The sequence below is a fragment of the Mugil cephalus genome, chromosome 1 (genome assembly GCF_022458985.1).
Source record: "Mugil cephalus isolate CIBA_MC_2020 chromosome 1, CIBA_Mcephalus_1.1, whole genome shotgun sequence".
Taxonomy (NCBI): domain Eukaryota; kingdom Metazoa; phylum Chordata; class Actinopteri; order Mugiliformes; family Mugilidae; genus Mugil; species Mugil cephalus.
The window spans coordinates 17,517,164-17,800,075 of record NC_061770.1 but is presented as its reverse complement, the minus strand read 5'-3'; the positions used below and the strand labels follow the sequence as shown (position 1 = coordinate 17,800,075).

General features: G+C 42.0%; 21 protein-coding genes across 44 annotated transcripts in view; 11 read left to right on the top strand and 10 right to left on the bottom strand.

The window, feature by feature from the left end:
• The window catches only part of amigo1 (adhesion molecule with Ig-like domain 1), a 7,131-nt gene extending 2,162 nt beyond the window's left edge, over positions 1-4,969 (top strand). Inside the window, exon 2 of the mRNA XM_047604918.1 lies at positions 1-4,969. This exon is cut by the window's left edge and continues 584 nt beyond it. Coding sequence (XP_047460874.1) covers positions 1-1,061 — 1,061 coding nt within the window. The 3' untranslated portion in view covers positions 1,062-4,969.
• Positions 4,970-6,187: 1,218 nt separating this feature from the next.
• Positions 6,188-11,951, bottom strand: atxn7l2b (ataxin 7-like 2b). Its single transcript, XM_047609593.1, has 9 exons — positions 11,816-11,951; positions 11,295-11,363; positions 10,918-11,215; positions 10,019-10,260; positions 9,742-9,824; positions 9,371-9,582; positions 8,214-8,391; positions 7,998-8,119; positions 6,188-7,465 (listed from the first exon to the last, which is right to left on the bottom strand). The coding sequence occupies exons 1-9, from the start codon at positions 11,910-11,912 to the stop codon at positions 6,718-6,720; spliced, it is 2,049 nt and encodes a 682-aa protein (XP_047465549.1). The 5' UTR covers positions 11,913-11,951; the 3' UTR covers positions 6,188-6,717.
• A 2,092-nt stretch (positions 11,952-14,043) lies between these two features.
• sypl2b (synaptophysin-like 2b) lies at positions 14,044-17,878 on the bottom strand. The gene is made up of 6 exons (XM_047578566.1): positions 17,679-17,878; positions 17,456-17,533; positions 16,471-16,589; positions 16,174-16,387; positions 15,302-15,493; positions 14,044-15,193 (listed from the first exon to the last, which is right to left on the bottom strand). Exons 1-6 carry the CDS (start codon positions 17,694-17,696, stop codon positions 15,086-15,088), a joined length of 729 nt encoding a protein of 242 aa, XP_047434522.1. The 5' UTR covers positions 17,697-17,878; the 3' UTR covers positions 14,044-15,085.
• Positions 17,879-21,884: 4,006 nt separating this feature from the next.
• On the top strand, positions 21,885-34,153 carry sort1b (sortilin 1b). The gene is made up of 20 exons (XM_047578543.1): positions 21,885-22,508; positions 24,287-24,346; positions 24,530-24,603; positions 24,692-24,794; positions 24,907-25,068; positions 25,322-25,395; positions 26,312-26,361; positions 26,605-26,732; positions 27,434-27,578; positions 27,763-27,918; positions 28,245-28,351; positions 28,525-28,627; positions 28,725-28,896; positions 29,099-29,289; positions 29,369-29,558; positions 30,191-30,307; positions 30,825-30,933; positions 31,031-31,143; positions 31,261-31,390; positions 31,916-34,153. Exons 1-20 carry the CDS (start codon positions 22,233-22,235, stop codon positions 31,928-31,930), a joined length of 2,475 nt encoding a protein of 824 aa, XP_047434499.1. The 5' UTR covers positions 21,885-22,232; the 3' UTR covers positions 31,931-34,153.
• Positions 34,154-34,580: 427 nt separating this feature from the next.
• ngrn (neugrin, neurite outgrowth associated) lies at positions 34,581-36,095 on the bottom strand. The gene is made up of 3 exons (XM_047578554.1): positions 35,617-36,095; positions 35,412-35,522; positions 34,581-35,328 (listed from the first exon to the last, which is right to left on the bottom strand). Exons 1-3 carry the CDS (start codon positions 35,859-35,861, stop codon positions 34,743-34,745), a joined length of 942 nt encoding a protein of 313 aa, XP_047434510.1. The 5' UTR covers positions 35,862-36,095; the 3' UTR covers positions 34,581-34,742.
• A 798-nt stretch (positions 36,096-36,893) lies between these two features.
• On the top strand, positions 36,894-44,741 carry nfyal (nuclear transcription factor Y, alpha, like). Of its 18 annotated transcripts, none has more exons than XM_047611763.1 (10): positions 36,894-37,039; positions 37,795-37,894; positions 38,113-38,196; positions 39,104-39,250; positions 41,100-41,231; positions 41,539-41,641; positions 41,754-41,905; positions 42,573-42,746; positions 43,072-43,182; positions 43,766-44,741. In XM_047611763.1, exons 2-10 carry the CDS (start codon positions 37,814-37,816, stop codon positions 43,826-43,828), a joined length of 1,047 nt encoding a protein of 348 aa, XP_047467719.1. In that variant the 5' UTR covers positions 36,894-37,039; positions 37,795-37,813; the 3' UTR covers positions 43,829-44,741. The 18 variants fall into 18 exon arrangements, with proteins under 18 accessions (XP_047467719.1, XP_047467306.1, XP_047467780.1 ...); XM_047611350.1 differs by having other exon boundaries at positions 41,754-41,923; positions 43,069-43,182; XM_047611824.1 differs by having other exon boundaries at positions 38,113-38,199; positions 43,769-44,741.
• Positions 44,742-45,559: 818 nt separating this feature from the next.
• On the top strand, positions 45,560-59,339 carry ahcyl1 (adenosylhomocysteinase-like 1). Of its 2 annotated transcripts, none has more exons than XM_047610829.1 (17): positions 45,560-46,283; positions 52,108-52,222; positions 52,442-52,585; positions 53,242-53,342; positions 53,447-53,549; positions 53,814-53,908; positions 54,002-54,108; positions 55,286-55,402; positions 55,555-55,618; positions 55,723-55,811; positions 56,002-56,072; positions 56,329-56,423; positions 57,403-57,501; positions 57,587-57,655; positions 57,743-57,821; positions 57,982-58,102; positions 58,215-59,339. In XM_047610829.1, the coding sequence occupies exons 1-17, from the start codon at positions 46,092-46,094 to the stop codon at positions 58,219-58,221; spliced, it is 1,668 nt and encodes a 555-aa protein (XP_047466785.1). In that variant the 5' UTR covers positions 45,560-46,091; the 3' UTR covers positions 58,222-59,339. The 2 variants fall into 2 exon arrangements, with proteins under 2 accessions (XP_047466785.1, XP_047466864.1); XM_047610908.1 differs by lacking the exon at positions 45,560-46,283 and adding an exon at positions 49,917-50,057.
• A 309-nt stretch (positions 59,340-59,648) lies between these two features.
• hspa1b (heat shock protein family A (Hsp70) member 1B) lies at positions 59,649-62,244 on the top strand. Its single transcript, XM_047610711.1, has 2 exons — positions 59,649-59,807; positions 60,198-62,244. Exon 2 carries the CDS (start codon positions 60,220-60,222, stop codon positions 62,137-62,139), a length of 1,920 nt encoding a protein of 639 aa, XP_047466667.1. The 5' UTR covers positions 59,649-59,807; positions 60,198-60,219; the 3' UTR covers positions 62,140-62,244.
• Positions 62,245-63,744: 1,500 nt separating this feature from the next.
• kcnc4 (potassium voltage-gated channel, Shaw-related subfamily, member 4) lies at positions 63,745-83,311 on the top strand. The gene is made up of 4 exons (XM_047578036.1): positions 63,745-65,351; positions 78,067-78,991; positions 79,980-80,156; positions 82,939-83,311. The coding sequence occupies exons 1-4, from the start codon at positions 64,743-64,745 to the stop codon at positions 83,004-83,006; spliced, it is 1,779 nt and encodes a 592-aa protein (XP_047433992.1). The 5' UTR covers positions 63,745-64,742; the 3' UTR covers positions 83,007-83,311.
• Positions 83,312-106,725: 23,414 nt separating this feature from the next.
• On the bottom strand, positions 106,726-126,912 carry slc6a17 (solute carrier family 6 member 17). The gene is made up of 12 exons (XM_047596473.1): positions 126,587-126,912; positions 122,485-122,921; positions 118,232-118,389; positions 116,538-116,664; positions 115,289-115,470; positions 114,449-114,559; positions 113,414-113,655; positions 113,125-113,317; positions 112,367-112,559; positions 112,121-112,280; positions 111,745-111,907; positions 106,726-110,968 (listed from the first exon to the last, which is right to left on the bottom strand). The coding sequence occupies exons 2-12, from the start codon at positions 122,783-122,785 to the stop codon at positions 110,606-110,608; spliced, it is 2,193 nt and encodes a 730-aa protein (XP_047452429.1). The 5' UTR covers positions 122,786-122,921; positions 126,587-126,912; the 3' UTR covers positions 106,726-110,605.
• A 14,909-nt stretch (positions 126,913-141,821) lies between these two features.
• On the top strand, positions 141,822-152,392 carry alx3 (ALX homeobox 3). Its single transcript, XM_047577996.1, has 7 exons — positions 141,822-142,061; positions 142,871-143,143; positions 144,971-145,178; positions 146,966-147,284; positions 150,873-151,147; positions 151,285-151,410; positions 151,661-152,392. The coding sequence occupies exons 3-7, from the start codon at positions 145,032-145,034 to the stop codon at positions 152,006-152,008; spliced, it is 1,215 nt and encodes a 404-aa protein (XP_047433952.1). The 5' UTR covers positions 141,822-142,061; positions 142,871-143,143; positions 144,971-145,031; the 3' UTR covers positions 152,009-152,392.
• Positions 152,393-155,041: 2,649 nt separating this feature from the next.
• rbm15 (RNA binding motif protein 15) lies at positions 155,042-159,807 on the top strand. The gene has a single exon (XM_047577948.1). The coding sequence runs from the start codon at positions 155,213-155,215 to the stop codon at positions 157,766-157,768; it is 2,556 nt and encodes an 851-aa protein (XP_047433904.1). The 5' UTR covers positions 155,042-155,212; the 3' UTR covers positions 157,769-159,807.
• Positions 159,808-163,049: 3,242 nt separating this feature from the next.
• slc16a4 (solute carrier family 16 member 4) lies at positions 163,050-189,847 on the bottom strand. Of its 4 annotated transcripts, XM_047577969.1 has the most exons (12): positions 189,224-189,847; positions 188,786-188,862; positions 187,165-187,297; positions 184,848-184,923; positions 178,742-178,874; positions 178,451-178,583; positions 178,110-178,253; positions 177,784-177,945; positions 177,068-177,694; positions 172,084-172,295; positions 168,953-169,046; positions 163,050-166,585 (listed from the first exon to the last, which is right to left on the bottom strand). In XM_047577969.1, exons 5-12 carry the CDS (start codon positions 178,856-178,858, stop codon positions 166,377-166,379), a joined length of 1,698 nt encoding a protein of 565 aa, XP_047433925.1. In that variant the 5' UTR covers positions 178,859-178,874; positions 184,848-184,923; positions 187,165-187,297; positions 188,786-188,862; positions 189,224-189,847; the 3' UTR covers positions 163,050-166,376. The 4 variants fall into 4 exon arrangements, with proteins under 4 accessions (XP_047433925.1, XP_047433916.1, XP_047433933.1 ...); XM_047577960.1 differs by lacking the exon at positions 184,848-184,923; XM_047577977.1 differs by lacking the exon at positions 184,848-184,923 and having other exon boundaries at positions 188,786-188,859.
• Positions 189,848-189,991: 144 nt separating this feature from the next.
• lamtor5 (late endosomal/lysosomal adaptor, MAPK and MTOR activator 5) lies at positions 189,992-194,235 on the bottom strand. The gene is made up of 4 exons (XM_047578010.1): positions 194,094-194,235; positions 193,938-193,999; positions 191,383-191,500; positions 189,992-190,418 (listed from the first exon to the last, which is right to left on the bottom strand). The coding sequence occupies exons 1-4, from the start codon at positions 194,126-194,128 to the stop codon at positions 190,358-190,360; spliced, it is 276 nt and encodes a 91-aa protein (XP_047433966.1). The 5' UTR covers positions 194,129-194,235; the 3' UTR covers positions 189,992-190,357.
• A 2,347-nt stretch (positions 194,236-196,582) lies between these two features.
• Positions 196,583-199,771, top strand: prok1 (prokineticin 1). Its single transcript, XM_047605030.1, has 3 exons — positions 196,583-196,843; positions 197,644-197,769; positions 198,145-199,771. The coding sequence occupies exons 1-3, from the start codon at positions 196,769-196,771 to the stop codon at positions 198,262-198,264; spliced, it is 321 nt and encodes a 106-aa protein (XP_047460986.1). The 5' UTR covers positions 196,583-196,768; the 3' UTR covers positions 198,265-199,771.
• Positions 199,772-200,812: 1,041 nt separating this feature from the next.
• On the top strand, positions 200,813-203,430 carry LOC125003613 (pepsin A-like). The gene is made up of 9 exons (XM_047577608.1): positions 200,813-200,880; positions 201,025-201,166; positions 201,269-201,386; positions 201,875-201,993; positions 202,097-202,293; positions 202,387-202,503; positions 202,628-202,772; positions 202,985-203,083; positions 203,181-203,430. Exons 1-9 carry the CDS (start codon positions 200,825-200,827, stop codon positions 203,316-203,318), a joined length of 1,131 nt encoding a protein of 376 aa, XP_047433564.1. The 5' UTR covers positions 200,813-200,824; the 3' UTR covers positions 203,319-203,430.
• Positions 203,431-203,804: 374 nt separating this feature from the next.
• LOC125003618 lies at positions 203,805-205,500 on the bottom strand. The gene is made up of 6 exons (XM_047577621.1): positions 205,430-205,500; positions 205,029-205,334; positions 204,715-204,844; positions 204,511-204,623; positions 204,372-204,421; positions 203,805-204,292 (listed from the first exon to the last, which is right to left on the bottom strand). Exons 1-6 carry the CDS (start codon positions 205,461-205,463, stop codon positions 204,134-204,136), a joined length of 792 nt encoding a protein of 263 aa, XP_047433577.1. The 5' UTR covers positions 205,464-205,500; the 3' UTR covers positions 203,805-204,133.
• Positions 205,501-206,318: 818 nt separating this feature from the next.
• On the bottom strand, positions 206,319-217,845 carry LOC125013243 (zinc finger protein 335-like). Of its 3 annotated transcripts, none has more exons than XM_047593747.1 (28): positions 217,436-217,845; positions 215,824-216,017; positions 215,464-215,740; positions 215,261-215,338; positions 213,944-215,065; positions 213,663-213,845; positions 213,286-213,477; positions 212,943-213,201; positions 212,683-212,860; positions 212,465-212,577; positions 212,320-212,338; positions 211,886-212,002; positions 211,682-211,758; positions 211,404-211,564; positions 211,104-211,321; positions 210,920-211,019; positions 210,746-210,834; positions 210,385-210,641; positions 209,848-209,956; positions 209,561-209,758; positions 209,334-209,476; positions 209,109-209,248; positions 208,884-208,981; positions 208,709-208,795; positions 208,378-208,461; positions 208,234-208,293; positions 208,044-208,149; positions 206,319-207,834 (listed from the first exon to the last, which is right to left on the bottom strand). In XM_047593747.1, exons 2-28 carry the CDS (start codon positions 216,013-216,015, stop codon positions 207,713-207,715), a joined length of 4,779 nt encoding a protein of 1,592 aa, XP_047449703.1. In that variant the 5' UTR covers positions 216,016-216,017; positions 217,436-217,845; the 3' UTR covers positions 206,319-207,712. The 3 variants fall into 3 exon arrangements, with proteins under 3 accessions (XP_047449703.1, XP_047449688.1, XP_047449696.1); XM_047593732.1 differs by lacking the exon at positions 217,436-217,845 and adding an exon at positions 216,804-217,252; XM_047593740.1 differs by lacking the exon at positions 217,436-217,845 and adding an exon at positions 216,804-217,252 and having other exon boundaries at positions 212,683-212,857.
• Positions 217,846-217,956: 111 nt separating this feature from the next.
• mmp9 (matrix metallopeptidase 9) lies at positions 217,957-222,220 on the bottom strand. The gene is made up of 13 exons (XM_047593755.1): positions 221,895-222,220; positions 221,424-221,662; positions 221,134-221,282; positions 220,898-221,026; positions 220,614-220,787; positions 220,331-220,504; positions 220,061-220,234; positions 219,808-219,963; positions 219,496-219,703; positions 219,247-219,386; positions 219,013-219,163; positions 218,797-218,900; positions 217,957-218,687 (listed from the first exon to the last, which is right to left on the bottom strand). Exons 1-13 carry the CDS (start codon positions 222,024-222,026, stop codon positions 218,563-218,565), a joined length of 2,055 nt encoding a protein of 684 aa, XP_047449711.1. The 5' UTR covers positions 222,027-222,220; the 3' UTR covers positions 217,957-218,562.
• Positions 222,221-232,295: 10,075 nt separating this feature from the next.
• Positions 232,296-237,155, bottom strand: adora1b (adenosine A1 receptor b). The gene is made up of 2 exons (XM_047571600.1): positions 236,057-237,155; positions 232,296-234,522 (listed from the first exon to the last, which is right to left on the bottom strand). Exons 1-2 carry the CDS (start codon positions 236,395-236,397, stop codon positions 233,712-233,714), a joined length of 1,152 nt encoding a protein of 383 aa, XP_047427556.1. The 5' UTR covers positions 236,398-237,155; the 3' UTR covers positions 232,296-233,711.
• A 31,440-nt stretch (positions 237,156-268,595) lies between these two features.
• On the top strand, positions 268,596-272,873 carry dclre1b (DNA cross-link repair 1B). The gene is made up of 4 exons (XM_047584323.1): positions 268,596-269,240; positions 269,602-269,767; positions 269,865-270,047; positions 270,646-272,873. Exons 1-4 carry the CDS (start codon positions 269,043-269,045, stop codon positions 271,767-271,769), a joined length of 1,671 nt encoding a protein of 556 aa, XP_047440279.1. The 5' UTR covers positions 268,596-269,042; the 3' UTR covers positions 271,770-272,873.
• Positions 272,874-282,912: the final 10,039 nt, after the last annotated feature.

The following is a 282,912-nucleotide window of genomic DNA, read 5'->3' as shown; positions in this document are numbered from 1 at the left end:
TTTCACAGATTGACCGCTCAGCCTTTCTTGGCGTGGTCAACCTCCAGAAGTTGTATCTCAGCCAGAACCAAATCTCCCGCTTCCCAGTGGAGCTCGTGAAGGAAAAGACAGGCCTGGAGAAGCTCAGCCTCCTGGATGTGTCCTCCAATAAGATCAAGCTGCTGCCCATCGATGAGCTTGAGGTGCTGCCCGCCTGGATTAAGAATGGCCTCTACTTCCACAACAACCCACTGCTGTGCAGCTGTGATCTCTACACACTTCTAGCCCACTGGTACATTCGAAAGCTCAACTCCGCTGTGGATTTTAAAGACAACTACACGTGTGTTCTGTCCCCGCAGAAAAAGCAGGAACTCGTTTTTGATCTCAGTGGTGACAGTATGAACTGTAGCACATTCGTCGAGGCAGATGAAGAGGCTTTCCTGGAGCAGACGCTGATCCTTGGCTGTGACACCAAACACAGGAACATGTATAAGACCTGGACGCTGCCCGGTAATGTGCCGGTCGTACCGGGAAGCAACCAGACAGCTAAAGTCTTATCAGATGGGAAACTGCAGATTAGTCCAGTGAGGTCTGAGGACTCTGGGACCTACACTTGCTTTGCCACGAGTGAGGCCTTCAATGAGACTATCTACGTGGTGCTCAAAGTTTACAACTTCACCATGCACGGCGGTGGGGAGACCCTGAATACAGCCTACACCACCTTGGTGGGCTGCTTGGCCAGCGTGGTGCTGGTGCTTATGTACCTTTACCTGACACCATGTCGCTGTTTCTGCTGCCCCAACAAGAGTAAGAACCGGGGTGAGGACAGCATCCACTCCTCGATGCTCAGCGTGACGCCGACCCACGGGGACCCAGCGCTCAAGGCCGAGCTGAACAGACACGTGGCGTTCATAGACTCCAAGGACTTGCAGGGCCAGAACGGCAAGGTGAACCCTAACGGGGAAGAGGACGATGACGACGATCTGGATGCAGAGGCTGGTTCTCTTATGAAGGGGAAGAGGAAGAAGTCAGTAGCAGAGTCCATTAGCTCCGTCTTCTCAGATACTCCCATGGTGGTCTGAGACGAGAACGGCAAAGGCACGACGGGATGTGTACGGTGCCACGTCAGCCATATTTTATTTAAAGTAAACTGTGACTGCTGAGGGATTTTCATCGGTAGTCGCTGTCAAGAGGAAAGAAGGATCTCAAAGGGAGTAAATAACAAACTGTCTCACTGTCGAAAAGGACAAGAGGCAGGACTTTTCCAGCATTTTAATCTGTAGCACTCAATAGTCATACTGTGAAGGGATGGCAGTGAACAGTGGAAACTGTAAGGCTTATGAGAGTAGACAATATGTTGTTGATATTAGCACTCAGGAAGCGATATTAAAGTGCAAAAGTGTGGGAAATACACATGATGAAATGCACAGATTGAAGTAAGATGAAAAAAAAAACATAGTTCACACATAGCATATATCGATACCATGGCTTGCTCATAATTATATTTATCATGAAGGATTAGAATAGACTACATCTTATGTAAACATTAGAGCTTAGATACCCCTCCTCTATCAGCACAGAGACAGACTTAGCTCGACTAGACGGACTGACGTCACCGGGCTATGAATACGTCAGACTATCTATCATCTATAGTGAAACAGCATGCCATGAAACCACATTGAGAACCCAGGCTGATCTGCAGTATGTGAATGGGATAAAGGAAATATAGATCCATGCTATGTTTAGTCTTCTATGTTGAGAAAGCGGCAGCACAAATACGTTAAGAGGCCACCGCAGGTCATTTTTTATCCTGCTTCATAGCTGACACTTAGTTGCATTCAGATGGTGTTAGTTAGACTGATACTTATTCGTAGTTTTAGTCGCATATAGTGATATAGGAGGGAGGTTGCTTCCTTTATTAGATTAAGGGTTCAATTTGCATAGATCTTTGGTGCAAAAATGTTAACTAGTTCGAGGCACATGTTACCAATAGCTGAATTGTGTATCAACGTAGTCGCCTCTTAGTTCCTGCAGATCCACAGTATAACCCAAAATAAACTTTTGCAGTCTTACACAATTAAAAACATGGACCACCTCCAACAGATACACATTAGGAGCAGGGAAGTATTTTGTTTTGAATGATTATCAACATAATGTCCCAATTCTGTATACAGAAGGGTACCAGAGTCCTTACAAGGACGAACAGGGCTCTGTTTGTTGTCCGCTGAGGTGCCACTTATTGTCTGGTTTGACTTGGCCATGTTATAGCGTTAGTTTCTGTCAGTCACCACACCAGGAAGTCAAAAAGCAAGCCAATGAGAAACGCTGCAAACGCGTTCTGTACGAAAAATGTGCACCGTGCACCAAATCCCGAAATATTTTCATGTACAAAGCCAAAGTTGTTGTCACGAGTCACAAATGATGTCGTAGATTTGAATATTTGATCGGAGGGACAGTTCCAGTTTCCACTGTCACAATGAAAATGTAGCTGTTTTGCTCTGTGGTAGTTAGAATGTACTGTGTTAGCAGGTAAATAACTGTAAAACCTTCATGGTTCCTCCAAAAAAAATCAAGCTAATGAGTAATACTGATGAAGCTGTAAACGGGTTCACAGGAAAACGTCCATTTTAGTGTTTGTAGCTGCAGACGAGGAACATTTCTAGAGACACAGGGGACCCACGTTTTTTCAAAAAGATCCCTTTGTCTGGACATTAATTATTAAATCTTTTGTAAAATTGAATTTAAATTCAACATCCAAGACACCTGGTATGCTGTGCATATTTCATTAACAAGGTTGAAACAGGAGACTGAGTCTTGGCATAAAGGAGAAAGAATGGTTTCATTAAACTGTGCGTCGCTCGTGTCATAGAACGACAAGGCTAGCCTGGTGTAAATGCTAATTGCATCTTTTGATTGGATGTAGCCCCCATCTGCTTTTCACGTCTTTGTCTCTCTGAGCCGGATGGGATCGGCGTGTTATCATGAGTCACAGCAGCACAAAGCCATTCTCCCTGGCTCCATGTTCACTGACGGCCTCGGTTAAGCCCAGATGTGTTTGCTTTGTTTGTGTACCTCTGTCATTATGAGGCTGGCCTTTTAAGTTCAAAAGTAATCATTCAACTGGGCAATGAATGCAGTGCCCTTTGAGTCTTCAATCTGTTTATGAGGGAATCGCCGGCAGCTTTCTTTGGAGATTTTCACTCCCGACTGAGTCACAGAGTTGGAAAATACTTAAGAATTTCTTTTGTTCCAGTTAAAAGAAATAGTAAAAAATATACAAAATATCCCAGAGTTATAGAAATGACATACATCTTGCCACTAAATGTCAATCTGGCTCTGCACACCTGTCTGGGTGCAATGGGGTTTTACGCAAAATTGCTGGAATATTCACATTATGAGGTGCTGCTGTGCACACAGCATAACGTGTGGGCGAGAAAAAGGAAGTCGCACTCGTCAGAAAGGTGGCGCGTGAATCATTTCACTCTCTCACACGTTGGAATACCAGGTGGAGGAAAACAGAGCGGCGAAAAATATCGCGACGCCCCAAAATAAGGACACATTTGGTGCTGCCGCAGACTGGCTGCAGTTGGCCAAGACTGTCGCCTCTAAAAGGGATCCCGCTTTTATGAATTACATGTGATGTTCTCTGGCCTCATTTGACAGCCCATATTTCACAGCTACACAAACTACCAGACCATTGTGTAACAGAAATGTTTGCAACCAAAGTGTCACGCCATTTAAATCTGCCGCGGCTAACGGTAGTCTTCTCCCCTGTGGCATCACTCAAATTACTAGTTGCAGTTCTGTATAGAGATAAAACTAAGTGATATTGCAAAGGTCCTGACATAGAGGAGAAGAGTGGCTTTGTTCTCTCCAAAGCAAACCAGCCTTCCTATATATAGCTATATATAAAGTATATATATATATAAGTATTGAGACTCACTTTCTGTGTTCAGTATTGATTAGTTGTGTACTGCTATGTTCTACCAATGTACTGACTGTGTTCTTGTGTAACCCAATGTTGATGTTCATTTTGCATTTCGTCCGCCGCCGTGCTACTGTTAGCTGTTTCGACATTCAAGTCTTGATATAAATGTTTATTTTTTAAGCCGGGTGGGGTTTAGTTTTTTATTGAAAGAGGACATATTTTACACTTGCTAACGACGGAGAACGAGGCGAACCATAAAATATGCTTGTACGTGAACCAGGAACAGCATGGGATGAGAGCCGGGGTTAGAAATGAGTGGATATGATGCAGTGGTAACGTAGCCACCCGTTATTTTCAGTCAGTATTTGACTTAGGTCAAACGCAATTATAAACACAGTGCTTTATCTGATATATTGGGGAGCTGAAAGTAGGTGCATTCTCCAGCATACATGACAAATAAACTATATTTCCGTCCCTTTAAAATTAATAACTTGGCATGAAGGAAAATTTTAAGAGATCTTTCCAGCAACGCCAATAAAAAAAAAAAAAAATCTTTTTAGTATCATGTCAGTTCTAATGAGATAAAGGTTTTCATATTCGCGGCATGAGAAAAATCTTAAGCTCTGTGGCGCGTGCAGTTTACCCTTTGCTATTTACATTAATAGTAACAGACTTCAGACGAAGAGGGTGGTCCCTTCACTGCCCGGCACACAACTCCATTCATCCAACTATGAAGTAGCAATTACGGGAACATCCGTGTCAGGGTGAGGCTAAAAGCTCGTTGCTGTGACAGTGAGTGCTACTACAAGTGTCTGCAGGAGAAGAAGGAAGCTTTCAACAGCATTAAAAGCACTGAGTTTATTGACCACTGCTTCAAAGATGAGATGATTGGTCACTGCCACTAAAAACTTTAAAAGGGTTTTGCAGCTAAAGTGGAATGGCTTTGCATGGTATGCATAACAGCTTCTCTGACTGCAGGATAAGTGGAAAATAATAGGCATTAAAGAAAAATAATTCAGATATATCATTTGACTTAATAAAATACTCAAGATTTACACTTTGCATTGCTTCCTCCATTTTTGTTGTTGTGTCCAACTTTTATCAGAAATAATATTTGGGGGAAAAAAAACATGTTCCTGCAGTTTTCTGCATAGAAATCTTTGTGTTTGGTACCTTAGTGAGAATTGGGACATTCTGCCAGCTTTATAGACAGATACGTTATATGTCCCGTGGGAAATTTAGCATCTAGTAGCATCATTACACAGAGTTGGCAGGGATTACAGTCAGCAAAAAGGATCAAAAACAAAATAAAAGTGAGGTAAGATGTATAAAAGTATGTATAAAATATACTTGACTAAGTAGAGAATTACCATTTCAGACATAAACCTTTTATTTACGTCACATTTAAAAGACTGCACCATCTTGCAAAAAAGAGCCACACAGATGGAGGGTGCTGTGTATAAGGTTCCTGTAAGAAAAACCGTAATAAATTGAACTTAGCTTCACTTGAACAGAATATAAACGTTCAGATGGGTTCATATAGCGTCTGTGTTTATTCAGCTGATGATGGTGTAACACCATCTAGTGGCACATTCAGGTAGTACATTGCTGTATGTAAATATTAGCATGTGTTGGCATCCTCTATATGAGCGATACTCAGTATAAGAGCTGACAGTTTTATATAGATTATTTGGACTCTAAATAAAGTATAGAAAAAGAAACATTCCTGCACTAAATCCTCGCTCTGTGACTGTTCAGGTTCAGTTTGAAACAGCATCAGAAAGGTGGTGATTCAACTGTATGATAATTTTTGTAGGATGTAGTTTACAGTGCTGTTAAACTGTAAAGTGCCTCGGTTATTCAGTCTAGCCCTCAAAGTAATAGAACATATGTCAGGACTCAACACAATACAATAGTACTATAAACCACAGCCTCCAAAATAAAATGTCGAATGAGCAACCCTCTCAGTTGAAGCTGAATACCAGAACCTTCATGGGAATACTTTACTAGTGTACCTAATGAACTGGCAAGTGTTTACTCGGAACATGTCCCAACAGAATACCGCAAAAATCAGTATTGCCGTATTGCACTACAACTAATCAAATGGTCCTCAAATTCATCCACATATAGGACAGACAGCACCACCTAGTGTTGGGAACCGAGACTGGAACAGGTCGAGGAGGACATTCAAATACACTTCATGGCTTCAGTAAATGGAAAACTCTTTAATGCTTCATTGGTGCACAACGACTGTGGAATAACGGAAAACAGAGGGCATTAGTAGTTCAAGATTTATTTTTATTTTTTTTTAGTTATTCTGCCACGAAGAGTCTTTTGACTTTAGCAGCATAATGAGCAGACTGAGGTATACTTATACAAAAACAATCAACTGAGACATTTATTCATGTAGAAAAATAGAAAATGTGCAATAACACACAAAAAAAAACATATTCCTGACGTGTGTGCGTAAAACATGAAGACAAATAAATATGGAGGAAAAAAAAAAGACACATACCCACGGATACCCACGGACACACACATATACACACATACAGACAGAAGCAGCAGATGCTGTGGGACGCAGCAGGCCTCTTGGTCCTTTTAAGGCTGGCCTTTTTAATGGCTGCAAAGATGACATGTAAACAACAAGTGTTACTCATGAATGCATCCACTGTTGTTCAGGAAAATCAAATCAAGATGACGTGTAGTCTATTTTTATCTTCTTTTTTTTTTGTAACTGTACGGATCAACATCATTTAGAAAAACTACGGTATGCAGTCTGTTCCACGACTTTACCAAACGCAGAGTGTTTAGGGGTCTGATCTTTTATCCAAGCCCCACGTCAGCACATCCTCCACATTCTCTCCATTCCAGGAAACTAGGCCGGAGCGAGAGGAGGAGGACAAACTTTTGTACTTGGAGGAGCCGAGGTGCAGTGAGTCACCGCCGCCTTTGCGCTTCTGAGGAAGACCCGTGCTGCTGTAGTCCACCACTTTCTGCTGAAGCCCTGGACGCCTCCCTCTGCTGTGGACAGAGCGGTGGTTTGGTGCAGGTAGAGGGGAACACTTCTCTAAATCCGATAACTGTTCCGCAGGAGTCTTCAAAGGGAGAGGAGGGCATGGCTTCTTTCCTTGTGAGAAGGTACTGCTGGCTGGTCCTGGAGAAGAGGCGACGTGTGGTTGGTCCTCCTCGTCGAGCGGGGTGTCCCTGATGTGTCTGGCATTTTTTTCCGCGCTGCTGTTCAACAGCTTGGCAGCTTTCTGTGCTGCACTCGCATCTTGCATAAGCTCCGCCTCCTTCCGTTGAGCCTTAGCGGGTCGCCCAGCAGGGGTGCACCGTCTACCAGAAACGAGGCTCGCGGAGGTAGTGGAATAAGGCCGTTTGGTACCGTGAGAGTTCTGCTGACTACTTTTGGTTTCCAGTTGTCCCAGTGAGGTAGAGTCAAGGCAGAGAGAGCTAGTGGATTTGGAAAGTTTGTCCCCGGTCCTGACAGGTGTTCCTACGGTTGGAGGTGTAACATGGCGTGACCTGAGACCCGGAGATACTCGAGGCATTTTCCTGGAAGTTAACGGAATATCATGAAGCTGATTAAGCCTCTGCATTTCACGGAAATTTTTAAAAAAGTGCTTCAAACACATATTCTCTTACTGCAGTCCTCCTGGTGTGGACCAGCTGCAGTTGTAAAACGGATCATCTGAACATGTTTGACTGAATCCGCCAAACATTAGCTAGCAGCCTCTTACTGCACAACTGCCTGCTTAACTTCTTAAATTTCCACATTTAAATACGCTTGAAGCGGGCATTAACGACATGCAAACACAGCTACCGCCAAAACAGTGCTGATAATTCTGCCGTCCATACAATTACCATTAAGGAGGTTACACCGTTGTGTGATGCGCTTTTAGAGAACAGTCGACTTCTAAGTATGGATTAATCTCTGCAGAGAAGAATCCAGGTTCAGCTCCATACCCTTCAGTACATTCAGTGTCTAGGTCAAAGACAGACACTAGCACATCTGAGCTACACTGAGCTACTATAATTGTCACCTCTGCTTTCAAAAAGGTGCTAAACACAGAGCAGTAACACTCACTTCCATAAGTGTGCATCGACGTGGCGGTCCAACATGGCGCTGAGGGCGAACCGCAGGTGGTGCAAACGACGGTCAAATGTGAAGATGCTGCAGCCCAATGTGCGACATCCAAAAGTGCAGAGCTACAAAACGAAAACACTTATTAATAAATATAGTTACACTAATGTGCTTTTATAGAGGTGTAATGTAATTGCTTCTGCACGTCGGCGAACTCACCCCCAGAGGTTTGGGGTGCCAGGGTGTAGCCGGCAGGTCTGTGATTTCCTCGTGCTCATCTTCTTCACTGTCCTCGCTTGAGAGGAGGTTCTGGTTGAAAGGGTACGGAGGCTGAACGTCCACTCCCACGGTGGTGTTACCTTCCTCCTCTGGAAAGAGCTCAGATGGAATTCTGGACCTGCGTCAAGGCAGAATGATACAAAAATGAGCTGCCAGGCCACTAACAGACAAGTTCTAGGTGTAAAACAAAGTACTCACTTAAGCCCTATTCGCACGGTATCAGTTCTACCTGAGGACGTCCTGTGATGCAGATATTACCCCCTAACGTCTGTGTTTCATGTGTCACATTCGCACGGGGATAAACCAACTCTGTGTTTCACTCAAATTCACGATCCGTTATTATGTCGCTGCTACTTTCAGCCTCACTCCACTGCGTGTCAGAGACAGCTTTAATTACTCAGCAAATTATAATGGATGAGTCGCACTGGATTAGTATTATCAGAGGACCTCTGTGTTACGAGAATTATGGAAGGTACTTTGCGGTGTAAGTTTCACTTTGCAAATCACAGGCATGGACGATTCACACAGGATTAAGATCACAGACGACCTCCGTGACTGTTAGAAATTACCAGACGTCAGCTGGTAAAACTAATCCAGTGTGAATGGGGCTGTAGACTACCATCTGTATTGTAATCTCCAAGATTACTCTTTAATGACTGCTTGTTCATCTAATCAAAAAAATATAAATATCAGAATTTAATAATTATGCAAATGTTTTCTCATCATTTCCCTCTGGTTGAAGTAACTTCATTCGTTCTTCTCTGAGTTTCTGTGAGGAAACGAACGTGGAGGTAGTTTGAAAACATTGTTAAAGCTGAAAGTGGTATAAAACGCATGTTTGTCTTCTTCATTTTTATCTTCTTATTTAATTCAGCATCAACAGGGTTGAAAAATGAAACTTTCTGGCAGATTTGATGGTCTACTAGCTGAAACCCCTTTGAACATGTTGGTGTTGGTAACTGATCACCTTATTAGCCTCCATGTAAAACAGTTCTGCAGACTACTTTTGTATTCAACACCTATTGTATTTGGCTAATGTGTAAAGGTATTTGGATGCACCAAATTAACTTTGCTGACATGTCAAAACATTTTCCTACCTGAGAAGGTGGCAGTTGCCGTTGAAGTTGTATTTGCCACCCTGATTTGTTATTTTCTCCTTCAGGGGTTCCAGGTGTTTATCTTTGTGTTTTGACTTGACGAGCAGCTGCTCCGTGTCTGGTCCTGTGGACGCCGTTTTCTGCTCCACTGCCAGCTGATCAGCGGTCGTAGGTTTTCCCACTGCTTTCTGCTGCTGGTGATTAGACTCAACCTGTAAAGAAAGGGCAGCGCAACAAGGAGGGTTTTTTTTTATTTTAATCTGATCAAATCTTCCATGTGTCTGAATCAAACTCAAATTCATGTTAATATTGATCAGTAATCAGGATTATGATGCCGGGCTAAATGTCGTTACAGTGGACTGAGAGTTTACATTGGTGATAAGCTCCCGGCTGAGCAGCTTCTTCCTTTCTGGATCCAGGACTCTGCAGTGTTTGTTCAGCTCACATTCTTTTTCTGTGTGGGTAAAAAAAACAAAGTGGTCAGTCAGCATCAACAGGACAGAGGCAGCCAACATGATCCATGATACTGGCTGGGAGCAGATTATACACTTTGACCTAAGCAAACACTATAAATGGGCAGTTTTTCTCCAGTTCAGATACATTTGGTTCGAGAAGGAAGAGGCGGGAGTGGAACTTAAAGTCACTCACTGTTGGTGTTTTTGTAAATCCGACTGTAGGTTCTCATTCCTCTCAGAGGACAGTGAGACTCACTGGACTGCCCAGCCGCCGAATCCGGCACAGAGGACTTCTCTGGCAGAGAAGTGGAGGAGGAACAGTCACCGGGGGGCAGGGGACCTGAGAGCCGTGCATCGACCTTGGGGCAAGGCGTGGAGGAGGAGAGGTGTCGTGGGACGGGAGGGTTTTCCTTGGAAGACTTGGCCGAAGATAAACTGGAGAAGTAGTAGGAGGAGTAAATTTTAGGATTAACGTGCCAGATTAAAGCAATTCAGAGTGTTAACCATGTAACAAAACCCATGTTTGTATAAATAACAAAATCGTCTAAGATGAATCAAATAGCGAGACATTTTCCATGTGCATGTGTTGAGGCTCCAACAGCAGGTTTTCTAAAACATTACAGAGTTACTGATCTTCTTTCCTACACACACAGACTATTATCCACCCCCGTAACTCACTACTCATGAGATTAATGTATGTATCATGCTTAATCCGTGTAGATTTTCTTTTTATTTAACCCTTTAACATTCCACTGGGACGTATATGGGCAGCAGTAGCTTTTTGAACCAGAATAGAAACTTCAGAGTCTTGACTTTCAGAGATCAAAGTCATGCATGAGCTTTACTTTGTGTACGTCCTAAATAGCCTATTTTTATTTTTGCAAAAAAAGCTGGAACAAAGAGGTTAAAACTGTTCCTTCCTTGTATGTGCGAGCATACGTGGCACTAAATACTATACTGAACATGTTTCAACAGAGCTGCAAACAGATGACAAGATTGCTAAACAGCGTTCTTAGTTAACTAAGTTGGACGTCTCTTTTATATTAAATCTCTTAAATGTCTAATAATGGAGGGAACATCTGCAAACCGTACCTCACCGCCTGCTTGCGGGGCTTAGCAGCCCTGTGTTGTTGGGTAGGGGCCGATGCTGAGGATGGGGCGGCAGCCTCATAACACCTGGCATCCTTCTGCCTCTCCGTGCGAGGGTTAACACCTGAAGGTCGCTGCTGAGGAGCCTGAGCAGACGACCGACCACACATCCTTGTGACAGGACCGTGTCGCCTTTCACAGTGCTTCTCGAAGGCTTGGGGCTTCACCACCTGGCCACAGTGGCTGCACACCACCACATAAAACTCATCGTGCGCCGGGCAGTGGCCAAATATATGCATATCTACAGAGGAGGAGAAAAATAAAGCTTTATGCATCCACATGAGGAGACATCCAATGCAGTCATGAGTTACTGAGCTCACCTTCTTTTCCCAGCGTCGTTGTCTCAGGGCGTTTAATGCCATACTTTCCATCTTCAATATTACTTCCACCTGAAGAGGAAGGCACACATATAACATGTTGAGGTCCTGCATTCCAATAGTGTTTTCTTTTTTTTTTTTTTGTTATCTGGTTCAGTTGCAGATGGTGAGTCTGTTTTGTTTTAGCAAGCTGCACAAATAATCCCTAAGTAACTTGTTGTTGTTTATACGTGACATGCTGACGATTAATAAACCTGTCCTCTGACGAGCAGTTACCATTGTGCTTACCGCATCGTGTTTTCATGATATTACTCAGTTAAGCTTAGTAACAAATGAGTTTTTATGTTTTTTATTTGTTGCCAGTTTACATGCTTAGAAAACCGCTCCTGCACTAGGACCCGGCGGGTCTTTTGTTTGGGTTGCGCTTGGTTCCGCTCTGTGTGAATGTAACAAAAATAAATCTCAGGACAGTGACATATTTAACACCGTGGGTATCAGGTGCGGGCGAGGAGAGAGCGACTCACCGTCCGATGGTAAAATATTCCCCCTGTCTGCCCAGCAACTCCAGTTTAATCCGATAAATTCGTCGAGATTAGGATTTCGCCGATCCAAAGCGGCCATTGCTGCTCTTGCGCGTTCACAAGGCGACGCCGCCGGTTCACGCGCATTTTACCCGCGTCACTAAGCTCGTAACCGTGCCTCCAGCGGCCGACGTGCTCGCGTAAAATACCGCGATATCGTCGACGTAGGGACGAGATCACTTTTTAGAAAAGTAATAAATAATTTACAAACTGTCATTTTTTTGACAGATACGCATGGAAAATTGTTCATAATGATAATTCTGTACATATTTGGCTTACACCATTTTATTTTAATCTTACTTTATTATATGTTTCAATAAGTGTTTTTATCATCATTATTATTCTGTATGCCATTTTATCCTTTAGAAATAAGAGAGGCCATGATGTGAGAAAGAAACAAAACAGAATAACCAGAAATATGTTTTTTTTGTTGTTTTTTTTTTACACTACTTCAGCAGTCTTGCACTTCTGGATATCAACCTCAACAGTTACGGGAGGAAGACACAAAGCACTTACAACAAATGACTTAAGGAGGAGAGAAGAAAACAAAAATACAAAGAAGCCAAGTACATGTAACCACTTTCACTGTTAAGTAAACATGTACTGTATTTCAGAATGTTATATTTTCTTTTTTAAAAATATTTTAACAAGGTTCCAATGGGTTCATTAACTGTTTGTTATTATAATATCTACTTATATTTTGTATGCCATTTTATATTTTAGAAATAATAAAGGCTGTGAAACAAGACAGAATAAGATAGAGCCACTGAGGATGTGTTCTGGATGAATGCTATGGTAAATCATGGCGATACTCTACTAGACATACATTATTTACTCACAGAAAGAGTTTCTTCCCCTTCAGCAGTCCTTGCTGTGACCTGGATTCAAACTGGGGCTGCTGTGACCACAACGCAGAGTACTAACCACTATACAATCACAGCTGCTTGATGGGTCTGTTGACCTGGTGTCACTGTACGACCGCCGGATATCAACTTTAGACCAGGCAATGATGTTTTTATTATTATAACATGATTCTAATTATTATTTTTGTATGCAATTTAATATTTTAGAAATAAGACAGCATATAAAACAAGTTTCAAGGAAGAAGGTCCAAATAGAAGAAGAAATTATGCAAAGAATAAGACAGATGAAGACTCTTCCCCTTCACTACTATATGATCACAGCTGTGAAATCAAGAAGAGACAATTATGTGCGGATGAAACAAGGAAAACATGAAAAAAGAAGAAATAGAACCAAAAGATGAAAAGGAGGTCACAAGGTCTATCGCAGGGCTAACACAGAGACAAACAACAAGACATTAACCTAATGAGCATGTCTTTGGAGGAAACGAGATTATGCGGAGAAAACCCACTTGTTTACATCCTCAATGGACAGTTTGAAAAGTTTCAAACATTTATAACATAGATTTTGTATTTATATTGTTTACCAAGTCATGCTGCTCACATGTGCCTTAAATTGTAAAGTTTTATGAATCTGAAATTATATAAAGACCGCATGTATAGAAAGGCTTATTAGGAGGTCTACTTAGATGGGGTTATCTTGGTGGCAGAAAAAAAAAAGATTAATTAAGGTCTCACTGAGACTGAGATCACTGGATTCAGTCGTTGAGAAAGGTAAGAAGAGCGATACTTTCACCTCCGAGGCGCCAAAAGTCTCCAAGAGCAACCTGAAAAAGTCGCTTAGTGCAGCATCAGGCACAACGACCTACTCACACACAACTACACTACAAAAAGTGTCTACAGAATGAATTGTGTTCATCAAAAAAATAAAATAAATATATAAAATGCAAACATTTCATTGATGACAACGTTTATTAACCTATGCGCAGCAATATTTTTGACACAGGAAAACTTAAAAGCTTATAATCTTCCCTTGCACGGCAGCGCCCTCTGGTGGGGCCGTTCCCCATCGGACCCCAATGCGAAGACGCCACCGCTCATTTGCAAGTGAAAATTAACGCATGCTAATGTAACAGTCCTGCACCAACTCTTAGCTTCACGTAGGTCATGGTTTTTAGCATGTGAAATGTGGTGAAACTGATTAAAGTCCAGTTTTAAGAACTACATCTCATTCACGTGTTTGACCACCACCTTATATACATGTGTGCGCTGCCTTAAAAAGAACAAAAAAAAAAACACGCAACAACAAACCCAGTTCTTCCTTTTAATGATGCAAAAGATGTCAGATCCACACAAAGATATGAGCAGTAACTCCACTTTTATCTGCAACATTTTTATCAACACCGTGGTGGGTCAAGCAAGGCTATAAAAGTAGGAAATCATTGGCAGAATTAGAGAATGACTTGCATTCACTTACAACAAAAGAGGAGGTAGGAGCAAGGGAAAAGTTATAAGGCGATAAAAGGTGAATACAGGGAATTTAGAACAGGTTAGAGATCAGTCAGCGGAAAACATTAACAAGTATCTGTGATTATACAAAAGTATTCAAATACTTGACACTATTTGGCATTCAGGGAAATGCTCTAAATGGACATAAGCACAGAAATCAAGCAAGTAAGTGTTAAACAGATAAGGGGTAGGACAAAATAAGCATAAGGCTTCTTCCTACTCCTTTTCGAACATGTTGGGAAAATGTTGTTCACATATTGTTTTCCTTTGTTTTGTTTTCCTTACATGTTCGAAATAAAGTATTCATTCATTCAACAGAATAGTCAGCCGTAAATTTAATCTAGTAAAATGAGGTGATGATGATGCACAAAATAACCCCAAACTGATTACATAAATCACTTTTATCCATCTTATAAATAATCTCATAGTGGCAGATGATTTTTTTTTTTCCTACTAGCTACTGATTAAAATTTATTAGTCATAAATGTATGGCCACCCTGAATGGGCTGAAAATTGATTTTGTCAGCAGTCTACACTTGACAATAAATGCTTTCAAGTATTAATTATGCATTTTGTAATTTCTACACTCATTAGCCCTGAGTTTTGGAAAAACAATCTCTGATGGCATTGGCACTTGCTGTAAATTTAAAAATAATGGACACCTCACTATAGACGCAAACTGAAATAAGAATGATTACATTTTAGGCTGCAATAATTTCCTACGCCGGTGTCTGAACAGTTTTAGTTTTAGTACCCTGTGAAATGTGTAAGATATAATACAGCCCAGATATGAAATCAATAAAATCAATACTTCACAATAAGGGAGTGGTTTTTGAAATGTCTATTATGCATCCACGTTTGCTTGCTGGTTGGCTGACCTGTGGAAAGGTGTCTCCTTGTAAATAAACCAGCAGTTTCCAGCCCACAGAATGAGGTTAAGAAAACCAAATATCTGCAGAGAAAATGGGACATGCATCAAACGTCACAGGATGTAGCTGCGCACCCACATATTTAAAAAGAAATAACTGAATGAAAACAAACTAAAAAGATCAAAACTTACCACAGAGGCATTTAGTCGGCCCATGTGAGGTGTGGCACCAGGTCCGCACTTGTTTTCGGTATTTTTGCAAACCTCAATAAGTGTCTGGATGTTCGTCGGATCGGTGGCCACCTTCACATCAGACAAGCCTTTAGCCCAAGCAGAGGATGACGCCAGCCACAGGAAGGCAAAAGCCCCCGTCACCAACAGGTCCTTGTAAAGCAGCAGAGAAAAATAATTAGTATACGCTAACTTTCCAGTTCATTTGACACACAACACATAAAAAAAGAATCTGTTGTAGTATATGTAACAGTATATGTAACAGTGTAGCACTAATTCTCAGCTTCATGGAGGTTATGGTGTACAGCTTTTGTTTTAAAATGTCTGACAGAGCTGTTGATTCAACTGTGGTTTCATTTTGGAGGCCGTGGTTGACTTGCGTTGTAATGACACATGTCCGTTTCCTAGACTAAATAACAATAGCACCAGCACCGCCACAAAAATAAATCCTCCAAAATGATCATCCAGCTGACACTGTCACGAAGGACAATTTAATTTAGTACCATTATATTACAAGGGATTCATATTCACTACTGTGCCCAGCAAACGGGCAAGTGAGTGTATGTTGAGTGTTAACTTACTGTGGCTCAACTAGATTAACAGGTGCAGTATGTCCCTTAGCTGCTTGAAAACCACACCCTTCCCACTATTTAATTTGCACAACTCTGTTAAACAGACTTTTCTCCCCCCTCCAACTGCAATCAAAGCACAAGACCCAGTCACTCAACAAAACGCAAGCAATACTATCTAGGTTGCGTAACTTAGCCTTGATCTCCAAGCTATTTGTGGCAATGCATTTCACCAAAACAAGTGAGGCATCCAGACAAACATACCACGACGGGGCCACGACTAGATTCCCTGTACAAGTGATGGTAGCCCAAATAGAGCACGAGTGTGGCAATGCAGTACAGGAAAGCAAACACTCCAATGCAGACGTAAAACTGGGCTGAGGACGAATAGTCTCCTATCAAGTAGGTGGTGGTGGTGGTGGTGGTGGCCGAAGAACTGTTTTTACAATCAGGGACTTGAAAGGGATGAGCCATCAACCTGTGTGCAAACAGAGATAACATCCGTCATTAATAAAAAAAAAACAAAAAAACCCAAAAAGAGCCATTTATAGCTACACACACCTGAATGGGTAGCCGAAGTCTACTTGTACTTCTTGGTTTTGAGATCCTTTACACTGGATATTGACACTGGTCGTGCCACTGTAGCCTCCAGTCGTGGCGAAGGCAAATATGGAGAAAACCTGCGTCCACCCCCATAAAGGAGACACCGTTAGAAAATGAGGATGTTCAAAACAGGGCTGATTGAACCATAACACACACTTCCTTTATATTTTATGCAACACTCTTTTGGCAGGAAGTCTTAATCACAGGGTGCAGACACTACTGTTGCATAGCGTTCACACAGCAAGGACAAATAGATAATTGTGTACACACGGTGGAAGTATGCACATTAGGTACAGTATATTACAGTACAGTGCATTAGGTACACTAGATATAGTTTACGTATTATTTTTCTTTGAACTTATTTTATTTTTTACTTGTGGTTCTTCTTTTCTTTGCAACTAAGCCAACTAAGCCTCATTGGAGTCTATCTAAGTCTAAGAAAATGAATACATTCTGGTGTAACAGTGCCGCACTATTTGAATTAGCAGCTCCCAGTTATTTGATATAAATGCTAAACAACACGAGTTTAATTAAATTTAAGATCTAGTGCGGGAGTTTTATGTTAGTAGTTACGGTTGTCACCGTTGTACCTAATAAACTGGCAGTTCCGCGTTGTAGCATTTATACTACTCTGCCGATAAAGCACGTGATCTTGGCTATTCACTATCAACCTGAGCTTCTTTTTAAGGTGCAGTGATCACGCTAACCCACATTAGCGTCCAGTTAATAACCGTGTCTGACATGTCGTGGCCTCCTGACCTAGACTGTGTACCATGTGTCAAGGGATGGGCTGCATAGCTGCTCCGTGCGTGCAGCGGGTCACAAGACAAACGACACAATCAATTTGTGAGGTATTTTACAAGGGACGACCAGCCCACATACAAAACTCAACCTACGCTACAGGCCATATGCTAGAAAGTTATTGGGGGAAAACAAAACTTACCCATTCCAGTAAACGGATGAACGCCAACGGTTCCTTGAGGGGCCCCAAATCGAGGCTGAATCCCGAAGTCATCACTCTCTGATGGAAAATAAACACACAGTGTGATAAAGACACGAGTTACACAGCTTGAAGTGGCAACGCGTAAACAGGGTTCGCTCCGAGGTGCACACTCATTCTCCGCTGATAACAACTAGTTAGACTCTTCCGGTTGCGGCGCCGTTACCTGGGCGACTGATTCCATAGTTTCTCCGCTGTGAGCGCGCGTTTACGTATCGATTGCGGTGTTTCTGCTGCAACTCCCCGCGGCCTTGCCAAACTTTTTTTAACTACTTCAAGCGAATCGCAGCTGGTGACATGTGATCACGGACGCTAATGCACCGGCGAGGGGCGCTGTGGTGGAAACCGAAAGGACTGGGGAGGAGTGTATACAGTGTACAGTGCACACTGAAGAAGATTCAACCGCTTTTTTTTGGAGACCGCATCCTCCGCCCATTTTTCCTCCCGAAAAAACTTTATTGAAAATCTGTAAAGTACAGATAACAACAACAAAGTCAAAACAGCCATTCCAGCAGCAGCAGCAGCAGCAAATAGGAAACAAAGTAAATAAAAAAAAAAAGAAAGGAAAAACACAAACCTCTACACATTTTCCATTTGTGATCAACTTGTGTGTCAATTTGTGATCAACTTAACAGATAATAATAATCCACTTCAATCGAAAACAACTTAAATAGTGGAGATGGTTTCTGAAATTTACATTTATGGATATGGCATTTTCTTAATAAAATATAAAGACCACTGAGAATGGTACAGAATTTCTTTTCTTTGAGTTCTTAACATTCTATGTTGACTTTATATGTTGTTTTGCACAGCAAATAGTTTTTAAGTTATCTCAAAAATGTCTGTGGAGAGGATTCAACCATTATCAGACGGTATATGGAGCTCCACTGATGACTTGTTCATGGTGTCAGTACTGCTCTTGTGTATGGTCTACTGAGAGTGATATAGGTGATCACATATATCTGTGAAGATTCTCGGTTATACAGAGCGTGGTATATCCAAAAAGCACATTAAAAAAAAGCAACTGGACCTGTTTATTTTAGAGATGACTTTTCACCACTCATCGGAGTAGCATCTTTAGTCCTCAGGAACTGGTGAAAAATTTGAGGTTTGAATACGAAACTCTGTGGTAAAACCCATCTGAAACATGAAGTTGGCATCCGTTTCTGAAGAGTTATTTAAACCTCAAACTTCCGACTAGTCCCGTCTAGATAGAACTGAAGAAGCTACCTGGATGAGTGGTGAAGTACAGTTAAACACTGGAAAAAAATAAGAAATTTAATTTTTTTTTAAGGATAGGTATTTCTATCCTCCTAATTTACATTTTCTTCTTCGCAAAAAATGGAAACAAAATGCAGTTGATGTTACTATGTGTTAGTATGCTATTGCGTTACTTGTTACCATGATCTAATGATCTTAGTCTCCTAAGGAGACAGTCTCCATACACTTTTCTTTCCACTTATTAAAGCCCTTTACACTTCACCCACTTCTTTAACAACATTGTTACATGTACCACACACGTTTATACACAGTTGTAAAAATATGATCTGTATAAAGCCTATATATACAGTTCTGTTAAGCTACAAATCTGTATCTGAACACAGCATGTCCCGTACACATCCTGCTCTGTGTTTAAGTAATATTTTATACCACTCAGAGCTGAAGTCAAATTGCAACATGCAAGTGTGCTCTCTGTCTGATTTATAAATCTGTTTATGTTACTGCACAGCGTTTACAGATGAAGGTTTGATGATTTTCACATTGTTACCCCTGAACATATGTGATGTAGTGTTGAGATTTGTTATGCAGATGTATAGACTGTTTTCTCCCTGAAATTGATCTCCTGTTACAACATGTTACCATACCATTATTCACATTTTCTTATTATGTAACCTTTAAATGTCAGATGGGATGGGGTTTTGTGATTTAGGGTGGATTACGGATTAGACAAAGGAAAAGTCGAAGAAACCGCCAAAAGCCCAAGATTCGTCTCATATCAATTATTTTGCGCATCAAGTCAGAATAAGAGATATCCTGCATTAGTACCTGATCTTGCCTCCCTATTTTAGAGCAGTTATGATTATTTATACACACATCTTTATTCATACAAAAATACAATACAATCAACATGATGGTTTCAGGGCTCTTGTAGATTTAAACCATATATTGTGGTATGAATGTGACAGGGTGCACACACAATCCACAAGAACCACAATAAGACGTTCATCCTGTGACAGTCTTTTCTTGTTGCTTCCAGAAAGATGAAATACTATCACTCCAAAAATAAACTCCAGCATGTAATTTTCTATAACAAACTCATATGGCAAATTGCTGCTGCAGGGTGTGCACATTGAAAAAAATGCTCGAGCAGTATTCACTGACTGCACGGTGATGGTATTTATTTTTCACCAGAGGTCGCCATTTCCGATACCACAGGGCGAGTATTATCAAACTGACCTGTTTTAGGCACACTGCTTCCCATGACTCCCATCAGTTTGGGCTGAACTCATTCACACACACACGCACACATCCACTCCATGTAATTCGCTCAGTTTGGGTAAATGGGAATGCTTGTTCCTTGAAGGCAACTCTAGGTACACTTTGCTTCATCCCTTCATTTTCCAAACTTTCCTCAGCACACCATACAGCCAAGCAAGAAGATTTTGGTTCTTGTAGAAAGGCACTGTTATCATTTTAACAGAGTACATCTTGGAAGGAATAAGAGTGTCTTTGTTCTCCACCTTTTTTTTTTTTTTATAGATGACTAGGCTGCTCAGGGGGGAGGGGCTGCAGCTCCATTGTACAGTCCCTTTGTGGAGGAATGCTGCTCTACAGGTCAGATTGTTTGGTTTTCTGAGTGAATCAAGGTATCACATAAAACATAAGCAAGAAGCAGGATATTATTTATGGCTAAGGATACATGTAGCTACGTTGTAGTTTTAAATTTAAAGTTTAAAAAGATTTGAAAACTGCTCAGCAAGTTGTTTTTTTTTATTTTTATCTGTGACTGTGATGAGGTGACATCTATTTTGATGAGACTGCAGGCTCGCAAACTTGTTAGACTGGTCGCCCTGGACCAAGACCGTAACATGAGAATGAACAAATACTTACCCGTGTCATTTGGCCCAGTTTCAATTTGTCAAGGAGATATTTTTCCTTCTACATGCAACAGGAGGTTGTACGGAAGAATGGAAATTTAAAACTCAACACTCTAATAATTAAATTAGTTTCTGGTATGATTATGTACAGGCAGGCCCACGGCAGCTCTGAGTTAAGACATTTTTTCTGTAACACATGACCAGCAGTCATGACCCGCTGTTCTATCACATGCACAAATGTACCAAATTCAATATGACTCAGTACAATAGGCAAAATCAAATTGACAAATATAATTTGAGAGTGCACCAGGCTATACAAACACGTTCACTCAGATTAATTCACACAAGATGAGATATTAAATTGTTATTGACCTGATATTTTCCAAGTATGGCCTTCATGATCAGAACATCACACCAGAGCTATCTCAAAATACAGTCTAAGAACTGAATATTTAGTGTTTTATTCTGTGTAGTTATGCCAATGGCAGGCTACACATTTGGAGAGGAGCCACCATATGTAACAACGTATTGTGTTGCATTGGTGCTTGTTTTTTTTTTTTTCTCTCTCCAAGTTATTTCAATTCACATAGCATGCACAATTTCAGTTCATTGTGGAAAGAATGAGATAGTTTAGTCTCATTTAATCTCTTATGAATTTCTTGACATCACAGCAGATCCAGATGTTTGACATGTGAACTGTTTCCACGCATTAGTACTTTACTCAAAATCCTTTCAAACAAAAGCCATACCTCTGAACTCAAAGCACACATTGTTTTGTAATTATTTTTTACGTATGTTTGCATTCCTTTGAGGACAAATGAAATATTTCCCACTTTCACTCAAAGTGTATTTGCATATAAAACAGTGTATAATCTATATGAAAGAAAAAATGTTTTTTTTTTACAGAGATTTTTTTTGCACAGTCTGCTTTTTTTGTACTACCTTATTTTGCACAAACTACTACCACTGTCTATATTTTATAATCTTAGCATTATATTATATTACCTTTTTTTTTTAAAACACAGAATGTCCTTATACTCCTATTGTCCTGATTACTGATTAGTAATGGCCTATAATGCTATTTTTTTCTGCCTTTAGAGGAAGTTCTGTCTGGATAAAGCTGCACTATAGTACTCCTCAACCTGTCTTGACAGCCCTTGACAGCTAATTATGCAGCCCGTCTTTAGGCCCCGCCCCGTTAAAATTTTAACCAATTGGAAACGCGGAATGGAGGACAGCCAATCAGAGCGCCCCTCCTTTGCATACAGCATTACGACCTGCAGACACAATTACTGTGAATGTTACAGTGTACATCATGCTGGCTAAGGACTTATAGTGCCTATAATTGGTCACCGACACCGCGGTTAATTAATTAAATCGTTTTTTTCCCTGCCTGTTTATTTTTACCGCTGCTGTGCGGTGGAATAATCGGGAGCTTTGAGGACGCTCCGTGTTTTCAAAGCCAGAAATAGTCGCTGTCAAGAGGACTACTGTTTTGTTGATGTCATCCGCGGAAGAGCTATAGCGACCTTCAATTTCTAAGCAAGACCGGAATAAACAAAGACTCGTCTCGTGGTTATTTTCTCGTTTTGTCGTGTTCGTCAGTGACACCACCAGCGAGGATGGGACTTTTTCTACGCGGTATCCTGCTCGTATCCGTTTGCAGCTCTCTCGCAGCCGGTGCAGATTTTCAGCAGAGACCCGGAGCCTTCGGACTGTCGGTTTTTGAGAGGCGTTCAAACACCGGAGAGAAAGCTGCGAACATCGTGAAGAGGTCTCTGCCCGGATGGCTGGCTGCGTCCCGAAATCACAAGATAAAGCGCAGGAGCGCGGAGCAGGACGACCCGTGCAAAGCTCTTCATGAATACGGCACCAAGTTGGCAGACAACACCCACCGTGTAAGTTACCAACTGAGGTCCCGTTTCACTTCGCACGACAATTAAATGAGCCTCGGCGAAGGTGATGCGCAGGTGCTAAGCAGGTGCACGAACAGGCCTAATCAGCTATTCAGTGTTGTGAGAAACCTAGCTACTGACGGGCTGTTTTTTCCATTCACCTGTAAGCCCTGAAGCCCAGGACGACTGCTATCAAAATACCCAATGTGGTTTTAGTATAATCCCATGTTCTTAAATCTTAACAGTCATTTAATGTAACATAAGGCCTTTGTGTTGGCTGCACTTATGATATACCATGATCTCCTCTCTTTAGTATTTGGTGCATTGAAATACAATGAAGTGAAACTGGGATAAAGCCCATGTTCCTCATGCTTTAGACCTGGGCGTAGGTTTCTGCTCATAGGCTACCAGACCTGTTTACATCTTCAAAGGCTGCACTTACGCTTATTACCTACTTCACAAAACATTAGGGACACCAGCGTAAGCAAATGCATTCTAATATAACAGCCTTGCAGTAAATCTTCATGAATGCTATAAGGTTTATTTATGATAAACTGTTAAAGAAAGGTGATAATTTAGCTGTGTGATCATTTTTGGAGGATTTAGTTTGTGGTGCTGTTAAACTGCATTGAAATAAACACTAAAGTGTTTGTATCGTGTGGTCGAGCTTTCTGACTAAACTGGGGCCGTTAAAGTAATGAAGAAACCTGTGTCGGGTCAAATCAAAGTTTATTTGACCTGACAAGACAATGCGGTTAAACAGTAATTCAAACCATAGGCTTTTAAAATGAAACAGCTGAATCAACGGCGGTGGTTATTTTAAACAAATGCTGAATACCATACAAACCCACCGTCGTTAAGAGAAGATTTTGTGCATTTGTTTGCACTAATGTACCTAATGAACTGGCGTATGGTTTATTTTTCTCAAGCATGCAGCCGTGTTCTGGATTAAACTATCACACTTCGCTCTGCCGCACCGAGAGTGAGCCCCCGTGAATGTTGACAGGCTCAGGGGAATTCATGTGACTGCCCATGTGGTATTTATTTTGTAATTAAAAGCTGCGTTTTCTTAGGAGTCAAGGCAGTTAGAAAGTTGGGACTGTTTTACTTGGACTTCCTGGAGAAGGTAGAACGCAAAACATGTTCTCTGCAGACCTGACAGTTTCACTGTATGGTTAGCAAATATCTGTCCAAGCGCCTGAATTCAGTGCAGCCCTTTGCTGCTTATTTGCCTACCTCCTCGGTGCCATGTGATCAACTTTGCATTACAGCTTTTGTATACTTGACCTCAGTAATCTGAAGTCCACAGAATTCCTGAAGACTCAGCCTCCTTGTTCCAGCCTCCCACTGGTGTGACTATTCACCACTGAATATCATGACCTCTATAACAGGAAGCAGGAGTCTTTCTTACAATAAAAGTGAAAGAGACTATTTGGATCATCAGAAAATCTAATTCTTGATCTCGTGGTATTCATTATCTGCATTCTGAGGTCTGCTGAGGGCAATTAGCTTCAAGCCTTGTGTTTGCTGAAATGCCTGTCTGTTTGCATAAGTGGTACTTCGCTGTGTGCACTTTATCATCCATGGAAACACGTTGCCAGTCAAAGCAAAAAATACACATTGTGGAGGCAGAAGTCACAAATAAGCTTTGGCCCCCGTTGAGATGATTGTTCCTTTTGTCATTCAACTGTTCAAACACATTCTTCAACTTCCTCAAGAGTTTTCAGTGTGCTTACTCTAATGTATTTTATATGTGAATATGTGTTTTCTCTTCCCTTCAGTATACCTTCAATGACCTGAGTGGGTCGGTGTCTCTTGCCTGGGTTGGAGATGGAACTGGGGTGAGAGTCATAATTATCCTCCTATGCACCTAGCATGTTTCTCATGCAGTGGTTTTCTTCTGTGACATGAATAGGACAGACATGGATGTATGTAATGAGACAGTGGAAGACAGTCTACCCACAGAGAGTATTGTATACAATACATGCTCCACTTCCCTTAAACTGAACCTCCATTCTGTGCAGGTCATCCTGGCTTTGACGACTTTTCAGGTGCCTTTCTTCATGATAAGACTCGGGCAGTCCAAACTCTATCGCAGGTAATTCTTGCGACCTCACCGATTAGCAAATGCACATGGTTGGTAGTTGATTTGTCTTTAATTTTGTTGAAACCCCCTCGTCTTTCAGTGAGGACTACGGGAAGTCGTTTGAGGACGTGACCAACCTCATCAACAACACCTTCATCAGATCAGAGTTTGGCCTTTCAATCGGCCCCGAGAACTCAGGGAAAGTAAGACGAGCCCCCGTCAAGTCCTCTCCACGTTTATGCTTCATGTAGTCATTGTTGTGTGTAGCAGTGCAGTTGCGTGTTCCTAAGGAACATTTTGGGCTCTTGCTTTTAGGTGATCCTGACGGGTGAAATATCTGACGCGCTCGAGTCTCGGATTTTTGTCTCTGATGACTTTGGAAAGAGTTTCACCCACCGGGACTTGCCTTTCAATCCGATGATGCAGATCACATACAACCCTGCAGATTCCAAAGTGCTGCTTGTCCTCAGCACAAGCGTGAGTAGTGGATGTTAAAGTTTTACATTTTGTATGTAAGACCATTTCGGATCTAGGTTAGTTAGGTTATGTTTGTCTTTATAATCATATCATCAGCTAATCATTTATAAAAAGAATTTGTGTGACCTATATTTTTTGTGTGTTTGGGTGTAGTACATTTATTAGCATAGCTGTGGTGTTTATGAGCAACTCCTGTATGTCAACCTTTCTGTAAAGGTGCAAAGTTAATATTTAATATGTTGGTCATCCACAGAATGATTTGTGGCTGTCTGAGGATTTTGGCAGCAACTGGAAAAAGATCCACAGCATGGTGTGTCTGGTGAAGTGGTAAGAGGCAAAACAAACTGACATATTAGTCCCCTTATCACGTACTCAACGGACAAATACTGGTCTCATTCAGTTCAAGGTAGAATGTCTGTTAGGCAAGATTAGGTAGAAGTGGACAAACGCCATTCTTACGGCTCTGGTATGTGGTTAAGATTTCAAGAAGTGATATACACTCTCGTAGACAGATGGGCCCTTTTTGTTTTAGTGTCTCGATCCGCTTCATTGCATGCAGAATATGTTTCAACACGTTTGGCTTTTTCAAAATTATACTAACTTGTCCCCCTTTCGTTAAGGAAACTTTTATCATATTGATGAGATAAAGCTTTATTGTTGCAGCACCTTTACCAAACAGGCAGTAAAACACAATTGCACTCTGTGACTCTTTGACTGGTTGTGTTGTGGCCTAGTTGTGTTATTGAGCCAGTTCCTGGTATGTGTCAGGTAGTAACCCTCTCGGCTCAAAAAAATTGCTTTTCAGTTTCAGTTGAACGGCTGCGTTGTCAAAGTCACTGAGTCTGAGAGAACATCAAGTACAAAGCAGCCTTCCCGTAATATAACCTTTTATTAGTGTCCCAGAAGATGCTGATCTGAACAGGCTGCGAGAAAATGGGTCATTTTCAACTGGGACAGGAGATTTCTGGAGTCAAAACACAGCACTCAAAGGGAGTACATATTTAAGAAGGGCTGGTTGTGTTTGATAAGCCATGCCATGTGATTTCACTGTAAAGCAATGTAACTTCAATACATTCAACTTCACCGTAAAGCAAAGCCTGCGGTATTACAATAGAAATAGATCTAGGATTTCTAGGAATAGATTGTGAAGGAATCTTAATGAATCCTGTAATGAGAGTTGAGTTACCGGTTGATTTCTCCTCAGCATTTCTTATATTCTCCTTACTTTCCTCTCTACTTCTAGGGGATCGAAAAATACCATATTTTTTACGGCCAACCCCAACGGATCCTGCAGTAAGTGATCTCCTCTCTAAGCAAAAATGACAAAACACCTCTGTAACTTCACATGCATGCAACTTTTCTACATGCAAATGACTGAGGACAGCAGATAATAGTCCTGTACCCTGTTTAGCCTTATTTTCACAATTTAGTTTAATCATTATAAATATTAAACATATCTATTAGTTACATGTATATTTCCATGGATGTGTTCCCCTTATATTTATAAGTTGTCTTTTTTAAAAAAAATTTTTGCAGGTGACAGGGGAATGTTGGAACTCAAGAGGACGTCGGACTACGGACGAGTGATCAAGACCGTCGCCAGTAAGATCTACTCTTTTGGCCTCGGTGGACGCTTCCTCTTTGCCTCAGTGATGACAGGCAAGGTCAGTACACAGGAAGATCAGAAAAAATATTAATCACTTAGACCTTTGTACGAATGTGACAGCAAAAAACAGATATTCTTTCTATAGTTGTGTGTGGTTTGAATGAGAAGTTACTGAGTTAAAATAACACTGGTAGATAGCGTATGGGGAAGAAGAAAAATACCAGTCACAGCTGATGGAGAAGTGTTCAGATAACGATAAGAATATTGATTTTTCTCCCTCGTGTTTCCTGAATTTATCGTTATATATGAACAGCTCTCTAAATGCTAGCCCTATATCATGATCATGTGGTTGTCACGACTGTGAAAATATTAGTTTATTAGTTTATTGTGATGTGAACAGTCCCTGTTAAACCCCTGTACAAAGTGTCAGCTTTAGCTAATGAAGCTAATTTCCAGCTGTAGTCCTAAAAACTCCTAAAAATGAAATGCGATGCAAAATATAATCAACATAGGGTTAAAAGGGGAAAGCAGCAGCAGCAATTTGAAAATACAATGCAGGTTACACTAAGACAGAAGAGACACAGTAGTACACACCTATAAAAAAAACACAAAACACAAAGCACGCATTTAGCATGGATTAAACTCTCAGGAGATATTTTACTGTGCGTGTGTGTATACTGTAGAAAATGAAGTTAATTTGTAAAATGTTACAGTCCTCATCCACGCTTCGGTCTTCATTTCCCACCCATCTCTCTGCAGGGCACTCTGAGGATGATCCATGTGTCCGTGGATCAGGGTGACACTTGGAACATGGCCCAGCTGCCTCCTGTTGGCCACGAGCAGTTCTACTCCATCCTGGCAGCGAATGATGAAATGGTCTTCATGCACGTTGATGAGCCAGGAGGTCAGTCCCTACTGCGGCACTTTTATTCTTCAGTAACAGACAGATTCGTAGTCCTTGTAAATCACTTATGTTAAAGAGTCACAAACATTAGTGCCTGACTTCAGTAATACTCTGGCGTCCACATACTTTTGAGGATATAGTAAACTTCATTATCCCCATGTGTCATGTCTTTTTTTTCCCACAGATACTGGATTTGGTACAATTTATGCATCAGATGACCGAGGCACTGTCTACTCCAAGTCACTGGAGCGCCACCTGTACACCACCACGGGGGGTGATACAGATTTCACTAATGTCACCTCCCTGCGAGGGGTTTTCATCACCAGCGTCCTGGCTGAAGGTAGCCCCGTTAACCTGCTGTGCTTAGATAAAGGAACACCAACATATCCTTGTACTCAAATTTCCCCAAACACAAACACACATATGACTTCTCCGTTACATACCAGAGGGAGAGTGTCAGGTAAATATTTAATTAGCTGTTCAGTGTTAGATGTATGAATCAGAAATACCTCACATCCCCAGTGAAACCTTTTACAGCGTGGATTCGACCCTGGCACTGCTTACTCTGGCTTACTTGTAAATGTTTTCCCACACTGTTTCCAGATAGGGGCCTCCACTGAATTCCTGCCGGCATGTTAATGTTTGGTTCTTGTCTTGTTGTTTCAGATAACTCGGTGCAGTCCGTGGTGTCCTTCGATCAAGGAGGGGAATGGGTTCCTCTGCGGAAACCCGCCAACACCAAGTGTGATGCCACAGCCAAGGACCCAGAAAAGGTAAAAAAAAAAAAAGAGAGGAAATGTGTGAAAAAGTATGTTTGACTTGATGAAAACGCTGTGTGTCTCTTCAGTGTCATATTAAGTTTTGAAGTTTTTGCAATGTGGATTTCTGTGACTCTCACTGTCGATACTGTAAACAACCAGATGCTGCTTGTGTTTTTGCCCCACAGTGCAGTCTTCACATCCACGCAGCCTACAGTATTGCTCAGAAGCTGAATGTCCCCGTGCAGCCTCTGTCTGAACCCAACGCTGTGGGTCTCATCTTGGCTCATGGTAACTCTCACATCAGAACTTAAACTTATTAATTCTGGATAAACCATAGGGTTGTTCTTTGGGCTCTGAACTCTTGTGTTCTATGTCTCATCATCAGGAAGTGTTGGTGATGCCATCTCAGTGATGAGGCCCGATGTGTATGTGTCTGATGATGGAGGTTACACCTGGCTGAAGGCCCTCGATGGGCCGCATCACTACGCTATTCTGGACTCAGGAGGGCTTCTGGTGGCCGTAGAGCACACCCCCAACCAACCTATTACAAGGGTCAAGTGAGTTACACTAACCAGTATTAACCTATTTAAGTGTATAGCTGTATGTGATCATCTGAATTAAATGGAACTCATTATAACATGAGGATAACGATGCACAGTTGCAGCACCTTGACACCATCTAAAAGGAACATCATTCATTTACACCTACCTGTTTCTTGGGTCTTTGCTGACGCTTGAACATTCTTCTAAAACCTGATAGATTTTCCACTGATGAAGGACAGTGCTGGGGTGAGTACGTCTTCACCCAAGAGCCCATCTTCTTCACTGGGCTGGCCTCAGAGCCGGGAGCTCGCTCCATGAACGTCAGCATCTGGGGCTACAGAGACTCCCTCATCAGCCAGAACTGGATCTCCATCACCATTGACTTCAGGGATCTTCTCACCAGAGACTGTGAGTAACAGATTACTTCATTGTGGAGATATATTGTGAATATTTAGGGTTTGATTATAAACGGATGAGGTGTTTCTAGGTGTGGACTCGGACTATGTGTCGTGGCTGGCCCATTCTGATGACATCAGTGACCCCAATGACGGCTGCATGCTGGGATACAAGGAGAAGTTCCTGCGTCTCAGAAAGGACTCTGTTTGCTATAATGGACGTGATTACCAGGTCACCAAACAGCCAACCCCGTGTCCATGCACCCTGGATGACTTCCTCTGGTAAGACTTTGAGTTACATTCATCAGCTCAGGTCAGAACTATGCTGGGGGGCCGAGCATGACGGTTTTACACTTACAAAGGTGGATTCTCTTCCTGCTTTCTGAAGTAAGTCTAAATGAAAAATGTTCTTATTTATATTCAAAATAAATATGTAGTGTCATGTCTGTTACCGGATCTCATCTGAAAATGTTTACTCTTTAAAGGCATGTGAAAGTAACTTAAGGAAAGGTTAACATTAAACACGTCACAATACCAGTGTAACTGTGTCCTGGAGAGGATTTTTACTTTAAATTGTACAAGCACAACTAATAATGGGATACATGACCAAGACCAAGACCTATTCAGACTTTGCATGAACATCCTACTTTGGTAATCTGATTCCAAGTGGCCAGAATTAAAATGCATCTCCAGTCATCTCATCAGATCCCATCTCAATATTGCAGTTTTGCAAATGGGAATCATTTTGACTCTCTTTTGACACTCTTGAAAATCTCTCAAGTGCATCCTGAATGCCTCTCGTACCATGTGCTGATGCACCACAGATGTTAATGCGAGGTCTGAACGAGGCCCAAATGTAGATTAATGTCTTCCATCAATTGCTAAGCATCCTCTTATCCTCTGACCCTATGCAGTGACTTTGGATACTACCGTAAAGAGAACAGCTCAGAGTGTGTGGAGCAGCCGGACCTGAAAGGCAAAGTGTTGGAGTTCTGTCTGCACGGCAAAGAGGAGCAGCTGCAGACTAGTGGGTAAGAACCCGGCTTCAGAGAGAGACTTCTGATTGTCACCAATATTTTATTAATGTTTGACATCGGTTATTCATTGACAAAATTACTGTAAACAGGCAGGGTATCCGTGATGGCATGCGTTAACCAGCAGTGACTCATATTTTCTGCGAGGCCACTCCTGTATTTTATAATAGAGAGAGAAACTAAGGATCGCACTCAGAGGAGCCCAGTGATGAAAATGAGGAAGTAGTTGTCATGCAGAGAGCAGTCAGAGGAAGCAGATGAGGGTGAGAGCAAAAGTGAATGCTGACCAGAAATGCCTAAGATATTTTTGGTCTTGTGGGTGATTGACTTAATAGAAAACGAATAATACATATATTATTTAAATTACTATGGACGAGCAGACAGTTGTTGTATGGATTCAGATTAGTTTATATCTTAAATATGGTAAGTAGGGATAAACCAAATACAAACCTCCTACTAACTGTCTTACACTCTTGAGAGATCATAAAATCACAAGTGTGCTATTGGGCCACAGCTATAGGAAAATCCCTGGAGATAAATGCGAGGGAGGAAAGGAGCCTCAGCGTAAAGAGATCGACCTCAGTAAGAGATGTGTGAGTGACCTGGTGGCGCCAGATCTCCTGGTAAGTATCTCCGCTCTCTAAGACGTACTGAAAATGCTTTAAACATAAGTGGATGCGGACATTTTGCAACTTTTTTTGCCCACTTTTGTTTTTACAGATCGAGAGCCACACCTCCAGGACTGTACCCATCGTGATAACGGTCATCATTATCATGATTGTGAGCGTTGCAGCTGGAGTCGTCTTCATCAAGAAATATGTCTGCGGCGGCAGGTTAGTGTTTCTTTGCGCACAGGGGAATATATCGATGTTGGGAATTTTTAAAACACTGATTCATTGAGTTTGATAACTTTAAAATGACTTTAATTTGGTTTTGACTGTGTCCTACAGGTTCTTGGTTCACAGGTACTCTGTGCTGCAGCAGCATGTTGAGGACACTGCAGCTGAGGGGGTGGACGACCCGCTGGAGACCAACCACTCTCCAAACGGCAAAATAGAGTTTCATGATGACTCAGATGAGGTGCGTTTAAAGTCCCTTCTTCCTTCATATGCAACCTGGACATAGAAATATGGGCACCAGATATGAATTTATGGTTAAGGAGATTGACAGTGAGATTAACAGCTAATGCTAGTTCTGCAAAAACACTTTTATATTAAGAGTTTAGTGTAATACTAACAAAAGGCCAATTACTGCCATCAAGTTTGGCGTTTGGCCATAACTGTCTGGTTTTTGGAGCCATATTTAGGTGAGAAGGATTAGCTGAGAGCTAATGTTTATACTGACTGAGTGTTACCAGGGAGTGGTTAGAAATAACTGGTTAGGGTTGGGATAAGTTTTGGTTAAGGTAAAAGAAAACACATTAACATGACTGGAAACGAATTGCTTTCACAAACAAAACGTGGTAGACGTCTTGTAGATTCTAGTTCACTTAGAAGAAACAAAGTTAGGTGTGTTAATGTAAACATAACCAGATCAGCTTCTTGTTTGCTCACCCATCAGGCCTCTGCCTTCATTGGTGCTTTTCTCTTTTTTCTCTTTGCACAGGATCTTCTCGAATAGCAAGAACTGCTTGTCACACAACTGAGCAATAGGCTTTGTGTCCACCCCGGGGGCCAGCCGCTGTTCCTATTACTCTTTTGTCTCCAGTTACTTCTTCCTTTTCACCTTCTAGTATAAACTTTAGCCTCAGCTACGGACGAGGAGTCTGTTCCTGCTGTCATCAGTGAAGTATAATGAATGTACGGAGGCTTTGTGGAACTAATGCCACAGTTGAGGAGAAACTACTGTATGAAGGAGGTCTTGTAGTGTTGTGCTTCAGTCATCAGTTCACACGAGTGAGTTTGAATCTCAAGAGTTATTTATTTTAGGGAATGAAGGACTGATGTGTGGTATTGTGAACTGCTGACAGAGCCAGAGGAGCCGGTTTCAAAGAAAAGCTCGTTGTATAGATCCACCACCACTGCATTACGGGTCCTGCCTCTCCCGTCACCTGGGAGTGCTACTGGAAATACCCTCTACTTCTCTTCAAGATTTGCGTCCTTTTCTCATGCACTGTACATAAACATGTTTTTCTTTTATTTCATTTTCGTTGTTGTTGAAGTGACATCAGTTTGGTACGTGTTGAAAGGTTGCACCTGGTTGTTGGTTTATAACTCCTCCAGACTACTTGCGTCTTAATAATCCCTACGTTTGATGAAGTATTGGTTGGTCAAAGAGTGTGACGCAGATGGCCATGAGTGTATAAACTGGAGGCTTTAAGCTTCGCTGATTTGTAAAATATTCCTTTTCTAGTCTGTACATGAAAAACAAGCCTGCAGACTTTTTTTTGGTAGGCCTCGGTTTTAGGATCAAGGGTGGAAGTAATAAGGCACAAGTGGAACTTTCCATTAAGTCTGATAGCAATAACATGTTTAGATTTAGTTTATTCAGTATATTGTCCGCGCACGTGAAATAATCCTATCGGCACAATCTCTCTTATTCTCTTCAGTTGGTTTGTTTGATAAATGGAAATGTCATTGCACCAAACAGATAATGTGTCAATGTCCAGGGTGGATGTGTCTCTGTTTCAAGACAGGATTTAAAACGTTGCCTGCAGTTTATCTAAAGCACAAGGTCCTTTGTATGAGAGTCTGGAGTCAATGATTTTTCTTAAACGTGACCTGTTGTAATAAGACTAATAATCACTGTAGTCCTATTTAAGTTGTGTTTTTGTACTAAACAACCTTTGAAATTATTTAATAATTTGACAAAATGTTCAGAAATGTTGGAAATGATTATAGTTTGATAGTGAATATCTACAGATGTTTGTTTTTTACAACACACTCAGATAACCAATATAATTAGATGATGGAAACATATTAGCAATGTGGAAAAAAAGAGACTCTTCATTTGTGTAAATGTTGTATAGCCTAACTACTGCTGTAGCCTATTAGAAGCGTTAACTGTCTGAATAAGCTGCAAACTTTATTGAATTTGAAGGTGGAGTAGATTGTCTACAACAACAGGATCATCTGTTTTTTACAACGAACTGCCGTTTCCTCAGCAAAACTGTCTTATCATGTCATGTCTTACTTTTTTTTTTTTGTTTGTTTTCATACTTTGTCCGTCTTGTGTTAAAAAGTTGCTTTCAAACGGGATTAGTCCTTTTGTGACATGCTGGTTTCCGAGTGCACTAAATAGGGTGTGGTTACACAAGTGCCTGCTGTGAGGACCTGACGTGTGGCCACCACCTATTTACTGATTATTATGTATATCAACTGATAAGTAACCAGTTTCATCCAATATGTCAGCGACACTCCTGAGTTGCACTTGTTGCCTAAGAGGATTTCTTTAACAGTAAATGTCTGTCTCACATGAGCTCACACTGAACTGCATGGTAACTCTCTATAATAGTTTGTAAAAAACAAAAATGAAAAAAAAGAAAAAAAAGAAACCCAAACCAAACAACCCTTCAATAACCTGGTTCTCTCTTTCGTGTGTCGGTATGAGGCTTATCTTCATAGCTGATGAAATAGTCAAACACAACCTAAACACAGTTCAGAGTGTATACAGGGTTATTATGTAGCTGGGAAAGACCTGGCAAGATTTTATTTAAAGAATTTGTTGCATTATTTGAGGGTAACACAGTTTTTCTTACAGTTTTAGACTGCTGTATAAATTAAAAATAATTGTGCTGGTTCTGTAAATATACAAGGTTACACCTTTATATCTGCTATGTTTCTCTTTTCTGTATATTTGAGACAATTTTCTTTGGGTTTGCCAATAAATTCATATGTTCCTCTACATGTGTTGCCTAGTTCTTATTTCTCATGAATCTGAATGCATAAAAATAACACGAGAAAATTAAACCTAAGAAGAAAAATAAACCAACAAAAAAACTGCACATAGTTGTGGATCAAGTGTCGCCTTTACGTGGTTTACAATGAGCTCAGTTACAAAAGCACTTTCTGGTTGTGGGACAACTATGGCAATTATTCCTCAGTATGAAATGAAACTAAAATTTGTCTTCTTCAACAAATGCTGCATTCTTGTTTCCATTATATACCTGGTTGTAAAGTAAATACGATTAGTCGTTTTAGTCCTTGTATATTATGTTCTGAATTCCTGGTGTGTATACGAAAGGGAGTATAACAGTAAACAGTAAATTGAGAAAGAAAGGCACGTAATAAATGGACCAAAAAAGTAAGAGAAATTGTTGAATACATACATATTACACGAGAAATCACAATACTTTTATTCATATTTGAATATCATTTGTCCGAAACATAATATATAATAATCTGTTCAAAAACTCACTGAGCTGATTATTGCAGGATGTAATATCAATCTGAACATGACACAAGTTCAGCTAACAGTTCAACACATTAAGTCCTCATATTCTATACAAAAACTTTCCCTCCGAGTCAAAGAATTCGCACCCAACTTGCCTCACAGGAGATGGTTTTTCCATTTCCATAAACTCTTCAAGTTCTTCCTCCGTCCAGACCCGTCCATCCCAGCTATCTTCATCCTCCTCATCCTCCACTGTGGGACCTGCATTTGTTCCAATATCACTGTCTACGGTTGAGCTCGTCACTGTGGCCTGTTTGCTTATGCCAGCTGTGAGTTGACCGGGCAGAACCGGGACAGAAACAGGACTCTTAGCTAAGGATGCTGAGCCTTCATCTCGAATCACCTGAGTCTGACTCGCCACAGGGACCAAAGCGGCCTCTGTATTTCCAGATGCTAGCATGGCTGGTGTGAGGTTCCTGGGAAGTTTCTGCATGCCCCGCTGTGTCCCTGAAGGTAGCACCTGCTGCCCGAGTTCAGCCATCACTTTGGCATTCTGCTTGGCTCTTCTTTCCGGAGAGGGGACGAACTTGCTCCTGAGCACTCGAAAGATGACATCGGGAGTGACAGAGAAACCCTCGGCCAGACGCTCTACGGTCCACTCCTCTGGCAGTTCTTGCTTCAGAAACCTGGGAAATAGGTTAAATTTAGTTCAAGGCTTTAATTCAGCGGCTGCTTCAGGGGCTGGATCTACACATCAGAGCTCCCTCACCTGATCTGCTCCATAGCATCCCAGGTTAGCTTCCTCTGCGGAGCTCCTTTTGGAGTCATCTCCCTCCTCAGGATGTGATACTTCAAAGTCCTCTGCCTTTTCCTTCCTTCACTGAGAAATACAAGAGAAGCTGTTTAAAAGTCCTAATAAATACAGCATTAACATGGGCATAAATTACTATGTAGTCAGTGCTGTTGTATCTCACTCCATCAAGGCTTCGAGCCTGTCCTCCACATCCTCCAGTTCATCAGACATATCATCCATGTCTCCATCTCTGGTTGATGCTGTCTCTCTGTGCACACGGTCCTGGTCCATCCATGCCTTCCTGCCACCTACTCTACTCGCAAATCGACGGATATTAGCAGAGACTGGAGGAATCACCGAGAGAGCACCAAACCTGGAGAAGAGGGAGAGGACCTGAAGAGATCGGGCCATGCTGATATGTAGCATCAGCTTGTTATGCCGAGTTGCAGGTTTACAGCCAATTAACTGACATGATAATACAATCCTAGCCACTGACACGCCTCGTTTTGATCGAGATATATCTTCTTATTCTAAAGCTAATCGCAGAGACTTAATGTCGTTACAATTATCTTATAACAAAAGCAAGACCTTCACATAAAACGTCTCACGCCGCCACCATGCAGCTAACCTACAGAAGCACTTCCGCAAACAAACACCAGTCTTACATCATCATGCGGCGCTGCTGCCATCTGGCGGCTTGGAGGGGAAATTGTTAGGTGGACATCGATTGACTAAAGAGATTAATGTGATAGGAAGCGCGTAAATATATGTTATCACACGTTTCCACATTTTTAAAATAATAATAATAATAATAAAAAAAACATCTAATATAATAAGCAGAGATTTTGTCAAATTAAAATATCCCACGAGAACTGGCGCTAAGATATATATATATATATATATGTATATATAAATGGCATATAAATGTGTGTGTCAGAACTCATGGGATAAGGGAAGCAAAGGCAGGATATTTTTTACAATGTACAAGAAAGCATAGGTAAAAGCAATAACTGCAGTAGAGGAGAGCCGCCGCATTCATCACCATAATGAATAAATATCGGACACTGTGGTCTGGCCGGCTCTGACTGGGAAATATCCTGATGGAAAATGTGAATGTGGAAAGTGACATATGTAATTTTACAATACAGGAAATAGTTATCTCAAAAGAGGAGACTTTTCAGAGACCTGGGAGAGGTATTATTTAACAGGTACACATTGCTGAATCTGAAAGACTGGAACAAAATTAAGAAAACTGCTGCCTGTAGTATCTGCACTCCACTGGAATATACGACAGAATATGATTAAACACTAAGAGAAATGGCATGGCATGAAAAGTAGAGGGCAGAAATAGGCCTTGGATGCGTCTAGACTGCCAAACAATGCCAAAGACAACACTGCCAAAAATGAGTCTAAATGGCGACATCTGCCGTGCGGCGGTGGTACTGCACCGCGCCCTGTCCCCTGTAACCATGTGTCACGCAGCTGCGCACCTCCTCCCGGGCGTCGTTGTTTCATTTGCGCCATTTTGTCCGCTCACTTTGTTGATTGGGCTTTAGCGAGCTGTACTAGAGCCAATCAGAGGGAAACCGGACAGCGAAGATACGGTAAGGGAGCCCCGATTGAAGGCATTGGTAGTTGTCAGCACGGATTGGTTTGTCATGGACCAACCAAATTACTAACCCTGCTAAATGCAAAAAAAACTCGAAACTTGGAAGTTTGATTTCGAGCGCCGTGTCCCTGCGTTGTAAGGCTGAAAAAATACTAGCTTCTTTTCCCCGATGTGAGCTGCTGCGAGGAAACATGATCCGTCGACAAGCCTCGGCTAACGTTAGCTGGTTAGCTACAATAATGTATCTCGAACAAAGAGGTGGTCGATAATAGCATCGTGCAAGCACTGGCAATCTTTGCCTAGCAAGCTACCACCGCCGTCTGTCATAAACAACAGCATAAAAAGAAGGCAAGCATTAACATTTTACCAGATGGAGAGCCTCTGTTTGTGCTCTCTGGATTTTACCACGCTTTTCTGGCTAACTGGAGCTAGCTGTTAGCTTGCTCTCGATTATCTAACAAACGAACAAACATGAGCTGCTCAAACTAAATGCTCCAAAATGGGTTAATATGTCGCATTTAAATGTCAGACACGGCATCTGACACAGGACAAAGATGTAGCGAGTTGGAATTAAAATGAAAAAAAAAAAAAAACACTAAACGGCCCCTGTGTAAATAACACGAACACGTAGATGGGAGGCTGAAGATACGACACATTTTTTTGGCAAATTATTACAAACGACTGTAGGCTGCATCTTAAATACATATAGAGATAAACATGTCGACTCATACTGTGTGTCTTTGTCTCAAGAGGACTGTGTGAGTAAGCTATGGAGCAGTACACCACTGCCACCACTACCACTGGGGAGCAGATTGTCGTGCAGACTGCCAATGGACAGATCCAGCAGCAGGTGAGCTCAGAAATGACTCAGATTCATTTGTGTTTGGTAAGGTAAAGCCCCCCCCACACTCACCCACCCACTCACAAAAAAAGATAAACAGTATACAATAAGAAGACATGTGTCAAGAAGAACCACCAGCATCAGAAAACAGTCCAGGGGGGTTCCAGGTCCGGTCTATTTCCTGATGCCTACCTGTCTGAGACTGTGTTGTCCTGCCTTGCCTGCAGACACAGGGCACAGTGACGGCTGTGCAGCTGCAAACAGAGGCGCCAGTGGTGACGGCCTCAGGCCAGCAGGTGCAGACACTCCAGGTAGTGGTGTCACCGCCGCCCTGTGTCAGTGCCCATGACAGTATTTCACCCATCAAGTACGCATGCTATATCAGGGCTGTTTTTTTTTTTTTTGTTGTTGTTTTGTTTTTTGCTCTATGACCCATCTGCGCTGTTTGGTTCATCATATCCTCCCAGCATGTTCTACAGCTGCCTGAACTGCATGTTCCTCAGCACAGTGTGTCAGCCTCTGGTTTTTGCTTGTGCTCCCTTGGCTGTGAAAAAAACACCACTGTTTACCTGAGTTGTGCTTGGCTCTTGCTTTTAAAAAGCAAGTTCCGAAAGCCAGATGCTGTCCTTGTTCTCGAGGATGATAAATGTTGGAAACATGAGTCGTGTGTTTTGCAGTTAGCAGAAGAACCTTCTGGGGTTCAGCACTGAGCAGCATGGATCCACAACCATTACAGGCCGTCAGGTCACTTCATCTAAATATAAGTTTTCTTACCGTCTCGTCGCAAAGTGTCACGTGTCATCTGTGCATCTGCTGTGTCAGGCTTTCAGTTATCGCACTTTCCATGTTGCATATGTAAATGCAAATTAATTTCATGGTAGCATGTGTTTAATTCACACGAAGTTTAAATGAACTTCTTGGTTCTGCAGCAATGCTCCTGTGAATGCAAAATGTGAAAACACATTTTGCATTTGCGGCTTCACTTTGTGGGAAGTTGTTGAGAATATACTGTAAATGCTGCTTGGGTCCACCGTGTAACTGGGTAGTCTAACGCTTCAAAATGCAGAAACGGAAAGAATGACATTGAATCATCAAACTCTTGTCAGTGCCGTGTTGTCCTTGATGTTTGATGTCACTTGCATGCAGCCCTGTAAGTCACATGTAAGAAGTGCTGACATAAACACCGCTGCTTTAACGGCTTCATCTGTGCCTCTGTAGGTCCAGGGTCAACCCCTGATGGTTCAGGTGAGCGGTGGACAGCTCATCACGTCGTCAGGGCAACCCATCATGGTGCAGGCCATGTCAGGGGGTCAGGGTCAAACCATAATGCAGGTCCCTGTATCTGGAGCTCAGGGGCTACAGCAGGTAAAGAATATATTTAGATATTTGCATTAAATATTACCACTACAGAAGATGTGCACGACATTGTAGTCTGACAATAAATGTATAACTGTCGACAAATTATATGAAAAATGAATATACAGTGGGGGAAATAAGTATTTGATCCCCTGCTGAATTTGTAAGTTTGCCCACTTCCATAGAAATGATCAGACTCTGGTTTTTATGGTTGTTTACTGGTTATGGGTATAGACAGAATATCAGTCGAAAATGCATAAAAAACACACAATCTAAAAGTTATAAATTGTTATGTATTTTATTAAGGGAAATAAGTATTTGATCCCCAACAATTCACTTAGAATTCAGGCTCCTACAGATTGGCTGGTGCGCATGTGGCACACAGCTGTGCTCAGTCAACTAATTACCAATACTCCTGATCTTAACTCGTCATGTATATAAAGCACACCTGCTCTAAGAATCAGTTTCTTACATTCCAACTTCTACAGCACCATGGGCAAGACCAAAGAGCTGTCAAAAGATGTCAGGGACAAGATTGTAGACCTGCACAAGGCTGGTATAGGTTACAAAACCATCAGCAAAAGGCTTGGTGACAAGGTGACAACTATTGGTGCCATTATTCGCAAGTGGAAGACCCATAAAAGGACCATCAACTGTCCTCGGTCTGGAGCTCCCCGCAAAATCTCGCCTCATGGAGTGAGGATGATGATGAGAAAGGTGAGGGAGCAGCCTAAAACAACACGGCAGGAGCTTGTTAATGATCTGGAAGCAGTTGGGACCTCCGTCACCAAGAAAACAGTTGGCAACACACTGCGCCGTTATGGATTGAACTCTTGCAGTGCCCGCAAGGTCCCCCTGCTCAAGAAGGCACATGTACAGGCCCGCCTTAAGTTTGCCAGTGAACATCTAAATGACTCAGAGAAGGCTTGGGAGAAAGTGCTGTGGTCTGACGAAACCAAAGTTGAGCTATTTGGCATTAACTCGACCCGCCGTGTTTGGAGGATGAAAAAACGTGAGTATGACCCAAAGAACACCATACCCACGGTTAAGCATGGAGGTGGAAACATCATGTTTTGGGGCTGTTTTTCAGCAAAGGGTACAGGGCAACTTCACCGCATTATGGGGCCAATGAATGCAGCCATGTACTGTAACATCTTGGACAAAAACCTTCTTTCCTCAGCAAGAACACTGAAGATGCCTCGTGGGTGGGTTTTCCAACATGACAATGACCCAAAACATACTGCCAGGACAACAAAGGAGTGGCTCAAGAAGAAGCATATTAAGGTCATGGAGTGGCCTAGTCAGTCTCCAGACCTTAACCCGATTGAAAACCTGTGGAGGGAGCTGAAGCTCCGAGTTTCCAAGAGGCAGCCAAGAAACTTGAAGGATTTAGAGACTGTCTGTAAAGATGAATGGGCCAAAATCCCTCCTGCGCTGTGTGCAAACCTGGTGACCAACTACAAGAAACGTCTCATCGCTGTGCTTGCCAACAAAGGTTTCTCTACAAAGTACTGACTTGTGTTGTGCTTGGGGATCAAATACTTATTTCCCTTAATAAAATACATAACAATTTATAACTTTTAGATTGTGTGTTTTTTATGCATTTTCGACTGATATTCTGTCTATACCCATAACCAGTAAACAACCATAAAAACCAGAGTCTGATCATTTCTATGGAAGTGGGCAAACTTACAAATTCAGCAGGGGATCAAATACTTATTTCCCCCACTGTATGTGGGATTATCATATAGTTGTGACGATGGATTGATGGCTGTGCTGTAAAGTAGAAACGTGTAAAATAATTTACCGTAGTAAGTGAAGATAATCAACGTGGATGTTGTTCTGTTTCTGTGTGTAGATCCAGCTGGTGCAGCCAGGTCAGATCCAGCTCCAAGGTGGTCAGACTCTCCAGCTCCAGGGCCAGCAGGGTCAGCCTCAGCAGATCATCATCCAGCAGCCCCAGACAGCCATCACAGCAGGACAGAACCAGGTGTTACATTCTGACCATTCAAAGTGGAAAGTTATTTGATCGGATTATTAAATATTTGCTGTCACAATGAATATATTGTCTCAGAGGAGAGCGAAAGGATTTATGGCAATCTCCTTTTATTATTCTGGTTCTTGGCACCTTCTTTCAAAGCTAATTGTGTAGTTAATTTCAAAACACACATCTCAAGATAGCTGTGAGATAAATCTTGGCGTAGAGTTTTTTGGTTTGTGAACTGCTTTGTATTCCTGTAAGATGAGAAGCAAAATATTTATGTGAGGTGATTTACTTTTCCCACCCTCCGCCAAAGGGCCAGCAGATCAGTGTGCAGGGCCAACAGGTGGCACAGACGGCCGACGGACAGACCATCGTCTACCAGCCTGTCAATGCAGATGGCACCGTCCTGCAGCAGGGTAAACTCTCCATCCTCCCTTCTGTTTTTTTTTTTTTTAGATTTCATTAACAGGAGCGCGTTTGAGCCGCCTTCTTGAATAACCTCTGTGTTTCGATTTTCACCGTTTGCAGGAATGATCACAATTCCAGCTGCCAGCTTGGCCGGTGCCCAGATTGTACAAGCAGGGAGTGCAAACACCAACACCACCAACAGCGGCCAAGGCACTGTGACCGTCACCCTGCCCGTCTCCGGCAACATGGTCAATGCAGGTGGAATGGTCATGGTAAGACCTTGTGCAGAGGTATCCAGCATCTTTTATCTTTTTTTTGTAGTCTAGAGTCACACAGCGGGGTGTGGTGTGGTGTGGTGACGGTCAGAGAACACAAAATTCATTCATAATTTTTCATTTCTTTTTTCTTTTCTTTTCTTTTTTTTTTTCCAACCAAGTGTAATCGCTCTGTAATTTCTACAGCATGTGTTAAAATTATTTTATATAAATCATCCATTCAGTACATCCATGTTGGTGCCTCAACTCGGCCAGTGCAATTAAATCCAAATTTAGTGGTTACCATGTTTACTATCAGTACGTTGTTTTTTTAAAACCATTTCTGTAGCCATATACCAGCCTTGGTGAGGATATTGCTGTTTACTAAGAATGATAAGGGGGGACTGCTTGCCCCTTTATTATTCTTATTAGAAATTTAGTGCATCATACCATTTCCAGGCAACCACCCGGTATCAGCCTGTAGTCTCCGGTTAGATTGAAAACATCTGTATGGGCATTTAAGGCAACTAACATTTATCGTATGAGTTGCGATACGTTGTAAAGGCCCAGCGCTGATCAGTAGGGATTTTGCTCTTTTCACTGTAACTGCTACATTCTGTTGTTTGCTTTCCATGCCAGAGTTTGTAAGCACTCATCGACTGTTTGTGTCTTTCCGTCTTGTCAGATGGTTCCTGGAGGCGGCGGCGTTCCCACGATGCAGCGTATCCCCCTGCCAGGGGCCGAAATGCTCGAGGAGGAGCCTCTGTACGTCAACGCCAAACAGTACCATCGCATCCTGAAGCGAAGACAGGCCAGGGCCAAGCTCGAGGCTGAGGGCAAGATCCCCAAAGAAAGAAGGGTATGTTTCTATTTGTTGGAACAGTAGAACGCACAGGCGTTGAATTTTCCTGCACATGTGAACAGATAATGTGGAGACTGTGCTGTGATAACAATCCTTGATTCACCTTCTCTTCCACTTCCTCCTACCGCCCACTGAAGCACAAAGTTTTTAACCCATGTGCAACACCTGCCTGTAAATAATACGTCTGTCACATGTCTGTATCTGTTTGACTTGCAAAATGGTTTCATTCACCAAGTACTTCTTTATTTTGTCTTCCTTGTCGTTCTTGGCTCGCTCCTTGTACGCGTCCTTCGACCAATGCTTTTGCTTTTCGGTCTAGCAGAAATACCTACACGAGTCTCGCCATCGCCACGCGATGCAGCGCAAGCGAGGGGATGGAGGACGTTTCTTTTCCCCTAAGGACAAGGAGGAAATGGCTCTGGCCTTGGCACAAGTACGTTTTCACAGCTTTATAAAATAAAAGACACCATAATAGCTGACAATAAGAAAGAATTATGGACAGTTTACTCTGACTTTGGGATGGTTTTAATAATTTTTGCATGACAAGGGTCACATTACTCACAAGAGCTTGTCTTCCACATACAACGGCAAAGTGAATCTGTCTAGATCTATGATACTAAGAATCCCATTTAGATTTTGTGTATTCCAGTAGTGGGTTAGTTCTTCCTCGGTTTTTCTACGAAATAATTAATGTTTTTTTTGGATGTATTACATAAGGCACCTACAAGAACTCGGAAAAACAAAGAAAAACATCATAATACACAGTTGTAAAAAAGTGGCAATGAAAAACCCTGGGGTAGAGGGGCCCACGCCGATGTTCTTTCAGGGGGCGTATATTTCCTAGCAACTGCCCTGAGGACTGTTATATTAGAATACATTTGTTTTCACTAGCGTACCTGATGAACTGGCAAGTGAATGTGACTCTGTGTGTGTATTTCACTGTTTACTGTGGATTGAAGCCTGCTGTCATAATTGACTCTGTCCTCACTTTGATCCTTTGTGCTCCTCTGACGTAGCAGCAGCAGGAAGTGGCCCAGGGGACAGATGAGACAGTGGCTCAGATGATCAGAGTCTCATAGCACTGTTGTCTGGACTCTACCACACCCGAGACTCTTCATCCCATCCAACCATCTGCCGCGGCCTCGCCATCCACTCTTACCCTCCACCAAACCACAACGCTGCCACTGGGAGTTTTCTGTCATCTCTCTACTCCTAAACTGGTCTTCCAGGGAGCCCGTGGACTGCTGAGGTCGTCTTCATCCAAACGGAAGATGCTATCATGCTCAGTTTATCTGGCAGAAAACTTTTTATTTTTTGTTTTCGTAGGGTTTGTTTTTGGACAATAATGAAAAAGGAATCTTTTTTTTTTTTTTGTGTGTAACCAGGACCAGTCACACAGAGGAAACGACAGCCATGACGCCATACTCTGTCATAAGCTGGTGTGTTAAAAATATGAAAGTTTGTCGTCGGTGATTAATTTTTGCTTTAAATATTTTATGTAAATGGTAGCTGTTTTATTTTTTTTTTTCAGAGACGTTTGTTTAGCGTTAATGCTACACTGCTGTTGTATATCTTTTGTGATGCCCCTCGTTTTGAATTTTTATTTTTTTCGACCCCGTACCGTAGGGGTGGACTCAGCAGATTAAGTCCAGCCTGAGTCCTAATGTGAAGATGTTGTACAGAGTCTTTTCTTCCCCAGTGTTTTTGGATATATTTACGAATTTGCCCAGTTCTGTGGATGCATTTTATACAGTAAGTAGTCATTGTTTGTAGTAAAAAAAAAAAAAAAGTTCAGTGGTACACCACATTACACACTATCCATGTAGTTGCTTCATCAGTGAGTCCACCTGTTTTTCATTGTAGATAAATGAATTATTTTTTTTTTTTACCCATCAGATGCAGTCCTGCAATGTTATTTTTTTTATAATGAAAAAAAGATTGGACTTTGCATTCATTGAATCTATGTCAATTAAATTTTATTAAGAGACTCGAGGATATTTGTGGGTTTCTTTTTGTATCCCTATCACCTGCACTAATAAGTTAGATTTATTATAAGGGGCACCCCAGCTCTCCACCATTAACTTAGCGTTAAAGAAGTTGGTTGGATAATTGGTAAAACATCTTAAAGACACTTTAAAAATCCAGTTTCCTTTGTTTCAGCTTTGTTTGGTGGTAACATCCACTGGCATTTGATTATGCTGTTTTATAACATGAAAAACATGCATAAAAGCAAGATTCAAGTTGTGTTTCCTGTGTTGCTGTGCAATACAAGTACTACTTCCACCAGTACTACAAATACGGTAATGGAGCAGATGGATATGAATGCATTATAAAAGGTGCATTTATGAGGAAAAGACACTGTAATTTATGGAGATTATATAATTTCATTATACACAAAATAGATAGATAGATATAAACCTTGATGTAATTAAAGATCTGCCGCTGTGAGGGTGGTCAGTGGTGGATACAATTAGTACAAAGAAGCGTTTCCAATTCCAATGCTCACTAGTTTTCTTTCTTCTAATCCTAATTGGTGACTCTGGGGTTATAAAATACACAGTAGATGGATGCTTTATTTATTCCGAGTTATAAATCTATATAAATGCATACATTTTGTTCCTGATGTGTCACCTGATGAGCGATGAAGCCGTTTCCTTGAACGGGACCTCCCAGGTAAGAACCCAGAGATTATCCGGCTCAGCCAATCAGAGGCTGTAGATTTCAGACGTTGGAGACACGACCAGCCAATCACCGAAAGGGGGGCGGGGCTTGCCCCCCTCCCAACCCCCTAGGAAGCTTATATACCATAGCAACATAGATACTGCGGCTATGGAAACCGACCACCTGCGCTTGCGCCAAACGACATTTAATTAGCAACTTAGATGGATGTGATTACTTTTCGTACTGTTAACGAGTCGGCTGTTACTCGTCCGTTTTCCTCTCCGCCGGCTCTGACTGGATGATCACCGCCCCCCCCCCCTCTCTCTCTGCCCACTGGTTCAGGTGACCGCCTCAATAATAAACCGCCCCCTCCCCTCGGAGATGCTGCTGTCTGTGGATGACAGCAAGACCCGCAGGACCGAAACAAACGCTTGCGCCGCTCGTTTAGAAAGTAGAGAAGCTAGAAAGCGAGCTAATATCTGACGAAGAAAGCTGCTTATTCCTGACCGCGTCTGTTTCTTCAGGGTCATTTTTTTTTCTTTTTTTTTTTTTTTTTTAAAGCCACGAAGCTCAGCTTAGAAGAGCAAGAGGACGACGGAACCCCCCCCCCCCCACCCCCAAGCTAGTCTGAAAGTCAAGCCGGCGTTTCTCTCCACGGTCGCAGCGGCAACTCGGATTGCAATGACAGACTCGGTCGTGGACAGCAAAGCGGAGGTCAAGCAGGCCACCAAATATGTCAAGGAGACCGAGAACGTGGCGGAGAAATACTCGGCGCTGACCGTGAGCAAGAACAGCAGCGATGTGAACATGAACGTCGGGGAGATGCCCTCCGCAGCGTTCACCGCAGTCCCCACGCTCAAATCCGTCAAGAAGGTAAGAAACGTGATGCTCGCCATCAGTCACTGCCATTGGCCAAAGACACCGTGTGCACTGTAGGCAGGGACATGTGAGCAGGATGCGTTCACGTTGGTGCGCACTGTGCTGCAGTGAACTGTACCGCAGGACACTGTACAGTGGGGATTTTTGTTAACTATTTATGAGGCGCAACTATAATGTGTTGTCTGTAGAGAGCTTAATGGAGCTGCGATGTGTTGTTGGAGCTCTCCATCCCAAGCTAAGGTGCATAATGGTGATTTTTTTTTTCCCACCATTTAAAACACACAGAAAGCCTATGAGAAGTGAGGCTTCGCTGCCATCACATGTGGAATTTGTATAATCATGGCTTTTATCTTAATTATCACTGTGGTAGCAACATGCAATTTTAAAGAGGAACTTTCATCGAGGCTGGATTATTGTTCAGAGCTGCCTTCCTGTTTGTCTAAATCACACTGCATAAAACATGCCAGCATCCTGTAGGCAGGCAGGAACCAAGTCAAAGCCAAGCTGAGCCCTTAAACCTCTGATTCAACCGCCTGAGAAAAGTGAACAAATGCCCGGGCTTAGAGTGAGGGTCTGCATACTAAGTATGAAGTCTTTACTCAGGCGAGGTCTCCAACCCACCTTGAATTACAATCACACAGCGTTGAATTATTTAAAAGGTGAGTTCGGCGTGTAAATTAAACCTGTAAATCTCAGGGATGTCGATATTTAGCGCACTCGGCCGCCCATGTGTGTGGGCATCATCGCTGTTAGAAACGGGAACAGGGTGATGAGCGGCAGCACAATGTGCGCCGTTGAGAAAAAGGCCTTGGGTTTCTTGGCAGTCGTGCAGTGGCACAAAACCAGAAGAGGTGGTTGTTCATTTTATTACAGGTCCTACCACTGTGTGTAACAGCTGGCAACAGGCGGTGGATAAACATGATACAGACAGCCCACTGAATCCTTCTTTTGTGTCCCCGAGAACATACCTGCTCAGATGTTGAAAATAATACAAAAGAATCTTTGTTGGGAAAGTTTTCAGTTTCCTGGACCGACCATTCTCAAGTGGAGCGCTGGGGAGGGTGGCATAGGTGTGGTGATAAAACCCACCAACTTTTTAGGCCATAGTGTTGTTAAGTTTTTCCTCTCTATTGTGAGGCAACTTTCTGCGCCTCAGGTTGACCTCTGACTTGTGACACCTGTGCCTCCTCCCGGCACAGACACACATGCTCCCTGGACACTATGGTTTTTGATATGATTGTAATTTATAGCCTTTTTCTCACGTGTTTGTAAGTAATTTGGCAGATTAATGGTATCTTCTAACTTCTGGCTATTGTTGCCTAAAAATTAGAGTGATCATAAGACCAGTGTCCAGATTTAAATTGCAAATTTCCTTAACATCTGTATTAATTATAAATGTATAAATAATCTCAGAAATAAGAAATGCAGTGTTTTATAATGTGGAAAGTAGAATAACTGCAGTTGTCTAAACTGTGGCAGGATTGTGAGCTTTACCAAACTGATGAACCTGCTATTTTGCTGCTTGCATGTATGTAAATTTTCATCTTGTATGTCTTAAGTGCATGTTTTTACATAAAATTGTCCATAAAAGCTGGACACAATAATGTGAAAGGAAAGAAAAAAAAAACTATTTTCCCAGCAGCGGGGCTTATAGAGCTGAGAATATCTGCTCAGACCCCCTGTCTGACAAGGCAATAACGTGTGGACTGTGAGCTGCCTCGGGGTGCCTGATAGAAAACATATTGGATGGTAGGAATGCGCACTGCGCTTATGAAAACAAAGCAGTGTGTTATGAATAAATGTGAGAGCCTGGTGTCAAACTGAGCCTTCTGTTGGCATGGAAAAAAAAACAACAGAGTAAAACAACTACTGCAAATGACTGAAACGAAAAGAGACAACTGATTTGAATGGAAGCAAATAACACACGAGAAGAGTTGAGGGGTTCCTGCAGTGCCAGATGAGCGACAGAAGTGTGTAAACGCAATTGATGCTGCAAATTAAAAATGAGTGCGCGAAGGCGGATGAGTCAAAGAACATTACTACTGCCCTCCCTCTTTCTCTTCGAGTCCGTCCTGCGGTTATATAATACGCCTCGTGGTAATGGGACTCACTCGTTGTGACTTGGTTCATGTATCATTATCTTTATCTGAGTCCCCTGGGCTGTTTTACTTATAATCTGAAATGTTTTTTGCCTTATTTTATGTATTATCTCATTTTGTTTGTCTGCCAACATTGAGGGCAGAGATGCGCAAAGATCAGATGCAGTTTTTTTTTTTGTATCCCCTGGCAAGTTTAAATTAAGTTTTAGCAACATGCAGTACAGTAAAACTCTTAAGAATATAGCATTTGACAGTTTATGAGAGCGGGGATCATAAGAGTTTATCCAGTGAGACTCTGACTTGGAGGCCTTGAACATTTTCTTTAAAAAAAAAAATGGATTTGAGTACAGTTGTTGTAGTGATAAAATATTACAGTTGTCTCTTAAAGTCCAACTAGCCATATTTAGAAACAACACATTGTCCTGCTATTCTGCCATAAAAAGTCTCTTGCGTGTGTGTACATTTATAAACACCGGGCGAAAAACTCACCATAAGCTGAGAAATACAACACACCCTTCATTTTCCTTCAGTGTCCGGGTATTGACACAGGATCCCTCCTGAAACTGCCAAAAGTGTGTGTTTTCGGGCATTCTTATTTCTTAATATTTCCCTCGCACAACTATGGGAACAGTGTGATAATGTCAGGAAATAGTAGCTTGACATTCTTCCACGTTTGTTTATGAAATATAGTTGTGCTTTGCCTTGGTAACAAGTGGAAGTTATAGGATCTGCTAAAAGGTCACATAGCTCTGGAGGAAGGATTAGCATGGTGTGTGTTTTTTTTCACAACACCGCATAATCGGTCATGCATGCATTGATCTATACAGATCAAAGGAAATACAGTGATTTTTTTTACTACACGCCTGAACTTCACTCCTTTACATTTGCCTTGGCATCCGTGCACAGTTGTGCGTGTTTGTGTCTTTGACTTGTTGAATGCATGTTGATTTCGGCGAGAAGGCGCTTTAATGGCTTCTAGCTAAGTCGTCGGTGTTCTCTTATGTCATGTCTGCCTTGAGCCCTTACACCACTGACTGATAGTCACACTCTGCAGCTTAAGTCTGTGACCTGGCTTTCTATCTAACGGAGAGAAGGGGTATTTTTAGCCGTAGGATGGGACTGGATGGGACGCTTATTGATGCAGCAGGCTAATGGAAACAGGGTTTAATTCCTCCTGTCAATCCCCTTTATTTAGTCGTGCAAATTAGGAGCACAGGCTGACGGCGCGCTTACGCGGAATTCTGACATATTTCTAGTGTATACGCGCATTTCAATTGGCCTGTATTTGCAGCATGTTCCCGCATTTGCTCATTCGGCACTAAAAAATCCCATAAAATACGACCTACTGACTTTAGCAGCTGTTTGTCAAGGGCAGGACCAGAGAGAGAGAGAGAGGCTCGGTTGGAATCGACCTCCCCCTTTCTATCTAGGCCTCTCTCTCACTCTCTTTCTCCCCCTCCAGGTTGGCCATTAGAAATCACGGTAATAGGTGGGAAGCTCCCCCCACCCCCCCGGCTCTGCCTGGGAGTGTTCTGGGATAATAGCATCAGGGACACCTAGTACCATCACACAGAGGACACACAGGCACAGAGAGGTAGGCTGGCAAGCTGGAGATACCAGGCAGTGACTGGCAGCTATGGCACACAAACATGGGCATGGGAGAGAAAGGGTGAGTTCCTCTTAACACGTCACAGGGGACTTGTCGTGCGCTAGATATCCCACACACACAGATGAACCCGGGTTGTGTTGGCACGTGTTTTCTATCTTTTTATTTTGCAGTTGTCTGAAATGTTTTTTTAGTGGGGGAAATGAAAAGTTAAAAGTTCTATCGCTCATCAAAAGCTCAAGACTGTTCGCACAGCTCACGTTTAGGAGAGTCATCTCTTTAGGAGTAACAGAAACACAACGCCGCCTTAAGTAATACATCATTAATTAGATTAACTTCTTCTTTTACTCAAAGCTGCTGCCGCGAGAGAAAAGCTCTCAAATTTTTTACGTCTTCAAATTCGAGGGAGGACGATGCAGAAATTCAAGAGGCTGTGTAAAATGTCTGCAGAATCCTCAAGAGTCCGAACTGATGCAGAGTAAACATTAAAGTCCTATTTTGCAAGCATGTGAGACAGACCACACTCTCAGTTGTGAAAACAGAGACATGCGGAGATCACCCTGTCTCACAAGCTTCTTGAATTTCTTCTTACTGACACACAGTAGGTTGTTGAAGCCCAGGTGTTCCAATGGAAAAAAAAGGACTGCGAGTTAAAAAACATTTAATGAGTAAAGTTTGCACTGTTTCTGATACGTCTTTTAAATGAAGGGAGCTCACAGCGTCAATTATGGTTATCACCGAGTAGACGTATGGTTTTGTTAACGTCATCTTGATATTACCAGGTAACTGAGTCACGGTTACCTGTTACAAATTATTCTCTCAGCATTTAGAGAGAATCTGTCAAACCTTTAAAATTTTCTTTGCTCTTCAATGTAAGTCACAGCTGCAGGTCAATGTATGTACGGCACACACCTGATGTTACCTAACTCACTGTTATTAGTCTGGCGTCTGTGTGTTCCCGGATTCATCACCTGTGTGTTGTGTCAACTCTGCCGGCCTCCTCGCCAGTTTGTAGTCCAAACACGCGATTATGGACATTTAAAATAAGAGAACACAGGAACTGACACGGCGCCGTCAAAATGTAAGAAGATATTGGAAAGCATTTTTCGCTGACGTTTCAAAATGAACGTCCGCAGAAGAAGGCAGAGGCGTGTGAAGAGCCTTCCTCCCGCGACCGTCAGTGATTCATTATAACCGAGCGTTACGACGCCATAAACAAAAGTGATCTGGAAAAATCAAAACAGCAAAAAAGGCTTTCGAATGACATCTGTGGACATGCGAAACTTGTTGACAGAATGACGACACAGGAAAATGTCATCCAGGAAAAATCTGCCAGCATTCCAGCATGGACAAAATGTGTGCACGACAACATACAGTACTGTGTTATGACATTACACAGTGTCATGAAAAAGACAAACTTCAAAAGACATCTTCCTTCACCAAGGTAGAAGATCTGGTTTCATCGTCAGTCGCAATAATAGAGGGTACTGATCAATCAAATTTATCTCTTTCATGCACCTGCAAAACTTCCTGTTTCCTGTGACCCAGAACTGAACCTTAGAGTCACATTTCTATAAAGAGCCATGTGCAGTATATCAGTTTGTAAAATAAAAATTGCGATTTTGTGTAGTAACCTCAAAGACCGAAGAGTTGAGACTTTTATTAAACGCCAGACTAGAAAGTAGCCGAGCTAGCTGTTTGCTGATCCAGTTTATGTGTTTCCGCGTCTTTGATCTCGGGCCCTTTGAAGGTTCGGGTTGACAAATTGAATCACAACCAGCAACACCAAAGCCTGCCCAATTTGAACAAAGCACAAATCGCGGAGCAGGAGGGAGAATCTAAAAATAGGCTTCGGTTCCCTTCGTCCCGATCCACCTTTGATTCACTCTTACACGCTGGTTTCTCTTTAAAAAGGACAGTTTTAGGGGCTGACACAGCGAAACGGGACCAAACATAAACCAGCAGAGCGGACACGTTATGTAAAGCGTATAACAGACTCTCGTCACTTTCAGTTTGTGATGAAGATGCTACATTTTGTTCCCTCTGTCCTGCGCAGATTATACCATTAGAAAAAGTTAGAAAAATCATTGTCCATTTTTGTCTCTCTCGTCAGATCCAGTTTGCGAATACAGAGGACAAACAGGAATTCAGTAAGTACCCAACCAAGGCAGGACGCCGCTCCCTCTCACGGTCCATCTCGCAGTCCTCCACAGACAGCTACAGCTCAGGTACGGCACATCCGAAAGATTAACCAGATGCTAGAGCTAAATCACATATCCAGCACATTATTGCAGAAAACAACATGCATGTATGTGCACATTGGCAGGAGACACAAACAAGACTCTTCAACTTTCACATAATGGATTTGAAGTATATATTTCATAACTGACTCTTTTGTATCCTATAGCACAAAAGTGACCTTTTGTTTTCTCCTCTCCGTTTCCCAGCTGCATCCTACACCGACAGCTCCGATGATGAAACTTCCCCCCGGGACAAAGCCCAGGTCAACACCCACGGCAGCAGCGACTTCTGTGTGAAGAACATCAAACAGGCTGAATTTGGCCGCAGAGAAATAGAAATTGCGGAGCAAGGTACACTCATTGGCACACTGTGAGCATTTCAAAGACTGATTTGGTTCCATTTCTTTGTACTTTATAGCAGCATAAGTGAGGAAAAATAATAGGTTTTGATGAAGTACTCTCTGAATTTTACTTAGCGTGGTTAGAAGTTTATTGTGTTTTTTTTTTCTGCACGCGGAGGCACTCAAGAAGCTGCTGTATGAATATTAAAAGTTGGTTTCAGAGTTGCTTCTGATTTTATTTCTGACACAGCCAGATATGTCGAGAAAACATTGTCGTTCTCAAATATGTATCACACAGCATCTGTCCCGAGCTGGGGACAGTGTCAGTGCTGGAAACCTCTGTACTTTTCATTGTTTGCTATATATGTTCTTTTCTTCTCATCACAAGCATGTGTGTTTTTTGTGGACTCTCTCTCCGGCTGTTGACATTGCCCATGTGAGCGATAAGTGTGCATGAGTGCTCAACAAGTGTTCTTAAAGCCTGGGTGGCAACAGCTGCTGCTGACTTTGTTATTCAGTCATTTTTTTTCCCTTTTTACGGCCATTTACTGCACATGTACCTCATATAAAGTATAAAGTCTATGTTTTTGTGTTCAGAATGGGTTCGTCTCTCTCCCAAACAAAATGTCCTTTCACCTGCCTTTTAACCGGCCTGCTCCTCCCCAGACATGTCTGCCCTGATCTCCTTGAGGAAGAGAGCCCAGGGAGAGAAGCCACTGGCTGGGGCAAAGATAGTGGGCTGCACCCATATCACGGCTCAGACAGCAGTAAGTCCTCCACTTCTTATTCGCCGCCGGTTCATTTCAGTGTTACTTTTTCCTGCCTTTGTTCTCTTCTACCTCCTCATGCGTGTTCCGTCGTTCCCTTTTAGGTCCTGATTGAAACCCTGGTAGCTCTGGGCGCTCAGTGCCGTTGGACTGCTTGTAACATTTACTCTACTCAGAATGAGGTGGCTGCTGCTCTTGCTGAGACAGGTGAGATCCTCTTCACTGAGACTGATTTTACACAATCATGAGGGACTCTACTATCAAGTACTATTAAGGATTGTGATGGTTTATGGGTTAACATTGAAAATATAAACATGTATATTAAAGTTACATGCATCCTAAGGCACCTTATAACTGAACATTGACCAGTCTTTACTCGTGCTTTCACTGTGTAATTCACGCTGCTGGTCAGCCACCCTCTCATCCGTTGCCGGTCTCTGCCCTTAAGTGAGTGTGTTTTGTTTCCTGCAGGGGTGCCCGTGTTTGCATGGAAGGGTGAATCAGAGGATGACTTCTGGTGGTGCATCGATCACTGTGTCAACACTGAAGGCTGGCAGGCCAATATGGTATCACCACATAAGAGTCCCATGATAGATTTAACACCCGCCTAAGTCTGTTCCCGTTTGACAGGTTGCCTTTCACATTTTGATTCGGTTTAGATCTTGGACGACGGTGGAGACTTGACCCACTGGGTGTACAAGAAGTATCCCAGCGTCTTCAAAAAAGTCAGAGGCATCGTAGAGGAGAGTGTGACCGGGGTTCACAGGTGAGATGAGCAACCACAAAACCACACACTGGCACCCCACAATTTATCAAAAATGATAATAATAATAATACTATTCGTTTTGCAAGTACTGACTGATAGGTCCTTTAATTCTGAGCTAAAACTAGAAGTCAAAACAAACAAGGGTTTATGAATAAGAAGGTAAAATTTGGCATTTGAACCTCAAAGAGGTCAAATCATTTATGCCCAAAATCAAGCTCTTTCAAATTATTATAATGAATTAGGTAGTTTTTATTTATATGACTGGTTGGAGACATTAAAATAGCAGTGAGACATGTGGTAAATACAAATACTACAGCAAGGTCAAGTTACCTGACTATAGTACTGTGGAGTAAGTAGCAGCTGACCAATACTACTATATGGTAATTTAACACTGTGACTGCTGTACTAACAACTCAGTTAATCTCAGTTTGACATAAGTTTCAATGGTCATCCAAAATAATTAAGCTTTTTTTTATTTATACACTTTGCATCCTCAATTATCTCCCCCCTTTGCTTCTGTCGTCAACTTTTAGAGTTAAGAAAGTAAGAAACTCAACCTAGGAAAGTCCACTGCTGTAGTACTGTTTTTATTGGTATTAAGATGCTTTTTAATTCTTTTTCCTTTTTTTTTTTATCCTCTAGTTGGAGTTCAGCTAAAGTTTACACCATAAACATGTTAGCGTTATAGTAGAGAGAAATATTTATTTAAAAATAAAAAAAAAACTCACATTCCCAGTGGGTCATAATTGGGTGGGTTAAAACACTCATTGGTTAAAAAATGCAATTAATAACTTCAACCTAAATATATGTAAACTGGGAATGAATCGAGCTCCTAATGGAAGCATTTCCTAATGAATCACATACTGTGTTTACAGTATACGCAGACAAAGTCCCACAGACAGTAACATACGTCACTTTAGTATTAATACACACTGACACTGCATCTTTAAAAGGTCACTGGCCTGATTTGGCTGGAGAGCGTCTGAGAAACATGACACAGCTCGACTGCTGGTCACAGCGGCTCCACGTGGACAACGCTCAGTGGAGTCAATTAACCAGACGCTCATTTAACCAGACAGTGGAAGGTCACACAGAATTGCGCTTGTGTGTGACAATGATGTGCATGTGTGGTGCGTGTGCATGTCAGCCTGGTCATGTTTCCCTTGTGCCCTTTCAGGTTGTATCAGTTGTCCAAGGCTGGTAAGCTGTGTGTCCCTGCGATGAACGTGAACGACTCCGTCACCAAGCAGAAATTCGACAACCTTTACTGCTGCCGTGAATCCATCCTGGACGGGTGAGCGCAGTGAATCCTTTGCACGACATAAGATAGTGTTTGCAATCATCCTGCTGCTGCTCTTTTCTTTTATAACAGTGGGGGGAAACTAACTGTATGAAGTCCAATGTGATCACGATGTGCGATTTTTTTTTTTTTTTTTTCTCTGCCAGCTTGAAGAGGACCACAGATATAATGTTTGGAGGCAAACAAGTTGTTGTGTGTGGATACGGCGAGGTAATTTATTCTTTGATGAAAAAAAACAACCCTCTTTCATATTGAATCACCGCAGTTTTACTGGTGCTGCAGACCTTTTTATTGCACTGCCTTGTGGTCCGTAGGTGGGAAAAGGCTGCTGCACCGCTCTGAAAGCCCTTGGAGCCATTGTGTGCATCACAGAGATTGACCCCATCTGTGCCCTGCAGGCATGGTGAGTCACTAACCATTCATCACCACAGCAGCCAGCAGTAAATGTGCTCTCCCGGCTTCAGTCTCTGTGTTGTGCACTGCATCAAGTATTCTGTCAAAGTAACAAAACGCAGTTGTGATTTGTTTTGAGCGGGTTTCTCTTTTGTCTGGCTACAACTAATAAATAATAATCTGTGTATTTAACCACGCAGCATGGATGGCTTCCGAGTGGTCAAGCTGAGCGAGGTCATTCGGCAGATGGACGTGGTGATAACGTGCACTGGTACGGCGCCACATGCTGTGACATCCATTACTTCTGGTTCCATAATCATAGCGTCTTACTTTAAATATTCCGGTAGATTCTTGCGGGCGAAAAACCAGACTTTTAATCAAAACAATGCTCTTTTGGTGTTATGTGACAGAACTCTTAGCGACAATTTAGGAGTAAATGGTTTGTTAGAACAAAAACAGATTTTTTTAAATGACACTTTCACACTCGTTGGCTGTTTACGACACATCACTGTTCTCTTCTTTTATAGGCAACAAGAATGTGGTCACCAGAGAACAGCTTGACCGAATGAAGAATGGCTGCATCGTCTGCAACATGGGACATTCCAATACTGAGATTGATGTGGTAATTTCACTGTGTGTTTTGTATGTGTGTGACTTTATTTCATAAACATCTCTGTCTGGGAATCTCTTTTTAAATTCTTAGCTTTGAGAACCCGCAAAATATGACAGATTAAGAGGAGGGGAGCCTGAAACCAGAAAAAAAAAAAAGATTTTGATATGTTCAATATGTAGAAATGGCATGTAAAATGCACACGGGTCCACAAAAAGTCATGAAACTAGTACTTTGGACAGCACTTTAGTTAAATTCTCAGTCAATCCGTGCGTAGGATTTAGTGCCATCTAGCAGTGAAGTTGTAGATTGCGACACTTTTAGTGTAAAGACACCTTCTCTCACCCTTCTCGATGATTAAGAATGGTTCATTATAAAAAAAAAGCCAATAGTTTGTAGTTCCAGATGATTTTACACTAATATATATACTCCATTCGAATGCATGTAAGGCAAAAGGCTGAATGAGAGGCTCTTTATTTAGCTCAACTACAAAATATAACGGCTTTAACGGAAGCAGGCTAGTATTAGAGGCTGGCCTCTGTTTCTTCATGTATTGTTTTGTTCTGACCATTTGCCCAGTTTTAATACAAACCCATGACTTACTGACAGTTTCAAATTAAAAGCTCATTAGCGTTTCAACTGACTGAAACCCAGCAATTCTTCTAACAGCTTTTATTGTGAAACATTTGGTGGCACACAAGGTGCCACAACAGTCCAACAGTGCTAAAAGATGCCAAAGAATGTAGTCTACGCTGTGACTAAAATATGACAGTGATACTTAAGATGGGAAAACCCCACAGTGTTGGAAATAGTTTGTATTGTTAAACATATTAAATTAAAGGGAACCAGGAATGTATATTTAAGTTTTCAACCACCAGCCATTATCTAAGACTTAGCTTTAATCTTTATGAAATATATTCAGCTGAGTTCACTTGGAGTGAACACATATGTGACACCCACCTTTACCAGTTCTTACCTCTTATATCCACAGGCGAGTCTGCGCAGCCCTGAGCTGACCTGGGAGAGGGTTCGCTCTCAGGTTGACCACATCATCTGGCCTGATGGGAAGAGGGTCGTCCTCCTGGCAGAGGTAACGCCCCTTCATACTCCTGTGCCCCCACACACATTTCATAACATCGCTGTTCATGCTCTTTATGTGCTGTGTTATTTCTCAGGGTCGCCTCTTAAATCTGAGCTGCTCCACAGTGCCTACGTTTGTGCTGTCCATCACCGCTACGACTCAGGTTGGTAGCGCTGCCCTGCAGGAGCATGTTGTGTTCTGGCACAGCTTGTGAGTCCTGTAGTCATTGTGTGGTCTGTGTCGCCCGTAGGCCCTGGCCCTGATTGAGCTGTTCAACGCTCCAGAAGGACGTTACAAACAGGATGTGTATCTCCTGCCCAAGAAAATGGGTAAGAGCGTTTACACGGAAACTAACTGTGCAGTTTCCAGCTGTTTGTTTTTACCTCGGTGAAATGTTGCTCGTCAGGATTTGACCTATTGTTCAGTAAATTAATGAAACTGTAAACTTTATTCAGATGCTGTGGATTAAAATCAGTCTTATTCCTCCAGACGAGTACGTGGCCAGTCTGCACCTACCAAACTTTGATGCCCATCTGACGGAGCTGTCTGATGAGCAGGCGAAGTACATGGGCCTCAACAAGAATGGCCCATTCAAACCCAATTACTACAGGTGGGTTTGTTTCTCACCCACTGTGTTTTATTACCAATCCCTACATTTTTAGCCACTGTATTTTTATGTACTTATAATATGTATAATATATGTGTATAAATTTCCTTCACAGGTATTAATGAGGACGCCTCAACGCACATCCGCCCTGGGATTAACAGAGATATCTATTTTATTTTCTAAAAATAAAAGGAGGAATTATTTTAGTTATGCTGAATGTAACTTATTAATAGCACTTCAGAACTAGTGTTAAATATGAAACTTAAGACTAAGACAATATATAATGTGTAACCAACTAACATTTTACACGTCATGTGTTTAGAGCCTACTTGCATGCTTTGACGCGTATGTACGTAATTTAGTTGCTGCCGATTATGTCACTAGATCATAGAGTGGTTGATTTGTTTGTTTACCCTATTTACGCACAGTGCCAAAAGATGGCCCATGAGAATGAAGAGGAAGACGACGTTTATTGTTGAATCGGACAGTGAAGATTTTATGATTACATTCCACGAGCCAGAGTTTAGGCAGAGCCACAATAAACTCTGTGTCACAGTGTACATTATTCTAGCTTGTTTTATAATCTCTTTGAATGGTATCTGCATACATGCCCTACAAGGTAGCATCCAGTCGTGCTTTTCACTTGCAGCAAAGAGCAGTAATGAAATATAGCACTTGTTATGACAACAGTGTGATCTAATGTTATTTATTTTAGGAATTTACAATAGCTTGTAAATGTCGGATGACATTTTATACTCCTGACTTGCGGAGCTGGCAGTCAACACTCACCCTGAAATGATCGTAAAACTCTCTCCCGAACAAGTGCACAGTCGACTAATTCATCACCAAGTTTCCATTTGCTCATTCAAATTCCAACTGAGATCACTCCCATGTATTTCTGACTGGATAATGCCTTTAAGGCCATGATATGAATGTGCCTTTTAAATAATTTGCAAGGAGTAAATATTAGCACTGACCTTAATTAAATGATCAATTCCTTTTGTCCCCCCGCCCCAAAAACCACATTTATTAGATGTCTTCCTTCCACTGCTTCTGGTAATTACTCTCTAATGTATGAGCTGTATGTTGAGAAAATATATTAGACTTAATGTCTGGCATATGATTGTCGCTGTCTTAATTTGATCCAGCCGGGTCACCTAAAGTAATGTGATCAAGTGTAAACCATGTATGTAAATGAATGCATTAAATCAGCAATAAAGCCCCTCTTTTTAACGGAGAATATTAAAGAAGTCAACGTGTGTTCATATCTAGAAGAATCAGACCTGTGGATTAAAGAGAGAGAGAGGCCTCTATAGGTCAGTAGTTGAGAGGTTATTCTGTGTGTGTATTACTCCGGGGATAAAGCCACAGACCTCCCTCCGTGTGCCTTAGTGCTACATTCTCCACATTGTTTTTTCCTCACGGTCGGCCCCGCTGGCCGAGCGTCAAACTTCTGTCCCTCTCTGGAATATTCACCAGCTCTCGCGCACCAGGCCAGCTGCATTAGTTTCTAATATTAACAGTTCAGTCATTGAGCTCGCAGGAGGAGGGACTTGGAGTGTTCTGGAAGTCCTGGTTGTAACTATATAAGCGACGGGCCTGAGTCTGTCCAGGCATGAGTTTCAGAAGAAACAACGGCAGAAAGCTGACGCGAAGGAGACCGCTCCTGGAAATACTGCTGCACTTTTGAAAGAGCTTATCACTGAAAGTAAGTGGCAATGGTTTATTATCACATTCTAGATATACACAGTTGAATGTTTAGAGCTGAAGCAATAGTGCAGACCTGTTAATGTTATTATGACACAGGGTTCAGATGTCATTTGAATCATTACTACAAAACTACATTAAAAATTACATATCTAATGCTTTTATTCTGCTTTTGTATTAGATCTTTATTAATGATAGGTTGGAAGATATGTTAGTTTGAGAAAAATATATTAATATTTATTTAATATTTTTTATTAAATTAAAGTAATTACACACCCAAGAATTACTAGAGACTATAGCTTTACCACTCAACCAGTGTTTATTGACCTTAAGAGCAGCTCCAACATATGACTGTGACAATTACAATGCAATGTCTCCTGAATCTCTCCAGGAACTTCACAAGAACGAGCAAGATGTCCTCAGCTAAAGGAATCTCCATCGGCATTGATCTGGGCACCACCTATTCTTGTGTCGGGGTTTTCCAACACGGCAAAGTGGAGATCATCGCCAACGATCAGGGCAACAGGACCACCCCCAGCTATGTGGCCTTCACCGACACAGAGAGGCTCATCGGAGACGCTGCCAAGAACCAAGTTGCCATGAACCCCACAAACACAATCTTCGATGCCAAGCGGCTCATCGGAAGAAAGTTCAACGACTCGGTCGTCCAGTCTGACATGAAACTCTGGCCTTTCAAGGTGATCAGCGATAACGGAAAGCCCAAAGTTCAGGTGGAATACAAAGGGGAGACCAAGGCGTTCTTTCCTGAGGAAATCTCCTCCATGGTGCTGGTTAAAATGAAGGAGATAGCTGAGGCCTACCTGGGACAGAGGGTGTCAAACGCAGTCATCACAGTGCCAGCTTATTTCAACGACTCCCAGAGGCAGGCCACCAAGGACGCTGGTGTGATCTCTGGACTGAATGTTCTTAGGATCATCAACGAGCCCACAGCAGCAGCCATTGCCTACGGCCTGGATAAAGGTAAAAGAGGAGAGCGCAACGTGCTCATCTTTGATCTCGGCGGAGGCACCTTCGATGTGTCCATCCTGACCATTGAAGACGGCATCTTTGAGGTGAAATCCACGGCGGGGGACACGCACCTCGGCGGGGAGGACTTTGACAACAGAATGGTCAGCCACTTTGTAGAGGAATTTAAAAGAAAGCACAAAAAGGACATCAGCCAGAATAAGAGAGCGGTGAGGAGACTGCGCACAGCTTGTGAGAGAGCGAAGAGAACCTTGTCCTCCAGCACCCAGGCTAGCATTGAAATCGACTCTCTGTTTGAGGGAATAGACTTTTACACCTCCATCACAAGGGCACGTTTCGAGGAGCTCAACTCGGAGCTCTTCAGGGGAACACTGGAGCCAGTTGAGAAAGCCCTGCAAGATGCCAAGCTGGATAAGTCCAAGATTAATGAAATTGTCCTGGTTGGTGGCTCCACGAGAATCCCCAAAATCCAGAAGCTCTTACAGGACTTTTTCAACGGCAGAGACCTCAACAAGAGCATCAACCCAGATGAAGCCGTGGCTTATGGTGCAGCTGTCCAGGCTGCCATCCTCATGGGTGACACGTCGGAGAACGTCCAAGATCTGCTGCTGCTCGACGTCGCCCCCCTGTCTCTGGGCATTGAAACTGCAGGTGGCGTGATGACACCTCTGATCAAACGAAACACCACGATCCCCACCAAGCAGACTCAGATCTTCTCCACGTACTCGGATAACCAGCCAGGTGTGCTCATCCAGGTGTATGAAGGTGAGAGAGCCATGACCAAAGACAACAACCTCCTGGGCAAGTTTGAGCTGACAGGCATCCCTCCGGCTCCTCGAGGCGTACCGCAGGTGGAGGTAACTTTCGACATCGATGCCAACGGGATCCTGAATGTGTCCGCCGTCGACAAAAGCACTGGCAAAGAAAACAAAATCACCATCACCAACGACAAGGGCCGCCTCAGCAAGGAGGAGATCGAAAGGATGGTGCAGGAGGCCGATAGGTACAAGGCTGAGGACGACATGCAGAGAGAGAAGGTCACAGCGAAGAACGCCCTGGAGTCCTACGCCTACCACATGAAGAGCAGCGTCGAGGACGAGAATATGAAAGGGAAGATTAGCGAAGAGGACAAGAAGATGGTCATCGACAAGTGCAACCAGACGATTTCCTGGCTGGAGAACAACCAGCTGGCGGAGAAGGACGAGTACGAGCATCAGCAGAACGAGCTAGAGAAGGTGTGCAAGCCGATCATTACAAAGCTGTACCAGGGAGGGGCGCCGTCAGGAAGCTGCGGCAACCAGGCGGGAGGCAGCTCTCAGGGCCCCACCATCGAGGAAGTGGACTAAAGCCACAGGCTTCAGCATTTTTAATAAAAGAGTTGTCACTGTTGTTTGGTACGAAACATTATTATGTTTTATTTGACTTGTTATAATAAATACACTAGAAAAACACAACTGCCTCCCATTTGTTCTTCTAATGCACAATTTACTGCCCTTTTTTTATGATGACCCACTTTTTTCACAAGAAGAGACTACTGACATCATATTTCAGAGGATCTCTTGAAAGTTTTTATGACCTCCTTGCTGATAACCTCAGTGCATAAATAAAAATGCAGACTGTTTCAGCTGCACTTTAATAGTAACACATAGTAAAAAGTTGAGGTGATAAATATAAGTGGTGGAATGCATCTATCGCTAAGTACATTTACTCATGTACTACACATAATTTTGAGTGGGGAGCTGTTAATGAGGCCTGGGCGTTTGTTTTTAAACTGCAACCAGCTTTCAAGACACCAAACACTTTGTCACACAAGCCCACTTGGTGTTAAATAATCATTTTAATGGCTTTTTGCAGTTTTCTAGGAACTGTGAGGGTTGCCGCGGGCTACTTTTGATCATATCAGATTTCAAACTCATTTAATTCATTAGCGTTTGAAGGTAAGTAACTATACTTATTAAAAAAATAAAATTAAAAAAAACTGTACACACAATATTTTGGCTGCAATTTGCAGGTACTTGTTTCACTACAATCTAGAGGGGAAAAGAAAATGATTAGGTACACAGTTATAGTTCCTATCATCTATAATCATGTGTTTATGTTAGCTGCAGCTGTACTATAAATAAGATTACTGATGATACCGGGTAAAAGTTAAAGGAAGGACCTCATGTAAGTGTCATAGTGTACCTATACCAAAGGTGAAGTGGGATAAAAGCAAGCATATGTCAGTGGAGAGTTTGAGCACATTCACGCAGTTATTGGAGAGTTAAAATGTTTTTTATTTATAAAAAAGAAGCAGAACTATTTTGTTTTAGTCCTTGCTTTTGACCTTCAGTTCAGACATTTTTTTTCAGCTACTGTAGCCGATGAGAGACCAAGCAACAGAAGTCTGGTAACCTCATTTCTTCTAACTCCACACCGGGTTCTCTTGACATCTATCATACTTCATGCAGCTCCCTCTGCAGCTATAAAAAGCTTCATACTTTTTTTTTTATCTTCCAGATGAAGGCCTATTAATCAAACTAATTCTCAGCGTTTCATTTATGTAATGTAATAAATTTAACCGGCTGCGTTTGCTTTTAACAAATGCTTTTCGTTCTAATTCAATCTCTGGGTTTAAGGTTGTTGATAAATACTCATCATATCAGAATTCTTTATTCCTACGAAGCTCATTCGTTTTTCTAACAAGGATCCACCAGGTGGCAGCATCAGGATATCGGTTCCCTAACAGCTACCTGTTGGACCACACAGTATAGATAAATAGTAAAATAGTAACAGCGATGATTATATTAATAACAGCGATAATATAAAAGCTAGTTTAATGTAAGTCTTAGTTGTTTATGTGCAGGAGTAGACATATTGTAAACACATACTCAACCCAAAGCAGCCCCATGCAGACCAATGGCAAAAGCACACTTCACATGTGCTTTTTCCATTGGTCTTTTGCATGATGTCTAAGATTTGAAGCCAGATGTCGAGAGACGGTGGAAGCACAGAGCAGGCTAGTGTGTGCCCATAATGACTCAGACCTGAATATCTGCAATCCAGCCGACAGAAAAGTCAACAGGCTTAATTAAAAAGAGTTTATTGCCTCCCCTCTCTTCATCAGTCCTTCCTCTCGGTCTAATTAGAGGGAGTGGTTCGGTAATGCGCCAGCCTCCAGCGCCCAAAGAGTTAATTCGCCGAGCAGCCTGTTGTTGAGCGCACCATCCAACGGGCTGTGTCGCTAGGGGAAGATAGGCTACTTGTAGGGAAGCAACAGATCCCCAGCTGGAAAACAACCCCACATCTGGCACGAGCAGATGAGCATCTGCCACGGGGAGAAGTGGTGAAATCTGCCTGCGCGTGATTGACTGGACCACACCGCTGGACCACTCCGAGGCTTTCTCGTCATGAGTGGAGAAGAGAAAAGTTGTCAGGTATAGTTGTGCTTTTTTCTTTTTTTTCTTTTTGGCGCCGCGTATTTTGGAGAATTTGGACCCGAGTGTCACGCTATTTGCGGCTCAGTGGTACATCCAGTAGGCCCGGAGCGCCGTGCGTAATGAGCCAATATTCTTTTATTATTGGCAGCACCCTCGTCTCCGTGGATGGAAAATAAGTACACCATCTTTTTCATTCGCGTTGAGGGGAAGCATCTAGAGGCATCAGTCTGAGTGACCTTGTGTTATCTGTTAGACGAAGACATCAGAAAACTCACAGTGAACCTGACCACCTGCGTTTTTGGAGCGGCTCCGGACTGAGTTTCGTTACAGGTGGTTTTCACTGAGCGCCTCACTTTGGCGCTGTCTGGACCATTATTCTTGGACAAATGAGCCACACAGGTCGTTGTCTCTGGAACGGGGTCTGAAATGAGGACGCACTTTGCGTTCATTTTTTGATTTTCTTTTTTTGCGTGTGCGAGAGGACACCGGTTTGAAACAGAGGGGCGAACAGCCAGAAGGTCTGCTTCTAAATGATTAGCTCGGTGTGCGTTTCGTCTTACCGAGGGCGCAAGTCAGGCAACAAACCTCCATCAAAATCATGTCTGAAGGAGGAGATGTTCAGAGGGGAAGACTCAGACAAAATCATCATCAACGTGGGCGGCACTCGACATGAGACCTACAAGAGCACCCTCAGGACCCTGCCGGGGACGCGCCTGGCATGGCTGGCAGACCCGGACACGCAAGTCAGCACCGACTCGGACTCTGCGCCCCCGACCTCCACCGAGTTCTTCTTCGACAGGCACCCGGGCATCTTCGCCTATGTGCTCAACTATTACCGGACCGGCAAGCTACACTGCCCGGCCGACGTCTGCGGGCCGCTCTTCGAGGAGGAGCTGGCGTTCTGGGGGATAGACGAGACCGACGTGGAGCCGTGCTGCTGGATGACCTACCGGCAGCACCGAGACGCGGAGGAGGCCTTGGATATATTTGAACCGCCGGACCCGGACGACAACGACGACGACATGCCGAGGCGGTTCGGCATCGAGGACTGTCCGGACAGGTCGAGGGGATGCTGTGAAGTTTGGCAGCCGAAGATCTGGGCCCTGTTTGACGACCCTTACTCATCCAGAGCAGCCAGGGTGAGTTCAGCAGGTGTTTCCCCCTCTGGGGCTTTCAATGTCCACCTGTCAGATTGAGATGAGAGCATTAAAAGCCTGAAAGTGATTTTCCATCTAGAAAATGGTTTAAATCAACAGGTGTTTCCATGAGTTTCAGTCAGTCAGGCTGCTGCTGCCATAGGTAGCCTGCACTGTAATGTAATGTAATGTGTTTTCTATACTTAACCTCCACAGGTTGGATTTCTCTGACCCACGTGGCTCTAACTTCTATTTCCTTGTATTTGTCTTTGTCTTGAAGAAAAAGAGAATATGAGAGCATGCAATAATAGCGATGGCTTTCCACTCATGTGGACTATTTCAGACAGTTAGTACGAACCAGTGTGTGCAGAAACGTCTCTTGATCAGTGTGGTGAGTTTTACATCAACATCAACCTCTGTACCTTTCGTTCCTGTCAACGCTGACGCCCATGCAGCTAGGAGTTTCAGTCAAGTCAGTGGAGGATCAACATGGTTCTTTCTTGCATGTTCAGTCATTCAGTTTGTTTGGCCACAGTCCATATTTTAACATCTGTTTCTGTTTCTGGGACCAGCTTGGCAAACACGCTGAGCAATCTTTTAAATGTCTGGTTAAAGGTAAAAAAAAAAAAAAAAAATCAATAGACTGTCAGCTGCATGGTAATTGTGGTCACTTATTTCGGTAGACATAGTAAAAACAGTCAGTTAGTGGCTTCCTGTTTGTGAATACAACTCAGAGCCAACGAAAACACAAGTGATTGCTGCGTGAAGCGAGGGAAGTGATGAACTCATAATGGTGGTAATACCAAGCCTTGACGTTATGACATTCTTTGTGTCAAAGCACCAAAAGTATATGGACAACAAGTGTCTTATGGGCCAGTGGCAAAAAAACAGTGTTGCCAGGTTCAGTGGTGGACAATAATTCAATGAAGCACCGTAGAAGTAGAAGTTGTCCATATTGGGCTGCTTTTCTCTTCAACTACCCAAACATATTCACATTTCACCAGTAGTTAAAACCAGCTCCATCTTGTGCAGCTTTTAATTTGGTTCATCAGTGCTGAAGTAATTTCTCACATTAGTCATGGGTGCTGATTTACTGCATGCTAATTTCACTTAACCAGAGTGTTAATTTGAAGACTTTTAGTTGTTATTGAGTTTTTTATATTGTTGCATTAGTATGTTAACTATGGAAAGCCCCCCCAGCAGAGCGGTGTCTGTGTGGCAGTGAATTAAAACCCCTAGTTTGGTAAATAGATTCTCCACAATGTTAAGAATCCAAAATAGTCAAAATACATGTTGGCTGTCTATGATCAAAAGCACTCATTTGTTTAACCTGGTATGGGTCGTAACTGTTCGCTTTCTATCTCAGTTGCAGAGTCAGAAAAACTCTCCACTGAGGGAAAGTTCAGTGTGATAATCTTCACTTTTCACAACTGCCGAAATAGACATCCTCAGTATTTACAAGACAAAGGTCATAGTTTGTGCAGAAAGAGTCGTTTAGTTGGTGTGATGCTTCATATCGTTGTGAAAATGTTTAAACTAACCCTCTGCAAAAGTCTGATTGAAATTTCAGTTGCACGAGCTGGTTCTGATCAGGGCTTTTATATGGAGCATTATTATCATGATGATTAGTACCTGCAGATACAAACACGTCACATGGCCCTAATCCAAGTATTTTTTTTCGAAAACTAGCTCTCCACGATGCGGCTTCTTACTCCACACTTTTGTTGTGAACAGCAATAAAACACAGCAAATTTATTTATTTATTTATTTATCTCCACGGGCAATTCCATTTTTCCTCATAATGCATTCCAAGGCCTGCGGTCTCTCCAGGCAACCGAACGTCTCCTTCAATCACGCGAGCAACCGTTTATTTTTTAGTTTTCACTTGTGATATTGTAGCAAAGCGGCGAAAAAGGTGAAAACGCTGTTTCATGACAGCAGCACAGTGCAGGTGGAGTGTTCCCACACATCCTTTTTCTGGGTTTGCTCTTAGAGGTCCTCAGAAGATGAGTGTTTGAAGGGCTGCGGGAGCGTGCGTCCGCGTGCAGTAAATCACACTGAATATCAATCAGCGGAATGGGGTCTGGCTCTGTGTGGTCTAGTGAAACACAACTCATTTATGAGTAATGCTTTATACGGATCTGCCTCGTGTAACGACTTGTGCTTTTAAAACGACCCTCGCACATTCAAACCCCACACAAAACGACGTAATCTTGGATGTTTGTTTTTTTTTTGAACAAGACACACTCTTGTTTGGTTGGGAGATGAAATAACTGTTGCTGAGTAGCAAATGCAAATTGAATTTGGCCTCACTCCTTTCATGATGGATGTCATCCAGCTGCAAGCCTTTGGACGTGCGCTGCGCCTAATGGCAAGAAAAGCAGAGGAGTGCTTATTGAAGTGAACGTGAAAGCAGTATCGAGTGTCACCAGCGAGAGTCGTCAGGAGAAGGTCGAGGGCTTTCATCAGGGAAAAGGCAAAATACGTTTAGTTTCGCCGTAATCTGTTTGTCTGTTTGTGGAATCGTGTTCCTCGCCTCACTACAAACACTGTTTATTTTAGCTTCTCGTCCAGGTGGCGTTTTCAGGCCGTCACCGTGGAACAGCTGACATCTCTGAGTCACAGCTGCCACTGCGTTGGTGTCGTCTGAAGATGACCGGCGCTGCGCCTCCCGGTTATTCTCGGCCGTCTCTCACTCTTGAATGTTTGTAAATGAAACGAGTAGGATTTGTGAAGTTCTGCAAGAAAGAAAAAAAAAAAAACGAAAAACAAACAGTGAATCCCTCTGGAACGTACATATGTGACGCTGCATGAGTGAAGACGGCTCGTCTTTCTAGCCCCTTCCATGTACGCATGTTTACTCCGTGTGCACTCTGAGAGCGAGCTTTCTGAACGGATGCAGGGCTGCATTTTGAGGGAGTCACATTACCTTTATGCCCTTTTTATTTCACAGAGTCTCTAAGCTCATCTCAGGTAATGTGATTCCTGAAAGCCGGGGGGGGCTAATTTGTCCAACCCGTTTAGGCCACATCCTCTTCAGGATCAACCAAGCCTGGAGGTCTTTTGAAGGCAGCGCATGAAGAAACTATGTTGACGTTGGCACCTCCAAATCAAACATATGACCGACACGTACACACATCAACAGGTGTAACTTCTCCTGCTAAGGGGTCTGTGAGTCAAAACAGTAACAAAAGAAGCAGTTTGAAGTTGTGAAGTAGTGTGGGATCATAGATCTATCCAATGTGCATAGGGCAGAAATCAAGCATGGACGAGGTAGTGTTGCAGATAACGTTACTTAAGATAACGCTGATGATTAGTTGAGTACCCATGGCATTTCCTTCTAGGTCCTTTTGTTTTGATCCTTCACACTAAAACAGGCCGACAGCTTAAATATATACAGTATCTGTCTAAAATATATAACTTTAACATCACCTGTAAATATTTTGTAGCAGGAAGCTGTCCTGGTAACCAAATATGGACGTGAAGACCCAACGCACAAAGCCTCTCACAGAGCCAGAGAAATTCAACACATCTTTACTTATAACGGCGCTATGGAGATGCAGTCGCTTGCCAAAATATTAGGCACACCAGTGATGCGCTGTATCCCTCTTCTTGACTGTTGCGATGTTCAGTTCATGCTGAAACGGTGTCGTAAAGGTTGTGATTCAACTGGGCTGAATTAAACATGAGTCTGTTATTATTTAGTCTGGCCCTCTGACTAAATCGTGCTTGTCGAAATAATAGAAACACATGTCAGCACAACACAACGCAGCCCAATAGTGCTACAAACCGCAGCCTCCAAAATGAAAACACAGTTGAGTCAACATCTCTCTTGAGTATTTTAAACAAATGCTGAATGCGTCCCGAAGACAGGATTTGGTGCAGGACTCTTTAATTAATAATGTGTAAACGACCGTACCTAATGAACTGGCAAGTGATCGCAAGCAATGTGCGTGGAAAAACGCCGTCATTATTGCAGTTTAAATACCCGGAGAGCTGCATGACACTGATAACGCACCGAGCTTTGTGAAATCACTTCCATTACATGTGACAGTTTGGCTCGACATTGACATTAACCTCAGACCAGATAACGTTTTCACTTTCTGCCCAGATTCAGTATTTCATTAATGCCCCAGACCTGCTGCCTGTGATTAATCACAGCTCTGATAATGGGCTGTAACTTTTATTTATTTATTAATTTTTAAATAGCTCTGAAGCAATTAAAGCCACCTTTCCCTCAGAAAAGAGCGAAGGATTTCATTTGCCCTTGTATCGGAGGCTGAGAGACTGACTGATGTGGGCTTCTGATGTGGGTTTGATGCAAATTAAACGTCCGAGAACCAATTCATCTGACTGTTAGCTAGGATTCTCTGACTTCAGTTTTCTTCTTTCTTCTTAAGTGTCTTGACAAATTAGAGAAGATGTTGATTGTGTATAGACTTATCTCATGTTTTGGGGTATTTTCTATTGCCCACTTTTACAGCCCTACCCTTGCCTTTGTTTTCTGTCAGGTTGTCTGGGACGTCACCTTTGTTTGTCCTCACATGCGTTTCCTTGTGTTTCCAGGCTCTTGTCTTGGTCCTCCCCTGTTCTGGTCGTTGTGTTTGTTGTTTTTTTTTCCTGCAACGTCTCATTACCCGCGATGACACTTCTGTGTGTTCTGTGTATGACACCCAGCTGATAAATACTAAATGAGCGCTCTGAGTGAAACTCTTACTCCTCTGGGCTCTGCTTTCGCTGCGCTGACACCTCTCCTCGCCGCTCTGCGAGTGGAACGCAGGATTTGGTTCTTCACGCGTCGTCGCGGCGCCGCAGCCTTGTTAAGAGAGACTTTTATAACAGTGAATTCTCGGTGAAATGGTGGGGAGGGGGGTTATAATCCCGTGTGATTAAGATGGCTGTTTATTCTGCTCTGTTCCAAGCTGCCGTGCTGAAAATAGTTTGGCATCACAGAGTCTGCACACAGTCGCAGACTTTGTTTTCCAGACGAATCAATAAGCGCGCATTACTGAAACTATCATCTTTCTTCTACACCACTTATCACTCAGGTGGACGGCCGGTGTTTGTCAATGCGATTTTCACTTTTGTCTAAAAAAGAAAGTTTGAGGTAATTTGCAGTGGAAACAACATGTTCGTCAGTGGGGAAGATTGGCCCGAGTAGTTAAAGGATCTCAGGGAGTTTAAAGAAAACAAAGCGCTCTCTTTTCACGTCTTTAACTTAATGCATCTGCGCATTTTAAACGTGTCTCTGTTTTTACTGGCTTCGGTTTGACATGTCTGGGTTTGATTCATGATCAGAACTGAATACTCACTCATTATTTCTCTACACACAGATATTTCTGTCTTGACTTCCCGCCACCAACTTTGTTTTGACACAAAAGTTGATGTAATGTCAGAGAAAAGAAAATAAAATCATGCAGGACCAGACCCATCGATGCTGTTGGAGTTTCAGGTGTCTGGAAGTAGCTGCAGGTCACAACTCACAATCTCCACCAGGATGGAGATGGACTGTGGTGCTAAATGTGGAGCTTTGGTCGTGTCATGACAGGGGGTTGTATATCGGTGTAGACAGGCGTCAGATGTGAATGGACAACGTTGTGCTGACTTCTGGTCAACGACCTTTGACCCCCTCTCAGTCGTTTCAGGTCTGTTATTCAGAGACAGCTGAGGCTGTCTGGATGTTTCCTGTCCGAGGTCATGCACTGCTCCAGTTTTCAGACAGCCCTGCCCTCAGAGTTGAGGTCTAAGGCTGCTGAGTGTGTAGCAAGACGTTTCTGGTGCTGCAGCGGTGTGTTTGCATGTCTTAAAGATTCTCATCAACCACTTTTCTTCCTTCCAGCCTCTCATGTAATTATAGTGTAGGTCCTACTCTGTGGAGGTGGCTTCTCAACTCTTGCTGTGTTTCCATTATCTCTACAAATATCGCAATAAAAAAGCATTGACTGTATATACCATGGACAAACCCATAATGGGACTCATGTTGAGGCGGAGCTAAAGCAGCCTGGACGTTGAGCCTGGACGTTGAGACCCGCCCACCCAACTCTCCGCTATCTGTTAGCTCAGGCTACCACCTGTCACTCAAAGCGGGAATTCTCTTAATTATGCAGAATTTTAAAAGTGAAATAAACATTTTTTTGTACCAGGCTGTAAACATGTTTAATAATGCTGTAAAGTTTGGCTTTTTAACATGAGGGTCTGTGGGGATTTGCTCCTGTTTGGAGTCAGCCTCAAGTGGCCACTCGACAGCTTTTTGCACTTTTTGCACTTTTTTACACTTTTTTCAGACATCGATATATAGACGTTAATTGCAAAAGTGCTCACTGGAGTCATCACTGGAGATGACGCAGTTCATTTGAAGTCCATTTCCTCAAAGTGAACTCTTGTGTGATGAGAATTTAAGAGAATTATTGGATACCACGAGACGAGACTTCATGAGAGTTGCAGCTCATTCGCAACACAACTTTCAACAGGAACACACACCAAGCGCAGTTGTACTTCAGAGAAATATCGCTTTTATTTAACGAAAAAACTCAAAATGGAAAATGGAAATGCAGCTAGTGATCTTTTTATTGAGTCCTGTCTTAACTGCTAAGCACTGATCAGAAATGAATGTCAATTATATATTACCTTGAAAATGCAAGGTTTCAGAACTGTATTTTAGACCGGACACATCAAGCCGTTTGTCCATATCTTGTGTGTCCCGCTCTAGTTGGACTGTTGTCGCCAACAATTCTTCACATTTTATGTCTTCATCTCATCTGGTCTTGGTTAATAGCTTGTTGACCAACTCATCCTAACTTACTAGCCAGCTCCCAGCTAATAGTGGCTCTCCTGGTGTAAACGCAGATTATCGCCACCTGCTGGTATGAAGACTTCTTTCCATTCACACAGGTGCAGAGTATACATAGGCTACCCGCCACCTGTCAGCTGCAGTCAGCTTCAACTATTAGGTCCAGACACAGACGACATGAAGTGACGCCACAGTTCATTTTTGTCCCGGGGGCCACATAGAGCCCAATTTATTCTCTAGTTGATTTTTAGACCAGGAAAATAACAGCATAACCTGTAACGCCAAGTTTTCCCCGTTGTTTTGGTCCAAAGAAGTACATGTACACAATGATAAGTGCAAATTTGGCACATTGGTGCTTGTTCTGTCTTCCTAAAACAGTGGACACATTAGGAGGTAGCGTCTCGTCTTCAGACCTTCAACATTTACTCATGTTTTACTGTGTATTATAGATGGCTTATTTTTCTGATATTTTTGGTCCGGTGAGTCCATGAAATATAAATGTCTGATAATTAAACAGTTGTCTGGAGATGCCCTGGAGAAACGCGACTGACACTGCTGAGCACCAGCGGAGATTCATCCTCCGTCCTCGGGTGTACGTTTCACGTACGTATAGCACGCCCATGTTGGTAACTGAGTGTGATTCTCAGCAGCTGGAGGTGATGGCTGTGATGGGACTCCCAGCTGCTGCACAGTCTGCTGCCTGTTGTGCATCCTGTTTGCCTCCCTCCTCCTCTGATTTTTCCAGCTGGGACCCGACCCCCACCCCTGCCACCCACCAACCCCCCCGGGGACCTCTGCTCTGTCTGCATCATGCCACCTGATGACCTTGGATTAACGTCTTTTTGGCACCAGCAGTTTTACGTTTCATTAAATGCTGTAGGCATGCAGTCTGATTCGATTATTTTTAATAACAATGGATCAAAACAACGATAATTATCACTAGATTATTATAAAGAAAGCTTCATATAATCTTTCAGCAAATTTATTGCACATAACCTTACAGTTATCAACAAGATTGAGACATTATATTATTTAAGACCCAAAACAAAGCTGAGTGTTTACACCTTGCGTGGCCAAAAATTAGATTAAAGTTTAAAGGACAGTTTCACACACCAGAAGCTTTTGAGAGGTCCTTTCCCTTTTAGAAATTAAAGACCTTCTGTCCTTCACTAGTTCGCGCCATCAACGTCTCATTAAAGGTTGTGTGATATGAGGCCATATTGGACGTTGAGGACGGATGAATGGATTATGAGGAAGGGGTGAACATGGGAGGAGGAATCTGCTCAACGCAGATGTTTATTCATTCTCTTTCTCCAACCACTTCTCCTCTTGAGGGTTGTGTGAGTGTGTGTATGGTGGGGGTATGAGACAATGGATGTCAGCAGATAAGGAATAAGTGGATAAGATAATAAGTGGTCTGCTGTCACATCTTCATCAGCTAGTCAACTGAAGCTAGTCCAAGACGTGGAACGTGGATGTAGAAAGGTCCACAGCAAACAGCCCTCATGTTTCTCAGATGAAGCCAGTTGCTGTGATGGTATCAGTTCAATTTATTCACGAGCTCGCGTAGATGCTTAGGTTACTGACTCGTTATCAAGTCCTTCTAAAGTTTCCAGGACGGAAACATGATGTCAAATCATCCTGGCTTGAGTTAATATACTCATTCTGTTCTGTTGGTAAATCTGATGGCGAACAGTAATGTAGCTGCAAGCTTGAGGCTACATTAGCTGCCATTATATATCACTTAAACCTCTGGTTAAACAGTGAACGGTTGAGATGCATTATGGGTAATGTGGATGCCGTGTTTTGACAAGGAAGAAGAATGCATAGGATAAACAAGAGAAACCCGATCCTGCTGCACAGAATCTGATACCTCCAATGTTCATTATGAATCAAAACGTTCGCAAAATCACCAAGGTGAGAAGAGCTGTGGCTGTCGAACTAATAAATATAAATATAAGGAAGCAGTAAAAAGTAACTCAAATGTACTGTAATTAAATCTCAACTAACGCAATTTACCCCTTTTACACCAACACATGAAACACACCGTATTAGTGTAACAGGACAGAGATAACCAGAAGGCAGTCACGGTATATAATTAATATTTGTAGCAGACTTAAAAGCCAAGTTCATGTTTCCAGGGGAAGATAAAAAGCTGTGTTTAATTTGCTCACGGTGTCAGACCAACATGGAAAAATTCTTCGGTGGTAAGGACAGACAACGGCAATCACTCTAACGCTGTGACTGTGTTTAGAGTTTCCACCACTGAGCTGTAAATGTGGTATTATGGTTTCCCTTTGTGTCAGGCCCTGCGTAAGCAGAACAGACACATTTAAACGCTGCGAGATTTATTGACCGAAACGAAGAATCACAGACGCGGAAAAGCAACAAACAATGAATGCACGAGAAGCCAGATAGACACGTGCCGCTTCACTACAACCTGAGCAGCGGCATCGATGCAGCTACCTACACACAGGTCAGCGCTGTGCGGTGTTATTGATAGACGGTCAGGTTGAGTCTTTTATGAGCAGAGCAAATTGTTCTTGTGTGTGCCAGGACCTCCAGCACCTTCCCTGCAGAGGTGCCCCAGGCTGCAGATACCCAGCACTGTTTAGTTCAGGGATAAACCGTTTGCCATTTTAGTAAACTGAACCCTGTCAGGACCCTTTAGACTCATCACAAGCTTCTGAACAGAAGTCATCACGCCAGAACTCAGCGCGGGAGCTTTTTTTGACAAAACGGAAAGAGGTGCAAGATTACAATTGATGATCTTGTCATCAGACCAGGTACCCACGCCCCGTAGCAATGACTCTCCAAAAACGGTTTAGGAACAACTGGAAAAAAAAAAATTATGGAAAAACAGCACAAGGCGTTGACATGGTCTCCAAATTCACTAGATCCCAAACTGATCAAATATCTATGGGATAGAAGACCCATGTCCATTCTCTGATGAGTCACAACTGCTTTGGAGGCACAAGGGAGACCCACACAATATTAGGCAGGTGGTCATAATGTTATGCCTGATCGGTGTAGTCATAGTTGAATACATGAAAACATCATTCTGTGAAAGTCCCATATAGTTCAGCTCCACTGTGGCTCAGACAGACGCTTGAAAGAGTTCAGTCTCTCTCCCCTTTTAGAAATAACGACCTCCTGTCCTTCACTAGTTCGCACCATCAACGCGTCACCAAAGGTTGTGTGACGTGAGGCCATATTGGACGTTGAGGACGGATGAATGGATTGTGAGGAAAGGGGGGGCGAACGTGGGAGGAGGAATCTGTTGGATTAAGGAGGAGGCTCGACGAACGCAGGTGTTGTTTATCTGATTATCAGCCTCCGTGTACGCACAGGACGGGGTGGGAGGGGAGCGAGGAACGTGGAACTAGGGGGGCTCCACCACAAACAGCCCTCATGTTACATCCTGTAGATGAAAAGAAAAAATTTTAAATTTAAATTCGTACAGTGTTCGGCTGTGTCAGTTATAAAACGGGTGTTGTGATGGTATTAGTATCAGTTTTATTCATGAGCTTGCATAGATGCATAGATTACCGGCCAGTAATCAAGTTTAACCCTAGCTCCGATACTCGGTTTATAACTCAAGTTGTAATTTGTGCACCGGTGAAGAACCTGCAGCAGGACTTTGAAGTCCAGAGAGGTTTGATGAAATTCTTGGACCAATTTTTATTAAGTGACTTTGGAAAATTGGTGCGTTGCAGGAGAGGCCTGACTGTGCTGCTTGGTGGAGACCAGGTGGACTGTCTGGTGCTGACTGTTTATTTGTCTGCATAGTGTTCCAACATGAAAACATGTTTTGCGTCTGTGTGCTTGAATTGTGCATGCTTGTAAACTACTATATATATGGGAAAAAGGGAGATACTACCAGATCTGGATACAGGTGCTACACCAAATACTGATCCACCCATGTGCTTTGCATCTGTACCTATGTAGTTTCTACTCTGTTTGTCCACTTGTGATATACCCTGTGGTTCCTGTGGCACGCTCACCCGCCGTGCACAGTCATCCTCGCTGATGTTCAGGGAGGCCGTGTCCATGCAACACGGGGAACTCTGAGCTCCTCCTGGGGCCAGAGTTCAGGCTTCACCGCATTCCCTCTTGTTCCTGCGGCTCAGGCGTCATCTCCTCCAGGGATCAGAGGCAATCCGAGCTCCGCAGGGACAAAGCTGAAGAAGGTTGTCATGGCCGGCAGCTACACGCCATCCGGAGTCTATGAATGTATTTACGTGGGTGCAGTACCTTTCAGTTTTTGCAGCTTTTGAACAAACAACCAGTTATTTTGTGTGTCCCATTATGAGTTGGTGTCGCCGCTGGGCATTTCTCGCTTTATTTGATTTTTCTGCTCACTAATCCAAACCTTATGAAGCTGATTGATATGTGAGAGTGACAGAAAATTGCTAAGTGCATGCAAGTTGCAGGTACATGTTTATCCAGCTGGGAGAACAGAAAGGTTGGAGAGGCATTACAATTTGTCCAGGCTTCTGTAAACAACAGAGACGGATCAGGTATGAGTAAGCACACAGCGATAACACAAACACGGCCATTATGCTGGATCAGGTGGATGCCATGCAGCCGCGTCGTTAGGTTTACCTTTCAGGAATTGGTGTAAGAGTAGTTCACAATGCTTTATGTTTGACTTTGCATTTTCAGATTAATTCCTAAACACCGTTGGCTAATCTATAAGTCCCTCATGAGTCATCTCATGGTCTCTCATTGTCCAGTATCTCCTCTCCTTTTGTCTCCCTCTGTTTTCACTTTCCTTTATTTCCAACTGTATCAAGACCATAGACCATAGTAGTCTAGTCACTCTAGTGAGTCATGATACTCTGTGAGCGCCCCCTGCTGTCTGTGCCTGGCAGAGCCCATGTTAATGGAATCACGATTTTCCTCCCAGCGTGTTTCAGTCGATGTGTTCATGGGAGTAATTGGTTTGAAATTGGCCCATTTTCTCTGAGAACACTGTCCTCGCTCTCCTGCAGACTAAGTGGGTTTTACAATTAAAAATAAAAAAAACTACTAGATTGGCAGTGGACAATCGCAACTAGAACAATTATTTCCTGGCGGGTGGCAGCACGTCATGACGAGGCGCGCGGGTGGTAGATGAGGTGGGGTGGACAGACTCTTTCATGCTGTGAACTCAACTCTTCGAGGCATTTGTTTGCACCACTTTCAAATGTTTGTTCCTCTACTTTTATTTTTCTGATTTCTTACCGCCTTGCTAATGTCATTAGCATAAGGCATGTCATTATTTTCATTTGCGGCACTAGTAAATATAACTGGTAAATCCTACTGGCTATCGGAAATCATTTCCGGACGTTCCGTGTACAAATTATTCATCGAGGGAAAAATCGGCGTGATGAAAACGATGTGTAACTCTCCAGGTGGTTAAACATCAATATAATGAGCTGCAGTAATGGATGTGTCTTACATTTTCTGCATCAGATCTTTTCCTTTTAACAGCTGACTGAATTCATTCGCTTTTAAGTTAAGAGAAATCTTCACGAGGAAATGCAGCCGTTTTTCTCAAACACCTGCAATTTCATTCTCCTACATGTCACAGGCGACGACGGGTCACAGTCACATAAATCCTCACTTTGATGTTTGTGTCTTTTGTGTCTACTGTATTTCTTTGTGGTAAGTTTTCCCACATCAGCCCGTGAATTCTTCGTTTACTGACACTCATTGTCTCCCCCAGCAAATAATCCCTCAAAACATGTCGCTTTAAAGAGCTGACTGGCATATCCATGTCTTTTTTATTGATAGATTAAAGAAATATTATAAAACAGTGTGTATTAAAAAGCTTGTTTGGGGGAGTGGCACATCACTCAGACTCTGGTTTAATAGGAGCTTCTGTGAAGCTTTGTGAACACTTACGACTGAGCTGATTAACAACAATTGTTTTGTCTTTCGCAGGGAGTTGCCTTCGCCTCACTTTTCTTCATCCTGGTGTCCATCACCACCTTCTGCCTGGAGACACATGAGACGTTCAACGAGGTCTTGAACCGGACGAAGGAGACAGTCAAGGACAATAAAACAGACACTGTGTACATCACTGAGATTGTGACCAAGCCAGTTCTCATCATAGTGGAGGGCATCTGTGTCGTCTGGTTCACATTTGAATTCCTGGTGCGAATCATCACCTGCCCGGACAAAATATTCTTCATCAAGAACACACTCAACATCATTGACTTTGTGGCCATTCTGCCATTCTACCTGGAGATGGGCCTGAAGGGTCTGTCATCCAAGGCTGCCACTGACGTGCTGGGGTTCCTCCGCGTGGTGCGGTTTGTCAGGATACTCCGGATCTTCAAGCTGACGCGGCATTTTGTCGGCCTGCGTGTCTTGGGTCACACGCTCAGGGCCAGCGTCAATGAATTCCTCCTGCTCATCATCTTCTTAGCTCTAGGCGTCCTCATCTTCGCCACCATGATCTACTACGCCGAGCGCATCGGAGACCCCACAATCTCCAACAAGACCCACTTCAGGAACATCCCCATCAGCTTCTGGTGGGCAGTGGTCACCATGACGACGCTCGGCTACGGCGACATGTATCCGCAGACGACCGCCGGCATGATGGTGGGGGCGCTGTGCGCGCTGGCCGGCGTGTTGACCATCGCTATGCCGGTTCCCGTCATCGTTAACAACTTTGGGATGTACTACTCGTTGGCCATGGCGAAGCAGAAGCTGCCGAAAAAGAAGAAGAAGCACAACCCGAACCCGGACGCTCCGACTGACTCGGTGTCGTTTGGGAAGTCTGAAACAAACTCACACAGAGACAGCACTCAGAGCGACACATGCCCGCTGGCTGCAGAGGAAAGTGTCGCCAGGAACCGCTCAGGTCAGGTTATACGCTTTACTTAAGGGTCAGTTCACCCAAATTACAGAAGTTTATTTTCTCACTCAACCTTGAAGTGTCTTCACGTGTGGGTAGTTGCATTTTGTTGATTGAGTTCCAGTCCAGGCACCATGAACTGGAAAAAATATCAAAATTGAAGTCCTGTAACCACTGTTGAAGAAAAAGGTCTTTATTTCAAAGTTTCCCATAGTGGGGTATTTATTGGTACACCAGTATATGGTGAGTCTGGGAAGGTAAGCCGACCCAGAACACTGGCATTGGACCACATTTACAAAAATGTGACAAAGGATGCATGTTGATTTATAGGTAAATTTAAAGTCTTGTAGAGTCACCAGAGAAACAAAGGGCCTTGAGATTCCAGGTCTGACACACAGGTGAAGATAGCAAAGGCTAATAAGAGCAAACTTACTCCCTAGAGCAAACTCTAGGGGGTAAGAAATGGCCCAGACAGTACCTGACTTAGCTTACCCATCTGAGACGGATGGGATCAAAGACCGATGAGCAGTATTCTTCAACACCACACAACCTGCATTAGGTTTCAGAGATAAAATTCTCCAAACCTAAAAATCAAATCAAATCTGAAATTGCATGAACGAGTTCAAGTTGAAATATGCTGTGCTTTTTAATTTGGCAAACTGATCCTTTAAACTGTTGTTTCCAGACGATAATTCGATCGTTCAGCAGGTTTTTAATTTGATACTTGCGCAATGAAATTTTGAGTGTCTTCTGTTTCTACTTTCTGCGTCTTTTAAAAGTTTGCCAGCCAGATGAAATACGCTTAGTCATAAAGACAGTAACACACCAGGATTAAATTACTCCTCATAACATCTCAGTCAAATTGAATTTCATCACAGAAAAAAAAAATTACAGGTTTTATGCGATATACCTCCAACTTTGTCTGGGGCCCTCGGGGGAGTCTCGGTAAAAGCTTTGGCATTTATGTTGCCGCGTGCGTCTGTCTCCCTGTCAGACTCCAAGCAGAACGGGGATGCAAATGTGGCCCTTTCAGAGGAGGAAGGCTGCAGCCTGACCCAGCCGCTGTCCCCCAGTGAAAAGTGGTCCCTGCGGTGCTCTAGAGGTCGAGACAAGAATAAGAAAGAGGGCACCTGCTTCCTGCTCACTGCTGGAGACCCCAACGTCCATCCTGGTTAGTTGCACACATATGCATACATAACTGTATACACATGAAGACATTCCAGCTAGCATGTGAAAGGTCTCAGAACAGGCACGTGTTGACCTGGCTAATGCCTTATGCATTTAATGGGTTGCTTTCAAGATGCTTTTTAGTGTTTTTTCCTGCTCCACACAAGCTATTTACACCTCTTTTGAATCTCCGGTGGTTAATGGTTAAAAAGAACTTGTGTGATCAAGCTGTTGCCAGTGCTTATGGGCTCGTCTCAGGAATTTCAAGAAAGCAAAAGATCCTTGTATCTTAAATTTTGTTCAAAGACCTTTGTGCTTATTTTAATAACTTTTGTCAAGCAAAAAAAAACCTTAACCCATTGGCACCCCAATTTAAGAATACGTTTAGTTTGCTTCTTTCTAGTAATGCTGTTTTTGCAGTGTAGCAAGGTGCAAACCTGCCATTAAAGTCCAAAAATAAAAGATTACAATAACCTGAACCCTGACATTTTTATATCATGTGCCACTTTTAAGATGATCCATCTCACAAATGAACAGTAACACATATACACAACACATGCAGACCTCTTACCTACTAGAAACACGCACTTATTTATAAAGCAACAGTCACAGTCACATGTATAGGCTCTAATAGATAATCATCTCACTTGATGCATGAGTCTCTAACTCCAGAACAGCCTCTGTGACCAGGTTTATTCAAGTGCAGTTGAAAGGTAGTTGTTTTTAGTCATTACCTGACAATCAGATCAATAGGAAATCAATGGAGGAACTCTGTAGCACTAAATGCTTCATCTGTCCATCTGTGTGTGCTCAGTGAAAACCTTCAGGGTTTGTAGTCACAGGTCAAACAAGCTCTTAAAGCCTGATACAAGGTTCAGGTACAAGGTATGAGCTGAATTCATCTCCAGGATTACTGATCTGAAACACATGCTTCTGCTGTAGTCACGACGTAATTGCGCCTTTCTGAAGCCGCCGTCATGCGCGCGAAGCAGAAGAAGTTCCTGTCATTTTCTCAGTTCTTATCCACCCGTCTACCAGCCACCGCTCTCCGCCTTCAGCTCGCTGCTGGATCTCAGATCCGAGCTTCCCATAGAACCCAGAAGCCCCTCTTGTGAGAAGAGGCTCTATATTTGGCGGGCGCGGATTAATTTCTAACATCCTGAGCGCAAATCCCACCCAGCCAACATCCTGACTCGCGTCTGCGAACAACAACACTGAAGGTGTTTTCGTGCAAAACTGCACTTCGCCGAGATGCATTTCACTACCAGAGCTCATTAGCACATCACTGTCGAGAAAAAAAGAAAAGAAAAAAGACAACAACACATGAATGGGGCACTTACTGTAGCCTGGCTCCTATGAGAGCAGCTACCGACATGTTTCTCTTTTTTTTTTCTGCAACCCATTACAAGGAAATTGTATTTGAACATGTTTCCTGAAAGCCTCGTCAAGCCCTGATTGTGTTGAATGATGTAGATTGCTTCAGGTTGATGGCATGTTGTCTATCTCAGATTTAGAAAAAAACAAAACAAAAAAAAAAACAAGGCTTGGTTACATACGTCAGTCCAATGAGAAAAGGGGCATTTGTGCATGTACAGTTTTAGCCACTATACAAAGACACAGAGACGAGTAAGCTGTTCACAGCCAGCTTTTTATGCTGAATCTGAATAATAAATTATCTGGTCAGCTCATGAGATCGCCATCTGATCGCAGAGGCCAAACACGGAAATCTGAGCAAAACCAGAACACCTCAAAACTAATCTCTGAGGGAGAGGGAGGAGGGGGTAATTCAATCCTGAGCGCTGTATCTGGTGAGTGTGTGCATAACGACGTTGCAGTCTGTTACGGGTGGTGGTGGGGGGGCTATATCACACATACACAGCACATTGTAGGGCACATTATCAGCAAAGATGGTTCAAGAGGACTTTCACTGTTTCCTAACAATGTTTAAAACTGGTGTGGTAGAATTTAATATCGGAAACTACTTTTTTTTTTTTTGTGCAGCCATTTTGAGAGAAACAGGTTCTGACATCGGTGGACCTGCTCTTCAGAGGAGCGATTCCCTCGGGGTTGGGGGGGGTTGTTGTTTGCCAATTCTAGGGTGACACGGTGTAAAGTATGGATCATGTTTCAGCACGGCAGCATGTCAGAAAAACAGGAAAAAAATAAGGGGGCAGATGGATGCGAGTCTGAAGACGCTCAGATGGTTATCGGTCGGCAGGAAATGGTCCCCGGCCTGCAGCGGGAAGAAAATGCCGTTGAAGTGATTAAGGTTGTCACGGGGAAGGCTGTGATAGCATTATTAACACTTGCTGTCACAGTTTATACGTACAAAAGCGAGCACAAAATTGCATTTTGTCTGCGTCTGAGTGAAAACCGCCGTGCACGGCTCAAATGCACGGAGAGGAGGAAGCAGCTGGCCGATGTAGAGGGAGGGAAAAGGCTTCCGAGCCCTGATGAGCCTTCCCATTCCCAAGCGACTCCTCCTGGGCGATTGCAACTAATAGGTTTCCATTAACAACATGGATGGTTAAAGTGAAGTCTTTGCTGCCTTCTGAAGTTCAAATTGGCAGGATTTCTCTTTCTGGGGTACTGTTTTTTTCATCGCTGCTCAAGGATAAACAAAGAAACAGTGACATCAGTACTTGCAGCCTGACTGTAAATACATGAATAGATGGTACAGTAGCTTAAGGACTGCAGAAGGTGTTCAATAATTCAGGTCTCTTCTCATGATCGTATCATAAATCACCGTGTTTCGTTGTCTTTCTGTCCCTTGTGCTTCCTAACAGAGAGCTGTAAAGACATCCTCGCCGCCACTGGAAACTACGCTCAACCAGAGGTCACCACTCTGACCTGATGCTGATTGGCTTTGAAATGCAGAAGGAGTCTGAATTTCAGGGGTCGGAGGCGTACATTTTATGGTCTCTGCGTTCTTTTCCTTCCTGAATGAATTGCTGACCGGACTCTTTAAAATCACAATATACCTTTTTTTTCTTTTTTGCGCGTGTCTTTTTTTTTGTTGTTGTTGTTGTCGTCCAAAACACTGTTGTAGCCCATGTGTCGTGTGGCAGGTTGATCATATGTACGCTCATTTACATGTTACAGGGCAGTTTGCATGTATTGCATGATCAAGCATTGTGTAATGTACTACAAAAAAAAAAATATATATATATAATATATATATATATATATATATATATATAATATATATATATATATATATATATATATATATATATATATATGAACATGCTTCTCATTTAGTGGACATGTCACAGTTTGATGCAAAGACCCTGAAAACGTCTCAGTTCGCATCGTGTCGTTGTGTTCAGGAGGCTCTGACTCAGATTCTTCCTTGCACCAATCTCAATTTAGCAGAATTCGAGTCAAGTAGATTGTCCTAGATGCAACATTTTGTGGTCTCAAACTCTCAATAAAGAAGTTCGTTCATCAACTGTGACTTATTTAGTTGTGATCATTTATCTTATAGAGCATGGGTCTTCAACGTTTTTCAGGCCACGGACCCCCAAACTGATGGAGAGATTAAGTAGAGACCTCCCCACCTACTAAATGTGTTCTCTATTAAACTCAGCCTATTTATAAATATACATTATTATCATTTTGCATGAAATATTAAGGTATTCAAATAATGCACAGGTCCAAATATTCTTTTTTTTTTAATTTCAAACATGTGCAACAGTAGGGTTGCCATGCAACTGCCACAAACATAAACATACATACATGGGATTTCACCTGGGGACTGAATAAGCTCTCTTTAAATTTGAGGGGGAAAACTAAAACTAAAACTAAAAAAAAAAAAAAATATATATATATATATATATAAGCAATGTCTAATCAACCAAAGACTTTTGCCGCCCCTCTGCAGTACCTCCGTAGACCCCTTACGGGTCACGGACCCCCTGTTGAAGACCTGTGTTATAGAGGAAGAAATTGTGTTTTCAGGGTCCTTTTAGTTCAATAATGTATTACATATATGTGTTTAGTCCTCGTTTTCTTTGTTTTATTTCATCATATTTCAATAATGTGTACAAAAAGAAATGTTTTTTTTTTGTTGTTATTTTTTTTGTTTTGCACCTCATCATTGGATTGATGTCTATAAATGTTGTGGCGTGAGGACACCCAAACACTTGTGAATGTGGGTTTGTACAGTAAAACTGTTACTGTGAAATAGGACTAGATGAAAACTTGAAACCACTGTTTGATCCTCAACACAGGTTTTTTTTTGTTTTTGTTTTTTTTGTGGATCATCCCGTCTCTGCCTTCTGTCGTGCAACTGCTTTTTTAACACTGACCACAGGAAACATGCAGATATGTTGATGAGACACAGTGTGGCATGAATGCTGCTCAGGCAACACGTTGTTTGTAAATCCTTGTACAATAAGAGAGAAGGACGAAAGGATAAAAGAAAAAAATCAATGGAGCAGTATTTTCTGTCTGTTACATTTGCCGTTTACAATAGATGCATCATTACTGGTTGAGTCAGGACCAAATGTGGACTCTATTAGATTATAGCTGGTGGATTTTCTGTACACATTCGTAAAAAAAAAAAAAAAAAAAAAAAAAAAAATGCACACAGTACAATGCCATCAGTTCCACTTGTGCCTCATGGTGAGTAATGGAGTTTAAATGTGTGCAGTAATGTAATTTGTTCCTTAACACTTATGGTCGTGTTGGAGCTGTAGAAACCCTGTTACATGTTCCCGCGGAGAGAGGAGTTAGAGGAGTGTGGTTTCTTTCACTCATGACTTATAATATATTCCTCATGGTCTGCCATAGTGGCCTTATGTTAAATAAACAAAGGGGAAGCTCATTTTATCTTCATTAGACTCTTTCTATGCCGACCCAGAGGTCTGTAATTCCGTATAAGCACAGCTGTATGTATGTAGCACAGTACTATATTGTAGATGATTAAATTCTTTTTTCTCTTCTGTATATGAGGTGTGTACGCACCGCGAAATAATTGTTAACCGACGATGAAAGACTATTATTTTGATAATTCACCTTTTTAGCCTCATTTCCTGTTGTACATACTCAAATGTGACTGACAAGCACAGAGTACATCTGTTTAATGTTTCCTCATCATGGACTATGTAGGTGATGAATCTTAACCCAGTCAGACGTGTGTGTGTGTGTGTGTGTATGTGTGAATGTGTGTGTGTGCGTGTGTGTGAATGTGAATGTGTGGTGTTATATCATGTAGGCATGTGTTTCTATGCAGAAATGCTAATAAAATCCATTTCTTCCCTGGTGTTTAAGAAAAATCGACTCGGTGACGTCATTTGTGTGCATTCTCCTTTCTTTGTGTCAGCTCGGACGGCGGAATCTGCATTTTTTGCTGCCCAGTTTGCAGCTGCTGTGTTATCTACTGTACGCCTATTTTTAGTCCAACCGGCAGACTACAGCCGTGTAGTGTAGTCTGCTGGTTGATGTTGCGCCCGCTCGCGAAAGCGGTGCAGCGGCGGTCACAGCTGCGCCTCCTGCTCTCCTGTGCCTCCGTGATTATGTAGCGAAGGTGTGGATGACATACAGAACACATCTCCATGGAGATTTGAGGATGACAAGCGTCGCTAATTACTGCTCGGCTGCTTCCATCTCCCGCTGCACACACACACACACACACACACACACACACACACACACACACACACACACACACACACACACACACACACACTTTTCACCTCGGTGCGGCATGAAGATCATTACTGCCGTCGCCCATGAGGAAGGTTTTGATGTTCAGGGATGTATTGTGCGATGGAAGGAGGGAGGTGACAAGACGTCATGGGTGACTCTATAGTACCATCAACACTATATGAGTGTTTGCCTGCGTGTAAAAGCTCCCACAGACAGAAGCGGGATGAGGAAGATGCTTTGTTCTGTCTATAAAACAGGGAATTTGACAATATTTAGTAATTGTATCTGCATGTACAGAGGAAAATTTAACTTTTCTCTGCACACGGTCAGAATCTGCATGTCTGAAATACTCATTAATGCTGTTTTTATAAATACAGGCGCATTTAATCCAATTAATGATGTGATTTTTAATACTGTAGCCCATTGAGACCCTTTAATGAAAAGGGCATTATAAATAAAATGTACTATTATTATTATTTATCAAAAGATAAATCACACAACTTACAATCAATTGTCTTTTAAATATTATCACAAGTGATATATTCAGTTCTTTCACATCATCAGGAGTGATTTTCTGCTCTCTGTTGCTCTGTGTGAATTATGCATCGTCAAATCATTTTGACACATTTTAATTCAGGTTTAAAACTTACTATATACAGTGATGTTCCTGATTTCTTATTTTGTTTTCCAGGTTCGTCACACCTAAATGTTTCAGATCATCAAACAAATATGAATATAAAAGAAAGATAACACAAATTACAGTTTTTACTTTAAAACACAAAATTAATTGTGGTTTATCACACCTCAGTTCAATTTCTCTGTCCACTTGGAGCCCTGATTACTGCCACAGCCGTTCTCAATCAAGAATCACAGGACCAGCCTGACAAAGTGGAATACACCAAAAAGATTCTCAAAAGCTAGACATCGTACTGAGATCCAAAGAAATTAAGGAACAAATGAGAAAGAAAGTGATAGAGTTCAGGAAAAGGTTATAATCCATTTCTAAAGCTTTGGGACTCCAGTGAGAGTGATTATCCACAAATAGTGGATAAACACAGAACAGTGGTGAATCTTCTCAGGACCAAAAGTTACCCCAAGAGCTCAGAGACGACTCATCCAAGAGGTCACAAAAGACCCCACAACAACAACATCCAAAGAACAGCAGGCCTCACTTAGCTCACTTAAGGTCACAAATGGTTCAAGACCAAAACCACTGCTGAGAAAAATAAATATCAAGGGTCATCTCAAGTTTGCCAGAAAACATGTCGATGATCTTTTCATCTTTTGTTGGAAGACTCTGTGCACTGATGAACTTTTTGAAAGATGTGTGTCCCATTAGATCCAGCATAAAAGTAGCACAGCATTTCAGAAAAAGAACATCATAGCAACAGTAAAATCTGGTGGTAGTGGTATTAGTGTGATGGTCTTGGGCTGTTTTTCTGCTTCAGGACCTGGAAAACAATAAATGTAACCATGAATTCTGCTGTCTACCAAAAAACATCCTGAAGGAGAACGACTGGGAATCTGTTCCTGACCTCAAGCTGAAGTGAACTCGGGTTCTGCAGCAGGACAATGATCTAAAACACACCAGCAAGTCCACCTCTGAATGGATGCAGAGAAGCAAAATGAAGACTGTGGTGTGGCCTGTAGTCAAAGTCCTGACCTGAATCCTGTTGAGATGCTGTGGCGTGACCTTAAAAAGGTGGTTCATGCTAGAAAACCCTCAAATGTGGATGAATTACAACAGCTCTGCAAAGATGAGTGGGACAAAATTCCTTCACAACACTGTGAAAGACTCATTGCAAGTTGTCACAAACGTTTGATTGCAGTTGTTGCTACCCAACACACACGGCCATGTAGGTTTGGATTTAGTTTTCTCTTAATAATAAAAAAAACATCATTTAAAACCTGCACTTTGCGTTATCTTTGACTGATATTTATATTTGTTGATCTGACAATATGTAAGTACTTGTATATTATGTTTGTCTGTCATAACGTCTTGCTTTCCTCACACATGAAATGAAGCATTTGGATACAGGAAATAACGGGTCTCAGGTGGCAATCACATTATACGGAGAAAGACATAAAAAAAAAGAAAAAAGGCCAGAGATTGTAATCAAGTGACAGCTCTATTTTTAGGTCCAGCGCCTTATAATGTTATATCATCCAAACAGACGACTGGAGGAAAGCAAAACGAGCTGCCTTTACTTTTCATCAGAGGGTGACAGGGGAGCTGGATCAGGTTGCCTGTGCGTCTCAAGAGAAAAGACAATGCTGAAGACGTAAGGGAGACCATGAATGATGTTGAGTCCACCTGAACATCGTTTCATGCATCATGGATTTTTAAATCGTCTGGTGTAACACGTTAATTATAGACATAAAGTTGTGTTTCCGCTGATAAGAGTAGACTTTTTTTGGATGTTTTCTGTTCATTGCAACTGTCTTTATGGCCTGACAATAAAAGGAAGGTGTATGTTCAAAATGTTCTTGGTTCTTTAGAATAAACCAGAATATTATGTACAGTTTCATATAAGTGCATAGTAAAGGGACCAGTGTGACGGTCCACAGCTTATTGATGGCAGTTTCGAAAAAACTGTATGTTTGAATGTATTAATTGTATCCTTTTCCCAGTGGAGGGTTTCCGCATATCCAGAAATAGTTGTTGCCATCCACTCCTGTAGACTCCTCCTCTTTATTCATACCAGTCGTTGCACCGTACCGTCCTTTCAGAGAAACGGGGCTTCCAGAGGCACCACCGATTCATCTCCCGGCTTCGGTAACATAACCTCAGAAACAAATCCATGGACTCCAGCTCTATTTACATCCCAGATGAGCAAATTAAGTTTTGATCGATCTGACTGATGAATGACTTGCAATAATGTTTTGATTTGATTTCTTTTGATTTGATCGTTAATAGAGGAAGCATTGGTGCCATGGACCAGGACAGATAATGATGCCGCCTTGATTTCTGGATCAGAAAGACTGATTGTAGCGCGGCCCTCACCATCTGACCGCTTTTTTCTTATGTTGGTCAGGAAGAACTGAGGAGGATTCTTGGTTGTAACTGGCTGTTATCAATCAAAGCTGAGATAAAGCTTCTGATTTCTGGTTTGTCTGTGAAGCAAAGGAAATGACAACCGAGCAGTTGATGCTCTATCATGCCTCTCTTCAAGAAGCCACTTAAAATTTTAGAAAGGAAACTTCTTCACGTTCATTATTGTAATGCCCTAAAAAAAGTATAATATTCTTGATCTAGATAGTCTTTATGAATGCCTGTCTCATTTTCAAAATTTTAAATGCTCTTTTTATATATATATGTATATAATTGTGGGTTAAATACCATGTCTGTTTTGACATTGTCTGTCTGTGTCTGTTTCTGTAATTCTGTAAAGTCTTCTCTGTCTGTGCTGTGTCTTGGGACTACGGCTGAAAATTAGCATTTGTGCTAAATCTGGCGCATTTACACTGATGACTAACACATGAATGTTGATTAATGTGCATTGTCCCAATTCAATAGACTAATCATAATAATAATAATAATAATAATAATAATAATAATAATAAATGAACCTTAGCAGATTTAAATTAGTAACATAAACAAATTTTATGACCTAAAGCACAAAGGCAGTGCTTATTTCACCAGCAGCTCATTCTTTTCCGTCTAGGTGCATCCATTGTTTTTTAAACTATGCTAATCTTTTATTACACTCTTTGCATCACATTTGCATTAATATCACTTTAATTCATGCAGCCACTGGAAGAACGAACCTTGTGGGAATCGTTTCAGGTCGTCATTTCTACAATTTAAATGAAGCCTCGAATGCATGTGTGTGTGACAGAGAGAAGCTGCTGTTAAGCTTTTCCTGTCCTGTGTTTTGGGTCTTTTAATGTTTTGAGGCAGATTATCTACAACAAGAACTATCTCACTAACTCCTGAGGATAATTTCCACCTTTTACTTTTCATACAGAGGAAATAAATGTCCAGTTGCAAGCTTTGATTTGGCTGAATGTCATGTTTTTATGGCTCTTTCATGGCGCAGCAGTTGTCATTCTGGCAGCCGATAGTTTTTCCACACCTGAATAACTCTGTTGGTGAAGCAGCGCGGTCCTGCTCGGTGGCCCAGGAGAGAAAGGTGACTGACAGATCCGTGTGGATGTGATTCATGAAACGAGATGAGCTGTGGCGCACGAGAAGCAGTCAGAGCTGGAAGTTGAGAAAGGGAATCTGTCAGGGCTTGTTCTGTCATCCCCGATTACTCCCTTTCATTGTTCCCTGTTTTTTTTTTTTTTTTGTTTTTTTTTTTTTTTTTTTCTCCCCCCCTCTCCTCTGTTGAAGGTTGTCATGACAATATTGAACACAGTTTCCATGGAGAAAGGCTCAGCTTGAGCCATTCACCATTTGATTTGCTGGTGCAAACCTGTGGCAAAGGAACCATCTTAACTGGTGTAAAAGCACACTTCCACTTATGTACGGCTTTATGAGGACGTCATTCAGAAAAATCATTATTAGAAGATAAGATAAGATGAGATAGCACTTAATTGATCCCCACTGGGCCTGCAAATTCTAAAAGTATTGAGATGATATAGATCCGTGCCAAGTGATGTTCTGTTAATCTATTTATAGAGTCTGTTTCCTGCCTTGAGTGAGATGATATCTTTCAAAATTTGAAGATGAGACAAACTTTTTTTTTTTATTATCGTCAAATTAAGATTTCAAATGAAAAACCATTATTATTATGTCAGTAATGAGAAGGAAAAAAAAGAGACAAAATCAAAACGTTACATCATTTCTGAAGGAGGATTACGCCACATCAAGCCTGTCACATACCTAAACCGTGTCTGTCAGCGTTCAGCATTTTCTGTGTCCAACTCTATTAAAGAGATGGATCAGAAGAGGGAGAAAAAAAAAGCAGAGCCGTCGTGTTGCTATGCAGATGGAGCTTCAGGCTCTGCTTTTTTCCTCTCGCCTCTCTCCACATCGAGTTCAAGGGTCATCCCCATTTGAAGTCGACCTCTTTTAACCTGCAGGATTTGGGCGGACGTGCAGCCACGGGAGCCGTTATGTGGTTCGTGGACCGAGCTCACAGTTTATTATTGGTGATAGAAATTCAAATGTGTGTGTGTGTGTTTTCTTTTAACAAATCAAGTATTTCAGATTGAGTCATCGCACCAGGAACAAATCTCTGTATTTATAGACCTTCATCATGAAATGTAAAAGTGAACCATGCAGTACTTCCATTAAAGTGTTACGTCAAACCCACACTGATGTAGCTTCATTAAATCGCTTACTCACACACTCTCTGTGAGGCTCCTGGTCAGAGTGATTATTTGAGCTCTGTGACAGTGGTAACTGTGGTTTCACATGTGCTTCTGCAGTTAGCGCTGTCCAACACATTCAGCTCTTTATCACAAACTAAGAAATGATTTCTATTCCTGTCTTGTCTGAACTGGACCTCATAAACATTTTAGTACTGGAAAGACTTATGAAACTTATGAAAACAGGTCAAATCACTCCAGACCTACCAAGTCTTCTTGGTTGCGCCCTGTTCACTGTTCTCTTGGTGTCTGTTCAAAGGGTCCGGCTGAAAACAAAAGGGGGACATTGAGTTTGCAGTTCGGTTCATCTCACCTTGAAGTATACTTAAAGTGTTTTGAAAAGTGTTTTGTTTTATTGTCTTTGTTGTTTTTGTTACCTGTCTTCTCTAAAACTGCATTTTTTAACGTTGATTTCATATTATTGCGCTACAATCACCCCCATGATGCAATGCTCTCTACACAGCATATTATAATAATTATAACATTCATTTATTTATTTATTTTTTGCCTACTACAGTGTTTCCGGGACGCTGTCTTGTCTGACTAGCTCAATGTTTTGACAGACATTAGAAAAGCCGAGAGCAAGAAAAGTCTAATCGGATTTATTTCCGACTAAGCAGCCATCGGAGGTGCAGGTTGTCTGCAGGCAAGGCAGGAAAGTGCTTGGGGCTCCGAGCCAGTAGGGGGCAACAAACTTTAAAGTTCAGCAATGCCAAAGTCTTAACTCTGCACAATAAACTCTGGTACCCCTAAATGGTATCCCTCTCTGGTAAGGGAAAAAAGAAAGATGAAGACGGGGAAACTACAGGGGTAAGTGGTGCAGATAACAATGATTGATACTAACAGCTCACTAAATGCTGCTTGTCTAAACTTAACTGTGGTGCAGAGGCACTGAAAACAATAGCTTCCACTGGTATCACATTATTTAGTCGGTTCTTTCTTTGACATTAGCTTGTCTAGCAGAGCAACATGTGCATCTGCATATGTTTTATACAGTGTGTGAACATCTGGAAAGTTACTCGCTGCATAATGTTCCTTTAAATGATTTGAATCTAAATATCAACTTTATAATCTCCGGTTTAGATAAGTTCAGAAAAAAAATTCAGCTTTCTGGACAGTTCAGTGGTTTTCATGACAGGGTCTTCAACTTTGAGGGCTTGACGGAGGGTTTTAAGGTAATAATTATTATAATATCTATCTATCTATCTATCTATCTATCTATCTATCTATCTATCTATCTATCTATCTGTATAATAATTACTAAGCAACTGCAATGCTGCACGATGTCAAAACTTTTCCAAAAAAGATGTGTAACGGTGTAAACAATATAATTATTTGTCGTGCAGCTCATTTTAAATACCAAAAACAGTTTAAAAGTCGACCTTCAAGTCCGTCTCTAACTCTAACGTGCACACATACGTTAGATTTACAACACTTTTTAGATTTGCAAGATCTAAATGAAGTAGTTAATCTGACTAAACCGTCACCATTTGGCCGCTTACGCCGGGCTTTTCTTGATCAGATCACAGTGGTGAAAACAATACTGCGAGAGCCAAGCTGTAGCAGGCCAAAACGTAACCACCGTGGCTCCAAATATCAACATTTTTCCGTCGGCTGCTTCGAGCCGCTCTGCCACAGCACTTCACGATCCCGACTGTCCGAGAGAAAAGGCATAAAAACAGAACCTCAAATTATAAGTGAAATCAGTCCAGGCCTGTGAGCGCGGATGAAGGAGTAATGATCTGTGAAGAGCAGGAGAATTATTTCTCAGTCAACTGCCCTAAAGGGAGTTTCCCCCCACCACAGAAGCATTATGAGTTCAGCAGAAGGCATGTCTCTTGTGGGCCACTAATGGACAACACTCCTGCTTCTCCCTGTGTGTATCTGTGTGTGTCCGTGTAAAATTTAGGAAACAAAATGGCCAGGAGAGGAAAAAAACACTGTATACTGTGCTCCATCAGTGTTAACCCTGGTGGACTATACATCACCCACTCCACCACTGCAGCCGTTGCACAACGCTCATACCACTAACAACACACTGGCAGAACACCCACCACCTCTGTAATCAGAAACTGCATTTCGTTATATTTTATCTTTATATATATATATATATTTTTTTTTTTTTTTTTTTTTTTTTTTTTATTGAATCCTGGCCGGTGGCCCTTTCAAACCTGGTTACACCTCAACTTTTCTGCAGCTGAAGACGGATGTTGTGTGTGTTGTGTCTGGTCGGTGGCAGCCAACAGTATTGATGGAGTGCTCTGAGTGCAGCTTCAAGAGGAAGCCAGTAACAGTCATCAGGACATATGGGAGGACGCCTGAGTCAGTGGCTAACAGCTTGTGGCTAAAACCGTACAAGAAAGGTTTTCATGAGTGATGTCGTACCTCTGCCGCAGACTATTCTTCCCCTCAACGCACAGACAGGAATAATAAAACATGTGCATAAAGACCAGTAAATTATTTCATGTGTTGTTTCTGTTTCTTGGGCCGAATATAAACGTCTGCCATCGTGAGTGCTGAGAGCTGTCCAGGGGAGTCAGATGTTGTCCATTCGCAGCTTAATGAGATGGAGGAGTAGCCCGTGAGCCAATGGAGATAGATGTTTAATTATAAACTCGCTTGGCGTCAAATGAGGCAGGAATATGTGAGAAAGTGGTGCCTGGATTATGCGAGGAATCCATTTGATGCAGTTTTGTTTCCTGGACACTTCGCTATGGATTTTTTCCTCCGATTGCAAAACATTACTCCGCTAACCCACTTGCCAGTTCATTAGATGCACTGGTGAAAACAAATATGTTCTACTGTAACAGCCCCGCACTAAATCTTCATCTTCATGGAGGTTATAGTATTCAGTGTAACGGAAAGCAGTTTCACGTAACTGTGTTTTCATTTTTCTAGGCTGCAGTTTGTAGAACTATTGAATTATGTTGTTTTGCACCGACACATGTTTCTACTTTTTAGCAACACTTTTTTAGTCAGTGGGCTACACCAAATAACAGAAATACTTATTGTAGTGTTTAGTTCAATCACGTTTCAAAATGATCATCCAGTTAAATCTCCTCCTTTTTGGCTCTGTCTCAACGTAAACTGAACATTACAATAGTCACGTAGGAGGATTCGGAGCAGTTCATTTACACGTTCAAAAGAAGAAAAAAAAACTGAACAATTTAAGCCTATGCACCAGTTGCAAAAATGATGATAATAAAAATGTCCACAAATGACAGACAGCATCCACCAGGCACAATAGCAAATGTACAGGAATTTATGAGTCATTATTCCGCATGCAAACAAACCAAACATTTCTTATACTGCGGCTTTCTAATGGGCTCTGGAATAAAAACCGCGTTTCCTTCTGTTGGCTTTACATGCTGATGTCTATCTAAAACACATTCCCGATGGCATTACGTTTAAGTTGTTATGAAGATTGTTTACACTCTGAAATGCTTTTCTCAAAGCCTGAGGTTAACAACACGATGCAATCACTGTCAGTCCATTTCTTGTTTCTTTGACAAAGGGAACCAGTAATTAAATCAAACAGTTAAAATGTTTGACAAAAGAGGCATCCAACTCATTCGTCCTCTTCGCTCCTGCAAACCACAAGTTTCCAACATGAGCTGCGTAACCTCTTTCTTTTGGTCAAACAAACATATTTATTTTATTTGGTAATTTAGAATAACCTCAAGATCTCAGAAAATTACTACATATTTAGAAGGTCCTGCAGAAAAGGTATTTGTGACGGGAGAAATATGAAGCTAAATTTACAACCCCAGCTGTGTGTACTTGACCTTTCAACTCTAGAGTTTCCTGATTGTCCAACATGTTGGTTGTGTTCCTGCACTCAAACAAAAAAAAGAATTACATCCCAACAACAAACCAAGTGACCCGGGTGACTGGGTTGGTGCCAGCTGGTTAAAATAAATAAATAAATAAATAAATAAATAATTAAAACTTTTCTGAGAAGTCCACCCGCCCTGCACTCAGATATCCCCCAGTTGGATCGTAAACACTTCCACAATCATGGAGCGTACTTCCAAGAAACAGCTCTACCTCCTAAAAAGACTTACAAACAATATAATCAGTCTGGCATGACTCATTATTTTTCAGTGGATTTCTACCGCAGCTGCTTATCATTGTTTTGAACATAGAGTTGGGCTAAACACTGGAGAGGTTTATGAAACTTCTAAAGCTCTTTACTTTCATTCAGTGAATTCGCGTTGTTGAGGGTAAGGTTCCTCTCAGACAGGAGGGATGTCTTGTGTAAGAGCATGGCCATTACTGTATGTCTAAAGACAGGAAACAACAGCCATTAGCATGTGCATTTGCTTCTTCACCGTGCACTTTCAAGTCTCTGCAACACCAAGTCCATTTAGATACAATCCCATTAATTCCCCATATACACTGAAAGGAAATCATAAAAATAAACTTGAAACATACAAGTGCAAAAGTTGGAGCCTGTGAACATGTTATCGTTGAACCGACATTGTCCACACTGCAAACTTTCACCCTCACAAAACGTCATTGTTTATGCGTAATGAAGTCCTTCAATGAAATCAATGAGGAGTTAGAGAATGGGGACACGTGCACGTCTTAATCAGCTGCGGTCTAATCAGCGTCCACTGCTCTTCAGCTGTCGTTAAAAGACGGGGTGATTCAGACCTGCACTCCGACGGAAAGGCTGAATGAGTGCAATTATCCCTTTTGACCGGACCAATACACACTAAATGGCTAATGCATTAGTGATGACCTCCTCACTCCCAGGTAGGCAGGGAGTCATTAAAGGCATCAAACAGTTATTGTGCTGAACCTTCACTTTCTCAATATACAACATGATGCTGTTCAAATATTGATATTGTTGTCTATTTAAAAGTTGCTGCAACAAGTCTGCTTTGATTATGTGACGCAGGAGGCCCGTTGTACCAAGATTCTCGTAAGAAATAATAAAAGAGGAACAATCTGGAAAAGTTCAAGGTCCGGCCAAAACTGGAGACAACTGAAGACCTTACTAGAACTAGATCTAAATTTAGATCTAAACCTAGTTTGAGACTTCTAGCTGTAGTCCATAGCAACCTGTGGAAAAACTGCAGCGCTGAGAATAACAATGGGACTTGAAGTGAAGCACCAGAGAAAAGGAAAATGGCAAGGAAATGGTGTGTGGCCTACCAGGTACGAAGTGAAATTGTCATTTCATAACAATTCATTTGTGTAATTTACAGTAAAGATTAATTAATATGGTTCATTTTATTCAATGCTCAGGCATTCATGTTGAGTGGGTGGGGGGTATGTTCTCATCCACACTAGGTGTCGATGTGTGTCTTATCAGTGGGTTAATAGCATGTTAATACGGCGCCCTACCAGGTCATACAACAAACAAGAGTCATTCATGCAGCAGACCGGCATTTCAAACAACACCCAGATGGACAATGATTCAGCTTTTTTAATCTCGTACACAATGCGCACGCTACTTTTGGTGCAGATAAGATGGCGCTGTGCCTCGGGGGGTTCATCTACCTGCTGTCTTACATGGTTTTGTTGCAGGGTCATACGCCAGCGCAGTGGTTGTGGAGCATGCGCACACGCATTATTCATCTAAAAGTCCGATTATACGTATACATGGCAGAGAAAATCGACCATAAATTGTCCGGTTAATGTCGGATTAAGGCAAAAAAAAATTTTTATTCACATGCATGTAAACCTACTGAGTGTTACCACAGTGAAAAAGCTATCTGATTACTGATTACTCCTTTTAAATAAGTTACTTAGTTACTTTACTGCTTACTTGGTTTCCAGAATAATTAAGTTAGATTCAAAGTCACTTTATTAGTTGCATCCAGCAGCTGTACCGTGTCACTAAGTAATGCTACTGGCATCACTTCTCCTTACTAAAAGTTATGAGAAAGAGCTCCAGTGTCTGCATCGTCTTTAAGAATACACTCTGCACCGATGATGCTTACACTAGTGAGGGCTAGAGGGTGGGTATTTGCAGACTGTGTTAAAGGGCACAATAAAGGAAAATAATACCTTAGTTGATATTGGCAGCCCCTGATGGCGTGGGTCAAAGCTTCTCACAGTGGAGAGCGTGATTTTGATACTGATTGAGAAACGCATCATTGCCGTGTGTGTGACTAATACGACGTGGTCAGAAAGAGATGCTGGGGGCTCAGTTCAATTTATGGCGCCGTGGAGATTTGTCTGTGTGGATGCAGCAGTGCCCACGGGTGTAACGTGACGAAAAGAAGAGGGCGACCTGGTGGAGACGGTGGACTGTGGACTTCAGGACTAATCCGCTTGGCAGTCATTTCACTTAATGTGCTTCCTCATTCTAATTTTCAGGCACTTTTCACTTTAATATTATTTTCCAGATAGTTTCATACAGTTATTTAGGTTCTCGTTCTTCATGTCTCACTTCTGTGCTCCCTAAATGTTGTAAGCGTTAGGGCGGCCCACTAGCTGTTGTTCTTTTTAGTTTCTGACATGATGGATGAATCCATGGCAGGATATCATTGAGCCAGTTGTCATAATATTAATCAGCAGGACAACCAAATGACAATGGTATTGCTGGGGCCACATGACTAATGTGTCTAAGATTCACCATTTCTCAATTAGCCTCATGGTCCCTCGACATAGTTCTGTTTTCATTCACGCAGATTCAAATACAATGAAGATGAATGGATTTCCTCAAATCTAATCTAATCTTAAAACTTACTTAAAACCGTTACTTTAGAAGGGGACACGGAAACCTCTTACCGCAAACATGTGGGAACCTTATTCTTTTAAAAGTAGTTATTTGAGAGGAATATCTAAAAAAAAAAAAAAAAAAAAAAAAAAAAAAGACCAAATTAAACCATCAGCTTGGCTAGATGAGGTTTAAAGTAACGTGGCAATTACAGGATAATAGCACTGGGAATTTCCTCTCCCTAGAGACGTCCGTCCAGCAGACCTCATCTGTAACCTGAATGAGAGTCAATGGGAGATTAAGCAGTTTAAACAAACATTTCTTCTGGGAATTGAACAACAAATCTAGTTTACCTGTGAAACGGAAGCAGTAGTGGGAATGGTTTGATAGAAGAATATATAATGTCATCATTAAAAAAGGTAAATAAAAAAAGAAAAAGGGAAAAAATGAGGATGTGAGTTTTGACACAAAGCAAAAGACAGTTCAAACATTTATGTACTGTAAACCTCAGCTATGTGCTATAAACCTCCAGAGCCATTGAGATAATTTGTTCAAACAACAGGCACATCAACCCCCTTTGTGGTGACTCTCCTCTATTCATTCACACAAAACCAGCCTGGTGAGAGCAGAAGCTGCTGCGAGGAAGCATCAACAAACAGATTTAGCGTAGACTGGAAACCATAGCAACCAACGTGGCTCTTTTTATTGGAGCAGCTTAAATCAATGCAATGATCGGTGCAATAAATCGGCCTCCACAACCACCTGACACCACATGCTCACAAAAGGGAAACCGCGGTCACCACCGCCATCAAACTGCTGGAAGAACAACCGGTATTTGTTTAAATATGAGTCCCTATTCAGCTGGAGCTGTCTGTAAATCAAAGCTTTTTTTTTGTTTTTTGACGTAATATGTAATATCACACATTTTGTAGAGGTTCCCTGCAGGAAACTTGAGGTAAAGATCGCTCAGGCGGGACATGCTGAATGTCTGCCTCTGAAATTGGTGTGAGGCATCACTGTCACACCAGGTGATAAAATGTATTTTCAGTCAAGATGCTCGACTGAAATCAATGTCATAATATTGGCTTAGATAACTCCTGTCAAGAGCAGCTGGGGAAGAATCTCAAAGAATGGACCAATCCTCAAGAGCCGGATCTCTTCCCAGAAACCATGCTGAGGTTTCCATCTGGTCTGACATTTGCTGTGACACGACAAATGAGTTGCGTTTTTCACTCTGTGTCTTGCAAATCTTCACTTTAAATTTCTGAGATTTTTACCCCAAAAGTGTTTCTAGTAATAATACAAGAGGCAAAAGAGTTTTTTCTCCTTTAAGTTAAAGCATTGGTTTTCAAGAGGGGGTCCGTGACCCCTAGGGGGTCCATGCAGGTACTGCAGGAGGGTCGTAAAATGCTTGGTTGATTAGACATTTTATATATATATATATTTTTTAATATTTTTTAAATGTTCTCTCTTTTAAAATTTAAATTTGTGGGGGAAAATTAGCAGTTAAATTAGCAATTTTATTAGCATATTTTAGAAAAGGGATAAATGAAGACAGGCGACGTCACCTTTCAGTCAACTCTTCAATCACAGGAGTTGTCTAAGCCACCTGTGCACAGTAGGCCCCGCCCCTATCGCTGCTGAGCCAATCACAAGAGCCTCATATTACACACTGACTGTATATACACAGATAAAGAAAAATATTGGCAGTTTCAACTTTAAACATAAAGCTAAATGTTTTGTCATTAGGGGAACCTGACAGAGTCAGCGTGTAATATGGAGCCATGTGATTGGCTGTGCAGCGATAGGGGTGGAGCCTAATGTGTACAGGAGGTTTAGATTGAAAAAAAATGAAAAAAGTATAAAAGTGTATTGTTTGAATTGTTTAATATTGAATGCAAAATGATAACAATAATGTATATTTATAAATAGCACTAGTTTAATATAGGACACATATAGTAGGTTGGGGGTTTACATTTGCACTTTAGTCACTTTAATCCGGTTTAGTCAAAACATTTATGACAGTTTTGTGTGTGTAAAACGGGTATTGTTCTATTTTCTTGTTCTTTAAACGTGTCTGGTTCTTGCACGTAATGCTCCTGACATGTGCCTTAAAATGCCCCCTGGGGACAAATAAAGTTTTCTCATTCTGAACCTGAATCCTCCATCCATTTTGATCTGCTTATCTGTAGTAGCAGTGGAAACAGGCTACGCACGGCTCTCCAAATGTCGCTCTCTTTAACAGTTTCCAGTCTGTCGTGAGGGATCCAGATTTGTTCCCAAGCCAAATGAGATCTGTAATCCTGCCAGCAGATTCTTGGTCTGCACCCGAGTCTCCTCCCAGCTGGCTGGTGGAATAACGGAGGTAAATGGTGCCCACGAGGCATCCTCACCAGATGCACAAATAACCTCGACTTACACAGAGATCATCACTATAAATGCTGAATGTTCCGGGTTAAATATAAACAGTCACAGAAAACATGCAGGGTTTGAATGCTTCAGAGTCAGAGTAGATACAGAACAATTCAGAATTTGTCATGAAGTCAGAGCAGTGAAAGTACCTCATTTACTCCCTAGCCCTAATGTCATTTGAATGAGATGGAAAAGAGCCACATGCAGCAGCCACAGCCTGACATCAACGACTCTACAAAGAGGATGCTGTTGATCAGCGTTGCTGTTTCTAAATAAAATGCTGCACCCACATTGTTCCTAATGAGGAAAGGTGTTGCCTGATGTAACCACAAGGTTCAGTGACATGATTATAACAACAACATTGGAGCTCCATGGTTTTGTCTAACAGCCTCAGAGATCAGCATTTGGACACAAAGACACCACCGTGGCTATTTGTTCATAGGCTTTTTGTCACTGAAAATAAAAAAAACGTGTATGAATCTGGACACTCAGCTGTGTCTGTTACATGTAAGTTATATGTTTTTTAAAGAGAAATGTACATTACATGAAAACCATGCTCATAAACCAGTGATTTATGACTCAACGTACAGATGTACAGAAGCAGGCCTAATGCAGCACGACTTATGTTAGCAAATGTAAGTGACACATGTGAGAATTCAAAGCTGGACACTTGGAAGGTTATCGCACACTTCACTTGTGTGCTATTAAAGATTATTATGTGGATTCTTCATATATCTATTAATGTAGCCCTGTTAGCTTTGACATCTTCAGCTGGAACTTGTGAGCTACGTTTTTCTTATATTTGCCACAATAAATTACTGAGAATGTACTAGAAGTTTACGGTAAATTACTGACTAATAATTGCAATACTTTCATGGTAATTTACAATAAATTACTGCAGATTTACTGTGAATGTAATGCAATTATTAGCCCATAATTTACTGTGAATTTACAGGTTAACAGTGTATAGTTGTTGGTTAGTTGTTGGTTAATTGCTGCCACTTTGAAACTGCTAAAACCAACTAATTAGCAAATATAATATATGTTCTGTATAATCAGAATTGGAATCTTTGTTTTGGCCAAATCTATAATGTACAAAGGATTTTTTACCTGGTGCATCGGCGCCACATAACATTAACTTAGCAAGAAAGAAGAAAAAATAACAATATATACAATTTAGAAAGATAAAGTACTAGAATTATACATGTGACGCAATGATGGGAACAAAAATGGCTGTTGCCGTGGATAGTTCATGCAGAAATGCATCGGTGTACGCTAATGTAGCTAAAGTTAATGGGACAATTTGTATTATTATTGTATAAATAGAATTGAATTAATGTCTTAAGTGTCTTAATGAGTGGTGAGGGGTAGGGGTTTAGGGGGGAGGGTTTGCTCAGGAGAGATATGGCCTGGGGGAAAAAAACTGTACCAGTGTCTGGTGGTTTTTGAACCTGCGACCTGTTCCATAATAATATGAAACATGTAAATGCATAACGAAAAGATGAGGACTGGGGGATATTAACATTTTCCTCACACACTTTATGAAAGAAAACATTAAATGTCAACTTAGAGATGTCGGGAAAGTTTCACATTTCAGGCCGCAATACTTCAAGAGAGGACTCCAGACTAAGGCAGCAGTTATTAGTGTCTGTATGTTTACTCTGGTTCTTAGACAACAGCACCAACACTGACTACTTTTACCACTAATGTCAGTAAGAAGTTTATTATAATGAGTAGCAGTTTATTGTACTGTATTGTTTATTCTCTGGACAGCTTGAAGTAGTAAAAAAGTACCTCGTGATCCAGTGTACTATTTCCTCAGCTTCCAAACGTCCGTAATAAGAAGTGATTGATGCGGTCAGAGGCAGTGTTTGTCTAAGGGTGTGTTTGTTTACACTGTATTAGCTCTGATGGATCCTGTGACCTCTACACTCCATCTCTCTCTCTTCCTGGTGCTTTTAAAGCTCTTCCTGTTTACCTGTGACCCTTTGGCCTCACACACACACACACACACACACACAAAGCTTTTATTTGATGGTGAATAGAACTCGTATGTGCTTGTGAACATTATTGCTAAAAAGTTTCTCTGCAGTGTTGTTTCTGTTTTAACTTCCTCTCTTCCCATACTGCGGGTTCACTTTCTATCTGTGTCCATCAACAGCTTTTCCTCCGGTCCATTCACTCCCGCTTCAGCACAATACTGCTGCTGAAAACTCAGTCCTCTCTTTTCTTTATTGTCCATCCAGAGATATTTCTGGCTCGCGTTTAACACAAGTTCCAGTGTGAGTGAAACATGAAAGGCCTACGTCTTCACGGTTCACAGTGACGCTGTGTTATTAGACTTGGCTGGTTGTCAGGGGGTGTCCAGGTCTAATTGGGACCCAGGAAGACAAGGTGCATCGCAGTCTGACAGGGCTTGAGCGTGGAGGTAATTGCTGCCGTCCATGTTCATCTGCTCTGCGTGGAAGACCTACACTGATATTTTATATCACGATGTAACAACGTAAAAGACGATGACGCTTTTTCCTCATTCATGCAGCGGTGGTGGTGTAATTTATATGTTTTCTTAAACGTGTCCCATTGCTTCCTGCTTCCCTTCACCTTGCTCAGATAACGTCTCTCAGCGGTGCCCGAAGCCTCGTACGCAACTCGTGGCTCATCCAACAGGAAAAAACAGATGAAGTGGAAACAGCTGCCTCTTTGACCTGCTCTACCTGTTTCTTTGTGTCCCAGCGGTCTCCCAGCTGATTATGACTTCTGCTCATATCCCTCCACACTTCACCTACTTGGTTATTCTGTGTTAAGATAGGATGTGAAAAAAAAACTAAATATATTTTAACAGCATGTTAAGCTTAACCGCTGTAAAGGTAAAGAACTTTATTAACACTGTAGCAGAGCAGCAATTGGAGTGGTGTGCAATAAACAGGATAAATAAACAGAATAGAACACAAAGACAACACAACAATAATTAATTTATCTCGTTAGAATCAGTGGGTAAATATTAAAGTATGAATGGTCTAAATGAAAGAATACTTTATGAACACATGTAAGCTGTACATCTTGTTACATCTGTTCCACACTTGGACCTGATGTTTCAGATACGCTTACACAGGAAGCAAGCGCGCTCCCATGCCCCACCCACAAGGACCCCCAAGCTGCCCAGTGTGCCTGCCTGAGCAATACTCTTTGTAACCCCAAATTACCACACTAAAATGTTCAGAAATCAACAAAGGTACATGAAAATGGGGAGTGTTCAGTGTCCATGAATGTGTCACATTTCACCATGAGTCTCACTCATCTGCTCTGCAGATGGAGAAGAACTTGACTTTGCAGGTACGATCAGGAACAATATCTCTGTAGTTCAGTTTCATATTAAAGGAGACTTGCACAAGCAGTATTTGATACGTGTCCACTTAAAGCTGCATTTAGTCCTATCATAAAAATACAGGACTGTAGTGAGCACCACATTTTTCATGAGGGGGGTGTTATGCTATGGTCTTTTCAGTATTTTCTGTTTGGTTTTCCCTCTGTTTCCTTGGGGTTTCTTGTCTTGGTTTAATTTCTGTGTTTTCTCTACTCTCTACTCTCTTCTCTTTATATAGCCCTGCCTTTCCCTTTGGTCTGTTAAGTCTTCTGAGAGGTAGTGAAAACCAAACAGAGACACAATCTGACAAAATATGTGAAAATGCTGATTCAAATGCTAAAAAAAAAAAAAAAAAACGTAAAATAACTACTATAAAAATGACTTGCATCTTAATTCTGACAGTGCACTCTCCTCTTCTGTCCTCCTCATCATAGATGCCTCGTATTGTGGTTTCACAAAGTTTGTTGTGTTGCCACAGCTCAATAGTTACTTTCCACTAAGTTCCTGTTAATGATACACATTACTTCAAATGACAGAGGTATTAAAAGTATCAATGTTTGTTGATGTATGTTGATTTGAGAATCGATTTAAGAGCATAAAGACCTGGTTTCGGAGGTATCAAAGTTTTGCTACCTCTCCTGTGTTACTTACTGCTCCTTGTGTTTCCGTTCTTCCTCTCAAGTGAAGTTCTTTTTGAGTTTTTATAAAAGTATTTTTAATGCCAGTTCCTGCCTCTCTTTGGTGTCTTGCATTTGGTTCCTCCTCCCTTGCTACTACAGGGAATGAATGTTGGGATGAAAAAATATTTCTTGTCATGTTGAAGTGACAGTGTGGATAAAAAAAATTAAAAATAAAAAAATGTTGGTATCTTTGGATTATGTCAGTGCTTAAAGTTATGCATATCTGGCTGTCTGCCTATGCGTCACCCTCCTGCCTCAGCTCCACTCAAGCTCCATGTTTTTGACTATTTTAGAGTTGGCCTGAAGTAAAGCGGAGTCAGACACTTCAGAAACGGCGAGGTTCTTCGGGAAACCTTTATATACCATCCTCACACAATAATTTCTTCTGTTTCATCCCTCAAGTGCTGCTTTAATAAACCAACAAGTCTGATGGTAGACGTTTCCTTATGTGCTCTCTTGGTGTTCCCTCGGCCCAAAACCTGCTGTACCTGTTAGATAAATGTGATGGAATCACATTTACAAGTTTAAAGATAACATCGTGATCCAAAAAAAAAAAATTAAGGTGCAGCGTGAACCAATTATTTCCAAGGTATGAAAACCAGAGAGCTAAATCTATAAAACTGTGAGCACTTACACTTACAGCACTTACAACCAATAAAACGTGTTTATTGGGGTTAGCCTTTCAGAACAGCATTACATCAATAACAACAGATGAAAGTATTTAGGAATATTTTAGGGGGGATTTACACTATTTTATTTCAGTTTTTATTCAGAGCCAACAGCTGAAAGATTCAAACCGGCCTTCAACCTGCTGCTGAAAGAGAAGAAGAAACGAGAGAATGTATCTGTACTGAAGGGAATCACTGACTGTGAAGCCTCAGTCCCTGACGATGCTGTTAAAGCTCAGCGTTGTTTGCAGTGCGACTAGCTGGTCAAACACTAATGAGCTATGGTGGCTCTTTGGTCAGTCCTTTAAACAGACCTCACACGGGACCATCTGGCCTCTGCTGTGGAGGCTGACAGCAGCTGAAAGAGCCATGTGAGAATATGACTGATGGCTCTCAGCCCACGCAAACCCAGTCTGCCAGAAAAATGCCACTCGAAGTGTGAAAAATGTCCACCAACACAATCTTTTCCTGGATCAGGTGGCGGGGCAGTGGGAAAATGGGAAGTAGCTCCTTGGCCGCGTGTGCTGTTTGTAGATAAACATCTGACTTGCAGGTGGGATTCCCATCAGTGCGTTCCGCATACACTCCCTGCATGTGTATTATCAAGTCAACCGCAGCCTATTTGTGTATCTCATAAGTTACACTTCGGTGGGAAATGTTTTGTTTACAGGATACAGAGTGTGCAGACGTTCTTGAACGTGAACCGGACGAGTCAGGAGAGGAAGTGTGACGCAGCCCGAGAGACAAATAGCTTGACATTTATGCACAGAACACATGTGGCCAAAACCAACACAGCAGCAGCAGCAGTTCCTGCTTTATTGGGGCTCAGGGTGCACACAATAAATTTTCAATTAAAGCAATATTACTCCGCAGACTTCAAGATGGCCTGTGGGAGTGAGGCAGCATTTTATTAAATCCACCATTCAGCAGAAGCTACAATTAGACTGGACGACTCCAAGTGCACATTGTTTAGTTAAATTACATGCAAGTTTAATATAGAACACATATGATAGGTAGGGGGTCCCTACTTAATCTCTCCATCAGTTTGGGGCTCCTTGACCTGAAAAACATCAAAGACCCCTGGCCTACAGTAACTTGTGATGGATGTACATCTGGCGACACCCCTTTCTTGTGTCAGGGCTGGTTTAGCAGAGCCAGGTTCTGTCCTGCACAGTTCTGCGAATGCTTCAGTTCAGCTAATGGCAGTTTGGTAGGTTACTCTGAACACGTTAGAAACCGCTGGGTAGGGCCACTTCCTATGACATGAGCCAAGCAATTTAATCTGTTAAAATGTGGGAAGCATTTAAAAAGAAGCCACATGAGTGCTCCGGAGCTGTGCAGCTTGGCTAGGGGCAACAAACACCATCTCTTCTTTAGTTATTGAACGTCGATATTGCTTCATCATTAGGGCTCGGCTGATGGACTCATGAGATTTACAAACCTTTCCTGCTGGAAGAATTTACCGTAGATATGAAGAGGGGGAGTTAAGTGAAATGGTCAAATACTGATGAGTTCATCCTCATTGACGAAGCATTTTCTGGTTGTGGAATCTGATTATTGGCAGCATGATCATGACCATCAAATACGCCCTTTCCACTGAAACTGGTGGAACTGGTCAAAAATCTGCGTCACCATCTGCAGACTATCAGTTCAGAAAGATAAAATGTTTCCCTGCAGTCCTGAAACTTGACCAGTATCATTTTTCTTCTAGCTACTACAGAAAGCTATAAATTACAAAGATAATTTACAATAACGTCAAACCAGTATAAAGAAAAACTTTGAGAGCACAGAATAAATGACACACGTGGTTATGTAGGTTTGGTAAAAGTGGTTATTTTAATTTCCTGTTCGCGCCATCATGTTTGTACAGTTATTGTACCACAGAATGAGAGTGTCCGTCTCATTGTTACAGTCGAACATTTCTTCTTGATTGTGTTGCCAGTTTTGTGCTGGAAAGCCACCGAAGTTCCAGTGAGAGACACAGAGAAGAGATTGCTTTAAACACCCAGTGGTCCCAGTCCACTGTAACAACAGGATTTATTCTACGGGATTAGATCAGCAGCACACAACACTGAGAGAGGAGAAAAACACACACATTGAAACACCAAAAATCCTACGTATACTTTTACTTACGCACACACACACGCACGCTCACACACACACTCACACATGCACGCACACTCAGCACGCTCAGCCATTATTTTTCTTTTTATCGAGAACAACCACACACAAACACCAGAAACCAACAGACACCAAAGTAACATTACTGACAGTACAAAAAATCAAAAAATATCTCAAAATATACAATTATTATTTACAGCTCAAGTTTACACCCTGTCACTCTCACTATAGATACTCAGTGTGAATTCATCAGAATGTACATCGATATGTACAGATTAAATACATCTCCTTAAATACTATAAATATAACTATGGTTGGTCACATAACGATTATTTGCACAGTTAAATAAACTCACTCTTCATCTCAAGTAATTTAACTGAGTTCACTTCTAGATGTTTCTTGCAACACAGCTGACACGTGGACAAGACAGAGAGACCCTGGAATTGTTTTCAGTGGTGTGTATCAATACCAAATGCCAACGGCTTTTTACTGGCCAACGTTGGATCAATAAGAGAAGACATTATACTTTATATTTGTGCAGAGTTCCAAGAGGAAAGATCAGCTGTGCCTCTGTGTTTTATAGCTACCGCAAGTTGTTGTGCTCACTTTCGTACGGGGCCCGGTACGTCAGCCTCGGCTCGCGTCACACGTCTCGACCTGTGCATTGTGCAGATTCGTCCGTAGCTAGTGGTGCTTTTGTAGACTTGTAGTGCGGTTCGGTTGGGGATGGCAGTGCATTTCAGTGTGCAGCCTTACGCTGCAGAGAGCTCTCGTGACGTGCAGGATTCAGAGCTCGGTCTACGTGTGTCATCATCTACTTCACCCTCGCTGAGCTTTAGCTCGTTGATTGGAGTGAAACTGAGACATAAATACTTCCTTCTGTTTCCAGTTATGTGCTTCCTAAAAAAAATGTGCTTTAATAACTCTGAGCCAAATCTGCAGGGAAGTGTTTTCATGTCAGGTTGTGTGACATTTGAATCTCAAGCCAGCGAACATGTAGTGAATCAGGTCTGCGTCTTTGCATGTTAAAGAATGAAGTAGTTATAATCCAGTGTCTGAAGGCATTAACAGCCTTAACCTGCTCATTTGTAACACGGTGTTTAAAATGGAGACTTTCCTGATTGTGTTGCATTATCACAGTGGTTCATTGTTGTTTTACTTCCTTAAATACAGATTTCTCTTTGTACTCCACGTCATTAGTGCCACTGTTAAACAAAACACGTTAACTGACAGTCAGACAATTACAAATATATGATTTGATGGTGAATTCTATTATATTTTAAAGCAATATCACAGCCTCTATGTACAGTAGCAGTCATGTGATCACCGGGGTGGCTCAGCACTTACATTATGTAAATTAGGAAGTGTTTTAATGATAAAAAGCCACTACAAATATTTTACATGTAAAGATAAATATCAAAAATCTTCTGTGACAACACACATAAGAGACTAAAAATCTTGGCCTTGTGTTACTTGTGCCGTTCACGGACATTTACGCCTCACTCTCCCCCCCTTCTACAAAGCTGATTTCTGACGTGTCCTTGACAAGCAAAACAACTCCAGGGTCTCTGCATAATTAAAGTGCTCGAGTGAATGAGATGAAACGCTGGTCCAAACTCCACATAGGAAAAAAAAAAAAAAACGTACTAAATAATCAAGAAAACACGATGACAAACGCGTAAGGCAAACAGACAACACAGATGCTGTTCAGGCACCACACAATGTGACTGACTGTGCTTCACACTACATCTGCTCCGTCTCAAATGTTGCTGTTGTCTCAGGGAGGGGCCTCCAGAACAGTGTGCGTCCTCGGCTCCTCCACTGGCCAGCAGAGACACCCAGTGGTGAAAACCATGTATTACTACTTATTCCAAACATTTACATCACAGAATATTTCCACATTGCACCCCTAAACGCACGCCGTCGTACGACATTATACTATTAAAATAATAATAATAATATTAATAAAAAATAGATTTCACACATCAGTTCACAAAAAAAAACATCAAAATGATGTTGTAGTGTTTATGAAATTATGTCTTCTATATAGTGGTCACAATTTGACGAATGTTGAACCTAAATACCATCCTCTCAGGGATGAAGTATGATTAATCCACAGCAAGGCATGGCAGTGAACCTCTCATTCAATGCACTGTAGCGACATTAGAGAGACATTCTTTTGGGGCTTTTTAACAGCAAAATGTCTCGTCTCTGTTCCGCCGCACAAACAGCTGTGCAGGTGGAGCAGACAAAGCAAGGTGTCCACTCTCCTCTTCCTCCTCCGCATCAGAAGAGAGGATCTGTATCTATGGTGCGTTGCCACGGCTTCCCCTGGGTAACGCGGCGCTATTTTTAACGGGCAGGGTCACCGGGAGCTCTCATTCAGTAGCAGGCAACAACATGAAGACGACACTCACACTGCCCATTGCTTCTCTGTCTCGCCTCTCTCTAATGCCGAGACAGACAAGCGTGAAGCTGCCCCCTGATCAAACACAAGCCTGCTCCGCTCATTCCTGCCCGTGCGCTGCCACCGTTGCCCTCCCCACGCATTCATTAAAATGGAAACGCTTGATTAAAATGATTGATTAAAATGGAAAAGCTTTGTCTGGGGCGGCCGGGCATGGGGATGCGTGAAGTGCTGCTGGCGTCGACTCCCTAAGCCTTGCTTGTGATGGGAAAATGTTGCTGAAAAGAAAAGTGCTGCTCTGTCTTAAGGCTCAGAGATGCTCTAACGACAGCAGGCGCCTGTGCTTGTGTGCCCATGGAATGAAGATGCAAAAAAGCTGCCTCTTGTTTTGCACTATTGCGGTGTGTATGCACGATTTACGGTGACATCTCAAACTATTGCACAACACATATGTACAGTATTCTACATCAGTGGGAACACAGAGATAGAAGGAGACCCAAAGTTTCATGTGGACCTTACTGTGACTGGCTATTATTGCTGATGTATGATAGGCACGATAAACTTAAAGATATAATGTGCTTGTAACACTACTCACACCATCAGGATCACTTGTTACATACTGTTATTGATGCATTTTGTTTTCTAGATGAGAAATGCTCTCATACTGTGATATAGACCAGGACAAGATGAATGTTTTTTTTCTCCTTCCATCCCGTCCCCACACATGACAATCCTCTCCAGACCAGAACCAGAACCAGAAGAAGCACAAACTGGTGAACACAAAGGATTCAGTAAAGCATCATAGCATTGCACATACCTTAACCTCAGCCAGAGCTTATTACCAAAACATCCAAGCCAGCGCTTGACCTCTCTAAACTTCATCCATCTCTTTGTTCCCATCTCGGTCCCTCTCTCTCTGTCCCTGTAATGCCACGACAGATGAAAACAGTCGCCGTATCTTGTGGGGTTCACGTTCACGCGGTCCCTTTTACCACAGGCAAGGAGCAATGGAGCAGAAAAAGGGGGAACTGAGGGAGTGGGCTCTGAGGGTTAAGGTGTGATGAATGCTTCAAGTGAATTTTCTCTCCTTCTTGACTTCCTCTGTTTCCCTCTCTTCAAGCAGGGCTTAGCGGACAGGGAGGATCTACGAGCTCAGCGGATCATAGCTCAGACTCGGGTGAGCCGATGTTCTGGTAGCCCGTCTTGGTGCTGGTGCCGTAGTTGGTGTTGGTCATCTCCTGGGTGCCGCCGGGGCCCAAGTAAGCGCGGTGTGCGGGCATCGGGGAGGGAGCCTCGCTGGGGTTCTTGCTGAGGATGAAGCGCTGCTCGTCCTGTTCCTCCAGGTTGGAGATGTCCTTCATCATGCCCTTACGGTAGGAGACAGACAGCTTGTTGGAGCCGTCTGAGATCAAGTTGAAGTGGCGGACGATGAAGACGATGGGTAAAGGCAGCATGGCTGCCACGATGAGAGCGTAGGCCATGGCTAACGCCCAGGGAGGGTAGCTATGGAAACTTTCTGAGCCCTGCAAACAGAGGAGGAGGATGTCAAAAAAAAAAGACAAAGATGTTAGAATAGAGAGACAAGAAGAGACGAGTTCGTAGGGATAGACACCGATACTCTGCATCATAAAACTGATGCAAACGGTAGTAACCAGACCGAAGAGAAACATAGATTTTGGTGCTTCATTTCAGTGCCAGTGAATTTTTAATTAACACCCCCTTAGCTCCATTTTTCCTCCCACAACTTTATTGAAAATTTGTAAACTGCAAATAATAACGCTGCACGTCACGTCAGTTTTTCACCTGCATGGATGGAAGGGAACCTTCAAAATGCCTAAGGACAAATGGTTAAACGTTTGGGTGCAGTTCACCTCAAAAGATGCAGACTGGGAAACCTGCAACAAGTGCACGAAGGCGATATTGTGCAAGGGAGGTAACACATAGAAACATCTGACGATGCAAAACATTTTATTAAAAGCTGAGTAATGCGCCATGTTTTATAGCCTGTGAGACCCAGGCGAGGCAAAGCAGAGCGAGCAGCACTGCCAGAGAGGAGAGCAGTTGATACACTGCTGCTTTTATTATGATAATTATGACAGTTTGTTGTGAATTTTATTGTATATTAACAACTTACTTCTCAGTCTTAGATGTATTTATATTTTTTTAATTAATATTTTGTTCTACGTGCACCTCACAAAATGCCTTAAACAAAGTTTGTATGCTTTAAATTCTTTAAACACCAGCCCCATTTCAAAAGTAATCCTGTATGAGGTAGTGGTAGGAGATACCGGCCACTGACCTCAGATTCCACCCAGGCGTTGTATCCTGCAGGACTGACGGCCATCTCGATGACAGTGGCAATGATGAGAACCACCAGGATGGCAGGTGACACGTATCTCCACATGTAGTAATAGAAGGAGTACGGCCTGAAACCAAGCATGTCCTCCAGGTCCTGCATAAACCTGAAAAGAAAGAAAGAAAGAAAGAGTATTAAAATCACTGATGTCTCAGTTCCATTTAGCTAATAATGTCTGCTGTGAAGTGGGAGACTGCAATAAGTGGATTATCTGAAGCCACTTGGAAAAATTTCAGACAGCTCTCACTGCGGATCAGACAAACACTTCAGACTACAAGTGTCTTGAAAAACGTTCCGTCTGCACGTCCAGTCTACCTACCTCTTAGTGCCGTAGATCCAGGCTACAGACACGTTCTCAAGTATCACCACCACGGTTAGAGGCAAACCGGCAGAGTAGTCATCGAACATGGTGACAAAGTAGTTCCCTGAACGCTGCACAAACAGCAGGCCTAACAGGAAGGCGATGACACAGCAAGCCACTGAGGGACCGAAGAATAAGAAACACTCAGAATCAGAAACACTCAATAGGCACAAAAAGCAGAGGTATATGAGGTACAGGACCTACCACACAGGATCTCTTTACGGATCTTGAAAGCGTCCAGGATGGGAGTGGTGATGCCGGTCATTGTGCCGATCATGCTGCCCAGGCCCAGGTTGATGAGCATGAAGAAGAACATGACGGACCAGAAGGGACTGGCAGGGAAGTGGGTCATGGCCTCTGTGAAGGCGATGAAGGCCAGACCAGTGCCCTGAACCGCCTGGAGGACGGAGAGATGAAGAGGAAAATAATACGCTTCACTTAAATGTTTATTAATGAAGCATCACAAACTTAAAATTCCAACATAAGACGGAATGCATTTTGAATATATTTCTATGACCTCTGCACGAAAAACAATAACAAGGCTAAAGGCTAAACACAAAGGCAGGCTGTGAACATATAAATGGAGATGAAGAGCCAAAATTGGACTCATTATCTAGCGAGAAGGTTATAGCCTCGAGACAAACGGCTACAAAGACATAGTGGTTTGATTTAAAGGGACACAAGACAAACAAGGAGGAGCATGACGGTGCATATATTGTTGGTTATACTGCTCCAAGCCAAAACTATTCACTTGCATAGCAATTGAATGCCACAAACAATGAGAAAGATTAAACGAAACAAGCTGTTGTGCTACTAACCACGTGAAACAAAAGCCTCAGATACAACTCTGACTGACAGACTGACTGACTTTACCTGTTGATACCCAAACTCCTATGTGCGTATATCTAAACATACAACTTAAGAATCATATTTTCATCTCAACCTTAGAGGTTTCCACTGACCTTATTGAGTTCGTCCTCAAGGACACAAGCATCCAGGCCCAGCTGGTCGAAGATGTCTTCCTTCACCGTCTTAATGACTCCATACATTTCTGCATAGTCCTGGCTGGACAGGTGGGAGAAGTTGACGTGAGGAGGGATGAGATCTTTGCTCAGCACGCCTGTGTTTTGGTAACCCAGGATCTTCTCTGCGTTCCTGCAGTTGGAGAAAAAAACAATAACAACACGTCAGTGAGTTAAGATGAAGGTACAAACAGCTGCCAGAAGGCGGTGACTGCTCTGATGCACTCACTCGACAACACACTTCTCGTTCATGATGTTTGCCTTGAACCCCAGCACAGCAAACACCACCAGCGTGGCCAAGATGGAGGTAACGAAGTTGATGACGGAAACCAGAGTTGCGTCGAAGTGGCAGTTATTGTCTCGCTTGTTGTAGCTGGAAAAAGCAATTACACCTCCAAAGCCCAGACCCAGGGCGAAGAAGACCTGCGTCGCTGCTTCTCTCCACACCTGCGGCTCCAACATCTTCTCCAGCTGATGACAGGAAGAGGGCATGAGACAAAAAGACTAATGAGACAAAAAGACTAATAATGTCATCAATCTCCCTGAAAACATGAATATTTCATATATATCCTATTCCGCCCTCCTTCTTACGCCTGATTAAAGATGCAGTGAGAGAAATATTTCAGCTGAACGCATCCATTTCTGTCACTGCTGGCACATTTTATTCCATACTTTAATTTCGCTGTAATTTAACTTACTTAGTCTCTTTGGGTTTTATACCACATGCACAAATATGTGAGTCAAAGGGTACAAATATACAATATACACGATCTGGTCACACCTATAATAAAAGCTGTGTTTTTATTTGAGACTCATTGCGACTCATTTTGAGATTTGATGGTGGCTGCACTCCGACAACAAACTCAGGGATCAGATAAAATAAATTTTACACAGAAGTGATGCCGTTTGTCGGCGGTGTGATCACACAAATTCACCACTAGGGGGAGACATCAACCCAACGCATGACACTCGATACCAGTGACATTTTCCTCTGAGTGGATGTGAATGTGACGACAAAGATCCATCTGCCACTCATGACTCAACAGCCCTCAAATACCCATTAGCATTGTCGCGTGTGAGCAGCAGTGTGATGAGGGTGAGCTCAGGATATTTTTGACAACCACAGCAAATTAATATCTATATTCTTTTATAAATATATATACTGCTAATGCATCCCCATCGTCCTTTTGAGGTAACAGGTTTTCTGCTCCTTTCTGTTATCACTTTTTTCTTTACGTTACAGTCACCACTTATTTTCTCTCACCTTAGGGGTGAACATGTGAGCGATGCCGTCCACCGCACCCTTCAGCATCAAGCCTCGTACCAGGAAACAGAAAAGCACCACGTACGGGAAGAGGGAGCTGAAGTACATCACCTTTAGAGAGACAGAGAGATAAAATCGAGTACATTACACAGCGTTGCCATGGACACTTGTTTTCTGAGGTCTCACACATGGAAAAAGAGCTGCAAATGCACACACACGCACGCACACTCTGGACGGCTCGGTCTGGAAACCGCTTTGCGTTTGCCTGCTGCTGAATCTGTGAACTCTTACCAAATGTGGAGATGAGCCCTTGAAGTCAGAAATCCTTCCTGCAGCATTTCAGGGAATCGTTGCAGCTCTGAATATGATAATTGGATTACCTAGTTTATTGTTTAAAAAACTGTGTCAGACCTTGGCGGTCAGCTCTCGATTGTGTATTTTCCTATTGGGACTGCGTGCTGGATGTTGTGTTGTGGTATATGACTCACTCGCTGGATCGAGATTACAGGATGTTGATGCAGTTGTTGCCAAACTGAGAATTTTCCATCTGCACCCTGAACCAGTTTTAGCTTGGTTCAGTTTAAGCTTATTAATGTTGCATGGACCTGTCTTCCATAATATAGATGAGATCCAAAAATAGACAAGCACCAATGAGAGCGGCTTAGCATCTTACCTTTGTCTGAGAAGAAGCGGCAAAGTGAATGAAGCACTCGCCGATAAGGATGAATCGCCGGCTAAATATAGCGATGTAATGCTTTTGTTGGAATGATTTATAGGCTTCACATCGGGTCTGAATAGAGCTGATTGAAATGCAAAGCGTTAATCTCTGGGGTCATGTACCTTCCCCGAGGACTGGATGCCCTTGATGACAGCCAAGCAGACCAAGATCCAAGCCACCAGCAGGGAGAGGGTCATCTTCCAGTTTAGGCCCCCGGTGTCGTCGATGGAGCTGGTGATGTTGAGAGTCTGGCGGTACCAGAAGTAGGTGGTGGCCGAGCTCTTCTCGCACTCTGGCACCACAACTGTAAGAGGAAAAAGGGAAAAGTGAGGGGAAACGCTGTAAGCGGCTCTGAGTGTGGCCTATAGAAAATAAAATCTCTGAAATGTTGCTTTTTTTCAGATAAATGCATTTGCAAAAAAAAAAGTCTGTAAAACTGAACATTAACAAAAGAAAATGATTAACAGTTATTTAATTGCAGCAGTATTTTAATGTTGTGTGAGCTAAGTAAGCTACTGCTGTAACAATTCTTCATTCCTCCTATTTTTAATCCTATTAAAATCTGCATAAATCAGAAGGAAATTCTTGACAATGAATTGAGTTTTGTCTATTTAAATTCAATTAGTGTCAATTAGTTTTTATTGAAAAAGAGTTACAATGTTTACATGAAGAATTTATCATATGTACATAACAATAAGTAAAAAGGTAGAAGCCTATAATGGAAACAGTAAGAAAATAAAGAGAGATTATTTCTTGTTTTTTTTTGCATATGCAGAGTATTTGAGAACAAGCTCACTGTACTTTCCACCTCTGCAAACAGCTAAACTAAATCTTACTGGACGCTCCAAAGCACCCTGCTGAATCTATAATCATAAGCAGAGTCAACATCCTGCCTTCTCATGCTAATGGAAGTCGATGCCCTTTACTCTGCCAGAACCTGTCTGTACCTCCACCACAGGCTACCAGCTGCCAGCCGTTCGAGGCACTGACACTGTTGACCAGGTCATTCCAGCTGACAAGCCTCGCGAACAAAGCTGCCCTCTAGGATGAGGCTCAGGGCCGGTTCAGCTGAAGAGACAGCACAAACCGCTCCTCTGTTAGAGACGCTGCTGTTCGAATGCAGCACCGCAGCAAGGCAAGCTGCTTCGATGCAAAGACGCGTTCTGCAGCTTTAAGCACCTCCCTGAGTAGCGTGCCTGTGTGTGTCTGCTGAATAGGAAATTGTCCTGCAGGACTCTGCAGAACTCTTTTTTTTCCCCCCCTCTCTACTTGGCATCAAGAGCCTTACAGTTAAGTAAAAAACATTTGTGAGAACAATTGTTGTTGGCCATACGTCTTTCTGCAGATGTTTAGTGGGCTTTGTGTACTCACTGGCTTGGGATCCGTTTCTCTGGAAGGGGCATTCAGCCCAAGGCAGTGGATACTGGAAAGACTGGAAGAAATAGAAGATGCTCCAGCCAATGATCACATTGTAATATAGGCCCACGAAACCGCAAACCTGAAGGAAAATAAGAGAGAGCAGATGTGCTTAGGAGTAACAGCCGCACAAATATATTAACACAAACAGTGCAGAGGCACACAGCATGCAGTGTGTTGGCTTCAATGCCTCCTCTTGAGTCGGGGCACAGACGCTGAGCACACAGCTTAAGTCGAAGCACATATGAATTATTGAGCTGTTTGCTCTCAGCAGCCAACGCCGGGATCCTCTATGAGGAGGTATTTATAGCCGCTGAATCTCCCTCTGCCATGTCAGAGCTGCCACACGCCTCAATGCTCTGGGCCGGGCCTTAGCCATCAGCTCGTTCGCGATAGATTGATGAAAACACTCACTGACCAACTCAGTGACTGACTGACGGCGTTTTAAGCTTGTGACGCTGACGCGGCGGGAACATGATGGGTCTCTACTTCCCCGCAGATGATGATGGGGACAGATTATGACAGTGATCAGCGCTGGTCTTTACATGCCACTTGCTTTGAAGCAACCACAGGAAGTAATGAGCGGAGAGAGGGAGTCTAGTAGAGCAAAATCTACAGCATAACACATCCAACTCTGATGAACTGCATCATCATCATCATCATCATCCAACAGCAGCCCTATAAAATAAATATGGCCCAAACATGCTGCATTTCTTCACAAACTGCCATAAGCCTAATATTGTGTAAGTCTCCCTTGTGCTTCCAAAACAGTTAAGACTAATCAGAGAGTGGACGTGGGCCTCCTGAGGGTCTGTAGTCTCTGTGGATCCTCCCACAGACACTTGATCAGTTCTAGTGAATTTGGAGGCAACACCTTGTGCTTTTTTGCGTCGTTGCTGAGGGGTGGGGGTGCCGCCTGTACATGTCTAAGATAACCTCCACACGAACGTCAGGTCCAAAGGTTTCCCAGCATCACAAGACGGTCAATGTTATTCACTTCTCCTGTCTGTGGTTTTAATGTTATGGCTGATCGGTGTGCATGATTTATAACATAATAAGGCTTAATGCAATAATATAACCAGTAAAAAAGGGACATGATCTTTCTCCATACAGAAAATAAAGAGAAGGTTTTCAGATTAGAGCAGCATCTATAATGCTAATTAAATACGTTAAAATTGTCAGAAAATAAAAGAAATGTGAGTAGATTTGGCAAAATCAGTGGAGTATTACATATAATGTGTGCTCCCAATACCGACTCACACAATATTAATATAAACCTTTTAGATTTAGTCCATCCCTCTATCAAGACATCTTCTCTTTTCTTCTATTGACACCTACCAGACAAACTGCCATGTGCTTTGGTATCTAAATTCATGTTCTCCAGGTGACGAACAACTTATGTGTTCCACTTAATCATTTAATCTAGTCCGAAATTTCGCATTAAACATCCCAACTTGTAAAACTTGTTATCACTGAGCTCAGCTTCACAAGTCGATGTCAGCATTTAGCTCACAGAGCCGCTAACATGGCTGTGGACTGAGAACACAGGCAGCACTTAAGACATTAGTGACGACATGTAAACCCCGTATAATTATCATATGGTGACTGGAGGCTAGCTGGAGGCCACGCTAATCACACATCACACGTACCATGAGGCTGGAAACCCCGATGCCCCCCAGCTGTGGGTAAACGTAGTTCCACACCCCGATGCTGCCACGCCTGATCCTCTGTCCCACGGCCAGCTCCAGGAAGAAGAGGGGTATGCCGATGAGGAGGAGGAGAATAAAGTAGGGCACCAGGTACGCACCTGAGACAGAAGAAGGGCAGAGGGGAAAATAATTACTGCACAGGTTCTTTTATCTGAATGCTCAGTGGCTTTGAAAGCCATGTGTAGTGGAGGAGAAAAGCTGGAGGAGGAAAGGGCATTATTATATCCCTTCTGTCAAAATCTATTTTAAGAATCTATTCTTTTTATCTTCCACCACCGTTCCCACTTTCTTTTCCTCTTTCCTCTCTCATTTTTAGCTTCTATTCATCACTTTGTCAGATTTCTTCTCTTTTTTCATTTTTTTGCAGGAGAAGCAGACGCTCTCAGACAACAAGTCACGTCCAGTCCTGCTGACGTCAAGACATGAAGGGGGGCACCATGGTGACAAAACCATCCGAAGCCAGAGAGGATGGGGTTCACGTACTGGCAGCACGTTTCCAGGCTGGAAACAAATGACGTTTGACTCGATCAGAAATTCTGATAACACCCAGAGTGGCTATTAGAGGCAGCAGCGGACAAAGCAAACAGAGACAGGGACAGACAGTGACGGTCGTCTGAAGTGGCTTCGGTGTCGGGGACCTTCTTCTTTCTTTTTTTAATGAATTTGAATTTTTTTTTTTATATGGGCAGCAGACAAAAACACAACAGAGGCAAAGTAAATGTGTTGGCAAGGAGATATTATTGCTCTTTGTTTACAGACACTGCACTTCAGCCGAACCATTGGATTACAGCACAGCGGGTCAGATAATCCTGTGGTTCAACACAGTCATTCATAGAAACCATGACGAGAATGAATCTTAATGATTTTATTGATGTTTATTTCGTGCCCTTCAACATTTCTGCATTAAAGACGGTTATGATATAAATATGAAGACTAAATAAAGTGCAGTGATAGTGTATAGTCTACACTGTATCTATTTTATATTAGACAGGACATTGAAGTTAACAGTATTAACCATATAATAGTTTGTTCTGTTCATGAAAGACGACACTGTAAGAAAAGATTTTCTCAAATATTAAAAACATCATAATAGTTAACTAGTTTGCAATAACTGTAGCTAGCCACTTGTTTATTCATTTTATTATAAATGATGGATGATATTTTGTGTTTCTAATAATGAGAAAACAGTCTGTTTGTCACATATAAATAAATACATTATAACACATATAATAAATAAATTCATTCTGATGGGGACAAACAATGAACATCCCAGGGTCAGACTGGGAATAAAGTGACTATCGTCCTCTGTGGTAAAACGTTTAGTAACTCCTGGTTAATATATAGATAACAGATTATGGATATCTGGATCATACATGGTTCACAGTCTGACTAGAAAGTTCAGACAAAGGAATGGACTCCGTTTAGAACCGCTACAGCATCTCTTCACTTGACATATGCAGCACGTTGTAGGATGGACCAGGACATTCTGCCTCTTTTCTGCTCTTCACCTGGACTGTTTACCTGCATGCATCCAGTAAACCTCTTCAAAAGTGATTGGTCAACACAGCTTCTCTTTTTTTCAAGATCTTGTCCCCTGCATGCAGATTTTGTAAATTCAGATGCAGATCTCATACGTTTGAAGAGATCATAAAATGGTTCAGCACTGTGACGTCTTCCCTATTTGCCAGTTTCATAAAGCACATTAAAATTCTAGTCATGGTCTTGTTCTATTGATCTTGCCAGATATTTTTGCCGTGTGAAGACAAAGGTTTCACCAGGATATACAAGCAAATTCATTATATGAACATTATATATAGTATATAAGACAGGATAATTATATCTTTGTCTTAAATTATTTGACTAGAGACGCTGAGAGCAAGAGAGAGACAGAAAAATGGCAAAGAATGGACAAGCGACAGGGACAGCTTGTTCTTATTACTGGACAAGCCCAGACAATGCAGCACCTCCCACCCAGTAAAGATCCAGCAGGGACACATAAGCGTGCGCACACACATGCACACACCGATTAAAATGTACCAATGAACACTCTTCAACGCAGTTATCTCGCATTTCAAATACCCTCTTTACACACACACCTCCCACACGGGGTACCAACAATGTCTGAAAGCCCAGGAAATCGGTATTGACTCTTCCACTTCCTCCATCTTAGTCACCGCCACCCTCACATCCCATCATAAAGCCACTGAATCATAATAGCAAAGAGATAAGCCTGAGAATTCTGCAAGCAACGCAAATAAAGCCAAAACTGTAGCTTCTCACGGTATTATATCAGTCCGCTCAGAGAGCTCCGTCACATTAGTGAGGATGAATTACTAATCTCACAGCTGCAGGTGGAACTTAATTTGGGAAGTGGGAAATAAGTAACTGGGACATGTCATATCTGTGTGTCAGGTGAAAGCTGAGAGGAAAAAAAAGATACATCTGAGGTTGTACTTATCCAGTACTCTGCTGTCTTCTGTACCAAATCTGCTCTTAACTTCTTGAAAGATAACAACTGTTGTATCTTCACTCAAAAAGAGTAAACTGGGTGTCTGGGTTACCTTAACCTAAGTCTAGCATGTAGCTTATATTATATAAAATCATGTTTTGTGGTTGAACAGTTCTAAATCATGTAGTTTTAGCGTAAAATGCAACAATTTAAAATTTACGAGTTTGCAAATCACTTCTGCTTACAACTCCAGAGCAGTAGGTGGCAGTAATGAGCAAATTCCTGATCAGTACTGCGCCTCGTTCAATTAAAGGCTAAGGCTAAAAAATAACTTGCTACCTACCTACCTACAGGAAGCTCAAGAATGTCCAGAGGTTGAACTGAAGCCCAGAAGAGCCAAAGTAAATTACTGCCCCACCTACCTACCTACCCTACCTGCAGAGACACTTTAAAAGATAAGAGAGCTTTTGGAAGTAAGGTAAAGGAAAGGAACAACGAGGACACAGTGGCTATTAAATTAAATAACTCATATCATATAAGTTTAAATGGCCCAACAAAATTATGTTGTTATGTTATGTTGTTATGTAAATCTAGTTGGACATAATCCTAGTAATTAAGTAACAGTAATGCAAGTGTTGATCCAACATATTTACATTTAGGTCACTCAACAAAATAGTTTCTTGCTAAATTAAAGCATTTTATTTAGGTGGAAATTATTTCCATAATTTTATTGAGTTCCGCGAACAAGTTATTTTTTTGAGTGCGCTGATGTGAATCACTTCATAAAGAGCAACAACGTTCTGAGCTCTTTGTAGTTTACTATCAGTTCAAATCAAATCATAAATACCTTTTACTGTCCAACTGAGCATTGTAACGCCCACTCGCTGGGTTTTCTCCCGATTATTAAAACTCTGAATAACTAAATAAAATCTAATCAGATCACGGTACAAAAATAAAGCTTGTTCTCTTTCAAAAATGACAAACCGAAAACCCATGATGTAATCCGCCTCTTAAACAACCTTGCAACCTATGATGAGATCTTTAACATCAGTTGTTAATTTCAGAGCTAACGACCACAACGTTAGATCACAGGAGTGGCTTTTCTTCTCCACTGCGTTGCAAATTTACAGTCACGAATGAGGGAGTGAATACATTTATTTATGTATCGTTGCGTTTATGTATTTTTGTTTCATGTTCTCAGTGAGATTATCTCAATAAATGAGCTGGCTGAAAAGATAAGTGCTAAATGATTTGACACTGCTGCAATATTTCTCTCTGTAATATGATTTAAATTAAGGTTTTATGAGATACAAAAATATAGCATTAAATTTTACACCAACCACCATGAGATGGAAATTTTCAATTAAATCACATCTGAGCAAATAGATCCCAGGCCCACACAGTATCCTACACAGGGCTGTGGGTAGCTAACAAAACCCTGTTTAAATCATTAAGTGCTATTAACTTAACCTCTACCATCTGAGTGGTGATTTTATTGAAGATTTTACAGAACCAATAAAAAAACAAAATCACATCCACAGCCTTCACCCAGGACAACGTTTCTAGCTGTTAACCTTCCCCTGCACCCTGTGGGGACACATGTTCGTCATGGGTGGCCCAATTAGGAACTGACATCCAAACTTAGGAAGCGTTGCTACACTTTACACAAAGCCTCCAGAAGTCTGTGGTCAAAACAGACGGTAAACTACGGACCACATTCGTGTAGACATGGTTATTCACCTACCTCCACCGTTTTTCTGGCACAGGTAAGGAAACCTCCAAACGTTACCCAGGCCCACAGAGAAGCCAACCTGGGCCAGGATGTACTCCAACTTGTTGTTCCAAGCCGGTCGGCCGTCCTCGGCGTCCGGGTCAGGGGAAGGCAGCAGGGCCTTTACTGGAGCAGTGGAGCCGGGGCTCAGGCCCATGCTCATCTGACTGCTCTTATAGTCCATGGGGTGCTCCAGGGACAGCAGGTCAGCCACCGACTCAGTGACCGGCTCATTGCTGTGCTCCCGCTGGGTCACCTTGGTGTTCTTTGGCATGGCCACGACGCAGGAGCTCCGTCAGAGGAGATGTTGACAGGTGGCGAGGAGGCGAGAGTCTACGGAACAGGGCCGGAGAGAGATCGGGTAGAAGACAGGAAGGTGCCAGGGAAAGAAACTTGTGCTTTTCTTAAATCTGTGAAGAGAAAAGATGGAAAAGGAGTGCATGATTAAAACAAATCTGTGAATTTATTACCCTGAAACTATATTATTACAATACTATATACAAAGCTAGGTTTTCTGTGGGAAGACATATTTCTATGATCCAAAACAAAGATACCTTAGCTTTAGCAGTGACAACAGGTTGCAGTAAATTCATCAACTTCCTATTGAGCCAATTTCCTATTCCCCATTGACTGGTCTGGCTGTTGAAAGACAATCGAGGCTAAAAGAACATATAAGCCAAGATGTATAATTTGATTTGATAATTAATGAATCATTTTATTATCATGATCTTGAGTTATTAAAAAAAAACAGGAGCTTCTCAGATGTAAATACTTGTTTAATTTCTAATTAGGAAATTAAGAGTGTATTAAATAAATTAATTAAACAAGAAAAGAGCATAGTCATTCAGCCCTGCACATAAAAACCATTCAGGATTCGGGCTTTAAGCGACTTTGAGCGTTCACAGTTTCAGCTATGCTTACTAAAACCCAGAAGCACTTTGGAGACAAAAGGTATTTCGGATAATCCACTTCATTGGTGAGATACACAGATTGAATTACAATCCATTACACAGCAGCTCATTATACTAAAGTTGAGTCATGTGAGCGGCATGAACAGCAGCGAGCAGTCTGTCTGTGTGACCGCTGGCCTCACGAGAATGCAGCCCAATAAAACTAAAGCCTCTGAGCGCAGTTTTCATCACTTATTAGCCCCTCTGTTTTTTCTTATCACAGAGCTTCAACATCTTGTCTACGGGTTTGTTTTTTTACAGCCTAGTTCTGATGTGATGGAAGAGCCCAACGCCCAAAGCCCAATTAACTGGCTTATTTTAAGTTGGTCTCTCTAAGAACTCTGGCATGTGCTAAAACCTCTATAATTACACAATCCTGGTTGGTTTTGTGCCTTCCTCGATGGGGAAACTGGTGTTGATCACTATTCAGCAAGAGCTACTGTACTCAGATACTCCAAATCTCCTCTGTGAATGAGGGTTTTACTGTTATGAACTGGTGCTCCATAGCTGTGCATCCTGTACTATGACTCTGTCAGACAAATGACATGTAAATAAAAAAAACTGTTACACCAGAACCATCATCTTTTACTATTAGTCTGTTATTTGTCCATGTCTAAGCCTGACTCCTACATAATGCAGCTCAGACTCTGAAAGCTTGGTCAAAGTGGGCGATGCTAATAGTGGACAAGATTGAGCTTGTAGCTTCAAAGAGTAAGATCCATCACATATCCCCTGTTACTGGGTTAATTTCCCCAGTTTCACTTCTGGTTATATTTGTTGTGTATGCACCTGCACTATATGCAATGTCACAATGTCACAATGCTTTGTGAGACACCACTTGAGACACCAATAGCAGAATAAGACCTTGAAAATAACCTTTAAAATATGCAGCATTTAAATACATATATGGAGTTTATTGAGTGAAATAGCACCTCTGCTTTTTAGTCAGATGACCTGGTTTTAGTGATCCGTAAAATATAGTAACATTGAAAATGGAAGTTTGTAGCTGCAAGCATGAAAACAAAAGTCAAGATGACAAGATTGGTGATTGAAAATTACATGATAACCCTGAAAGCTAATATTAGCATCACAAAGAGTGATGCAGACAACCTTGGTTAAATGCCAAAAGGGCAGCAACAGGAACTAAAACACTGAAACTAGCTATTGAGGGCAGATTTCTTGTCTAGCTATGTGTGATGTGTGAGATCCGACTTTTCATCCGGAACATCACAAGAGCAGAGAATGGAAGCCAGAGGTGTTTGATCTGGAGACAAGGCCTCTAATCTGAAAACAAAAGCAGCCAAGTGAAATCAGGGCCGGGCTCGTATTCACGGCGACTTCTTAAGAACGGCTGCCAGCCAGCCGGGCTCTAAAGCCCATCCAAAGGCCAAACCGGTAGCACGCAAATCGCATTCCTCAGCAGCCCTGCAGTCACGACATGCACCAGCTCGGCGGCTGAGTGCCCCACGCAGATCTCAGGGCTACGGTGACCTTTCTCCCAGCAGCCTACAACTACACAATACTGAGTCATCACCAAACACTGAGGTGTGAAACAACGATGGGCATGTTTGCAAACATACTTTTTTTTTTTTTGCTAAGCTGCATTGTAACCTGTGGAGAGAGGCTCTGAATGAATGGTAGCGTGATGTTTTTTTTTCTCCGTATTTGGAAGGAAACGGTTACATCAGTTAGATCTTTTGGGTTCTGAAGGTGGTGACCTGTCAGAAATTAATGGCAAACTGGATTTCCACTCAGCAATTCTGATCATGTGCAGCGAAAGTTTTCACTGTTGCTTTGACAGTGAACCAGCAACTTTCAGAGGTTCACAGTCTGTGCCGGCGCAGATGGTGCATTACGGAGACAGCAGGACTTCGCGTACAGTGCAAGACATGGTCACAGATTATGACTCAGTAGTCCGTCACCATCTGACAGAAACAGTGAAAAGATTTTTCAGGATGCTCTACAAATGTACAGAAGTATGAAAAAGTATGAAATTATGGCTGTTATTAGTGGAGAGGAGAACGTGCGGCAGACCGTGAAGCACGTGCTAACTTTTCAGAAGAAGTAGGAGTGATGGTGATAGACCCCCGTGGTCAAAGTTGAGGGTCACGGGGTGTGTACGGCCGCTTCCCTGGAGGCAGATGTGTGATCCTTCCTGCAACTCTCCACAGATGGTCTGGCGTTGATGATGTAACAGCACAGGTTCTCTACGAATATAGCTCCACTTTTATCTAGTGTGGTTGCTAAGCAATGGTGCTTCCTGCAAATTTGAAACCACATCCTTGCAGCATCAGTGGCTGCCTATGTCTCCTCTCTCCATCTCAAATGGACAGACATGATATCCCCCGAAGGACGTGCTGCAAATAACACAGAGCTGCTGTGACACACAACCTGGGGCGGAGAAACAGAGTGTGGTGGCAAAACTAGAGGTGATGGTCTGCTGCTGGATCTATTCCACCGCCAATCAGGCAGCCATGACAGGCTGTCGCATCTGTAATGTTTAGATTTAAACCAGTCCGTGATAGAAAATGGTGCCACTGTGAAACGAACAAATGATAATCTACGTCTGCATGTGTGCCATACGGATCCTGATTTGGATCCGGTTTTTGATTTGACATGATTTCTGAACAGCAACGTGTGATTGTGACAGGAAGAAATCAGCACCTGCGTGGCCATGTCCAGGCATCCTTCAGACACGTTTCACCCAGGCCCATGTACCAGTGGCTGAGGACAAACTATCACCGTGGATATAACCTCTGACGGCTTGTCAAGGTCAAGCGAATCACCTAATAATAGCAATGCGGAGATGCAAACAGTATGCTGCCGGTATAAGGAAGCAGACCATCCGCAGTCTCGCAGAATTTGTCATAACTGAGCCTGATATCGACACACTTGTCTCGGCAGCGTCAAACACAGAGGATTAATGAGCGACGCTCACCGTCAACGCTGCGGAGAAATCACCATTTGTCAGGTGATCCATTGAAGACTGCCCCTCCTCTGTATCATGATTTAAAATAAATAAATAAATACATATATGCATATGGGCACGACAATGCGAAATAATATAAAACGGAATAAATCTAAACTGATCTGACTTAAAATGCGGACACGCATGTGACTCTTACCTTGTGCAGTGCGGGTTATGACGACTCGGCGTGACGATTTAAATCCGGTGTACGGTATCTTCATTCAGCCCCTGCCTCCGTATGCAACATCTCTGCGCGCAAAGAGATGCGAAATCACAGAGCTTCCAGTCACACGGAGCGCATGGTGCGTAAAGTCTGACGCAGGAGCTCAACGCCTGCCACAAGTTTGGTTCCTACTGTTACATCAACTTGTGCAGCTGTGTTTGCGGCAGTGGTCGGCTCTTCGCCGATGCAATGTTGCTCTGTGACAAACCTGCGCACACCTCTGGTTTCCACGTGGTTTTGGATGTGTTGTGGGATAAATCTGCCCCCCCCCCCTTCCCCCCACGGAATGGAGAAATTACTATGGTAAGTCACGACGAGGTCTGACGCAGGTTTGACTCATCCGCTTGTGCGCACGTCAGCGGCTGATCCAAAAAAACATCTGCAGTGTTCCCAGGATATTAATGAGAGCATCACACAGGTAGCCTTCACTCAGGCGCATCAAACCAATTTACTGAACATGTTGTTTATGCAACTGTCGACCGGATCACTTCTTTTTCTTCTTCTTCTTCTTCCTGGTAAATTGTCACTGAAGTCTTGACACCGTTTACCTCCATTCCAGAGACCTACTTGTTAATAGGCATGTCAGCTTTTCTACTGTGCCCACATAAAAACTAAAAGTGAAGTGATGGTATTTCTTAATGGGCCCTTTTTCAAGTGTAGATAATTTGTGGCACATTCATTTTTCTCTCTGACAGCAGCAATTTACTCTGCCCTTGGCTCTGTCCACGCTCCCGTGTTCTTCCCCTCGCCTCACTGGGTGGCATTTCGCTTTCACAAAACAGAGCAGACGGAGCAGACACGTTTAGCTGTTTTTCATTGCGACCGCTTGTCCAGATGATGACAGGGGGACGTGGATCATTGTGAAGGCGACACGGAAGCGGGTGTCAGGTAGCTGTGAGGTGCTTCTGAGAGCAGTCCGCGGACATCCTCCCTCTGTCACTAGAACAAGTTTAGAGAGTGTAATTAGGCCGCAAGCAGGCGTGATTTAGCGCAGATACTGTTTGAGGAATGGGAGAGTTAGAGAGGAACGTGCTACTAATGTGTCGTCTGCAGGAGTCACAGTTTTCCTTTTTTTTTTCCCCCACTGGTGATATTCTTGACTACCTTAGGCCCATTATGTCAGAGGCATGTCAGGGTTTCACAGTGATGCTGTTGCTCCTATTGATGCTGCATATCACGCTCTAACCCTGTGATTAATAACTTTATAGAGGACATCTTAACCCTGCTGTACGTGCTAACCCCAGGCTAATCTCTGCTTCCATCACAAGACCTCCCTCCACCTCCACCTCCTGAAAAAAAAAAAGCACCACACACCTCCGTCCTCTCTCACACACATGTATTACCGCATCAACTAACAACATGTATGCACAGTATGCCTCCTGTCCCCTTCAATTCACTCATGTGACTCACTTTCCAAGGGCTGACTGCTGGGATCAGTTGCCATGGCAACCGCTGATCATATGATGGTTTTCTTTTTTCTTTCCTCCTCCTCCTCCTCCTCCTCCTCCTCCTCCTCGCCAGCACCTACTGGCGTTCTGCATGCAGGCTGTGAATGAGCCACTGAAGTACAGTACAACAGCCCTCCACTACACCAACTAATCACAGGGTCCATTTTCCTGGCCCTGTGCTTCATGGCTGCTGATGTGTGATCCGACTCGCAAAACACACAGTGCATCACACCTTTAAATTATGCAACAGAAGACACACCACTCCCCCCCTCCCCACCCTGTCTCCTGTCCATAAAGCCAGAATTCTGGTGCAGCATTACTCACCTTAAAGCCACATGAATAACCACCAAGTCATAACTCTCCGCGTGACGGCACTGAATCGCTGAGCCGTGCACTCTGGATGGAGACAGAAAAAAAAAATAATATATATATATATATATTTTAAAAATCATATTTCATATCTGATAAATGGAGCCACGGGAGAAATTTCACTCGTAGGGCAACACCAACATGGCTCTCCATCATTACAGCTCTGAAGTAAAACATCTTGACCTTGAGCCGGGTGATTTTGTTTTCATGCCTGTCTACACAGCAGAGAGGGTGGTTGAAGGAGAGGCTGCTGCACGGCACTTAATACTTTATGTTGGCAAATTGGAGAATGGAATAGAGAGGTAATGAGGCACCGGACTGGTTTGTGATTTACTGAGCCTTTTAAGACCGTTTATAAGGATTTAGTTCTGAGGACTTGGACTGCTAAACACCCAGGAAACAGAGATATACTGAACCCAGAGGCCGATTACACTCTTACCCATTTACAATCATATGGTAAAGAGTCAAATATTGATTATTCTGAATGTGATTATGAGAGAGATACTACGGGTCCTTTCCCCACTGCTCAATGGGAGGTAATGAGGTTGTTCAGCCTCAGAGAAAATCATGAATGGATGGGGTGTTTATATAAGAGATAATATTGTGTGAACTTGCATTCACCATCAGTGCAGCACCAGCCCAGCCCTTACCTCCAGCCTCAGGAGAGCCAGGTTGCCAAGTCGCTAATTAAACATGCTGACGAACACCGACGGGCAAATTCTGATCTACGTCTCGGGGGGTGTTTCTGCGCAGCTGAGTCTCGCCGGCACACTGCCGTTTCAACTCTGCCTCTCTGCTCCCCCCTTCGCCCGATTTTAGTGGTGCAGTCCTTACGCCACCAGTGTGCTGACACCCTGCCTGCTCCCCTCTGGGTGTGAGTGCAGTCACTGGAAAGAGGTGGACAAACGAGGGAGGGAGGGTTGCTTCAGCCAGTCCCCTGACTGACTACCTGCTGCTTCTCTCGCCGTGAATTAGGAGAAAGAGAAGGCCGCAGGGAGGTGTAACTCCACAGATGCCTAACCTTCAGTACCCCTGTTCAGTTTGTGTTTGAGGAGAGAAAACTCTCCCTTGCCTTTTTCCTATTCCCTTTTGATCTCCAGTCTCCCGGCATTCAAGTGACAAGAAGCTCATTGTCACTCTGGCAAGGCTTCTCACCCCTCTTCCCAAGATAAAGAAACATAAACCAAAGTCATGACCACAGGAGGACAAGCAGGAGTATTAACACCTATGATAAATGCACAGCCGACAAAATCAATGGCAGCAACTAATAGAAAATGAAGCTGGCTGTTGGACGACAGGCGTGATGATATGACAACAGACAGCATTTAGGTTTGGTCTGATATGAGGCTTATATATATATATATATAGTTCGGCAAAGACAATAAAATCTGGCCTTATCCCAGACGAAGAGACCATAAAACACGTAAATATAGAGATTTACTACTGTGGTGGCTTTTATAGGCTAAGAGAGTTTATTGTTGTCCTATTAATATGGAAGCAATGATAGTATAAAAATAGATATTCCACAATTCACAGGTGATTTCCTCTTTCAAACCTCTATTCAACACAAGTCATTTCATTGGCTTTGTCGCCGACGTTTACAGCCCCCCTCTTTAAATGCTCTTCAAATTGTGGCTTTCAGTGATAGTTCACTGCGCACCGCTGATACTAAATAGCTGCATTAGTGCACTGTGGTTGCCTATAGCGTGTGTGTGGGTGAGATGGAGCTGCTGTAACATGGATCCGGCAATCAGATCATGTCAGCAGGATTACAACGAGGCAGAAGCAAATTTCATGTTAATGTTAATTTCTTGGAAGCAAACGAGTCAATTAATTGGGAAATCAAGCTAATGTCACCACATGTTATATCATAATTAATTTATAATTAGTACACCACCTTCAACATTTAAGTAAATGGCAGAATAGTGTGACAAGATGCAAAGATCGCAGCATAAAGTGAAGGCTAAGACAGGGTTAAAGGCTCCCCTGTACATTTTGGTGATGTGGTGCCCTCCAGTATGGCAGATGGCTGATCAGAGCCCCGCTGTTTGAGGCTATACACTAACAGCAATAAGCAAACAGTAAAGACTATTTGCTAGTTCACAGATCAGTGTCCTTGATGATAACAATAGGCCTGAGTCGGTTACCCTTGATGGAAAGAACACAACAATCACGTGGGTGTTGTTTCTCCTTTGAATCTTGTAGGTTGTAGAACTCAAAGTTATCATTTGTTTATTATGCAACATGACTAAATATAGAACCTTTGATACCACGGCAGTGCTGTGATATGATCGATCGTGAGCATGAGACCATTTCTCTGTTACAGGGACCAAACCATGCAGGTTCAGTCAGTGGCCTGTGAAAAGTCCACCTCAGCCGTGTAACCGACACTTCTCTGCCACCGCACACTGACTAATCCATAGCGACTGGTGCCAGGAGGGCACTGCAGCGCTTAAAGAAGCAGGGCACGCACCGCATTTTATGTAACAGCATAAAAGACTGTGAACAAAATGTTTGCACCCCGGCTTCTGCTTCCCTGTCTGCTGCATTCTTGTCAAACATCAGCACTCCCCGGGGAGGATAACGGTGTGTTTGTGTGCGCCGTGTTGTGGGTGTACAGTACACGTGCAGCTTTGCATGCATGGTGATACTTTGTTCAGCTGCATTAACTAAACTCCCTGCGTTCCTGGTGTCTCTAGGTCTTGGTTAACCAGCCTTGTCCACAGCAGATGCTGGTACAATTAAGACGTGTTAAGGTTTTCCTCTGTCATTTTTCTGAACAGTTTATACTGAATTTTCAAGGAGGCAGCGTTTCCTTAATGAATGCCCCTGTACTGACGCCACAGTGTATTTTTACTGGATTCTAAATGTTGTTATAGCTTCTTAACATTTTTGCACAAGGCAAGCAAGAGGCAGTACAACAAATGAACAAGTTATAAACCTCGATAATTTATAATCATGAATTATTGTCACTGAATGATCTCTGCGTTTCATGTGTACATATCTACAAATTAAGTACTTTCTTGTGTAAAGGTTCTAACGACTAAGCTGAGAAAACTTTAAAAAATGTTACATATGTAATTAAATACATGATTTAAATGTATCTGGATGGATTTCCACATGAATATCCATACTGTCACAGTCTGTAGGAGAGGCACTTGCTGCTACACTAGTAAGCTAAAGTAGTTACTATGGGACTAGGCGTATGTTTTTTCTTCACAATGAATAGGTTGAGCTGTTCATTATCTATACAGAACAAACTCAAATGTTGCACCATCAGAATTATTTTCTGATAAACTCTAAATTAACATTTGAATCTTAAACTCAGATATTTCTCATTTTATGTGCTACTTGTCCGTCTTGATTCATCACATCTCATCTGCTATCCTCACTAGGGTCGCTGGGGTCTGTCTCTGTTCATTTAACACAATTTCTACGGTTTTATGCCATTTGAGTGTTAAAATAATACGTCAAGATTGTGGTCTTAACTCAGTTTTTATTAAATGTATAGTTAATACATTTTAGCTTTGCAGGGCAGACGTTCTCACCTGCCACTCACGTCTTTAGAAACCTAGTAACGCTTATTGAGTCTTGAATGAACGTGTAATGGGCGTGTGCAATTTAAAGGTCACTGCTCACAAACGGACCACAAGGTGATTCATGTTTTCTGTTCCTCAGCCAGCAGTGTGCTTCATGAACTGAGGCTCCATTTGTACCCACTAGTCTTCGCGGTCTTCTCGTTGAGGTGAATTTAAACGTTTTCCTGTTTGCTTTAGTGTTACTGCTCATTTTTGTCGAGCAGTAATACCAAAATCTAATTTATGCAAATTGGAATCAACATGACAGAAAGTGTAAATAATAATCACTTGTTTACTGGATGCTGTCTGTTCTGTGCATCAATTTTAGACTTTTTGGTAAAACTGGGGGAAAAAAATAAAATGTTATGATTGTGAAGGATTCACGGTGATATTGTTGTGCCCTCTACTGGTTGGAAACGTAAGGGACCATACATCATGAAATCAACTGGACTTTCAACAAATTTGGTGGCATGTAGCGTGAAATAAACACTAATGGTTAAAACATACATCCCCGTATTTATTCTATATCATAAAAAAAAAATAATAATTTGAAGAGGTTTGTTTAAATCGGTGTTGCACAAGATGACAAATCTTCAAATATTGATTAGTGTCTGTGTCTCACGACGATTAGCACTGTAATCCTCCCTCCTCCCGCTCGTCTCCTCTCCGGCTGTCGAGGCAGGCTGCTGAGGCCTCTGCTTGTGGAGGGAGGGCTTCGCTGCCATCTGGGCTGCAGCAGGGAGTGGCAACAAAGACAAGAGCACCGCATATACACATCGAACCTTCATGTACCCCCGCTGCAACACGGAGGAACCCGGAGCACCTTTTTCTTATAGTCTTATAATAGAGGATAACGAGAGAGGACAGAGGAGGGAGGGGAAAAAAAAAACTACAGCCATCAAAATAACACAGATTGCATGCGGGTATGGTCATAATATAAATCAAAGACATCATCTCCAAAAGTAGTCACCAGATCTCAGAGTCTGCTGGGCTCTTTGTAGAGGACTAGCTTCAAAGACGGTTGTGAACTATTCTGGGACGACAGCAGACAGCAACTTAAGTCATGAATGCTATCGTACGATCGTGAAGGGGAGGGGGGTGAAAAAAAAAGAAGAAGCAATTCTTCAGAGTGAATCAGAAAAACCTTGAGTGCTAGAGAAGTGAATTCAGAGAAAACTTAAACCAAAGACAAATATACACTCTTTGCAAACAGAGGAGGATAATGTCGCTTGATCCGTTGAAATCATCGGATAAAGCGTCACACGTGAAGCTAAAAGGAGAGAGAAATTAAAACAAAGACTCAGCGCATTTGCATTTAAATGTGGTGTCTGTGTCTGGTTTGGGGTTTATGTAGCTAGGAACACGTCTGATACACCCGCCCTGCTCTCCTTGCCCAGATTAATGTCTTCATCGGTAACAAGGCCAGCAGTCACTGTGACAAATTCTGCAGTTGTTCAGACGCCCTCATACAGACCTTGGCCGGCTGCCAGGTCTGTCTGTGTTTCACCCTCTCATTTCTCCTCCCTCTCCCGGAGACAAACGACCTCATCCATGCCATCACGGTGTGGCCGCCATCGATTATCACCGCGCTCCGTCTCATTCGCCCCTCGCCCTCCTCTTCTGCCTCCAGCCCAGTTGATGTCTTCTTTCCTTCTCACCCTGTTGCATTGTCTATTCGAATGCAGGCTGACAAGAGCTCCATGTCTCTTTTGCATCTTTATAGTACAGCAAAAGCAAATGTAAAATATCCTATGTAATTTAGCACGCCCTTCTCGAGCTGTAGCTGTGACGGGATGGTTCAAATGGCTGTGCAGGAGTGTCACTCACGCTGTAAAGATGCTTGACGTTGGGGGTCGGCAGCATGTTGCCTGAGTTAATATCAGCCGTGGAAGCTGGCAACAGTCTGCCATTAAAACCATAAACAACAGAGTAAAGGCTGAAACGGCCTGGTCATAAAATCCGGCTAGTCTCCGGGTTTGATGTACAGTTCTGGGCTCTATAAAGACTGCCTTTGCTCTAAGCTCCACGACCATTAGTGGGAATGATTATCGCCATATATTTCAACCTGTAGTCGCCTACTGAAGCTTTAGGTAATAGCGACTCCAAGGTCTCGCTCGTGACAGTAAGGAAAACAAATGATTATTATAAGAGGGTAAAGGTAATTGGCCATAATTCACAAGGCCTACAAAAGAGTTTCTGGTCGTAATCAAAGCTGGTTTCCATACAGTGAAGGTGCCTGTCTGACACGGCCGTATGTCTGGCTGCATGAAGTTGGTTGTTACACTCTCAGCTATTATTATCTATTACTTCAGCAGTTATTTGAGTATCTAAAAGCACATTCAGGGCACACTTCTGCAGGTTTACAGGACAGAAGGGAAATGTAGGGAAGCATTAAGATGCTTAAAGATTAGGACTAAGATGCTTTTTTAATAATAATAAGAAGAAGACACATAATTGTGTTGCAATGCAAAAGAACCCACTAAAAGGAAATTTAGTTTTATCAATGAAATTAATCAAAAAGAAAGTATCAAAAAAGAGGATTTTTAGTTTGTTTTTAGTTATGTTTTTGATTATTCTGTTCATCATACAGTTAAATGTCTAATCGTCCATTGTCCTACATCATTCATTGCTCGTATAATTTGTTCTGCATATAAAATTGCGTCCATCTAGGGTAAAGTTGTTCACATTCGATGCTCTAAGTGGCATGAATGGAACAATTTAGGGATTTAAGAAGAACCATTTCAAATTGTCGCTTATAAGAAAAGCATTTGTGTTTAAAATATTTAAAATATAAATGAAGAATAATAAAATCTGCACACCTATTAAAAGCATTTTGAACTTGGTGTCTAAGATCTAAATATCATAGCTACAAGTACATGACATTAAATGTTAAATCCCCCATTTAAATTGTACTTTATTTTTATAATATATAAATATAAACCAAATAGACTCAAGATGCTTTTAAAGAAGCTGGAGCTTCAAATCCAGGCAACAGTGGCAACAGTGCGCCCCCCCCCCCCTTTTTTTTAAATAGGAATACATATATGTGTGTGTGTGTGTGTGTGTGTGTGTGTGTGTGTGTGTGTATTTATATTGGGGGATCCATCTGTTTAAGGTTGGTTGGACAGAGAAACAAAACAAAAAGCGATGACATTAAATCATAAATGTAAACATATGGATAAAACACACATGCAGCTTAAAACATGATATATGGTAATATAAATGAATAATGGATACAGCCAGCATTCTGGTATAAGTATCAACCTTAATGGGTAATGTAATCATAAAGTCACTGTTATAAAAACTGATTATGAACGGGTGGACGTGCAGTTCCGGTTGATGTGACTATTGACGGCCACTAGATGGTATCATTAATGTCCCTGCGCCAAAAGATGTGATGTAATGAAGATGAGTGGCTGGCTTAAAGCTTGAAGGCCCCTTCACACTTAAAGTGTCAGACTGCTGATGCTAATTCAGGACAGTGCACAAACACAAGCGGCATGTTGCACTGTAGGACGGCTCGTCTTGCTCCGGATGTCTTCTGTCCACATAACACGTGTGTCTACTGAGTCTTCCATTAATGCTGCTGACTTTAAAGACATGTTTTGTGTTTCAGTGCACAGCAAAGCAGACTGACGCCCAAAGCCGTATCTCATATTAGCGACATCAATATTCCACCACTTAAGTTAGCTAGACACAACAGACACAGATTTACTCGATGTAATTTTACAGGGTATACTAACTTGCAGGAGGATGCATCCTGACTTCCTCATCAAACAGCGAGTAACAACGCAAAGCTGGTCTTAAAAGTAAGGCGGTCAAAAAAATTATAGCGTCTCACAAAAACAACACCTACTTTGTTAAAACACATGGACACACACAGACTTCAATAAGCACAGTTGCCTGTTTGACACACACAGGCCGCAGCTCTCTAGTCTTTTTCCTCCGGGTCAGAGGTGAAGCCCTGACCTGAGACCAACATGCTCTTGTTAATAAAACAATAAACAGCAGTCTTCTCTCAATAACCCCCCAGTCAGCACCCTCACCAGCAGGTCTAGTTTTCTCAAACTCTTAATTTAATCCCCTTACTCTTAACTCAAATTACAGCTAATGCAGCCATACAGGAGGACACGCAGACACTCGCGCATCATTCTGTTCATCTTTAACCCAAGAACAACAATACAAGAATCATAGACAAGATATAAGCTACATCCATCCTGTTTGCTCGAGCGCTAAAATGGGGTTTAATAAGACTTTATTTATTCTTTGCCCACCATATGTGATGTCCCTGAGTGTTTGAAATCTAAGATCGGTCACAGAGGGGGGGCCTGTGGCTCCCAGGACACCTAATACTCTGCGTGCTCCAGGGCCGGTGAGAAGAAAAAGAGCACAATTGGATTAGATAGCAAAATAGGGTCAGTGTTTGTTTTAATCAGTCTGGTGACACAGGGAGCTCTTGAAAGGACTGAGTAAAGAGAGACAGGGGAGAGAAGAGGGGAGAGAGTGAGGGAGACAGATAGTGAGGCAAAAGTGGGGGGAAAAGAGAGACAGAGAGGGCAGTCGGGGTGATTGGTCCCCAGGCAAAGGCTGGATAACAGAGACCAGAGGGGAAGCTGTCTGGGGGGTGGCTGGCCTTTCAGGGTTCATTGTCAGGTCTCCTAAACCGAAGGGACAGTGGTCATTTCCACTATCAGAGCATTCATCAAAATGAACTTTCACAAAGATATAGTAACAGTAAGTGGTTTGATTTCGCCACAACGCCAACAAATCACCCGAGGTGCCACTGACGGAAAAATAGAGTGTCCGTCAACATGGCTCTGAGTGTTCGAAGATTCGGTTGTTGCAAAAGGACTTGCAATCGCAGGCTGTAAATGTCAGCTGTCTCAATTCATCTGGGATATCCAATAAAGACACACTGGGTAATATATTTTATAAGAAAGGTCGGGCTTATCGTTGAGAACACATCGGGCAGAGAAGGATCTGGTGCATGTGCTTTTCACCCATCGAGCAAGATTACATTCACTGACACTTCTTTATAGAGACGATAAATTGTGGCTCTTGGGGAACGAATCGCGGTCGCAGCTGACTAGACTTTCCATTGCAGGGTTTAAAAACCCTTACTGGACTACACCACTGAATTTCAGATGTCATGAAGGATTTTCTTGTCTCCTGGGACAAGTTCGGTCTGAATCGTTGGGGACATTCACCGTTGTTTCCCACGGACAGGAACAAAAATAAGCATTCTTGCCTAAAATGTCAGAGATAATTGAAGAATGAATTAAAAAAGAAAAGAATCCAGAAATGTCGGTGGATTCTTGATCTGACAGATGCCTTTTCTGGTGCAAAACAGACCTCAAAGTTAGTCTCCAATTTACGGCCAGTGGAGCAGCTCCAGACTGTGGATCTAAATGGTATTACAGATTAATGTTGTAGCTGCCTGGCTTTGGGAGTTTCTTGGTTATTTAGATCCAAAATACCCATTGAGCTATGGCAGATATAAAAATGAGAGATGTTTCCTTGTCAGTGCCACCCATGCACCATGGACCGACCAAGAGATCAGTCACAGTGGGGAAGGTAAGAACAAGGCCGCTTATCAGAATAGTGGAAACTGTAAATTATTATGACTGCATCTGCACAAAGTGAGTGGTAGTTTTATATCTTTTAGTCTGGTATCCACTCAACCATTTTGTGTGCATGTTTGTGTGCATGCCTCTGTAAATATACAGTGTGTCTGTGTCTCGGGAAGAGGCGAAAGAACAAAACCAAGGATCTTAACTCCTGCATATCTATCAGACTTCTCCGTGGTGTTTGGTAATAGTATCCCTGGGTCGGAAGTGCAAATCCAGCTGCTGCGAAGTGGCCATAAATTAGATTTTCTGAAACTTGGTGCAGACATAGTCTCCAGTGTGTCGTTTACTGGAGAGCTCAAGCGCCATTCGCTCACTGCAGCTTTCATTATCATTACCTAAATCCCTTTAACTTTGCTGATCCATTGTTACATCCCTCAAATTATCTCACTTCTGCATCAGCTCCCTTTTTCTGCTGCAGAGCTGCGTCCCCTAGAATTTATTACAAAAAGTTTGTTTTAGTTTGACTCGAAACCCCGGCAGCGCGATTTATCCGTTATAAAAATGCAGAGAACATGTTGAAAACATTACAACTCGTGCCTTTGCACTCTAAGCCTAGAGGTTAGTGTGATGTGCCTGCTGAAAGCTTTTCCAAATCACTGAGAAATCAACTGAGTAAGTTCGGATTTTTGCAGCTGCTTTCTATTCCTCAATGTGCAGAGTAATTCCAAACAGTTTATTTTCTATCCAGCCACTTCAGCCCCCAAGGTCATTTGCTTTTTCTCTTTCTAAACAGGCTGAATTCTCAGATGTCCTTTCTTGGTGGAACTCCACTCATTCTAATTCGCCATGCTGGTCTGTTCTTCCCCAGCAGAGCTGTGACAGTCTCATTCAAAAGTATGCATGAAGTGCAGGTTGCATAATTAAAAGTGGAGGAGTAGGTGCATGGAAAAATATTTTTGCGTGCCTGCGCAAACAACGTAAAAGCATCTTAACGCTGCTGCATGTGTTGTACAGTATGTTTCTGTTACGACAATGTATATGCACGTCGACGCTGCGTTTGTAGTGTCTCTGAACTGGCACAATATAAAGAAATTTGAAAGCGGAGGATGAGTCAGGGCTGAGACAAAACACCATCACACTGGCTTCACTGAGCATTGACTGAAGGGGGGCATTATGGCCAGTGTCTGGGTGGCTGTTTTGGGGGTCGTGCACTGTGCCCAGGCCCTCGGGGCACCAGTAGCAGGATGGGCCTGAGCATCCGCTGGGAGGTTGACCCCAGCCATCCCTGTGGAGTTTGGCTTGTACAGCTGTATCTGATTGGACAGGAACAAAGAGCTGCACTGCACCAGGGGGTTTGGCATTCAGTAGATATAAGAACTGATTCTCTCAGACAAGAATCACTTCTAGATTTTCTCCAGTATTTGAGATAATGATCACCATTTCATACACCGTGAGTTATAGGGAAAATATTCGCAAATGCAAAATGTATTATTATTGTGAAATTTCATCTCATCTTTACATCACCAACACCACAGTTAGTGTACATTGCCATAGTTTTGGCAACGTTTTGGCATAGTTTTCTATCTATCTATCTATCTATCTATCTATCTATCTATCTATCTATCTATCTATCTATCTATCTATCTATCTATCTATCTATCTATCTATCTATCTATCTATCTATCTTCACACACTTGTAAACAATAAAGTACATCCCAACAAATCCTTCTCACACCGCTGGCAGTCGAAAGACGTGAAATATGACTTGGCATGTTAAATGAGCTCTAATTTTTTTTTTTTTTTTTTTTTTTTTTTTTGCTACTTCCCTCAGATGAACTCACAAAAGCAGATTTATTGTGTGGCGCACCCAACAAAAAAGAAAAAAACATCGTGTTGTTATTCTTCCGATTTCCATAAGTATTTATCCAGAAGATAGCTGACAGGTTTCTTCTAAAATGTGAGCGAGCTGCGAGGCTACCGGAGACCTCCTGTGCGTCAGGAGTTTTCTCAGTTGATGCGCTGGAGACGCAGGCCGCTGCCAAAGCCGCAAGTCCTGTCTGGAGCCTCAGGATTACAGACCTGTGAGTGTGTGTGTGTGCGTATTTGTCTGTCATATAGCCAGATAAATCATGCAGACTGTCACACGGACTAGCGTTAAGGCCGCGGCCTTGTCAAAGAGCGAAACGAGTAATGCGCAATATCACAACAAAACTCAATTAAGTTTTCAGAGACGTCCTTGTCGAACATGCGTATGGTTTATAAGGTCTGAGTGTAAAATTAAATTAAGGTAAAGAGCTGTTTCTTTAAAAGTTGGGTGTAACTTAAACATTTGAAGAAAGATAGAAGGAAGAAAAAAGGAAAGAAAGAAACTACTTGTCTTTATTATAAAGCAAAGATATTTGATGTCTGTTTTTGTGAAAATATTTCTCTGAATGTATAAGAATATTTTTATATGTCGTTTGGAAGCACGGGTTCCTACATAAGCTACTTTGAATTTCTCTTTTAGTGCTTTTAAACATATCAAGACAAGTCGTAAGTTTATCAAAACAATTTGTATTTTTTCTTGTGAAAAAATACCTTTCAATTATTGAATTTTCAAAAAAAAAAAGAAAAAGAAAAAAAAACAAACAAACATAAAACCCCTTCATACACAAAATCTATTCTTTTGTCTCGTTCTAAACGAAGTCAGTGCAGTAGGAGCCTCGCCTATTTGTCAGAAAACTGTGAGAGGACCTGCTGGGGATTTCCAATGCTGCAGTGAAAAATCAGAAAAGAAACGTGGTTCTATCAATCCGTGATTAAAAAAAAACAAAAAAACTAAAAACAAAAAAACAAAACAAAACAAAACAAAAAACAAAACAAAACAAAACAAAAAAAACACGTAGGCATTAGCGACAGTATATCTTTATCTTTGCATAATTAAACATAATTAATTTGGTGTAATTGAAAAAGAGTTTCAACATTGTGCTTTTGTGGAGTGTAATACTTTATTTATATATCACTTTTTAAAACATACAGTGACAAAGTGCTTTACAAAAAATCCCAGAAAATGTATAGTTATTGTCACTTTATTGCAATAAAAAAGAAACAAAGTGCTAACAAAACATAAAAGGGCGATTTAAGACGATAAAACAGACATGACGAAAAATTAATTATAAGTCATTGTTATTACTTAGTCTCACAACTGGTTACAAAAATTGTAGAATAGATAATAGTACTATGCACAGTTTAAACAAACTTTATAGGTCTGTATAAAATTTTTATTATTACCTCACAGGACACTATGGATTTGAACGTTTTTGAGGGATAAAACAATTGTTAGACAACATGTCAAGTTATCAAAATTAACATATTGTTATCAAATATACACAATTAAAATGTACTTAATATATGCAACTGCATGAATAACAATTGTTTCTATTATTTAACATATTTTTAAAAGTTGTTCTTGACTGACAGCTTGACATCAGACATGTGTTCCAGGATGTGAAACAATCCAGGACAAGTGCTACTATCATCCATTCACTGGAAACACTCAGGACAAGGCTGCAGGACAAGAAGGCCTGGGGAGGTTCCTGTCCTCTGGTTCTGCATAATGAAAATCCCATGGTCTTCAATCCGCGCTGTCCATCTCTGATCACCACTTCTAATTCAATCTCATACCCAGGGTCACGGCCGAAGTTGTTATGGAAACAACAAAAGTAGCACCAATCAGATTTCAGCTATTATTCCCCATTAAAGTCGCCATATAGTCTAATTTGTGCTGCAATTGAGTTGTTACAATTTTATTTTATTTTTTTTTTTACTAATGCTTTGACAGAAAAAAGGCGCCTCAATTACCTCCAGAAGACTTTGCCAAAAATGTCAAATTAAACAAATACCAGAGGCTATAAATAAGCACTTCCACCTCAAGGAAATAGCCTTCACTGACCTTTTCTAATCCAGTGTAGTTGAGATTGTCAGTTAGTTTACATTTTGACTTCAATATAAAAAAATACCTAAAATAAACCAGACTTAATAAAGAGTATACCAATTTGGCGTTTTATTTAACCATTAAAGTTAAATTTGATATGTAGCTCCGCATGTTGACGGTTGACAGCGACCTGAATTTGTTATACCGGAAGTAAAACCTCGTTACGCATGCGTCAGCGCCTATCAGGGCCGCTCCGTCAATAAGTTCTTGTTTAAAACACATTTAAGGATTATTTATTTTTAGCTCTGGCGTGTGTCTTCTGTATCGGGCCTAGTGGATTCATCCAGATGGTTTTGCTAAGGTGCATGTTTACGGATTCCTGGAGATTGGGAGAAAAGGAGCGAGGCTGCCCCGGTCTGTCCTTCATTAAGCCAGTAAGAGCAGGGAGGCATTTATCACGAAAGACAGAGCTTTCATAACTCGGTGTTCCCGCACACACGCTGCATTTCTGTCTCTGGGCTACTGTACCGAGTAAGCCTTCCCGTTCACCTATCTGTAGCCAATATAAAAGAGGTTAAATGCTCGCATTAGACTGCTAAGATGTCAAAACTTAAGCTAGCACCTGTACGGGCCATTTAGCCCGTTGCGATGACAACGAGCTAAAGATTCATTTTTGGGTTTTAACATCACCAGGAACTTCAATTTGTTATTACTATTTTACTTTTTTTTTTGGCATATTCAAGACCGTTTCGGTGTAATTAAGTTTGTTTTATTCGTCATGGCAAATTTTTGTGGCTATATTTTTTGCCACAATAAAACCCAACTAAATGGAAAAAGTAAAAAAATAAATAATAGAAATAGAAAACTGGTTATTTCCAATTCTAATAAAAGGCACATTTATTTTATTTATTCTGTTATTGTTGTGGGATCTTTATCAGAGCTTGAATTTGAATTTGAAGCACTCCCAGTTTCTAAAACGGCAGCGCAACACACCAAATCTTTTGTGATAAATCAAATCTATCTTAGGACTTGTCAGTGCAGTCTGTTTTACACTGTCAAACCTTTAGATCATTTTGTCTGCAGTTCACCAGGGGTGATTTTTATTATGTAGTTCAGCATGACACCATCTTTGAGAACAACGGAAGACCTTTTTTCTGTGTTTTATACTCCTGCAAAGCTCTGTGGAAAAATAATGTTTTCATTCAGGAAAGGTCTCAGCAAAACAATACCAGAAAGTCTTTGGAGGTTTTTGTCTGTGTACATCTTTGTCCCTTCATTAGCTCATCTCATGTGTGTTGTGACTGTGGATCCTGACTCGCCGCTAACACTCTGCGCTCCAGTGTGCTCCATGACGCCTCGTACGAGGTCAGACAGAGGACAGCAACCCCACTTCCCATTTCCCTTTCGAAAACCTCAACCCCCATCACTACAGCGGACCAGCTAAAGATTCCCAGAATGCACCTCTGCAGTCGACTGACCCCGGGGGTCGGCAGCTGTCAATCACGGACTCAGCTGGCTCTTCAGCTTCTGGACATGGACTGGAGGATGTGAGGGAGGCCTCTTAGAGGAGCCCTGGCTCTGCATATGGGATCATCTCTGTGCATTCATGGCGGGTAATTAAATTAGCTATCCTTCTCCTATTCTAATGCAAACCTCAGGTTGAATCACCACCCTGTACGTGAGAGGAAAGGCCCGAGGCAGTGATAGCAGACAAAGACAGCCAGCCTATATGAAGTACGGAGTTGCACTTTGCTTTAGCTTGCTGCCTGTGTTGATATTCATGGTCAATCTTAATAACTTCTCCATCTCCCGTTTCGGGATCGCGATTGGAAACTGGAAGAGGTTCGATCTTTGTTTACTCTCGACCCATGTGACAAATCTTATGCTTAGCCTTATACTTTTATAGTATTTTTGAATGATTAGTTTTTCAAATTATTAAATATTAACAGTAGTCCTTGTCATAAAAAGCATTAATGCCTGATTTCTTGTTCATATTGCAAACCTGTATGTATGCCATTAATAGATATGTGTAAGAGAAAGGATGTAAGGTGTCACAGAGTGCCCTGCAGACTGACAGCTTTCTAGGCGTCAAGGATGTAGTGGAGGGAGAGGTGGAAGTGACTCTTTAGCCCGAGGGCTGCATGGTGCACAGAGAGAGTGCAGGGTCACCTTTATCCATGCTGTCTGTGCCCAGAGCTGGGAAGTGACGAGGGGGGGACCTGGGACTCCCGACAGGCTGAACTGATTTCCTGTGCAGGGTCATGCCCAGGACAGACTTGGAGGACAAGGGTTTAGGACCGCGGGGAGCCGGGATCGGAGCTGGTCATGGTATAGGCAGCGAGTTGATGCTATTTTCTGCCATTTTCCTGCTTTTAACCACCACGTCTTTCCCTTCAAATGGGCCAAGATACCATGCACATGTCTCTGACTGAGGTAGGATTTAGTCATAATTCCACATGATGTGCTTATTTTACATGGCTGAAGTTTCAGCCTCTATTTTACTCTGAAACTTTCCAGCGCATGAATGAAGGGACCCCCTCCTGCTCCTCTTCTTATGTGTAATTAAGCAAACCATGGCATACAGATGTCTACACAGACATATAGGAGACTTTGGTTCCTCAGCAAATAACATACCCACAATCCTCTACATCTTACGCACTCTTGATGCCATATTCATATAAACACTGTTACCTGGGGCGACTCAGAGATCACAGCACAGACGTTCTTCCTCTTGCCCACATTTCTGGAATGCATTTACTCAGCTGGGTTTGCGAATTCAAGAGTGCACTGCTGCCTCAGGCTACAGAGGACATGCTTGTCACGAGATTTGAGGAACCTATACGTGTCTGTCTTTGAGTGTGTGTACATTTTAGAATGTGTACACCCCTCTAATTTTGAGATTTTTAATGACGGCTAGCTTGACAGTTTGATAAATGCCTGCGACTACAGTACACCAAGGCTGGAGTCTACGGGGAGGTATACGCTCAGTGTGTGGGAGGGTAAAAGGTGGCACTGTGGTTGTGATTAACATGACAGCGTGGCCTTTTTTTAGCCTTTACGCTCTACTGACCTACACATGCTAATCTAAGTCATGTTACACATAAATGTCATTATGCCTTATATCTAAGGTCACTAATCATTTTAAACTTAAAGGGGCTCTTCCTTTCTGGGAAAGCACTACGCCTTTGCAATTTGGAAAGTTTTGTCTATGACTAGACATTTGTGTCTTGGTAAATAGAAGAATTTAGTTTTTATTATCGCAACACTAAAGAACACTGTCATCAGTATTTTTTTCATTTATTTATTTAAGTGTTTTCTTGTTGGCTCGTTAATTTTTATAAGAGCAGTTGTTTCTCAACTTCTCTTGATTTGTTTTTGAGATGCTAATGTAAGTTGCATGTCAACATGCTGCCTTAATACCATATTTCTCTTTTGCGCAGCCTTTCTCTCCACTTGGATGTGTAGCGGGTGGAGGACACTTTTGATATTTCAGAGCTCAACATGGAATCAAATGGGGCTTACGAGGCCTCTCAGCCTAAATGGATCTCCTGTTTACACACTTGTCCGTCATCTGAGCAGTTTGCGGCTTCAGGTATCCAGAGAGATGGTGAGATGTCCCCAAAACCAATGGCACCATGTCTGAACCTGGTAAGTGCACTTTGTTTGGGTGAAGTTTGTCTAGATCAGAGATAACATGTGCACAGATCTTTTTTTTTTTTTTTCTTTTCTCAATGCTGCGTCCAACTCTGCCTCTAGGAATATTGAATTGAACTCTAGTTTTGAGTTCATTTAAGACATTATTATTTATTTCATATTTAAAGGCTTTTGTCAACACAAATGTCAGATGACATCCAGTTAAAATACCACAGTGATGGACATATTACAGCAATTAAAACTATGTTGCACCGCAAGCAGGGAAATGTTATGACCTTCATAACTATTGTTTTGCCGTTTTCCGTTGCGGTCTCTAAAATGTATTAAAGGACAACCAGAGTAAATCGTTTAGAGGACAATGACAAGGAAACGACGAAGTGAAGAGTCGCATCAGAGGCATCTGTTACAGTGACTAAATTATAAATTTTCCATTCCACTCAAGCTTTATTCACGTTTATTTCGGCCTAATTCAAGTTCCTGAGATGATGTGCTATTCTCGAGATCGTAGTGACGTTTTATTAATTAACCACATTGTTTAAACCACTGATGACTCGTATGAAATCAAATGAATTGTATATGACGTCAAAAATATTTTTTTTTAAACGACGCTAAATTACATAGGAGCTATAGGCTGTAACTGCCAGAAATGCCGTCGCATTGTCAATGAAATCCCAATATATTAGTCTGCATTAGTTCAAAACCGCAGAAAAAACACGCGCATTGAAGAGAGAAAACGTTTGTCTTATATTCTTGATAAATAGACAATTTCTAATGCTTTTTGCGCGTTTTAGGTAAAAAGATTGATCACTCAAATTATTATTTAGACCTCGGCACTGTTTTGAACATGTTATCACGCATTCTGTGTTTACTTATTTATTCATTTTATTATTGTTATCATTATTATTATTTCATGATTTTTTTGTCGCTTAGAAATAAATGCCACACAACAGCGAATTGTTGCCTTATTATCAGACGTATGCGCTGTCAGTGACTTTCCTGCTGTGGTTTAGCGGCAGAAGGACGCTGTGTTCATCAAAAGTATGATTAACGCATCAAACTCGAATGGGGAAATTAAATAGGATGGCATGTGAAATATTAAATACTTGATTGTTCGTGTAGACCTGCTAAGCGAACGAAAAGAAAGAAAGCCGCAGTTGGACAAAAAGAAAATGTACACGCACGCTCGTGTATTATGCCCGACGATTATTATGTAAAAATAAATTGTAGGCTGACGTGAATTAGAATTAAACAAAATGACACGAGATAAATCTAATTAAGTGTAAATAATTAAATGGTAAGTAGGGAAGACAGTTTGTGTAAATGCTGGTTTTATCCTTTAAGTTTCTGTGCGTAAATTGCACAGTGAGCGTCTGCTTCTCTTGTCCTCCTTGATCTAGCGATTAGGCTCATAACAATATATGAAATAGGAATTAAATGGTTAATTGGTGGACAGAAACCAGGCGTGATTGAATTTTTGGCGGATTATATCAGACTGTTGGAGACACACACACAGTGCCTCTCTCTCTCTCGCTCTCTCTCTCTCTATCTCTTTCTTTCTCTCTCTCTCTCTCTCACACACACACGCACACAACCCAATCCCGGTTTCACGGGTCTTTGTTTCTGATCTGTTAAATCCCACCCATTTGACATGAACACAGAAGAGAGAGAAAAAAATGCTCTCACTCAGGCGCCCACGCTAACAGCGCCCGGTCACTGTTGTCTATACTGCCTGCTGGACCCGTAAGATGGAGACGGAGAGTTGTTTGCCTTTCTCTTCGCAGGCCAGCAGGAGGACGCCTGCAAACTCTCCGGGACTGGAGCACGGCGGCGGCTCCGGTTCCTTCCTCCCCTGCGACGAGCTGCAGAAACCACCGCACCTTCTTCCTCCTCTTCCTCACCGCCTCAGCCTGCGCGGGGATCTCTACGCCGCCGCCATGGGCAGGTTCGGTGATGCTGCGGCGGACTTTACGCACGGCCCTGCCTCGGCGAACCCGCCCGGCTCGCCGTCCAAACACAGCAAGTTCTTGGACAGTATAAACCAGGATCAGAAGGGCTCGGCGATAAGCGGCAAACCGGCGTTTTATGAGAACAACACGGAAGGTAAGTAGAACAGACTTTATTTTGTATGGGAATAAAAAATGAGAGGAAGCGCAGTTGATTCTAAATGCCCGGACTTGAAGGTCTCTACAATTACTTATATTTCTTATGTGTGTTTTAACTATAACTTAACTGAAAGTATTGAAACTGATCTTAATAAATAATTCGCCAAAATGTATTTAGTCAGAGAAGAGATTTGTGACATTAACGGTGTTTTAAGTTTAAACATTTCGAAAATGAAACATATTGGCACTTATAGGTTGCACAAATATTAGTGAGTGGAGAAATATCACAGATCATAAAATTAATACTTTTCCTTTGCAATGGCTTGTTAAATTTAGTAAAAAAAAAAAAAAAATCAAGTTACGCAAATAAATTTGTGAGTTTTCCAAATGTTTAAGAGTGGACTCCCTTTTCAGACTTTGTTGGTTGAACTTCAGTTATGTAATTTATTTTACTGAAAAGTGTGGCTGTGATAAAAATGTCAACAAGTTTTCTTAGACTTGACACTCCTTGATGGAAAGCGAGAAAGGTTAAAGGTGAGCGTGGCAGCAAGTTGGGTGTGTCATTAGGCTGCTGGACTAATTTGCGGCCAAGATTCGGCCGCGTTTTTGTCTTTTAATTTTTAGAAACTCTGTCATTTGTTTGACTTTCTTTCCATGTAAAAAAAAAATACAACGGGAACGACTTTGAGTTGTGCAAGCAGGCGTGTGCTCTGATGCTGTCTGACATAATAGGCTACAAATGTCCATCCTGGGAAGAAAAGTAATGGGTGTGTGTGTGTTGAACTGGAGCCTAAAGAAATTATGTGGGTTTTCCTTTTGTTTATTGGTGCTGATGATTCTGTAAAGCAGCAGAGGATATCAGCTCTGATAAGGTCTTTGTGATATCAGTGTCCAGAATAATATACAACACTTTCATTCAAGTTGATGCCAAAACCAGCCAATAGATTCAAGAGATTTGTTTTCCACAATTACTTATGATAATCACATCGGCCGTCCTCTTTCAGAGTGGACTTACTATTACTATTTTCTTATGAGATTTATTGACATAATAGAGGGCATGTAAGATTTCCTCTTTCCTTTGTCTCTTTATCACATACAGGACCCCTGCACACACACACACACACACACAGTCACACACATGAACAAAAGCAATTTACTGTGTGTTACTGGAAGTGTGTGGAGCTTTGCATGTGTGTGCACAATTAGATAACGTGCACATGTATCTACTCATGCTGCTCTTCATTTGTTATTGAGTTTGGGCTCCTGCACCTTCAAAGGCGAACACGTCTTCCTGTTTTGTCTACAGTGAAAGGAAAGTGTAGTGACAGGCCAACACAGAAACAAACCCTTTGACCAGAGTAGCATCTTCAAGTTTTATTTTTGTCCGCAGTATTTTTTTTTTTCTACAGTTCAGTTCAGTTCTTAAAATTGTAAAATGGAATTAACACTATTAAAAAATATATAAATAAATAAAAAATTATAATGTATGAATAGATAATTTTACATTCATTTCTAATTTCTAATTTTAAACTCCTTAAGATGATTTTTTTTACAAAATAGGGGATGTGAATGTAAAAAAATCTTGATTTTAGAGATTAAGGATTTATTCAGTTTAGGAGCTTTAAAAGTTCAGTGTTTGTTGCAGTTATTACATTCGATTTTATTGTTCTTATTTTATAGATTTGAGACTTTATTTGCTATATATATGATTAATTTAAAAAAAAACTTTGTACTTGTATATTCCAGACACAGGCACATTATTATTTGTCTCATTATTCAAAAGAGACAAACATGCTAACGAGTCAAATACATCCCTTTTTCTTTTTAAAAGTAAAACACTCGCACACTTATTTATTTTAGGTTGTGAGGAAGCTTAAACCAAAGTTTATGTCCCTAATTAGAGACTGAAAATGCTTCTTTGACTATTAAAGAAATAAGATGAGTTTTAATAGCCGACGTTGTGTTTTGTATAAATGTGCGGAGCAAGAGACCTAGCGAAGTGTCGTTCAAATGGCCACCGCAGCAATATCGGTGTGTTAGAACAGATCCCCATGTTCACAGCGTGATCTTCCCACCTATACCTTTTGAATTCATCCCTATTTGCCTTTTCCTGTATTTCACATAGTTCTCCAGTTACACTAGAGTGAAGGCAAAGCGGATGTGGGTGCTTGACAAGGTAAAAGCTATTCGATGTCCTGTGGTCCCTGTTTGCAGCTGAGAATATTTTCAGCATGTGGTGTAAGGTCGGATCTAATGGACATGAGGAAATTAATGTTGCAATGAAAAGTGTTCTCTGTTGGGGCCCATATTGAATTAAGAGAATAGCAAAGTAGTGTCTCGGCTGACCCCGGTGAGTGAGTGCCTGTAGATAGATGGAGAGTGGTTTTGTTTTGGAGTTCGGGGTTAGACGTAATGAACATGGACAACAACATGCAAACACTGCAGGAGGGAGCAGCCCTTTTCCACGGTCTGTTAACGGGAAAGAAAATACTGCTTTCAGATTTCCCCCCACTGCTAAATGCACAGAGCAGAATGTGTATTAGTTATTCAAACTATCACAGACACAAAATCACCACGCCGTTCCGTGCTGTAGTTTTCCCGTTCATTATGTCTACATTTTTACGTTGAACGTTTCCCTTCAAGTTTAGGTGACCCTAAAAATGTTATGGCCATTAAATCACGATTTCTACTTGCATTGCCCTGTGGCTTTAATTTAAGCCAACTCTTTGAGCATTCACCGCCTAAATATGGGTTGTCTGGGCTAATTGAATTAAATCTGAATTAGTTGCTTCATTCAGTGTGTTGTTTTTCTCAGACGTCTCTCAGTTCAGCTCAGTCTCGTTTGGCAGTTTCAATCTGGGAATTAAACGCGAAACAAGCAGTTCACGGTTTTCAGTCATTCTTCACAAACAAGATGTTTGACTGGATACCCCCCCTTTCTGTTTATTTTCATTTTGCAACAATGTGTAGAATTACAGTGCATTGGTCTTAAAATTTGATCACTGTGCGCCAGAAACGTATCCAGAAAAACTGCTGGTTCAAAAAGGACAAGGTCATTTTTCTGGCAGTGAGTAGTTGACTGGTTTGCATTCAGTTGTTTGCTCCATTGCCTTTCTGTACAGAAATATGTTTTCTCATCCTCCTACTCTAAAAGATGTGTTGTTAACTATAGGGATTTATCAGCGTTACCCCGTAAGCCTCATAATGTTTTTGCCATTTCACGAACAAATATTTCAGAAAGAAATATTGTTGTTTTAATTTTATGTAAACATTATTTAAAAAATCACTTTTTCATTACACGATCATGAGGTGCTGACACATTACGTGTGATTTATTTCACTTTGTTTGTCTGGAACAAAGTGACACATAACATTCGACAGATGTTCAAACTGTCGTACATATAAATCAGAATAAATGACTAATAAATGGCATCATAAAGACCACTTTACAGACATCTTAAAAAACACGGAAATACACACTGATACCGTTCAACTGCTGCTAAAATATGTTTGCACGTGCTTTTATATTTGTTTGAATGTTTTTGTAACAATTTGCCTTTTTCTGCGTGTGTTGCTGCGCGCCTCAGTCAGAGAGAAGGGGGCTCCAAAAACAATGGGCTATCCTGGGATCGGGACCGACTGTTGCGTCAAGCTGAAAGAGCCCAGCAGCGTCTTACAAGGGGACTCTATCGCCGACTCCATTGACTTATCGGGCAAGAACAAGAAGCGACGCAACCGCACCACGTTCAGCACGTTTCAGCTGGAAGAGCTAGAGAAAGTGTTTCAGAAGACGCACTACCCCGACGTGTACGCCCGGGAGCAGCTGGCGCTGAGGACGGAGCTCACCGAGGCTCGGGTTCAGGTGAGTAAAAAGGCACATTTTATACCATTTTTTAAAAAAAATAATAATATCTGTGAGTATCAGCAAAAGAGAATTTATGACATAAACAAGACTGATTGTCTTCTCTTTTAATTTCCAAAATGTTTTGTATTGAAAAGGTTTGGTTCCAGAATCGTAGAGCTAAGTGGAGGAAACGGGAACGCTACGGGAAGATCCAGGAGGTTCGCAACCACTTTGCTGCTACATATGACATTTCTCTTCTCCCTCGCCATGATGCATACCAGGTAGGCCACTGCAGATCTTACATGACATAGAATACAGTGGGATAGAATAGAATAGACTTTATTGTCACATTATAGACACATTATAGAGCCTGCTGAGAGTTTACGTTTGCATGAAAAGTGAACGCTCTCGATCTTTTCTTTCCTCCATCTTGATTTAATGTTCCTTACAAAGTGTGACGAATTTCAATTAATTCCAGTTCTCTTGTTTGTTCCATCTAACGTGTCCTGTCTTAAATCTCTCCCCGCCCAGATGCAGGGCAACTTGTGGCCGGGTGCGGCTTCAGGTGCGGGCGGCGCTTCCGGCGCTGGTTGCGTCCTCGGACACGACTCCATCCCCTCGTCCTGCATGAGCGCATACCCTCACCCGCACAGCAACCTCCAGGGCTTCATGGGCATGCCCACGTCCCCCGGCCACCCGCACCACCACCACCCGCCTCACCACCCAGGCATCAACGGCCTCTACTCCCTTCACGGTTTCCCCGGAGGCCTTGGGTCGACTTCCATTGAGGGGCCCGAGGCCGAATACAAGCCGACGGGCCTGGTGGCGCTGCGGATGAAAGCTAAAGAGCCGGGCAGCATCCTCTCCTGGCCGACATGACCACAACAGTGCCAGCTCCACATCATGCACTGACTGAGCCAAAGCATATTACATTCCTGACCCATACGCAGTCCCCGATGTACACATCCGTCTCAGTATATGACTCAAATATTTCCTCTTAACATTTATGTAAGCCAGCGTGGAGTCAGAATATTGTGGAATAAGAGTTTCATGAAAACATTAAGGACAACTTGAACGTCTTGCACGAAGCCCAACGTTTTAATAGAACTTCCTTGTTTCCAGTTTTAGTTTGATATCGCAATGCTGAGACCGACGAGGAACAATTATTTAAGCATGTAAAAAATGTAATTATCATATTAATCACTGTTTTTACGTCTATTGTGCTTTATAGTGTGACCTGTAATAAAGGCTTCCGTGTAAATCCGTTGTCTCATTCAGAAGGAACGTATTTTTAGGAAAAAGCGATGACAAAAACATGGCACAAAAACAATCTCGGCATCATTTTAGCCCTGACGTGACTTCTTTTCACAAACTATAACCAAGAGCACTAACCAAAGGTCGCATAACGCATATTTAACTGGCAATGTGGTCGTGAGGCAAAAAATGCTTTACATGCTGTGGTCGCCATAAACACAAAGATTTCTGCTGTGCGGGAAATGAACGGGTGGGGTGGGGTGGGGGGGACTGTACATGTGCAGCCAACTTGGCTTTGCTTCAAGAGGCCTCAGGTTGCACTTCATGTGTCAGTGGAGAGTGGCAGGTTCATTAGCGAAAAGCCAACCGAGTGACCACACTTCACTACTGAAGATAATAAAGAGAGAGCCTCCCACAGACGGCTGGTTGCGCATTGGGGGCCAGATGTGTACATTCACATCTGGCATCAGTGGTTAACTTGACCATGTGAGTAATGAGTTACAGTTTACTAGTAAGAAAAAAAAACTTACTATGGCCCAGATTTTATTTGCTAATAATATTCACTGAATCCAGGTCATTTGCTTTCTGCTTGTTTTAATAAATAAATATTCACGTGTGGACGAATAATGTGACAGAAATATCTTCTCATTCTGAATGCAGCCCTAATAATTGTTTCAGAAAATCTCCTTGTGCTTAACCCCAAACAATTTATTACATTGTCGAGGAAACATCGAATTGCACGGTTGTCCACCATCTGGTGTAAATTACTAAATACCAACATATTTATGTCAGACATTTCAAACTGCGACTAAGAAAAAGAGACTTTCACTTATTGACAAAGCCCTCCCAAGCTCAACTCACTCCCCAGGAGTGTGCGTGGCTTCGGAGCACACTGGCACTCCGTTCCCTTCGCTCGCTTCGGCGTGACAGTAACGCTGTGGCAGATCGGCAGCCGTTCCCTTTCGGTCTGTGCCGGAGTTTTGCAAGAGCCACCAACATGTGGTTCCAATAGAAGAATGCACAAACCCATCAGAAACACTTTCCACACCCACAGCTTCAAATTCCAGCCAGGCCTTGGGAGACGGCAGCCCTTACTGCAGTTATAGAGTCACCCTGATTAAATCCCAGATTAAGTGGGGAAGATAAGAAGACCTGTCAGTCGGGATAAGGGATTGAGGAGATGGGCATCTTTAGGAAAGCTGAAGGAATAGCAGATGGTGGATCAGCGCTTAATTCTAATATTTATTTTCACTTAGGGAGCAGGTTAATCAAATCTCTCTGCCTATAAACAAAGGAGGAGAGTCGGTGATTTAGTGATTTTGGTATGTTAACTACCGAACACTATCAGGGCAGTAAAGATAGAGTAATTCACAATTTTAGAACAGCAGTATAGGTTATTCGCCTTAAAGTGGCTAAAAATAATGATCTCATCGTACAATAGGCCGTGCGTTTTGATCTGGCTGCCATTAGAATAACAGCACTGTGCTTTGATCTGTATTGACTCAATATGTCAGGCTACAGAGCCCTTATTCTCAGTATGATCTGTATGATTTGTCAGGAATAAATGAGATATGTTGAGTTACTGTAAGACTGGACATTGCTGGAGGCAGTTATTAACTCAGCATCACTCTGTGTATGAGGGTCACTGGGTGAAGACTGTCACTAGAGTCTGGAAGTTACTAAACCCTTAGCCTCATTAATGGACTAAACATATGACTTAATGCTCACTAGAATCTATAAAACTGCCTGCTAGCCACTGCTCCGAGCTTTGATCTCAGGAAGATTTATCTTGGCCTTGAAGTGCAGCTATTGTGACCTAACAGATACTTATTTGACGTGTCACGTTAAGCTAATCGCTGCGCTCCATTGTGACCGGCTCAGTACCACGATTAAAATGTAGAGTAGGGTTCACTATTGTCTGCCACAACTTGTTTAGCAGCTCATCTTCTCTAGAGAAAAAAATGCGCTTGGGAACATCAGATGCCACACTGAGTTCATTACACAGTCCATGCCACAGCCTCAACCTAGTGTAATGTTTTCTTTACATGATTTAAGACAAAGTTTGACTTGAAAATAGAACGAAAATAAACACAAAAGGCCACTGATCTGTTTTTCTTTTCAAATTATATTCCAAAAATGACCACATTAACCAACAATCCGTCCAGTTAAACTACATTAAATGCGTTAAAACATATTGCCATAGTGCCATCATGCTTTTTCCACATAAGGTCCTGCCTAAAATGCCATTTTATAAGGACTAGTATAAGACGCTGCACTTTTTGAGATACTGGTCAAATGTTGCCACCTTGTGGTATCAGTAAAAGCAAATGATTTTTTTTCTCCTGGACATTAAAGAATAGCTGTGCCATTTCATAGTATAATAAATAGAAGACTCAGCAATTAATTAAATTTTTTCTAAATAAATATTACGTTTTTGTTTTCATAAAGTATTGTGAGACGGTGTCAAACAACAAACTGTGGTGGCTACTTTAAATTACATTGTTTTTATAGTATGTGTTTGAAATGATATCATCAACTCAATTTAGTTCATTATAAAATGTGAATAAAAACACATGTTTATTATATTTTTATCGTTACGCCTCAGTGGGTGATTGACACGCGCTTTAAAGTTTTCCACCCACTTCTCGACCAATCAGAGTGAAGGGGCGGGCCTTCACGGTCATCTTTACAAAATGGCGACTGTTGTTGTTTTGCCGCAGGGTCAGTGAATAAATCCGTTTTTCATCTCAATAATTTCCCGCACCGATTTGAAGAAGCGGAGCTAGAAAAAGGCCAAATCTCCCAGGGCTCGACTGCGAGTGGGCTGAAATGAAAGGTAAAGAGCGGTCGCCGATTAAAAAACGCTCCCGGGCCTTGGACGACATTAGAGACAGGGGAGGATGCCACCCGACCAGCAAGAAAATGGGGGCTCTCTCCGTTTCCAGTGGGAGTAATAATGGGAATAGTTCGACCAAAGGCGACGGCGGCTCGACGAGAAGGAGTCTGCTCGGCGAGAAGAGGGACAGGGACTTCGACAGTCACGGCCGGACTGGGAATAATCACAGCTGTCCGTCGGCTGCTGCTAGCTCCGTGGGTAAAAACCACAGCTTGAGCCTGACGCTGGATTTAGCCTCGCCGAGGACCGCATCACGGGGGGAGCAGCGGGTCCAGCCGCCCGCCGCCGAGAGTGAGTACAAAACACTAAAAATCAGCGACCTCGGCACCCAGCTGAGCGACGAAGACGTAGAGGACGGACTCTTTCACGAGTTTAAGAAATTCGGGGACGTGAGCGTCAAAATAAGCCGCAGCAACGACGAGCGGATCGCCTTCGTGAATTTCAGGAAGCCGGAGGACGCGAGAGCCGCTAAGCACGCGAGGGGGCGGCTCGTGCTGTACGACCGGCCGCTGAAGATAGAGGCGGTCTACATCAACCGGAGGAGAAGCCGCTCCCCCGTGGAGAGGGACTTGTACGGTGCAGCTCAGAGCCACAGACACTTGCAGAGACCGCTGTCGCCCACCGGGCTCGGATACAGAGACTACCGGCTGCAGCAGCTGGCCTTGGGGCGACTCCCTCCTCCACCGCCGCCCCCCTTGCCCAGGGAGCTGGAGCGGGACAGGGAGTTTGCCCTGTTTGAAGCCAGGGCGCGTCCAGCTTTCATTGCGGAGCGTGCAGCTTTTCGCGAAGAGGATTTGATATCTCCAGAGGACGACCAAAGAGCCAACAGGACGTTGTTTTTAGGCAACCTGGACATAACTGTGACGGAGGCGGACCTGAGGAGGGCTTTTGACAGATTTGGGGTCATTACGGAGGTGGACATTAAGAGACCCACGCGGGGGCAAACCAGCACATATGGATTTCTGAAATTTGAGAACCTTGACATGGCCCATCACGCTAAGCTCAGTATGTCTGGCAAAATAGTGGGACGCAACCCCATAAAGATCGGCTACGGGAAAGCAACACCCACCACGCGGTTGTGGGTGGGAGGACTCGGACCCTGGGTTCCTTTAGCTGCTCTGGCACGAGAGTTTGATCGCTTTGGCACTATAAGGACCATTGACTACAGAAAGGGGGACACTTGGGCCTACATTCAGTATGAAAGCTTGGATGCCGCACAGGCAGCATGCACACACATGAGGGGCTTTCCACTTGGAGGCCCAGAGAGGAGACTACGAGTGGACTTTGCAGACACTGAGCATCGTTACCAGCAGCAGTTCCTACAGCCGCTCCCGATACCGCCCTTTGACATGGTGGCTGAGTCTTTTGTCCACCGTGCCACTCCTGAGCCTCTGAGGGTCAGAGAACGGACTCCACCGCCCCTTCACTTCAGGGAGAGAGATCTCTTCCCTGGAACCGAGTGGCCCAACCCAGCTATTCGTGAGCGGGTACGCGCCTCACCCTTCGAGCCCCTGGAACATTTGGAACGTGACAGACGGACTCGGGAGCCGTGGTCTTTGGAACGAGAGCTGCAGGGGCGAGAACCCGCAACGCGCAAGCGGCGCGTGGTGGAGGACGGGCGCCACCTTGATCACTCCCCCGACAGCACTGAAAGGACATTAAGGCGCAGACGTGCTTCTCCAGACGGGAGTCCTGGGGGCAGCAGCAGAGACGGCGGGCGCTTCAGCGACTCGGAGCGGCCCGTGCGGGGCGAGAGAGTCTCCCCGGCCCGAGAACGTCACAGCAGCTTGGAAAGAGTAGGGGTTGAACGGAGGCTCAAAAACCAAACTCTCTCTGACAAGGGACCCCCAAGTAGCACTATTTCAGCAGTCGGAGAGCGCAAGCGCAAGGCGGGCGATGGTGGTAAAGGAGCAACCAAGAGAGAACGTTCTGAGAGTAATTCCAAGGGAGGCCAGCCGTCCAAGCCGGATGGCACAAAGCTCAGTTTAGCTTGGCAAGGCATGCTGCTGCTAAAGAACAGCAATTTCCCAGCAAACATGCACCTGCTGGAAGGCGACCACAACGTAGCCAGCGACCTACTTATTGACAACGCAACAGGGAGGCAGGTGAACGAGCTCAAGATCACGCAGCGTCTCCGCCTGGACCAGCCCAAGCTCGACGAGGTGTCCCGGCGCATCAAGGTGGCGGGTCCCGGCGGCTACGCCATCCTGCTGGCGGTCCCCGGAGCCACGGAGGACGCGTCGTCGTCGGATCCCGCAGCCTCAACCCAGCGGCCGCTTCGCAACCTGGTGTCCTACCTCAACCAAAAACAAGCAGCTGGAGTCATCAGCCTGCCCGTCGGAGGGAGCAGGGATAAAGACAACACAGGGGTTCTTCACGCTTTCCCTCCTTGTGATTTCTCCCAGCAGTTCCTGGATTCCTCTGCCAAAGCTCTGGCAAAAAGTGAAGAGGACTACTTGGTCATGATTGTCGTTCGTGGAGCATCTTAAGAAAAAAAAATCACAATACACTAAGTTCAAATGGTGTAAAAAAAAAAAAAAAAAAACCTGCTGTATGTCAGTAACTATTGCATGCTGTGTGTTCTGCATCATGGGGTACACTAGTATGGTTCTTGAGTCTTTGTATGTTGCCATGTAATCCACTAAAAGGACAAACAGTGCCCTACTACAAAACTAAAAGGGTGTGTGTTTTTTAAAAGTTACATCTGAAAAGGGTGTTTGAATTGCTCACAAAGTCATAAACCTGCAGCCGTTCAGCCAGAATTCTGTAAAATGGTTAAACACAGGGAGCATTTTGAGGAGTACAGTTTAAGCCGGTTCAGTTCTTTATGTGAACAGACGAGTCATGTTGCGTTTCAGGTTTTAAATGTTTCACTACAAGAGACGAGAAGTTAGAAATTCAAAAAGGAGCGCAGACCCAATAACACCTCAAATTACTACCACATCTTCCAAGCAGTGTTAACAAAAACAGAAAGCATAAGCTTAACAAGGTCACGTATGTTTCTGGGCTTTAGTGCTTTACTTCCTTACTCTGTACAGGTGGTGTTATTGTGTCCGACTCCTGCTAAGGTGTTTTTGTCACAAGAGGAATCAAAAGACTTGTTTTTATTTTCAAAGCTTTGAGTTACTGTGCAATAGTATGTCGACTGTTATCACTTTCAGTGGATCGAGACAAAGATGAGGGAGTCAATTTTGAGTTGAAGCTATCCAGCAAAGGTTTACACTTTTGGTTGACAACAATTTTTGAAGGTCAGCTCTCTCCAGTGCACCACTCTCCCTAGGACGAGCACTGTCCCATCTCAAATACAGTTTCAATCCTGACTAAGTAGCTTCAAAACTGACAGTACACTTATGTACATATATATATGTAGAGGGAGAGAGTGGTACACTGAAGCAGACCTGCGCCATGTGTTCTCATATTGTTGAAGCTCATCCCGGTCAGAACGCGTCTAGATGCGACTCATACATGACAGTCGTGTGTTAGGAGGTCAGAAAACTGACAAATTATGTCCAGGAGCCATGTTTTTTTTTTTTTTTTGGATTTGAGTGTGTTTATGTTTTTTTTTTTTTTTTAATGACTGATTGTGTTCCTCAGAAATGGAACGACAAATTGCAAGATAGACAATGAACTCAGTTGAGTGTGTGTCCACTGGTTTTGAGGAAAAAAAAAAAAAAGAAGAGGGAGAGAGACTAAATTGTCATGTCAACTCTGTGTGGAATGCTAAATACTAATAGATGTGAATTTTATTTTTTGCCCAGGGAACAGCCCGTCATAACACAATATGCATAGCATAGTAAAACAAAAATACTAACACCCTTTTTTTTTTTTTTCATATTTTTTACTTAATATTTTATTTTTGTGCATCCCTATCTTAGACATGGTTGTGCAATGTAGATTATAAAAAAAACCTACAGTAGTAATGTACGAAGAGCTTAGAGGATTTTGTGTTAACTGCAAGTCTGCTTCATTTACTTACCTGAAGCCAGTAGATCCTCCAGTAATAATAGGAAAAATCGGTAAAAATGCTGGTACAAAGCAACAACCCTGCTGTTTGTTCAGTAAGTAGGCCTGTGCAAGTTTCTGGTTAATTTAAATGATCGAGGTCTAAATTTGACAGTATTTCGCTTGCCAGCGTGTTCCCCAGGCCTACTTACCCTCTTTTGTTCTGCCATGATATGTTTGTCATATGTATTGGAAACATTCACATGTGGGGGAAACTGTCGTGCGTGTGAACGTCACACGCCCGCTGCGACTCTGGACTGCTGAGGAGCGCGGAGCTGACGGCCTCCGCGGAGAAGGTCCACCCTAGTGTTTGTGAGTCCTCGCTGATGAGGCAGCTTTTAAGTTGTGTAGCCCATCTGCACCTGTGATGACTTCTGTTTTAAATGGGAAAAATTGAGCAATGTACACTTTGATGTCATGGGAAAGGAAAATCCGTAGAGCCCATGCGAAGCTGTTCACGTACCTGCAAGTGCGTTTGGGCGCTCAATGTGACCGATTATCAATAAATTGTTCATTTGAAGGGAAACCTGTTTCTTCGATGGAAGTGAATTGAAGAAACGAGCTGCCTTATTGTGTTTCGAAAAGGAGTTGTCACTTGAAATTTTGTTTGCCGCCGCACACGAGAGGGGGAGACGATTTGCAGTTTGTTTTAGCACGAGTGAAGAGAGACCCCTGTTTTCGTGTGAGGATCCCCGTTTGCTTGCAGGCCGGGTTCTGTGCCCTTAAGTTGCCCGTCATAAATTACTTCCTCCTTCACGATCCCCTCCTTATGTCCTCAACTGTTCCCGTTGGCATGCACAACACCTGATCGGGATCGAAGGAGCCCCTCCCCTGCTGCTCTTTGTGTCAGAGTCCAGTTTGCATTGAGAAGCAGAGGCAGGTGCATACAGCGAGGGGGCCGGAGCGAAACAGCACCACACGCCGCCGTCCTGCCGTCTGCCGCCGTCTTTACTCTGATGGTTTCACGCGCATTGTTCCTGGTTCTGAATAGGAGTCGAAGGAGGCTCATCGCCGGCCGTCACACACTCCACTCAGGAGATTGTGGCTGACACGCTGTGAAATTTCCATAGCATCCGCAGTTCAAGCTGTCTCACTGCAGAGGCCAAGCTGAACCACTGGGCCCGTTTGTCTTTACTATGCTTTGCCCAGTTATGATTTAATTTGACTTAATTTTTTTTTTGTATCAGGGAAGAGGATCGGTCCAGACCTCAGCTAGGAGGAATATTATTGGCTCCCGTCTTTGTGCTCTCCTCTGATTGAACCCTCTCCGAGGAGACGAGTGAAGAAATGCGTTTGCTGCAGTGTTTGCTCTGAGGTCTGCTGCAGCATGGAAATGAGATACGAACGGGCCAAATTGTTTAACCTTTTCGCCATCGCTTGGGAGGAATCCACGCTGCAGGACGCCAACGCCCAACTTCTTCTAGGAGGCCTGTGCGTTTTGCCAGTTCATAAGTTTAAGGCCACTTTACGCAGGAAAGAGAGTTTTCCATTTCCTCCAGCCATCCATTTTAGCTGCGGTAGCGTGAAAACAAATGCTGTGTTCTGTGCTGAGACGGACCCGTCGCTCCACTAGAGAAACATTGCCATCTGGAGGACCACGGAGCACCTGCTTTCCTGTCTCTGTCTCTCTCTCAGCCAACCACCTGACACCCAGGACAGAGCTGTTGTCACTGCATGACTGCACACTGTATAGAAACGTCAACGATGGTGAGTAAGGTGAACAAGTGCTGCCTGCCAGCTCTGTATCGGTGGCACGGGGCAGTAGCGGTGAGTATGAAGTGTCAACACCACATGTTCCCAATGTCAGATGCTCTGGTTTCAAGCCAGGAGTTAGTATTATCATTATTTAAGTTATTTCCACTGATAATTTAATGATAATTGACATAAATCCCAAATACTAGTCAAAAATAATAAGAATATTTTCAGCCCACAGTAACACACCTTATAATGATCCTTTGACTCAACAACTAAACAAACTGATAAATTATCTTTAAAAAAAAAAAATGTAACATTTTCTAATCCTAATATACATTTTTTTTTCTGATAATATAACCCTGCAGACTTTTATTTATACTCGCAGCTAAACTGATGCAAAACGAGCTTCTACAATAAGAGACTACTGCAGACATGAACCAAATTACATACACAATATCAAGAGTTGCTTCCACAGTTTTAGCAGAAACGTTTTTATGACTGATGAAATCTGTTGACACTGAAAGTCAGTATAGATTATGAGACAACTACTGAATTATAGATTCCACAAGTGAAAACCAGTTTCTAGCATTGGTGGATAATACAATTTACTTTTCATTTACTCAAGTACAGTACATTTTTTTTAGGTACGTTTAATTACCAATACTGTTCTAGTTAAACATCTATTGTGCTTACATTGCTCCACATTTCCACTTGTAGTTGTTACCTATTACTTGATTGTAGATTCTGGTTAATAATCCGAAATAAATAACTTATTTCTAATGTAGTATCAAACGTTGAGGCAACACTTGATATATAATTAATTAAACCTTGCCCCACCTTTCCTGAAATACTAAAAGATTGTACAGTTAATCCATGACTAAACAGAATAGAGTAAAACTGAATGTAAAATGAGGCCTTCTGCAAAATTGGTACTTCCCTTCTAATACCTTTGAGTTTATTTTCGCTGTCTTTTTTACTGTCTTTCTGCAGTAAGTATTTACTATTTCGCCGCTCTAGTGCCTCTTAAGACTCTTCTTCAATTGTACATTATATTATTGATCATTCAAGAAGAAATTCATCAGATTGTAAACGACTGGGCAGCATTAATTTACTGATTGATAATTCCTTTTCCTCAGACCAATAAGTGCAACACGTTCAAACGTGTTAAATGAAATGAAATTAAAACGAGAAAAAAAATCAAAGAGTATTAAAGCGGTGGCCAACACTTTGTCAATATTCATCTAAATGTTCACAAATTAATAAGTAGATGAAACTTGAGTTTCCAGCACTAGTGGAGCAAATGATCAAAATTATTTCTAATTTAAGGGAAAAAAACAACATGCATAAAAGGTAAGTTTCACATCTGGGTAGTTTAGTCATTGATTTGTGGTTTGTTTTACCTTCTTCAGACAAAGAATTGTAAATTGTTACAAATTTGACTTGTTCAAATTTTTTTTTTCTAAATCTAAACCAACTAAAACACCACATGAAATAAATTATAGTGAATAACTAGTGTCAGTAGTTGTATATATTTCTATCTATCTATCATACAATCAACACAGTTCATACAATCGACTCAGAAAAGTGATCAGATTTACTGGAACCAACAACAAAACCTACAAATGTCTCACTTACTGATTGCATATACTTTAAAGTCCTAATCAGTTTTTATGCTGATGAGAATTTAAATTTCTTAAAACAAGGTTTTATTTTTCCAGCTCCAACTAAAACATTCAAACTGCTTCTCGTTTAACGGCATCAAGAATAAAGTGTTTTGTGTTTTTGCTCCACAGAGTTCCCGTGGACAACAGTTTGTTTCCAGGACATTAAAACCCACCACCATGTGTCGTCACCTGTAAGTAACCTGTTTGATTAACAGCGTGTTAACAACTAAAATTACAAATATGAACCTTTTCAATGTGTATATTACAGAAATACTGTAATAAGCCACTTATTGGTCTATTGCACAACTAAAGATGAAAATGAATGTAATAAATGAATCACTGAGTGTCAATAAAATATGTTTACATTTGTTGTAACTTGTGTTTTCTTGGTCTGAATCACACAACAACAGACTGAGCCACGCATCAGTTTATTTCAGCTGACCTGCGCACTGTTACAAGGCTTTAAAAAAAAAAAGGATATCTATGATTATTCAAGCACATTTTCTAAAGACAATCAGTTAACAAATCCAGAAGCCAGAGAAGTGACTAAACCAGGGGTGTCAAAAATACGGCTCGGGGGCCAAAACCGGGCCCAGCCAGAGGGTCCGGTCTGGCCCATGGGATGAATTTGCAAACATTACACTGAAGACAAATAAGAAACTGCATCTTGCACTTTTAAAGAAATTTATGGTTTTTCATTACGCGTACTTGTACTTCTTCATACTAAAGTAAAGGAAAACATTTGGAGTTGTCATTATTTAATTAATGAGCTGTTGTGTTACTGGTCCGGCCCCCTTGAGATCAAATTGGGCGGAGTGTGGCCCCTGAACTACAATGGCTTTGACACCCCTGGACTAAACAGTGCTTCGCCCATTATTGCATTTGCTGCAGCAAAAAATAAAAAAAACAAAAAAGAAGAAGAAGAAGCATAAAATGTGGCCAAGTAGCACTCATTTCATCTTTATCAGTGGTATTTGAGACATTTCCAAAAAAAAACAAAAAAACAAAATGACGATACCTCTCAAGCATACATTTCCTTAAAATATCCTACCAAGTAAAATGATCCCAACTCAGGCAGGTCTGCATTTAAAGCATCAAATATGTTTCATAAAAGATTTTATTTTATTTTATTTATTTTTTTTATGGTACAAAATATTCTGTGGCCCTAAATCACACAGCGTACCATCGGTGAATGCAACTCGTGAGCCAAAAGGAGCTTTTGTGCATGACTGTCGTTATAGAAACAATACAAAGAGCCTTGCTCAGTATTGTGTAAGTGAGCTGAAGGGGAATAATTTGGTACTAATTGAGACAGCATTCTTTGAGTAGAAGCTTTCTTCCGCCACAAGAGGGCAGCATAACAAAGCACGTGTCCATCAGTGGACTTGGCGCTGCCTTCAATTTAAGACTTTAGAAATGATTGAATAATGGGCGTTGATAGCGGTTTACGTTACATGCACTATCCACTCTATTTCTTACTAACTTGCTTCAAGTTGTTGGTAGGTTTCTAATGTGATCTTTGGCTGACATTACAGGAAAGTTAGTAAAAGATACATCACCTTGTAAGGCAAACAGTGGTGAAAAACAAGAAATCCACTGACAACACAAAAACCTCCACAATATATATATATATATATATATATATATATATATATATATATATATAAAAGATTCAACAACCAATAGGCTCCCACGTATAAACACAATAAGTTGCATTGCCGTTAACAGGCTGCATGCAGGCACTGTAAATTCTGGGCCACATTTTTGAAACAGTCCAGCTGGGGTACCGTGCGTTTACATGGTCACAGTCGCACCGTCGGCTCTGTCGATCAGAAACATTCACAGACACACACAAGGTTGACACAATAGCACTTAATCGAGCACAGAAAACCCTCCATCGATCCTCCCGACTGATCAGTACACGTGGAAAACACTTCGGCTTAAGAGGCGTTTTCTTTTAGGAGCTGGTTGCTAAAGTAATTAGGTGTGCATGTGTGTTAATCAAAACAAAGTCTTTGTGTGTGTGTGTGTGTCTGTGTGTGTGCGTGCACTTGCATAGAGCAGCTCATGAGCAATGAGCCAGGCAATGACCGTTTTCTTTCATCTGCCGGTGCCACCAAAGAAAAAAGGTAACATCGCCAAGCCGTTTACACGTGAATCATCATTAGGGACCCACAAAAGGAGAAAGGCAGTTCATAGTTTAAATCAAAAGAAATACATATACAGTAAAAATGATAAAAACATTGTTCTGAAGATAATTAAGTTGTGCAGAAGTTCTGCAGGTGCAACCGCTGTAAACAGGTTAAAGGAGGCGAAGTGACAATTGTTCTTTTTACGTGTAAGTACTTATATCTCATAGGTGAGGATTAAAGGAGCCGTCTGAGTGGCAGCAGCTGGAAAAGAGTTAAAACTGTTGAAAAGCTGTTTGAGGAGTAAAGTTGGTTAAAGTGTCAGTTTACCTAGGTGCTGAAAGCGGTTTAAATGTCAGTTTAAAAATACGAGGCGGATGTTCGAATGTCAGCAGAAAACTGCTGAACAGTCGGTTGACATGTAAAAAGGGTTAGAGGGCTTATTTTGCGTGAGACGAACTGAGGAGTCTCACGTAAGGAGCCACCGGTTTCTGACAAGTATAAAAGTAACGTGAGACTCTAGAGGAACCGCTGGAGGTATAAACCAACAGTGGCATCTAGAAGAACGCACGAGCATGGACAGAAAGTACTTGAAGATGACGAAAACATTCAGCAGATTCATGTCTGGGATGGAAAAAAAAAAGCTGAAAGAAAGTCAGGTGTTGGTACGGCTCAGTGGCATGGATGTATGAAAGTATGCTGAAATAGTAGAGGTACAAAAAATGTAGAATATTAATATATAAATACAAGAATATCAGTGTGCATCAGGTAAATGCTAGCACATGCCTACAATAATCTTGTCGGGATGAGATACATTTCCTCCCTGTTAAGCTACACAAGCGATTACATGTATTTGGCTTCATATAACAGACTACACATTGTGTCATAGGAGGAGGAGCAGGCTTCTAGTGTAACGTGGTCATTCAGTATCTTGACTATCTGGCAGTTATACGTCTGTAGAAAAGACATGCAGCATAATCACAACTTGGCCCAAAGTGCATATCAGTGAGTAGAGGTTTAAGGAAGTAGAGTTCTCCCGAGACGTTAGATGGAAAGCACATCTTCGTTTGTATGTGCTTCCATTAAAGTCATCGCGGGGGAAAAACTAGCTGAGGAAAGGATTTTGAGATCAACGGTGTAGTTCAGGTACTAGCAGAGTTATGTGCGTCGGATGTTGCTGTCAGTGCAGTCTCGTTATCGCATTGGGAAACAGAATTAGTTTCTTTCGACAGTGTGGTTGCAAATATACATATATTAAAATGTGCTTCGCATGTAGGATTTATCTTGAGATTTGATGTCATCATCTGATAAGAAAAGGAAGACGGGATTTGAGTTTGTTTTTTTTTTTGTTTTGTTTTTTTCTTTTTTTGCAGAACATTAAAAATTTTGGCTTTTTTAAAAGTTCACCATTATAGTCTATTCACCGGCGTCCAGACTAGCATGGTCTCAGACATCATGTTACCATGGTCACAGTCTTCGTTTCCTCAGCCCGCTCCTGCTGAAATGAATGGTCAAAGGTCCCGACGTTAAGCTGGAGTCCAAGGCATACAGGCCTGCGGTCATGAGCGTGTTGGTTCTAGTCGAAGGCCTTTCCCTGGCTTTCATTCCTACACAGCGCCGTTCTGCAGGCGGTCAGGGGTGAAGCAACCATTGGTCTTACAGCTGCTTTCTGCACTCTTGACCTGCGACAGTTTCCTCCTGGCCTTCCAGCGCTGAGCCAGCGGCTCCATGAACAGGGACAAGGAGGAGAGGAGATAGCACAGTCCAGCCAGGTAGAAAGAACAGTCATAAGTCTGGGTGTAGTCGTACAGGAAGCCTATAAAACAAAACGAGACGAAAAGGGACGCTGTAATATTCAGTACTTGATTTGCACTACTTTTTTAGGAAGTTAAAGAGGTGATGCCAGCTTTTCAAACAACATCTATTTACATAAACAGGACAAAACTGAAAGTAGAAAAGTAAACCACTTCACATAGAAACAGGGTATCAAAGTTAAATTTCTCACATTTTTCTGCTGTATTTTTTTTTTATACAATGAAACACGTGTGGTCCTAGTAGTTAAAACTTGTACATTTCAGTAGGATCTGCTATTTTGCTTTTCTGTTTGCGAAATAAAGACCAAGATAAACACATAAAAAGTCAGAAGGATCCTATAGGCTCTTATTTGTTTTCCATTTTCAAAAACACTTGTTTATTGAGGCATGCTATTTTTCAGATAGATAACAGTTTTAACAAACAACAGTCCTGGCTTCTCTCTCCAATGGCTCCCTCTCAGACGGAGACTGATTTTTAGATTTTTACCGATCCCTTTCAAAGACCATCTGGGTCTGTGCTTCCAGCTACACGTTGACCTCATCTGAGCCGGCCCGCGGCTTCAGACCCTCAGCTGGGGCCCTTCTCGCTGTTTCAAAGTCGAAGCTGAAATCTAAAGGTGACTCTGGCCGTCGCGGCCCCCTCACCTTTTAACTACTGGCCTGAGGAGGCGAGGCTCACTTATTCAGGGTCTTTTAAAACTTCCGATTTACTTATATCCCAGGATTATTTTTTAATTTCTAGTTTCCTTTCAATACACAGTTAAACATCATTTTCTTTCATCGTTCTTCTGTCTCCTCTTCACAGTTTCTCTGTTATCTTTGGTTCTCCAGTGTAGATCATCTTTGCTCTGTCTGACAAAGCTGTTTTGTGAAGTAATTTAAGGCTCAATTTAAGTCATTATTATAAGAATTAGCCACTGTGCTAATAAAGGTTTATTACTAAGCCTTAACAATATGTTTTTTATTTATTTTTTTTTATTTTATAATTGTCACATATAACTCAAAAAATATAATAAGACACGCTTGAATACACTCCCTACCCTCAGGCTCCTGGCAACACAGGCACTGTAAACTACATTCATGTGCACATCACTCATGACTTTCTGTATTTTCCTTTGCTCTCTGAATGAGTCACATTCAGATCTACAGACACAGACAGATCTATCAGAAATGCAAACCAAAAACTGGTCCGGCTACCCTACATTCGATGCCTCGTAGCGCCGTTTACTGTCGCAGCCAGAAGAACTGGACTAGAGGAATGTTTTCCTGCCCTGTGGCCTGAAGGAAGACTCACAGCCAGTTTCTTACTTAAACAGCAGGGTGGGTAAACAGAGCCACACACTATTTCCGTACCACCCCAAGGGGGGGCCATTACTCACGTTTCAACCCCCAAAATCTATAAGCTCCTCTGAGAGTATTTCTCAATCTAGTGGGCAGGGACAATGTCAGTAGGTTCAAAGGCCCCTTCACTGTAACTGAGGCCAAATGTTACCAATTAGGCCAAGAGGAGTTGTGTTTCCTAGCTGTACCCCGTCTGATCAAATACACACACACACACACAAAAAGTGTTTATCTTGATGATGAGAAATGCTGTGTTTAGTTGTTACATCAGCTCAGGTTTTACAGATAGAGTTGGTATTTTATCGGCCTGGAAAAGACACACACACAAAAAAAATCTCCAACAAGTTGAAGCAACCGCAAAAAAAAAAAAAAAAAACTAATTCTAGATTAGTAACAGCTCTCCAAGACTAACACAGACAATCTGCCATCAGTTACACAAAGCGACTCCCACTTGCCATCAAAGCAGCACTGTTATTCTAAGGAGGAACTTGACTAGCTTGAAGGCGGGGTGTAATGCGATCCCCTTACCTTCGTATACGTTTTTTTTTCCTTAAAGCGAACCCAAAATTCCAGTTTGCATTGAGGGTCGCACTAACTATAGGTTGTTTTTCTCCTGTCCATTTCAGTCTCCACCCTCCGCAGTGACTGAATACACACAGACAGGGTGACACACGCTTCAAGGAATTCAGAGCCCCGTGAAAATATGCGCCCTAACACCCCCCAAAAATATATATCCATTTGAAAGGCCTGTCAAGCTTTTCACTGATGGGATCGCCACCCCTCCCCACCTCCATCACCACCACCAATTCACTGGATGCCCGTCTGTCACTCACACATACTCTCAGGAACACACAGAAACAAACGTGACCTCGCCCTCCGTGCAGCAAATCACTTTTGAAAAGTAGCGTCACATCCCATGCACATGCTGCACATATGGACCGTGTATATGTTTGTTATTGTGTACATTCGGAAAAGTAGGTTAGCACATGTGTGACTACTGAGGGCTTTCCATGACATCATCCACTCACCTGCCAGAGGAGGTCCCGTGAGGCAACCCAAGCCGACAAAGAACATGGAGAAGCCCATGGAGTTATTGAGTTTCTCTGACCCCACGAGATCTACCTGTAGGGCAGAAGGATAAGCAGGCTGGACTTTTATTTGACATTTTTCTTCTTTTTTTTTGCACACATTTACACATTATATTACACAATACAGCCACATTAAACCGTGAAAACCACCAAGCAAACAACAATCTAAAGAATGAAGGAAGAGAGGGAGCACCATTAGTAAATCAAAGCAGCGAACCTGAGAAAGAAAATGCTACAGCGCTGTTCTGAATATTTCATGTTCTCACATGTGAATGTAATGGTGCCATTTCAAAAAATCTCACATTTAACCCTAAAAATGGGGCTCTGTTGCATCTATACTTTGAATCCCTATTTCCTGTCCAGCAGATAAGCACGCCCACACCTCCCAATAACAACTTTCATATAATGAAGAGAAAGAAAATAAGACAAGAAAAAAAGCTGAATGTTTGTATCTATGTTGCATAAAATGGATAAAACAAGGGAAAATATAACTCTTCTTGCTAACTGGTGCCGATAATGTTAAGAGCAAGTTAAAAAAAGATGATAAATAAAACACTGGAATCCAGACAAATCCGATCTAAATACATAAAGACGAGCCAGCTTTGTGTCATCATACCGGTTTTATTTAGCTAATTATACATGTTTCCCAGGGCTCTCAACCGTTATTGACGTAAGACACTTGTAGCTGTATCAGGAAACGTCAGACTGTGTCAGTTAGCATGGGAGCGACAGCCCATGATCCAGATCATCACTTTAAGTTGAGGGATAACCGTTTTCCTTATATTTTAACTAGAGACTACTACTGCAAATTACATACATGTTTTTTTTTTTTTTTAAAAGAATACGTGTCAAGGGGCAGAAATGAGAAAACTGGTTTGATGGTTCTTCTGTTAAGAAATGAGAAGATCACACTCCATCATGTAGGTCGCCACACATCATCATTTAGGCCCCGAGGCATCTCCTGGCCTTTGAAACCACACCACCAGCAAGTGAAATCATACCACATACGTCCTCACGTTTTTTGTTTTCAGGAGTGATATGACCTGCGGATACTGGATACCCGCTGACTTAATGTGTTGTTCCACCCATGGCTGCAGATGGGAAACATCTCCAATGATCTGCTGCGAGGATATGTTTCCTATTCCGTGTGTGACACAATCATGTAATGAAGCCATTTCACCTTTACATGGTACAAAACCACACTCACAAGCACATTTAATGTGAATGCTGTGATACTGTGCGGTCCTGCAGGGTAAATGATTGACGATACAGTGAGGCTGACGTTGGTTATTGTGTGAAAGGTCAAGTGAGCACACGGTGGTAGTATCTAAGGGTACAGTAGATTCTGAAACATTTGACTGTCCTCACGAATCCTTATTGATTATCTCAGCAACAGTTTTCACCTGAAATCTACTCTGTGCCCTGTCCTGTGGTAAACATACAATTTTACTGCAAAATCTTTGGTTGATTAGACATTTTTTATATATTTTTTAAGAATTTCTCCCCACAAATTTTTACTTTCTTTACATACACATTAACCCGAATTGACCCACAATTGGCCGAGAGCCTATTCAGTCACCAGGTGAAATTCTAGACGTATGCTTCAGTATTACGGCCGCCGTATTATTGCACATGTTTAAAATAAAAAAATCGAACCTGTGTATCATTTCAATAGCTTAATATTGAATGCAAAATGACAATAATAATGTATATTTATAAATAGGACTAGATCGAGTTTAATATAGAACACAATTAGTAGGCAGGGGGTCCCTACTTAATCTCCATCAGTTTGGGGATCCATGGCCTGAATAACGTTGAAGAGACCTGGTCAAGGTTTAACTCAAGTTTTAGAGGATTTGACCAGAAAATTCTCTCAAATCCAAACTGTACTGACTTCAAACCTTTTGCTTTTCCTCAAAAGGAACTGACACTAACTTGATACATAAAAGGCAACGAATAAAGCAAAAGCGTTTGACTGGTTGATGTGTCGCCGCTTATTAGGAGCAACAAAATTAGCTGAATATGCCAGATTGGAAGTGTTGGGTCACTGGCATGCCGTTAAATGTGTCGTGCTTATGAGTTTATCCTATAGAAAATGCAGCTGAATTATTAGTGTTACTGTCTGTGAATGTTCTCAGTAATGGTGTTTCCAAAAAACGTTTCGCCACTCATCCAAGTGGCGTCTTCAGTTCTAAAGGACTGGTGGGGAGTTGGCGTTTAAATAGTAACATCTGTGGGTTTTACCCATTAGTAACTCACTGGACTAGTGTCTGTTAATGACCAGATACTTTGCTTGTCATTAGGGGGGAAACTGTTTGACCCTGACTGTATTGTGAAAAGGTTGGCAGATTATATCTCAGTCCAACTATGCTCTGAGAAGTTTTTTTTCTCCCCCCAGTTTGACTCAGACGGCTTTCTTCACTCCTCTTTCAGACTGTCCGTCTCCTCTGGCTAAAATGTAGTCATTGTTGTCTTCAAGGGAGTGTCCTTTGTCCTTCAGGGCTACGCGGACCAATGATCTAACCTGACAACGCTGTACATTTGTCGCTACAATGAAGAGCAGAAACCACACTGGTCAGTTTTTGTCTATGTGTCTTGTCTTTGAGGAAGATGAGCAGGTTTACTGTGTAAATTGTACAGGAATACTGTGTTTCTTGAAAATCACAGGCAAGTATCTTGCCTCGCTGCAACATGTTTTGTTCAGTGTACAAGTGCTGTCTCATTAGTCGTGAGAGCTTCTGATTGGCAGCACCAATAGACGGTCCTATTTAAACTCCCCACCAGTCGTTTGGAACTGACTAAAAATACTTCGATGAGTGGTGAAACACATTCAAGAAAGTCCTGTTTCCTTATTTCCTTCTTTAAATTCCTTCTTGAGTCAGTCACTTGAAAGTTTGGACACACCTTCTCATTGAACTGAATGAGAACTTTTGACTGGTAGCGACTACGCTGACCACTTATCTGCATGTGCACCAACTGAACAACGTCTCCACGAGCTCCCGTTATGTATCAGTTTTGTACTGCAAAACTACAGCACCTGCAAATGACAGAGGTCGATGAGGTCTCCTTACCAGAACAGGCAGTAGCAGAGCCATGTAGCCGCCACAGAAGATGGCAAAGAAGACAGCGTAGACCATGAGCAGGATGTAGGAGGTTGCCAGAGGGGATAGCAGGTTGACCAAACCGCAGAGGATCAGGTAGGCTTTGTGGTAATGGTATTTATGGAAAAGGTTCCTGTCTGTCACCCAGCCCGAGGCCAACTGCGCGATGGTCTCTGTGATACCTGCAAAGACCACAAAGGTGGATTAGAAACTGAGACAGAGTAAAGTTAAATTTAAAACAAAAGAACACAAAGCAATACACGAAAGAAAATAACAATTCAATTCAAAATACCAAGAAAACTGTGGGTAAAGGTCAGACTGAAAGAACAGAAAATGGCAAGTTTCATATGGCTGTTTAATAATGGATGACTAAAATATATGCAGCAGACCAATCAATAACTATACCACTTTTAGAAACAAGGCATTAAAACAGCAGGGTGTAATCTATTCTTTTCTTTCCATTGTCTCATTGTTGCCTGTTGTTTTAAAAGTATATACTGCAGAAGCAAAGGGAACTGGTGGAAACTACATTAATACAGTTATAGGGGATCATCCTGGTTCAACAACAACAAAAAAAAATGTTCATAAGAGTTTTTTTGGGGATAGATCAAGTGAAGACAGTGAAGAACTGGCTTCTTCAATAATTAAAGAGCTTCTGTAGACTACTACTACAAGACTTTCTAGTGTATTTACTACAGTAGGGCAGACGAAGAAGCTGCAGCTTTGCAGGATAGCACAGTGAAATTTGCATTTGTTTGATGCTGGTGTCAGAGTGCAGACAAAATACCCGTAATGGGGTCGAGTTAAGGTCCCAGCACTGGCAGGTTATCGATGCCGCTGCTAAACACCCAACCTTCTGATCTGTTACCCAGAACCTTAACTTTAGCTTGTTTCCAAAATATTAATGAGTATAAAAAAAGTCAACTAAAATACACATCAAGCAGCAGGGCTTTTGTGGGTGGGAGAAGAGGTAGAGTTTAAAACAGAAGCATCCCAGCCACCAGATACAGCTTTTAGGTGGGTTTTCAAGTGTGCACCTGTGAGACATGATCACAACAATGAAAAACTACAACTATTCAATGGCAGTCTATCATTCATTCATCTCAAAATACTCTTGGTGAAACACCAGTGCTGCAAGCACCAACAACCAGTTCTATTCCACTCCATTAACTTGGGTCAGGATGACATCTCAAAACTTTGGTTAATGAAATTAGAAATATTTGCATACATACTACTCCGCAAATACGCATACGCACCCTAACACCTACCACTTTCCATCCTACTGCTGTTCACAAACAAACTTATTGGATCTGTGCACACCACCTTCGATGCTCTATGATAACAGAGCAACATCCTAAATACAGGTTTTCTAACCAGCTCTAGTCTGCAAATTGCATCTCGCAATTCGAACAACGCACAAATATTGTATAAGACAGTTGGAGCTTGTTACACTGACCCCTGACTAGATGTGTTCATCACGAGCAGCAGTTACATGCTAGTTTTATTCACGGTAGCTGACTGACATGACATTTTTTTAGGGTCAGTTTGACACAGGATACTGAGTCAGCTGGATAGTACTATAACCAATCAGAGACATTCTGTTCTCCACAGTAACATCAGATCTTTGCTGGGGTATAACCACTTCCCAAAGAAGTGTCCAGCTTCCAGGCCACTGTTTGATATCATCGACTGAAAATTTCCAGAATTTAGATTTAGTATTTGGTGCAGAGAGAGTCCTGTATGACGGCTTCTTTCTTGAAAATTATGCCGTTAGTGTAAGGAAGGAAGGAGGAAGGAGGAAAGGGCGTTGGCAGAAAGACAATCCTCTGCAAAACTGAGTAGAGGTTCCTGTCATCCTTGTTCTGACAAATCCAAGTTGGCAGCAACACAATTCTCCGTCAACATGTAAATTGCACAAACAACACCACCCAGCAAACTACTTCTTAGGCGTTCCGTCTCATGTGGCATTTCGTTGACTCCACTCCGGTATGATGACTGGGCAGATATGGACTGCTCTCTGCTGAGGTCAACTGGAACGTGATAGGCGATGCGGAAACTGCAGTGGCGTATTGACCGTCACAGGAATAGCTACAAGCAGGCACCGCTGAGCCATTGATCAATGAAACAAACTGGTTCTATGCAGATTGGAGTTACCCATCCTTTGCACAGCCTCTGCAGCAAGACTCCACAGGCTGAAGGCGTCAACACTGAGCTTGGAACCACGAGAGATAGAGAAAATGATGCTGAATACGGCATGTATTGTTGAATAAACTTAGAAAATATGCGTGACATGAGTCTACATAAAACCAACTACACCTTCATTCTTGAATGAAGGCTAAATAAAATAATCAATGAGATGCCTCATCTGCGAACACCCCTGCTCTCCTTCTGTCCTTACGTAACAGACCCTAAGCATCTCTATCCCCTGAGGCTACAAAGATGACATGAGGCAGCTGTGCAGTGTTTATATGTCCTCTTCTAGTGACCCAAGACATGTCCTGGGGTGTCTCCTGCTTGCATACAGACAAGTTGTGAGTTTGTTTGTGTGTTTTAGCCTCAGCAGGTTGGTTCAGCACCGCAGCTGTTCCTGTTCAAACTCAGCACATCCCAGCAATCTGTTTAAATTTGGCCTCTCCTAGTAGCACCTTAAGCCAATAGCAACTGGGACATCAGTTCTGGCTCTTTCTCTGCATAGCACTGACAGGTATAACACTTCTGGACATTAACAGACCATGGAGGGCTGCAAGGTATAGAGAGAAGCTATTCATTTAGCTATTAAAAGGGACATTTTGTGAGTAGATTAAAGCAAAGGGTTTTAAAAAGCGTGTTGGTTTTCCCAGCTTCTCTGGAGCTGCTGCTGATTTGTCTTGCCTCATCCTTTGTACGCACTGCCGCCTCAGTGCTCCTCTGCAAAGTATCAGCCACTTTAAATCTGGGCTCAGACAAAACCGGGAGCCCCTCTTGTCGCCACGCCAACAACTTTACTCGGTTAGCTGTTGCTTAGCGACTCCAGCTAGCTCCAGTTTTGGTGGCTGAGGGTCGTCGAACAAACTGACCCGGACGACAGTGGCCTCTCTCTCCCCCAGCCAAGTCAGTGGGCCTCTATGACGAGCCCTGGGCTGGGGGGAAAAAGAGAGACGGCGGGGCATTGAGATGGTGGCATTGTGGTGTGGGTGGCACCCGCCCCTTCAGCTCTGTCTCTCCTTTTCCCTCATTACACATCGCACATGACCAGAAAATGTGACAGAACACATGTGTCTGAGTCACAAGAGTCTGTCGGTCCTGGATGCTGCCATGGGGATCATCTGAGCAAAGCTACAGACCTTCAAGGAGATTTCAAACATCAACACGATCTGGTTCCTGTCACATAAACTTTGCTTCATTCATATTTGTTCAATTCATTTTGGTGTATCATGTGTTATAAACACTTTCATCCCAGATGTGTTGCTGGTGCAGACTACGTGTTCTGAGAGCCGTGTCTTCAAATATTTCCCAATTTTGCGCAGCAGTGTGTGTCTAGTGGCTGTTGCGCACCAATGTTGACAAAGCAAATACATGCAGTACTTTACAACTGACCTTTTTTTCCACCCTTTCTCTCAAAATGCATCACTGGTTTCATCAAAAAATCGAACAAAGAAATGTTTGAATTCAATCGAATCTGATTAGAAAGCTAAAATATGTCTTGTGTTGCTTGGGTGCTGTCGCACCTTCTTTCATTATTCATCCCCAGATCAGTAATAACAGACAGATTTCTGTGATGTCACCTAAAAGACACCTGACATCAAAGCTAGTTTTGCCTCCCGCGTTTCTGTCAGCTGACCACTGAATACCAAGGGGAAAATTATCAAACCGAAGTGAGAAACTCAGAAATGCATAACCCCATCTGGAGCATTTCAATTATTCACAAATCCTTTTCAAACACTCTTACAGACTTACATGCACGTGTGGTTGGTCAAAATGTTAATGCTGTTTTCTGTTCATATGCTGTGGCCTCATCAATGGTGTACAGCTGAACTCAGACGCCCTGGCCAGTGGACCAAAGTTCAGCTTTTATGTAAGCACATTCATTACATAACACTGCAGAGTCTGAGCAGCTCACAAATAATTAATGCCTAGAAGTTGACTGAGCACTTTTTGCATCACTTTTTAGACTCACTCTTAAAGGAAACCTAGACTTCCCTCTTCGTAGTCACTGCTGAATCACTGCAAGAAGCCACATTCAAACAGTCTAGTGTATTTAATCAGGAATCGGTCAGAGTTGTAGCCCCTGTGGTTTCTTTGATAAATTGCACCAGTTAACAATTAAGTGCATTTAAATATGAAAAGCACTGAACAACAAAGCTATCCAGTGCAGTCTGACATTTTGTTATGAATGCAGTGTGCAATTTTAATGCATTGACGTAACCATAAAGCAGTTCAACTGCAAGTTTGCTAATGGAAACCTGTCTTTAAAAATGGAGTTGCACTTGTAACTCTGTCATCTGTACATGACTGGTTGTTCTTACATTTTCCTAAATAAATGTTGAGTTTAACGAAGGCCTTTGGATGTGTTTGCCAAGTGTTTGGCTAAAACACCATTAAACATAAACTTTGTATTGTCTGATAGGTCTGTGCATGGCTTGTATTTCTATTTATTTTCACCATCTTTTATTTAAATCTTCTGCATAATGATGAACGTTGTAAAAAATTAAAAAGTTATATAACAACTGTAGTCGGTAGACTTAAGGAAGTATATGGGTATGTGAGAAATTAACATATTTACACACAGTTTTTTGAACATTCTCATTCAACTAATTTCACCTGTTAGCTTAGCACCTGCTCACCATAAATACCCTCACCCTCATTATGTAAAAACGTATCAACTTATTCAGATGTACTTCCCAAAATGCCAGACTATTCATTTGGGGGGAATTCTAATAACACAGTAAGACCTGTTGGCCACTGTAAGACTCACCTGCCACAGAGATGATAAAAGAGGCATCCATGGCATCGATGCCCAGGGTTCTGGCGCGGGCCGACAGGTGGAAATAGGGTATGAAGTAGGCCAACTGGCTGAAGACCAAGGACCAAGTGTAGATGCAGAAGAACGGGTCCTTCAGCAAGGAGAAATCCAGTACTTTGGTTTTTGTGACAGTCACCTCACTCTGCATGTTGGCATTTGACGCAATGATGGTGGACCCATTCATGCTGCCGTTGAGCTCAAAGGAGCATTCAGGAGTTGTGGCTTTACACTGGCCCACATCATGGTGAGATTCATGGCCATTCACACCATTGAGGACCAGTCTAGTCAGTTCAGGGTTCACCGACTGGTCCTGAGTACATTGGTTCTCAGTGTCCCTGTGAGGGGCAGGAGAGGATGGGAAAGAGTCTGATTTGGAGACACCGTTGGAGAGGTGAGAGGAGCTGCTCAAGCAGCTTTTAGCATATTCCTTCTCTGAGGAGCTCTTGAGGGAAACAGCGGGGCTTTTTTGGATGGGAGACGAGGTAGGGTTTGAAACGGGAGGCTTCACCTTGATGGGTCGCAGAAGCATCCCGGAGGCCACCAGATTCAGCATGAGACCACCAAGAATCAACATGGCCCCTACAGGCAAAAGAAAAGACATCAGGACCTAAAATGTCATCTCACATGCGCTGGACACATCTGCTCACTAAGAACTTTGTCCGGCTTACCTTGCCAAGCATATTGGTCGAGGAGCAACTGAGTGAACGGAGCTAGGGCAAAAGTCAACCCCATCCCAGAACGCCCAATCGCATAAGCTGTTGCTAACCTTTTTCGGAAGTACAGTGCTGTGACCACGGAGAAGGATTGGTATAGTAGTGCAAAACCTATTCCTGAAAAGAGCGAACAAGTTTGTCGTGATGAAACATGGGAGGAACATCTGGTGTTTATAGTGAAATCAGTTAAGAACCTGAAGATCATATGCTTTCTAGTTTTAAAGTCATCAGTGGAAACACTATATTCTGAGCTATATTCATTTTCGCACACACCAACTCACCAACTATCACTCCCATGCTGATGTAGAGGTATACCACGCTGCTGGCAAAAATACTTATGAGGAAGCCTCCGCTAACCAGGACTGCCCCAGTTATCGATGTCACCCTAGTTCCAACCTTGGCACAGGCTACAGAAGCAAGAGGTGCTACAGTAGTGACAGGAGAAGAAGCACAAATACACAAGAGCTCAAAAATGTCCCTTCTTGTGAATTTAAGGTCTTATGGCAAGCATACTGGGGGGTAAATCACACTCCGAAGGAGAAGACAAAAATATCTTACAGTAAATCCAATCTAAAGACAAGCAGTTAAATATTTGATGCATGAGGTAGGCAGTTTTTCAAACCTCCAGACAGACGCAGACTCGACATGATGGAACCGATCCAGCTTATACTTTCCGCTGAGCCTCCAAACTCGTCTTGGAACGCCACAAAGAAGATCCCAAAGCTCTTCAGTGTACCCATCACAAGGACATTTACCTGCACATGCAAACACAAATAAAAATTGACTTGCGCACTTGCTATGCCACGCAGAAAATTAGATCATTTTAGCCTAATCCTGCATTTGGTAATCAAGGAAGTCTATGTATAGTACGTATCTATGTTGTGAAATAAGGGTTCATGTGAGGTGAACCTACCAGAAAGCAGTGCAGCACAACCATCCAGCCCCAACCCCCATCTGGAGGGTCCTCGTACTGTATATCTTTCTCTTTTTCCTTCTTTGTGGCCATGGCGTCCTTCCGGAAGAGGTTCATGACAGCCTTAATTTCACTTGGAAACAAAAAAAAAAAGAAGAAGAAGAAAAAAAACCTAATCAGAAGCATTCGTCTGAAAACTTGCCATGAATATACTGTAAAACGAATGACGCATCATCACATATTGTAAAGGATTCATTGTAAAGAATAAAAATAAAGAAGAAAGTCTGCACACTAAGCCTCCCTCTTTCAGTAATTTTGTAGATACAAAAATAGCAGTGACGTTTCAAGCTACATGCTCTCCTTAAGACTTGTCTGATGTGCTATTTCTGGATCAACTAAATTAATGCACTTAAAGGGGGAGCCTTGGTGTGTGGACCTCCTTCTTTTTTTCCCTCCTGATGATTTGACTTTTGATCCGGCACCTGTTAACAAATATAAATAAATAAATAAATAAATAAATGCATTTAGTTATGTGAGCTAATCTTTATCTCTTTGCTTCAGTGCAACAACAGCAAAAACAGCATAAGATAATGTATCATATTTAAGTTTTTGCGAACAATCATGAACAGGCTCTCCATGAAAAAATAAATAATAAAATAACGATATAAATTTCTTCTCTGCTGCTTTTTTTTTTTTTTTTTGTTCCTCATTCACCTGTAAAGAAAACTGCACTGACAAGTTGGTGAAATGATTTTCCATATTCCTACAGATCTGGCTTGGGGGTAGCTAGCTAAGTCACAATTAAAATAATAGTCTGGCAACATGCCAGGTTTTATAATGGGCATGTCTCAACTGATACAGACAAAAATAACACCTCATGCAATGGGATCTTTCTAGAAAGAATCAGAGCTGTTGTGTTGTAAATAAATTCAACTCCATGGAGATCGGGCGGTGTGTGTGTGCGTCTGTGTGTGACTACTATGCTGCTACTCCTCTTCCCATCCCCATATGAAGCCCGCCCAAATGGTTTGATTAGATTTTTGCTGCGGTGTAATCAACTTCCAACCAAGCAGCTCTAAACCAACCTTACCTCACAAAAACATGTTGTGGGCAGGGGAGTTCAGGCACACTACCAGGCTATCTATTCTTACTAAATTTAAATCTGCATACATCTGTTGCTCTCATTCTGTCTGTGTTTGCTGCCTACAACACTTTCCTGAAGATCACTCTCCCTGCTCTGAGAGGGGCAGCACAGTTGAACACAGAGCAGCTGGCACAGACATGAATAAGCGAGTGACGAAATAAAATATAAGAAAGATATCCTATTGCAGCTGGCTTTCTCTCCGAGTGGTCAGTCGACATCAAAAAATATTGTTGAGTCCACGGCAAAGTGATTATTTTTAAACCATGTGAAAAGTGATTTTGCCCAATGATGTCTTTAAATCTGGATTTTTTTTTTTTTGAAGAGCTTTGGAAAGAATTTGTCTGCATGTGAGCACAGAGTATAAGAGAAGCTGTAAAGTTAAACTTAAAGCACTGAAGCCCAAGACAATATGGAAATCAACACATGTTCTTACAGCGTGTGATCTTTAATGTGAAATTGTTATCAGCGTGGTTTACAACAGAATGATCCTTCACCCTTTTAGAAATGAAACACTTGGTTTTGTTTGAATTAAATGGTTGTTTTACGGTGGATTATTTTTGGCAGTCGAAATAAGAAGGTTTTTGTTGCATTAACACGGTTCTGTGAGATTTTGAGATTATGTAACACTGCTTATGTTAGACAACGCAACCACCTAACTTTAAACAGACCTGAAGCATTTTCTCTACTCGCGCATGTGCGGTACTAGTTTATTGCTGATGTCATGGAGGAGCTGTGGCATTTAAAGAGTTTATTCATCTTAACTTTGCTTACTTTCCACTATTTGGTTAGATTACCTTAAACCATGTTGTTACGATTAATTACAATACAAACATGTATTGCGGGACCTGTTGTCATAACTAGATTAAATAAATCCAAAATGCAATTTCTTAAGAGTGTGAGGTAAGTAAGAGTGGACAGTAATGCCGTGTAACTTGTTAAGTTACTGAGTTGTGAAACTGGTCAGTCAAAGTACAACTGAACGTGGTTACTTTTCCACCTCTTTTCTTTCTTATTACAGCTATTGCACCGGACTGAATGTCTCAGCAGTGTTTACATTAAGAGGGTCTATGTTGCACCAAGTGCAAATATTTAATTGTGTGTATCCGAGCTTGCTATCAGCACTAGCCGAAGCTTGCCCTTTGCATGCTGGGCTGATGATGTTTTAACTCTGTGATCATTTAATTTGTGAGCCAGCAAATGGACATGTGCCAAAAGGCAGCGCTATTGAGTGATCTAGATATCGTTGCAGAGGAATACTTCGATGCCCTCTTAGATTTTGGACATGGACTCATTCCCTCTTTTTTTTTTTTTTTTTTAGACTAGCAGAGAGAACCTGCAGCTGGAAATCAACATGTTGAAACTACACAACCCTGTAAGACTGACTTGTTCAAGTTGCTGCTTTTATTTTTGTGCTCTAATCTCAAATGTTGCCCACAACAGCAAGTGTATTCGTGGTCAATAATTAGCTTCGCTAGCAGAAATGCGGCTGTATGAAGCAGCTTTCTTACGATCCTTTACAGTAATTAAAAGCTATCAGGTTTTCCCCTGCCAGCATACATCTCTTGACTGAATGTCAGATTTTTAATATGCGTAAAATAATACACATTTCACACTATTCAGCAGCCTCTGGCTCTAATACAGAAATTGAAGAGGACTGCCAGCTGTTAAATGTGGATGTAAACAGAACTGCGGGAAATTTGCTGAATAAGCTTGAAGGAATTAAACCGTAAATCTCTCATCTACATGGTATATTAACATAAAATAGGTTATTGTAGAAACCATAATAAAAAAGTAAAAAAACAAACAAACAGTTATTTAAGTACAAGTAACGAATGGTCTATGATAATAAAGTTTGATAGCGGACGTTGAAGGAGATGATCATGGGTTATGCAGAGCCTTTGCATACAAACACACTGTTCTGGCACCTGTGTGTATTCACACGCAGACACGTGTGTGTATAGTACATGTGTAACTAAGGAAATTAGTTACACTTATAGTTAGTTAATCGTTCGCTGATTCAGAGGCAGACTGTTCACAGGTGTGTTGCAAACTAGCGGTGCTGCAGTTTGACTTGGCATCCCAGTGGCCAACATGTGACCTTGAATAACTATGAACCTTTCTTGGAACGCGTTTCCAAAGGATCCTCCTACCACCACTTTGCCCTCTGTCAGCAGATTTATAATGCGCTTGGATGAATTTAAACATGCGAGGCTCAGTTAATCAGTGCGGCTTTAAGTCATGTAAACCCTAACTCTGACAGATTTTGTCACACTGCCATAGTTCTGTATCTGTGTTTTGCATCTCGTCAAAGGACAGTTTCGAAAAAAAAAAACACATCCATGAATGCAGGATGTACATTGCGCCAGGATTGCGGGGGGTCGTGGGAAGCCAAGGCTAAAGATAAGATGTTTTTTCACACACGCACCGAAGATTTGAAGGCTTTTAGAAGCACCTGGAGGAGTTGTACGAGAGCAACATCAGAACAGGACTCTCTTGTACAGAGTGTGTAACATCCAAACAGAGCAAATAATTGTCCAGAGAACACTCACTGATGATGTGGCGTCATCTGCCTCCAGCAGACGCGTCACTCCTCGCCTAAACCAAACATTTGCAGTATTGAGAGAACCACAGTCACATTTCCTGTCCATTCATCTAGCCCTGGAGTAGGTGGACTATCGTGTGTCCACTGCGCACTGAGCAGGGGAATTATGATCTTTAAACAAGACCGCAATATGTCTGGGAGGTGATGACACACGCCGCTAGACTTACAGGTTTCCCTGCCGCCAAACAATAAGGGACGGAAGCAGGAAAGCCATGTTTAAATTTGCGAACTCAAGCAAACAGAAGGTGCAAGTTTTGGCATGGCAGAGAGCAATACAGTCACATTCACACACGGGGAAAGTTAGCGTGAATGTGTACCCGAGGCTGAGGGAATCTCACGCGGATAAGCAAAGAGAACATGCACAGAAAACGCACAAAACGAGCCCAAACCTAATAAAATTCCTAAAAAGCACTTAACATCGGAACTAATTCAATAAGACTCACAAGATTGGAGAATGCATTATATATCACTTTAACAAATGCTTTCTAAATTAACACCCCAGCCCCTTTACACATGGGTGAACCTTAAAACATGTGCACAGGGTCAAACACAATTAAACCTCAGCTGAAGGTGTATACATCAAAGCACGACCTTCTCAACCACACTGCCAACACGTGGAGACCATAAAATATAACCTTGTCTCAGTTGCTGGGAGGCAAAGGCCCCTCGGAGAAAGCAGGAGGAGAGGGGGTAGTAAACACTGTGTTTATCAGCAGCCTTTTGTAGCCTGCATCACTAACTCAGTTTGACTTAGACGTGCATAAGAAGCCAGGACCAAATTAGACAGAAAGCACAGAGCGGATTAGAAGTGGAATGAATTGGGCCAGTGTAGTGCGAGGAAAGTATTTCCCCCCCATGTGCTGTTAACAAGTTGTCCTCAGAGTGTGCTTGAGTGCATGTTTGTGAATGTGCTGAGAGTTTGAGGGTTTGAGCGAAAGGGGGGATTGGAGTTCAGCACCTTGCAGTGTGGTAACACAATGTTACAGCATACTTATACCCAGCAACTCTCTCTCCAACGTTCACTTTTGGCAGCTAGTCTAATATTACGATTTTACTTGGTTACCTGGTAAATAATGTTCTCTAGATTCCACATCTCTTTGACCTACATTCGTTCACAGAGCCGATGTCTGACAGAAAACAATGAGACACTTTCAAAATATCTTTTCATTACCTTCAAAAGTCTGATTTATGAGTGCGAGTCTGAGCATGTCGTCTATGCTGAAACGAAAAGTCTTGAAGTTGCCCCAAGGAAATTTATGTACATTATGTGTAATGACTGTTATTCTACTTTTCTCCTGTATTTGTTTGCACTCAAAGGGCAAACATGAAAATGAGAGGAAAAAAAAAAACTTTATAGGATTCATAAAATGTGCACGGGGAGCAAATTCTGTTCAAGCCACCCGCATGGGTTGACAAATGGCAACTGATATTATTAAACTGGTGCCGGGGAGCGTGAGGAAACGACCCAACAGACACATTTGAGGGCAGCAGATTTACAGTAAGTGCAGTGTGCAAATCACAAGATACTGCAACTGAACAGGTGACATAGTACTCAGACAGTAGTAGGTGACCTAAGGAAAGTAATGGGAAATGGGGGGAAAAAATGCATTCAACAGCAGCAAAAAGGAAATAAGCATTTCTTTTTCATAGGTAGAAACTTCATACATGCAACATGTGTGGCACACCATCAGTGCAAGTAGTGCAGAAGAGAAATAGTCTTAATCTGAAAGAAGTGACCGTCTGCTGCCACGTGAACGGGAGGAGACCAGGATTATGTCTAAACTACAGACTTGGACGAAGGTTTCATTCTAATGTTGGTGGTGGCACAGTCTGATATTCTGGCCATAACCACTGGTAACATCCGAAGACAATGGTAAGCAGCTACTCTGACTTCAGTATTTGTTTCCACATTAGGTAAATGTCCTGCAGTGAGCTACGCGTCCATTTAAAATCAGAAGCCTGTGGAGTCCTCCAACAGAGCACTTCCATCATTACAACAATCCACCTGAGATCATCTTGGACTTGGACCAGAACCAAGATATCATCTACTGTGCCGCAAATGTATGACTGTCTGAACGGAAGAAATATGAATCAATATCATATTTAATTAATGTAACCAAGTCAAATTCGTGTCACTCCTCTGTGTCTATCAGCCTGAATTACATTTGTTGCATAATTATTATTAGAACAAACGAACAAAGAACAAACTAAAGGTCTGCAATTTTTAAATAAATGCCACTAAAGTTCTCAAATTGTGCGTTCAGATAATGTACGCACGGTATGCAGGCCCATCGCTTTACATCTTGTTCTGTTTTGTGGTATGTTACCACCACCTATGGACCTGGAACACGTTAAATCACCTGAAACACTGCGCAACAGGACTTTGAGATGGATGAACCCACTCGCTCTCAATAGCAGCACCACAGCTCAAAAACTCTGCAAGGAAACATGAGAGGAAGAAAAAAATAATTTTAAAAACTGCTGCGCTGTTGTTTTTAGTTGCTTTAGCTGCACACTATACAGGCTCTGTTGTCTCCGCATGGAAATATACCAGCTACTGTCATTCTGCTGTACCTGCAGAATGAAGCAATGCAGCAACGTCAGATCAAATATTTACCATAAGCTCTCTGGAAATGGAGAGACTGTGTGTGTGTGTGTGTGTGTGTGTGTGTGTGTGTGTTTGTGTGTGCGGAGACATCAAGCAGAGAAATGAGTAGCATCATCCTGGAAAATCTAATACAGATACAGTCACACGTGGTTTCTATTCACTAAAACTGTCCTGGTCTTGAAAATGGATGCGATATAATGATTCTAGGGCATCTGTATTGAAAAAAAGAAGCGATGACCCAAACAATCGTTGCCAGCAACGACCCTGTAATATTTATGTATGACATAGAAGTGCAGAAGGCCAAGGACGCTAGTTGTGTTTGGTAGAAAGGGCGGCCGCTGTTTGAGGTCGTAGCACGTCATGGTTCACCCCTGCACAGCCAATCAACAGTTTTGTTAACCCTGACTTAAAAGGAGTTAGATTGTAAATTAAAGGAAAGGTTTTTATTGGCAAACTTGTTACCACTAAGGTTTGTGTGGAGTGGTTTTGAAGCTCAGCTGTGCTCCGGCTGTCACCATCTTGGCAGGGCCTGACTCATGATTAATTCATAAATAGGAAAAGAGTTCTCTGGAAGTGAGGCGGGCTGATAATGCATACGTAGACAGAAGGCAAAAAGTGACGATCCACTTGTAACTCAAAGTGCTGCACCTCTAACTGTACACACCCGTAAGCACTGACAGAATTCCAATATCCAATAACTGCTGTGGTACCAATATGAGCGTACGGCATGTGGGCAATAATTTCTTTTATAATCTATATAATCTAAGTTTATGTGAACGTTCAAGTCGTTTATGCACATGAAAGTTTTCCTTTGTGCCAAACAGCGCATTAAAAACAGAAGCTAGTGTTTTATTCTGTGAATAAGACAGTCACACACCCTTTATTCCAATGACAAATTCAAAAGGAAACTCAAGTTTCATTTTCATTTTGTGACCTTGTAACGTTCCTTAAATTTTTCATGGTTAGATAAGTTTAGACAATTTCTTTGAGATGATGACTAAAATATATTTCAGTAACGTCTCATTATGGAGCCAGGGCGTGATCTCTCTCCTTTGTTTCAACCTGTGAGTCAGGGTTGGAACAGATATTAAGTTGGAAGTATGTTTTTCTACCATGAACGTAAAACTAATTTTCCTTTAGTCAGACGGTATGTTATTAGTTTTAATCTAAAAGTGTAATTCTAATTAAACTTACCTTAGTTAAGTTTTAGTTTAATGAGCGTACATTAAAGTTCACAGCCTGAAACTCGGAAGCAACACTAAAAGAGAGACGAACTCAACAGACAGGTCTTACATGTGTGTCTTAACATATGAACATTAACCGGTTTTGGTGCTTTAGAAAGAGACTGTGTAGAAAGACACTAACTTACTACAATGACGGCAATAAATCCACCGATTGTAAAGTTTGACTGAGAAAAACAAACAATTACCTTCAAGGTTATAGCGCATTTAGTTTGACATTTGACCTTTGCGTACTATCTGTCGCATAATATTAGATTTAAATAACGTTCTCCACAAAAAGCGAAGTGGTGTATTTCATAATCCACCTTGTGAAGGCATCCTGTTCTGTCCAGTTTGGACAGGAGGAGTAATTACAGCGTGTGCCCCCTCCTGCACAGCGAGCTCAAAGCCTGCTTTTCTTCAGAATCCATGTCAGACTATAATCAAGGGCCCAACGTGTCCCCTCTTCTCTCTGTGCATGCCGTTTCCTGTGACCCCAATATTGCACCACACACACTTCAGAAGTGGAAACTAATGGCACAAAGCTTTGGGGAGCAGGCTCAGCATATTACCGGCTTAAAGAGCAAAACTGCACAGATATAATTCCTTTACTGTTGATCTGCTCTGAGTAATTACTTGATTGATTGCTATTAACTCAGCTCCTCTGTGTCAGACACGTCTCCCACTTGCTGAGTTTATGTTTTTCTTTGAAGGAGACAAACTGGCCGTGAGCGTCTTACAAAAATAATAATATATCACAAAACTGATCTAGAAACACGCTTTTTTTTTCACCCAAAGTGAAAAGGCAACATTTGCATACTATAGGAGAGATAATGCTGACGCCGTTACCTGTTGTGATGTTATAGACGTATGCCTAAAGGCACTGCAGGTGAAGACAGAACTCGGAGGCGTCCTATTTGCTGAGAGCCATTCTCATTGAAGGGCACTTGGAACTACGGCTGCATCAAGGTTAGCTTTATACCTACAAGAGGAAGAAAAAGGCAGTGACAAGTAAAGTAACAAACTATAATATGAGTACTTGTAGTCACACTTAGTTATATCAGTAATTAAAAAATGAGTTAAATTAAATTATAAATGTTCTCAACATGAGAGGAAAAAGTGCCTGTTAAATGCATCGATTACTCTGAAGAATAAATTCCACAATTCCAGCTATCCGAGTCGCTCATTAACAGCAGGAAAGTAACAAAGCGCAAATCAAGTTATGCAAGAGTTGCTCTCTTGCTGCTGACTGCAACCTGAGCAGTATCCACACCAGTAGCTTTTTTTTTTGTAAGACACAAACAAAACACCAGTTTCTACAGGTCGGTGTTAAGTCCTGTTTGCTTTGCAGCGTGTCATTAGCACACAAACATGTAGCCTATTCAAATTAAGTCTGGGAGAGTTCGCAGAATGATTGATGTCGGTATTACGACTAGAACTGTCATTCAACAACCTCAGCTTAGATTACTCTATTGGTTAGCCTGAGGTTTAACACATTGTTCTTTAAATTGACCTGCAAGACCTTGGGGTTTATGACAAGGAAATTAGCTACAGGATAATTCTACAAAAAACAAACAAACAAAAAAAAAGAGGGTCAAACTAAGACCACACTTCCAAAATAGTAACACATTTTACTCCAGCAAACAGGCTAATTTGGGACATGCATATCACATTCGCTGATTTTAATGTAGCAGTAGATACAGTATACAGTAAACACAGGTTGGTAAAATAACCTCCCCCTGCAGCATTCCTGTGTACTACAAATGTGTAGTGTTTGTGATACTATCACTGCGTCTGCAGAAAGTAAAAACTTTCAGAGAGTAACGACTGGAGATAGATGTTCAAGGTGGGGTGAACAAGAGCATGTTTTAATCCTTCCAATACAGGATATAAGTGAATGGGAACAGGACTTGTTCCAACTCCACCGTGACCCACTTTTCAGAAGATAATGCGTTGACAGCCAAACTATTTTCTTCCCTGAGGTAACAGCTTGGAGTTTTTAGCATGAAAGAATTCAGTCAGGCAGCTCACCTGTTTCCACTTTGTTTTATCTCCAAAATTCAGTTGTCAGATCAAAGCACTATTTTCTCCAGCTCATGTTTTGTGTAGTACATTTGGATTGTCCATGTTTTCCGCTTTACTTTGTATGAAAAGCTATCATTTTGAAGACACTAAAAAAAAAAAAAAAAAAATCTTTTCATCCTTTTTGACAAATTTCTACATTTTTGGTTTGCTCAGTTTTTTTTTTTTTTCTTCCATCAAAATAACGCAAAGTCGCCATTTGGAGCCTCCTAACTGTGATCGCAGCTTTGCCTCTGCACGAAGTATTGAGAAAAGCCAGACATCAGTCCTGAGGAATTGTGAGATTATGTAGTAAATGCAGGCTGTTCAGCTGGAAGCTTTCGCCTTAGACCACGGGGGCACACACAAAACCGGATTATTGTGTGGAGAAAGCAGGGTGGGGTCTTACCGTGTGTAGCTATGGGCCAGTTGTTATCTTCACTTTCCAGGCCTGTTGCATTGCGCCCCTCACTCAACACAACGCTGCTGGGGAGACAAGGAAAAAGTCGAAACGCAGATGCACAATTTAAATCAAACTAAGGTTGATTCTGAGGAGGTCCTCATTTGAGAGCCATCTGGCAAGAAATGAGATGCAAATCTGCACTGACGCAAACTGGGTGAAAAGTTATAAAGGCAGAAATAACTTTCTATCACAGAATAAAACAGATTGTAAGAGAAGTTTTTTGTTTGCTTTGTTTTTTTTTTTTTGTTTTTTTTTTCGTGATGGAGACAACATAGATGTTGACAAACCGAGAAAATAAATTTAAAAGGTACACATTTTGTTATATTTAGAATGGGTTACTGACTTATATACTTCCACGAGAGAAGACGGAGCAGCAGCACATACCTGTAATTCCCTTCTGTCGTCGACTGGATTTCAATTAGTTTGATTTGACGCGTAATTTCGGGGTTTCTCGCTCCGGGCTTGTGCGTCTCTGAAAGACATGCGCGTCACCGGTGAGGGACTTTTTGACAGAGAAAAATTGCTGCGGGACCTTTTTCTCCAAGGATGACCGTGCCATAACTTTGCCTCTATGCGGGGGACACTCTCAACTGCATCTTATGTCTCAGCCTCAGCATCGCTGGATGTGCCGAGGAGCCGCAGAGTGCAAAGCTTTCACTGAGGAGAGCCACGTGACCGAGACGTAGCCATAAACCCCATCTGAAGGCTCGGGGGGGTGGGAGGAGAACAAGAAAAACACCTCTGCGGTCAAAACATCAGAGCCACCGCAGACTTTACTCAGGTCTTGCTTGAAGGAGGTGCGCCACACAGGACGCACTGCACGCTCGATCTAATGTGCGGATTGGGACGCGTGAAAAGCGAAATACGCGGGTTTGCCATGCAAAAATATCTACCACAAGTAACACCTCATGTTAGTATACATTCACGCAGACCATCTATTACCTTTTTCCACATGTTCCTTCTCTCGAGTGAAACATCCCACCTCCAACAATGAGTTTATACCAGTTTATAATTAATGATTGCACTGAAACACTGAAACACTGAAACCTGCTCCTCCACCTCTGCTGTCACACAGCTGCCAAGGAAAATGAATTGGTGAACCATGTAACAACAAGCAAAGGAGAAAATAATGAATACTTAACACAGGAGAGGTCAGCACGAAGTCAAGTTAAACTTTATTATAGACTGTTATTCTGTGCATGACTGCCTTGGAAAAAAAAAAGAGTATTAACACGGCCACATATGACAGGACACCTCTTCTGTGCATAACATCAATGTAACAGCATTACTTACAGATTGTGGGTGTGTAGCACTTATTTAGTAAAACAAAGGAATCGCACGCAAAAAAAAAAAACCTTAAAAAAAACTTTTTTTAAATAAAAAAAAAACTTGACATAAAGAAAAAAAAAGCTCATCATTGTGGAAACTTTCTCAGATTCTTTTGGATTGTGCGACTTTACTTGTGGGTCTACATGTACATTTCTTTACAATAAAACTCCTCGGCGAGCCCTGCCGCCTTCAAGAAGCGATCTTGTGGACCGCTACTGTGATGGTCCCGTGACTCCTCACCAGAATGTTCCTATAAAACAAATAAAAATAAAAGTCAAAGGAGACACAGCTTGGAACTCATTTGTTCTTGTGATATCTCTCAGTCTTTTACCACCAACACACTTCATTGTGTGTTCCATTAAGTGTAATCTCTGTTCAGTAAGCTTACTCAACCCGTATCTCAAGCTGTTTTCTTTAAACTTGAAGAGACAGGTATGGTTTACTAATACTGGCAACAGATTACCAGAGAAAGTTAATTTCTTTATGTTGGCATCACAAGCAACTTCTGAACCAACTAGTTATTGTTTGGTGATGATATCTGCTTAATGAGGTTAACGTTTTTCCTGGAAAGTTGCCAGGAAAGTTGCCACAGACACTCAGTTCCTAATAATTTAACATATAAACAAGACGTCAAACTGTGGTTCATAGGCTCAGTCACCGTTGTGTTGTCTAATTCAGTGATAGTTATGTAAAAAACATATATTTAAAGAAAATCTTCCAGATTACAACTTTAATGTTTGAACTCAGAGCAGAATAAAAGCAGAAGACTAATGACATCCCACCAACTGGAAGTAGCGTGATCAGATCATTACTTAGTCTCAGCTATCTTTGGTTTACACCCCAATTACAAAAAATGCCGTCTTGCTATACTTAAAAAAAAAAGTCCCGACAAAGTTAAAGTCTAAGACTTCTCTGTTATAATAGTGAGTTCTGTCAAGAATTTAAGTTGCAGATGCCGCTGCACCAGGTGGTGTTTTACTGACTCCAGAAGGTGGCAGCACAGCCTCAAAAATGAACTCCTTCAAGCAAAGTCACAAGCTCACACAATCCTTGACTTTGGATCTGTTCCAGCAGTTTCTTTAAGAGCTATTGATCTTCCCGTATATTGATCGGGACCAAGACGGACATACCTTAAATTCACTGGGCCGGAAATAAAGGAGGAGAGAAGCGAGTCAGTCAAGCGAAAAAGACAAAAGGTTTGTGTCAGTGCTCACCCTAACTCAGACTCCAGACACACAGTCGGAGTGTCTGTTGGATCTCCGGTGAGAGCAGCGGCCTGTTTGGCCAGAACGGACACAACGCCGCCATGTTCATCAGATAACGAGCCACGGCCTGAAAATCAAACAGAAACTACATTTAACTTTTGACTTCAGCACATGTTTGATGACGCAGCAGTTCTTTGACAAGGGAGATAATAGGTCGAACTACTAACTTCCCGGAGTCTCAAAAGGTTTCCCGGCATAAACATTTGGATAACATCGCCATAAACATTCAAAGGAATTACTGCACGTGTTCAGTGTGTCACACGAAGCCCATAAAAATCTCAGGTTGCTGTTTCTATGCTCCAGTTTTTTTTTTTTTTTATGGTTGAAACAGTGTCTTATTAATTTTTGAGGTCAACAGATGTATTAATTATTGAGGTCAAGATAATTCCTGGCAAGTTGCCTTGATGCTAAGTGAAGCTACCTGCCTGCGGACTCAATATTCATATGCAGATGATGAGTGTTCTCATCTAAATCTCAGCAGGAGAGCAAATAAACACAGACGTGTTGAACCATTATTTTGAAAACCTCACGTTTGCACTCCCCAGCCTGTAGAAAGTGATTTAGATGGACAAATATATTATGTTTACTATTATTTATTTCAGAAACACAGTTGGCTACAAATCACTGACAATCCTGTTGCTTGGTTTTAGACATATGACGCGTGAAGGTTTACTTCCATGTCTGTAGCTGAAGCTTTTAATCTATCATACGTTTTTTTCCTGTTACTCAAATCATTCAAAGCAGATAATTAAATTTGTTTAAAGGATCCGATATGATTTGGTGGTGTTCAGTCAGTAAAAGCCAAAAAAGGTATTTCATTGTCAGTTGTCAGTGAGATACCCTGTGCCTGTTACTTATTGTTAGCGATGCTCACAAATTACCTCACTGCCATGTTATTTTTTTATCAACAAGGTTACTGAACATTTCGCTTAACCATGTTATTTAGCACGTATTTCTGCAGAAGTAATTCCCAGTATGAAGCAATTATTAACCCTGTGAATGTGATGAAACTTTGCACAGCTTGTGACACAGTTTGACACAACAAAGTGTGCAACGTGTTGTTCGCGTCGTTCAGAATTAAATACATGACTTTTCCAAGCATTTGCGCTTGGGTTTTGGCGACTATAATGTAGCTGATGACTGCTTACTATGGTTTTTAATCATTTGCTAAAATTGGCACAAACTCAATGAAAAAATGTCAAAACACTATCTGATACGGGTTGGCACAGCGACCTCCTGTACCCAAATGTAGAGCAGTAATGACGTCACACAGTAAATGTTCAAGTATCTTTAATTAAGATTTGTGAATAAATTGGTTTACAATTCTTTTCTGTTGAGCTGTAGTGCCCGTGCTAAATGTAAATGTGTTGTGGGTTTAATTATTCTGGTATGTGCTTATGACAGTTAATATTACAGAGTTGATAACAGATGCAGCATATCTACCCCAGTTATAACAACACACTGATTTAGAGCAGTTTCTTACACAAGGTCAAATTTACAGGTCTCTTCATTATAGTTATAACTTTACTCACAGGGGGAGCATTGAGTTTTACATACAAGAGTCTCTGAATATGCACCAGATAGTCATCACAGACAGAAAAGCTTCAGAGGACTCCATGTGGTCAGTGAGGTGTTGGTAGAAATTAATATACATTTACTTATTTTTTTATTTTGAATGTGCACGAGTACGTAGTATTCAGATATTATACTTTAAATTATAGTGGAAAAAAGCCATACAGGGACAAGGAGAGTAAACAACTGTTGAGTTAAATGGTTCTGAGCAACTGAACAACTTATTTTCAGTATCCAAAGAGCAGTTATTTTAATTATTAATAAAAAAAAAAAGAACATTGCGCACTTACTATTATAGAGGGAAATAAATTATATCTGAGAAGCAGTAACTTCTTGAAATGTACAGCATGTTTGTAAAATGATTTACCGTCTGAAGCATTTGTACTCGAGTATGGGTGATTTTAGAATAAGTAGTGTCAGTTTAATTTGCTGGTACAATTTAGACAGGGGTTTATTATGTCTAATTAATTCCTTTTAGATTCTTTCACTTACTCTAAAAGACGGTCACTTATCATCTGTTAAAAAAAAAAAAAAAAAAAAAAATCATAGGGCATGATTTACTAGCTCCTTAGATGTCCTTAGATGTCCTTAGTAGATGGAAGATAATTTATCACCTTCGGTTTTAGTAGTGAATTTACAACACAAGGAAACCTTTATGGTTTCCTATAGTCAATGACTGGCAATGAAGCCTTGGTAAATTTTAAGTAAACCTCTAACAACACCAAGAATTATAATTTATAAACTCTTTTTTACACGTGTGGTTGTTTACATAAGAGTAGTTGAGTCTAATTTAGATAAACTAATCTTTTCCAGGCGGACACATTAACCCTGCTCAAGGTAGAGACTCGGTTTAGGTTTAGGTTTAGGAGGAATAGGTTTTAAAAGGATTTCCCTGTAATGTTAAGTAAGACAAAACAACTCTCTTATCTTACAGCCCAGGTTGTGTCCTTGTTGATCCGTGCACAGCACTCCGACTACTGCTGGATTCTTCATTCTGCCAAACACACAGACCGATAAGAGCGAAACGTAGTCTATAGTATCGCACAGTTTAAAATACAAACCATACTAAAATATAATTTTTGACTCACGTATCATCGAGATGCTGTTCGAGGGTCGCCTCCATTTTTAACAATTTAGAAACGGAGAAATTCAAGTTAGCAGTACTAAGAATTGTTGTTATTTGTCTGCTTCTGCTTTACTTCCGGGTACAGTCAGCTGACTGTCATGTGCACTACGAGTCCCTATGAGGACCAAACTACACGAAGCGCGATAAAATAATCGGCCAGACGCAGCAAACATTTTCAGAATACATTTAGACGTGTACGTCTAAGTAAAATACTACTACTACTACTACTACTGCTACTACTACTACTGCTAATCATCATCATCATTTGGTTATTGGCAGTAAATAATTTTAATTTCATTATATTCACTAATCTTAATTCATTTTTTTAATTTATGTAGATCATGTAAATATTGTGTATATAGTATATTGTATTTTTAATGTTTTATTTTTTTTATTTTATTTTTTTATTTTGTTATCTATCTATCTATCTATCTATCTATCTATCTATCTATCTATCTATCTATCTATCTATCTATCTATCTATCTATCTATCTATCTATCTATCTATCTATCTATCTATCTATCTATCTATCTATAAAATCACAATACCTTTCTGTTATTTTTTTTCCGTCCTGTATATATCAACTCTGTTAATAGTTCAGTTGAGTTGCCACCATCATCTCGAGTACTGCTAAAGCAGTCAATAAGTGAAGGATGCTGAAGAAGCTTTTGTCTCACAATGCTCCTCAGTCTTATTTAAGGTAGTTATTTTGAGAACGGTGTAATTTATTTTTCTTGAACTGAATTCATGTCTAGAAGCAGAATCCTCCCCACATATTAAAAGAATAAGGGCAACAGAATGGCGCACATGTGATTCAGCATAATACATGCTACACATACAAACATAATATAAACTTCACCAATTTTAGCGAACATAAAATATTGCATTAATACTATGATTTTACAGTGGGAACCATGTTCCCTGCAGCTTTTTGTTGATGGATTTTGTTCATGTGTTTTCTTCAAAATTTTGTTCGAGGCCTCTGGGCTCCCCTTCCTGCATGATTTCTGCAGCCTGTCCAAAGACGGTGAGGCTTCAGTGCTGCTGCTGACAGGGCAGAAATGGGTGAATGTAATTATGTGGCCGCTGCGTTGGAGGAATCCATCACCTGTACAGCAGCGGGATAATGTCCTGCTGACTAACCCATGGGGTATGCTCCCCCTCCCTTCCTCTAATTCTTCCACCTTTGCCTCTCCTCTTCTCTTGCTCATATTTCTCTTCTCGCAGTTTAAATCACGGCCCGCTCGCTTCTGCTGACAACCAGCTGCCCATCACTGTCTGAGCTTGCACGTAGGCAAACACACATACTGTATAAGTGCAGGTTTATGTATGCAGAATACAGATTGTTCTTATCAGATTATCATATATCAAATTATTTATAACATATGGTCACTGGTCACGGTCATATGGACACTAAATGTGTCAATGAGCCGGACCCCAAATAGAATATTCCTATTATGGTGTCCCTAGTGACACCATAGCTTAGTAAGCAGACAGTAAGAACAAGTATCACCAGGTTCTTCTCAGATTTTTGCTCACACTCTGAACAGAAGCAACAGTTTAAATTTTTTAATAATATAAGGTATTATATAATATACACACTCAAAAAGGCAAGTATTCACAAACTTCAGGTGGCCTGTAGTTTATGACTGTTTACGAATTCTGATAAGAAAACCTAGGCGGTGCAGCGCAAGTGAGCTGCTTTGTCGAGTGTGAGTACATTAATTTCAGGCTCTGCTGAGGAAACTAATGTAGTAATCCATTCGTTGATTGAATGGTACTCATAATTCTGTCATAATGACGTCATCTAATCCTGGTCTCAGTCAGACTTATGTCAGACATGTGGTAACACTGGTATGACTCCTGTAATTTTTAAGGTGTGTGTTTGTTTGCCCCTTTTTTAAATGGACCCAGAGTCTAATTAATAAAAGTCTGTCTATCATGTAACAAAGAAGACTAGTTTCAGTGGTCTAGGTTTTATTCTCTTGTTGTGGATTAAGTAATGACGTGGAGCAAATCTGATGATAGATGTCGCTCTGCCTGGCACCGTGGCAAACCCCATATAATAACTTTGTGAGAACTTTCCTGTCTTTAAACTGGCTTTGATTTTGATTTGATTCTTCTTTTCAGACCAATAACTCATGCCATCAGAGCCATGTTCCTCACAAAGAGGTTTCAGATTTATTTTAGTTCATGTGAATTGCATCAATAGAGTGGTTTTCCATATGTTTTTGTTAGCTTCAGCTACTCGTGTCATGGAAACAGTGACGGCCTCAGTTTAGAAAGTAGACGCACGGAGAAACCCTGCGCAACAGGGAAAGATCTACAATGATCCTCCGTCAGCCGTCATCTGGGTGAGTGAGATGACGAAGCATCTGAGCGTCCAGGCGGAGAGGGCGTGGGGAGATGTCAGACATGAGCAGGGAGACGAGGAAGAGTGGGGGCGAGAGCGTTGGGTGAGGAGGGGGCTCGCAGGTGGATAAAGAGAGGGAGAGAGTGAGGCTCCCCTCTTTAAAGAGTTCTGAGACGCTTCATGACTGGCTGAAGAGTCAGGGATCCAGCGTGACGCCCCCAAGAGTCCGTTTCGCAGTTGCTGTTGAGGGCGTTGAGCTTGTTTCAGATCTCCTGTTGCTGCCATGGGCTTCAGGGCGGTGCTGCTGTCCTTCCTCCTGGTGTCCCTGAGCTGCTCCAGAGGAGCCGTCATCACTGGGGTGAGTGGGAGCTTTCCGGCTCTGCTGCTCTCTGATCAGTTTTTAGAGGCTTGTCAAATTGAAAAATCTAACTTAATTAGTGATATATGCAAATCAACACATTCTTAAGATCCAAACATTATTAACTTTTTGTTTCAACAATTTTTTGTGTCACATCTAAAATGGAAAGAGATGGTGCATGAGCCCATGGCAATAACCACGAGTGGTCGTAATTTTATCTGAATTGCATTTCAAATTTAATAAAATAAGCAAATCTTCACATTTGAAAGAGCGGTAGCCGACAGCTGCTTGGCATATTCGCATGAACAACTGGATTATCAAAATTATTTGCTTTTGATGAGCTGATCAATTAACTGACCAACTCTTTTAGCAATAATTCAGTCCAAGCAATTAGAACAAATGTACTTTCACTCAGATTGTTCAGTTTTCCAGCATTTGACTTTTGATATGACTTTTTATAATATATATAAAGTGGCAAATGAATATACATCGTATGCACATATATACAAAGAGAAGGGTTCACTTCTCCGGCTAATTCTGTGAAACTTGATTATACAAGATTCAGGAGAGACCACATCCTCCTCCGCTTCAAATCCGCTGGAAAAATCAGCGGAAATTACTTGCGTGCTCTGATTGATATTCATTTCTAAATGGATTACAGAGATGACAGGCGGCAGATAAATAGCTTACACTGTACGGACATGAATGGATCTTAGCGTGAATAAAAAATTAAACCAATTCACTTCAAAAGAACCCTCCCCGCCTCTTTTATTCTTTTCTGTCTGTGTCCGTCCCCGCAGGCCTGCGAGCGAGACATTCAGTGTGGGTTTGATCTCTGCTGCGCCGTCAGTCTGTGGCTGAGGGGTCTGAGGATGTGTGTGCCGAGAGGTGTGGAAGGGGATGAATGTCACCCCTTCAGCCACAAGGTAAGAAGAAATGCGATGCCAGTAATCTTTTAAGACGGTCACGGTCTCTGTTACGAAACGCACAAACACCCATTTCCCTCGACCCCACACTTGTCTGAAGAAACTCAGATGGTATCATCGGCCGGCAGCTCGGGCCAGAGCTTTAGAAAATCTGCTGATAACTGCAGAAGCTATCGATCTTCTCCGCGGCGAACCGGGGCTATCAGAGCCATACATCTCACTGATTATCCGGACAAGGCAACAATTAGTTTTGCTAACACCACATCGGTCTCTGAAATTCAGACCTTTAAAGCGAAGCTTGTCAGTTGATGAAGAAGGATTTAAAACCTGCCACCCTCATTCTCTTCCTCATTCTTTTTTTTTTAACACTCTCAGGTGCCCTATCTGGGGAAAAGGCAACATCACACCTGCCCCTGCCTGCCCCACTTGGTGTGCACCAGGTACACTGATAGCAAGTATAGATGCACTGACGACTTCAAAAACATGGACTTTTAACAGACACCCAAACACGGATGGAGACGAGCACATCAGAGCGACGAGGCGGTGGGTCGAGATCATCTCCACTGACTGTGTATTAATTTGTGTTCTCTATGCACTAAAATAAAATAGTTTGGATTCTGCACACGACAAGCACATGAAAAGAGACGCGAAGGCAGCGTAACTTACTGGCAAGAGCACACAAACACACGGAGTTACTTTGGAACTCTTTGTGTGATTCATCTGTATTTATTTTCAAACGTTTCAAGTTACTTTCCAAATATGTGCAAATAGCATTATCAATAAAGGTGTAATGGAGCCGTTGTGTGATGCCTGTGCCGTGGGAGTGTTTTGTTTGAACGGAAGGTGCAATAAAAAAGAAATAGTCAAGTGGTTTTAATCACACTCTGATTAAGATCAAAGTCATGATCAGCATGCAAACAGTGACCTTGTGCAAAATAACTGATCAGCAAAATATTTAACCAGAAGATTTTCTATAGACACGAATACAGTTTTTATGCAGTTTTAAGTCTAATTTTCCATATTTTGCTTTTTGTCTTACAGGAGGAAAGTATACTAGATATAAATACAAAATAATAGATATAAGCTGTGGTGTACATTAAAGTGCTTCTAGTAGTCTGCTACAATTGAGTGCATGTACTCAAGTATTGTACTGTATTAGATAAACTGAGGTACAAATATTTAAAAGGCAAAATGGTAGCGATACTCAATCATAAAAAAAATATATTTTAAGATTAACACAAATAAAAAGAGCAGCTGGACATAACATAATTACTGTGTTGCCCACTTTTGGATTTTGATGTAGACTATTCTAGGAAAGTGACGCAAAGTAACAGTGAATTTCGTGAAAGTCAGTGCACATCCCAACATAATGTGTGTCTGACAAAGGCCTACGTCGAAATGCGGCAAAGAAGGAACATAAGTATCACAGCTATCACCTGCAGCCGAGGCATGCACGGATAAAATGTCGCCGTAACCCAATATCGAGTGTCAATGAGCTCCCTCCCTCTTCTATATCAGGGGTATTCAAGTCAATTTTAAAGAGGTCCACTTAGAGAACATTTCTCCAGAACATCATAATATCTAACTATTTACTGTGTACAAGGACTAAGTAGTCTCAACATCATCATCTTGTATCAACATCTGCAAGTCATCAATAGCTGACTGTAAATCAAATACATTCAGCACGATTAGAAAACTATTTGACAGTATTTATTGTCATGTATAATGTATAATGTTCTCCGATTAACTACATAAAAGTGAGCTGCTTTTCAAAATATGAAAATGTGAAAATGGTGCATGTCGAAATAAAATGCCTGACCTCAGAAAAATAAAAGAAGCACGTGAGAAAAAGCCTGACTTTTCCATTTCCTGTTCCACATCTTGACTCAACAGTCACCAGTCCTAGTTTACAGGCACTCCCCCTTGTTTTCTGTCGCTATCTTTACTTTTCTTTCAACAGTCTTATCGTGTGAGACTTGCCTCCGACTCTCTGACCCGACCGTCTGGCCTGTAGAGTTGCGGTGTCATCGCGTGGGATGACTTCACTGGCTTGCAATTGGTCTGTGAGTTTCCTTGTTGACCACCAAACCTGTATCGAAAGATGCGGGGGTAAAAATAAAAAAAAATAAAATAGTGTCCTGTGTTGTATGTTAATGTAACAGCTGTAGTTACTCAGAATAAGAATAAGAATCAAAACCAGCTTTATTGGCCGGGTGAACACATACAAGGAATTTGACTCTGGTCACTTTGCTCAATGGTACAACAAAAAAACACAGAACAACACTATAAGCATAAAAATAGAATATATGAAGGAAGAATAGAAAAACTGTACTCAAGTTAATACATATAAAACCTATGATGAATTTATAAAATAACTGCTATTGACTAATTATTGCCCTGTTGTGGTACTAGGTGCAATATCTGAATACTATTTCCGCTTAATGCTTTGACAACGCTTATGGGAATTCACTTTATTATTCTTTATTGTTCTTAAAGCTATTGTAGGTTAATCACCCTGCTTTATTTTTCAAATTTACCGTTATCAGATAACACGGGCCACGTAACCTCGGGTCACACCTTGGAAAGTTTCAGCATCAAACAGTACCTGTCTGGTCATGGAAACTCATGGTATATATGTCAACACATTAAGGCATAGCTGTATTCACTAAACGTCTACAGTGTTTTACACTTACAGCATAATCAAACGATGTGTTTGTTTAATAAAAGACAGCATGTTCAGATTTCCAACCTAGAAACGTAGAAAATCATTATTTTTCCCATTGTGTTCCAATAGTTCAGTGATTTGGATTGTAGCATAATCACTCAAACATTATATAAAGACAGTCTGGATTTATAGTGAGACACTTAAAGAGATGTTTGCTTTCAGATAAGCTATAAATTTTTATCAGCGTGACACATATTTCTTATCTCCTGCTGATACTTCATATCACGGTATGCATGAGGGCATTTCGCAGGAACAACCTTGATTTGTTGTACATAAAGGGCTGCACTCCACAGCTGAAACACATTCCCTCTACTGAGTTCTACTGTAAAGATGAAGTTCCTCGCAGTGCTGCTGGCCCTTGTGGCCCTCTCCGAATGCCACGTTAGGTGAGTTTGGTCTTTCTTTTGGCATGTTACGACTGAGTTAGGAATGGAAAACCAGTAAAGAAGATATTTTTTATGAACTGTTCTCTAAAAAATGTAAGACTTGTGTGGATTTTTCTGACTGTGAACTCACTTGGCTCCGTGCAGGATTCCCCTGATAAAGGGAAAGACGGCCAGGGAGACCCTGAAGGAGAAAGGATTGTGGGAGGAGTGCAGGGCGAAGCACCCATACAACCCAATGGCCAAATTCCAACAAGAAGGTGTTCAGTCTATGACCAACGACGCTGATGTGAGTCCAGACAAGCGAGAAGATCCAGATGTTGCTCCTTTAGCTGTTGTCATGTGAAGCTTGTGGTTGTTGGTATTAATCTGTCTTCTGGTGTAATTCCAGTTGTCCTACTATGGCGTGATCACCATTGGAAACCCTCCTCAGTCCTTCAGTGTCATCTTTGACTCCGGCTCCTCCAACCTGTGGGTCCCCTCAATCTACTGCAACAGCCCAGCATGCAGTGAGTGCCACTTGGACACATGATTATTCGGTCATGTCTTCCCCTTTGTGGGATTAAGAGCCAGCTAGTCTAACAATTTGACAGCGTGTTACATAGGTCCAAGTTCAAGTAAACGTCCATTATACTTTTCTACTTCATGTTAGTCTTGTTACTTGCAACTGTTCCTTAGGAAAATATGCAAAACGCTACAGATGTATATGCATAGAAAGAGTTTCACTTTGTCCATCTGCAACGGTGGAACATGTCAAAGATATTTTAGTCATTCATATTTAAGCAGTGTAACTGTTTTATAAATCTGTTTTGCTTCCATTTACTTTTTTAGTTTGCTGTAGCGACAGTTTTCCAAACAGAAAATCAAAACACTTGTTTAGTAATTGTTTTATTGCGCACGGTAATACAGTGTGCAATTACTCCATGGTTACTGATACTCCAAGCTGTTTGACTTTGTCTTAAAATGCACATTTGACAAAGACCCTTTTCCTCTACAGAAAACCATAAGAGATTCGACCCACACAGGTCCAGCTCCTATAAATCCGACGGCCAGCCTCTGTCCATCCAGTACGGCACTGGCAGCATGACTGGATTTCTGGGCAGCGACACTGTTGTGGTAACCAAAACCTCTGGAACAAAACACATAATCTATTTAGACTTCAAACCGCCAAGTCTCTGTGGTCTGTTGAACTGTGACTGACAGCTGTCTGTGTATCCAGGTGGGCGGCATTACTGTGGCCAAACAGGTGTTTGGACTCAGCAAGACAGAGGCTACGTTCATGTCTTACATGCAGGCTGATGGGATCCTGGGACTGGCCTTCCAGAGTATTGCTGCTGACAATGTTGTGCCCGTCTTTTACAACATGATCAGTCAGGGACTGGTTTCTCAACCCATATTCTCTGTCTACCTGAGCGGGTACTTAAACTAGATGAAAATATGTCGTCTGGGAGTCACTCTCCATCAAAGAATATTTAGTATGTGACATTTGTTTGTTTCCTTCTCTCCTAGTAACAGTGAAGAGGGCAGTGAGGTCTTTTTTGGGGGCGTCGATGAACGTCACTACACTGGAGAAATAGTCTGGATCCCTCTGTCCTCTCCCACTTACTGGCAGATCACCATGGACAGGTACAAATACAAAACCAACGGCTTGGAACTGTTGGCCATGTTATCAGAATGAAAAAAAAGAAATGCAAATATGAGTTGCATAACTGTTTGACTGTAATCGACCTCATGCGGCTCCTCCTTGCAGCGTTAGCATCAATGGGCAGACCGTGGCCTGCTCTGGAGGCTGCCAGGCCATCATTGACACTGGTACCTCTGTGATCGTTGGTCCAACCACTGAAATCAACAACATGAACTCCTGGGTTGGAGCCACAACCGACCAGTACGGAGATGTGAGTCACACCATCGCACCACACCACCTGACGTGAATTTTCCCTTTCTCTGAACACAGAGTAAACACGCGTTCAATGGTCTTACATCAAAACTCTCAAATAAAAATAATTAAGTGGGACCTGCTTGGTTGCTTCAGCTGGAAAAGTGTAAAAAAAAAAAAAAAAAGCAATAAACACAAATTCTGCTTTTTCTTTCTCCGTTCCCCTCACAGGGTATAGTGCAGTGCCAGAACATTCAGAACATGCCTGATGTCACCTTCACTCTCAGCGGACACGCCTTCACCATCTCTGCATCCGCCTACGTCTCTCAGGTCAGTTAGAAACCTGCAGCCACTTACTACACCAGAGAAAAAAAAACTCTTAACATCATAAGAAAGTAACTGAGTCTTTATGTCATTCTCCCTGCAGTACTCCGGCAGCTGCCAGACTGGTTTTGGCCAGGGTGGCGCCTCCCAGCTCTGGATCCTGGGAGACGTCTTCATCAGGGAATACTACGCCATCTTTGATGTCCAGGCTCAGTATATCGGTCTGGCCAAGTCTGTGTAATCAAGAAATCTCCTGAGTACATAAATGTAAATGTGTATGATTTGTACAAATATGAATCTGTGTGAAATTACTATGTTGTTGTAGCTGCCTTTGCAATAAACTGATAAAAGAATCTGGTGTTTATGTGTCATTTTGACTTGTGCCGGTGGCTATCAGCTACCATCACACAGAAGAATGAAAAAGAGTTTGTGTTGCCCTGAAATGTCACAGGAATAAGAATCTAGTCCCTTCATTCATTCACTAAAGATAAACTTGACCTCTTATAAAAAAAAGAAAAGAAAAAGAAACACACCGACTTTTTTTTTGAGAACAGTAACATCGAGCGTCTCTAAGAACAGTAGCCAGGTTACGACTGATGCTGTAATCTAGAAGAAGCTGATAAGGAAGAACATTGACATAAAAAAAAAAGATGACCTGATGACACTATCTGACAACTCGGCTGTCACATCTCAGGAAATGAACACAAAATGCAGGAACGTCCACAGCTGAGAGAAAACTCACATTCATTGCCTTAATTTCACCATTAATCTCCATTAATTTCATTGATGCTGTTATAATTTCAGCATTTCAGCATTTCAGGCACAGAGGGAATCAAAACAGGCAAATTTAAATCAAGACAGTGGAAGCCAAGACATCCTGCAGACTGCTGTTGCGTGGGTCAAGCTCCAATAATGATCTCTCCCACATTCCCAATCATGTGAACATCTGCACGTTGCAGCAAAACATCTTTCAAACTATGTACAGTAAACTGACCTTTAAAATCACAGTGGACCTAGACGTTACGTGTGCTTAACATTCTAACCTAAACCTTCAGTTTACTGGTTGATTGCCACCATGGAGTACTCCACCATCCCAGCATGGTCCTCATCAGTGGCTCCTGCTCGCTTTGCGTACGTCTTCAGGTTTTCGTAAACTCCTTCGGGTTTCCGGTGAGCTCTGAAGTCCACTGTTGTGTAAACTATGCCATTTGTTTCCTAGAAGAGACAAACTTTGAGGATGTCTGCAACCTGACAATGAATCACAGTGACTACATGTTCCCTCTTTTGAACCTACCGGGGCGTCTGGTTTCAGTGACTCACACGAAGTTTCTCCATTTTTGCCTGCTAAAAAAAAAGAAACAACAAAACATCACATTGGTGATCTGCTCTAAAAAGAGAAGGAAGGGTATATTTTTGGTCCATAAACTGCTTACCCAGCCGTTTTGCCTTAACTCTGCAACAAACAACACCAATCACTGAAGTGATGACTATCATTAGCGTGACAGACAAAATGACAGCTAGTGGCACACTGAAACCCCAGGGAACCCTGAGAAGGAGGTTGGACACAACGTTCACATTAATTTAAATTTAATTTTAATTGACTGAGCAGCAAAAAAAAAAAAGACCAGCACCAATACCTGATACTGTCACCGTAGTCCTGTGCCACAGCAGGACCTGTAGGGTCTGGGACTGTTGTGGAGGTTTTGGGGGCTTTGGTAGTTACTGTGGTCACTGCAGGTTGAAAGTGGCTGTGATGATATGAAGCTTCTGCAAAATGACCGTCAAATAAGATTCAGGAGTATACAGCTAGAAATAAAGTGAAATTCACCCGTTTTAAACTAATGAAGAAAAAAAAATACATTAAAAAACTGCAAATAAACATGCATCATTATCAATAAGAGTATGACTTATTATTATACACTCATTTACAACAAATCATGAGCACACTTACCCAGCACCTCAACATAGTAGTCAGCGTATATGTGGGCTCCCGGCACTCCACATCTGTAATAGCCCGCATCTGCAAACTGCACGTTTGATATTTTGAATTCGGTGCAGCCGTCTCTCTCTGTCACTGTAACTCTTCCTCTCAGTAGCTCACAGGTATTTCCTATACTGTCTAACAGGCTGTAGCAGCCTCTGGGATACAGTTTACAGCAAGACTTGATATAGCTGTTGTAAAACGAAGGAAAGGGGAGCCTCAGCAAAATGTGGCCGGACTCCTCGATCCTCTGCTGCCCTCGAAGATGAGGGACACCTGGAAGAAAAACATCACTTACCAAAAATGCCTTAACATGAGCACTGGGCAACAGAAAACAGAGAGTTATAGAATGAGCTTTTTTTTTAACGTACCTAATAGAAGAATTAAGACAAAGGAAAACTTCATCTTCAGTGTAACTCCCAGAGTCTCGGTCTGGATTGGACTTTTGTTGAAAGATTAGAGGCTCCTCCTAAGGAGGAAGAAGAGGAAGTTCTTGTTTTCCTCTGGAGTGTGTCTGTTGTAATCAGTGTTGCCACTGTTGCTTTGAAAAAGTAATCCGATTACTGAATACTCCTTTAAAAAGCAACTTTAGTGATTACTTGATTTGACTAAATTAGATTAGAAGTTACTTTATTAGTAACATTCAGCAGCTGCAGCACAGTAAATTGGATAAGTAACTTTAATCTGATTACTGGTTTGGAAATAGTAACGCGTTAAATTACGCGTTACTGGAAAAAAGTAGTCAGATTAGAGTAACGCGTTAGTGGCATAGGTGGTTATAACATGCTTCTGATATATTTCCTTTTTAATTTCTTTAATTTATTAAGCTGGTTTTATTAATGCAGATACAAACGGGATTTAATATATAACAATGATAAAACTAAAGATGGTCACACTATCTTGATGTTGGTTATGTCTTTCATTTTTTTTTAAATTATATTCTCCATGGGCTCTCTGCACAGTGGCTCTATGGTTAGCAAGAAGGTTAAAGTCTTGTTCAGGTGTTTCTGGGTTCTCTATGGGTACTGAGTGTGAGTGTGAGTGCGAATGGTTGTTTGCCATAGACTGTACCCCGACCCTTGCTCAATGACAGCCGGGACCCTAGTGAGGATAAGCAGTAGTAGAAGATGAGATGGGATAAGATACTATCAATGTGTTCCTGACATAGCATCAACTTCCTATAAGTTTCAGAAAAACATTAACACATGCTGTGATTTCCAAAGTCCCTCTCAGGAAACGCTGAAAATGTATGGACACAAGTATACACAAAGTCATTTATTTGGTGTCAGCTTTCAGCTTAATAAACGTCATACGCACCAAATAAAAACATACCAGCCATAACAGAACAGAAGACAGGTGCAAAACGTATTTACATATTTAGAAAACACAACGTTGTGGCATTCTAACCATTTACAGGCCTGTTTCTAGAAAAGAAAAGCTGCAAATAAACACAGAATGTAATGACTTGCAAATCATTTAAATTAATATTTAATTGAAAATAGAACAAAGATACAAAATTGAGAATTCATTATTATTATTATTATTATTATTATTATTATTATTATTAAATATGTGCTCATTTTGAATTTGATACAAGCAACCTTAAAAAAAATAGTTAGGTTGGTTGACAACAGGAGGATGGGGTATAAAAAGAGCTCCTAAAGTTAAGACTTGGTTGTTTTTTCAGTGTGAAATTGCAAATACTTGGGAGCAGTATCACTGAGATATTCAGAAAATCAAATCAAAATTCTTGAGAAGAAGTGGAAAACTGTTCTGTAAATCAAAATGTGAAATCCTTTTATAATGGAAATAATGGACCCGGAGCTAAAGAAGATAAAGGTCAGTTAAGTTGTGTTTAGCGTCTGTGATGGCACCACTGATGCTGGAGAAATGCAGGACATACTTTTCAGGGAAGACTTTGCTCATTTCAGTGAGACAATGCCAAACCATATTCCACAAGTGTTTAAACTGAATGGTTCAGTAGTTAGTGTCCAGGTGCTGACTGGTCTACAAAGAGACGTAACTCTAACAAAGCTCCAGTGTCAGTGTTTTAGTGGCACCAAATTTATATTATAACATATAATTCTTAAAAATTCCAATTTGAACGATTGTTGTCTTATCAGTGTTCTATTTTCAATGTAACATTGGATCTAAATTATTTGTAAGTCACCAACCTCTGTCTTTACTCACATTATCCAAACTTTTTTTTTTGAAACAGGGTGCACCATACACATCAAAAACAAACGCTCCCTTTTCTTTTCATTCCATTCAAAAACTTAAATGTTCTTCTGGACACGGTCCGAGACGTAAAACATAAGCCATGTTATTTTCTTTGATTACATTGTCTTGCTAATTGAAGCAGTTTAGGCACGTAAACACCAATGACTTTCAGTAATTACAGAACAGACCATTCATTGCTTAAATTAAGTCTTATATGCACAGCCCCTATGATTAAGTTAGAAGCAATGGGTGCAATACTCAGGATTCACAAAAAAGCTGTTGATCTTGTGGACTGCTGCCGCCCCGAGTGCATGACGCTGTGGAGGAGATGAGGCTTTAGTTCACGGCCAGCTGAATGCATAAATAAGTTGAGGTCACTGTTCTACCAGCTCATCGCAGTTTCTACTGGTCCTTCTCTGTACACACTTGGACCCTCATTCGTTAGTGAAAGTGATGACATCGTAGTGGATGCCCTGCTGCTGCAGCTGCTCCAGCTGTTCAGGCGTCGCTTCGGTGTAGACGGTCTGGGTCTGCGCCATGGCTGCGTCTGCTACAGCTACGAGAACAAACATTTTCTCATTTCAAACTTTGTGCTGGCAACAACAAAGGACTAAAGAAAAAAAAAAACCTTAATCACTACATGCCAAAACGTATTCATTGTCTACAATAAATAGTTGATACACATGATAAATACATAAACATAGTGCAGTGGAGGATAGAAGTATAAAACGAATTAAGTTCAATTAGATGAATAAACCAGCTGACCTGTGACAGCAGAGTGTGCAGCAGCTTCCAGATCGTCAGAATTCACAATCTGCTGCTCCGTGCTGACGGGTAGGTACTGGATCTGACCGTCATGACTTACAGCAATCTGACGAACATAAAGAAGTGAGACTCCAAACGAAAGGGGTTTGACTCACAAGTTTTACTGCAGAGTGGCTAAAATCTGCCTCACCTGTTGCTCCTGTAGAAAGGCCCTGTCATGCTCGTACTGGATGATCTGTCCATCTGGCATCTGAAGGATAAAAGACATAGTCACCGTCAAACACTGGTCGTATCCGCCAGTTAATGTGACTTCTTATGAAGTGAACGCGGTTACCTGTATGTGGTTGCCGTCAGCAACTACCACATACTCCTGAGGAATTAAGTGCTGCACTCCATCCTGGGAGATGATATACTGGACCTGGACCAGGACACAGGACACAGGAGGTGAGATAAAAGCTACTAATACTGCCACACTTCAGTTGTTTAGATCCGCTACACAACACCATCTGACCAGTCCCTGATGCACACTGCAGCATGGCATAGATCCAAATACATAGCCAAAGTTGTGAAAGCAACTCTGTCTGTGTGTGCATTTTCTGCACTGAGCTGGGAAAACAATACTCACTGCATTATTTTAATGCTTCGAATACAAAAATGACTCCTACCTCAGTCACCTGGTTGTCTCCTGTCATCAGGTGTTGAACAGTCTGCCCGTCTATGGTGGTTATCTGCTGGATGTACGTGCCTTCCTCCTGATATGTGCACACATTAATGCATTTATTTAGAAAATACACGGCGCCTTTAAACTACAACACGCGTGTATAGTGTCGAGGCTGTCACCTGGTCTGATAGCGCCTGTTCCTGAGCTACAATGATGTGGTCCTGCCCCAGAGCCTGCAGCCTCTCCGGGGTGATCACCGTCTGATGCGCCTGCAGGGCTGTTGCACGCACATCAAATACATAAATGCACATTCATTTGATATTTATTTCAGGTCATCCATTATTTTCTTTATTTAAAATACACAGTCAGAAGAAAGGCTTATGTCGTGTGATTCTGTTTCTTACACTGAAGTGTGGCCAACGCCTCCTCGTCACTGTTGACTATGATGGTTTGCTGAGATGTGGTGGTGCGGCTTTTGCGAGTAGGATGATCCTGATTATGGAGACGCTCCATGTGAAACTTCAGATGACCATTCCGGTTAAACCTGAGAGGACGGACAAAGAAACTCTGATGGCCGCTCAGTGCCTTAAATGTCTAACGCATACATACGGTAAATGTTATGTTCCCACCTTTGCCCACAAAGTTTGCAGCAAAACGGTTTCTCGTTGGTGTGGGTCATCATGTGTCTGCGCAGGTCTTTCTTGTTCTTGGTGGCGAAGCTGCAGTTTGGACACTTGTGAGGACGCAGGTAGGAATGCGTCTCCATGTGAGACTAAAACAAAATAGGACATCAGTCAAATACAGAAGGAGCAAAAAAAAATTAAATTAAAGGGCTGCTTAGTTCTGAGAGGTTCACCTTAACTTCAGGCCAGGAGGTGGAGGTGAAGTCACAGTCGGGACACTTGAAGGTGTTGGCATCCAAGTGCGCCCTCTTGTGGTTTTCCATATCAGAGCGTCCGTTGAAAGACTCCATGCAGATTCTGCAGTAAAATCTCTTTGTGTTTATATTGGGAGAACTCCCCGTAGAGGTGGAGGCTGGGGCTTCACTGCTCAGCTGAGAGAGAAATGACGCAGTCAGAGAGACAGGATACGGGGGACTACACCTCTATACGCCACGAATTTAAAGGTATAGTTGATAGTTACCTCCACCTGCTGCAATATCCCATCAGCCAGCGCTGAAGTAAGATAGTACTTGTCACTTTTCTCTGACTCTGAGACTTCCAACGTCTGAGAGGGACTGCTCTCACCATTACTGCACAGACAGCGGTTTACTGAAGTTACAGACATTATAAAAGGTAATCCAAATATTTTTGTTCTTCACTGTTATGACATACTACATGTACATGTTTTCCCATGATAACGAGTTAATTACCTCTGTTTTCTCGAGATTTCGAGTTATTTAATTCCAGAGACTTCTGTCATACGTGACCAGCCACGCTGACTGATGGATGCCCCCAACACTCATGTAAGTAATAATATAGTAATAACAATAATAATAACCTGTGAGCAATTTGTTTTGTGCTTTAATGTTTGCTAGATAACGTTTCTGGAGATCTTGAGAAAACAGAGGAAATTAACTCGTTATCACTGGAAAACGGAGGGAATAAAATATGTGAAAGAATGACCGCTTAGGGCTTAGTGTATGTCCCAGATCAAAACAGTAATGATTACTGTGTGTACCTGTATCCGGGGCTGTGTATTTCCTCAGCTGCCTGCTCCACCACACTGAAGTCTCCTCCCCCTTCGTAAGCTTCAATGGCGATCTGGGTGAGCTCTCCCGTTTCGGAGGTGGACGCCTCGTAGGCTTCTTGGAGCACCGTCTCGTTGGTTTCAGACACGTGGAAGGTCACAATCTTTTGGGCTTGCCCTGGTTCTGCTGTCACCGCACTCCATGTGCCCTTCTCCGGAGCTTTCCCCTCCGACTTCAGCACCGCTACCTGAGGAGCCCGATCAAGAATGTTTTACTACTATTTGCCACAGTTCGAGGACTACTTGCTTAAAAAAAAAAAAAAACCTCCGACTTATGTTAAGTGGAACCAACCTGTAAGGAGTTTCCAACCAGTTCCCGGGCATTGCTCATGTTCAGGAGCAGGTCCAGAGCATTCTGAGCAGACAAATCGCTGGATTCAGCTGAAGAGAACATGGACACTAAATGAGCAAGAGTCCTTAACCCAACACACGTATTTAAAATATTTCTAGAGGAGTTCTCACTGACCTTGTTCATAAATGATGGTGGTGTTTCCCAGTGCATCTTGGGACACTGAGGCATTTTCCATACCCTGGATGGCTTGCAGTGTTGCAGAATCCACCGCGACCTAACGAAGGATTGAGAAATAATTATTATGTCTCCCATTGTTGCAGCGTATTAAATTGTACTAAATAACTTCAAACAGACTCACAATAGTGTTCTGCAAGCCCTGCGTGTCATCCTGCTGTTTGAGATCCTCTATCTGCTGCAGGGTGAAGAAGGGTCTGCGTCGCCTCTTCGCCGGCTCTTCGGGGTGAGCCACACACCACTCTTCAAACGCCTCGGGGTGGCGGCACTGAATGTGAAGGCGCAGGTTCTTCCTGTGCTTTGTCATGAAGTGACACATTTCGCAGGAGAAAGGCTTCTCGCCTGCAGGGTTTTGTAACACATTTATAGCTCTTATAAATTCAGAAAGTGAACAGAAAAACGCGAGTCATTCGAAGGCACCGACCTGTGTGTTTGATGGCCAGATGGGAGACCAGAAACTCTTCTTTGGAGGTGGAGTATTTACAGTAGTCGCACTTGAAGGGCCTGTCGTTGGTGTGGGACAGCTGATGGTTGAGGAGCAGCTTCTTGTTGTCGCAGGTGTAGTCGCAAAACTCACACTTGAACCTGCAGATCAAAATGATCAAACACCATGATGTTGTTGCCATCTTGATGTCACATGTCAGCTTTGAAACTGCCAGATGACGAATTAAAAGGGGTGAAATCCAGCTGTTCCGAACTTACTTGTTGTCTTCAAGACTCTGGATGTGGGTCAGTAGGTGCATTTTGAATGTGTACCGCTTCTTAAAGGATTTACCGCACTGCAAAGGCATCAACAAAGAAAACGGAGGAACAAACACAGTTCTTGAAAACAGTGAGATGCAATCATTGGTACCAATTGGTAAAGAATTTATCTTGAGTTGTACAACATCTAATCTTGTTGCTGACCTTATCACACATGTGCGGTTTCTCTGAGCTGTGGGTTTTCATGTGTTGGGTGAGTCTCTTTTGCATGGGGTAAACCCTGTGACAGACAGGGCAGGGGAACTCTGACACTTTTGGTGCCTGAAAGAGTCAAAATAAAAATGCTGACATTAACACAGCTTTTCTATATTACAGTCTGTAAAATCCCATTTCCTAGGTCTATTTTGTACATCCATGCAGCTTAACTGGGTTATTTGTATATTTTTTTTATATTTTTTGTATAAGTTATTTCTTGCAACGCTTATTTCACCACAGAGAAAAAATTCACTTGCATGAATGAACAAACGCGTAAGTAAATCCTGATTGTAGTGACAGCAATTAGCCCAAAATACAGCAATAACTAGTCGAAAAAGAAAGCACAAGAGGAGAAACAAATATGGGCAAAAAGACAATCTTACCAACTCAGTCTTCTTTTTCCTGCAATATGAAAAAAATGCATAATCATATCTATGTCATCATATCTGAAACTCTACAAAATAAGCTGAGTTTTGAGAATAATTGACTGTGTATGTGTGTTGTATGTGTGTTGCATGAGTCACTCACTTCTCTTTGTTGTGGACCGCCGTGTGGCGAATCACATCTTTCTTGTAAACACTTGTGTAATCACACTCCTCACACTTGAAAGGTTTGGTGCCCTCGTGGTTGAACATATGTTCCTGCAAAACCAAACATGTGAATTTTAAGCCATGTGGAAACAGGCATGTAAACTGAGGAAAACACAGATGTTTGTGACTCGTTTTTTTGTTCTTTTTCTGGCTGACCTTGAGCGAGGACCAACGCTTGCAGCGATAGTTGCACTGCAGGCACTTAAAGAGCTCTGGGTCGTTGCCTTCATGGGAGTCCACGTGGAAGCGCAAATCCTCTTGGGTGAGGAAACGTGAACCACAGATCCAGCAGTTGTGAGGTCTCAGGAGTGGTTTGAGGGATTTGTAGTACCTGCTGGAGGAAAACAAAGAATAAGTGTTCTGTGAATACTCGTTAGCAACATATCTAACAAAACTTCTAACTGTTTGAAACTTACTTTGAATTGATATATTTCTTATATTTCTTGCGGAGGAAGCGCTTGGATGGTCTGCCACGTTTTCTCGGGAAGAACTCCTCCTCTGGCTGAGTGTTGGAAGAAGGGTCTTTGTTCTCAGAGTCTGACTGGCTGATTGCGGCCTCAGCTGTGTCTCCATCGGTGACCACACCGGCACCATTTCCTAACCCAGAGGAGCTTGCTTCTTCTGATGCACTAGCATCCCCGCTAATCCTCGACCTCTTGGCCATACTTTCTGCTTCTGTAACAAACGCGTGAAAAAAGAGAATAAAGTCACCGCGTGTTTGGAATTAGACTCTCTCCGGTTTGTCAAACTGAAACCCACCTTTACTATTGTGGCCATCATCTAAAACGCAGTACTTCCTCGGACGGCCAACCTTACGCCGAGGACGCCCTTGAGAGGAGGAGGAGGAGGAGGAGGAAGAGGAGGAGGAGGAGATGGGCGTAGCAGGCTTCTTCAGAAGAGCAGGTGGTCTTCCTTTACAATCCTCATCTGCTGGGTTGTAATCACTGTCCTCTGGAGATAAACGGAAAACGAGTAGATAAGATAAGTAAAAATTCTTCTTTTGTGACTGAAAAAAAAAAAATCACGAGCTAATTCAGTATTTCAGGAAAGTTTGAATTTCAGATATATATATATCATTTTATAGATTTTATTTGTAGACACTTATTTGGGTGTTTAACAGAAGTTTTGCTACTGACCCTGAGGATCATCAATAGCACCGGCATCCACAATATCATCCTCCTCTTCTTCTGCTTGCTGAGACTCGGCACTCTTTGCCTTAGCTGCCTTCCTCTCCTCCGCCTCCTCCCTCTCTGCCTTTTGACGGGCTAACGTCTCACTTTTAGGAGGCCGTCCACGTTTACGCTTCTTTGGCATGTCCCCTAAAACACAGACAACACAGAACAAAAAACTATCAGACTACCAACTCATCTCAGGTGTAACGGTATGAGCTGCTCTCCAGGGTAATCTTCTACTTCACCTGCGGGTTTGAAGTGTTTGTCTCTCATGTGGTTGATGAGCGTGTCTTTGGAAGCACTCTTGTACGGACACATCTTACACTTGAACTGCTGTACGATCACGACTTCCATCATCTCCTCCAACTCAGCCAGGTTTGGTGGTCGATCTCCAGACCCTTCTGCCACTGTCGATGTTTCCAACTCCCTGACAGGGCCAGCTTCATCCTGAGAGCCTTGGGGTTCCTGTTGGCTCTGTGAGCACTGTTGCGCCGACTCAGGCTCTGGATTAGAGGTATATGTCCCGCTGCTGCTGATGTAGGGCCCAGACTGGCTCTCACTGCACTCCAGTGCCTCAGGGAGTCCCCCTGAACCCGCCGTGTCTGCCAGAGGGTGGTCCGACGAGGAGCTGTCGTCAGCGTAGAGGGAGGCCTCGGGGCCGTTGCTGCTCTCTGTGTAACAGGAATGCTGGGGCTGCTGTTGAGAGTGCTGCGGCTGATCTGGATCCTGGTTCTGCTCGTCGTCTTCATCATCGTCCCTTCCTTGATACTGAGAGCATCCGGGCTGCTCAGAGTCCGCAGCGGCAACACATTCTGCGCCGTACTCTGCTGCATACTGCCGACTAGGCTGGGTCCGGTGGTCCGCGCTACTGTCAATGTAACTGCGGGAGTGATGCGGCTGCTCTCCCTCATCCACCGCGCACTCAAGATACCCAGCGCTGCACTCCACCACATAGTGACTTCGGCTGGTGGGATTCGAGTCCGCTCCACTGCACTCCACATATCCAGGCAGGTCCTGGTCACTGTTATTCCCGCTGTAGTCAGGGAAGCCTGACTGGGAGCGTGTCTGGTCAGGTTCTTCAATTGAACACTCCACATAGGAAGACGAAGACTCCTCTGTCTGGTCTGGACCGTCCGCGCTGCAGTCCATGTACTGGGAAGGGTGGGAGTGTTGGGGCTGGTCAGGCTGACTGCTGCTGTCCTCTGGGTAACCCGAGTGGCCTGGCTGATCATCGGGCTGGTCAGGTTCAAGATTTCCCTGCAGGTCTCCCTGATCCAGACAGGTGGAGGTAGGACCTTCAGCAAGAGCTTCTATGGCTATACGATTGGACAGGGCAGAAGACGACATATGGGCTACCATTGGAGCTCCTGCAAGAGACAAAAACATATTGATGTACTGTACCCAAGGACTTGTTTGCTTACTTAGTTGTGAGACAGACTGCACAGATTTAACAAAATACATACAAAATTCACTTTGTTTCTTAAATAAATATTGTATGAAGGCAATTAATTGGCTTGAAATGGATTCAAGGATTAATAAATTGGAATTAACAGCACACGTACCGTCATCTGGTCCTTGTAATATCAGATACTGAGTTGTTTCTGCACCTCCATCCTCTGCACTGGTCACAGCTATGCATCCTAACAGAAAGGCAGCAGACAGGGTCAGATATCTCGCACCAAACGTTAAACTTTTCAAAATAACAGCCACAGACTAACCCAGTCTACCAGGAAATCACAGGCAATGGAGTTATCAGTAAAAATACCATTCATGATGTCAGGGCCAATGGTTGATTCTATGATCTTGTCAATGGCAGAACCCAGATCTGATGAGGTAGAGGCAGTTGAGTCAGAAACCATCATGGCTCCTTCAGAAACAGCACTAGAGTGGACCAACACTTGGGCAGACTCGGACACCAGCACAGACTGAGTCACAGTGGAAACGCTGGACACGCTGGTGGACTGGGCCACCGAGGAGGAGTCCGGGAGATGGACTGATGATACTCTGACATCTGTACTGGAACTGGTTTCTGGGATGAACACCTTGATAAAGAGAAAGAAACGTTTTAGGAATAAGCTGCATGCTTTCTTGATGCATTGAGTAAAGCATGTACTAAAATGCTTACCACAAGTCCCTCAGAGCTCTGTCCCACATGGCAGTCAGACTCTGGGGCCTGTCCATGAGAGGCAGCAGCGTCACTGCTGTCTGCAGACATGGCCTCTGATGACTCCATGCCCATGCCGCTTTCAGACGGCTCCTCCATCCCTGAGGGCCCAGCATCGCTGCTGCTTTCCACCTCATTCTCCTCCACATCCATAACTATTTACAAGAATGCAACATGGACTCGTTATTACATTTGAGGCATCATCTGTAAAACATACCTTGACCACACACACTGCATATATTTAATGATAAATACAAATTCAAAAGAATCAACTTCCAGACTTTTTATTAACTTATTTGTCTATTTAACTATGTGACAGATTTCTCACTTTGAATCTTGTACAAAACTTACATTTCATTGCATGTTTTATGAGAAACCGCACACAACACTAAAGTTTGTAATATAAAAATAGTAAGTTTTATTGTAAGTCTGGTGAAAAACAACATCTGCACGTGACAGATGACACTCTGTAGTAATGTTTTTGCACAAGGTTGTTTGGTTACTGGTTGCAAAAAAATATTGTATATACAGATTTTTTGTTTTGCTTCACTATTTTTATTGTTTAAGTTTTTAGTTATACATTATATACGGTGTCCAGTGTCTGTACATTGCTCCTCTAACTACGAAAATCCCCTCTCTGGGATTAATAAAGCATCTATCTATCTTTCTATCTATGCAATGTGACTTTTCACAGGCATAACTTAACGAAGTGCATTAAGTACAGAACACAGACTTTGGACGTGGTAACATGTTCTGTGTGTGTGTGGATAACCTTATACTTTTACTCACTAGCTTTAATCGAAAGGTGGGAGTTCATCATATAGAATGTATTAATACTGTAGTAACTGAATGATGTTCATAGTACTACAACAGTTAGCACTCTTCCACATTTTGACTTCAGTAAATTATATTTCTTGTTTATATAATAAACCGATACCTACGGGACTGTTTACTTTTGGGCATGTGCTCGCCTGTCAACAACTGCCATTTCCAATGCTTTCCCGTCTAAAACGTACACTTTCTGGTAAATTTGAGAAATATACACATCCAGGAAACGATACGTGTATGTTTTAGCCCTGGTTATACTAGGACAGGAGTCATATAACTAAGTTATTCGAAAACTTGTCAACCGTAACCGACGTTAGCCTTGCGCTAACGTTAATCATGGAAGCTAGCTTGGCTAGCCTCTAGCTGGCTAACAAGCATAAACAGTATCAGCTAAAACTGATAAATTATCTCCCATTTATAATGTAATAGCTTGTGTAGTTGGGCAGTGCGTTGCAGTCGCTTAGAGAATTGCCAATAGAGCGACCTGATCAACATATCTGGCGCAACAGCGTCCGAAACGTCGTGCTTTAGCAGTTTTAAACGGGCCTAGCTGCCCGTTATCCTGCCTGCTCCGCGCCGCCATTTTACACCAGGAAGCCGCTTTTTACACTCAGGCATTCTGAAGGCTCTACTGGCCTGGGGACCTAGAGGGCCTGAGCTGCGGCAGACCGCCCAAATACTCTCCCTGAAGAAAATAAAATCATTTTCCGTCTCCGACACTGGAATCTCAGCTCTTTTTCCTTACCGTGTATTTTCGAGCAGAAGGACGTCCTTTAGCGTAGAGGCGCTAAATCGAACACAAATTTGTAACGGATAATTGTTGCTTCTTTCTAGTCGGGCGCCATGAGTATCTCCTTGCTTCCTGTCCGCACAACCGGATCTTATTTATTGTTTTCTTCGTCTTTTATTATTTTTGTTCTAGAGTAGGCTTTTTATTAACCATACCTCTGTATGTTTAAAAACGTTTGACCATTTGTTTATACAAATTGTTAGTATATTACAAGTTGTTCCAGGTGTTCGCAGTTTTGACGTTTTTAATCAGTAAGTGGACTATTGTTTTAAGAGGAAGGCGTATTACGCAACTGGCTGCGGAGTAATATGCATCCACTTCAAAGCTGTCGAGCTCATGGATTTAAAATGAATAAAAAGTTTAAAGTTAATAAAATGCTTATTGCTTATGTTTTTGCCTTTCGCGGACATATTTAAAAGGAGACGGATCAGTTTCATTTAGTGTTCTTGGTGAATTATTGAGACCGCACACATGTGTAGGTTGTTCTCACTGAAGTTTTATTGCATTGAAAGTTGAAACATTAATAGAAAAATTACAGGACTCATAAATAATTTCAGTGAAGGAGACAAGCATTGTCTTCCAGTGCAAGTAATGGGCTTTGAAGCCATTTTCAGAAGAAGAAAAAAAAACACAGTAATTATACAAAACAAATAAGCTTGAGACACAAAAATAATATTAAATTGAGATATTACTATAAATACCAAAATATTCTAATACTGTTAATCTGAACCTGTCAGACATAATAGAAATGATCAGAATCTGGAATCTCATCCAGACGGCACTCGGTTATGGGTCTTAAATTTTAGGCCACCATAACCAGAAGTTCACAGATTGTCAGAGTAAGGGCAGGGACAAAGTATACTTATATTTTCTTTCTTGCTCTGGGCTTTTGACTTACAATTAGGCCAATTAAAATTGGCCAATAACTGTGAGGGCCAATTATTCACTTCCCAGAAAGCACACACATACAATTGCTGCTATAGATGGACACTGTATCACATTCTCCCTGACACCTGCACAGGAGAGAGAATGCGTGCTACAACATTACAGACAAATTCCAGCTCATCTGTGCATTCATCACCTCAGTAGCGAGAGCTTGAGGGATCTGAGCAACTGAGGAGGTCATATTTCACGTAGCCAACACGGTCCACCTGCTTGCGGGAATTCATCCGCCAGTAGAAACGATCCCGGCAGAAGTAGATGTGTCCTGAAAGAGAAATATCAAAATGAATGTGATAGAATGCAAATGCGGATCTCTTCTACTATTTTCTGATTGTGCTAAGTAGATGAATAGTTAAAATTTTAGGTCTATTTACCATTGTACTGAAACACATCGTGAGCATCGTTGGGGACGCCACCAAAGACGATGTCAGTATATTTGGGGAAGCCTTTGTCGATTGTCTGGGCCTTCACGTCCAGCCTGTATTGGTCAGACACAAGATCACATCAGAGAACGTAAGTCGCTTAACTCTTAAATGAAGACCTGCTGGAGATCCACATTCAAACAAGCTAAAGGCAAACTTTTAACTGACCTCCAGAAGTTCTCTCCACTGAAGAGCAGCACTTTGCCTTTTCCTCTCTGCAGAGCTCCCTCCACCTTCTGGATGGTGTTGGGCAGGCCGAGCTTCTCAATGCTGCGGGGGCCAAGAACGTTCTGGCCTGTGTACACCCAGAATCTAGTCCCTATAGGGAGAAAATGATAACTATTAGGATCATTAGAACTTTTCTCTAATGTGTTTGTGTTCTTTGTTATGAGGATTCATTACCTGAGAAGAAGTACACTTTCTTGGTGAGAACATCCTCGAAAGCAGAGTTAATGACAGCTGGCAGAGCCGGCCACTTCTGAGAAATAGCAATGGGTCCCTTGAGACTTCCATCACCCTTGCTAGACTTCCTCCAGAAATACCTGTTGGCCAGTGCATTAAAATTAACACATCAACATCTCTGGTGAAGATTTAGTTTTTCATATTTTATCAAAGAAGAACTGGTTAGAGTGGAATGAATAATGTGCTCACCCATCCTTGAAGAAATGAAGATCTCCCTGAATCACAGTGATGGTGTCAAAGCTGTTGATCTTGCAGGCGTCTTTGGTTGGATCCACAGGCAGCGTGGTGGGGGATTCGGTGGGTCCGGGATTTTCTGTGGGGTCGGTCTCATCGGGGTAGGGAGTAGTGGCAGGTGTGTTGGGTTGAGGTGGGGTGGGATTGGGGCCTTCTTTGGGTCCTTAAAAAACACAGTGTTGGTTGAGTGAAATTGCTGAGAAGTTGGACATGGAAACATTTACAACAAGGCCTTCAACAAGGCAAAGCGTTTTGTGATGACCTTACCATAGAGGTACTGGATGCCCTCAACGTCGTCTTCATGCAGAGAGAAGTCTTCCACATAGCTGTACATGGGGTACATGAGAGCATCTCTAATATTGGAGTGATCCAGACCAAGGGCATGTCCAAACTCATGAGCTGCCACCAGGAACAGACTATAACCTGAAAGGCAGATAGAAAGCGTTATTAACGAATGAAGAGGGTAAATTTTGCAGTTTGATCTGGTTTACTTTCTCTGTCTTGTTTGCATGTCACTCACCCTGGTCAGGACAGAAACCCCATTTCTTGTCCGCATCATAGCTGGCAGTGGTACTGCACCACAACTTGCCATCTCCCCGTCCCTCGCTTGTGCATGAGTTATACTCCTCACCCAAGAACACAAAGGGGAAGTGGCAGGGCTCGCCCTCTGCATTTCCACCAATTACAGCGGTGTCTGGACAAATAGAGACGTAACAGCAACAATTACAAAATAACAAGCCACTGTGGCAGCGCTTCACTATGTTCATGCATTGTGGCTTCTGTCACTTACCACGACTGGGACAGAACCCATATTTCTTGTCTTTGTCAAAGTTGCTTGTGGTGGCACACCAGCGGTAACCATCGCTACGGCCCTCTGTGGTACAGCTGTCATACTCCTCCCCCAGAAAGGTGAAGGGGAAGACACACTGAGCTCCGTCGGCATTTCCTCCAAATGTGTACAGAACTGTCGGGATGAAAATGAAGGGCAGGAATAAGTGAGTGAGCATGTGACAAAAGCAGACAGGTGACATCTGACCTATGAAATGCTGTGCAGTGTAAAGTGTCAAGCTTACGTTCGCTGGGGCAGAAGCCGAATTTCTGGTCCCTGTCGTAGTCGGCGGTGGTGGCGCACCATGGCAGGTTGTCCGTGCGGCCCTCAGTGGTACAGGTGGTGTAAGATTTGCCCTCGAAGAGGAAGGGGAAGTGGCACATGGCACCATCTGCGTTCCCGTAGAGAGTCTTCACAGCTAAGGTGAGACAAAAGATGGTACATTTTTACGCAGTCTAAAAAGTCAACACTAGGGGGAGGCAATTGTACACAATCTGATTTTGGGGGCAACATATTTTGCAATATTACCTGGTCCCTTTCCCAAAGTCCAGAACTCATCATCGTCAAAGTGGGCATCTCCCTGCACACCCTGACCAGGGGGATAGGCGTGGGCTAGAAGGCCATCCTTACCATCAAATGGGTACGGATCCCCATGGTCTAAAATGAAATTAAAACTAATCAGTGTTTGATTTACAATTAAAATATAATCTCGTGGCGCCAGTATGAACAAACTAAATTAAATTCACCATTCTACAAGCACATACCGGCTTTTCCAAATGAAATCATGATGTCGGCTGTGCCTTCAAAGAAGCGAGTGAAGGTCAGAGGGGTTACGTCACTCCACACCTTAAAGGCTCTGGCGAAGGCGTCATCAATCAGAGAGCTCTCCATGTCTGGAGAATAGTTGAGGATCCTGTGGATGAGAGCAGAATAAATGATGATAGCTGTGGATACTGTCTCATTAGAAACATCTGAATACTCTTTGTATGGTGCCCTCCTCATCACAAATCAAATGCATTACGTTTACTCTGTCAGATTAATTTTCTCTGCTCACCTGTATGAAACGTCGTTATGGTCCCATTTAAGGTCTCCCTCAAAGGTTTGATAGTTGGCCACGTCCACAACCCCACAGCGAGGCTGCTTCATGGCCTCCAGGGTTGGCGAATCCAGCTGTCCGGTCTCCTCCAGCCCCATCTGCCTCTGCATCCTCTTCAAAGCCTTGGAGGTGGACACCATAGACTGGAAGCCACTGCGGTGCTCGGTGTCAATGTAGCCAAACCTCTTGAGGTAAGTCTGGAGGACAAGACAAACCACATCAGCAAAAGCAGCAAGATGATGTTTTTGTGGGTTTACCTCAAGTAAACTTTAGTTTGGAAAACAATCTCAGTTCTGTCCTTATCAGTTATCTTCATCAACATTGTAATTGGGATCTCTGTTTTAGACAATTACCTCCCAGCACAGCTTGATTGCTCCCTGTTTTGAGAATTTGAATCTATCAAGATAAAATGAACCATCTGTTACTCACTTCCGCCAGCTCGTTATCAGTCATGTTTTTGAGGATGTCTCCTGGGAAGGTAACGAAGACAGACTTGAGGGGCAGGCTCCATCCATCCTGCAAGCTTATCCCCAAAAACAAGCACACAACTAAAGCTCTCATGATGAGATCTAGTGCAGACTGCTGCAACGTAGCAAGTATATCAAATTTTTACGGTTTGCAGTAAAAAAAAACAAACAAAAACCCTAAAAGAATCTTAATGCTTCTTCTCCGAAGATCAACAGCGTTTCTCTTTCAGCTCTGGCTTTCCGCTTTGTTTTGACTGGTGAGTCCTGTTGTTGTCTTTCTGCTTTGTGCCCTGGTGGACCTAGTATTTATACAACCTAGCGCCTTAGTCACTTTACCTCGTCCCCGCCCACTACTAACCTCAAACCTCCTACTCCAGTTTTGACAGCCTTGCTTGAATGGACAGGGGGAATTTCCAAAATGTCCACATTTAGATTTACCTAATAACTAATGAGTGGTTAACTAATTGTTCATTTTTGGACATATGTCAAAATGTAAGGGCGTGGAACTGTATGAGCAATGCAGAGGTGGATAAGACCAATTATGGTAAATTATGATCCTTGCTTCAGTTCATGCTTATAAAGATAATACATGCTGCAAAATAATCCACATAAGTGATTAACCAAATGATAAATTACACTGAAAGCCCTCAAAGCTGCTATCACTGCTGGGTTTTAATAAAAGTAGCATAAAAACTAAAACTGTTATCATTTTTAATTAATTTGAGGAAAAAGCTTTTCTTTGTATTTCAATGTATTTTTGCAGCAACGACACAGTCATCATGGGACCCAGCCAGACACTGCATCATGTTGATATAATAAAACATTTGGTTCCACTTTTTTTTTTTCATAAATAGAAATTTGTTTCCTCTTTATCCAACAATGGTAAAAAAAAAGGAAATGGCAAACTAGGTCAAGCCCAAACGAGATTCTTACTGAAAAAAAAAAAAAAACATACCTTCTGCACTGGTGCTGTAATAATTATAAAATCATTTGCGTTTATAATTGAATATTTTCTATGGTGTGTTCTATGGTACTGGGAGATCAGATGCACTAAAATATATCCCACGATAGTATTACAGCATCTTTGCTTGCCAGAATCTTAGGAAACACCTGATTCATCATCGCTGCTGATGCAAAGACTTAACTGGCATAATCACCAAAATGACACTTTTTATTACAAATGCCTTACACATTTGGCAACAGTTATTGCATGGAACTTCCCTCAAACCCGTATTTGGTTCTTACACATATCATCTTGTTATTGAATTGCTGCAGTATGCTGGATAAATGCTGATACTTCGGATGCAAGTATCAAGGTGGGCAAGGATGTGTGTCAGCCAGGATCTCATGAGTCATTCTGCTCCCACATGAATGGTCAGAGCTGCAGACGAAGGGCTTTTTTTTTTTTTTTTTCACTGAACACACTGTTGACATCAACATGTAACAACGTGTTTACTTTGTTGCTCCACTGCCTTTTCAAATGCTGGATAATAAACAAAAGCGCTTGTACAAGCACCCGTGGAATCATGGTTTACCAAAGGACAGTGAAAGCTTTCACTGTAACTGAAACAGACTTTCTTTAAAGTTAAAAGACATTTTAAAAACTGCACATCACCCCCGTGTTGCAGATTCAGACCGGCCTTTTATGGTCAAGGAAATTTACAGTGTGAGTGTATAGTAGGTGTAGGTGTGGAGATTTTGGTAAGTTTGATTGGTAAGACATCCTTCCTCTTGTCTGTTTTATTTATTTCCTGATGTGGTCGATTGTTCACACACTTTATCACGCACATCTTTCATTCAGCGATTGCTAACTTATTGGTGACGAACTTCAGATATGTCGTCATAACTGGTTCTCACACATCATGCTGACTTTGCTCTGACTTCCTTTCAGGTTGTTTTTGCCATTTTCCCACGGACAGCAACAACAGCAGCAACTCATCTACTCATCTGTGAAGATATTATAAACCTCGTGTGTGTTCCTGTTTCATGAGAACGACATACCTCTTCAGATTTCTACCATGATACTAACATGTCAAAACACATTTAGCTTAAAATGTTAATTTCCCTCATTTTATGTGCCTTTGCTTTTCATTTTATCTCTGCCAAGTCAAATAACATTCTCAGCAAGAAACCTGGAAAGTCCTGAACATAATTTCCCAAGAGGTGAAAAAGTGTCATTTGTCTCCCATGTGTATACGCAAGTACTTACATTTACCAGACATTTGTACTTTACAGTATTTTTGGTCTCATGGATTATTTTCATCCCGCTTCCATTTAACAAGCTTTTTTTTTTTCTTTTTGCTCATTCAGACACAATCACAAGGTTATTTCTGTTTATGTGTGGCTCCTTCCTGGATCCCCAGACCTCCTTTGAAAACATCTGCCATTGATTTTACATGGCGTCAAAGGTTTAATGAACACGGCTCCGTGCACTTTAACAAATGCCACATTTCATTTGGTTTTGCCACATCGCTCCCAAAAAGACGTCTGGCAGAGAAACCTGAAAAGTGCACTTTTTTTTTTTTGGACTTTTTTCTTTCGTGGCATCCTTCCCACAATTTCCCTCAATCACAGCACAGCCGTTTGGCAAAAGGCATATACCCATATGAGGTGGCCAACTGCGTCATCACAGAACTGGATAATATCACAGTAAAGCACCAAGACCCTTTCTGTTTATGTGTGTGGGAATTTTATAATTATGTTAAACATGCAAACATGTAGGACCATAAAAGTTGGCATCTGATTCATCTCTATAATAGCCCTGGGGCAGCTAAAACGCACAAAGTGACAGATACTACAAAAAAAGCTATTTTCTGAATGTTGGCATTTTAAGGTCAGTCGTAGCTCAGGAAGAAAACCTTCCTCCCAAAGCCCTGAGTATTTCTTGCCCTAATTTTCTGTAGCCGGCCTAGATTTGTCAGTGTTTACAGTGCAGCTCTGTGCAGCCTATTTTGCAACTTTTTACCCTTAATTGGACATGTTAAGTTTCAAACTGCCTCGTTAAAGTAAACTGTTTATGTCTTATGGTATGTTTCTAGCAGGCAGTTATAAATGCAAAAAAAAAAATCACTTCCTGTCTGGCAGTGTTGATGTGGTTGCATGGCCAGCTTCCTTTTTCAGCAGTGTTGTGTTTTATGACGACTGGTTTGTTGATTTTGCGGTGGGAATCGAGGACTGTGCAACAGTCGGGGCCGTTGCTTTCCTTGCATCAGAGGGAGCATTGACCCATCACCACGTCCAGGTACTTTACCGAGGCCCGCTGAGTCTGCTGCGCCTGGCAGTTATTCTTGGAGCAGTTTTGTTTTTATCCCTTGACGAAGCTTCCCAGAAGTTTATTTTTGTTTTCTAAGAGATCCTCTGTGTTTATTTTATTTTATTTGCAGCCAATCTATGTTATTGACTTCTCTGACACCAACAATGAAGCCAAAATAGCAATGAGCCACAAGTCTAATGTATTGTCTGAATATTTGTATCTCCTTTTAATTTGACAAGACACTATGCATGCTTGTGGTTGCAATTGGAACACAGCGATACTTAGTGCACAACAAACAAAACAAATGACACAATCAAAACAGGGATTGATTAAAACAAGGATTCGCCAGGGCGGAAACAATGTTGGGTCCTCCGAGCCCTCAAGTGTCATATGCCATCCTGCCTATAATGAGTCATAAGTTAGCATGAAAAGTTTGACTGAAATGATTCCATGAAAAAGGCATATGCCAACAGTTGTTGTGTACAGTCATTTTAACGGGATGGTTGGAGCATGGGTTTGACTCATGTGTCCCGAGACAAATATACACATGAATTACTTCTGCTTCACCAATCGGTTTAGAACTAGACTATTAGTCACATTTGGGTTTTTTTTTTTTTTTTATTACTGTGCGTGTATCTGATTTCGGATTGTATCTGATTTTACTACTGCAAACTATTAACAAACTGTTAAGATTAGCAGATAGAAAAGACGGATGTCGCCTCAAATAAATATACTTGACATCCGAGTGATGCGTCATCCTTTGACGCTTCGTTGTTAAATCTACATTCCAATAAAACACAAATAACATGGAACACAGGTAGAAGCAACTGTGTCAATCTGATACACTTGGAACCTGGAATCAGTCTCAAGACTTCCTCTGGCTCACATTAGCTGACTATTCCCAGTCTGATACGGGGAAACAAAGAAGCCTGTCAGGGACCGAGGCACAGGGCCATGGCAAGTTCAAAGCTGTTAAATCTCCCATATAAACCATTAGTGCTTATCTCTGTTTTCTTTCCTGCTGCACTGGCACAGAGTCTGTAGTGGTAACCAAAAACCAAATCTGCTCACTTCCTCTGCTTCCACCCAGGTACTCTACAGGATTGGGACACAGTGGCACTGATAAATGAAACAGGATGTGAAGGGATGTATGTGTAGTAATGTTTCGTAATGATTTTGTGTAAATATGCCCTACATTCTTGCTGCTGACGTTTTGCAACTGTGTCAGTTTTATGCATGAGTTATCGGTTCGAAAACATCATAGGGGATATCACTGAGAAGGATATTTATGGCTTCTTTAGCTGGAGTACAGGAAACATGGGGAGTCAGAGAATGACTTTGCACTAAAGCTTGAACCAATGTTTTGAAATGAGTTTGTGTAGATAAAGTGTCATTCTCTTTTGGTAATCGTCCATGGGTTGGTGGTGGGAAAAACATCACAAGGGATATCAGCGAGGAGGATACATATATATATATGTGGCTTTATTAGTTAGTGACAGGAAACATAGGGAGTAAGAGAATGAACAGAGTTCCCAGGAGGGAGTGAACTGGGGATGCTGTGGTTCACGGTCGGCGCCTTAACCCGCAGGCCACCAGGCGGCCCCAGGGAGATGTAACTCTAAGTGATACCGAAGTCAATTTGTATGACCTCATGTAATTATATAATATCACTAAAAGGCAACAGACAGGTCTGGCTGAGCGTCACACATGAGGGCAGACTTTGTCTGCTGCCAGCACAGAACAAGTCAAGGCAGGCGGAGTTGTGTTGACTTTATGGACAGCCATCTTTCACCGCCACCATTAAAAGCCAATTACTGTCGGTCATAAGCAGTGGTCTTTCTGTCTGGGCGGGTGCCGTCCAAGGCACAGCCACAAGGAGTGACACCGTGGGCCAGGATGGGATGGGAGCTCTGATTGCACAGAATATTATTGCTGCTTGTTTAACTGCATAGGGAGCAACGCCTTCATAACTCTTTTAAAGAGTTGTTTTCAAAATTCGCGACAGGGAACAGAGAGGCTACAAGACACACACACACACACACACACAAAAAAAAAAGTAGTACGCGAGCCATCACTCCTCAAAAATGAATAATATACAGATGTACACAGTAATGTCCATTCAGCAGATTTTCAAAACCACTGTTGAAAATATAGGAGAAGGAGGGAATTTCCTCCCCCCAATAAAGGACAAACAGCTGATAGGAGCCAGGAAGTGAGTCAGGTTCAACGCTGCAGCTGCCTCTACACACTTTGGTTCAGACTTGTCGAGGCAGGCAATTATCGCTCCTTGTGATGTGTGTTTGCTGGGGTTTTGAGCTTTCTGCTGGCACATGTGGGGTCACAGAGGTTTGAACTTCCATGGCCTAAGATAAATGCAACATTTCCCTCCAGGGGTGGAAAAAAAAAAAAAAAAAGGATTGTTAGACACGCACTGTGTCATTTTCCCGTAAGGTAGCAAAACAACTCAAACCCTGACATTACCGTTTGTGGTTACGCATGCTGATGCTGATGACTCTATTCACCCAGAATAACAAAATGCCAGGCATGACACTTTTGACCGTCAGCAGTCTGATTAATATTGAGTGGAGGTGATTGTACAGAAATGAATCCAAACACAATCCACAATCTATTTATCCCATTTACCTACATTATATTAAAGGACAATAGAAACAACGTTGTGGGCACAGTGAAAGTGTGTGGGTGATCTCTAGTGGATGAGGGAACATTTCCGGATACCTGCAGGATCTTTGTGAGATAGTCAGAAACTTTAAACAACTGTTAGATGTGCTCAGATCTAAAAAGATGAACAGGACGTTGTTTGCGATGAAAATAGATGATACTTTACCCTGTAAATTCTACGGCGCCTTCTTTTGAAGTGAAAATTCTACATTTAGCTTTTACTTTACTGGGGAATTTCTATAGAACGCATGGGTCCAATTTAGTCTGCGTGTGTTTAAATCTGCACCGTTTCATAGAAGAAGAGCCAAGCGTTAGGTGCATCATTGCTCTGAATCATCGATGATCTAATTCTAGACGAGCTTTGATGATATTAGGGAGTTTCTTTCATGGTGCCAAGCAGGTTTTTGGAAATGCCATCAAAAGAAGTAAAATGCCAACAGAAGGTGCCACAAGAACCTGCTGAGGAAGTTTTATGCAGGAACAAGATGTGAACCAGATGAGCAGAGGCTTCTCCCCACGGGCCCTCAGTCAGTTTAAATAAAACACGAGATCAAAATACTCTTCACCAGCAGGTGGCACTGTGTCATAAGGACAATCAAAGAGGCCAGATGAGAGTGGGAAGAGGGGCTCTGGTACAGGGAATTGGTGTCAAGAATAAATTGCAGCATCAAGCTGTAACAGACACATACTTGTCTGACTGTGGAAATCTGTCATTTACACAAAGCAGTAAACTGTAACACTGTAAACAAAGCAGGGAAGCATCTCTGCTCAATCTTCTCCAAGTACACTTCATTTTAAACGTCTCTGCTCTTTGGTCTGAGCTCACACGGGAGGCGATCCTTCCAGGCTCAGGTTTCAAGATACCTCCCAAGGCAAGGAGAGTGGATTTTTTTTTTTTTTAAGAGATAAAATATTGATGCTGTTCTAATTTTGTTAGCCTGTTTGGTAAATAATTGATGGCCAGCGGAAGTGGGTTTGTTTTATTTGCGGCGCCTTAATGCTGTTTTATTGAAGGGTTTTCACACACGCTGTGTCTGACGTTGAGTGAGTGGGATGCACTCCTTTCCAAATTGATTCCACGGCTTTTCTGTTCAAGCACCTTTAGGTTCCATTCACAGCAAACGATGATTTGCGTAGCTGCTTTGCTGCACTATATCGCTGCTGTTTAGCTGAAATAATATGTTGCACATCATTACATCTTAACGGGCAGTGTTCAGTTGTTACTGGATGCAAATTTTCCATCTGCTGCAAATTTGCATCTTTTTTTTTTTTTTTTATGCTCGTCAGTTTTGATGCTGCCTCTCATTAGCTGTGCTGCCAGCCAGGAGTTGATATTCATTCACTGCTGTATTGTAATACATGACACAGATGCTCTTCCAGCCGAGGCAGCATTGGTGGCTTGATTTTTTTTATGACTGATTGCCTTCCAGTAAAGTCACACATGCGGAACAATACAAACAATTAACTTTATATGTTTGGATAACGCTCTGAACATCAAGCCACTGTGCATGCTGAAAGCTTTTTAATGTAAGTGTTGACCTTATTACAGGTTTCACAGGTCAGTGTTACCGCTGTTCCTCGAGACAGATGTTGTGGTGCTATATAAAGTGGTCTGACAACGAGCCCCGTTTCCTGTTGCGCTGTCGCTCCGGGGTACCACACTCTCTCGCTTATACGTGACGCCTGATCAGAGCCCAGGTAGCTCAAACCTCTTCTCTGTGTATATATATATATAAAAAACAAACAAACAGAGACACAAATAACAGGCCATGCATTTCCCCTCAGCATGCCTCGTTAGAGCAACGTCCACAGAGGATTAGAAAGTACGTGTTTGTCAGAGTTCAGCTAATGTGCAGATAGCTATTATTGGCCTGGCAGAAGCAAACCATCTGGAAGAAATATTGACACAATTCTGCGCGTTCGTTTTTACCAGAAGAGGGAAGGTCGGGTTCAGAAGCGTGGAGGTCACGTGCACTCTGATACTCGGGTATCAGTTCTCCATCACTTTCAGTAACAATGCTCATTTAGACGCTTCCTTGCAAATGTGCACCCATCCATTTGGCAAATGTGCAAATGCATTACAACATCGGCGGTCTCGTAAATCTGAGATAACTATGATCGGAATTACACTCAGTTATTCACACAGTTGTACTGCAGGGTAGTAACGTGGAGTGTGTAAAGAGAGGTTCCCCCTCCTTCTCTCAGAATTTGCGGTCGACACCCACATTAGCCGCAAGGACAATAGGTCGCTGAAAGGAAAGGTCACCTCTGCCGTAGCATTAGAAATATACACCTGCAGTATTTCCTCCTATTTGTCAATCTTATCTGAATTTTCCTTGTGCTTGACATTCAATCTCTCCCTGAAATACAACACGATAAGAATAGCCTCAAAGAATAAAACATTACTCCCCGCGCTGCATGAAAAACGTCCCGACTATTGAACCAGATTATTGATTTTATATGAGCTATTTCATCGCATTAAAGTGTGGACATCCAGTGCATGCTCTGCTGCAAATATTCTGGACACGTGTTGTGTCTGAAAAGCCGTCAGAATGTTGTTGAGGAGGAGACCTCGCGGGGAAGCGAGAGTGAGCAGTCCTCACTCAGATTATGTAGTCTTTTCAGGGACTTCACACGTCTCTAAGTATCAAAGGAATTCTTCTACTGCGGGGAGAAATGTGCCGACAGAGCTGTGACAGCTCTCCAGTGCTATCTAACAGCCACTCGCTGCATTATTGCGCTGCGTTAATGAGAATTCTGACGGCGCTGCTGAGCTGCAGCAAGGTAACGGGGAAAAAAAAAAAGTTGAGATATCCGGAGCTTAAAATGTTGATTGCTGCAGAGTAATTACAACTCGGGAGGCAGCGACTCATCATGAGACGAAACAGGTAGAAAAGAAACTCTGTATAGTTCTTTAGAAGAAAGAAAACGCGCTGGGAAGGAGACTGCATTTAAGTGTAACCTCTTTTGGCATTTGCAAAGTGCTGACATTAATGTGAGGGACAGATAAGAGCTATTAGTGCCTATTTTTAAATCTGCTTTTCACTGATTAGGCATAACATTATGACTACCATCCTAGTATTGCATAGGTCTCCAAAACTGTTGGGACTCATCAGAGAATGGACGTGAACCTTCTGAGGGTGTAACAGGATGTTGTTAGTTATTCGGTCCTATAGGGGTTGGGGGTGAGGCATCTCAGGCTTGTTCCCACAGATAATTGATCAGTTTAGGATCTAATGAACTAGGAGGTCAGGTCAACACCTTGTGCTCTTTTTCATGTTTTTTTTTTTTTAGTTGTTGCCAAACCATTGTCTGTCAGGGTCAGGCTGCACCCTCCTGGGGACGGCTGCTGTCAACAAGGAGAGTAATTGCTCTGGGGTGTGGGTGCCTGGTCTGGTCTAGGTGGGTGGTACATGTCCAAACGTTTTCCGGCAGAGCACTGTATTGGTGATTTACTTGGTGGTTTAATGTTGCGGCTGATCGGTCTGTATTATCCCACTTTAAAAAATTTAAGTGAACATGCCAAAAGCTTTTTTTTGTGTGTGTGTGTTTTTTTTTAAAGCGTCACAGACGTATCGACCTGATTCTTCTTGAAGCTGATAAAGCAAAACTGAAACTAAAGTGCTTGTGAACTAGAAACCCAAATAATCTAAGTTATCTAGGTCGGTCAGTTCTGAGACAGACACCTCCGCACAATTAATAAGTTACAAGGTCCATTGCTACCATAAACATACTGACTGGAGCACCTTTAAAGTAACTGAATGAGTGCAGTACGCTTACAGAAATTATTTTATAGATAAGTAGCGCTGATGCCTTTTAAACTGTGCTTAGCTGTGAGTGTGTATGGTTGTGTGTCTCTCTGTGTTGGCCCTGTGACAGACTGGAGACCTTCTTGTCCAATGACAGCTGGAAAAGGCTCCAAACCCCCCGTAAACCTCCAGAAGACAAGCGGTTACAGAGAATGAATGAATGCATGAATAAATTAGTTATCCAGATGATGTTCAGAGGCAACCATTCGTTTGGGTAGAAGTATCAGTACATGTATGTAGAACAGCAGAGCTGCACAGAAAACAGACTTTGGCACCAAAGACTGGGGGTTGCGCAATTTATGCAACGAAAGCACTTTGCTTTAGGTGTGTAAAAGAATTTCTGATACGGTTAAAGGCTCATAAATGAGTTATGTCTCCAGCTTAAGGTCAGTGCTGATGTGTATTAAAGTGAAGCCTCGCTCTTGTCCCAGTAATACAATAAATAATGTGATTTGCCAAGACTTCATTATCTCTTTATATCAAGTATTACTTTTCCCTTAAATCATATTTGCTTCATTTCACTTTATAGGTATAACTTCTTGGAGACAGGTTCGTGTGCTCAGTAGTAATATTTGCACCAAGAGTCATTCAGGAAGCACATGATACAATAGCAACAAATATGTAATTTTCACTATTCTATTAGAATCAAAACTGTAAACATAGGTTGTAAATAGCATCACCTATATAAAGAACATATCATACATTTACTCATCCAGTATTATTCCCTTAAAACTGCATTTCAGTCCACCCTCAACACTGCAGCCAAATCGAGATACAGGAGTGGACAGCGTTCAGGTTTCTGTTGACGCAGTCGTTCACAATGTTCAACATTTTCCTGCACGAGAGATGTTTTATAGACAGCAGTACAAAAAGTCTTACATATATAAGAGATTGTCACTAATTTGGGAGATCATCAGCGAAATGAGATCTGAGCCTTTACAGGAGGTGAAACTAAATCACTTTACATTCTCACATGGTGTGTGTCTTTTAAGTCACTGGCATTGAACACAGTTTAATTACTAATCTAAATAATGCAAAATGTTGCGCTTACAGAGCAGTAAATACTCACAATCTTCAGGTTGTCGTCTCTGAGTCAGTTAAAGAGTTCAGCTGATACCAGTTAAATTAGTAAATAAGGCAATGTAAGCCACTGTCCCCGGTGGTAAGCTGTAATAACGCTGCCATCACACCATATAAGGGAATCCCTACTTTTACCACCAGCTGGCATGGAGGCTGGATAAAGATGAGCTTTAAGTGCATCTTGTGTTTCTCTCCCTCATAAGTAGCAGTCGTCCCCCCCTCCGGCTACGAGTCTCTTGCACGCAGCTTCTAAAAGGTCCAAACCTCCCATTCCCTCCGTCTGCCCGCGTCTCAACCCTGCCCATCTCCTCTGCGCCGCTGATGTTGGATCACAGTGGGACTCTGTTTCAGCGGAAACAAAACCTTTCTTTCAGCGTGTACACGCTGCCTTCCTGTGAAAATCTCTCCCAGTGCCACTTCCGTGACACACTGTGCGATTAAGACCCTGAAAAAGAGATGCTCGTCCACAGCAGTGCTGCCACAGTCTCATATTTACATGATTACATTCATATTCTTTAGCAACTCTCCATTTGAACGCGCACACAGTATTACAGTAGTAAGATAAACCTGCTCCATCCAAAGTATAAACGTTCAAGAGAGTGATAACATTTGATAATCTGATACTGACCGACCACAATAACATATATTGCACATTTTGTTCACGCCAACCGTTTCACCGGAATGAATAAAAAAACAGTTAAAGCTGTTTTCAGTTTGTTACTAAGATTAAACACAATTATTGTAAGTTCACAGGTACCCTTTCTTTCCTTTTTATGCTCCGACCACGCTGTCAGTAAACACTCTCCTCCTGAGTTAAGATAAATGACCTTCCAGGGATTCCAGTCGCCACAGTCAGTAAAGCCTCGTAGCTCTGTGCAGCAATTCATGTTCCACAAATGAGGAACAATCCAGCGCTTGTTCACTGATCATTACTTCTCCATCCATCAGCTCTGTTTTCCTAGACAGCGTTCTGCTCCAGTAGGGGCGGATGTTCTTTAGGTTGCAGCTGTGGTTCGGCCTTCTGGTCCTGCTGCTGCTCAGGTGGAGGCTGCTGCTGCTGCTGCTCTTGCTGTGGATCAGATTTAAGGATTTCCTTCTGATTGCACTGCGGCGGTGCCTGCTGATGTGAATCTACATTTGGCGTCTCTTTCCTGTCGCTGGGCTGAATCTCCAGAGCCGGCGTGTCCTTGCAGCAGAAGTACTGCTGCCAGATTTTCTGGAAGGCCGTACGGAACTTCTTAATGCGGAAAGCGTAGACAATCGGGTTGACGGCAGAGTTGCCGTGGGTGAGCAGGATGGCGATGTAGACGAGGACTATCGGCTTATTGCACTCGGGACAGAAGAGCGTGATGCAGTTGATGATGTGCAGAGGGAGCCAGCTGATGGCAAAGAGGAAAAGGACCAGCGCCAGAGATTTAGCAAGATTTAACTCCTTGTCATAGTATTTATTGGGATCTGTGTGACTGGTGGTGAATTTCTTATTGTTTAGCTGCTTGTGGATCATGTAGAAGATCTCCGCGTAGATGACCAGCATGAGGAGCAGCGGAGGCAGCACCCAGCCGAAAAAGTTAAAATAGACCATGTAATCCATGCTGATAACGTTCTCAAATTGGCAGGTGATGACGAGGTCTGCGCTGATGGAGCCGTTCTGCTGGAGGCGCCTCAGGTTGTTCCAGCCTAACATGGGCGTGAGCCCCACGATGAAAGCCACTGTCCAACATATCACCACTGCCAGCGCCGCCCGCCGCTGGGTCACCACTCGCTTATACCTGAAGGAGCAAACAGCACAGAACAACGTCAGCACTTCCCTCAAACCACTGTGAGAGCGTGAACGCCTTTCGTGAATTCCTTTTTTTTTTTTTTTTCATTTTGTCAGTACCCTTGGGCTGAGGCAAAGCGCAATTCATGAGAATAATTCAAACCACAACCCCCTACACACTTTTCTTTCAAATAGCTCTGCACTGCACTTGTTGTGAAACACTCAGTAGTCAACCTTGCCCTCGGCACCACTGTTGCTTTTCATACCTCCTTTGTTGCTTAAATTGGCTGAATATCACCTGCTGATTTAGTGTAGCAATATAGCCGCAGTGTATGGCATGCAGCCTTCACAGGGTAGCTTTTTTATATATATTTTATAGCATTTAATGAATAAAAAAAGTGGGTGTGGAAACTAAAGGATACAGAGGCTCTAAAATTAAACTACCAGTGCTGTGTAACAGAGGGAAGGAAACAGCTCATTTGTGTCTAGATGAGCAACTGATTATTTTCGGATTACTAATGGCTGACGTTTACATCAAGTGTTGGGGAAGGGAAATGTATATCACACAAGGCGCGTGACCTTTGCTGAAGCGAAGCCTGGAGCAAAACAAGATGCAGCAATTTAGCTCCGGCTGTCACAGGTGCCGTGTGTTGGATTAGTATTGATTTGGAACAGATGTGTTAAACAGGTCTAAAAAAAAAAAGCAGGAAGAAAATAATCATTGACACACTGGGTCTGGGAAACGATCTGCCCAGAGGAGATCAGATTCTAATCCAACAGCATAAAGTGAGAGAAAGTATAAGAACATGAGGCACAGCGGCGGATTTAAATAATCTGAGGATTCACACGCGTGCGCCCAAGATGTCGTGGCAGATGCAACTTAATCTGAGATGGTTTCCCATGAAATGAAGCTAAGATGTCAAAAGCCAAAAGTGACGATAAACTGTTATCATAAGCCTGGAAGATCTAGAGGGCTCTTAGAGATGAGATTAAAGTCTGAGGCTGTCGCAGACAATGTCCTCAGACAATAAACTCCCCCCCTCTACTATTAAGCTTACATCTTCAGCCTATCACCAGCTCCTGCTCAGCCTTTTGTTTCAGCCAGGCAAGATAAACCACTGGTGGCAAGTGCATGGCGTATTAAACACAAAAAGGGAGACTGAACAGCACTGACGGCAAACCTGACCACTGTTGTGTCACTACAGTATTGAAGCTGCTGGCTGATCAACCATGCTCTGTTCAGCTGTCAGGCTGCTACTAGTAAGTCAGATCGATATGAAAGTAAAGAAACAGGCAGGGTGGATGCATCCTGTGAAGTGAAACAAGACCCATGTGGAAATCAATGATCAGGAAGGAAAGGCTGGAGCTGACTTCTGCTGTGTGTGTAGGTTTTCTGGGAAATTTATATATATATATATACACACATAGAAAACCCAACAACAGCTGCCATTTCATCATCACCACAATCAGGCTTCCACGTGGTACAGACAATAACACATGCCCGTCTTTGTTGTGATGCGCGGGCATGTTGAAAAGCTCATTACCTGGTGGGGATCTTGACCCTCAGGTAGCGGTCAATCGCTATGGCCAGGAGAGCCAGGATTGAACTTTGAGTCAGCACCAGCACCGTGCACGCCACGAGCAGGCAGCTGTAAAAGTGAGTTTGAAGCCCGATGCTGATTGTAATGGCCAAAGGGATGACGAGCGCTCCCACTGCAATATCCGCCAGAGCCAGGGAGACGATGAAGCAAAACGTGGTGTCTCGAAGCGACTTATTAATTTTCACCGCCCAAACCACCATCACATTGCCGATTACAGACGCCAGAGCAATCACCACCTCCATTACTATGTAGAGTGACTCCGCTGATAAAAGTGCCCCGGGCATCCTTGCTGCTGATTATGTCCTTGATAAGAAGATTGATTTCAGTGAAGCAGGGATAACCAACGGAGCAGTCCTTTGTTTTAAGTTGTTGAAAATCTTGTAAATTTAAGGAGAAAAAGCCCGTTTGCAGGCAGCATGCCTAAAAGAGCGTTCTTTTCCCGTGGAGCAGGTTATGAGGTCCAGTGGGTGTTGTGCGTCGCTCCTGCTCTCTGCCCTGCGCCTCCACTTGATTCAATACACCTGCTTCTCGTGAGTTGCAGCATCCTTCCCATGCGCTCCAATTTATCCAAGAGGGCGCCTCGCGTTCGCCAGCCTACGCTTGTGCAGTTTAACAAAGCACGTTTTTTTTTTTTTAACGCTGCAAATAAGAAAACTGTCTTCTGAAGAAAGGCGCGCACGCTCGCAGCTCCTGCGCAGGCGGACTCTCACACGTTCTGTCCCTCGCTCGGTGTGCGTTCAACAGGGGCAATAATGCGGTGGCTGAAAATAGCCGCGCGGGTTTTCTCGCCTTTTTTTGTTCCATTGAGACATGCTGTCTTTGTTTCAGTGGAAGATACAATCCCGCTGGCTTCTCTTGACGATCATACAGTATGTCACCTCGGTGTGTGCGACCGTTTCGTTTTCCACGTAGAAAAAAAATAAATAATAATCCACTCTGGCTTTCTGTGGGACCGTCCCATAGAAGCAGAGCAGCCGTGATGTGAACTCACACTTACTTTGTGTATAACGCCATGTATGCATTTCTCCCACGCCTTTCGAATGCACCTTGCTCAGTTGCCCTTTGCGCTGATAAAGGGAGAGGCAGTGCCACATGTGACTGAGAAAAACATAGATAAAGCTATTGAATATGGCATTAATCCCCGAGAGATAAATGTCTGAATAAACAGTGACACAAATATGGATGTCCACTAAGCCTGTATCTTCGTGCTTCAAATTCCCTGCACACTGAGCTCAAGGTCTGGCTTATCTGAGCTATTCATAACAACAAGATTGGAAACCTTAAAACTGAGTTACACGTTGATCACTCGTAAAAGGCAGCAGCAGCTTTCTAAGTGATTTCTCAAAGGGATATCTTTTGGTTCTGAGCCACGGTCCCATTCACAGCACAACCGACCAGGTTCAAAAGACACAGACGGCGAGAAGTGTTAAGGAGCTCTGGTCCAGACAGGCGTATCTGACTGTCTTGATTGAATACATCACAGATGTTGCGTGCACAGCCTGTGTAATTTAGGATGCATGGAAAGCGGTTGGGTGAAAGTGAAAGAGAAATTTAATAGGCAAAACAGGGAAATACAATGGTTAGCATTTATAGTCAGCAGGAGCTTCACTGAGGGCAATTCCAAGGTATGACCTGCGCCATGGTGAACGCTGCCAGCACGAGATACAGAGGTCGGCCAACGCGCTGAGCAAGGAGGCAGCCATATGGTCTTGTTGCAAAGAACTGGAACTGGCATCTGACCCACTTGGAACATGAGCATAAGCGTGGCGCTAACATATGAGAAATCATTCATTATCTTTGTCTAACTCATTTGGATGCGAAAGGTTTTCACTTTGAAATAAGGTTTTTTTTTTTTCTCTCTCCACTGTGAATTTTTTTCAATTACACATCAATCTGTATGGATCCTCTTGATCTGGCATGACAAGCCTCAGTCCAAGGTGCTAGAGGGATGCACACACACACACACACACACACACACACACACACACACACACACACACACACACACACTCACACACACACAGTCATTTCAGGGTGTTTTTTTTTCCTTTCATTGTGTCTCCCTTTGAACAGCCTAGAGACTCAGTAATGCTATGGCCAGCACAGACCTCACAATGCTGTTTGTTCTTGTTCACTGTCAGAGCATTCACACAGGACGTAACGGCAACCTGACAATGCTCAAATTGCAAAACTTTCCCCGTGTCTCATACAGATACAAAACAGCTTGAGTTTTCATATTATTTCTACTACACTTCAGTTTCACTAGCTGTCTTGTCCACAGGGTCTGGAAAAGAGAAAACGCTTCAGTAAATGTTTGTCAGATTTTACCATTCGGGGACGTGCGACCGTTGAAGTGTGCTGTGCTTTAGTTTTATAGGACAGATTCTGGTGTTAGATGAATGCACTCCTTCTGAATCGAAAACAGCTCACGTGATTTATTTATTTATTTTTTTTGAGTTGTGTATCGAGAGCTTTCCACTAAAAAGAGTTCTCCATTTAACACAGATCGCCCCGACAGAGGACAGAAAGACCACTCATGGTGTCTTTCAAAGGGTCTTCCTGCTGTCTTTTCTGCTGAACCAGCCTCAGAAACAACATTACTCATCATTACAAGAAACGAAAAAAAAAAAAAAAATCCCCAGTGACGAACTGCAGTGGCCTTCTCTGTGGACCACTGAACCACAAAGAACAACTACAGAATGACTTTGTATATTGTGTTTACCAGAAAACAAAACAAAACTGTTTAGCCATTTTAACCAAGACTGGTCGCCACTGAGGAATAAAACTGCGCCGTTTCCATCAGGACCACTTCAGGGGAAACGCCACGAGATGGATTGCCGTGCTGGATCAGAAAAACCTTAAATGAAAATCTCAGATGGGAGCCTGTATGAGACCGAACACTCACACGTATCCCTGGACAATCAGACAAGAACCTGAACTGCCTCCCAACCACCGGGAATAGACGTGAGATTGAATTCACATTCTCCAGAGAGCGGCGTATCTTTAGAAAAATACAGGATGTACTCAAGAGAATCCATCGCTTCCATATGATCTCATAGTCATTATCTTAGACCACATCTATTGGCTATTTTTTTATTCCACATCTGCAATACTTGTAACACTCCAGAAGTGCAGGATCAATGAAGGATTATCTCATCTTTCCTCTACAGGATATATATATATATATATAAATGGCATACAGTGGAAGTTAGCAATGCAGTTAGAGGCTGTAGTAAACAGCCCCACAGAGGGCAGGATTCACTGCCTCACAAATCATGTTTGACAGCTTTTAACCAGGAGACTTTATGGATGGAGAAGCTGTGCATTTGATTGCAGGACGAATGCTTTGTGCATCATAACAGTTTACATGATCCATGTGACCCAGTCAAGCTGGTTGGCGTATTGACTGCTGGCTCAGCTGGAGGGAATAATCACATACTGCCGATGCGCAGTAAGTAGACTAATATCTTTTGGTTTCCTGTTTACGCTCAGAAGTAAACAACTCTGTGGACGCTATGATTATGGGTTAAGAGTCCCTCTCAGAGTTGCCAGCTGGCTTCTCCACATCATCTGGCCTCCTCCTGACCCGCAACGTGCCCAGAACTTTATCACCACTCCACATGAAGCCCAAACTGCCGGGGCGAAAATGAAAAATGTCAACAACTAGCATGTCAGCTCGCTGCCTGATATAGAAACCCTCTCTCCATCTAAACTGGGATATTACAGTGTCTGAATTGTTGACGTACGGTAGATTTTCCAAATAATGTACGTTAATGAGGGTAATATAGCCAGGACCGAGGCCACAAGCCCTCTATTTTTTTTTTTTAACTACAGCCATCCAAAGCAGTAAAAGGCTCTGAATGATATGAACTGTAATGACAATTCAATTATATTTTATATAAACGCTATTACCTCCCACAATAATCTAAATTCTTTCTAAACAGTCTCCACCCTGTCAGAATTACTCTGGTTGAAAAATACTAATTCCCTAAGAATCAAATAAACCTTATATTGTGCATAGCAATAAGTCATCGAAACAACCCACTTACCAGACACAGTCATGAGGACATGGCCTCAGCGCTGCTCAACAGTAGTCCTGTCGCTGTCCTGTTAGAGGACACTAAAATCAGTAATTCAATAACACTCCATTAAACAGCCTGAGATTCTCAGTGTAATTTTGTTGTTTGTGTGAATCAGATATAAATAAAACACTCTTTGTCCTGCACGTAGATGCACGTTTTATGCAGTGTCATCCCTACTGCATTAAGATAATGCACTGATCAGCCACAACATTAAAACCACTAACGGTAAACTGATGTTCCGCAGGGAAACTTTTTTTACTTAGACATGAACCACCCACCTAGACCAGACGAGGCACACTTATCCCGTAACAATGACACTCATGGATGGCATCAGCCATCCCCAGCAGGATGCAGCCTGACACACACACACACACACACACACACACACACACACACACACACACACACACAAACACACAAACACACACACACACACACACACACACACAAACAGTTTAGCAACAACTAAAAAAAAACAATGAAAAACAACACAAGGTGTTGACCTGGCCTCCGGATTCACTGGATCCCAACCCGATCAAGTGTCTGTGGGATGCACCAGAACAAGTCTGACCCTCCGAGGCCCCTCCCCTCAAATCAAGGGCCCCCACTAACAACATCCTGTTGCCAGACACCACAGGACGCCATCAGAACGCCCATGTCTGTCTTCTGATGAGTCACAACCGTTTTGGAGGCACGACAGAAACCTACACTACGTTAGGAAGTTGGTCATAATATTCTGCCTGGTTGGCGTAGTTGACTTCTGCAAACAATAAGAACCAACCATGTGTGGGGGCGGTGTGTGGCATGTTTTATTTTAAATCACATGGTACGAACCTGGCAGAAATGCTGTTTCCTTTAACTAATCTCTCATTTGTGCGACACACAAACAGAAATATCCAAATTTAAGTAACAATTTACTTAACTTATTTATACTTTTTAAAGTGGTACATTCTTGTTGTTTTGTTTAAAGGGACGGGTTTTTGTTTTTTATGAATTAATTGGTGATCTCTCATCCAAGTCTGACCTTTCCCATTTAATAGTGACCACTCTAGTTGGAAAAACAAGCAAACTTTTAGATTTAATAACTGCTCTAACCTCATTTAGTAGCGCCCTTTCCAACAAAACGAGTTTACTCAGTCCCATGATCTCCTGAAATCATGTCACAGGAATTAGTTTAACGTCCGAGCTCCAAGAGGACCACTTTGATGCCGTATTGTGTTACTTTTTATGCTGATAATGATGAGCTGTCCGGACCCAAAGCAGTCCCACATCACGCTCCCTTCACCACATTTCATTTTGAGAATAAGATTTTCCTTCTGGCATGAAGCATTTATTTATTTTTATTTTTTATCAGTGCTGTGTTTGTCCCCCCCAAATAATCCAACTGTGGTACACAAAACATCCCGGTAGCATTGTGTGGCATCAAAGTGCTCCTTGGAATCAAAGAAGCACAGAGATGAGGTTTGGGGTTTTTTTTTGCTTTAAGAGAACAGCAGCTTCCCCTTTTCTGCCTCGTAATAAACACCCGGCTCATGGCATGTCTAATGATTTGTGTAGGGCGGTCATATATAGAATATCTACATGGTGTCCTACGACTCCTTATCTCCTTGTATGTAAATGTAACAGGGGAGCGATGGGTATCTAAACTGTGTGATTTCCGTCCTACTCTTTCCAGCTCTATACAACAATTATGGATTTAAGTCTTCTGGGGTCTGTGAAAGTTCTGGTAGCCCTAATCATATTGATCATGTTTCAGTGACTCTAGACTTGCTAACTCCTGTCACTCTATAACAGGCATTGACTTTTTTTTCTTTTTTTGCGGCATTCATCTCTAATATGGTATTTTTCCTGTTTTGTTCTTAGGCAGGCACTTGTGTTTTGAGCTTAAGAAGTAATGAAAATGCCCAAAAAGTAACTCACTTTATTGGATAAACTTTCTTGTAAGTTAATATTTTGTCTGTTTTGTGGCTGGGTTGCAAAACAAAATACATTATAAAAGAGATAAACAGATACACAGAATTAACACCCACAGCCAGTGACCTCACAGCTGAGGACACATAGTTCTTTGTTCATTCTGTATATGTGCATTTATCAGCCTTATGGCCGTGTACTTATCCATGCCCGTCGTTTTCACGTTTCCCTGGTTCCCACCGTGCGAAGCCTGTAATGATTTGCATGGGAGCAGTCAGTCTACGCGAGAATTTCTGAGAAACCACATAATGCATTAATAACACTGATGATCTTCACACTGTGCGGTATTCTGTACAAGTGACACCACTGCTCAAAATTAACTAACTAAGCAGAGTTTATATCAGTGCAATGAAAAAGTTTACGTTTTCCTTTTTGCTGCTCTTTGTTGGAATTTTTGTTTAAATTTTTCTGTCAAAATGCAGTATCTTGTTAGTTTGGTATCTGCTCAGGCACAAGTCTTTATTGACTTTTATTGACTAGAAGTGCACAAAACCCATACCCATGTGACCCCATGTGACCCCCAGTTCATTTGAAGTCAATTTCCTCAAAGTGAAGTCTTCTCCTTACGAGAGTTACAGATCAACACCTTTCAATGGAAACATGTACGAAGCACAATTTTACTTTATCGAATTTTCGGAAATATCACTTTTGTTTGTGTATCATGAAAAAGACTAAATTTAGATTAACAAATCATAACAGTCAAACTGTTGTCATTTGGATGTCTGGCTTCTTTTAGCATTATGCAAATATATCCAAATGTAGTACCCGTTTATATTACCAATAACACACTACACCACTTTTCTGGCAACTCACCACTGATAATAATCAAAAATAGGAAATACTGCACAAAATGACCATAGTGTCATTTTTGTGACATTAATTTGACTAAAATGTTGCAGATTTCCACTCCCAAGTGGAAGAGATGTTTATGTGCAAATGCAAATATTTCCAAAGAGTTTATTTATAGTCATCTTGTTGTTGCAGATGCTCCAAACCGCCAGTTGTCTTAGCTTAACACTGGTTCACCTATACATTATATTTCTTTCTCATTCAGACAATAACTGTTGTTGTAGTGTTTTTCAGTAACTGCAGATTAATATTCAACACTTGATGAACAATGAACAAGCCTGTGAAATTTCGCTCCTTGCTGATAGGATGCTTGCGTTGCCTTGAGTCCCTTTCACTCTTTCACTTTCAGTTTTAAGCTAAACTTCTCTGGTTATGGCTTCTAAACAACAAATTTATCTCCCCGCTGCGTTTTTGTGTCGGAATGTGTGCACTAAGGAGGACGTATTTAAAAATAAATAAATAAAGAATTAAACCCAAACCTCGGCTTTTCAAGTGCATCTCTATGGGGAGACTCCCCGTCATCCAACACCAGCCCCAAACACGATTACTGTGCAGAAAATACTGCGGCTTTCAAATGCTCCGCCGTATCCCCCACAGCTCTTCGCTCCATCTGTCTACCGCATGAAAAAAAACACCCTGACGGCCGCGCATCGCACCCGGCTCCTCTCATAATATCAAGGTTAAGATGTAATTCATGGTGCGTGTTGACATTTTAATTATTCAAACAGGATCGACCACCGTGGGTTGATTTGGGTGAAGGCATTTCAGCAGATGGTAAAAAGTACTCCAGCCTACACATCAGTCACATGGAGCTATTTGCAGACAATGTGTTAAAAAAAAAAAAAAAAAAAGGCTTGAGTGAATAACCCACATCCTGCTTTCATTGAGGGGGATGAATTTGTTTTTCCGTGTGCTATTTACGACTCCGTTAAAGTTAGCTACTGTGAGAAAGGAGAACGGCAGCTTATTGCCATTGTTACAAATCAATGGAATCAATTTCTCCTTGTGGGCATATGTGCATATTGAGTTGGCTCTCAGCCTGTCATGACAAGGAACAGCGAACACCTTTTCCACAGGACTTGCTCCTACTTCTGTTGCATGACAGTAATGAGAAGCACGCTGACAGCGGCATGTATGTTACACAGTGACATAATTCACATGATCCCGGTTTGCACATGAATTATTGAGGCTGCTGACTAAAAAATTATAATTACTCAACAGAGGTGATAATTAGGGGCATACAAGGTGTAGTGCCTGTGTGTGCTTGTTACTGCAAAAACAAACCTTGCACCGTGCAATTAAACCACCTCCTATTCAGAGGAAGTGAGAAGAATTAGGTAAGTGAATAAGTCGGCGCTTTGAAATCCGGCTCTTGTTTCGGTGCTGAACTCTCTCGGCTCAGCCTATAAAAGCGACACAGAGGAAACCGGTGGAAGATCAGTTAAAAGGGAGAGAGAATATGATTAGATAGTGAAGAAAGAGAGAGGTTTGGGCTGTGTGCAGCGGCGAGATAGATGGGAGAGGAGATGAAAGGAAATGGAGGGAGAGGTGTAGGTTAATGACAAAACTCTAAATCTAATCTATTTAAAGAGGCGTGGTCAGTGCCAAATCAAAGGACCCGATGCCGCCACTCGTGCACATTTCGCCTCAGATTGTATCTTTCATGTCACGGCCCATTTTGTCGCGGTGTTCCTTTAAAAAAGAAAAGAAAAAGAGAAACAGGTCCTTGCGAGTAACAGAAAAGTGGGTCAAACATGTAGTTGTGGTTCTCAGTAGGAGAGGACGCGCTGCTCCAACTTCAGCTTCTTTGATGTCGGCTCAGTGGTTTTGGAGGCTGTCAGGATCCGGTGCACTAACAGGAGGAATTAATAATAAAAGGCTAATTTTATAGCAGCACACATCAGTGTGCTACTGGCTTCTGTCAGCATACTGAAGACAGTCTGAAGTCTGTTTACTCATTCTCATCACACAATAAAATTGAGATGCCATTAATCAGACTGCTGTTCCTTTGGAAATGGTGCCTTTACTTGAACAGATTCCTGATGCTGCTGATTAGGCAGCAGAGGCTTTTTATCTCCTTTTTTTTTTTTATTCACCTGCTTCACTGCTTGTCTTAGTGAAAATAGACGACGAAATGCATGATTTCGACATCTCAATTTTTGTAATCAATGCACACTTCATTGCTGTCTTCTGTTCATTTTATAATTATGTGCTGGATAGAGCTATTTCTTTTAGTGTGGATAAAACAATCTGCATTCCCAAAATATCTAATGCCCGGCCCTGATTCCCACAAATGCAACAGAGAACAAAGGCACCTATTGATACTGACAACTATGTCATCTTTTAAGAGCGGCTGTGACTCTTAAGCATGTTAGCGGTTTGATCCCAGAGTACATGGACCAGACGTGTTTATAAGCAAGACACTGAGCTCAGAGAGGCTCCCAGCTCTTGGCAACGGTATGTAAATGTGTTTACTCATGTGAATGGATGTTTAGATGTGTGACTGTGTCTCTAAAGTGCCATTTACCGTTTTGGTTTAGTGCCCTAATTGGATCAAACGGTCAATAAACCAGCTCAATTGTGTTCATTGTGTGTTTACAATTAAGGCCCCATCGTCTCACAAGGAAAATGATAAAATATCGTCAATAAACCAATTTCTAAACAATTTTCAAACCAGTTAGCAACATATTTGTGTCATCCAAACTGCAGAAACCAAGAGAAACATTGCTATGATAATCCTGCAAAATCTTTGTAATAAGATTAGTCCCCCACTACTTGACATACATCAGATACCAGTCGTACTGAAACAAAACTGAAAGAAAGTCTGGCATCGCTCGCCTACATCACTGTTCTATGCCGCAGATTGATTTGTTTGTGTGTAGGCTGTTCTGCAATTTGTCTTTTGTGTATGTGCCACGCAGCCCTACGTAAGGAAAATGAATTGCCCTGTCTCCATAAACAAAGCCCACCGACAACAGCGAACCATGGGAATTTATTGGTGTATAGAAGACCAGGCTAGCCAAGCTCAGTTCATAACTCTGTTGGACATGGACGCTGTAACAACACCACCCAAACACTAATATATGTTTTTACTTCCTGCTTCACATTCAACATTGGCGGTGGAAACTTTCGATAAAATTTCAGGCTCGAACCTTCGAACCTCCTCAGTTAACCTTTCCTCGATGTTTTCCATTTGGGAGGTGCATGTCAGGCTCCGCCTTTAAAATGGGTCCGTATAAGAGGTCTGCGCTGTGTCTGGGCTGCCGCTGTAGGAACGCCGTCAAATTGACGCAGAAGCATCTGCTCTTATCAAAGGAATAAATAAGGCAGAACGCTTTCTGCTCCAATGTGTTGTGCATTCACATGTAGCCTGCATGATATTTTTTATTTTGTTTGTTCTCTACCCCTCAGTTACATGAGTCGCTAAAATGTGGAGAGGGAGATATGTAAAAAGGAGTTGTGTAGTTTCTCTGAAGCAGCTGAAATATCAGACACTGCCTGCAGCTGCAGCAAATCTCTATGCGAATATGAGGCGTGGCTCAGCTGGCAGACACGGTTTATGTGTGGGTTCTTAAAGAACCAATTCTTTCTCTAATTAAATTTGACAACCTCAGTTAACCCTACTGTAACCATCTCTTATACACAAAAACAGCCATGAGGAAAAAGGTCAATTCTGTGCTAATTGTTTTACCTTAAGACATTTCTTCTTGTCAGTTTTTTTTTTTTTTTTTTAGCATTATCGACTCCTTGAAAGAAAAACTAAAAAATAGATTTCTAAGGACCCTCTTCCTCTTGCCACCCAGAGTTCCTGTTCAACCATCTGAGGCCTAAAAGAGGCGTGATACTTTATCAATAAGATAAATGCATGCACTCTGTGGCCACTTGCTATTTCAGTATAAAATCAATACTGTGTAAGGAAGTTGTTGGTAGATATGAGCTTTTAAAAGGGCCAAAGAAGAGAGAAACAAACGCCAAAAAAAAGAGCAAGAAAGCACCAAAACTGCAATGTGCAGTTTGACTCATTCTTTCACTGGGGAAGAGGATAAAACACCCGAGAAATATGCGCATGCATTATTAATATCGGAATAGAATGAGTGGGGACCATTTTACTTTGTCAGTTGAATCGTAGCGACTAAATTATCGAGACAGATGTGCACTACACTGATGACTGCCTTGAAAATTTACTGTACCCTGCATCTTTAAATTGGACTTCACCAGATTTGGAGGTTTTCTGCTTTTGATTGATTTTCTGTTAATAGGTTTTTTCACAGAACAGCTTAACAGGGTACTGGGGCATCGTTTAGTTTGCCCTTTTTTACTCTGAGTTTGATTTTCCTCATGTTGAAGCAAGTGCTGTAGATATTGTATCTTTCCTACATTCTGTGTATTCAACAATTCATGCCTCATCCATCTGTCTTCCATTTATCCACCCAGCAACGCTTCCTTTTATCCAACCAACCTACGCACATCCATCCCCCTTCCTTCCTTCATTCATTCATTCCTACTATCCATCACTCCCCTATTTCCCCTTACATGTTTCTGACCGACTGCTGATTGACTTTGCTACATTAGTTTTGGCGGCTCAATCACAAATTACTGGTAATCATGAATATTTATCAACCCATATGACACCAGAATGAATGACACGACTGTGCTCTTCACTCAAGAGACACCAACACACAGTCCTTGCTGGGTTTGTATATTGCTTCACGGCTTTGCATGTGTGTGTGAAATTCTGTGATTACTTCTTGACCCAATGACTGCCACAGCGCATGCGACAGCAGGAGAAAGGCTTTTTATTAAGTGCTTCATTTGGTGAAAAATGTATTCCTCTTCCACTGATGCATGCTCCCTCCATCATCCACCACTCTCCATATGGGATTTTACGTGTGTTCCTATGGTAACAGATCGGTGCAAGAGCTAATGGAATTTAACGTTTTCAGCGTAGAAGACATTTGGAGCGTTTAGAGACAGAATAACCTCATAAATACACAAGCACACAGCAAGGTCTTATTAATTGTGGGGCCTCATTGGAAGTCAAGCTGAATGATTTAGTTTTAAGTGGCCTGGGAGGTAAAGACCTAGAAAAACAGATGAGAGTGCTTTTATAAAACCACCCAGTGTGCGTTTTCCCCACATTTGCCTGAAATCTTTTCCACACACACACACAGAAAAAGTAGACATATTATGCTCTCCCTTCATTTCTGTCATATATACAGGTCAGCTCATTAGTTCACAGCAGGGGACTCAAAAGAGGCTATAAATCTTCCTACTGAAATGAAACGATAAAGGAAAAACTAAGATAGTATAAATTACAGCTAAAAGAGATACGCCACCGTATTCCCCAGAGTTGGATGAGTGAGACAAAGTTGCCAATTAGCCAGCCATTTGCAAAAGTGATAAATAAACTCAAGAATTTTCCTAATGACTTCTTGTGACCGGTACATTCACATCAAGTACAAATGTCAATGCAATTAACAATTTCCGGCAAAGCACCGGTGCTGTGTAAAGAGACACCATATAGCACCTGAAAACCAGTCATGCTGGTCTGTTGATTGTCGTTGGGGGTTTTCAGGTTATTGGCGAATTGGCAACACTACATTACAGTGACTAAATTTTACATAGGGGTGGTGTATACATTTGAAATCTTTAGTCATAGTTGTGTATGTGCCTCTAGTTTCTCAGTTGGTAAAGCTGTCCATTATAAATGTTTGGGTCATCTTGTATGTTTGAGTCATCAAGGTGACTCGGTTATTATTAGGTCAGCACACTGTGGTGGCCACTTCATGTAGTTCACATTTTTACTGCAGAAGTCACCGAATGGTCGAACTGGCTTTGTATTTTCCAACATTACCATGTCAGAAAATCCACATGTCACATGCTCACCTTCCAGGCCAGAGTTCTCCAAACTGTCTCAAGGCACAGCATGCCCAGTCAAACTACAGTCTACATATGAGAAGTATGCATACATAATATACTCCTGCATCAAAATGACTGTGTTTGTGTTTGTCTGTGTTGTGTAGCTGCCTTGGGACTATGGCTGAAAATGAGCATCTGTGCCAAGACCGGCGCAAATACACTGATGACTAACGCATCAGCGTTGATTAATGTGCATTGTCCCAATTCAATAAACTAATAAATACAAATAAATACAAGTACAGTGAGATACTATTAAGGCTTTTGACATTTTCCTGACAGCAGACATTTCCACTTAAATTTGCTTTTATTGCATTTCCCGCATACACTGGTGATTGAAAGATTGCATTTACTCATCGGTCACTCCATAAGCAAGTAGACCTCCTTCTGTATTTGTGTTACTGTGGACGTTTGTGCTGTCAGCTGCCACATTGCGGATTTGATTCACAGAGTAATAAGAAGCTGCCATTTCAATCAAGGATGAGAAATGTCCCTCAGCAGATGGCCAATCAGAATAAACTGCGAGAGATGACGGTTTTAAACAGCTTGGTTTCAGGCAGAGGTAGATCTGAAAGGCTGCAAAACAGCCAGTGTGACACAATTAATGGCCTTTTAATCGTGCATAGATACTTCTGCAATTCAACAATAATAATAACACTATGTTTTCCAGGACAGTGGAGACATACGCTGGCTTTGGGGTAAAAAAATAGAAATTTTGTCAGTGAATGTGAAGCAATACCCAGGGGAAGGCATGCTTTTAACAACTCAGGATTTAGCCATAAATGAGTGCTCTTGAGAAAAATTACAGTGGGATTTTCTTCATTTGACAGCTGCTTTTTCTGGTGGCTATTGGAGCGCCCATAGTAGATTACACATGGATGGAGAGAGAGGTCATCAGTCACCACTAAGATCTCCTGGAATGCACTGAGGACACTCCTGGCCTCAAACTAATTACTGTCATTGCAGGCAGCACGCAAACTGCTGACAGACTCACCGCAGCTAAAGCTGAGGTGTTACAAGTCTGTGAAACAGCCAGTGGCATCTTTGTCCTCTATTAGCATATTCATGGGCAACAATTGATTCTGTACGACACTCCTGAACATACACGAGCTGCAGCTGCAACCTGAGGCTCTGTGCTACATTTTATGGTATGTGAAAATGATGAAAGTGATTTTTTTAATGGCCACAGGAACACCTTAGGAAAGACACACCTATAGAAAAGAACGACTTGGACAATGTCTGCATGTGGCATGATATATTTTGAGATCACGGCTGTGTAAACAGCTGGATGTTTCAGAAGAATCAATAAAAAAATATCTTCTGGGTGTTTGTTCACCCGGCAAAACCACTATTCAACAGTTAATCCATTTCCATTTCCCTTCTTTTATTCAGTTCAAATACAAAAAAAAAAAAAAAAAAACATACCCAAACGAAAAAAGGCTTTTTTAAGTCAGTGTTTTTTTTTAATGTTTCTTAGAAAATGGATTTCTAGAATGAAATATATTTTTAATCACAAACTCTTCTAGCACATCTGGCTTCAGTTGAGAACAGCCTCTAAATCTTCTGTGGAGTATATGTTTGTTCATGGTGACATACTGTAAAGTGGTATGAAAAAGTGTTGGTCCCCTTCCTGATTTCATTTTTTTTTTGTATGTTTGTCACTCTTAAATGTTTCAGATCATCAAACAAACTTAAATATTAGTATGTACATGGTCCTGTGTGAAAAAGTGCCCCCTAAACCCAATAACTAATAACTTTTACAATGTTGTGGAGAAATTTTGTCCAACTCATCTTTGCAGAATTGTTGCAATTCATCCACATTTGAGGGTTTTCCAGCATGAACCACCTTTTTAAGGTCATGCCACAGCATCTCAATAGGATTCAGGTCAGGACTTTGATTAGGCCTCTCCGAAGTCTTCATTTAGTTTTTATTCAGTCATTCAGAGGTGGACTTGCTGGTGTGTTTTGGATCATTGTCCTGTTGCAGAACCCAAGTTCTCTTCAGCTTGAGGTCAGGAACAAATTGCCAGTCATTCTCCTTCAGGATTTTTTTATTTTTTTTTGGTAGACAGCAGAATTCATGGTTGAAGCATCAAAATAGCCCCAGACCATCACAGTACAACCACCACATTTTACTGTTGCTATGGTGTTCTTTTTTATGAAATGCTGTGCTACTTTTATGCCGGATCTAATGGGACACACATCTTCTTTTGTCTCGTCAGTCCACAGAGTATATTCCCAGAAGTCTTGGGGATCATCAAGATGTTTTCTGGCAAAACTGAGACGAGCCTTTATTTTCTTTTTGCTCAGCTGTGGTTTTCGTCTTGGAACTCTGCCATGCAAGCCATTTTTCTCTTTCCCAGTCTCTTTCTTATGGAGTCATGAGCATTGACCTTCACTGAGGCAAGTGAGGCCTGCAGTTCCATTTGTGGATAATGTGGTTCCCTGGAGTCCCAAAGCTTTAGAAATGGCTTTATATCCTTTTCCAGACCAATAGATCTCAGTTACTTTCTTTCTCGTTTGTTCCTAAATTTCTGTGGATCGTTGAGGCTCATGTCTATTCTCTGATCTGTCAGAACCTTATACCTCATTGGTGATCTCTGCGTCTACATTAATCTGTACAAACAACAAAATTCTGCATTTACGTTATGCTCACGTCACGTGACATGTACTTTATGAGCAGTTAATAATATACAAAAGCATTTATTGACAGCATGTCAGAGATATGGTAATTTAGTGCCCGTAGTTTGTGGTGTTGTATTTGATTGCTTTTCTAGTATATGCCTTTTTCAAACAATACCGTCAGTTGATTTCTGCCTCGGGGTCATAATGCAGTCAGTCATCTCTACTCTCCTTTATGTGCCTTTCTTTTCCTCCCATTTTTTGTGCAGTATATAGTAATTTAGAGAGATATTTCTGCCAAAATAAAAAATAAAAATGATCCCTGTTTTATAGATACCCATTCATCTCGTGGGAATCATGTGAACCAGCACAGACTGGGTTATATATCACCATCATATATTTTGTTGTTATCATTCATAAAATTCTCTGTGGCACGGCACACTGAGCAGTGCCCTGTGAGGAGGAATGAGATTGCTGCAGCTGGATGGATGCTGTATGGTTTACTGACAAATGAGGGCACAGATTAAAACACACAAACGCACACACATACTCCCACATACAGATGCCAGGATGCTGAGATCCAGATAATCCTAGTGTTGTTTAGGTATCTGTTGAGATTCTCTGATCTGGTCAAGTCTACACAAGCTGTCTCAGCATTAACATCCCCCCACTGATAACCACCTAATGTGTTTTCTTCTCTTTCAACTATATTCAAACCTGTGTTCTTCAGCTGCATTTAAGTTCTACAGGTACCCTTTATTACCTCAGTGTACATGAATAATGCATGGCAAGGTCAAGGTCCTTTATCAATTTCCTTTAAAGGATCTACCCAAGTGTCCGGGTCCTAATCCAAGGGCAGGACGTCAGGATCTTGCTTTCTGTGCATGCTGATGAGTTGCAACACACAACAAACTCAGTGACATGAGAACGTCTACGCAGGTGTAACTGGTTGTATAATTCACTACTCTTGTGTTTTATTTTCAGTGCTTTACAACCCACACCGAAGGTAACGTCTTTTCCTTTTTTGCAGGGATTCTTTTTTTATCTACTTCATCAGAAACTTTAGGTTCTTCGTTGCTTCCATTTGATTCTTTCCGACCAACAAAGGTGGAAAATCCAAAAGCATTTGTTCGTTTGCTTCCTCAGCCATATGCTTCAATATACTCGGTTGATGCTTTGTTCTTAGGGTTGCTTGTGAATCACTTCTGTTTGATGTAAAATGTATCGCATCCCTGTGTGACAGACAGTTAATCATGTCGCCGACAACAGATTAAAAACTGTGGTATATTGGAATACAGAGGCAGGTGCTTTGTATTATTAGATTCTATGTGTTTCCTTCAGCCCGATGTATGTATCCATGACAGAAGTTTGATAATCTTGTTTCTCCCGCTCTTCTCTTTTCTCTCTCTTCTCTGTTTCTATCCAGCTTATCTTCAGCAGATGGGTCCCTCCATATGAGCTGTTTTTTTTCTTGCCACTGTCGCCTTTAGGCTTGAGGTTTCAGGCCGTGTTTTGTAAAGCATCTTGAGACAATTTAATAGTGTTATTGACGCTATATAAGCAGAGTGTTAACAGGCCAGCTGCTTGAATACAATGCACAATGATTTATATTTAAAAGCTGGAAAGCAAAAGGAGCAGAGTGGAATAAATGGCACTCATTCTGCATACAACAGGCTGTGTTAACCCTTTCATATTCTACCCGAACCAAATAGTATTTGTCTCTTTTTAACTGACTCGACAGAGCACAGTTATGACTGCATGTCATTTACACTGATCCGTTAACGTCAAAGTGTTCCTTGTGTCATCTGTAAAACAAAATCAAAGCTCCGGTTTAAGTGATTTATTCACGATTAAGCACAGTAACAGAAATCTGCCTGTGTGACAATCTGTTCAACAGAAAGAAAAGAATCTAGCACCATCTAATGCTCCTTAGTCATACACTTGACTTCAGTACTCACAGGTCAAACAGAGTTAATTAGACACTTCACCACAGAGCACTTGAGAGAACACTTGATCTAAAATCAAAATCAACAGCACTCGGTAGGTCTACTCCAGGTTATACCGTGGACAAAAAAAATGGCAAGGACACACAAATGTTCTCAAGAATCTCAACGGGACAAACCTACTGAATTATAGATCATCTGAAAAACTGAAATAAGTTCCTTCGAGTGGAGAACTTTTTAAGTAACACTGATAGAAATGGAGAGGATGCACTTTTTGAAAAGGAAGCCTTGTGTTTCAGTGTAGAGAGGTGAAGTTGGAAGAATAAATATTTTATCCTTCACTCCATATCCCCTTTTCCCTCACCCCCTGTTTCTGACACGATGAGTGCTGCTCCCATCGGTCTTTGCTGAGGCACTGCACGGCCTTCGACACAACCTCAATCTCAGCCCCTTCGCTCCCACCGAGACCAATCACGGGTCGCGCCTTCCTTCAAGTCATGACCGCCCTATGCTAACATCCAGCCTGCTGAATTTCAGATTCAGCAAGGTGGTGATTTCTCTTTCCGCCCCGTACTTTCTTAATCACTCTCTTGCATTCCCCATCCTCTTAAGCAATCTTCACGACAACTCTTTTTGCCTCTGACCTACATTGTGAGTATTCTTTCTTCACATCAGCACCTAAGCTGTGTGACTTTTCCTCAGCTTTACAACTCTGGTCTCCAACCCTTCTTCCCTTCCCTTCTGCTCTCCGTCCTTGGTTATCTGCACCAGTACTACATACAGAACAGAACATTGCCACCCACACCAACCACCCACTGAGATTCCTGCAATGTTGCAACATCATGTTTTAGATTTCACCAGCTGCTGCCACGCCGTGTGAGCATTACACTCATGCTGACATGAGGGCGTTGTCAATTAGAAGAAGGCTGCAATGCTAAACTCTGGGGAGCCTCTCGATAGGAGGCTAAGCGCAATTTCAACCAGAATGACACTTAGTTCAACCGTGAATCTAACAGCTTATCCCCCACGTGTCATCAGAGAAATGCCAATTTAATGGCAATGGTAGAATTTATTCCTCGGGTCTTGGAGGACAGGTTTCCCTTTAACGTCGCCGCATTAGTTTGCGAGCTGCATTGCTGCGTGGGCCTTCTCATTTCTTCTCTGCCATCATCTGCCCATCACGCCATGTCACTTGCTAATAGGTATTAGATAGCACACACACACACTAACATTCCCAGCCTTGACATGGTGGCAGGTGTAACGAGCAGCGCGCTATTCCTCAGAGTGTTTCCTGTCTCTCTAAAGGAGCACCGGTCTAGCTAACCTTGTGTTACACACACTAAACGTTTCTTCCCCCCAAGGCAGGGAGACATCTCAGAGTTGACGGCGTGTCATCGCCTTGTTTCCGCTGCTCTTTTCACCTGTGCAGGAAACATTCTGCATGAGGTGACTGAGAGCAGCCGCTGAGGTGGCTTACAAAAAAAAAAAAAAAAAACTTTCTGGACCTAAAATTGGGTGCAGCGAGCTGAACATTCACTGCAGGAGGAACGTGCACAGTCAGCAAAACAGCAAGAGAACATTAGAAGTCGTTCATCTCAAAAAGATTTTCTGTTACAAAATCCAACGCAACTTCAAACATGAAACATCCATAAACATAAGATGCATATACACAGAGAGAGAGAGAGACATCAATAATGTATTGTCACACTCATGCTGCTCTCAAAATAGTCTACTGTTAACATGGCAGCCTGGCTGGACAGGATGGGTCGGTACTGAATACTGATGTGAGTCTCTCATTCCTGCAATCAATACCTGGCAGGTCAATGTCTCTTCAATGTAAGATTCTGACACATCAAGATGAAAAGAAAATTCAAGGTTAAACAGAGACTGGTCAACCTTGAAGCCCACCTCTGAGTGAAACTATCAGGGAGGTAAACTGACCCTAAACTGAATTGAAAAAGTAAAAAAGTTAAAAGGCAGAAAATGAATTAAAGATGAAAAGGGAAAATAAAAAAAGAAGTGAAAAGCCTGCTATCTTACTGCTCCTCTTTCCTGTAGCTCCTCTTACGATAAGAAAACCTGGCCTTAAGGAAAACATTAGGGCTGAGCCCTGGCCAAGTATGACTGCAGTACTCCCTTGTGGCTTTGCTTTTCTTTTTTTAAATTGCACAAGCACTCCTTAATGAGGAGGAACAGTGTGAGGGCAGGTATGGGAATTCGGGAGATTAGTACTGTCCTCTTGGAGCCGTTCATTCTTTCCAGATGCTACTATTTTAAGAGAGAAAAAAAACTAGAGGAACGTTTATCTGAAACAAGATTCCTGCTCCGCATCCTCATACTCAACAAAAGGCGATCAGCCCACACCTGAAAATATACATGCACATTAATATTAATGATCCCTTCCTGAAAAGCTTATTTTTCTATTGCTCATGTTTGCACACAGCTCTCAACTTCGCAGTAACTGTACAAATGTCATACAATCAACCACCATTCATGGACACGGAGATAAGGTTAACAGCCTTTTAGAAGTGCTGAGTTTTCAAGCCGTAGTTTTCTCCCGGCCTGTGCCCGTCTGCTCAGCGTCCTTATCTTGTCCAGCAAAATGAACGAGCACACCTCTCAGCATTTGACTCGGAAAGCAGATGTGGAAAGAGCGCGAGGTGTGTGACTAGTGTGAGCGATTCAAGCGAGTGAACACCACAATAATCAAGACTCTCAGCTACAGTTCTACACCAAACTAGATACAGGTGCTGGCCAGTAAATTAGAATATCATCAAAAAGTTGAATTATTTCAGTAATTCCATTCAAAAGGTGAAACTTGTATACTGTATACTTTCCTTCCACACATAGTGATATATTTCAAGTGTTTATTCATTTTCATTTTTATTATTACAACTGACAGCTAATGAAAACACCAAATTCAGTATCTCAGAAAATTAGAATATTCTGAAAAGGCTCAATATAGAAGACACCTGGTGCCACACTAATCAGCTGATTAACTCAAAACACCTGCAAAGGCCTTTAAAAGGTTCCTCAGTCTTGTTCTGAAGGCTCCACAATCATGGGGAAGACTTCTGACTTAACAGTTGTCCAAAAGACGACCATTGACACCTTGTACAAGGAGGGCAAGACACAAAAGTTGATTGCTAAAGAAGCTGGCTGTTCGCAGAGCTCTGTGTCCAAGCACATAACAGACAGGCGAAGGGACGGAAAAAATGTGGTAGAAAAAAGTGTACAAGCTCTAGGGATAACCGCACCCTGCAGAGAATTGTGACGAACAAACCCATTCAAAAATGTGGGGGAGATCCACAAAGAGTGGACTGCAGCTGGAGTCAGCGCTTCAAGAACCACCACGAAGAGACGCATGAAAGACATGGGATTCAGCTGTCGCATTCCGTGTGTCAAGCCACTCTTGAACAAGAAACAGTGTAAGAAGCGTCTCGCCTGGGCCAAGGATAAAAAGGACTGGACTGCTGCTGAGTGGTCCAAAGTTATGTTTTCTGATGAAAGCAAATTTTGCATTTCCTTTGGAAATCAAGGACCCAGAGTCTGGAGGAAGAGCGGAGAAGCACACAATCCACGTTGCATGAGGTCCAGTGTAAAGTTTCCACCGTCAGTGATGGTGTGGGGTGCCATGTCATCTGCCGGTGTTGGCCCACTCTGTTTCCTGAGGTCCAAGGTCAATGCAGCTGTCTACCAGGAAGTTTTAGAGCACTTCATGCTTCCTGCTGCTGACCAACTTTATGGAGATGCAGATTTCACTTTTCAACAGGACTTGGCACCTGCACACAGTGCCAAAACCACCAGTACCTGGTTCAAGGACCATGGTATCCCTGTCCTTGATTGGCCAGCAAACTCGCCTGACCTTAACCCCATAGAAAATCTATGGGGTATTGTGAAGCGGAAGATGCAATGCGCTAGACCCAACAATGCAGAGGAGCTGAAGACGACTATCAGAGCAACCTGGGCTCTCATAACACCTGAGCAGTGCCACAATGATCGAGTCCATGCCACGCCGCATTAATGCAGTGATTGAGGCAAAAGGAGCCCCGACTAAGTATTGAGTGCTATACATGCGCATGCTTTTCATGTTCATTCTTTTCAGTTGGCCAACATTTCTAAAAAAAAACATTTTTTTCATTGGCCTTTTCAATATTCTAATTTTTTGAGATGCCAAATTTGGATTTTTTATTAGTTGTCACTTATAAATATCAAAATTAAAAGAAATAAACATTGGAAATACATCGGTCTGTGTGCATTGCATGAATATAATGTACAAATTTCACTTTTTGAATGGAATTACTGAGATAAATCAAGTTTTTGATGATATTCTAATTTACTGGCCAGCACCTGTAATAATGGGATCCAGTATCGCAGCAGGCTCAGGCTTGTTAACCGTTTTATTAAAAAAAAAAAAAAAAAGAGACTAATGCTGGGCTGCTGCATTTAAAATTGGCTTCAGTGTCCCATTTGTATCGATTGTAGGGAACCACATGTAGTGAAAGCAGCCCGGGACACTTCAGGCCATCTAAAATTGATATACCTGAGAGGACGAGTGCATTAAAAATCCCGATCTTCTCGATCCTGAGCTGTTATCACAGACTTGAGCTCTGGACATTCGGTCCCTGCAGCCTCAGCCTGAGAAAATACTAAAAATATCTAGGGCCAAAGACTGAATCCTGTTTTAAATTAATTCACTTCTTACAGCACTCTGCCAAACACTCTCTGCCAACTGGGCCTCATAAAATGGTAATGAGAGCGCTGCTGTCTACTGACAATGAAATAGTTGCGCTGGCAGCAGATCGAGATTGGCTGCTTATTTCACAGTTTTTAGAGTATTTTTATTTATGATGGCTTGACTTTGTCTGAGTTGCTCAGAGTCTACAATAGAAAAGTAATTCACTCAGAAGCGTGCAGATCCGTTTGCCGACAGGTCTTGCCGGTGATTCGGCGGTGCGCCCTACTTCTCCCGTCATCGCTCTCGAGAGCAGTTCACATCTGACAGCTGAAAAATCAAAGCAGAATTAATTTGTCATAACCTGTCTATTTGGGAGTAGTACTTTAAAAACCCAGGAGCAAGCACTCTGTTGGCTCCAATACGAGCTCCAAACGCACGCCGGCTGCTATTTCTGTTATCTAACTACTCTTTGCTGCAGTCCCCAGTGAATAGCAAACATCTTTTGTTAACACTTTGAGACCCCTGTAAGACCTCAACTGTCTGGGGGATTGTGAAGATATTAATATTTCACTCCCTGTACACAAGACAAAACATGAAAGACCATCAAGCTGACAGTGTGTGTTTATTTAAAGGTCAGCTGACATAACAGATGGAGGGAGATGAATGTGGATCCAAACCCTTTGGATCTCAGTGGAGGACGGTATGGAAATCTCATGTCCTCACTTACGCAGAAAGATGCAATGGAAGAAAAGCCTCCTACTCTCAAAGGCTACTATGGTCGAGCTGAAGTAGGACAAGAGCAATATTTCATAACATCTTAATAATGTCTGACCAGAGACCAGAGACTGGCTCCATCGCTTTCGAAATCCAGTAATTACAATCAATCATTGGATGTGACTTGGTAAAAAAAAAAACAATCCACATAACATCAAGCCACTATGAAGTTTCCTTCCACCCTACAGAGCTGTAACTTTTCAGATTTGGTTCACTCTCTGTCTCTCTGTCATTTTTGGCACATGCAGCAGTTTCAAATGAAGAAGCTCCAAAAGAGATGTCTCCCTCAGGAGTTGGTGGAGAGCGAAGATAAAAAGAAAAAAAGAAAGAAAGAAAAAAAAGAAAAGCGAACATTGCATTGCACCTCTATTCATTAATGCAAACAGCAGCCAGTTCACCTCGTCAACTTAGCAGGTGATAAATTTGTGTGTAGCGTACTGCATGTCTAATTAGACGATTTGGTGAATTAATGTTTTGCATTTGGGATTTCTTTTTTTTCCCAGGATGTTGCATTGCTGTCTTTTTCCAAAATGTCTGAGTTTGTGATTTTTCCACAGTATTGCACATTCACCAGCCACTTTATTAGGTACACCTTGCTAGTAAAAGGTTCAGAACTGCCTTAATGCTTTGTGTCATACTTTCAAAAAGGTGTTGGAAACATTCCTCAGAGATTTTGGTCCATGTTGACATGATAGCATCACACAGTTGCTCCAGATTTGTCGGCTGCACATCTATGATGAGAATCTCCTGTTCCACCACATCCCAAAGATTCCTCTATCTATTGGATTGAGATCTGCTGACTGTGGAGGCCACTGGAGTACAGTGAACTCACTGTCATGTTCAGAAAACCAGTTTGAGATGATATAAGCTTTGTGACATGGTGCATTATCCTGCTGGAAGTAGCCGTCAGAAGATGGGTGGTCATAAAGGGATGGCATTTAAAGTGTGCCAAGAAAATATCTGATCTAATTATTTGAGTTACTGTTGCCTTTCTATCATCTCCAACCACTGTGCCCATTATCCTCTGACATCTCACATCAACAAGACAACTGCTGATCACTGGATATTTCCTATTGTTCGGACCGTTCTCTGTAAACACTAGAGATGGTTGTGTGATAAAATTCCAGTAGATCAGCAGTTTCTAAAAATACTCAGACTAGCCTGTCTGGCACCAACAACCGTACCACATTCAGTGTCCCTTAAATCCCCTTTCTTCTTTAAAATTCAGTAAGTTGTATTGATCACCTCTACATGCCTAAATGCACTGAATTGCAGCCATGTGATTAGCTTATTAGCTACTTGTGTTAACAAGCAATTGAACAAGTGTATGTTACTTCATCATTGGTTTACTATTTTCAAAGGTTTGTGTGTATTATGTAATTCTAGATGCAGTATTTCTATTTTAAACACCATTGATACTATAAAGGACTTCTGATTTAAGTGAAAACACTGGTGTCTTATCTTCATAAATAAAGAAAGAAAGTGGAGCCATAGTGGGTTTGTTTTCATCTTGACTTTAACCTGCATAGTCAGCTGTCATGCTATCAAACCACTGCACACTTCAAAGCCTCTGTCGATAGCTTTCTTAACCTTTCTTTAGTCTTTGAAGTTTGTTAACCCAGACAAGAGTTAATGAAGACGAATGATGGCTTGCTGTTCAACCTATAATTGGAAATCACTCTTCTGTGTAAATGAGGGGATCATCTGCAATTGTTTTTTTTTTTGTTTGTTTTTGGTTTTTTTTGCAGGATTACGCAATTTACTTCATGGATGAGTCATATGAAATCATTTTAGTTCATCTGAGTGACTTCAGTTAACTGTCAGTGCAATAAACCTGTAATGAAAAGCTATTTCTAATGCTTGTAATGTTACGATTGTGTTGACAACACATCAGAAAGTACTTGACCTTTATAGTTATATGGTGTTGTACTGAACTGCATTACACAAGACGACATTTTTAATGTGTTGTGCCCGTTTATATGGACAGATGACGAATTGGACAGAGCAGTAGACAGGCGTTGATGCTGTGGTATGTGGTATTGGTCAGTGCCAATAAACGTTACTTAACTGGCAGCACCTTTTAATACAGCACAGGCCAGCACCAAAAACAAGGCCTGGTTCGACAACAACAGAGTCGAATCAACACATCTGCAAAGACGACAAAGACTGGACACTGAAAACTCTGTTCAGAGTCGGTTCAGGTAAACAGGATGGCTGCTGTCATGTTTAAAATGTCCGGCACTTGCTTTACATGTGGGGCTACACTCCACTCTAATTTACTTTCTCTGCTCCTGCCTGTGTCAAATGAAGACTTCCCGGCATGACCTTTAAAACTGTTGTATCAGCTCTTTCTGCCCTCCATAGTCCTAACATGCGCAGAGATTCACCTCTGTTTACACTGGCAGTAATTCATGCAGACGAGGCCATCCATTAAATATTGGCATGTAGCTGGTGCACGGGCAGAAGGGGAGAAATAAGATAAAAGAGCATTTTCTATTCACTCCGTTCTGTGTTGGCAGCACTGTGGGGTGTTTACCTGATCGTCCCCTTTTCTTTTCTTTTTCCCATAGATGCACATCTGGCTCCTTTGAAATGTATGCTAATTTTGGAAACTACAGACACTTCAGTTTAAATATTTCATCAATGCCGTTTTCAGGAGCTTTAAAGGGCAAGAAATCAAATCAGCAAATTAAGCAGATATATGTATTGTGTATCACAATAATGTGTGATCTTCAGAACAAGAAACCTCTTCCTTTCATATTTTTCCGATTACATTTCGTTTTAAAGGAAAACAACTAGTAGTTTTATCCATTAATCTCACTCAGTAAGCCATAATAACACAACGCTTTTAGAAAAGCTTAGCAAATTTCTTGAAATGAATAAACTAGAGGCAGCGCTACATATCAGTGTGGTGTGGTAGCTGCTTTGACAGCAATGACTGTTCAAGACTCTCAGCTATGCACACCTGGATGTAAGCAGTTTATCCTATTATTCCTGACAGATTCTCTCAAGCGCCATCAGATTGGATGGGAAGCATATGTGAACGGGCATCTTCAGGTCCCTCCACAGATGTTCCATGTGGTTTAAGCCTGGGATTTGATTTGGTGGCTGTTCTTCTGGCACATTATTCCAACTCCACAGTGGGCTGAGGATAATTAGTGCATTACAGTGATACTTAGGTCTCTGGAGTCCTCTCTGACTGAGGTCCTTCCTGCTTAGACACTCAGTTTGGTTAGACAGCCAATTTTTAGAAGGTGGCTTCAAAACTTTTTAAATTTCGCTATTATTGAATTCAGCATGCTCCTGGGAGCACTGAAGAGTTTAAAAATGGTTTTACATCTTTTTTTCCACTGATCTGTGCTTTCTCGCAGTTTATCCTGCAGAACACACAGTTCCTTGGGGTTTATTATAGTGGATAATTCACTAAATACACAGGTTGGCGCCTCGGCCGAACGCAGTCAATCTGCCACAAGGAGACTCCATTTAGAGTTCTAGATAATTAAAAACTAGGCCATTGTCAAGATAAAAGACAATAAATCATTACAGTATGTCAAGTTTCCATATTTTATGTATAATGATGTGGAATATCAAGACATCGTGGTCTCAAAAAAAATCAAGCAAAAACCTGAAGGCCGATCAAAAAGATGCAGTTGAAAAAGAGGCATCGTTAAAAAAAGAAACAAAAGAGTGAAACAGAGGCATCCGGGAAATAAAAAAAAAAAAAAACTGGAGAGATGCCATAAGAGTTCCTTTCATGTCAGCTCAACTGGAGCCGCATAAATAATTTCAATCATCTTTTGTAGTGTGAAAGCACAATTCTATAAATGTTAACAAGAAAGCCATGTCAGAGGAAAACCGTAAGAATCATCTTATTTTCGTGCTGAAACCACTGCCATCGTTTTAGTTTGTGTCTGGTGATCTCACACCACCCAGACACATTCACTTATCTACTGAGAAGCCAAAAGAGCTGCAACATCAGTGAGGTGACGAGTACATTCATTCATACATTTAACAATTTTCAAATGTATTATCCAGCTGAAGCGCAGTACATGAAATCATGTAATCCATAAATGACCTGCTCACATTTTCTATGTTCCGTGGAAACACCCTCAGCTTCCTTCCTAATCCTTCAGGGGGAGATGAGACTTAAACCACTATTAAAGTGAGTGGTACTGATCGCATATTTGATATGTGCAGACTTTGCTTTTAAGTGATTGCAGACCTTGTAGATAAAGGTCAGACTCGCCGCTATTGTGGCAGGACATGTAAAATAAAAGGCAACAGCACCTAGTGAAACCATGATTAGTTTTTATTTTTGCTCAATGCCTTTTCATTGTCTGCATGAAACTGGAGTCATTTTGTTCCTGCTTTTAAACAATAAATTACTATTACAAAGACAGTGTATTGATTTACCTTTAGTCCTATGAGAATTAAGCTGCCATTTCATTTACTGGAAATCAATCTGTGGTTGCAAGTACGTGGGAGTGTTCGCTAGAGTCCCTGCATCGTCACGAAGTGGATATAATGAGCGAACAAATGAAGAGTTGTCACCTAGAGCCTTGAATAGATCGAAAAAACCGACAACCGGATTTCACCAAGCTGCCGCTGTGCCCAGTTAATAAACTGTAAAGTACGCTCTGGATACGCACCTCAACTTCACACACTTGACTGAGCTTCAGGGCTGCCGCGTATTTGTGTGTGCACCCTGGTGTCTCATTAGCAGCATGCAAACCATTGTTCTGACATTTACCTACTTTACCAGGCAGCCGGCAACAGCCACAAACAAGGTTAACCTCATTTTCTGTAGCTGCTCTGCACCAGTCCCTCCGAGGATGCTTTAAGGAACTAACCGACAAAACACACCACACCTTGTCAGACACCCACAAACACAGCAGAGCAACTTTCCCGCCTGTCCCCATTGGGCAGTATGACTGCAAATGTGTGAAACAACAAGGGAAGCTCCCGCAGATATGAGAGACTTGCAGCCTCATGGGTGCAGTAATAATGTTGGAAAATATTCCTGCAGTTCTTCTGCAGTAAATGCAGCTCTTTGCAACCCTGCTTCATACATGCATTATGCACACGGGGAGCACTTTGCTCAATCATGAGCAAATGCATAATTTGTCATGCACATTGATACACTAAAGCGTATGGCGGCCATGTGAATACAGTTTCTTTGGGGCCATTTTAATCAATTATTCATCGGGCCTTTTATTATGGTTTAGTGTGGAGTAGGGCACCACTGGCACGAGTAAGCACTTCTTCAGATCTGAAACATATTTTATGGGAAGAAGCAAAATTAAGGTGGTCACATGCAGTGAATTGGAATAAATTCTGAATAGCAGCCTTTGAACATCCCTCAGACAATGATTTTCTTCGACACAACCACCTGACAGGAGCCGTCTTCACCTTGTTCACTCTCATTTTGTTCTTCTACTTGGACCTGAATACAGCCCGCTACTTGAAAACATATTTTCACCCTTGTGCACGGGGTTTCTGTTCCAGATTAATGATGCTTTTACTGCTTTTTGGAACCACCATGCAATCTTGGAGCCATTTCAGTAATATACCCGCAATATGAGTTCTCTGAAAGCGTTTCTAAAAAGCCTCTTGATGCTCAACTCCAATTTCTCCTTTATATCCAAGGCACAATTTAATCCTCCAAAACACTTTTGAAATCTTGTCCCATCTACGTGGAGATAGTAATGGAACGGAGACAACGCATCTGACAAGCAAGCAAGCAACTGAAAAATTGACATCATGGCGGCAAACCAGTTGAGCAAAACACATTACGTGCAAACTGGAGCGATGCATATAAATCACTGGATGATCATGTTCCTCTTCAGTCAAGTAGAAAATAAAATAATACACGGATTGATGTTCTTGTTGGCAGTACATTTGTGAGGAGCTGTCAGCTTCGCTGTCAAGTCTAGTCATGTGGAGGGTAAACAAGAGGAGCTCTCTAACAAACAAACCTGTCTGCTACCTATTGTATGGGGCAGGAGGAGTAGATATAGTAGGTCTGCACCAGGGAGAAATAGGCTATTACACAGAACATTACCCAAATCCAGCTCAGCACATGTCACAAATTTGCAATGTGGGTTGTAAACATTGCCTGAGTAACTTTTATATTTATACGCAAGAGTGTTTAGTTCAGTTCATGTGTCAGCAGCACACAACAAAATGATACATGTGAAAAAAACAAAATCAACATTTATCAAAAGAAGCCTTTAATCAATGCAGGAAGTGAACAAAGGAGGTTTCTTGTGCGCTTTTCATAAAGATCTGTCTTTCATGAAGATCAATATCAATTTGTTCACTCTTCCCTCCAGGAGCACAGGTTGCATCTGCTTTGATTACGAATTAGCATGGTTGATCAATTAACCAGGGCCCAGCTACAGCACATAAATGGAGAGAATTAATGACCACCTCCAACCCTTAGGCTCCTCTGACGCTAGAGCAGCACGGTGCATGAGAGCCTTCAGTCCTCGTCACTTGTTATGTTCCCTCCACTCCTGCATCCTACTGAGAGATATTCAAAAACACTCAGAGGCCTCCAGGAAGACAATTAGAGTCATCTTTCTCTCAGTATGCAGCGTTGCTATGATGATAAGCCACAAACACTCTCCTATGCATTATGCAGCCCCTAAATCCGCCCCCCTCCCCGGTTCGTGGTGGATCTTTACCAGGCTGACTCCGTGCCACACCACTCAGCTCATCCTGAAGGCCTAATGAACTGAGCTAATCAAATCAGGGGAGTGGGAGGAATCAACAAGCTCACGCAACTCACGGTATTTTGTAGCACATCGTTGCTTCCTCTCTGGCTAGTTATACCACCCCTGACATCAGGTGTTACAACAGTGTGTGGAACAGAGGTTATAAAGAGGATTAGACTGTGAGTGAATGTTGGTGCTGGCATGATGAAAATGCCAAAAAAAGAGAGAGCGCAAACAGAGAGGTCATGGAAACCCTACTGGGGATAACAGATTGGAAGAGGAAGAAGTCAAGAAAACAAAGCAAAGACACGTCGATGCGGAGAGACAAACAAAAAGACAGATGGTATAAATGTGCCTGCCAAGATGAGGATGTGTGTCCTCAGCTTGTTTTAGATTTTTTTTTAGATAGACTTGTCAAACATGTCCATAAATTTCATTGCAGGAGTGTTTGTACAGCACCGCCGCACCGTCACTGAGGGATATAAGGCATAAGCCGCCGTAGCAGCGTATGACTGTACAAATCTGTTGACTCAGATGATTGGGGGCGATGAAGATAGCCAACACTGCTCTTTATTCATGAGTGATCAATAAGCAGTGAATCCAGAGGCCCCAGAGATCGCGAAGATTTCATTCAGCCATGATGGCTGAAATCATTACAACAATTTACACCCACAACATTTAAGGGAGCACTGCACAGTCACATTAGTGCATTAATGTCGGCTAAAGTGTGTATGGAGGAATCAACTTTTTGTGTGTGGTAACAGTAGTGGCAGATCACAGACTGAGCAGCCATCTGTTTGAGCAGCATCACTGCTGCAGTCTGACAGCACTTTTGTTTTTTTTTTCCTCCTGCATAACAACATGACAGAAAAGGCAGCTCATCCTCTCGAACGCAGCGACCTTTGACTCGCAGAACAGATTTATATTCTTGTCAATCTGCAGAATAAAATGTTGGAGCTCGGTTTTATGTGTATAACGTGCTGCAAAGTTTAATAGTTTTAAATCTTTAGTGAGAATGATAATGGTTTAATAGTGCAAGTTTATTACTATTATGTACAAGGTACATATATATATATTAAGAACATTTGTCATATCATCAATATTTAGCGAGAAGTTGTGTATCATTACTGGGAAACTGAACTTAATATTGTGCACCAGGAGTAGAATTTTTAATTAATTAACTTGCCATCAACGTTGACTCTTTAAAGTAACCCCATACTATGTGCAATCATCTTAAGGGCTGTGCAGTTGTGTAACTTATCACAAAGCATAAGATGTGAATATTAACAGGGGGCTCCAGCGATTCCCCGCATAGACTGTGTGTGTGTCTGTGTGTGCGCATATGTGTGTGTGTGTGTGTTATAGAGAGAGATAATTAACTGTAAAGCAGGGTGTGATTAATGTGCTTCCAGGCACAGAGAGAGTGGACACATGAGAGAGAGAGAGAGAGTGGGGGGGTAAGAGAAGAACGTGCTGCAATCCCAGGTATAATCCTGAAAAGTGAGCAGTGTGCAAACGGTGGAGTGGAGGGGGGGGGGGTAGTTTAAAAGGGGAATGGGGATTGTCATCACCATAGCAACGCCCCCATTTTGTGACATAAAAAATGTACAGACATACAAACGTTACAGACAATTGAATGAGAGGATGTTTAGTTGACAGTAGGATGGAAGATTATATAACTGAAATATGAGTGAGTGTGTGAGGTTTTAAAGAGGAAACGACCAATCATTCTACGTCACATCCACATTAATACCTTTTTACACACTGTGCTGCATTTTATCTTCTGGAACAGCAAAAAAATAAAAAATAAATAAAAAATAGAATAGACTTCTATATTTGTGAGAAAAATGTGTGTGTTTGCTTGGCTAATGATCTTCTTGATCCTGCCAGAATATCTCTTAAAAGGAAGGCTTACAAATACATGTCCTGCAGACTCATTTTCTTTTCATAGAAATTCTAATTGTTGTAGAGCAGAGCTGTTTGCACTCTCTTGCCGCCATCTTGTGGGGAGTTGACCACATTTCTGATATTTTCCGGATCGGTGACAGTCCTCTCATATCTCATCAACTAGAGCCCATTTCCCTTAAGACTTTCATATTTCTTGGCAGGAAAAGCACCGTGGATCCAATCAGAATAATGACTTCCATTTAGCTGCTACAGTTATTACCAACCCATCTGCTTTACCTGGTATCACTAGTAAAAATGTATGACATGAAAAAGGTGAAACGAGCATGTCTGAGGACAGTGGGAGGAAACCGGAGTGTCTGGAGAAAACCCACACAGACATAGGGAGAATTAATGTATTGTAGTGTTTAAAATTCAATAAATATATGTAGCAAAGTGTATGTGTCTTAGTGAGCTACTATTGCAATCAGTCAGTACTGGAACAATGGAAGATGTACCATGTATCCTGTGCATTTGTTGTTGAGAAATTAAGCTTTGAGAAAAACAAAATATAAAATCTTAAATATGCTGTGACGTGTATAATCTTATTGTTTATGTAAATTAAATGTGCATTCACTTAGTATTGAATAATATTTTCCATTTTCCATTAGGCCCTATTCATGTTTCTGTATATACATATACTTGACATATTTTCAACGTTTTCACATTTTTGTTTACATTTTTTGTGTAGCTGCTGCACCGTGGCCCGTAGGCAAGTTAATATCCTTGAGGCCCTGGGTTTTTCTATTTTTATACTTTGTTCCATGTTTCATGACTAACTAAAGAATTATTGTTGAGTGTTGTTGAGTTTCGGAGAGTAGTGAGTCATTACATTTTTCCATCTTGTTTTCCTAGACACTAGACATGTTCCTATGTCTACATGCCAGCTACCAGGGCACTGACTATGGCCTTCACCACTGTAAAACCTCTAGGTGGCAGTATGTTGTGAAAACAGGCTTGACGACAACTACAGTTAAAAACCAACGAAGAAGAAAGACAGGAAAAGGCGTATAATGTTAAAATTGAAAACAGAAATGGCGCGGGTATGAACGACGCTGTTAAAACCTAACTGTGAAAATGTAACAACTCACCAGCTGCTTATGTCCTCGAACTTGGACAGAAGATTTTCGGAACACCAAAATATGGGCGTCGTGAAGCAAAAACAAAGTATGTGGACGGATGATGCTAACTAGCGCTAACGCTGTGTTTTAGCACTTTCCTCAACGTTTGCGAACTGCCAGTTGAGATTTAGTTTTGTATTTGCCAAAACCGTATTAAGCTACCGCCGAGGTATTGGTGGTCTTTTAAAATGTGCAATGAACACTGTGACCAATTCCCTGTACACCTGGTTCTAATCGCTTTCAAATGAGCAGCTGCTAGAGAGGTGTTTACAAAAAAAAGAAACCAGTGACACTCACGGCGAGGACGTAAACGATGTCCGTCAATGGGAAAGTCATCCCGCACACCCCGCTGGCCGTAGACTTCTGGCAGGTCCGGAAATGTCCAGGTACCCGGCTGTTCTTCCTGTCCCACATGCACAGCGACCACACGGTGGGTCTGACCTCCACCTGGAGCAACCGGCCCATCTACTGCTCACCCACCACTGCCACTCTGCTCAGACTCAGACTACAGGTGAGAGGGACAGGCATGTTTTAAATGTAAAATTACTAGTTTTAAATGTTTGGACTCTTCACAGCAGCCTTTTGGCCCGTCTATCCATCTGAACATAGGTGTAGCTGATTAACTTAAGTGTGGCTGTGTTCCATGTAAATGCGACAAGACACTGACAGTGTGCATGGTTCCTCATTGGTAGAGTTGTAATATTAAATGGAAAAGGTCCCACACATACACAGATCAGCCACAACATTAAAACCCACTGACCGGAGAGCAGACATCCCTTCAACCTATAGGACCCAAAAGCCAGAGGAAACAGAAATATTGTTGCACAAACATTTTTGGGATTTATTCTCCACTGATTTCTTTTTCTGTTCAGGTAAAGGAGCAGTGGATCCATCCTCTGGAACTGGGTGAACCAAACATGCTTCCGCTGGACGACATCGGCAAGGAGAGGCTCACGGTCACATTGATCGATGCTAATCACTGTCCGGGCAGCGTCATGTTTCTGTTTGAAGGCTACTTTGGCTCTATTCTGTACACTGGTCAGTTTGTCTTATTTTTCTCGGGTATCTTACCTTAGTTCTTTCATTTTTTTTTTGTTTGTTTCACAACATCATATTGTCACATCCTTCACTGTAGGTGACTTTAGATACACTCCTTCAATGCTGCGTGAGCCATGCTTGAGGAACAACACCACTATAGACGTCCTGTACCTGGACAACACCAACTGTGATCCCAACCGCACCCTGCCATCCAGACAGAAAGCCACTCAGCAGATCAAAGAGATCATCCGCAGACACCCCGACCACTGTGTTGTTATAGGTGAGTTTGACATATAATGTAGCATGAATATTATAAACACTTAGCCCTCTTTAAATCTCCACTTACGCAGAGTTAAGTATGTAACAGTTACGTTTCCCGGTGGCCATGTGAAGTGTTTTGAATTATTTTTTTGTCTGGAAAATTAAAATAATACCAACCATTTTTTCAACATACTACACTTTTTTCCATTTAAAACCATATTCTGCAATTATTTCTTTTTCATTTCTTTTGAAAAGTAGAAAAAGCAAATGAACACAATGTATTAAACTACCACATGTAAATGTGTATGAGTCTGACAGACATCTGCACTGTGCTGGCTGGTTCACACTTAATGCTATCACAGACATATAACAGCTGTATAAACCAATCAAGTGTAAAACCAACAGTACACTAAAATAAAACTAAATGGAAAGAACCTGCAATTTGTAAGGTAAGGCCACAAACACCAGCTGAATCATAACTGTGGGAGGTGTAAATAAGATGATGTCATGTCAGTTTTTCCCCTAACGGTCCAAAATAATGATTTATTGCAGGGTTAAAATGAATTCCTTGTTTTTCTCTGCAGTCTCATGACACAGACTCTCATTCTGTCTTGCAGGCCTGTATACACTGGGTAAGGAGTCCCTGCTGTTGGAGCTGGCGATGGAGTTCAAAACCTGGGTTGAGGTGAGCATTGAGAGGATGGAGACCCTTAAAATTCTCGAGCTGCCTGACGTCTTCACTACTGAACCAGGAGCCGGTCGTATCCGAGTGGTGGAGCAGTCAGAGATTTCCTCTGCCACTTTGAACCAGTGGAACACAGAACAGCCCACTGTGGCCATCTTGCCTACCAGTAGGCCCCTGGTTTCTTTCCACCCCAACGTCTACGTGGTGCCCTATTCAGACCATTCCTCCTACCAAGAGCTCGAGGATTTTGTCTCTGCACTTAAACCTGACTCCCTGATACCCATTGTAGGAAAATGTGTACCCGGAGGTCTCTCTGCCTTATTGCCGAGCAAAAAACGCCATGAAATCCTGGTTCCTGAGTCAGTGCAACACTACATGTTGAGAATGCCTAAGAATCAGCTTAGCTCATCAGTGTACACAAGTCTTCGGCGCAGACAACTCCATCCTCTTGCCCCCAAAGGAGTGGTATTTGAGTCTCCTGCACAGGGATCCAGAACATCATGTGAAGAAGAATCTGAGTCAGAGTACCTGGAACAAGACGTATCCGAGGAAGAGATGGACACAGAAAGTAGTGAAAGGGACTCTGACTGTATTCTTGTGGACACAAGCAAAGGACTCACGCCTGACAAAAATAGAAGAGGGGCTGGAGGCATGTGGAAGCTCAGCATTGTGCAGACAGTCTCTGAGGAAGTGGTGATGGCAGAGTCGGTGCAACTCACCCAGAATAACTGTGCTCCAGTGGAGATCCTGACAAACACCAAGATCTGCTCAAAGCCTGTCAGAACCCCTAAAAGGCCTCCAGAAACCAGTGCCACAACAATCAGACATCAACGTAGTGGATATGGAACCGTTCAGGACGAGTGCACATTATCAGATGAGGAAAGCACAACTGATCAGAACGAAAGCTCTGATAACGATTCCTGCGTGTCATTCAGCACCATGACCGAGCTGCAGCGTGAGTACGTAGAGGAGCTGGAAAACAAACTTTTAAAGAATCTCCCCTTCTCAGAGGACGACTTTAAGGCCTGTGTCCTCCTGCAGAAGGGCTTTGTGTAACGGTTTACCCTTTCACCTTACGTCGTACACGTACATCTCAGACAAATAATGTGATTTGATCTAAAAGATGAGCTTTTGCCTTTCAAAGGTTTTTGTCTTTTTCTGTGTGTAAGCACTTTAAAGCGTTATTTTCTCATTAGTGTCTTGTCGTTTTCCTTTAAGTGCTTCCATTTCTTTCTTGTTGGACTGTACTTTACGAAAAGGCTTGTGATTATTGGACCGATGAATGACTGACTAACCTTTTGGTTAAGCCACGTTGCCTCTTAGTATTAATTAAAAATATATAAAATTTAAAAAACAATGTATTTGTAAATTATTATTGACCCATGGACTAGTGATGAGGTTTTCATGAGGCAGCTTTCACTGATCAGTCATTGATGTTTGGAAAGTCACATTTAGGGTTTTTCTTCACCAGCCTGGATTGGTCACTTTTAGCTGCACGAACCTATAACGACGTGCATTTCCTTCACGGTCTCAGAGCAGGGGACAGACACGCTGCATTAATGTTTGGTAGGAGGATGGACAGACAGCCAACTCGTGTAGCTCACATTCTCTGTCTTTGTACCCTAACCAGTACGTCTCTCTCTCTCCATGTTCGCAGGAGTTTTGTAGTTTCTCACTGAATTTCTGTGCTTTGAAGCTTAGTTTCATTCCTGTGTCTTTGCTTATATACTCAGACATCTGCCTTGTTTTTCTTCATCAAGTTTGTGGATGTTAGTGGCACAATTCAGTGTTACTTTTTGTTACAGTGGACGAACCTTAAAAGCACAAACGTGTATTTGTTTCGCGTTTTGAAAAGAAATGAGTATGGTGGTTTCTCTTTCAGACTGGATTGTCTTAAAGTAATGACTTTTGTATAGTTTTGTATTTGTCAACATTTTTTCCTTTTGTATGTTTTCACTCTGTGAATAACGGCCTTTTGAGTTATATTTGGACATTTTCAGAACTGGTGTCTTTTAATGGGAATAGTAATGTAAAAGATCAGTAGTATCATCTGTACCTGGACTGTGATCCCACTTTCTTTGTGTTATTTGTGTTTTCCCTTTTTGGAACTATGTGATACACTGAGAACTTAAATAAAATACTGAATATAATCTAGACTCATACATTCTGCTATTGTTTTTGTTTCTAAATCGATGTAAATGCAACGGCGGAACAAAAAGACACTTTCTTTGTTACTCCACTACAGTAGAGTCCTTGGAGAAGTGATTTTAATTAAAAATGTTAGTTGGGAACTGGTGGAAAAACAACTAGTGTATGTCCAGTTAGAAATGTAGCTTTACATAGGAGGTGACATAAAATAGCAGTTTACACTACAGATTCCTTCACTCTAACAGTGAAGTGTTCATTAGGAGAACAGGAGGTGCTTCAACCATCGGTGAAAGACGCTGAATCTCATTACTCATTAAAAAATACACCAACCGACCTCATGGTGGTGCTATAACAACATGTGCATTATTGTCAACAACTTCACCTGCGTGCATTCTGTTTTCCCTGGATAATTTTACAGTCTGTCAGCGCTGAACAGAGACCTCTTTACCTCTAACACGTTATATCATAATTAGTTAAACTGTTTTGAAAATATGATGCACAGGATTTGAAATTGAGCTGGATTTATATTTAATTATACAATACTTAAAAGTGACGTACTTCTAAACGTGAAGAAGCTTTGCTTCATCGAGCTGGTCAATTATTTTACCTTTTTAATAGTACTCTGGGAAAATAAATCACCCTTCTCTTAACACCCTGTGGCATATTAAATTAACTTTTACGGGCAATTAGTAAACCCATTGACTACAGGTAACAACACTCACTCTGCTTCAGTGTCCTGAATAAAAATACTTGTCGGCCTAACGGCCTAGTGAACTAAGGCAAAAACCCTGTCGTGTCACTGGGACTGAATCCAGCTGGAGCCCAGTATTTTGCATCCTTCCGGGTCCCCGTTGTAATAAACTCTGTTCACACACGGAGGATTTGTTCAGTGTCGGAACAAAATATTTGTAAACAAATAAATTTCACTGTTATCTGAAAACAAACAAAAAGAAATCTACAGTTGCAATCCTTTTATTCTCCCCTAAGGTGGCAGTAGTTAGTTTAAAAAAAGAAAGAATATTGCCTCATTTGAAGACAGGAAAATCCTGTTTCCCAGCAAAATCCCAATTCTCATTCCATTTTTATTAAAATAATAGTTATTGTAAATGAATACAAATGTTTTGTGATACATGTAAGAACACAAACACAATGATGCCTGAGTCAGCAGCCTGATATCAGATGCTCTATTGTGAAAACTGAGCTGCAACCAGTTTCAGTCTCTTATTGTTATTGCACAGTACCGCAGTATGTTTGCTGCAGCAGCTGATAGAGCAGCATTAGATAGATAGAGAGCAAAAACGACTAAAATCCACACTCCATTAGGGAAGTGTGCTCTAAACTGTCATCCCACTGGACAAACACTCACTGGAAGAACAAAACCTCCACAAAAGCAGAGGAATGCAGAGTTTGTTCAAAGCTGACCAAAAAAAAAAAAAGCACAGTAAGCAGTGTAATAGCTCTCCACAAACAGCACCACTGAACCAGCTGTATAAACATATTTTGCTGGCCCCGATCCCAGAACATCCCATTAGGCTGGTCTTTGAAGAAGAAGAGCCTTCTGAAGGGTCGTCTCTGCGTGAACTTCAGGAGCATCGGAGGTATCCTGCTGCAGCCTAATGAAGTCACCATCAGTGGGTGACACGAACCACCAACTGGAGCTTCCTCATGTGCTCATAGAGAATGAATGACCAGCTCCTGCAGGCAGGAGGAGGAGGAGGGAAATGGAGAAACAGCTCAGCGATCGCAGCGTGCAGACACTTAGGTTGACCACCGCAGCAATACTATATTGTACGAATACTACTAAAGATACTAACATGGCTCAAGTGTTGTCATAGTAATAACAGACATTCACTGACTTCAAAGCGTTTCCCACAAAATATGAAATCTAGTGATTCTGTTGATTCCAGTTACTACTGAACCACTCATCTTTTAGCTCGCAGTGTTAAAAGCAAAGCCATTGAAATTGAACCTCAAACACTTCAATCGAGTATCCATTCATTTATTTCAAAGTGCTGAAGAACAGGAAGAGGAAAAAAGAACAGCCCAAACACGACATTCAGAATTCACACACCAAAGATTAATTTCCTGGTGCATTCATCTCGTGAATCATCTAAAATCCATCTGAGAATGTAATACAGTCAAATGGAATAAAAACCCTTAATCAACATTAAGGCCTTTCCTAATCAATTAATTGAGTTAAAGTGATCCTGGGGAATATATTTTATACTAGGAGTTGCCAGTGTATTAATTTGTAAAGGAACCAAAGCAGCCAAATGAAGATCTGCCAAGTTCAAACAGGAAGACATCATCACCCTCACTCTTCACGACTCTCTCTTCTTCTTTAATCAACTGACTAGGGGTCTTTCCATTGACCATTCGTTGTCTCCTCTACCCCGCACACCTCCAGTCTTCACACCCAGGTCAAACTCATTAGTCCCCTCCTCATCTCATCCACATCTCAAAAAATGATCTTCTTTTGATCATCACTGAGGTCTAGACCCAGGGGACCCCTCAAATATGAGGACTTCACGCAAAGACCTCTCTCACTGGGAACATTATAAAATAATACCTTTGCATTAATTCATCAGGAGGTCTCTCCAGAGTTAGTTAAAGTGGAATGAAAAGTAAATACTGAAGCAAAGTACAAATACCTCAGAAGTGCAGTCAAACATAGCACATGACTAAATGTTCTCCTTAGTTCTGACAGAGGAATGCCACACATGTTAAAGCCAACATGATCCCACGTTCCTGTACATAACTAGGACATAACAAGACATCAGATTACAGGACAGAAGGAAGACATGACTGATTGTTTCACCATTTGAGACTTTTCCTAGGAAGCCAGGGACAAGTTCTTGTTTTCCTGAGATTAGCTGAATTTTAATCAGAGCAACACTCGGGTTGGAATTTGCATTAACATTTCTACAAAACCTGCTTATTTCCCCCCCGAAGCCCCAAATTCTATTTTAAGGCAGCGGCCTTGTATTGCAAACGCGGAAAAATAATAATAATTTAGGAAGAGCGGCTGCATTTTCTCTCATGCTTCGAGAATATGAACCTCTGGCAGGGAGGCCAGGAAATGAAAGGAAATGGAGTGTCACATACCCCCACACACCTCACAGCAGGGTATTAGGGCTAAAGTAATGGATTCCTCACACACACCATTACTTCAAAGTGGAAATCATGAGGACACTGTCACCTGCGAGGCCAGGCCCTCTTACCCTGAGTAAAACTGCTTATATGGTTTTCCCAATCCACTCAGCTCTCCCTTCAATTCAATATTTCCATTAAGGATGACGGTCCGATTAACACAGGCTCACCGCATGTCAGCGGGGTTACAATCTTACAACAGCCATAATTGCTGGGTGATGTGTATTCAGACAATATCCAAGCAGAATTACAGCGTGGCTTTTCTTTATTCTTTATTCCTGCGTTGCACAGTAGAAGGATCCGTTGGAGTGATTTATAGCTCCGCTCCAGCAGGAGCCAAACATTCAGCTCCCCTCAAGACCCACAAATAAAAAAGAAAGTTAACGCACATGACAAGCTGGCAAACCCAACTTCTGTTGTACGTATCAAAGCGCTAAATCGCAAGGAGTCCCAGATTGTGGCCTGCAGACTCACGGCTGCTGCTGTTGTACAGAGAAGTCTTTGAAGAGGACAGGATAGCATTCGTCTGCAGTTTTTTGTCGGGATGCTGCAATGGCTGCACGGGTTTGTCAGATTTTTTTGCTTTGTTTTCCATTTTTCATACTCAGCTACCTCAGTATTTCCAGTGAAACTATTCATTTGAGGGCTACTTTCTATGGAGTAACCATTGCATTTTCCTTTGAGAAAGACTGAGCTTTATGATACTTTATCAAGTGTAACAGTCATACAGCACGGTGGTCACTGTGATAGTGGCTGCAGTCACGTCTGCGCTTCGCTTGTTCTGTCTGTGCCTATTTGTTCTGGTTTCAACACTTCTCTCTAGTTTATCATTTCCAATAAAGCAGCCCTGCACAAAATCTTCAAGAAGATTAAAGCATTCAGCCTTTGTTTCAAATAACAGAGAGATGTTGATTCAACCGTGGTTTCATTTAGAGGCTGTGGTTTGTAGTACTATTGAACTGACACTTTTTTTCTTTTATTTTGACAACCCCATTGTAGTCAGTGGTCTAGACTAAGTAACAAAAACACACACAGAACATACAGCATCACCACATTTCTGATGCTGTTTCAACATTATAACAGCTATGAAGTGGGTTTTAGTGCATATTAGATTTTATATTAGAACGCTGACGTTTTCACTACTGAACCTAATATTTTTCAGGCCACATGGATAGAGCCCGGGGTCCTTATCATGTACCCAGGCAGGATGCGAACCTGTTCCATGATGCTCTAGCCGATACTCCACAACTCACACAGATTATGGCTGATGATGGTGTTGTATTGAAGCTAGTGTAACCTCTTAAAGTATACTTTTTTTTTGGCATTTTAGCCTTTATTTGAAAGTTTTAGTGAAGGAAACAGGAAAGAAGAGAGGGTGGAAAGACACACAGGAAGGGGCACCCGACGCGGGACTCGAACCAGGGCCCCTGCAGATGGGCCGGGCACTCTACCAAGTGAGCCAAACACCACCCCGAAGCTAGTGTAACCTTGACCTCCCGTGGTGTGTTGGTAACATGTCTGTCTTAGAGGCACCGTAGGCTCACAACAGTGAACCACAGCATCTGCTGAAGTCTGAATACTAATCATATCCAGCCACAGCTTCACCCATCGCAAGCCAAGAAGAGCAGCTGCTCACAGTCAGCAGCTGGAGACTGTTGGAGATCAGCGTTTTAAAATGACTAATGGGAACTAAACACGGCGTCACATCATCTCTTCTTTCTGTAGGGGTCCCCTTCACTGGCAGGGTATTATAACTACATTGGACCAACTGGGGATAGAGGGAATATAGAGTGATCGAGTGTTGTGAAGTGTTGTCAAAACAATTCTCATTATTCACCCTTTTTAATGACCTCTCCACATATTCATTGGACCTTGGAAATCACTGAGATAGATGACTAATTTCAGTCTTTATTGTGTAATGTTTACCCAAAGCTCTCTCGAGTGATCTCGAGCATCAAATTGACCTATTTTCTAATACATGTGCACAACTATTTGAAATACTGTATTGTTTGTAATGTTTTAGTAATTTACTTTAACATTACAGCGTCAGCCATTAACCACTTCATTTTTCCTAATTGGTTACTGAATCAGAGCCACAACACACGTGTTAAAGTGATACAGCCGTAGATATTTTCTGGCAGCTGCAGAATTACCTCTGGGAATCACTGTCAAAGGCAACCTTATTATACAGTATGTGGCATTTCAGCACCACGGACAGCAACCCAGTGAACTCTGTCGCTATGAATCTTCCCTGAATAGACAATCAACCCCACGTTATTATAAAGTTTTTATCATCTTGCTCTGGACAGGAAAGTCAGGTTTGAAAATATTGCCAACATTAAAATGACTGCATTTTCCACAAGACTGGGTTTTGGAGGTTTACAGAAACATTTGCGATGTAGAAGGAGTCCTCACCCCCAGTGAAGCATCACATCCTGACTGCACTGAAGCAGAGGATGGAAAAGTTAAACCAAACGTATCAACTTGGCAACCCGCTTGACTTGACATGTGACTTTCCTCAAAGCAAAACCAATGAGCAACAGAGCGGCCCTTTGAATCACGGATCAGAAAAAGAATATAATTCTTTATTTCATTTCCACTGTAATGTCTCAAAATGCTGAGTCTTTTTTTTTTTTCTTTCAAAGTTCAAGCTGTGCGGGAGACGAGCACCAGCGCTCAGAGCTCAGCGTAGGTGACATCAGAAGAGCAGCACAAGTCTTTCAGCAGGGAGGGATAGACAATAAGAAAGACAGTGGTTTCAGCACTTTGTACTTTTCTCCGAGTCTCCCCCCACCCCCCGACCTCACTGTCGCAGAGAGTTGGAATGATGAAGCTGAGCTGTGTCACACCCACACAGCAGCAGAGGCTGTTATCATTTTGCTCACAGCCTACTGCTATTTCTGTTGCCCCTGCCAGTGTTTTTTCGTGCACGGGGGTTTACGCATACATATGGCAATGCATGTGTTTTTGTGTCCTCTGAGGGGGTAAATACACCAGGATGAGCAGTGGTAAGAGGAATGAGACTGCGCACAGTAGTCACAAAACATCTCTGCCGGCTGGAGACATGGCAGAAAAGAAAGATTTGGAGAGCACAGATAAAATCTGCTAAACTCAAAACCAAAAAAGAAAAAAAAAAAAAAGGAGGCAATTATTTTCAGAAATGCAGCTGTAGCATTGTAACAAACCAGCATTAAAACTGGGAGATTTCTACATCCTAACACTCCTGAAAATGCATCAATTGTCATCAGGATTTTATGCATGCATCATGCTTTTGAGCATCAGCACCACAGTGCGCAATCTCAGTCATTCACAGCATTCTTTCACATCAAAAGAGCTTCAATCAGAGAGTCTTCAGTTTACTAGGAGAGACTTTCCTCTTTATTTTCCCCCCTCCATCCTAAGAGCAATCAGTCACTGCTCTCTCTTTGTTAACATCCCATAAGTCTGTAGGGAGTCTCTGGCTTACACAGGCCCACATCCAGCAGCTTGTGGATGACTCATAAGACAGTGATTCCCAATGGGGGAGGAGGAGGGGGCTCCGTCTTCCCCTCCACATGCCTACTGTATTCAGCTACTTTCTCCCGCTGTCTTGCCTCATCGCTATGCTCATTCTCCTTCCTCTGTGCTCCCTCTAATCTCCTTTACTCCACATTGCACCCTCCCTGCCCCTGTCCTCTCGCCACCTGCCAGCTTCTCCTTCCCTTTCAATGCTCCTCTTTCTCATCTTTAAAGTCACCACTCACCTTTCTCCCTTTGATCATCTCATACCCCGACAGTTATTCTCTCTCCTCCTCCAGCCCCAGAGATCAGACAGACTCCAGGTCACTGCAGAGGAAATCTAAGGTGTGTAGTAAATACATACAGAGGACACAGCATACAGGGCACCAGTTGTCAGCGTGGGACTTATTATCCAAGCGCGTCGTGAAGCCAACACCTACTTTAATGTATTAGGACTCTCCAAAGCTTTTGACTGTACGGCAGGCTGGTCAAGCCGAACATTGTGCGCACTTTTCAGTCTGATGCTAAATGGCACACGTCAACTAGGGAATGGTTCTCACTGCTGAGGAGGGTTATATCTGCTGGCAGCACTCAGAGATGTAACAGCCTTTTGAGTTGCATGAGAAAGAGTTTTTTTCCTTTTCCATTTTTTTTTTTTTTTTAAATCCATTCATCCCTCGTGAGATTTAAAGAGATCGAAACAGTTGCACCAGAATGAGTGTCACATGCGCTGGTTTATGGCGAAAAGTTAGACACACGAGCTCTACTGGTGCATTTTCAAAATGTTTTCTAAATTCCGGGTAATTTGACAATAAGTCTGTCAATTTAAAAGACACAGAATGTGGTTTATCATTTCCATGTGCCTTCCAGGTTATGTTTTAACGGTTTAGCCATAGAAAACATTTTTATGTTCAGGTTTAGTTTATGAATAGATCGTCGTAAGTGGACAATATTTCTTTAATCTGACTGAAATCAACTGTTTACTTGGACGCTAAATAAGTTTTGATGAGACATGATGTCTTGATCCCAAAACGTCAATCAGAAGAGAATGTTTTTGACATGTGCAAAGTGATACAGACCACAGAGCTATGTCAAGTATGACAGGAGACGATGGAGGAGCTTTAATAACAATACAGAAGAAGATGATAAAAATGGAGCCTTGTTTTCAGTGTTGCTGCCCACATGGATTACGGCTTTGTTCATCTTTTCAAACCCTTTTGTGAAAAAATTGAAAATATTGGTTGTTCTGCTCTAGGTTTCAGTCCCTACTATAAACTGACCTGATGTTTACCTGATGAGCCGTTACATGGTTACCAGAAGAGTTTACACCAACCCTTTGCGGTCAGGTCAGTCTATTCTGACCCGAGTCATTTTATCATTATTTGACTTATTTGAGTCCATTTAAACTATTATTTACCAGTTTCTGCTCCAAATTCTTTAGCTGATAGCTTGTGTAATGTTCAGGTAACTGAAGCTGTATAGCGTTTATTAATTCCAGGCTGAGTTATTTACATCCACACTCCTTTTTTGTGCCAGCATATAGTTACATAAAATCCCCCAAATATCCCTGACAATTTCAATTTTGTTATGTTTTTTTTGTCCATAATGGAATTGCATTTTTATGGAGAACAGGCAGTTCCAGCAAACAGTAAATGATACCCACTCTGCCAGGATGTAATGATATTCAGCACATCAGACTCCCCCTGAGAAGGTACAACTCTTGTACTGTGGGTCCTCAGCTCTCCTCCATTTTGTATTTGTTGATGTTATTAATGAATGTGGCCAGTGTATGGAAATTTCCCAGTTTGGGATTAATAAAGCATCTACCTATCTACCTACTGTTTGTTTGCCTCTTTAAAAGAGGCACAAAATGTTATATTTAACTCAAGGTTACTGCAGACAAAATGTTTCCATGTCCTTTAGTTTTACTGTAAAATGAACAGTAAAAGGGAAAACGTTTGTGTTTCATTCCACAGAATTTAAATTAATTATTAAAATAATCCATCATAATTATTTACTGAGTGGACAGCACTCCCAGCTGACAAATCTCCAGCACATTATCTCATATGGGTGGTAATGGGAGAACACCCACTGCCCCACTCTGGCTCCATTACAGTGCACTGTAAATTCACTCATTCTTATAATATCATTCCTATCAGATGCCTAACGATGATTTATAGCCAATAGAAAGGCGGCTGGTGGATTGTGGCGGTGAGTGGGTTTGCGCTGCTGAGCGGGGACCAGTGTTGTAGCCCAGAGGTGAGAGGAGTTCATTCTGAACAGCAGAGCAGAGAGCTTACAAAAGAGTAAAAGTATACCATATAGTTAGTGGGAGAAGTGAGCAGCACGAGCATCAACAAGCCTTCCCACTGACTCCAAATATAAAAAGAAACACTTGTATTTCCGATTGACCTGAGCTCTACAAATTGATGGATGTTGTTCCACTCACCACCACCAGACACGAGGCAGTTCACCTTGCAGCTTGAGAACCTGGAGGCGGTTTTAATTGGACAGTGCTGGCAGTACAGCGACATGCCATGAAGACATCTGGCTCTGGTTGGTTTCCAGGTCAATACTGAAACAGCAGTTCAGCCTCTGCACATCTCCCTCCTCTCGCCGTGGAGCACATTAAAACCAGCCGTTTACCTCAGGGACTCCTGGCTTTAATGAAGCAACGTTAATTCCTTTACATCAGAAATGTTACGCTGCCTATGCATAACATTTAATTTACATATTCTGACTACAATGTAAACAACTGGTAACTTACTGCATTACATGCAGTGGCGACCAAGTCATATTTTATGCGGATGAATGTACATGACTGATGCAGATAAACCAAAGAGTCAACCATCAATTATAGGAACAGTTCCACCTATTTCAACCTCCAGCTTTATTACAAACTATCAATTACTCGACTGACTGATTGCCAGGTTAGCTTAGCTCAGCACAAAGAGGAGAAGGGAGTATTTGCTGTTGATCTCAAAGAAGGTAATAGATTAGGAATAGATTAAGCAAACAATATATATAGCATGTGTGTATTACTATAAGGCTAACAGTCTTTATGCTAAGCTAAATCTCAGCTGCACTTTTACCATTTAACTACAGACATGAGAGTGTATCAATACGCTATTAATTTCCAAAAATGCTCAACTCCTCCTCCTGTAAGCTTGTTTGCTGACCATTTCACGGCTTATAAAATCAGATAGTAAAAGTTTCTGAGCAGAAATCTCCCCAGTGAATAATTTTTGTATATTATACATGTGAAATGTTATATATGTACAGTATAAGTAGGGGGTAATTCTATGTCATTAGCTGTTGATTTTCTTCCTGGCTGCCAGTCGGTGGTTATTGTTCAGGCAGTAAGTGGGTGGGCAAGGGAGGTGTTGGCTCTATCTTAGGCTGG

Excerpts from the sequence above, each read along its gene's own strand:
- atxn7l2b (XM_047609593.1), bottom strand. The coding sequence starts at position 11,912 with ATGGCCGCTTTGGATCGGCGAAATCCTAATCTCGACGAATTTATCGGA. Across the intron at positions 9,825-10,018 it reads GATTTACAAAAACACCAACA|AAAAAGAATGTGAGCTGAAC; the intron begins GTGAGTGACTTT and ends TTACCCACACAG. Across the intron at positions 8,392-9,370 it reads GGCAACTGCCACCTTCTCAG|GTCCAGAATTCCATCTGAGC; the intron begins GTAGGAAAATGT and ends GCCTTGACGCAG.
- sypl2b (XM_047578566.1), bottom strand. Across the intron at positions 16,590-17,455 it reads TCATCCGTTTACTGGAATGG|GTTTTCTCCATATTTGCCTT; the intron begins GTAAGTTTTGTT and ends GGGTGGACGCAG. Across the intron at positions 16,388-16,470 it reads GACTTCGGCTACCCATTCAG|GTTGATGGCTCATCCCTTTC; the intron begins GTGTGTGTAGCT and ends GTTTGCACACAG.
- sort1b (XM_047578543.1), top strand. The coding sequence starts at position 22,233 with ATGGGACTTTTTCTACGCGGTATCCTGCTCGTATCCGTTTGCAGCTCT. Across the intron at positions 25,396-26,311 it reads ATGGTGTGTCTGGTGAAGTG|GGGATCGAAAAATACCATAT; the intron begins GTAAGAGGCAAA and ends CTCTACTTCTAG. Across the intron at positions 28,897-29,098 it reads CAACCTATTACAAGGGTCAA|ATTTTCCACTGATGAAGGAC; the intron begins GTGAGTTACACT and ends AAAACCTGATAG.
- ngrn (XM_047578554.1), bottom strand. The coding sequence starts at position 35,861 with ATGCTACATATCAGCATGGCCCGATCTCTTCAGGTCCTCTCCCTCTTC. Across the intron at positions 35,523-35,616 it reads AGGCTCGAAGCCTTGATGGA|TGAAGGAAGGAAAAGGCAGA; the intron begins GTGAGATACAAC and ends TGTATTTCTCAG. Across the intron at positions 35,329-35,411 it reads GATGCTATGGAGCAGATCAG|GTTTCTGAAGCAAGAACTGC; the intron begins GTGAGGGAGCTC and ends CCTATTTCCCAG.
- nfyal (XM_047611119.1), top strand. The coding sequence starts at position 37,814 with ATGGAGCAGTACACCACTGCCACCACTACCACTGGGGAGCAGATTGTC. Across the intron at positions 38,200-39,103 it reads AGGTGCAGACACTCCAGGTA|GTCCAGGGTCAACCCCTGAT; the intron begins GTGGTGTCACCG and ends GTGCCTCTGTAG. Across the intron at positions 41,924-42,572 it reads TGGTAAGACCTTGTGCAGAG|ATGGTTCCTGGAGGCGGCGG; the intron begins GTATCCAGCATC and ends CCGTCTTGTCAG.
- ahcyl1 (XM_047610829.1), top strand. The coding sequence starts at position 46,092 with ATGACAGACTCGGTCGTGGACAGCAAAGCGGAGGTCAAGCAGGCCACC. Across the intron at positions 53,343-53,446 it reads ATATCACGGCTCAGACAGCA|GTCCTGATTGAAACCCTGGT; the intron begins GTAAGTCCTCCA and ends GTTCCCTTTTAG. Across the intron at positions 54,109-55,285 it reads AGTGTGACCGGGGTTCACAG|GTTGTATCAGTTGTCCAAGG; the intron begins GTGAGATGAGCA and ends GTGCCCTTTCAG.
- hspa1b (XM_047610711.1), top strand. The coding sequence starts at position 60,220 with ATGTCCTCAGCTAAAGGAATCTCCATCGGCATTGATCTGGGCACCACC.
- kcnc4 (XM_047578036.1), top strand. The coding sequence starts at position 64,743 with ATGATTAGCTCGGTGTGCGTTTCGTCTTACCGAGGGCGCAAGTCAGGC. Across the intron at positions 65,352-78,066 it reads ACTCATCCAGAGCAGCCAGG|GGAGTTGCCTTCGCCTCACT; the intron begins GTGAGTTCAGCA and ends TGTCTTTCGCAG. Across the intron at positions 78,992-79,979 it reads TGTCGCCAGGAACCGCTCAG|ACTCCAAGCAGAACGGGGAT; the intron begins GTCAGGTTATAC and ends TCTCCCTGTCAG.
- slc6a17 (XM_047596473.1), bottom strand. The coding sequence starts at position 122,785 with ATGCCAAAGAACACCAAGGTGACCCAGCGGGAGCACAGCAATGAGCCG. Across the intron at positions 118,390-122,484 it reads GTGCCAGAAAAACGGTGGAG|GTGCGTACCTGGTGCCCTAC; the intron begins GTAGGTGAATAA and ends CTTCTGTCTCAG. Across the intron at positions 116,665-118,231 it reads TCGGGGTTTCCAGCCTCATG|GTTTGCGGTTTCGTGGGCCT; the intron begins GTACGTGTGATG and ends ATTTTCCTTCAG.
- alx3 (XM_047577996.1), top strand. The coding sequence starts at position 145,032 with ATGGAATCAAATGGGGCTTACGAGGCCTCTCAGCCTAAATGGATCTCC. Across the intron at positions 145,179-146,965 it reads TGGCACCATGTCTGAACCTG|GCCAGCAGGAGGACGCCTGC; the intron begins GTAAGTGCACTT and ends TTCTCTTCGCAG. Across the intron at positions 147,285-150,872 it reads TTATGAGAACAACACGGAAG|TCAGAGAGAAGGGGGCTCCA; the intron begins GTAAGTAGAACA and ends TGCGCGCCTCAG.
- rbm15 (XM_047577948.1), top strand. The coding sequence starts at position 155,213 with ATGAAAGGTAAAGAGCGGTCGCCGATTAAAAAACGCTCCCGGGCCTTG.
- slc16a4 (XM_047577969.1), bottom strand. The coding sequence starts at position 178,858 with ATGAACCTCTTCCGGAAGGACGCCATGGCCACAAAGAAGGAAAAAGAG. Across the intron at positions 177,695-177,783 it reads CGACCAATATGCTTGGCAAG|GGGCCATGTTGATTCTTGGT; the intron begins GTAAGCCGGACA and ends TTTTGCCTGTAG. Across the intron at positions 166,586-168,952 it reads CACGGGACCTCCTCTGGCAG|GCTTCCTGTACGACTACACC; the intron begins GTGAGTGGATGA and ends TTTGTTTTATAG.
- lamtor5 (XM_047578010.1), bottom strand. The coding sequence starts at position 194,128 with ATGGAGGCGACCCTCGAACAGCATCTCGATGATAC. Across the intron at positions 194,000-194,093 it reads GAACAGCATCTCGATGATAC|AATGAAGAATCCAGCAGTAG; the intron begins GTGAGTCAAAAA and ends TGTGTTTGGCAG. Across the intron at positions 190,419-191,382 it reads TGTCTGGAGTCTGAGTTAGG|GAACATTCTGGTGAGGAGTC; the intron begins GTGAGCACTGAC and ends TTTGTTTTATAG.
- prok1 (XM_047605030.1), top strand. The coding sequence starts at position 196,769 with ATGGGCTTCAGGGCGGTGCTGCTGTCCTTCCTCCTGGTGTCCCTGAGC. Across the intron at positions 196,844-197,643 it reads GAGGAGCCGTCATCACTGGG|GCCTGCGAGCGAGACATTCA; the intron begins GTGAGTGGGAGC and ends CCGTCCCCGCAG. Across the intron at positions 197,770-198,144 it reads GTCACCCCTTCAGCCACAAG|GTGCCCTATCTGGGGAAAAG; the intron begins GTAAGAAGAAAT and ends TAACACTCTCAG.
- LOC125003613 (XM_047577608.1), top strand. The coding sequence starts at position 200,825 with ATGAAGTTCCTCGCAGTGCTGCTGGCCCTTGTGGCCCTCTCCGAATGC. Across the intron at positions 201,167-201,268 it reads CTATGACCAACGACGCTGAT|TTGTCCTACTATGGCGTGAT; the intron begins GTGAGTCCAGAC and ends GTGTAATTCCAG. Across the intron at positions 203,084-203,180 it reads CATCCGCCTACGTCTCTCAG|TACTCCGGCAGCTGCCAGAC; the intron begins GTCAGTTAGAAA and ends TTCTCCCTGCAG.
- LOC125003618 (XM_047577621.1), bottom strand. The coding sequence starts at position 205,463 with ATGAAGTTTTCCTTTGTCTTAATTCTTCTATTAG. Across the intron at positions 204,845-205,028 it reads CTACTATGTTGAGGTGCTGG|AAGCTTCATATCATCACAGC; the intron begins GTAAGTGTGCTC and ends GTCATTTTGCAG. Across the intron at positions 204,422-204,510 it reads AGTTAAGGCAAAACGGCTGG|CAGGCAAAAATGGAGAAACT; the intron begins GTAAGCAGTTTA and ends CTTTTTTTTTAG.
- LOC125013243 (XM_047593732.1), bottom strand. The coding sequence starts at position 216,825 with ATGCCCAAAAGTAAACAGTCCC. Across the intron at positions 213,846-213,943 it reads CAAACACTTCAAACCCGCAG|GGGACATGCCAAAGAAGCGT; the intron begins GTGAAGTAGAAG and ends TCTGTGTTTTAG. Across the intron at positions 213,478-213,662 it reads TGCTATTGATGATCCTCAGG|AGGACAGTGATTACAACCCA; the intron begins GTCAGTAGCAAA and ends GTTTATCTCCAG.
- mmp9 (XM_047593755.1), bottom strand. The coding sequence starts at position 222,026 with ATGAGAGCTTTAGTTGTGTGCTTGTTTTTGGGGATAAGCTTGCAGGAT. Across the intron at positions 221,283-221,423 it reads CATAACGACGTTTCATACAG|GATCCTCAACTATTCTCCAG; the intron begins GTGAGCAGAGAA and ends TCTCATCCACAG. Across the intron at positions 220,505-220,613 it reads CGGCTTCTGCCCCAGCGAAC|TTCTGTACACATTTGGAGGA; the intron begins GTAAGCTTGACA and ends TCATCCCGACAG.
- adora1b (XM_047571600.1), bottom strand. The coding sequence starts at position 236,397 with ATGCCCGGGGCACTTTTATCAGCGGAGTCACTCTACATAGTAATGGAG. Across the intron at positions 234,523-236,056 it reads AGGGTCAAGATCCCCACCAG|GTATAAGCGAGTGGTGACCC; the intron begins GTAATGAGCTTT and ends TTGCTCCTTCAG.
- dclre1b (XM_047584323.1), top strand. The coding sequence starts at position 269,043 with ATGTCCGTCAATGGGAAAGTCATCCCGCACACCCCGCTGGCCGTAGAC. Across the intron at positions 269,241-269,601 it reads TGCTCAGACTCAGACTACAG|GTAAAGGAGCAGTGGATCCA; the intron begins GTGAGAGGGACA and ends TTTTCTGTTCAG. Across the intron at positions 270,048-270,645 it reads CGACCACTGTGTTGTTATAG|GCCTGTATACACTGGGTAAG; the intron begins GTGAGTTTGACA and ends TCTGTCTTGCAG.